The 275,733-nt window shown below is 40.5% G+C and overlaps 8 protein-coding genes across 23 annotated transcripts; 5 read left to right on the forward strand and 3 right to left on the reverse strand.

Moving 5' to 3' along the window:
• The first annotated feature begins 5,561 nt into the window (after nt 1-5,561).
• On the forward strand, nt 5,562-8,214 carry LOC308393177 (cyclin-dependent kinases regulatory subunit 2). Its single transcript, XM_080876717.1, has 3 exons — nt 5,562-5,807; nt 7,296-7,423; nt 7,781-8,214. The coding sequence occupies exons 1-3, from the start codon at nt 5,749-5,751 to the stop codon at nt 7,825-7,827; spliced, it is 234 nt and encodes a 77-aa protein (XP_080732843.1). The 5' UTR covers nt 5,562-5,748; the 3' UTR covers nt 7,828-8,214.
• Nucleotides 8,215-8,361: 147 nt separating this feature from the next.
• sema4d (sema domain, immunoglobulin domain (Ig), transmembrane domain (TM) and short cytoplasmic domain, (semaphorin) 4D) lies at nt 8,362-51,208 on the reverse strand. 9 transcript variants are annotated; one of them, XM_080876345.1, is made up of 20 exons: nt 51,075-51,208; nt 43,455-43,569; nt 21,799-21,932; nt 19,401-19,546; nt 19,240-19,302; nt 18,853-18,951; nt 18,656-18,749; nt 18,383-18,499; nt 16,720-16,871; nt 15,836-16,026; nt 15,538-15,694; nt 15,189-15,411; nt 14,858-14,970; nt 14,538-14,710; nt 14,340-14,386; nt 13,551-13,925; nt 11,550-11,771; nt 10,504-10,716; nt 10,278-10,369; nt 8,362-9,232 (listed from the first exon to the last, which is right to left on the reverse strand). In XM_080876345.1, the coding sequence occupies exons 2-20, from the start codon at nt 43,490-43,492 to the stop codon at nt 9,203-9,205; spliced, it is 2,679 nt and encodes an 892-aa protein (XP_080732471.1). In that variant the 5' UTR covers nt 43,493-43,569; nt 51,075-51,208; the 3' UTR covers nt 8,362-9,202. The 9 variants fall into 9 exon arrangements, with proteins under 9 accessions (XP_080732471.1, XP_080732473.1, XP_080732472.1 ...); XM_080876346.1 differs by having other exon boundaries at nt 8,363-9,232; nt 15,851-16,026; XM_080876347.1 differs by lacking the exon at nt 11,550-11,771.
• Nucleotides 51,209-55,210: 4,002 nt separating this feature from the next.
• Nucleotides 55,211-84,081, forward strand: add1 (adducin 1 (alpha)). 7 transcript variants are annotated; one of them, XM_080874139.1, is made up of 17 exons: nt 55,211-55,360; nt 67,448-67,656; nt 68,072-68,234; nt 68,418-68,569; nt 70,168-70,248; nt 70,417-70,566; nt 70,654-70,797; nt 70,888-70,986; nt 71,322-71,495; nt 71,580-71,837; nt 74,937-75,032; nt 75,140-75,232; nt 76,608-76,694; nt 77,657-77,813; nt 78,551-78,904; nt 79,824-79,913; nt 82,669-84,081. In XM_080874139.1, exons 2-17 carry the CDS (start codon nt 67,462-67,464, stop codon nt 82,941-82,943), a joined length of 2,568 nt encoding a protein of 855 aa, XP_080730265.1. In that variant the 5' UTR covers nt 55,211-55,360; nt 67,448-67,461; the 3' UTR covers nt 82,944-84,081. The 7 variants fall into 7 exon arrangements, with proteins under 7 accessions (XP_080730265.1, XP_080730262.1, XP_080730264.1 ...); XM_080874136.1 differs by lacking the exons at nt 76,608-76,694; nt 78,551-78,904 and adding an exon at nt 80,725-80,758 and having other exon boundaries at nt 71,580-71,930; nt 82,669-82,809; XM_080874138.1 differs by lacking the exons at nt 76,608-76,694; nt 78,551-78,904 and adding an exon at nt 80,725-80,758 and having other exon boundaries at nt 71,580-71,930; nt 77,657-77,807; nt 82,669-82,809.
• A 1,372-nt stretch (nt 84,082-85,453) lies between these two features.
• On the forward strand, nt 85,454-114,855 carry LOC308391631 (sucrase-isomaltase, intestinal-like). Its single transcript, XM_080874286.1, has 48 exons — nt 85,454-85,659; nt 90,524-90,644; nt 91,101-91,186; nt 91,439-91,559; nt 92,306-92,415; nt 92,576-92,727; nt 93,627-93,798; nt 93,976-94,075; nt 94,326-94,438; nt 94,540-94,665; nt 94,782-94,913; nt 95,159-95,278; nt 96,951-97,064; nt 97,225-97,309; nt 97,692-97,809; nt 98,552-98,723; nt 99,532-99,648; nt 100,340-100,494; nt 100,914-100,998; nt 101,136-101,192; nt 102,669-102,793; nt 103,024-103,112; nt 103,351-103,400; nt 103,644-103,826; nt 104,307-104,441; nt 105,097-105,303; nt 105,400-105,554; nt 105,828-105,996; nt 106,532-106,628; nt 106,951-107,063; nt 107,557-107,682; nt 108,168-108,296; nt 108,443-108,559; nt 108,671-108,733; nt 108,810-108,926; nt 109,019-109,109; nt 109,215-109,353; nt 110,031-110,164; nt 110,343-110,377; nt 110,552-110,668; nt 111,027-111,175; nt 111,634-111,718; nt 111,901-111,957; nt 112,101-112,225; nt 112,505-112,593; nt 113,281-113,330; nt 114,132-114,299; nt 114,494-114,855. The coding sequence occupies exons 2-48, from the start codon at nt 90,524-90,526 to the stop codon at nt 114,569-114,571; spliced, it is 5,448 nt and encodes a 1,815-aa protein (XP_080730412.1). The 5' UTR covers nt 85,454-85,659; the 3' UTR covers nt 114,572-114,855.
• A 1,947-nt stretch (nt 114,856-116,802) lies between these two features.
• On the forward strand, nt 116,803-134,414 carry nop14 (NOP14 nucleolar protein homolog (yeast)). Of its 2 annotated transcripts, none has more exons than XM_080874779.1 (19): nt 116,803-116,991; nt 117,343-117,525; nt 121,965-122,099; nt 123,976-124,117; nt 124,418-124,560; nt 124,677-124,805; nt 124,910-125,032; nt 125,807-125,938; nt 126,037-126,358; nt 126,485-126,615; nt 126,701-126,786; nt 126,866-127,001; nt 128,100-128,201; nt 129,250-129,403; nt 129,481-129,640; nt 133,185-133,332; nt 133,454-133,572; nt 133,697-133,852; nt 133,938-134,414. In XM_080874779.1, exons 2-19 carry the CDS (start codon nt 117,343-117,345, stop codon nt 134,029-134,031), a joined length of 2,595 nt encoding a protein of 864 aa, XP_080730905.1. In that variant the 5' UTR covers nt 116,803-116,991; the 3' UTR covers nt 134,032-134,414. The 2 variants fall into 2 exon arrangements, with proteins under 2 accessions (XP_080730905.1, XP_080730904.1); XM_080874778.1 differs by having other exon boundaries at nt 116,804-116,966.
• Nucleotides 134,415-138,049: 3,635 nt separating this feature from the next.
• On the reverse strand, nt 138,050-147,360 carry LOC308392478 (uncharacterized protein). The gene is made up of 6 exons (XM_080875550.1): nt 147,080-147,360; nt 146,462-146,646; nt 146,250-146,279; nt 144,722-144,864; nt 139,290-139,361; nt 138,050-138,763 (listed from the first exon to the last, which is right to left on the reverse strand). Exons 2-6 carry the CDS (start codon nt 146,580-146,582, stop codon nt 138,746-138,748), a joined length of 384 nt encoding a protein of 127 aa, XP_080731676.1. The 5' UTR covers nt 146,583-146,646; nt 147,080-147,360; the 3' UTR covers nt 138,050-138,745.
• A 105,883-nt stretch (nt 147,361-253,243) lies between these two features.
• Nucleotides 253,244-257,596, forward strand: klf4 (Kruppel like factor 4). The gene is made up of 5 exons (XM_080871577.1): nt 253,244-253,563; nt 253,694-253,805; nt 254,512-255,367; nt 255,935-256,105; nt 256,487-257,596. Exons 1-5 carry the CDS (start codon nt 253,559-253,561, stop codon nt 256,660-256,662), a joined length of 1,320 nt encoding a protein of 439 aa, XP_080727703.1. The 5' UTR covers nt 253,244-253,558; the 3' UTR covers nt 256,663-257,596.
• A 2,096-nt stretch (nt 257,597-259,692) lies between these two features.
• Nucleotides 259,693-272,349, reverse strand: rad23b (RAD23 homolog B, nucleotide excision repair protein). The gene is made up of 10 exons (XM_080864238.1): nt 272,148-272,349; nt 271,217-271,298; nt 268,947-269,026; nt 267,260-267,441; nt 267,118-267,167; nt 264,599-264,726; nt 264,372-264,507; nt 264,073-264,200; nt 260,441-260,617; nt 259,693-260,220 (listed from the first exon to the last, which is right to left on the reverse strand). Exons 1-10 carry the CDS (start codon nt 272,211-272,213, stop codon nt 260,107-260,109), a joined length of 1,143 nt encoding a protein of 380 aa, XP_080720364.1. The 5' UTR covers nt 272,214-272,349; the 3' UTR covers nt 259,693-260,106.
• Between the last annotated feature and the right edge of the window lie 3,384 nt (nt 272,350-275,733).

The following is a 275,733-nucleotide window of genomic DNA, read 5'->3' on the forward strand; positions in this document are numbered from 1 at the left end:
GGCACGTTGGAGAGGTGTGCGCTTCACGGATGAATCATGGTTCACATTGTTCAGGGCAGATGGCAGCTGAGAATGTCCCAGTTCTTGCATGGCCAGCATACTCACCGGACATGTCACCCATTGAGCATGTTCGGGATGTGCTTGACCGGCGTATACGACAGCGTGTACCAGTTCCCACGAATATCCAACAACCTCGCACAGCCATTGAAGTGGAGTGGACCAACATTCCACAGGCCACAATTGACAATCTGATAGACTCCATGCGACGATGTGTTGCACTGCATGAGGCAAATGGTGGTCACACCAGATACTGACCGGTTCTGGGTCCCCAGACCCCCAATAGCGCAAAAAACTGCACATTCCAGGGTGGCCTTTTGTTGTGGGCAGTCTGAGGTACACCTGTGCACTACTCATGATGTCAGATCAGCATCCTGATGTGGCACACCTGTGAGGTGGGATGGATTATCTCAATATAGCAGATGTGCCCACTACCACACATTTGGACTGATTTGTGACCACTGTTTGGGAGGGATGGTTATATTGTGTATCTGGAATGAATTTTAGGTCTCTACGTCCATCCCATGGGGAATGGGAGCAGTAACAAAGGTGTTGCGTTTATATTTTTGTTGAGTGTATATAAGTCACGTATGTATTCCCCCACACCTCAGCACAATAACTGAGATAGGGGGAAATTAGTGAGAAATATAAAATATGCATTGCCTTATAATCTAATATATCTCTGACATTACCCAGAATATAAATATTTTTAACCATCCTTATTCTAACATATTCAATATGAGATGAGTTCAGTAACTCTCTCAATCGGAACTCCACCAATGGATAGAATTACTTCATCCTCTCTTACCCGATTTCCAAAAATCATAAATTTCGTTTTTGTTAAGTTCAAAGATAATTTGTTTACATCAAACCATTTTTTTAGTTTTTCCATTTCAGAAACCATTAATTGATGATGATGGTTTGAGAGTTGTTTGTGCAGACTTTGTGGAAGGCGGTGTGCAGGAATGCGGGAGTGAACCAGAGCAAGGTCAAGAAACAATAGCTCTCACAGATAGATGCTGCCACAGGCTATGAAACTAGATTACAGGTTAGGAAGAGGCAGGCCAGTGTGTGTGTGTGTGTGTGTGTGTGTGTGTGTGTGTGTGTGTGTGTGTGTGTGTGTGTGAGAGAGAGAGAGAGAGAGAGAGAGAGAGAGAGAGAGAGAGAGAGAGAGAGAGAGAGAGAGAGGAGTTAGTGATCCCTAGGTGAAGCTGTACCTGATGGAGAAGAAGAAGGGTGCCAATAACAGGAGCTAAAGTCCAAATTGCGGCCCTTCTCAATGGTTTTTGACCGATCAGATAGAAACATATTCTCCTTTATAAATATGTGTACTATTAGTTGGGGTCATCTCTCTTCCAGAAGCTGGCCACAGCAAACTGTTGCAGACTGTGGTTTTCTAACGGGAAAGAGATCCATATGCAGGGACTGAAACCCTCCTTTACCTTAGATAAAAAGAACACGCAACACTTCTTTACAGCATTGCTTCTCATCATCAAGGTTTTTGGTTATTTGCCTATGCACAGCTCTCTAAAGCTCCTGCCACAACATTTCAACCAGGCTGAGGTCTGGGCCTTGGGCTATTGCAATATGTTGATTCCTTTGTTTTTGAGCCATTCTGCTGTAGATTATGTTAGCCCTGCAACAGACTGGCGATCCATCCAGGGTGTACCCCACCCGCCCTATGATAGCTGGGATATGCTCCAGCCACCTGTGACCCTGATAAGGATAAGCAGAAGTGACTGGATGAATTTAACATGCTAACTGAGGCCTGTAGAGTCTGAGATGTAAATCTTCACACCTGAAAACTCCACACTAGCAAACTGCCAAAACGTCATCTTGTATAAATTTGGCCACACTTGCTTATGATGAAATGAAAATAAAAATTTTATCTGATGATAATTCATAAGGCTTTAAGGAAACTAGTAGTACACAGTAGTGATGGCCCGCTTGAAGCTGACGCTCCGGAGCGTGTGTCGAAAAAAACAACACACTGGTTCAGAAGCACTGTGTCGAGGCTTGCTTCGTTTGGCAAAAGTCACGTGACCAGTGACGTCCGAAGCTTCATTACGCACGTAACTGCTTCGGTACCTGATTCAAACGGATATAAGGAAGTGAATCATCCACGGGATTCGTGGAGTGTGTTGATGGTGACAGAGAGCGAAGAGGTGATCATTCCACTGACAGATATGGAGCCAGCGAGGAAGAGAGGACATTCTGGCGTGTGGGAATATTTTGAGTTGATTTTGCTCAATTCATTTTATCTGCCGAAGTGAAAAACTTGAAATGTCCAAAATCATGTTTTCATAATGTAAATATCATTACAGCATATGACTTCAGGAACACTTCCATGTGAATTAAAGCTAATGAAGACTACAACAATGTATTTGACACTATACGTACATTACATTGCTACACAGTTTAGAAAATCATTTTGTTTATTGTTTTTAGGTGATAGTCTGCAGGACCCAGGAATACCTGCATATCTACCAGCTTGCAGTGTAGTTCCTGCACTCCACAGCCTCTTCTGTTCCATGCAAGTGGATTTTCTCCAGGGCAGGAGAAACTATTTCTAAGAAAAGAAACAGACTCAGCCAGCGCACAGTAACACTAATCCTCTTTTTAAATGTAAATAACAAAAGGGCTACCTTACATAGATCATGTTTTTACTTTGCAAGTTCTTGATTAGGGGTGGGTTTTGATTATCGCCTTTCTGATTACAATCCATGCTAAATTGAATAAAGTGATATTGATTCATTAAAATCCCGTGTCGATTTGTAAATTAACGTTATTATGCCTGAAACGCCAGCATCTCAGGTTAAACCTCACAACATGTCGTCAAACACCATGCAGCTAAAACAGTAACTGGGAGCAGGTTTACGGATTCTGCATACAAACGTGAACACAGAGCGCGGACCCGACGCGTCAGAGTCAGATTTTGGTGCGTCGTCGGGTCCGCGCTGTGTTTGCCTCTTTTTTTTTCCGCTGGCTTCTGCAGCTGCAGGTTTCATAACTCTCTGTTTACATCTCTAATTAAGTCTCACATGTGTCAGCTTTCTTTTAATAGATACGAAATTATGGATATATACTGTTAAATGATCAGAATTGTAATATTTCTGACTGAGGCAAAACTTTCCAGATTCCAATCAAATTGAATCGGATCCTGTATCGAATCAAAAATGATTCTACAAATCAGTGACGATGCAGCCGTACTCAGCTCCCTAAGCATTTTCCCTTTCCAGTTCACAATCAATCCCACCCCTAGGTCAAAAATATGTATAGGACAATTGGCCTCATCTAATATTTTGTATGAACCTGTCCAGCTGTCCAGTGATTAAACGACAAGTAGATGGAGGCAGGACTTCACAGCAGGGGCATACTCCATAATGTGCTGTGCATTCTCATATGTATATTATATATATTGCTCACTTATTGTATTTACCAACATCAAGGAGTTATGAGCAAAGAAAGGCCACACCATAGTGCATGTTTAAATAGGGAAAGTTTATTGATCAAAATGTATTACGCAGATACGCATTACATTTTTTTCAGCCCCCCAATCGAGAAAACAAAACCAATTACATGTTCAAAGCAACGGAACGGTGGCCCAATATCAGAGAGAACTCCACTCTTGAGTGAGCAGTGATAATTGAGCAGTCCGTTTTATTTTGCAGATTCAAGCTGCTCTTCAAAATTTTCACCACCAGATGTCACCGGAGAGGACTGTGTTGAAAAGCTTCGAGTAATGAACCGTTTTTCAATACAAGCTTCAGTGCTTCGGAAAGCTTCATTTGGCCATCACTATAGTACACAGTATTTTATTTTAACCATCCTCATCAGGAATAACACAGTAGTGTATTTTAGTGTTGTGATGCATATTTAAACAGGTGAGATATATTGTGTTTCTATTTTGTGTGAAGATGAACAACTACTGCAAAAGAGGGCTGAAAACAACTTAAGACACTCACCTGGGGCCCGTTCTTCGTACCTCGCTAAGTAGGTTAGCCGGATTAGATTGTTGACGATTTCGCGTGATCCTGGATCAGTCGGTTCCCCGAAGCTCATCCGGGACTTGCTGTCATAGCAACAGAGCCGTAAGCGTAAACCTGCTCGGGAGCAGGTTTACTTTATGTAAACAGGATTAGATCGCGGCCACGCAGGTATGTCCGCTTCATTTATACGAAAGCAACAGCGATATTCCACCACTGTTTCACCATAAATAAATATTATCAATGTAACTAAAGACAATGCAGCACCTGATCCATTTATTGATTTCACACAGGTCATTTCCTAAAAAAGGGAAATGTACTATTAACATTCTATTACATGTATGTGATTATTACAGATTTAATTCATATTTCAGAGTAGTAATTGTAAATTACTTCGTGTAATCAAGATGAGAGACCACGGCTATAAAAGCGAAGGTGGATTTGGGAAGCCTGTCGCAGCCATGTCCTGTCCGTATACGCGAGCCACCCATTGCGGAAGGTGCAAGATTGATAAGGAGAGTCCTCAGAATTCAGCGTATATTGCGGGATAGACAGGATCCTTTAGCTCAGCGCGACAGTGTGCTCATAGAGAGATATCGATTTTCCCGTGAGGGTATTATTCACTTAACCAACTTGTTGACGAGGGGGTGCAGGACCACCACCTGTCTTTTTTTCCTCTGCCCTTTTCTTGGTTGCTGTTATAAACAAACAGATTATTCCAGGGTCTCTTTCCAAGAGACTAAAAGCAATATAAGTGATAAATATTACCATTCTGTAGGATATTCTTATATTTCACTTTTACCTGTTCCCATGTTCTAGTGGGTCCTGTCGTGGCTCTAATGTGAAAGAGGATAAAATATAACATATTATAATATAATGTAATATAATATTGGATAATATAGTGTAATATAATAAATCTACCCTACCGCCTACTGGTGTTGGCCAGAGGGGCCGATGGCGCGATATGGCAGCCTGGCTTCTGTCAGTCTGCCCCAGGGCAGCTGTGGCTACAACTGTAGCTGCCTCCACCAGTGTGTGAATGTGAGAGTGACTGAATAGTGGCATTGTAAAGCGCTTTGGGTGCCTTGAAAAGCGCTATATCAATCCACTCCATTATTATTGTTATTATTAAATTACTTACGAGTTTAATTTGTCAGCAACTTCCTGCCAGCCCTCTCTCCTTGCTTTTGCAGCCTTTGCAGTGTTCCCTTGCGTTCTGATTAAACTCTGAAACTCCTGAAATCCCTCACTCAAGAGTTCTTGCTCTGCTGCCGAAAAATACCGAGCCGAGCGCGCTCCGTCGACATTTTCGCCGACCAATCAGAGGGTTGCCGATCAATGTTTCTACTATCGATGCGTGGCCCCTTTTACGACACCCAGTGATGTCACATTACTGCGTCCAGCTGTACTAATCGTCAACAGCAGGTGTGTTCGGGGAACCGGATTAGCGAGCTCACGGTTAGCGCGATGATTTGATCTTGGATGTAGTAAGCGACGTACGAAGAACGGGCCCCTGTACTTTGATGACGGCTCGAGAACTACGATAAAGAGGGAAATTCTGGTCACATGACAGAAGTCGTCCAATCAATACCTTTGAGCAATCTGCACGGAATGAGCTACAGGTGGGCACTTGTTGTTATTCTACAACCCCAGTTTCTCGTAAAACTTTTCTAATAATTAACCTGATTTTTTTTTTTCTGTAAATATGTCTCGGAACCAGATCTACTATTCCAACAGGTACAGTGACGACCATTACGAGTACAGGTGAGCATTATTGGTTCGCATGTTTAACTTTAGTAACGTCAACTAAAGATTAGCAACAAAGAGAAGACGTCTTCAGTGGATATTTTCTACCAAAAATTAAACGTAGACAACCGACACGAGGTGGTTTCAAAGTTTAAGCTTTGTCATGCTAGTTTTGCATGATAGTGCGATTTAAAAAAATAAATAAATATATATATATCCCTCCGGCTATCCTGGGCCCTTTTTGTGCCACTTTCATGTTTTAAATGCATGCCATTTCCACTGTGTTCAGTGGAATATAACCAAATTTGCCAAAGGATAGTTTTTTTCTGTCAATTTTAATATTTCAGTGTGAATTTCTTAAATCAGCCTAAAATGGCTGAGCAGCAAAAATCCCCACACCTCAAACCCTGGGGAAAATATATATATATATATATATATATATATATATATATATATATATATATATATATATATATATATATATTTTTTTTTTTTTTTTGGTGGAGGTGTAATAGTAGAATAATAATCCCATTGAATGTTGCCGTTCAATGGGAACACCACCATTACGGTGACAAACTTTTAGTGGCTGTAAAGTGAAAGTCTGACCGCCAGGTGTCGCCAGAACAGCTCCAGTGCTCCTTGAAAGGAAGCGACCACCCTGAGTTAGTTCACATTTTCAGTATTGCTTCAGTTAATTTCCAGTATGAATTTTCTCGTTTCTTCTTTTTTTGGGGGGGGGGGTTAAAGTTTTTAGCTTTTAATCAATTTCATTGCTAGTTTTAGGCTTTTAAATTATTTTTTTATGAAATATATTTGTCAAGGGGGAAGATTTTGGAAGTTCATAATGGGTATAACAATACAAATACAAGAAGTCAGTCGGATTATAGTCACTGAAACATCTGAGGTTTAAATGAGCAGAGCTTTGTCATCTTGGTATGTTGGCAAATGTGACCATTTTTTATATTAAGATTTTTGAAAGCAAGTTAATATCTTTGCCACCCCCATCACAGTAGATACGTTTAAGACCCCTCAGGCCAACTTTGTATTGATTTGCACTGCTTGACCTGTCCCTGCAAAGGAATACATGGACTCAAGGCACGCCTGCAAGATCCTCTGCACAGCATAGCAAGCCACTCAATGGCTTAAATATAGCGGTTTCCTTTAATTTGGCACCTGTGTATCGATCTGTATGTGTTTTTTTTCTGTAGACAATTCACATATGACTTTCGGCTGCATTTTACTTTTTAAGTCGTGATGAAACATTTGTTCCTGGAGACTCCTGTATAGCAGGAACTCCCTAAGAGACTTTGAGTATGTTGTCTACATATCTGTCTCTGGACAGTTTTTATCAACATAACATCACAACTGCAAGATCCAGTTGACACTTTGCATGGTTGTAGTTTAAATCATATCTCAGATAACTGGTGTCGTCCAACAGGATAGTTGCATCAAACCTTACAAGATATTTACACTCCACTATTAACAATCGTTTGTTCTCATCACTAGACATGTTGTTCTGCCTCGGGAGATGACTAAATATATCCCAAAATCCCACCTGATGTCTGAAGACGAGTGGAGACAGCTGGGAGTGCAACAGTCCCAGGGATGGATCCACTATATGATACATGAACCAGGTAATCTGCATGTAATATGTTATTGGCTTGCTTTTGAGCTGCTGAAATGTTGGCAACCTGGACTTGGCTGCAAATCCATTATGTTCTTAAAAGCTCTTGTAAGTTGGAGTTGATTTTTGATGCTATTGCACTGTTATGTCTGGATGACTAGTAAAGCAAAAGTAATGGTTTTCTCCCAGTTCATTTAAATGCAGGCCCAGATGCCAAGATGCATCACCAGAATGGCTGCAGAGTCGTAGGACTTTGGCTGTAACTACAGTGTAGCACATCATTCTGGTAATAGGCCTTTAAAACACACAATGATCAGGCCTCAGGTCACTAACCTGTTTGTATATTTGTCTGCTATTGTTCTCCTAGAGCCACACATCCTTCTGTTCAGAAGACCTCTACCTCCGAAGCAATGACACAAGACCCCACCCTCGCACTACTGGAAGAGTCCTCCTGTGATCTTTTATTTAAGATTATTAAGTGTATACTGTCTGGCTGCTCACTGCAGCATGTGAATTTCTCAGCTTTTTGATGTAATCCCTCTGATTTGTTTGCCTTTTTTTGTTTTTTTTGCGGAGAAAGGAGGAAGAAATCTTCTTTGACTTCAAACCGAATTTATAAATTAATTAGAGATGGTCAAATCTGGTGTCAGTCTCTCTGTGTGTTCAGTTACATTTGTTTAATTGTCATGCTCTGACCTTTACAGTAATAAACAACCTGCTAACCACCTCCTGTTTTTGGGTTATGTTCCTGTAAGTGGTCACAAGAGGGTGGTGTGGCTCCACTAAACACCACCATGAAACCAGTGTTGTGCTGAAATACAGAAATGTGCCTCATACATTAAAAGAAACTTAACGGAGAACCAAGTTAAAAACAATTTAAGAAACTGCTGTAAGTCTACAAATCTGAGGCACAAGTGTCAAAATAGCTTACCGGTAAAACTTTTTTTTATTTTTTAAATTAGATTTCAGTAAAGGCATTAACTATACATGATTTTCAAAGAAAATTCTTGATTATATTTACCATCTGTTCACATGTAATTTAAACACTAGAATGTGTTAAACTTGAAGGCATCATGACGTAAGCGACAGCATTTAAACAGTTTATTTCTGCTACAGCGTCAAATATGTAGTCACAGTTTTAATGTGAAGAAAATAACAGATGAAAAGCAGTGAGTGTGACAAAAGTTTCCATACTTGGGCTGAACTGCATTTCTTTTAAGATAAATTTTGCATTTTGATGGCATGTTGTTAAAAGAGAGCTACAGGCCCGATTCCTGCCATCAAATCCTACGAATTGGGTTTTGGGCTCGATGATTAAAGACATTTTCACTCAAGATTATACAAATTCCAAGTAGCTATGATGGACTTGACAGAAGCTTCTGAAGCCAGCGAAGGTGCAAACATCTTAAAATGAATCTCACAATAAACATTTGACATGTTCCATCGCTTTAAAAAATGCGAAACATTCCTTACAAGCACTGCTCTCAGGACGTTTGACAGAAATGTATTTTTGGTACAAAGGCAGCCCACGTGTTCTCAGATTGATGAGCTTCATCTCCTTGCAGAGTTTGGTCGGAGACTCCCACATTATCACTGCATATAGGTGACCCCAACCCCCCCAACTGCCCTCACCCCTGCAGGAGGCAGATTGTAAATGTGTTGCTTCATGGTCCCCCAAACTCCTATCTAAGAAGTGGCATTGTTGTTTTTTTGACAGTTTCAGTGTCAAAGGTGTGGTCCACCTGGATGGAGGACCATGTTCGCAACCAGATTCAGCCAAGTCAACTCTTCACAGAGCTCTGTGGTCATCACAGCTTTCCTAAAGCGGGAAAAAACACAGCTGTACTACGCAAGCAGTGCGATTTAATTACACAAGAGAAATGCTGGGAGTAGTACTGATGCATTTCAACAACTGCACATGCAGATGGGGAAATAATTGTTTGATCCCCTGCTCACGTCCAACGAAGGTAACAGTCTAAGTTTTATAGTAGTATAATTTTAATGGAGGCAGACTATTAACCAAAAACCCAGAAAAGACACATATATAATGTAAAAGAAGTATTTGATCCCCAAGCAAATCATGACTTATTACTTGCCTCCATTAAAATTAAACTGCCATAAAAATATGACACTTTCATTTATTTGTAAATGAGCAAACTTACAAATTAAGCAAGAGATCAAATAATTATTTCCCCCATTTTAAAGCCACGAGAAAAGTACTGAGTCATTGACTTTAAAATTCTGTAATAACCAATGCACTGCTTTTAATCAGCTTAAGTATCTGGCGATACTTAAGTTAACCCATTCGTGACCTACAGGTATTGTTTTCTCTCTAGGAAGACAGACTGATATTAGTTAGATATTAGTCAAAAATGTCCAGTAAATTCAGCAACATCAAGAAATTTAGGAAATTTAGTTAAATGTCACAAGACTCACACGTGCCTGTATTGAAGGAGGAATCTCATTAGCAGCTTCTCTAAAAGGAACATAAGCTTTTAGTTACTCATGCAATTTACAAAATATGGTTAAAAGAACATGCGATTCGTACAACACCGTTAGATACATGACGTTAAAGGCATTTAAAGCTGTAGTCAGGTTAATGATTGGTGTATTTAAACAAGTGCACTTCAAAGCTTCAAAGCCCTTAAATCAGACCCTCATTTCGTTTGAACTAGCTCTTTCTTCGCATCCCTCGTTTCGTGTTATTGCTGCTATAAAAACCTGGACTTTGCACTTCTCCAGTACTCTTGACGAAAACAGCCTGGCAGCCTAAAGCTGAACATGCAGAGCAGGTTAAAACCGACGCACGTGACACAAACACAATCCAGACGACTGACCGGAGAAGACAGCACACTCAGACCTACCCAGGCCTTTTCCCATTTCTTTAGCAGTTGCTCGTGCTCTGCGAGCGCACCTCTCCACTGGCTCAAATCTCGGGTTGGAATGTTCTCTTCATCTGTCGAACAACAACACGCTTTATGGAAATAAACCAGTGCAATTATCCATCTCTGCCAATGGAAACAGCCAGTCCAGAACACTCCCAATTCCATTCTGCATGCAGGACTATAGTCAATATTTTCCACCTGATACCTCCAATAGAGAGCCGGAGGTCAACTTCAGACACGTCATTTCCTGTGCTGGCCTCAGCAACACAGTTATACCGTGCGTCCTTGATCAGCGGCCCCTCTTGGAGCCAGCTGCTCACTAAAACCTCCCTCTGACCAAGCGGCCGACGGTACTCCTTTATGGGGGTGTCCAGACTGTGCCCGTTTACTAGCCAGTGAATGTGGACATCACTGGGACCTGTGGGACAGAATTGATGTTGACCTCTGATGTTTAAGGCACCACTGAGACATGCATGAAATACTTGCCTTTGGTTGGTCCACCTGTGGTCATCAATCAGTGAGCATGCATGCTGCCTGATCTCAGGTCTGATAGGCAAACATTTTCTAATTAGTATGTATCTGTCTTCTCTATTGAGCCCTTATCTTTTGAAAATACAACGGATGATGATAGTTTAAAAAAAAAGAAAGAAAGAAAGAAAAACAAACAAGGGTTGCAAACGTTTTACATTTTTATTTTGCCTCCCTACCAAGAACCACAGCCCCATTACGTCACCTAGTTTTATGTACATTGTCAAATTGTATTTTTTCCCCATATATACAAATATATTTACATTTGTTTACAGGCACAAAAATGATCTGGATAAAGAAAAGTGAACCCACTAAACTTTGTTTTGAGGAAAGATTCTTAATATCCTGGATAAGGAGGATCTGTCCGTCCGTCAGAGTGTGGTCACTGGACCCGATCACTGAGTTTTCCAGCTTAATGAATCCCAGCTTAATCTTTTTAAACATTCACGTTTGCTTTGTTTTTTTAATGAAATACTCTTAAAAATGGAGGTCAATCGTTCCCACAAACAGAAAAAAAAAGCAGGGAGGATCACTTGTTACACACAAACAGGAACTCTGACATGCTCGCACTCACTCCCAGTTAGCTGATGTTTGCCAACATGCGAGATGCAGGAGAGGAGAGTGAATGTGCGAGAGTGATGGGTTAAAAAGCGAAAGGAAGAAATTTCTGAAGGATTTAGATTCTGGGGTGTGAGCTCAGCCTACGTCACATGCACCACTCACCCAGGGCGAGGCAGAAGAGAAGGAAGGCCTCCTGCGCGTGAACCCCCCAGGCCTGGTCCTTCAGCAGGGGAGGCAATAGTCTCACTTCGGCCTCCCGAGCCTCCGCGTTATGGGGCTTCGTGGAGGAGGGAGAAGAGGAATGGGGAAAGGAGGAAGGGAGTGCAGAGGGAGTGCTACCTCCAGAAGAGGACAGGGAAGATGAAGTGGCGACAGGAGAGGAGGCTGTGAGAGGGAGTGACGGAAGAAAAAGTACTGAGGAAAAAACAAGAAATTCAAACAGGGGCTGGCATGCAAACAGACAAAGGGATGACGAATGAATGGCCTAAAAAGTTCAAATCAGCTGCAATAAATTAAAAAAAAAAAAAAAAAAAAAGTAAAAACAACAAGGATGAAGATCACAACTAGTTAGACAAAATGTTACCACAGATGTGACTCATTATAAATAATAATTCTCTGAAAATTGTCTAAAACTGAAGGCTTTGTAAAATTACAATTAAAAAAATAACTTCTGATGTTGCCCCCCTTTTTTGTTAATCATGTCACACTGTACATTTTTACATTATTAACAGACCACATATGGAAAGATCTCCGACAAGGGTTAATACACAGGACGACCAGAGTTGTATCTGTGTGGGGAATGTCGATTTCACAGGAAGGAAAATAATAATAATACTAATAAAACACGAGAGTCTGCACGCAGGAAACACAGTGGTACAAACAGTTTGATTCCTTCTCTTACTGCCAGTTCACTGGGAGAGATTAACGCCCACATGCTCCGGGTGGTGACGCTGTGCTAACCTAGGCTACAATATACTGAGCAACTCTTCCCTGAGAAATCAATGTAATACTGAAGCATTCACTGTGTAATGAAGTATTCACTGCTTTAAAAAAAAAAAAAAAAAAAAAAAAAAAAAAAAAGTAAAGAGATGCAAATGCTTCAAATGCCCCCCCCCCCCTCCCCCTCAGGCTGTATAGAAATGTGACTGCACTTTGGAAAGCATCACAGTAACTTACCAATTTGGTAAACAATGTTTCCAATTTGGAATGTTTAAAAAGAAAATTGACAAAAATTCAAAAAAAGTAATAGCTTTTCTTGCTGGGCTAAGCTGAAGGAGCTGCAGCTTCCTTGAATACAGTTGTTTTTTTGCTTCTTTTTTTTGCTTCACCATCACCATTAGCCCTAAAATCAAACAGCGGGAGTTAAAACTCTACAACCGAGCGGGAATGCCCGATCTGGGCCTCGGGATTCTCATGCCTTACAAAAATGTTGTGCCCTGGACAGAAGCTGCAAATGCAGAAAAAGCGCGGCCCCCTGCGCTCTCTGTGCCGAGAGGAGGGATCAAGTCTCTTGTGGCTAGCGTTAAGCTTCTGCATCTGCATCTGCATACTGAATGTCCTGAGATCCACAGTCCACATCAAAAGGTTTCTCCTTGGAGGGGCTTTCCTCTCCGAAACTGAGAGAGGGGACGCGACCGTTCCCGCACTCCGGCTCAGTTTCGTACCCCGTGTCACGGAGTGCCCGGAGGTTTTGAGTGGTTTGGCTGCCGTTCTGGGTCGGCTGCTCGGCCATGTTAATTTTCTCGATCGCAGAGGTTTCTATTAAACCTGCCTCACAGGCCCTGTACTCGGTCTGATGGGCGCTCTTGTGGCTGCCAAGTAGAGTGGCCCGCAGCCTCAAGCAGGGAGCTGGAAGGTACTGCATGTAGCAGTTGTACACCAGCGCAGCCATGAAGAGGAGGAAAAACAGGAGGAAGAGGAAGAGGAGGGCAGCGGTGTTGTTGTGCTGCAAATACTCTGCCGAGGGGTCCCGACTGTCAGGATGGGGGCCTTTGGAATTAGTGGGAAGAAGATTTACCTTTGGCTGGAGCTTGACTGTGCTGCTGGGGGGCGGGGTTAGTGACGCGTCGCTTTGGGGAGGGGAGGGTGGTAGGACTGTTGCTGCTGTGAAGCTGGGAGGGGCAAGGGCTGAAGTTAGTGCGGCTTTCTCCGTCTCTACTTTACCTTCAGCTGCACCCGTGGTAGCTGCATCGTGGCCACCAAGGGTGGTGGTGACGACATGCCCCGCCTGGTGCGGCGGTCTGGGCAGAAGATCCAGAGTCAGGGTGTATCCGGCCAGCAGGCGGCTGAAGTTCCTGCCAGCAGCGGGAGACCACTCCACGGACCAGCACTCATAGTACCCTTGGTCCTCTGGAGCCACGCTGTAAATGAGGAGCCCGTTTTCGGCTATGAGGTGGAAGCGAGAGGCCTCGGTGAGAACCGAGTCGTTAGATTTCCACATCACCTGGGCCAGGTTGGAATGTACCAGGCACGGCAGCTCGGCAGAGCTCCCCAGTTTCACCGCCACATGCCTGTAGTCCTTCCGAAACAGAACTGGCACTAAAAATAAGCAAACAAAAGAGACAATTGTGAGTTTTAGATACTGTCTGGTCTAATGGGGACAATTCCCAACATGAGGTACAAGTACCCACACACTGCAGTAGGCAAGAAGTGTAAATAAACTGGGTGGACCTGAACAGGTTTCAGCAGAAAAGTTAACAGTTAACTAAGAGTAATGGATAAGCTGTAAAAAAAACAGCAGCCAAAGGGAATTTGCAAATGATGAAAACCGATAAGTAACGACCAACAACAAAATGAATGTTTGACATGGCATGCAAAAGTTATGGCTGACTTACGGTCACAATCTCTTCATCTATGCATAACTTCATCTGAGTCACAGTTTAAATCACACAGCATTGTCCACTTTATAAAACTGAAGCCTGTATATGGGTGTGTGAGCATGTTGAGGCCTACCTGAAGGACACATGTTTGCATCACCTTTCATGCTCTGGATCAGCCCCCTGCAAGACATGCATTGTTTTTATGAGTCAAAAAATACACATGCACAGTGCAATAACTGCACAAAGACTGTAAAGCAGGTCAAGCTGGAGGACGAATCAGTGCACGTGTGTTTTTAGCTTTGTTTTAGTGGCATTAAGAGTGACAGATTACCTGAGTGTTTGGCTGGCAGTGTCAAAGATGTTGACACATGTGGCAGTCTTCGGGTGCCAGGCGCAGTAGGGGTCTCGTGCCAGGATGCAGTCCACACACGATGAATACCTGCCACAGAAAGCTGTAGGAGACTGGACTACACCCAGGTCTGACCCAGCATACAGGCACTGTGTCTGTGGAAACGCACATGAACCACAAAGTTAATCGCATATTTATCCAAGTGACTTATAAAAATGAGCCAACGTGATCCATATTTCACATTTTCTTGGTTTCGTTCTTTACTCATCTCCTAAAACTCATTGACAATAAAATAAATTGACCTCTGAGGACAGCAGCAGGTTTTTGATGGGTTCAGCGTTCTTCAGGAGCTGGATCTCCTCCACAATATGAACCTCATCTTCAACCAGCACCGACTTGTGCAGGACACCCTTATCTAGAAATGAGAATAATAAAAATGTCAGTTATTCTGCAAAGGTAATCGCAGGAAAACTGGACTCTTTAATACATTTATCTGCAAGTTTGTGGCGAGTCGTGGCTTTCTCACTGCACAGACATTCAAAGTTGACTGACTCAGATTTGCATATTTGCCTGATAAACTTCACAAGGAAGTGCTTGTAACGGCTTCATTTTCATTTCATCTTAACTGATCACCTGTTCCAGTGAAGATGACGTCATAAGTAATTTTGTCAAGTGCTTGGACCCTCTCCACGACAATCTGGGTGTAATTGATGTCTTTGGTGATGAGGCGGGGCCTGTTGTGGATGGGCAGGATGGGATCCTCCAGCAGGGGGTGGTCCTTAACAAACTGAAGGGTTTTGTCGGGCAAGTGGAGCGAGTTGTTCATGTTCTGCAGTCGCATCTGGTTGTTAATACACTGGTGTGGAAGACAAATAGCGATGATGTTAGTAATCAACTTCATATGACCAACGCATCCTCTTTTAATTAACATGATTACTATATTGAGTAGATCACATCTTGATTACTCATGGCATCTACTTACAGCTCCAGGACGTGGAGTAGGAGTAATGCCGTTGTACCGTACCCACTTTGTGTGGGACTGCTCCACCGTGGCCTTCTGCATGTACTTGCCCTTGGAGAAGACGTCTTCCACATCCTTGATCTCGTAGGCACACACGGCTGACAAACCCACGTTACCCCTAGGTGCATATGTCAGGAAGAGACAAGGAGAAGAGTGAAAATGAGGCAAGGGAGTGAGTTTCGAGTTCTGCATTAGGCTGGATGTGAATGCTGCTCTTTGCTTGCTTGTTTAACGCTCCCGACCCAAACCAATTCCAAACCTTGAAATCACTGACCACTGAGAGGTGAAGACTCCGTAGATGACCGTGTTTTTGCGGTCTGTCCCCTTCAGGATGAAAACGTCATGAACCACGTTGAAAACGAAGTTGAGCTCAGGCATGGAGCACACCAGCTTGGCTTTCAGAAAGGACGTCCACTTTTTCTGCAGAGTGCGCTGCCCTCCAAGGTCGCCCTGTCGTGACAATATTGGAGATATTTAGCAGTGAGGGATGAGAGGGCAGCTGGAGCAGAGAAAGAATTTCCACTTTTCCTAACATGCTAGAAACGCTGACCTTATCCAGCTTAACAAGGAGCTCTGAGCATTGCGCCAAGTGGATTATGCACTTTCTTGCCCTACATTTTGCCTCTCAGGCAACATACAGGGATCCCTGACTGGGGGTGGAGGATTACGTGCAAATACATATATGTCTAAAAACTGTACATCCATTATTGCTTTTTTATTTGGTAACAGGAAACAAGACTAAAAAGAAAAGATGTAGTTACAGTTGCATTTACATTTTCAAAGCAGTAAAACTTGAAATGAATAGTACAAAAAGAACTATCCTGTTTGTTATACTACTAACTTTGAAACATTACAATACGCTGTTATGATGTATGTTGCAAGTTAAGCGCTTGCACTGGAACAGTGTTTTATATTGTCCACGTGCCATGGGTCTCTGCATGTGCATGCTCCAATTATGAGCTAAGGTTAAATTTTAAAAAAAAAAAAAAGAGGCAAAGGGAACTGGAAGGAGGAAGAAAAAAAGGAGAAAAAAAGACTTGCACAAACATACATACGCAAACATGCAGGACACAGGAAATAGTGGCTAAAGATGGATGGATTGATAGCGCTGGTATGTGCAGATGGCGCACAACGTGTACTGACCTTACAGACACGCGCCACCCTGGGGATGAACAGCTTGCCAAAGAATTCGTATTCCACCGACACCTCGGTGAAGAAAAAGTAGATTTTGTCGTCCTCGCCATCTGCTCCATTTTCCCCTTCTCTGATCACGTCGGCGAAAACGAAACTGGGTTCTGGGAGGAAAGCAGAGAAAGGTATTGGTAAGAAAAAAAAAATCCTGGGAGGCCACCAGTGCTACCCCTCAACCTCCTAGTAAATTTTGTAAATTTTGAAAATACTAGGTCATTTTCAGCAAACCTGACCTCTGACGTTGAGGTCCAGGTCACTGAGATTTTAATTCATCCAAGATTTAGATACTAGATGCATCAATGCTATCAATTTCAAAATCCTATATCACTTTGTTCTCGAGTTCTGGATGGCATTTCCTCTGCCTCCAGAGGCAATTTTTAACCAGCAGCATATGTCCTTCAATGCACATCCATAAACAAATATCTGGGACTGCTTCCATTCGTGCAATATCTCTAAAATTAGAAATATCCTGTCTCAGAGTGACGCTGAAAACCTAGTTCAGGCATTAATTACTTTAAGGCCTCCTTTTAAAAGGGAGTTTTTCCTTCCCACTGTCACCAAAGTGCTTGCTCATAGGGGATCATATGATTGTTGAGGGTTTTTCTCTGTATGGATTATTGTAGTGCCTACCTGACAATATAAAGCACCTTGAGGCAACTGATTTTGTGATTTGGTGCAGTATAAATAAAACTGAATTGAACTGAGTTATCACATTCACAAACCTGGGTGTCCTGCCTGGCGGAGTGACGACAATACCCCATCAGCCTTTTACGGCCAAGGGGTAAAAACTTTAGACTGCTCCCTTATTTCCCAGGGGGTTGGCACAGTGGATGGATGTCCGATTCTGCGCAGGGTTTATGCCGCATAACCTCCCTGATGCAACCCTCCCACTTACTTGTGACCCCCTGAGACTGTGTCTCCTCCCAGAATCAAACTGGGATTTTTCACAAGTAGGGTGATATGGTACTGTAAAAAGTCTCACTGTATTCCTAAAGGTGGGATTAAGAGTCCTAAACTTTGATTAAATAAGTATGTGACACATTTAAATCTGGCACACAGGATGGAGATAATTTGGGGATCTCCCTCTGGTGACGTGTAATGCTGTGTTCATATCAGCAACAATATCATAAAAGAGCCAAGGCCAGCTGTGTCACTCTTCATCATCATCTTTGAGCGTGTGTGTGTGTGTGTGTGTGTGTGTGTGTGTGTGTGTGTGTGTGTGTGTTAACATGGGAGCATGACAGGTTGATACTTCACTGGTTTGAGGCCTACTCAGCTTTGATCTGTCACACAGTCACAAATTGGTAGCCGTGTAGTTAAAAGCACTGCTGTGTTTTCTACACGGCCTCTAATTAACAAGAGGAAGGAGGTTTTTTTTTTCTTGGTGTTGTAGTCGATGTATTTTGCCAACCAACAAAATACATATGTGAAAGTGATGCTGCAACAACAGGTCAATAAACTGCAGCAAAGAAGGGATTAGATCAATCCAGATCCATTAACATGAGTCAGTGGCACTCGGGGGACATTTCTACAAGATGTTTTCTCAACCTTCAAAACACATTTTTAAAAGCTATTCTCCCAACAGCCTGACAATCGTTTAGTTCATTCAACTCACCATTAAGCCATGATGTGGAGTACTCTGTCCTCAGCAGAGACTGGGTTGGGGAGTATCTGGATATAATCGGTTCACTGCCTAAGAAATTATAAGCTGTCCCCGAGTACAGCACTCCATCTGATAGGAAAACAGAGAATAAAACATCAGAAAATTATTTTCCTTCTCTAAAAAAACCAAAACAAAACAAAGGGGATTGTTATGAATTTCACTGCAGCCATAACCAAAATAAGCACTTTATGAAATGAGATGAGAGAAGAGCTGGCCTCAACTCACCAGCCATGACAGTAGTAAAGCTTTGCGAGGGGTCAAAGGAGCACTTCCCTCTGCCGTCCTCGGGTTTACCGTGAAGTGAGAAGTTGCCAAAGTACTGAAAGAGAAGATTACTTATGAGATGAGGCGGCGGTGTTAATAAGTGAGTTTAAACAGTGAAGTACGGCGTCTGGGTAAAGAGCGGTTGAAAATTAACCTACCAAGTAATCACACTGAGGCTGAAAGGCGTGTGTGCCGCAGACATACAGCCGCGTGTCATCTACTGCTTGGAGCACTCGAATGTAGTTTAGACACTCCCTCTGAAAGAAGAGGGAACAAAACAAAAGGAGAATTATGACCTTGTGGTTACAGTTCGCCCGTCTAGAGTTAATGTTAGACATTTTCAAAATTAAATTACATAACTTCAGTTATTTAATTTTGTCTTTCAGAAATTTGTATTTTTCTTTGTCATCAGAGTATACATTTTTGAACCGTCACCAAACCAGTGTTTTGGGAGGTCACACTGATCTTCGGTTGCCAAATTCTAATCAGACGGACAGAGCAGCATCCATGCATGCATCCCAGCATGTAAGAGCTGTTAAACTAACCTCTTTTGATTTTCCTTTCAGCGTGCACATATTCATAGATTTTTCTGTAACTGGCCACGGAACCTTAAACAAACAGGAATAAAGTAAAAAAATATTATAATCCAGATTATTTAAAACATCCCTCCACATGCATTACCATGAATCGTTTAAGATTTAACTACCTTCTTGTTTCTGACGCTCACATTCTTCTTGCTGAGCTCAAAGATGGCCTCCCTTGCTCCCACATACAGCGCATCCCTTTCTTCACTCAGCAGTAATGTGGAGTAGTTGAAGATGCCCGGCTCTGAAAACTCCATCAGATCTAAATCTAGCAGAAAAAAAAAAATCATCATAAACCATTTTTTTACTCAATAACATCTGTATTTAACTGTAGTCAGAATTTAATTTACAGCTGATATGGCTGATATGTTGAAATGAGCATCTGTACAGTAGAACTAGCTGCTTTGAGATATGGACCCACGCGCAGGCAAATAAATATTAACCAAGCCACAACAGTTTCAGCTTTCACATTCAGTCACAAGGGACAAAGTGCTAATACCCACTGTACACTGCTCTGTTTAAATTAGTGACTAGTAGGTGAACACGGTCGAACATTAAGTAGCTGAAGAGCGAGACGTTTCTTTGAAGGTGGAGCTAAACGGAGATCAAATGGACTTTTACTCATCGTGGACCCAGACACACGACTTTAGGTACATTGTTGCTGGACATTATCATTCTCTAAAACTGTCAGCGTTGTGTTTATGGTGTTTCTGTGGCCAAAAACACTTAAAAACAGCTTAAAGTTTCACTGCAATAAGCTCCTTATTTTGATTCTTGGGCTCTACTACAGTAGCTTTGCATGACTCACAGTGCAAACTAATCTTCGTTCAGTTTAAACTGTATTAGTGGAGCCTTTCAGTTCATCAACTATCTGAAACAAGTCGCTTTAAGCTCCTCCTTCTTTAGGCCAATTTTCTTCTGATTGGCTGCCCAATTAGAACAGCATGTGGCTGGCACTGCTGTGCTCACAACCAGAACTGGTCATATTAAGCACAGATGAGATCCAAGAGAATAAAATCCTATGTGAAACCAAGCATTCATGAAGCAGTAAGTGAATAAAGCTCACTACATTTTTTACTTTATTTTATGATTCCCAAAATTTTAGAACTAGGCCAGGTCGCACACCCAGGCTTGTGTAGCTGTACTGAGCGAGGTTGTTTTCTCCCCGTCCTAATAGCTGAGAGGTTTGCTGGATGAGGACCTGGAACAAAACAGTGCGCTGTCTATTTGCAGTTTATGCATCAGAAGGTGTTCAATAAACCAAACGTTTCAGACCCGGTTTTGAGAGATACTCGAAACCGTGTGAAACTAAGGTGAAACTAAGATAACAAATACTGGAAACATTGGAAAGTCCAGTTGCTCTTTATTGCGTCATTGGCTGTTTTTGTGCACAGCTGTGCATTCTTTAGCCAGCTGAGTGAAACTAGGTTTGCAGGAATAATTGGGAATTATATGCATCCACACACACAGGAGAATAAGGCAACACACTTTAATACACTTTAAAGGGACTCAAGTGTACACATGTAAGCAGGAACATTAACCAATGACAGATAATGAGGCCAGCAGAACACTATTTTCTGTGCTGTAACCGACCAAGTTGCATCAGTTCAGTCAGCAACGACAAGTGAGGCTAACGAAAGGTTTTAAAAAGGATGAAAGGAAGGATCCATGGATGTATGTATGGGCATTCTAGCTGGAGATACTGGCAAGACAAGTCCCTTGTATCTTGAAAAAAGGCCAAAACAAAAAGGGAAGTCAAATTTTCTGTTACAGAGTCATCAGGACACATCAGCGTTTACAGTGTGGTCAAAAAGGCCCCAGACCACCTCGTAAGCAATTTTTGTGATCGCATTACAGTGCATCCCTACAGCTGCTTAGCACTTATAATCACATCTTAGAGTCACACCTTTGTGCATCTCTGGGTACTCTGCATTAACATTATATAAATGAAAACTCTCATTACACTTTGCGTTGTGATTGATGGGAAAACCTGGGGGGAAGAGTTTGTGTTTGGATGGTTGTGCCAGGTGCAAGTGGGCTCATGTTGCAGGTGCCAGGTCATAAACACTGCCACCATGAAAGCAAATACCCTCACTGACTGACTGAAACAGTGACTGTGACCCAGCGAATTGAGAAACATGGTTAAAGGGTGAGCCGCGCTTGTTCTCTTGCAGAGACAGAGTTACTTGAAGCTATTTCTGTAAACGGCAGCTTGCAAACAGCTTCTGCCTGACACACACACACACAAAAAGGGATCCAACTTGAGGGTCTGTGGTGAGGTTGTCTCAAGGTAAAATTAGGCGACAGGTGTTGACGTCTTTGCTTCACAGTAGATTGCTAAGTTATAACAGAGCTGTGATATATTAGAAAGTAATACAGAGAGTGGAGTTTGAGTTCACCAAGCACTGAAGTGAATGATCTTTATCACGTATTCGTGTTTCAGACTAACAAGCATTACATTCTTACATTCTCTGATTCTATCATAATAACCAGCCAGCGGCATGTTATTTCACGCCTTACCTTGATGTCTCCAGGAAGTGCGAGGCACACCGTGGGGCCCGTGTGTGGAAACCTCCAGGAGCAGCCCCAGAAACACCCCCAGCACGCCAAAGCCCATATTAGATTCTGATAACTTTGGAACTGTGAAGTTTCCTCTGCAGGGACACACAAAGACAGCGAGTAAAGCCACGCGCAAAAACCCGTTCTGACAAAGCATTTCATCACATGCCACAGACAGATCGTATCAAGCGGCACAGATGCTAAAAGGGAACAGGTGTCAACTCTAGTTCCCTCCCGCTAAGCTATCAGGGTTCATCCTCACACACAACACAAGCACACAAACAAATCAGAAATCAAAAATCAACTTTGACAAAATGATTCGATCACTTGTTGGCAAATAGTTGCAGCACTTGAAAGACTTTTTTGTGCGGTTAAATAAAGAAGAACAACAAATGTGAAGTTGAATGAGCTATCAGAGGAGTCAGTGAGGAGGAGACAGAATGAAGAGGCTGCACACGATCTAATATGACTTACAGTAACAGAAAAGTTTGTTGTTGTTGTTTTAAAAATAAGCACAAAACCACAGACACACACACCCTATCCGGAAGATTAAGGAAGAATGCAGTGTGTGATTTGGTGTGAATTACAGTTTGACATTTTCATTTGTTGTTGTGCGCAGACGGACGTGCCATCCTGCACCGCGTTATTGTTGAAGACTCAGACAGGTGTATCCGCTTGCCTCGGGCGATGATGATGATGATGATGAGGAGGATGACAATGACCAGACTGATGACAGCATTCCTGGCAGCTACCAGCTCTTATCAGATCCGGATGTTCTTTTCCATTTGTCAATTTGGAGATCGCTGTGATCAGTCTTCCTCCTAACAGCTCAGGCCTGCTGCTTTCACCTCAGCATGAGCCTGATAAAGCCTCCATTAAGCTGCTCTGTGTGCCATTTACGTAAATGTAAACGTTTCCAGGCCTGTCTCAGGTGGCTGACACTGTCACATGAAATAAACCCAAACAAATCATATTTTTGTGTGCAGCTCTGAGCTTTGAAATTCACATTGCCGCCGCTTCTCTTCCTTGAAATGCTGTGTCATGTTAGCATAACGAATAATACTCTGGTGTGTTCAGTCTTTTTGTTGGGATTCTTCCTTCAAATCTGAAATGGTTAATATCCTACAGTTCAACAAACCCACATTTCAAAGTTGGCAGTTTTAGGTCAGCAGCAAAGCTGGGGTAAAAAAGCAAAGCTTTAAAGCTTAAGTAAAATATTAAAATAAATCTCTAAATCTGTTCTCAATCCTGCTTGTAAAACACGCAGCGATTGCCAAATTTACTGCTCTGCAGGGGACAAAACGGAAAAAAAAAATGCAAGATTTGAGGTCAATATTATGACTGCCAACCAAACTCTTTCTGACATGAACGGAAGCTGGTTTACCTGATTTTATTTTATAAATATTAACACGGAAACAACATTACCTCTCAAAGTGATTAACGGACATAATGCAATTGCAAAGCTCAAGCACCGGAGCCCTGTTGGCGGATGGGCGCGTGCAACTCGCTGGTACCCTGCTTTGTCTCACTCATTTAACCCTTCTTTTACATAATTGGAGCAGACTGCTTACTGAGGCCTGCATTCCCTGTGTTATGTTCAACTAAAGCCAGTATTGTTGTAGTAAACAGGAAGCAGGTGGGTCAGGTGCTTTGCACAGTCGTCTCCTACGGAAGCGTATTGATCACAAAGCCGGTTTTTCTGGTTTGCACAACGGCACGATGAATGAAGTGGAAGCACCCATACAACACCGCAACAAACAAACCAAAACCAAAATAAAAAAAACGGGTGGAGTAGTCACGCATGGAATGCGATTAAGGGTTATCAGATGTCTCGTAAGATAAGGATTAAATTTCAGGTGAATACCCACAAGGCGCCACTTTGAGCAAAATGTGCATAAATGTTTTATTGGGTCGTTTGTCCTCATTTTAGACCTTTTAATTAAAATGATAGAACATCGTTTAAGCTCAAAGAACAGATAAATCACTGTCAACTACCTTTTAATGACCTACAAGCACCATTATGTCACATTCAACTCAAATATAGGTTAGTAATTAGTTATTCGGGGGAGGGGGTGATGCATCATACAGCAGCACATACAGCCAATCAATGGAGCCCACCCCCAGCTGCAGAAAAAGAGGCAGGATAATAACTGATTATTGATTTGGTTTTAAATGAGAACAAATGGCCCCAGAGGCCATGGCCCTCTTAATAATAGGTCCCCCCCCCCCTTTTTTTTCGGGGGGGGGGGAAGGTTTCCACCAACCTAATCTGGCAAAGATGGAATTCCATCCCGGCTTCAGGCATAGCCATGGACTCCACTCTGCTAAAGAGGGGGTCAAATACACAAGGACCTATTGTTTACTGAAGATGAGAGTAGCCTCCACTCTACTCCCACTCCACCACCCCCATCACATCCACATCATCACTGCAGAGCAGCCAACAATGAACAGTGAGAGAGAGAGACATCACTTCTCCCTCTCATCCCGGTCTTCTACAGCCTTGCCAATGTCTAAATGCCAGGGCAGCTTACCCACGAGGAAAGCCCAGAGCCAAACTAGTGTTTTCAAAGATCACACAAGCTCAGGAGCTCTGGATGCATCCCATTAAGATAACACAAACTGCTGGATGAGCGCAGCTGAGACTGTCTATGTTCGACCAAAAAGGACGGACATAACAGTGTGAAAGGACGAGATAACAATGCTTAATCTGTGCTGAAGACCCCAGGCACGCTGAATTTTTGGTTTTTGTGCCTTTGAAAGATATCCTCTCATACCAAATTCCATAAATGAAAGCCTCCAAATACGTTTAATGCTCCATCTGTGCATTCCCGATGCCGCCCATCACTATTCCGAGTCAAAGGCAAAGTTTAAGCTTCAAAACCCTCTGAGAGTCAGTGTTACAGTAGCAGAAAGCGCATACTGGCAGCTACTCTCTCCTGCTTTGAGATTTAGAGGAGTGGCCATACTGGCCGGGGATATTTAAGACGGTTACCATGCTGGCAAGTCTCTTTGAGGCCTTTGTGTTCCCCTCTCAGCTCCTTTGGCTGGGCAGGGAGGTTGACACCTGCTTGGGGCCTTGGGGTTCCCAGCACTGTGCTGTTAAATGGGCACTAATATTGGCAGGCGGCCCACTGAGAACAGAGAGGCAGAAACAGAAGCTGAGCATATCTGCAGTGTGAACTTTGAATGTCTGAGCAAAAGTAAAAGAAGAAGAAATAACAAATTCAAGTCAGTTTAAATGAAAGTAAAACGTATGTTTGCACTTCTTTTAAAGGACCAAAGATGTGTAATCTTATTTAGCTGATTTATTCCGTTTCTTATTTTGCTTAACCCAATCACTTGAGGAAAACAAGCTGCAAGTTTTTGTTTTTTAATTTGTGTGTTTAAAGTGAACATTTTTAAAAACTGCAGTTCCTCAAAGAGCCACTCGAACACTGCTGCAGTAGTGAGTCAATCTCTATACACTCCAATGTTAAAGTAGTCAACATTTTTTGTCTGTAGAGCAACTTTTTGCATTGACAAAAAGTAATGCATGTAGACGTCCGCTATCAATGGGTATGTTAACAGAAGAAATTTTTTTTACTGCCATAGTTTTGTGAGTTACTCACTCAGCGATTGTGAGCGATAGATTCTGTTGTGATCCGTGTCTGAGGTGGAGCTGAGTCAGCAAAGACCCCGACTCATCCTTCGTGATCGATTTGGAAGAACAGGCTGACATCTAACTCTCTAATGAAACGGTAGGCCGACTTGTCACGTAGCCACACATGGCAGCTTTGCCACTTGCCGCTTCATTTCCAATGCAGAGAGTGCAGACAAGAGGCTCCGCATCCTGTGAGCAGAGAGTGGGGCAAAGATTCAGAGCACAGTCGAGGGTGACGTGAGGGAATTGGACATTCAGTGCCTGCCAACAGCTCCAACTCCTCACTTCTTTTTCCCCTCTTTGCTGGATCTATTTCCATGCACTCACCCATCATCAGCATCAATGCACAGAGATGCTCTTCTTCCTTTGCCGCAGGACGTCAAGAGCCTGCAACTCATTTTTTTCTGCTCCGTTTGATGCCATTACACCAATGTGCCTAACCACGCACAAAAACTGTGTAATGGGAAATGTGCTCTAAGTAGCTCATTTTGTGGGGAGAATGTCTTTTTTCAGGATTCAGTATAACGCCCCATCTCACAACAGTAAAGAATCCTTCCAATAATTTCCGGACCCAGAACACTTCTAGCACGGGCCAATCTCCAACTCCAATACTCAAAAAGCTGTGGACTCCAGTCCACAACTTTTCAAGTAATGCCACTAACAGACAGTGAAACAAACAGAACAAACCAATCACAAACCCTTCTTGGCAGACGTAATCAGCAGGACCATCTGTACAGTATCCACCCAGCTGTGGGAATAATGATAACGCAGCACTAAGAGTGCATGATAACGAGGCAGCTTTGCACAGGGCTTGCTAATAGACCTGCCCTATCATTTTATGTCATCTAGCAACAATGGGATGATCGTAGAAGAGAAGTTATTGTGCATTGTTGTGAGGATGACCTCATTAAAGCAATGGGTGATGTCTTCAACAAGTCACAGTTCTCACAATTTGCATTCCAATCTTTCGTCATTTTTTAGATTAAACCGCATCGGTGACCTATTAGCTCACCACACATTATCCTTCACATATTATTGCACATGAAATGACTAATGTGACCTTGACCTTAAGCTTGAGCGAAGAACCATTAAATTATCACTGCGTGCAAGTTTGATTAAAGTCTGATCAATACTGCAGGAGAAGTAGTGAGTCTTTCAACCTCTTTTTTTGGTTCCAGCAAGAAAAATGTAAAAAATTGTTTCTCTTCTTCTCCTCTTTCAAAACCATCTGGTTTTCTTTATGGCCGAGGTATTTCTTAATAACTTCAGCTGTATGTTGTCGTGCTATTGTGAAACATATTTGTATTTAAAAAAAAAAAAAAAAAAAATAAGCCAGAGGTCTTGTATTTGAAACAAAATACAGAGACCACAGAGGATGACACACTGATGGGGACAGACGTCTGCTTCAATGTCATTTACAGATTAAAAGGAGTTTAGCAATAGATGTGGCAGAAACACGAGCTTGCTCACATGCACACATGATAATGCCATCCGTAGGCATTAAATTGCTCCTATTAAACCTGACAGGGACCGTGGTGCCCATCTTAAAATACTGCCAGCTGTATCTGAGTTTTGGGTTGCGTGAGCTTCGCAGGCTGATGAACCGATTTTGACATTCTGAGATGGCCAAGGCTTTACAGACACGCTACTGGCTCCAGCTGACTATTACGCTTCGATCAGATGATCAAAGATATATTCTGTCCCCTGTTTTATGTTTTCCCCACACTAATGGGAGTCATCTTAAAAGACTACAGCACTGATTCAGCATTACAGGGCTATAACAATCTTATTAAAGATGCTTTCCTTGTAAAACATCTCGCGCTTTAAATATATGGACTGTTTTTTACTGAATTTATATATGGACATTTAAACTAAATAAACTAGAGTTTATTTACTCTGGTGCAAATCGGTTGATGAGCTTGTTAACTTGCATCTTTTTTCCCTGAACTGGTTTCCACGTGAACCAAAATGAGTCACTACCAATCACGTGAAAGCATTCAGTCTGCTTATTGGCCATATTGGCCAGCTAAATCTGCAGCCAACACCATGTACTCGTGTCACATCAAGATTAGATCAAGGCTGAACTGCTCTGGAGTTTGTTTGGAAACAAAGATGACCTCCAAAGGGTATCGGTTGTTTTGGTCTACTGAGTGCAATTATCAAGGTCAAATCAAAGGGTAAAAAACTAATCAAGGTAACAGTTAATACAGGTTTGCACTTGTTTGTTTACTCGGGTCTGAATCAGTTGAGGAGTTTGTAAAGTTGTACCTTTTCCCTGTGATATGGTTTCTTTTCACACAGAGAAAAATTTCCAAGCGAACCAAAAGGTGTCACTATGAATTACATGAGTACATCCAATCCATTAACTGGCCAGATGTGTCTGGGGCGGCAGCAACAGAAGTACAATTAATACACAAAGACGGCGTTCTGGGCTACTGGAAAACATGGAGAATGTCCATTATTTCACAGCTAGTTGCTAGCCTATAATGACCTTTGCACACCTACTCTTTTCTATTAATTTGAAAAGTTGAAATAACAATTCACGTAATGTCAGGATCTCCATTTTAATTATGCTCCATTTGTAATGTGGTTTCATGTTTGTGGGCTTTCATGAACATTTCCTGATTCCATTTTTATTTTTTATTCAGGGAACTAAGGTGTGTGATTCCAATTAACTGAAACAGAACTCCTGTAATTTGTCACATTGTATCCGGTCGTTAAGTCTGACGTCACTAGCCGTGTCTGGGCCTAAACTCCGCTGCAGGTCCATATATCAAACGATCACTATGGCATTACTGAGAGTTGAAAAACTGTCTAAAGTCTTTCATCTTTAATAAAATGATCAGCGTTCTGCTCTACCAGGTGTAACAATTGAGTTTAACATCCAGGCATCCATGAAAACGGAATTTATGACATTTAACGGAGTTAGAAGTTAGCAGGAAGTTAGCTCGCTAGCTTCTATCTAAATACAATATAGCATGTCCTGACTGCGGGGTTTCGGAAACAAATTAAAACGTACAGCTCTGCTATCACTTCCAACATAAATGAAAACAGAAAACTAAACAGCAGTGACGTTTGTAGGGTTACTGAAGTTGGGCTAGCTGGTATATAATGATGCGCTACGTGACCGCTAGCGACACAGCTATGCTAGCATAATATAAACAAGCTAACTTTTTTTACACTCAATAAAAGTTAACGTGAGTGTTCTCGTGGTCAGGAACAAATGTAATCGCATGGCAGGATGCTGTAAAAGGACCAAACTTCAGCCAGGAGAACAACTGAGATAATCCATCCACAATACGAGGTTAGTCATTCATATACTGCTGCATGGGCTGGGCTGTAGTTACATCGTAAGGTTTTAAAAACTGAGCTTAAATAAATGATTAGTGGTAATAAAAGCCGAGGGAGGTCAGCAGTGATCACTGACTGTTTTAGAAGTTTTTGGAGATTAAATAGAAGAAAATACATAACATTAAACATGTTAACAACACAAAAGCCATATTAAACGCAGACTACTTTAGACCCGGAAGTAGGGCTGCTCAATTAATCGAATTTTAATCACGATTACGATCTGGGCTTTCAACGATCATTAAAAATGACTGAGCCGATTATTAGCCCCTCCCTCATGCTTTACTCTCGCGCTGCTCCATGTGGCAAATCAAGCGCACTGCTCTGCATTTCGAACACGCGTCACAACAATTAAGAGGACCCGAGGGAAGCTCGGAAAGCTAAGCAGAAGTTATTTGGAGAGAAGTGGACTGCCGTTGGTTGAAAAGAGAGGTAAAAAAAAAAACAAACTTAAGTGGTGTGGAAACATTATGGCTGCAAAGTTTACATTTTTCATTTATTTCTTATATTGCAAACATTTGCACTGTTATCAGTATTTGCACACTATTTTATATTATTTTTTAAAGTCATTATTCAATACATTGTTATTGTTAAACCTTTAAAGCCGGTCAGAGCAGCATGCTCGTTTTGTGTAACTATTTTTAAATCCCTGTAGAACCTGAACGCTAAGCTAGCACAATAAATATTTTTCCATATGAAACCGGAGGAGTTGTACTTACATCTTATGCCATCAGCTTGTCCTCGGTCACGGTTTCCTTCCACATATAGCTTTGCAAAAATTGCATAAAAAGCGCTTGCAGGAACAAAAACATAATATTCCAGAAACACGCTTTGCCGATCCGATCAGCTGTTCTTAACACTTCCCACATTGAAAAAGACCAACGTGAACTATCGCAAGTGACGTCATTTTTGCGGAAAATGTAGTTTTTTACTTGTAGGCCTTAGAACTCGAATTGCACTGCTGGAAATAGTTTATTTTGATGCACATGCACATTCTTTGCAAATTTGCATCATAGGATTTGCATCATAGGATTTCTTGCAACTTTTTTGTATTTAAAGTTTTGAGGGATAAACCTCTTAAATTTCTCCAAGTAGAAATATATGTAAAAACAAAAACGATTTTCAATTTTTTTTGTAGTTTATTGCACTTTTTTGCAATTAATGTAGTTACTATGGACTTAATGCATACACATTTTTAAAATATGGGCTATAACAGTTGTATTGATGTATAGCAACTTGAAATGCTCCCACAAATGGCACTACAGCATGTAAAAAAATAATATAAGCTCTGGCGGACGAAATAAATATCGTCAAATAATCGTGATCTCAATTTCAGTGAAAATAATCGTGATTATCATTTTTGCCATAATCGAGCAGCCCTACCCGGAAGTAGGATTCGTCACGTCATCACTGAACAACCGGATTAAGTTAATATGAGTGATCCTTTATGTTTATAGTTATTACTCAAAGTTAACCCAGCTGTTGTAGCTCACTCCTATAAGCTTGCCTTATTTTTCTGAATTAATTAAACTTTATTAATTTAGTGTATCCAGTAGAGCAGGGCGATATGGCCAAAAATATTTATCACGATATATATTTGAAAATTTGCGATAACGATATAACCGACGATATAATTGATGCGAGACAAAATACAACTCCACAACATTACTAGCGCAAAAAGACAACCTTCCATTTATTTTCACTTAAACAAGAAGCTGGTTTTTATGTACATTAAAGCTTTATAAAAATGTAACAGTGCAAATGCAAATTCCTTGCTGAAAGTTTAACCAAAAGGCATTTCCAGTAGAAATGGGCTGACATATCCTGAGCATAACCATGTATAATATCCACTGAAGTTAAAAAGAGGTGCTTTGCAACATTAAACTGCAGTGTGCAGTATGCATTTTTCGGACCGTAAGGTGCACGGGATTATAAGGCACATTAAGCGAAACAAAGCAGTCAGATAAATCAAACTTTATTAAACTCATTCTTCTTGCTTCCTCCACTTCTGTACCATTGTTTCATTAATGTTGAATTCTCTGGCAGCTGCTCTATTCCCATGTTGTTGCAGTATATTAATGACTAACCTCGTATTGTGGATGGATTATCTCAGTTGTTCTCCTGACTGAAGTTTGGTCCGTTTACAGCATCCTGCCATGCGATTGCATTTGTCTCTAACCATGAAGAACCTTCACGTTAACTTTTATAAGTGGAAAAGTGTTAGTGTTCGTCCTCCAGCTTCACTGTTTATGTTATGCTAACATAGCTGTGTCGCTAGCGATCACGTAGCACATCATTATATACCAGCTAGCCCAACTTCAGTAACCCTACAAACGTCACTGCTGTTTAGTTTCCTGTCTTCATTTATGTTGGAAGTGATAGCAGAGCTGTACGTTTGATTTTTTTCAGAAATCTCTCAGTCAGAACATGCAATATCATGCTTAGGTAACTAGCGAAACTAGCGAGCTAACTTCCGCTAGCTTCCTGCTAACTTCTAACTCAGTTAAATGTAATAACTTTTGTTTTCATGGATGCCTGGAAGTTAAACTTTATAGTTACACCTGGTAAAGCAGCAATGCTGATCGTTTTATTAAAGATGAAAGAATTTAGACAGTTTTTAACTCTAAGTGACGCTGCAGTGTTGTTTGACCTGAAGCATACGGAGTTTAGGACCCAGATTACTCCCAGATTTAAGAGCATCTTAGTCCGACAAATATGACAATAACAACGGCCGCTTGCATGTTCTGCAAAAAAAATGTGCTTTGTCGTGTATCTGACGGACAAACACCAAACCAGTTCCACATCACGGAAGTTGCACCATTTTTACAAACCAATTCTGGTTCATCTGTTTCACTCAACAATCGGCCATGTGCGTATGAAAACAAAGGCACTGCGCATGCGCGTTTTACTCCCATTCTATCGCGATATTTCATTTTCCTATCGTTGCCTAACATTATACCGGTATTACCGTGAACGGTATAATATGGCCCAGCCCTAGTATCCAGTATCCATTTTACCAATAATTCAACTTGAACTGCTGGTTCTCAAGCTAAGATTTGTGCTTGTCAAAGTGAACAGTCAGACATGTATGAAGTATTGCTCCACCAATCCTGCAAACAGACTTTGATGTGATTAACTTGGATGCGATTTGCTTAACTTTTCAGGATAAATCAGCACAGCAGTTCAAGCTGTAGTTATGGTTCAAGCCATCTGGATTTCACTGAGGATTGACTTCAGCCTACAGCTCAGACTTACAAAGCCACCTAGTAAAAGCCCCATTAATTTAACAAAGTCCTCTGAAAGCCAGTGAACAGCTGTACGACCTCTGCGGCACAGCTGACTATTGGTCATATGGGAGAAAAAAATCATCTTAAAACTGCAACAGATGATACAGCAGTCACTCTACATTGTCCATGGTGATCTCACTGGGATGTGCTGGGGGGGGGGGGGGGGGGGGGGGGGGGCGCGCTTTAAGATCAAGGATTATCAGCAGGATGTATCAGCAGGGTTCACTATATCCATTTACATTAAGACTGAATGTTGACAAAGTGTACACTGTCCTCATTTCTGACCAAAAACAGGCTAAAAACCCATAATTTCTGGGTTTCATTTAGTTAAACAAGGTAGAATTAAATTCTAGGTAAACCATCGATGACAACCCAAATGTCTAAATTGAGGAAAAGAGCTTGTGTGAAGGCAACACTATACAGGGGACGCAAAATGGAAACCCTCCTATATAATTACTAGTTGTAGGGCCCCTGTTGAGCTAGCCTGTCGACCTAAAGTGGCCACAGCAAAGGCAAATGAGGGGTCAGGTCCAGTAAAGGGTATATTTAGTCTGCCGATGGCAAGCTTTTTAAAAACAACACGCCCTTTCCCTAAGTCACATGGCTCTGGAAAAACTTCCCTATAAACATACAGGCAAGTGAAGTAAGCTAACTAGAGGAACAAGGATTACTGTGTGGTGTTCTCTGTCCAAGTACTGAATGTGCCTCTGTAGTCTAACATGAAAACATAATCACCAGGCTCTTTTTCTTTTAATTAAAAGGAGGGAAAAAGTGGAGGAGTTTTACTATTGACATCTGTACTGGCAAAAAGAAAAAGGAACTTCTGGTGATCACCAAGAGAATATATTACAAATCTGAAATTTGCTGTTTTTTGTCATTATTTACAAGTGTTCAGAGTTTGTTTTTTTAATACAGCAATGGTAATATTATTGGTACACAGTGCAAAATACCAAACTATTAAGAAATGCTAAGTGCTGCATTGAGAATCCATCTAATTTTTTAAGTGTTGCCACTCTGTCTGAGGTGAATAACTTCAATCTATAATATAGTTTGGGGTCACACAGAAGCCACCGCTCGCAGTAAAATCATAAACCTTTCACTTGATGTAATTTCCTTGAGGCTGCTGTGATGGGGCACATACTGTGAGACTATTTTGGGAAGCCCAGCTGAAGGTCCCAAGCTCGTGAATGGTAGTTGCATTGGTTGTAGTTTAAAAGAAACAAACAAAAAACCCCACCTTTTTAAAACAGCAACAGCAAAGGGCAGGTGACTTCAGCACCCAGAGTGGGATACTTCTCTGCAGCTGGATTTTAAATCAGCTAATGTTAGCCAACATGTTAATGACTTTTTCTGTTAAGTGGTTAAAGAGTGCAATAAGGTAAATCCAAAACAAACAAACAATCTTCCAAATTGCAGTTTCCCACCAGTCAAGGAACATTCAAAATTAGCTGTAAACATCACTGAAACCTTGCTATATTTTCTTCCGCCTTTAAAGAGGACCCCTTTCTCTTCTGCCTCTCTCTCAAAGCACTCTTCAGCAGGCACTGATTTCACGGTGGTAATTTTGGCCCGGCATAGACAAAACCCTCCTTTGGAGTGCTGTGTGAAAACTCATCCCATCGCCCACAGGATGCCACAACACTAACAGTGTGTCCTCCTGAACTTGGCAAACCAGTACATAAAACACTAATTTCACCATTTCCTTCGCAGCACTCGGAGAGGGATAAACACGGAGCCAAGAGAAAAACTTCAAACTCCTCTCACACCAATTTCTCGTGATCTGGCCTGCAGAATTAGGTCAAGTGTTCACTTCTCACAAGTGGCGCATACACAGTTTACAGTGAAAGTAGCAGATTAAAAATAAATCCAATACAAAAGGTCCATTTGTCACCAGCTGACTTTAATTATAACAAATGTTTAAATATTCAACCGACCGCCATACGCCCCCTGGCCTTATGCACACTGTAGATAGTTTTATCATGTGACTGTTGTCCTATCTAAAGTATACATATAACATAATAACTGAAATAACAATAATAAATAAATGTATAAAAGAAACATGAACAAGAGGAGCCTACAGAGCTCATTTCGGAAAAGCAGTGTGTTTGGCACAACAGTGCATTCAGATCATAATTCTGATAGCAAAAAGCTGCCGAACAGGACAGGATTTAAGAAACAACACCCCCCCACAAAAACGAATGTTTTCACCAGCCAAAATGGATTGTAACGCTACAAATTCGGTAATAGATCACAGCTGATTTAAAACTACCTCTACAGGAATAAACTACCATTTTAATGCATGTCTTTGGTGAGCGGAACATTTGTCAACACTTTGCTAATCAGTCCTATTTCTGTTAAGCACTTTTGGTGTTGATCACAACAGCTGAAAGAGGTGCGGGCTGATGGCTGCGGCTGGAAACTGCATTATGTTGATAGGCCTCGAGCTGCTGAGGGGGAAAAGCAAACATCTCACAGGTGTTCGGATTCTTTTCATAATCGAGTGTGGCTGAGCGACGCATCCTGTACTGACAGTTTGCTGGGAGCGAGGCTCCTGTGACTTCACTCCATGCTGCCAGCTGATGTTTTCAGACTTTATCTCGTCAGGCCTCCCTACCTGGAACGCTAACTTTGTGTATTTTGTGTACGTTTTAGAGCCGAGATGAAATTGCGGCGATTGTGGTTCAAACATTCACTCTCACATTTAGCAGTTTCTTAAGGGAAGTGGTTTTCAAACAGTCTGTCGAGTCTGCAACCACTGCAGGTGGAGCAGGGACGAGCAGAACGAACGAACACTGAGTGAGGAATTTTTCAAGAGAAAGAAACATTTAATTTCATGAAAATTAAAAAGAAAAAAAAATGAACTACTTCTTTTTAGCTTTGGTCTCAGATTATAAATGAACACGTTTTAGCTCAAACAATTACTTACGGGTCTGTAAGTAACAAAAGAAGAGTTTATTCTTGCTTTACTGGTTTTGAGACGAGAGAAAAAGACGCTATGGCTACTAATTTTAGTATACCTGCATCTTCTATCCCATTTGGTGATTCTGCTGCTCTTGCAAACCGTAACCCCACAAGCTCAACACAGCTTTGAAAGTTGCTTAGAAAGGTAGTGAAGCTGGGCACGCTAGCATTTAAACATGCAGAGCACCAAAACAACACTTCTGCTCTCCTGTTCAAGTTTCAGAAAGTTGATAAAAAGACACCACCCTCCAAACGCTTTCAGGTGCCAAGTTTCTGTCTATCTTCAGCCACCCGGACACCACTTTGGCATATGGAGAAATTCAAAGCTTGACAGACCTGCCGTGCCTAGTTACGGTAGCTAAGCTGTGACTGGACAATTGCTGTCTGGGGGGGCCTGAGTAAAGCCAGAGTGAAAAGCTAGTTGCATGTGTACACAATACCCGTCACTACATGCATCATTAGATAACAGTAATTAAGGCAACGCAGACCGATAACTTGCTTCCAAGCAGACGCAGAACAGAAGAATCACGACTGGAAAAGCAAAGAAACACCGAATCTCATAGAGGAAAGCACAAGGGAATGATGGGTGGGGGAAAAAAGGAAGTTGCAAAAACAAAAGGATTCAAATCAGAATCAGGCTGTCCAAGTGAGATCATGCAAGGGAAACGCGCACGCACACACACACACACACCAAAAAACAGTAAAGCCCCAAAGTGGTTACAGGGGAAGGGGGTTGGAGAAGGTTGGAGAAGCATGCAGCATTCGTGTTGAAGCCTGCAAGCCAGCGAGCAGTGCAGTGTTGGTCTGCACAGCAAACAGGGAGGGGAAGGAGGGAGAGGAGTTGAGTTTCTGACCTGTGAATCCTTAAAGGATGCGACGCTCTTCCTCCGGAGAGAATTATAAAATTCTCAAGCTAGGGAGGGGGGGAAGAAGACAGAGAGATCAGACATGACATTCATGTAGTGTGTGAGAGCCTACAAGAGGAAGAAGGTTCAATGTGGCTAGGTCTTTTTTTTTTTTTTTAGACCATGGTGACACAGATATAGTGATGATTCAATGCAAACCATGTTGTATATTCAGAATGACAGTAAATAACATTTATAGAAAGATGAAGCAATAGCCACACACACACACGCACACACGCGCGCACGCACGCACACGCACGCACACGCACGCGTGTGGATAATCATTTTTTAAAAAGACAAAACAATTATATAACAACTTAAATATCCACAAAGACTGTATTATCATGGTGATATCATATTAGAACCAATAGTGAGCGGCCAGTTATGACCATTAACCTCAGCTAAGGTTCCACTTCCTTTCCAGCCTTGCATGTCAAACAACCACATGTAAATAAAGAAGTATTTGCTCTTCCACACTGAATTTTATTTGCTTTGTGTGTGCTAATCTCATCCGTCACGGCCAAGCCTCAAAACCTTATAACTTCTGTTCTGCATAATTTCTAAAGAATCATCACTTTAATAAAACGACAAAAATGTTTAATTCTGCATCAGACAAAACGCTAAATTAAATCTGTTCCTTTAATTTCATAAGTTTTAGTAAAGAAATTTAAGTCCACAGCTTTCAGGCTGTATTTTGCCATAGCAGTGCTTTGAGGTAAATGCTACAATGCCATACAATGACAATGGCCATTTTCTTAGCTTAGCATGTTAACACTGAACTGTAAAGCTCAGTAGAGGCTCTTGGGAATGGTATTAATTCTGTGAATTAAAGAAAGACAGAGGTTCACAGTTAAAACACCTTAATCTGACAATAAATGTGTACAGGACTGTGCAAAAGTCTTGAGCCACCCTTGTTTTATGTTTGTTTGTTTTTTTAAATTTTCCTTCCAAGAAGCCAGATTTTGTCTTTGATTGATTGATTTTGTCTTTGGACACTGGCTGCTTTTTCCCCTCATTTTCAGACGAGTCCTTGTATCGCAGCACTTTCAAGGAATGTTTTTTGTTTGTTAAGCCACTTAACACTGACCTCTGAATCACTCAAGCATAAAAAAGGCACCTAACTCAAAGAACCAGTGTTGTCTCTACACATGACAATTTAGGAATCTTCAGGCACTTTGTTACCAGCAGCCTGTTACAAAAAGCACGTCATCTTCAGTTAGAGCTGAGAAAAATGCCAAAGACGAGGTACTTTTCTTGGTGTGCAACCTTTGAACGAATCTGAGGAAACTGAACAAGCAAGAAGTGACAGGCCACAAAGCTACACACATAAAAATAAAAAAATAAAGTCACACTATCTGCAGCAGATGAACAGTATCTGAAAGCCACGTCCTTAAGAAATAGGGAAAAAAATCCAGCAAAGAACAGTTTGTGGAAGAGCTTTGGAATATCCTTCCAGAAACCTGGGGAATTGTTCCTGAAGAAAGTTAAAAGAAACTTGAAGAAAGCTTGCCTAATCTGTTTTACTAGAATATATTAAAACATGAGTGCCTTAAGACTTTTGCACAGTACTTTAAATAGAATTCTAGGAGCAGTAAATGTACACTAAAGGTCAACCTTTTGGTTATGCTTCACTGTCTACTTCGTGAACTTCTTATTAAAAGCTAAATTCTTAACCCATCTGCTTCCTCTGGACTGCGTAGCTGTTTGTTGTGCTGCCACTCAGTGCATCAGATTGTTTCAAACGTTACTAAAATCCTGGTCAGTACTTTAAAAAGTACATCAAGTATCCTCTAAACCACTAGAAAGAACAGTCAAAGTAGCAAACAGTGAAACTCCACAGTTGAAAGAACTGTAGAAAAGTATTCATGAGGAAAAACCCTGAGCTGATATTTTTTAAAGAGCTTATGAAGTTTCGCACAGTCTCAGCCCTGGTGTTGTGCATCACTAACGAAACATAAAGATAACACAGACATTAGGGAATAATATGCAGCCAGGTGGAAAATTATTTCCCTTTTATTTTTTAGTGCATAAAAATAAGATTTTTTTAGTCTAAAGAATGAAAGTAGAAATCTTCGTATTGTCCCTGAAACAGATGGGTGGGCCTCCATTCACAACACTTTCCAGTCGGTTCCCTCGCACCGCTTCTCTGAGCAAAATGAAAACAGGCTGAATTAATTCTTCCTACACGAGTAGACCAGCTTTATTCACACAGTCCTCTAAACTCGGCTTAGAGTTTCACTTGCTTTGACTAGAGTTCAATATGTGCCTCTGGGTCCGTTTCAACAGGTTCTTAAAAAGAATCAAATTTCTCTTCAGAAAAAAAACGCAAGAAAATATCGACAACACAACAAGGGGAAAAAAAGACTAAAGCTGAATGGACATTGTTGCTGGAGAAGTCCCAAACTATCTCAGAACAAGGAGATAAATGTTCCCCTCGAATGAATCCAGGTCAGCTAAATCAACCCAAATATGCAGATTCATTAGCATTTGCCTGGTAAGTTACTATAATGGAGGCCCCCTACACTACTGTATAAAAGAATAATCTGATTATGTTAAGCAGTGACGACTACAAGCATGGCTAGTTCTCTGATCGCATAAATAAAGCTTTAGATTTGCACGAGCATTGCCAACATATTATTGCTCTTTCTGGGTTTGATATTTGTTAAAGAGGAGACCACAGTATTCTGCAATGGGGTGGGATAGGTCGGGCAAAATTTAGTCTGCTTGACACATTTTTTTCCTCAAGTAGAAATTTCTCTCCTCTTCTTCCACTCTTAACTAATTTTCACTACGAGACCACCAAACAGAAAAAAGCTTGTATACAAACGAGCGCTGCATCGTCTCCCTGACTCTCTGACAGCATCAATGGAGAACTGGAAATAGATGACAGACGCAAGATTGATGAGCCGAAGGCCAAAGGGTGCATCCCCCTCGACATCTTCAGGAAGCGCTTTGACTTGGCTTTCCTCTGCTCCCACAAAACCCTGTGACAGCTGATACAAAGTTTTTAAACCGTGCACCCACAAACCTCAATGACACAACTGACACCACGCCTTCACATGTCTCAATTCAGGATGTTGAGACTGGGCGCAAGCCGAGCCAGTGCCCCGAAACATGCCCTTGGTGACACAGCGGTCTGGAGAACGGACGGAGAGGAAATGGAAATGTCAGGGTTTTTAAATTGATGAGTGGACTTGAATGAGGATGGGGCTAAAGTGTCCTTTTGAAGACTCTTCAAGCCAGAGCAAACGCTTTAGTAGCCCTACTTCAGGAACTCAGCTAATGGTAAACATACTGACCCCACTCTTCTGTGACACCCGATTTTCTCAGTTTGAACTACTGTTGGAACGTCTTGTCAAGATCTCTCTCCCCGTTTGGTAACAGTAATGAATTCAGGAACTTTGAAACAAATACTTCCTGGATGAACTCTCAGATTACACTATATGGACAAAAGTACTGGGCCAAATGGCTTAATCTTTGAATTTAGACATTTTCAGTCCCACTCCCACTGGTGTATAAAAAAATAATAATCATACACTTAGCCATGCAGTCTATCTTTACAAACATTTGTGAAAGAAAAGGTAGTTGTCAAGAGCTCAACAGACTTGAGCGCAATACTGTAATGGGATGCCATCATCGCAACAAGTCAGTTTGCAAAATTTCTTCCCTTCTAGTTATTACACAATCAACTGTTATTACACAAATCAACTGTTATTACACAATCAACTGTCTGTGGAAGAATTTCAAAAGCCATGAATTGTCAGATTGTGCAAAAGATACAGAATGAGGTTTGCCAAGTGTGTAAAAACTGCCCGTGCTCTGTTAGACTCATTAACATTGGCAAAAAAATCTGTGCACCGGGATCTTCATGCAATGGCTTTCTATGGCTGAGCAGCTCCTGTAGGTGTAATGTGGCCCAGTAGCTTTTTTTTCTCCCCCCACATAGTGCATGTGTCATAAAAGTTTAAACTGGCAAGAAGTTCAACGAGTAAAAAGTTCAAGCCAAACCCAAAGTTGTATTTTAAGTATCTCAGATGTCTATGGCATGCCTTATCAGCTTTGGTTCCCATTCATAAAAGTACACAGTAACTCTCCAGTCATGCAAGTGGCTTTTGGTGAGTCATCAAACAAAGTTTATTAGGTTACACACAGGTTTGGCACAAAGCTACTCTGAATAGCTCCTTTCCACATGCTAACATATTTCCCAAGGTAAAAATGCTTATTCCGAGCAGTTTGGTATGTTTTTCTGCTAACATTTGCAATTACCACAAAGTGCAGCTGATGGAAGTGTTATTAGTTTTGAAGTATGTGATAAATCCAACTGGTGGGCAAAAAGGAAAAATGAAGGGATCATTAAATTGGCAACTGTTCATCCTGAAAAGGAAACAAATTTCTGCGCAAATTTATTGTCAGTTCATCCCACAGTTGTTGAAACAATTTCCTCAAACCCACAAATGTCACCCTGGACGGAAGGTCTGGCCATTTTTTAAGTCATCAGGATTCTTCTTCTGAACTTCATCAAATTGTGCACAAACTTCCACAAGCAAAGACCAGTATTATCCCCTGTTTTATTCAGGTGGCTGGAGGAAACTAGAAAACATTTAATAATAAATATCCAATAAAGAAGTCAAATTGCAGAGTGGTGTGCCCTTAAATATCTTTACTCACAAGGCTGCAACATTTAGCACATTTCTGGTGCCACTGTGGTTTTTACTGTAAGCAGCCATTAAGCATATAACCAGCTTGCATCCTCACTCCCCTGAGACTGACATGATTACACACATGGGGCCTAGACACAGATAAGCAAAGCGCATAAATAGACACCACACTGTCAATGTGCATGTGTCAACCTCGTGCACATGCACACTGTGCAGCTACCATTACTGTCCATCTATAAACATCCAAAGTTTCTGACAAGGCTGTCAGCAAACACCACCACAGGTGGGGGATGGAAGGAAAATGGTAGCAACAGAGGGAGAGAGGGAAAAATGGCTTTGCTAAGAGAGAGAGAGCAAATTCACACAGTGGTTGTAGAAAGGGAAGAGAACAGATGCGAAGGGCAAGGAAAAATGAGTAGGAGGAATCTCCTTATGGAAAACAAGACAGGAACAGTTACATAAAGAAAGCGGATAGTATGGTTTGAGGGCTTAAGGAACAATGCTTTTTTTTTTTTTTTATCTTGCTGTCCCCATTTTCCTTAAAGACCAGAGGCACCAGATGGAGATGCAATTTCCAATGAAGAGCTTACACTCAGCGCACTTCTGTCTGTATCGGAGTGTGTTTGAGGCACTGTGCTTCTCTTTGTCCTTCCTATGTGATGTAATATATTCAACCCTGATGCAACTCTTTTAAGAGGGAAAAGAAAATAGGTGAAATTCCTGTTTACTCAATATACACAGAGTGAACAGAACATAGACTCTAGACTTTAGCACACACACACACACACACACACACACACACACACACACACACACACACACACACACACACACACACACACACACACAAAAAAAACAGTGTGTTGTAAGGGATTATGCAGGCTTGAATTTAACCAGGAAAAAAAAAATGCCTCCAAGCACCAGGGAGCAAATCTGGCTTTAGAACCTTTCCTCATTCCAGAGCATCCTGGTACCAAAGGAAAATCCAGCAACTGAAACATGTTCGTGTCTGAGGATACTAGAGCAAATGTACAGATGGATAATCAGCTTCTGACTCAAGCAGAAAATCTGATTGGAAAACACAGATCAGAGCTCTTCGATTAAACAAATGCCAGAAAATTATAAATAATCCAAAAAACACGTTTCCAGAGGCCAGCTTGACTTTGGGAATACCAAGTGGAATGCACACATCTGCAGGAATGTCCACTGGTATCCAGCTATGTGTAAATGTTTGCTCATGAGTGAACTAAGAAAAAAAAAGTGTGTGTGTGTGTGTGTGTGTGTGTGTGTGTGTGTGTGTGTGTGTGTGTGTGTGTTGGAGAGAAAATAAGTGGCCATCTTCTTCTGCCTTTGTGTGAATCTTAAGTAGACCCATGTTGAGGGAGGCTTTGTTCGCCGTCACCATCGGGGGGCACGTCCTCCAACTTTTCCCCTCACTTCCTTTCAACATAACATTTATCATTCATCCCAGTCAAACAATCATCCTACAACACGGGCGAGCATCTAGCACACAATAAGCTACCCTCCCACCACCACCACTTTCTGGTTGCTGGGATACCTTTCATCCAGCTTGTCAATATCATCATCTCTTACTTAGAAACTCCCCGTTCCTCGCTACAATTGATTCCGTGCAGCAGAGGCTTAATAAAAACTCTGCCACGTCTTGTTTTCAAAATAAAGTTTCCAAGAATATCTTCTCTTCTTTATACCGCATCCAAATCATTATAAAAACGTCTGGCTCGGCAAAAATTGCAATGCATCCTTGAGGGAACCTTCTAATTTGCAAGGGAAATTCCCTTCTGGGCAAATATAGGATTATTTGGATTTACTAAACTAAATGCATATTTTAAGCTGACATTACAGAGCGCCAGTGTTAACCAGGGAAGACACCCGAAGGCCTGCTTCATATAAAGACAGCGTGATTCACCAGATCCACCCCTCCCTTTTCCTGTTGCACTTTCAAAAGGGTTAACAGGTGCATTAGCAATAAGTGGAGAGATGCTGGAGTTGCTGACCCACAGCTAACAACATAATCTTATCAACTGTACTCTGTGCATATAACCCTCTGTCGCTTTATAAAACAGAAAGAGAAATTGGTAAACTCGAGCACATAATAGTTTGGGCCTTGTTTGACCTATTTTATGCAGTTTTTGTGCGCATCCCTTTCAGCTGACTGACCTGCACCACTTATTCCGCCTATAATGATTGCTGACAGCAGATTATTTTTCCTACTGCACCCAAATTCTCTATAGATCTCTGCAGATCAAATCCAACAAACACTGGAGTGAGAAGCAAAGGCCAAGTGGACAAAAGAGACAAAAAGGAGACAGACAAGTATAGATAGAAACCTGCAAAATGAAAAGGGGGAAGGGAAACAAAATGAAGAACACAAAGAATAAGCAAAAGAAGAGGCAGCATGAAAAAGGTTGAAAACCCTTTAAACGACTGTGTTTTGTGAGGGAAATAAAGAGCTGCTAGCAGCAACAGCAACATACCAGCACAGCGAACGAAAATGCAAATCAGCCCCCGATGCAAATGACATACATCTACAGGGGCCAAGCAGACTGTCTTTTTACCAACACTGCTTACCGTAAACCACATCAAACATCTCTCTGCGCTATCTGAACCCATTCCTCCTAGAATTCTGCACGGTTAACACACTTACAGGAATGCCTACAAGCTGGTGCAAAGCAAAATAACCACAAGAACAAGCATCATCTGGTTACTTCTCACTCAAACAAAACGCCTGATTACTGTGAGCTCTTTGCACGCCTACACATGAACGTGCTCTCCAGAGAAATAACAATAAGTCACTTACTTGTCCGTCATCACGTCGGCTAGCGAATACTGATTCATTAAATCTTCTTTTCACGTTCCTTCACACAGCTGAAACGGTTGAGCGAGACGCCCGGGGCTAAGGTCGCAGTACACGTCTACAAGAGAGGTTAAAAAAACAACAACAACAACATTGGGTTAGAGTAAATCATCGGAAATGAGAAAAACAATCGGGTACCCGCAGTTCCTCAAATGTTCCTCAAATGACCACTTGGGGGTGACTCCAAGCAAGTTGATCCTTGTAGACTCCCAAGATAAAATATTTGACATTACACCAGAAATAGACATGTTTATAAAAATGCTGTTTTGGTCTATCGTAATCATTTCACACCCACAACAAACATACTATAGTTGATTTTCTTTTTATATTTATTTTAAATTGGCATGCCGACATGGGCAAGATAACTTGCTGCATGAGAAGGTGATTTTAGTGAACTTGAATCCGGCACTGTTGTTCATTTGTTGATGCCAGAGGTCAGAGGAGAACTGCCAGATTGCTTCAAGCTGATAGGAAGTCAGCAGTACCTCATGAGTACTACTGATTACAATCAAGGCATGCAGACGAATGTCTCTAAATGCACAATCCAATAAACCTTTAAACAGATGAGCTACAGCCTTAACTCTAGTTTCCACTTTGTATTTATATAGGCATTGAATAACAGCTAGCTTAACACTTTGACTTGGTTTGGTCACTTATCTCAATAAAAAACAAAACAAAACTGACAACTGCTAACCTTTATAATAGTAATTCAGTAACAGTAATTCAATGGGTGACACCATATATAGTCACCATTTCAGAAATGTATTCAAATGTAAGATGTGTTTTAACAGTCAATTAAAAAAAAAAAAAGAACTGCCATCCATTTCAGATGTAGCAAAATTATGTAATTTAAAGACACAGCTATGCATTTTTGACCAATGACATCTTCAGAATATTAACAGGCATCTCAGTTTCTCTTGGGTGAAAAAGTTCAGCACATCTTTGGCTCCAAAAGACAAAAATTTTGTGGAGAAAATTTTTTTTAAACCCCAAAAACCATCTTACATGTAGTCCGTGCTGGGGAACATCTGACTTTTGCAGACACACTTGACTTGCTCACAATTAGCCAAGCAAGGCCTGGTCTGTTCAGCTTTACTGTTTCCATAGCTACCAAAGCAGCCAACCAGCCAGCTAGCTAGCATAAATAGAGTGCACCAAGGAGCCCACCGGGTAGTGAACAGACACTATGAATCAGTGGGGCTGGTTATAATCCAGGATCAAAGGATGAATAATTCATCAATCATCCTTATGAAAAGGTCAAAAGATAATTATCAACAAGGTGTTAAAAAATACCATACAAATCTATTGAAAAAAATGTTTAGATAATGCCCCTCTAATGATGCACATTTACATATGCACATAAATCATAAATCAGCAGATTAACTTTGCTGCCAGGATTCTGAATCTGAAAGTTTAATAAGCTGATCAGATGAGGCGTATCCTGTCTGTGTCCCGCTGGCTGATGCTCCATCTCCAAACCTGGCATTAGCTCCTCAGCTTATCTGACCTTAAAAGATTATGATAGCAGCACATCAGATTTATAGATTATACTCAGTTATGTGTTAACGTGACACAGATTACAACCTGCAGGAGTGGGACTTAGCTCCTGTAAGCAGATAAACATTAAATACCAATTCATATGCAGCTAAATGTGCATGAGGGGGGGTGAAGGTAAGGTCTCTGCCCCACCCAATCCAATCGTAAATCAGCCTCAAGCCCAGAGGCACCAGTAGCAGCCAGTCAGTGAGTGGACAGTGGCTTTTCCTGCTCCTTTTATCTATGCAAACAGCTACTCTTCACCTCCATCCTGAACTCTAAACTTTACATCTGCCATCCATCTTTTTTCCCTCTCTGATGCATTGATTTCCTTCATCACTCATACAGATGTTCACTGAACTTCAGTCCATCTTGTGCATTGTCTGTATACAACCAAGTAATTGATGGTAATCGATTTAGAGGCCATTTCCTCTGCTCCCTCAGATGCTGTTGTTATTGTTGTTGAAATTATTTCCAAAAAGGATAAATAGACTCCAGAACAAACAGAGTTGTCGCTGATAATTCTGAACTCATCCATGACACCAGGATAAATCTAACGTCAGCTTTCCTTCCAGTATTTCCAAAATAACATTTTCTTACAACACTGGACTTTTCCAAATATGCAAGAGGCCACAGTTTTGCACAATGTGGCAGACACTCAAGTATGAAACTACCTCGTGCCCACTGTGGTGCTGGACCCATTTGGTGTTTTCTTGCAAAAGCGAGGAGTTCCTTACCCAGAGCCCCAAATTAAACCGCCTTCTCCTACTCGTGCAAACAATGATGCAGTGCCTCGATCCTGGCTCGGTAACTGTGCTGCTAGATTTAAGCAGCTAGTGGTGAGGGAAATAAATAAAAACATACATAAGTGACACGAATGCCAAAAGACCGGTGGTTTCCACACATGCAAAGCCGAAAGAGGACCTGCTCAGAGCTAGAAGAACGACACGCTTTGAAGTGAAGTGAGAAGACGTGTGATCCACCTGCAGTCTAAACAAATTAACATTAAATTGAGCAAATTAAAACCCAGCATTGTTTCTACAAGGATTTCATACCCAGATAAGGAGACCAACTTGGGGCAAGCTACAGGAAAATTTAAATATCCAACCTGGGGGGAGATTTATGAACAGCTTGTAAGAAGACGAACACTTTCCACGTCTGCCAATAAACACCGATTTCCATAAATAAGATACTGTCCTTTTCTGTTTCTCCATTAATTCACACAGCCAGAGTGAACAGCCAAAAAGCAAATAAGGTAATGTGGAAACTCCCTTGCTGCATGCCCCAGCACACCCAGCACATTGAATTATTTACCTCACATATGAGATTTGGGTAAAAATAGCATGCACCATTTTGGACACTCTCTCCACCCTACAGAGCAAGCTTTGACAGGCATCTTCTATTGCCAAAACAATAAATAAATAAATAAAATTCTGTTGATATCTATCATTGTTAGGTGGCAGCATACAGCCGGAGCTGTGTGCGACGTGAATCTTACCATAATCTGAGTGGGAAGATCCTGCAGGTACAGAAGCTCTTCCAACGTGGCTCAGACACACTGTTATTACTGGTACAGTCGTGAAAGGTTTGCATGACAGATGTTAAAAAAAATATAATAAAATCTGGTCATCCAGCACAACCAGCCTGTCACCTCCTCCCTCTCTGCTCACCAGTCAAGAGCAATCTGTCTCTCTCTCTCTCCATCTAGCATGATCAACACTGAAGGTGAAGGAAAAAAAAGGGAACGCAAGATGCTGCAAAGGCTGGAGAGACAGGGCTCGCATTCAAGACCTATTTCACTTTGGCACATGCCAGTGACAGGCTGTCTCCATCTGAGCGTAAGGCGAAACTGCTCGTATTCCCTTTCCTCCCTGTCGCAGCAGTCAAACACTGCTCACCGGCGGAGAGCGAGAGCCCTGAGATCGCGCCTCTGGAAAGCCTCAGTGCACACAATCGCTGAGGAGGGGGAGGGGGACAATTTGTGGGGGGCGGTGGGGAAGGGGAGAGAAGATGGGGGAAGGGGAGGTTAGGGTAGTGACTGTGTGTGCATCTGTGGGAGTGTGTCTATTGTTGACGAGTGTTGAGGAGCCCCCCCTTTTTTTTTTCTTCCCCCACTTCTCTAAGGAGTGAATGGGGACTGCAGGTTCAGCCGGTGCACTCCTTTATTCAGCCCCGAGCGACAAAAACTCCACACGTAGGTTAACAGCGAAGACAGTTTGCATCCTGGGGACATAAATAAGAGGAGCTGGGACTTCTTCCTGTTTATCCAGTCAGTGAACTATCAAACGTTGAGTGACGTCAGGCTGACAAAAGAAAAACTATCCTCTTTAAACAAACCCAGCTGAGCATTTGACAAAAGAACGACTACTTTATCTCAGATGAAAGATGCCCTCCTCTTGTCAGCTGTGTCACACCGTGATATTCTCCGCAGCGACAGAATGTACTGTATGTAGGCGTCGTCTCCCAACTCCATTACCTCCCAGCTCCCTGCTCTCAGGAACACAACGCTGGGAACCTTTTCAAAACATCAAACAAGCTGTCGATAGCATGACAGCGCCGGATCACTAAGCTTCCTGCTCTCTCAGCATTATCAGTCATAGCTGCGGGGGCCAGCACCTTGGGAATCTTCACAGCTTTCCTGTATACAGTTTCATTATCGCGATTACGGTTGTCACACTTTCTAACTTGCAACTAAACTCTCTTGCAATCTTCAATAGCGGCGAATGAAAACCATTACAGCAGCCAAACCCTGAAGGGTGTGGACTATTATTGGAATATTTTCTCAGAACGTGCTTAACAAAAGACACAGAACACAGTTTCACACCCAGTGTTTGCCTTCGCCTACGCTGACTCAAAACCACCATTCAATAGTGACACGATCTCTGGAATGCAGCAGTGCATTATGCATGGCCAGTACCATGCATGCAGACATAAAAGTGCCTACACATGCCACTGTCTGCTGCTGATGTGGAACCAGATGCTACTCTGCAGCCAGAAGGAAATTATTCCAGCCTGAGGGATACTAGGGTGTGCCACGAAGGGGGGGTTGGGTGTTTCCAAAGGAAGAGGGGGGGAGGCCGCCACAGATGTCCATTTCATCGAGCACACCTCAACATCAGAGGAGCACAAGCTGGCCACTGACCCCTAGCCTTTAACTCCAGCAAGACCAAAACAATGAGCCATACATCACACACGTCCCCCATATTTCCTTGAATGGCGACGTATGAACGCCAAACGCCACGCAGGTGTGGACTGAGCTTTAAAGAAGGAAGAATCATGTTTACGCTCTCGTCTGCCTTAAGAAAACTGTATTGTTAATGAGATGGGGAGAACAATGAGGATTATGCATCAAAGACAAAACACCTTTTTACGGTGACTCCCCCAACCTCCCAAAGCAGGAGGGGGAAGGTGCCACTGCCCAGATCAATTGCAGGTATTCTTTTGTGCCTTTTTAGGGAGAAGAGCTGGTAGACAAGTGAAAGGAAAAATAATAAAGGCTTAATTGCTCAGGCCACCTTAAAAGCCATTAAGACTTTATTCAATTCATACTAAATACAGTGCAGGTATGCCAAGGAAGGTGGCACGTCTAAAAGTGTTGTCTTTAAGGTGGCGGAATAGTTGTGTTTGCATGTGAACACAAACACAGTGTGTGTGTGTCTCTGTGTTTGTGCTTACTGCAAGCTTCCTATACAAAAATGCTGGACCTGCTCCAGCAAGGACCAATTTCAATACTTTTTGTCAAATTCCTCTGCAAAACAGCGAGAGCTCGTTCTGAAAACCCAAACAGGGCATCCAACTAAATAAGGCCTGACATCCATAACAAGTGACATTTCTGCAGAAAGTTCAGATTTAAAACAAAACTTTCATTCAGCCAAGCGCTTCCTGACTCAATGTCCGATTTCCCAACCAGCTCTAAAGGACTCTAAAGATAGGTTTGCGTGTTTGTGTGCAGTTAGCATTAACAAGCAACGGTGTCCTGTGTGATTTCACTTAGCACATGCGAATCCTGTGCTTTCAATTAGAGAGACATGACCTAATTACTCATCCTAATCTGGTACGGGGAGATAAACAAGAGTTGTTTTTTTTAAATGACTGTAACCAGACTGCTTTTAGACTAAACACTAACTCTGCAACATTAACCTTTCTTTCCAGCAGATGTTCCAAACCCAGAAAGAAACACTGGCAACCTTAAAAAAAAAAAAGCACAACTAAAACCTCTAATCCAAGGGAAAGTCAGAGTGACAGACAGAAATGTCTGACCCGCTCAGCAGCAGGCAGCCAGTGGTTTAATGATTTGTCTACTGCTGGTGAATGATCACACAGCAATATCCTGTTCTGGCTAGTTCTGTGAACCCCCCCTGAAGGCCCTGCCTGACATGATTCTGGCGTGCTTTGGTGCCAGCTAGCCCATCATATTGACAAGATCCGGGTGTCTGCCCCCCGTGCCTAATGTGACCCTCCGAGGACCTCTGGAATGAAAATCGACGAGGCAGAAGAATTACATATTGAAGCCGCCAGGGAAGGCTGCGATGCTGGACGATGAGAAGAGAGAGGCGGGGCTGGTAAAGTCACTAACAAAGCTGTGAAAACAAGATGCTGGCACTTTCCAAAATTCTTCAGCGCTTATGCAATGTAAACCAACCTTGTATATAATCATTGTAATATCATAGGGCTGGTTTATAACTCAAATGATCGGCATTCAGTCATTAACGTATTGAGGTAAGACAAATACTGCAATTTATAACAACTTCTGTTGTACTAAAGTCTGCAGCTAACAATTGCTGCGTTACCTATAGATTCTTTTAGACATAAAAAAGTAAGTTGAGACTAAGATAAAAAAAATTATTATTTTTTTGAGCCAAAATGTTGAAATTGTCTAGTTCTACCTTGTCATGCATGCATATTTTCTACTCTTCATGGTGTTTTCAGAACAGACACTTTTTCCTCCAGCCCATAAAATGGAAGATTAACTTATAATTAAGGCAATAATTACAACAATTATTATTTTTTTAAAGTTCCTCTTTAGTTTTCCTTCAGTCCTTTCATCTGGCATCAGGAGAAGAACTTGAGTCTGAGAGGCCACCTGTCCCTATCCTTCCCTCCATGCTTACAGAAGGTCAAGAGCAGGCGTGGGGGGATCACCAAAGAACCAAAAACAGTCACAGAGAAATGCAGGACTGCCAGGTCAGAGGGCAAATGTGGAGAGGAGGAAGACAAAAAGCATAACCTATTATTCAGTGCAGCCTGCTCACCACCTAAGATTAGACATGCATGCAGGTGAAAACGCTCTCCTGATGAAACCCATGCGCAGGTCACTGCCGACCCTCCCCAGTCTTGGTAGTACAACATGCCCTGAAACTTGGAGAACTCCTAAAACTCCCCCAAGAGGCCTCAGAGTGCATGCTGCAGGTCTTTATTTCACTCGGTGACATTTGGGTGCTCTTCATATAAACTGTGGTTACGTGGCTGTGTGCTTCAGCGCTGTCAATAAAGGGCTTTTGTTGCTGCAGTGAAAGCGCACTCTTGATTTATGCATGCCAAGGGTAGAAAACCCTCGACTGACCTCTAAGGTGCCAGACTGGCATTTTAAAATAACAGTTTAATACTTTTAAAAAAATGCGTGTGAGCTGGGGGACAAGAGATAATGAAGTACAGAGGAGGGTTTTTGCGATTAAAAGACAGCATGGACTCCAGAGCCGCCCGCTGCTAACATCTTATTTTCTGCTCTGAAACGTCGAGAGAGAGTAATGTAAAAGCCGAAAGCTGGAGTTTTAAAAAATGGCTTAGAAGTAAAACACTAAAACGATGCATTTTCCACACCTCCCTTTGTCTCTGTTGGGGTTTCAGCTACAGCGCAACAAGTGCAGCTGAGCTTGAAGTCTGCGACGGCACGCACGAGTACGGAGCCGCGAGGCTACAGCCCTGAATCACTCCGCGTTTTAGAGAGGGGGACAAAAAACACAGATGCTACTTTCACCGAGCAGATAGCCGCAGGTTAAACATTTCACTGAACTTAAAGGTACTCACTGTGGGACGTTTCCCGGTGCGTACGGAGATGAGGGTTGAGGCAGCGTGACAAAGTTTGACTTGACGCTCTCTCTCTCAGCTCAGCATGGCGGCGACTGAGGCCACAGAGTGGATTCAAAACTCTCCGGGCTGAGATATCAGCAGACAGGGGGAGGGTGCACAGGGAGGCGGCGAGAAGACAAGGTATCTCCAGAGAGCGCACAGCCACATTCAGACAGGCTCCTCTTTTCTTTTTTCTTTTCTTCCAGGCGACCTGTCTAGACTGAAAAGACTATCATTTTGAAATACTGTACTTAAAAAAATTAAATACACTTTTTAAATAAATCCTATCGCACCTTACATTTACTGCACATACTCGGATATTGTATTAACAATATTTTATACTGCTAGTAAAAACTTTAATTTAATTTATAACATAAATAAATAAATAAAATTATGTATTAGATGGGTTACTCAGGATATGTTAAATAGGAGATCTGGAATGTTGTTTCTGTTTCTGTTCATTTATTTCTTTCAGGAACCAAAATACATTAATTACATAAAAGGAAAAGATGTAGTGTATCACGTTTAGCTGCCAGGTAATTTCCTTGTGCAGTTCCTGGGCATGTAAAACACATTACAAAAACTCACATTCCCACATATATACACATGCAGACACACAATAACAAAAGATAAACAACTCAAAAATACTAAAATATCTTCTTATTTATTATATTTTAATATGTTTTGATTGATATTTATACAGTGTGCATTGTCACTTCAGTTCCAGCTCCCTACTTTTAAATGCATAGATAGATAGAGCTAGCAGACCTACTCGAACTCAGTCATGAAAAGTAACATTGAGGTACTTGTTTACTTAGGTTTATGTAAATCAGCCCTCCATAAAAATACAAAATCAAAATATTATGTGTAGTATTGTGCTCATGTTTCCAAATGTCATCCACAAACAAATAATCACAGCTGCACTTTTATTATCCTTTTATGAATGTTTCATTTGTTCTTTTTCAGCTTTAAACCATAATAGGCAGCTCCCAAAGGAAGATCATAGTCCGGATGTTTACTATACAGTAATAGGTGACTGATTTGTATATTTTAATGATATTTCATTATACTTTAACAGAGACTGACCTGGCTCAGCAGCCGCGTCTAACTGATGTATGTAACTAATTATATCTGTGGATATTATTTTAAAGTTTCACAGTCTTGCACTGCTTTTCACGTATTGTCTTTATTTTTGTTAACATCCTTGTGAATAATCCATCTGTAGGTGGGACCACTGGGTTCAAAAGATCACTGCCAGGGTTCAAAAGATCACTGCCAAAGTTCAAAGGTTACACAATATTTTCCTGAGGGAGAAGTGACTTGAAAACACACTGGAGAGGGAAAGACAGACTGACCCTTGTCTTGTTGTGCAGGACAGAGAAGGAGGGAGTGGGGCTTTCCATGGCACCGCAAGCTGAAAACAATACCATCTTTGAGTCAACGACAGATTGCTGCTGCTACAAGATAGAACAGTATCACAGTACACCTCTGTAACTACTTTGTGGGTTCACTGAGCAACAAATGCCAAGAACTTTACCTGCCCAGCTGAGCTGCAGTAAGCCTCTAATGTCCTTTATTGCAAGTCGTTGGTTAGGCTGTACCCTTAAACATGCCAGCGCTTCCAGGCATCTTCTGCTCAACTACAAATTGTTTATTTTCATATCAGCCCCCGGTGATTTGAGAGCTTTGAGCTGAAGGCTGGCTGTAGTTAAAAGGGGACGGCCAGTGCTGCCCTGAAATGAATACGAAAAGCAGCTGGGTTTATCTTCACTCACTCTGTGACATGTGCTTCTAAGAGAAAACAGGTGACCCAGGAGGAGGAATGTATGCTAACTTAAATGTAATGCTGCAGCTCGAGTGATTTGCTATCACTTAAAAGACCTGCATTTTACATCATATTAGATTTACTAATGCTTGTTTTTCTAGGTCTTTCTGAGCTTGTCTGCCTCACCTTGTTTAAATAGACGTCCAAACTTATGTTTGTTAGTGTTAAAAAAAGACCGATATATGGATTAAAGAATCTTATTTTCCTGTTGCTGTTGATAGGAATATCAAATGATTGCATGAAATGAAAAAAGCAAGAGAGTGAGTGTCAGAGCACTAAGTAGATGCACATATACTTACACACACTGGCACACAATAGAGCAGAAAAATTAATAGAGCAAGGTGTAGCTTTCCAGTGTAAGTATATGATCTTCATGCCCAAGCCCTTCAGACACACTGGTTGGATATATTTAGAGTCCCTCGTCGGTGTATCCATGCTACAAGGCAGACCGCAATTATTCCCAACAGTGGAAGGGCCAGTGCTGGTCTGAGATCAGTAAAGAGGAGAGTGCGTGTGTGTGTGTGTGTGTCAACTGGTACGGGACAGGATTAACGCCACAAGAGTCAGAAGCCAGCTCTGCCAGTGGTCCATTTGCATTGAAAGTAAGCCCAGCAAACTCAGAATGTTTTGCTGGGCTTGTTCTTACATTCAAATGCTAAGTAGTGCAATTCTAAAGAAATTAAGCCGTAAAAAACGTAACCATGTGATCTATAATATCAGTACAAGAGCAGTTGAAGAGCGTGACTGGTACACTTCATGGTGCTGAAATAAAAATGATGATAATAATAACAACATATGGCAGAGAAGTGAGCTTTTCTTGTGACTTTTTTAGTCATCTGGTAAGCAGTCTGTGGGAAATTGGACCCTTGAATGCTGAATTCATGTGTGATTTTATCACAGGTGTGCAGAAGTGAAAGAGGAAAGGAGTTTTTTGGGCTCCTTATTTAGCTGGTCTCTCCTCTGTATTTACTTTTTGTTCTTATTTTCCTTTTCTAATAAGCCATGCACAATGAAACGCATGGTATTTGTTTTACAAAGCCTAGGTACTTCTCTGAATTCAACGCCTAGTTATGAACACCAAAACAACTAAGGCAGCTGATATGTTTGCCTGAGGCAGCAAGGCTACAGTAAGTATGTGGTGCTAGATTATATATGTTTGTGTTCTTTTAATTTTACACTGGACCGCAGTAATAGAAACAGTCATCTGTGCCACACAACAGCACAGTGTCAATTTCAAATCTCATTTAGAAATGTTTCTGAATACCTTGAACACTCTAATGTTATGCCCTACCAGCGCTGCAAACCAGTATTGCTCTGCAGCAGGTGTCTGCCTGAAGTCTGACAAAGCAGTACCATCTAGTGGCAAATAGTGAACATGTCAATATGTTTACATGAACCATTGCCCTCACATCTACTGCCATAGACTGTATAGAAAAAACAGCCTGCTGCAGTTATCCCAAATGAGTTAACTGCGCCCCCTGGCTGCCAGCTTTCCAATGTGTCCGATTGTCGACAGATATACCCTACAATGACTGTTGTTAACCCCACTCCCTGTCAGTGGCCTCCATGGTATCATCATCAAATCAATATGACTGCAAGTTTGCTGATTGCACCAACAGTTTTGTTGGATGCAAAGAATCAAGAGTAACCTTAGCGAACTCCTCTACTTACCTCATGTTTAGCCTACAAGAGATCATCACTACTTAATATATTTGGTGCACTTGAATGAGTTCTGAGAATGAGCAAATGCATGTTTAAATTATGTAATCAAATCACAACATGATCACAAACTTCCACTACTGTTCTAAAAACATGCACCATTTTCAGTATGGGTTTTTTTTGTGCCACTGTTTTTCAAGCACACTCAGAGGAAGTTATGAATGAATATTACCACAAACCATCATTAACCATGATCAGTGAAGCATCCAATGGCACAATCCTGGGAGGTCAAGAGTAGCAAGTGATACAGTGCTGCTCCCAAAATATATAAGCTGGGACTGAAGTGAGTTACATGACATTTGCAGCATATATTTTAATAAAATTACACTGCAGTGTAGCTGTGAGTAAAGCTGATTAAAAATAAACATTTGCGACAGGTTTCAGGTGCGTACCCTTCGTTTTAATAGGCTTTAAGTTTCAACACTGAAATATAAATCCAGCCATTTCTGCGGGGCGGGCCGATAACTCGCCCTCCAATCAGCGGCTACAATGGGTTAACATGTGCTCCCAGACGACCAATAGCGAGGGACGGACTAGGCCGTTTGCCGCACCCAAGTGAGGATGATGGCGGCTGGGCGGAGCGACGACGCGGGGACGACAAGCGCAGAGAGATAAACCCCACCGTGAGGAAAAATAGCGAAAACCGTTGTCCTGCTTTCACCGTGTTCTGTTTAAATATCACAATTTCATCAAAGAGAGGGTAAGCGGTGATATAATCAACTTGGTTTGCATTTCAGCGACGGTGTTTATCCGTGGCGGCTTCTTCATATCGGTGTCTTTCTCGCTGTGTGTTCAGTGAGGCTCGGCTCTGTTTTGCTAGCATGTTGCCATTGAGCGGGGGAGTCTGCACAGACGCTGCTGTGCACTGTTAAACGACTGTTTCTGCGTTTCACTGTCCTTTATTAAACAATTCACATGGGCTCAGCTGCTCCCCTGGACCCCACACTTTGGTAGTCAGAATGTTTTACACTAAGTATCGTTAGCATTCTTTCCTAGCAGGCCTGTGATGGTGGAGGTGGTATTTTTATTTTATTATTTATTGGCGCAGAGTTACCGTTGCGTTGTAATTTGGACCCCTCTAGCTGTTCGGGTCGATAGGTTTAGTCGGACAGAGGCTCCTCGCCGTGCAGGTCTTACTCTAGTCTGGGTGTGTTTCCAAAGAGTGGGGGAGAAATTTGGGTTCTTTCCAGCTGTGTGTGTGTGCTGGTGATGGAGCAGTTTCCTGTGCTAGGTCAGACAGCTTTATGTCCTGCATGATAATATGGGCTCGCACACACTTTTAAATAATAAACAGGGTTTTCAAAAGAGAGCAAGAGAAACGCGTGGAATAATGCATTCTGTCAAATGGAAAGCTTGAAATGTATAGTACAGAAATGAGGGCTAGCTGAAAGCCTAAAAGTGTTATGGCTTGATGTGCATGGCATCTGGAGTGGGTACCACACCACATAGATTTTTGTTGTTGTTGTTGTTGTTGTTGTTGTTGTTTTAAATATATCCTTAAAGGATAAATTTCATTTATTAGTGTGGCTTATACAACTGTAAATTGATCACCTTTTGATAACGTGGTGTTGCTCACAAAAAGGTTTGTCATATTTGTGCACTAAAACAATGATAGAAAATATCTACTTGTAGCCTTAAATGTTCACCTTGAATAAGGATGATTGAAAGATGGTCAATCTCAATACAGTTGCTCATTTGTTTTGAGGCCCATGCTTTCGAACAGAGCCCCTAAGCTGTGGCTGTGTCTGGGTTGTTTATAAAGTCTGCTGGGAAGTCCCTTCCCCCACTTTGTACTGTATGAGGATTATCAGAGCCAAACTGCCAAGATAAATTGTTTGTGAGTGTATGTGTTGAGGCACGGTAACTCCCTGGATTTGGTAACTCTGCCAGAATGAGCGAAACTCCCAGAGGATGGTGTTTAGCTTCGTCAGTCTGCTGCCACCCTCGATACACACTGAACTACTTCACATACACACTTACTGTGTTTAACTCCCACTCCCCACACCTACACGCTTGACTTCAGTGCAGCTGAAAATGTGTTCCTCATTTTAGCTCCCTTCTCGCCGTTTCACTTTTTCCTTCCTTCCTCTCCATATGTGATCAGTTATAGCAGCATCTCAGGTGGTAGTGGCAGATGTGAAAATGGTCATTGGTGAACTTTAATTTGCACCATAGAGGTCACCAAAGATCATGTCAATTTGATGCAGCTGTGTTTAGGTTGCATATTTAGCTGGCAGATACATGCATACAGAATAGCATAGGCCTTAGTGTAATGCTAGGGAAGCTGCACAGGGAGGAGTGTGTTGTTTCAGAGAATGGTCTTCCACCACCCTGTCCCATGTGACATACGACAGGCAGATGAATCTTGAACTGCATTTTCACAGTAGGGTTAAAAAGTGTCTCACCTTGTCATGGCAGTTACAAAAGATATCGTTTCCATACTCATCGACCCACTGAGGGTGATGCAGTTAATGTAGCACACAGTAAATATAGCACTACCAGCCTGCTGAAACACTTCCTGTGAGGCACAGATGGAACGTCGGAGCCGTGTTGGCTGGGATGCATCACTGCACAAATGAAAGAGGGAGAGTTTAGTGCCCACTTTTACAGCCTATACCAGTGAGAGAGCAACAAATTATAATGTCTTAGATGCCAGCAAAGAAATTTCAGTTTAATTTAAATATAAGTTTCGGCTGCAGTTAATCTGTTTTTGCAACACAGTGTAACTCCCGCCTTGTTTGTAGTGTGTGCATTTAACAAAAAATATAAATGTAAAAAATGCTTGATGCTTAAGGGGTCGACGTTGGCCAAGCTGTGCTTGGAGTACCCTGGGATCTAAGCAGACTCCTTGCTGCATGTCGATTCTGTGGTTTTGTTTGTTTGTTTGTTTTGTTTTTTCCCCCTCTCACATTTCCTGCGATTCGCTTCAACCGCATGATCAAGAAATGCAAAGTTTTTTAAAAAGCCCCAAAAAATGGACCAAAAAAAGTTGTCTCATTTTGAAAAATAAGATTTCAAGATTTCACTTAGCTTTGACTCTTAAGTCCTATGTTTGAATATGAAATGGAAAAAAGGAATTACTTGTTTAAATTAAGGCTGCCACGATTAGTCGACTAGTCACGATTACGTTGACTATCAAAATCGTCGACGACTGATTTAATAGTCGACGCGTCGTTTGAAGCTTTGTAAGATCCCAAAAAACGCAGGAATAAGTGGCAGGATTTAAGAGTGTAATAACGGACTGAAATAGAAGATGGCAGCACTGCATGTACAAGGATGCCAGCTGCCGTTAAACCCCGAAGAAGAAGAAACTGTGTCCCAGAATTCATAGCGCAGCCCAGCTCAGTTTCCAACAATGGCGGCAGCTACTTAGTTTTGATATTACTCTTATTATTCTTTCTGGGTCACAAAATAAACGTTTAACATATTTTCAGGTGAGAATGTAGCTGTGTAAACCTCAAATATCTGCTCAGTTTATCAGGACACCACATATTTTCAAAGCGCTCCGACGTTTTCGGAGACGTCTGTTACCCACTAGCTCGATAGTTAGCTGAGGGCAAGGCTCACTAGAGCCGGTGAGAACACTGGACTCCCAGCAAATCGTTTTCAAACCCACCGCCGTCTTTCGCTACTCAGGTTAAACATATATAAGTCACTTAGATAACTTAAAAATGTTATTGTTTGGCTTTTTTTTTTTTAGTATTTTATTTGTTCCTGAGTAAATTGGTTTGGCTGAGACTAAAGTTATCGTTTTTACACAGCTGAATAAACATCAAGCAGACAACTGATTATCAGAAGTGTGAGATGCTCGAGAATTTACTCCGGTGTCCTGTTATATTTTAGATAGCAAGGAGTTTATTAAACTTCACCGAAACAATCTGCAAATTTCATTAAAATTTAATAAACTATCATCTTGTCTTTATTTTTAGTTACCACATACCTTAAACACTTAAAGCTGTAAGCTAATGATAGTTATATAAGAGCAGATGTTGCTGGTGCAATAAGCTGTACGTTTTACGTCCAATGGATGATGATCTGATTAGTTGACTAATCGCAAAAATAATCGGTGACTAGTCGACTATCAAAATAATCGTTTGTGGCAGCCCTAGTTTAAATGCCCCCTCCTCTTTTTTTGACATTATTTCTGATCAAGGAAAAAAATAGTATTAATGTAAATTAATGTCAATAGCCTTGTTTACATGGGCACAAGCAACCTCATTAAAAACCTGTCTGCATTAAAAAGAAGTGTAAACATGCCAATTTGAAGATTGTTATGTGATCATGCTCCTTTAAGGTGATTAAAATTTCCAATTGTTAATCGGTTTGATCTGTATGTAAATAGTTCTTCCAGTGTTCAGGGTGAAATTATTCTTGCTCTACATGTCTGTTACATCAACACAACAAAAACAAGTTGAAGGTCTGTTCAAAAAGGAAAAATAACACAAACTTCACAAATGTTAGAGAGGGGAGAAGCTGAAATCTGTGACATGCGGCGTTTGTTTACATTGGAAAAGACAACTGCTTCTACTGTTTTCCAGAAAGTTAGACTATTCTGCGCTTGTCAAATGCTTGGATGTGTGTAAATGCAGGTAATGGTCAGATCACTTGGTTTAGTTTCTATGTAAACAATGACGTTATATTACAGGTTTTAATTAGATTTACATTTTGCACGTGTAAACATGGCTAATGAGAGCAGCATTGTGTATTTGATTTGCTGCCTCTTGATTTTAACACGTTAGCTTGTTTAATTTAATGAGAATGAAATAGTCTCTAAAAGTGCTGGTAGATTGCTTTGTTGATACAGCTTCTTTAATTTTCAATGGAGTGCACAAAACAAGACAAGACAACATGCACTGGGCAGAGCTGGAATGACACCTAATGCATTCTTTCTGGTAATAGCAGCTAGAGATGACGCTTTCACACACGCAGAAATACAAGAGTTACTATTGGATTCTTTATTCCCAGTGATGATGGGCATCCAGCTTGGAGATATAAGGAGTTATTGTCTCAGAGCATCTGTCAAATGGCTGAAAACAGATAAAAAGTAGTAATGGTCTTTCTGTTTCTATGTTTGTTTGTTTTTCTTTTCCTGCCCCTGAACAAATCTTTTCAGTCTCTCATTTGATTGGCATATTTTTGGACACAACAAAATAGATCTTTTAGTCTTAGCTTAGTCATGTGGAAAAGATGGTTTTAGTCCAAGCTTCCGTCTCTCAAAAGTAAATTATGATAACACTGAAGTGTGCACGAACACACTGAGTGGTTGGGAGTTTTTATTAAGAGCCGGGCGCACAGAGATGAGAAAGCCCGGGGCTGGTCTTCATGTGCCACCTCGTCTGTGTTTTTGTTTTTCTGCCCATCATTGTCTCATCAGTCTCTGGAGTATGGAAACATCTGTATCGGGTGTTGTCAAAAGAGTTCAAAACATCAGTCACCAAGAGAGAATGTGGTTATTTGCTTAGTACAACAGCTTATTGTTTATCTTCCTGTTTAAGGGTAAAAATGTATATTGTAGAAGGTCGTGACTAGGATTGATTGATTGATTGATTGATTGAATCTTTATTTTGAACATGTTGAAAAAGTATAAAAAAAATAGAATTAAAAGAGACAAATGAACAAAGCAAACAAAAGGAAAACGAGCAACCACAACTCCAAATAACATCCATGTTCAAAAAGGAGCAGGAAGAAGCATAAGCTTATTTAATCCCACCCCTTTTCCACTATCTAGTATCAATAGACTACAGAAATACCTCCTTGCAATTACATTATATGTTATGTGTAATTTTTTTTTTTTTTTTTTTTTTTTTAGGATCTGGAGTATTTTGTTGTGATACTTTAAAACTGTGGACAGACTGTCACTTTCAGTCTGTATCAGGCTATTGGTAGTTACTGGTGAAAGTTCTGTAGCATGGCTCTTTTTTGGCAGGATAAGATTTTATAGGACATTAATTTGTCAGGTGTGCCATTAGTTCGGTAAATATATTGCCCTGATCCCTACCTTATTTATCTAAAATTTTGTGCTTATTTTTATTAAGTAATTTGCAGGGTTTTCTAAGGTTTATTTGTTTGGCGTATATTGAATCAAATACTGTTTAAAAAAAATCACACTTTCCTCAGTCAGTGTGAAACCAAATGTGCTCTTTTATCAGCTTTAGCACCCTGTTAAAAGAGAGACCTCAAACAAGGGGATTTTGCCATTACTGCAGTTGGCGATAAGGGAGTCTGACACTGTTCATCAGCTAGAGCTTGCCTGAGAGCAGAGTTTCTTAGTCTTCAGTTCTGTTTCTGATTGCCTTTGCTGCAGGCTGGGGTTAACATAGTTGTTGTCTCTCCAGTATGCAGTATCAAAAGATCATTATTCACATCTCCACCCCACAGCTAGTCTTGTAGCAGCTAATACATTTTTACACAAACCTCTGTGTCCCTTATTTTTAGTTAAGGCGGAGAACACACTGCTGAGATGAAGTGATGATAGTAAAGGTAGCTATAAAGTCCCCGGCATTTGCAGGGTAGTCTTTAAACACTCCCTGAGCTCTATTCAGCAACTACAGAGCACTTTCCAATACGGATTTTCCAGTGGGTGTGGTTACAAAAGCCAAAATGTCCTATTTAATCCATTACTGCATGATTGATGATATTAACTTTGCTTCCAAAATAATTCCTGTAAGATTAAATTATAACAACCAGGATAGACATATTTACCTCTCAGCCTTGTTGTCACCTGGGAGGGTGAGTGGGTGAATGGCTTGGACACCTAAATGCACTGAAATAACTTGAAAATGAGGCAACATAGGAGCTTGAAATTGACATTATAGGTGCATCTACTAAAAATCCTGGACTACTTCAGACTAAGAAACCAAGAGCAAAAGCAACCGGATATACTGCTATCATACTCTAAATGGCACCATAGTGGAAGTGGAATTCTTTTCTTGTAGTCTTGTGGTCTGATAGCGAATGGCCAAACTAGTTAAATGAGTGGCACATTAATTCCAAGTTGTGCTTTCTGACACTGACTGCCTTGGAGTGTGATGTTGGCCCACAGCTGTTCTTACATAACAGCAATCTTTATAGGCTGTCCTGTGTTTCCATGGTGATGTGTTTGGTTTCCAAGGCAACTGTACTCCTAACAGGAGCTGAGGCCAGCTGAACACATGCATCTACATTTCTTAGGAGAAAGGAGGAAAGGGCCTGGTGAAATGGCAAACTTTCTGTGTCTGATGATGTTTTGCTTACTCTGTCCACAAGGAATAAACGCTTTTGAGATCTGATCATTTGTCACTTGTAAACAGCAGAAAAGAGTTGCACTGAATATGCTCCTGCTGGAATTTGCAGTGTCTGCTGTTTAACAGCTGGAGGGACTCTGTTGATGTTTGAAGTGAGGCTGAGTGGAGTAAGAAATTATGTATCAAATGCTTTTGAGATAGCAGTGAAAGTGACCTTATTCAGTGCTGTTTGAGGGTTTTGTTAAATGCATAAAATTAAATGTTCCTTTTGACCTTTCTGTGCTTTGTTTACGCAGGTATGGCAGTGGATTTGAAAGCTAGCAGATTATTGTGTACCCTTTGTCTTCTTTCTCTCACAGCTCTCCTTCTCTCATCTGCCTCTATGTGGTTTGAATATAATTTAAGAGATACATGGTTCCACCTGAATTTGCAGCACTAAGCAGAACTTTTAGCATTGTGCATTGCCGGTTTGGATTCTAGGGTGATGGCAGCTTTAAATGAAAGGATCCTATTACAGTGTTCCTGCAGTCCTTTAGTCCGCAGAGTTGGCTCAATGTGAACAAGATTTAGGATTCCAATCAGACCTAAATGTTGTTTTCATGGTTTTACTATATTAACTTTGCCTCAAAGAACCTTATTAATTATTAGTATCTCCAAAACATTTTTTTTTAAAATCAAAAAACCTATCAGTACTTGTCTGATTAGAAACTTCAACACAAGCACAAATTTCTTCATTGCCACCGAGTGCTAATGGACTGAAAAAGATGCAGAGTTAAAGCTTTTATAAACAGTCTCAATTTTGATATTGATTCTAGGGCATTAAGCTCAAATGGATAATGCTGATATGTTGCTGACTTGCGATAAAATGCTGTGGGCCATTAGTGTCAATAATATCTGTAGGTTCTTTTTTTTTTCCCTAACCAAAGTAAGTCACAAAAGTCCAGTTTCATCAAACGCGGTTTATTTATGCACTTATTCTGTGAAATATCATATAAACATTTTGCGGTCTTACAATTCACGCGGTTTCAGATTGTGAAAATGCTGGCAAACTTTCTCCACTTCTCAGATGGCTCTAAATTGGTGTGTTTTACACTCAGCATGAAAAGGTATATTTCTGTATTGTGGTGTTGATTTTTCTGCGTTTCTTGACTGTGGGTACAATTTCTTTGCCTCATTGCCATTAACAGTTAACACCATCAACAGGAAATGTAACGTGGCTTTTCCGCAAATTAAATCAAAGTGAAAAAGATGTGACTAACTGTCTGGAAGCATTGAGACCTTTTTCTGGTAACCCACTCTGACATGGGTCAGTGTTTGAAGAACTGCAGACACTGCAGTGTTGTCAGATAGCTTTGGTATGTGTTAGTCTCAACTCTGCCTGTAGCTATTATGAATAAAGTGAAATGATTGTACAGTGATTTTAAAAAGTTTATGATGTATGAATAGCTTACTCTAGAAGAGGTCACTGCCTTGCAACAGCATGTAACAGCTGTTTTGGACGCTAAGTGATGCAAATTGTCTTTCTTAGCCTGATTTAATTAATTTGGCACATGGGCATCAGGGCAGCTGGTGTGGTGCTGCAACTTCAGCAGAGGCGATTGTGATGGTTTTTGAAAGTTCAGCAATATCTGCCCACCTTCAAACCACAGCTTTGCTCGATCATCAGAGCTGCTTCCAAATGTTACTGTTTGCTCAGCATTGGTAGGATTTTACTCGTGATATGTAAACAGTCAGTTTTTTAGGTGGGGGATCAGTGAGGAGTGAAAGAAGAATGTTGATACTGATAAGTGAAAAAGGATTGGCCCGATTGGTTAGTCTGATAATTGCATGATCCCTGCATACATGCATAAAATACTTACACTTATTGCACCTTTTTAAAGAGCATTCTTTGGGTTTTAAGTTGTCGTTCTGGATGTTTTGCACATCACACTAGAGCCAAAATGATTATCACTATTTTTTTTTAATCTGTATTGAGATTCTGATTATTCATTTTTAGTGACAAAAATGTTTTTATTACACTTTCGTGTGAACATAACAGTGCTTTAACATCCATGTTGTGCTACATTGCAGCTAATGTACAGATTTTTAGCATAAAGATAAAATTTGTCCTCCTCGTTCATGTAAATTCAGTGAATTTCTCAGAAGAAAATGTGTAAATAATGAATCAAGTTTCACCAAAACGTAACACTAACTGAAATACATTTACATTGAGCTACAATCCTGGTAATTAAAACATTTTTGCAGACAATGAGGTCCACTTGACCTACGTGCCTCTCCTAGAGGCAAAATATAAAGTCTTTAATTCGTGTTGCTTTGCAGTGCAACAACAGCTCTTCAGCACTCTATGATTTCCTCTTGGTTAACATCACTAAAATTATTTCCTAACAATGGATGGTGATGTTCACCTTTGACTTTGGTTATCTGTCTATCTGTAGTATTACTTATCCATACTAGTCCAGGAAACTTGCACCGTGCTGGGAACAGCTGTGATCGGCTCGTGGAGGCATTAACTTGGCGCTGATTTAGGTATCGCTTGATTTGCTGTTACTTGGTGACTTCAAAAACTTCATTTAATTATTGGAAGCGAAAATTGGGATGGATATTAAAATGTGATTAATTGTGCAGCTCTCCATCAAACTAAATATAGTCGATTTTTTTCATATTTTTAAGCAGCGTGACAAAAGCTGCCACTGCTTCAGTTTTTAAAATGATTGATTTGCCCCTTCATGTACTGAGGATCCGTCATTAACACCTTTTAGCTTCACATGACACATTAATGGCTGAAGAGCAGAAAGCTTTGTACTATGACCTGTAAAAGTTGCTTTTCTAGTCCTATTGAGGCTCTATGTGATTGGCATATATTTCAGTGACTTCATTCATAATGATTCATCAGGTTGAGATCTTCCATGATTTGTGGCAGATGGCTTAAATATATGTGCAAAAGTACACAATCAAAGCAGTGCTGCTGACAAATTTTATTAAATATGTAACATTTTATGCTGTACATTTAAAAAATAAAGTATATTTTGTTGATAGAGATTGACCAACAACATGGAAAAAATGACTATTTGGAGATTCCCTTGCATCATTAATAGGCCAGGGACAGAGGATCTCTCTCCCTAATGAGTGTCTGGCACCAGATCTCAGTGCTCTGTATTCCTCTGTCAATAACTCACGCCCTAGTTACATGACTGAATCAAAACTGAGTTTTTTTCCTGAATGGTTTCAAAGAGTATGCAGCCTCGCTGTCTTTTCTCATTCTCTTATTTCTTAATTGCACTTTAAGTTGGTTTTTATGACAAAAGGAAAGCAACAGATAGGAAAACAAAAGGTGAAGAACATAAAAGTGCTTGATTTTAGGAAATTGGGGACGAATGCCATTGCAAAGATAGCCATGTCAACCTCAGCTGTCTCCTCTTTGGACAGAGTCTGGAGTTTCCTTACACGTGGAAGACGTAAGGATTATTTTGTTTCAAGTATTTACATTTTCATTATTTTGCTCAATGAGTAATACTAAACATGATGACAATTCTATACACTAACCTTTTTGATAGAATGCACAAAATGTAGGAAATGCATGTTTAGTTTGAATGTAATTGGTAAATTGAATTTAAACACATTTATCTTAAAATAAGGGTCTTTTTTTTTTTAAACATAATGCTAAATAAAAGCAAATGTATAAAAGTGCAATTAAAAGATGGAACCAAGCAGTAAAAGCAACAGTTACTTTGTATCTCGGCACTGCTGGAGTGAGAGGTCTGCCGAAAGCCTTTAATTGAAATGCATAGGGGACAACAAATGGCACTAAAGTTGGACATCCCATAAGCATTAGGAGGTAAATCAATTGACCAGCCAAACTAGTGCTGCTAAATGTAACTGCTATCTTTAATGGGTCTCAGACTTTTGTGATGTGCTTTACTGTGTTTAAGTGACATGTTTACTGATATTAGATTTTAAATATTAGATTTACAATAATTACTTTGATATGATACACACCTGTTATCATACTTAATAAAGACACTTTAATAAAGAGACGGTGCATGTTTAGGACTTATCTTTGGTCTCTGTCAGTGGTCTTTAATTATTATATTGTTGGTCTGACTATACCACACATGAAGGTATTACAACCTGCCTATCTGTTGTACAGATTAAGTTTATTAAGTAAAAAAAATTGGACAAAGTATTGTTGGTGTAGAATTTGCAAAACGGGAAACCAAGTCCTGATTTAAATTCGTGACCTCAGATCTGTGGAAATATTGGTGTTATTGATGTGGAAAATCTCAGAACACCAATAAAAGCGGACAGGAAGAGAAAAAAGAGGGTCCGTCAGCTCCCTCTGTGATGCTGGATGCTTTGAGTTCAGTATGCTGTTGTCATGGCACTTTTGGCTCAACAATTTGTATTGATTTGAACTAATGGGCTGGCTCACACACACACACACACACACACACACACACACACACACACACACACACACACACACACACACACACACGCTTCCTCATGAGTTTGTCTGTGCCCTTCAGAGTCAGCACTTGAGTACTTTGTCCAGTGACAGACAGCTGCAAACTATTTATCCTTACAAGCACTCAGCCAGGAGGATCAACTTGGATCTACTATAAATCTGGCTTCATGTCTGCAGATCCCTCACTATTGTTGTTGTCAGTTTATAGTTTTATAGCAGCTGCTTTAGGTAATATGCAAAGCTGTAAGAAGTAACTGTTAGAATTAGCGGGCTATATGCTATAAGTCATGTCAACAACATAACAGAACATGCACTGTTATAGCTCACATGACTGAGCAGGGAAACCCATACACTGTAAGGCTATAGCAGAGGCCTGATTTTGAGTTCGCCTCAAGGTCATTTACTGCTCATCTTCCCCTTGTTTGTTCTCCCAGCTTTTGACTTTGCATCACTGTCCTATCTAAATGAAGAAAAAAAAAAAGTAAATATCTATCACAAAGATTATGAAATAACAAGATACAGCTGGCTGTATTTTCAGTTTCTTTTATTTCCTTTGGCCAGAGTTGACAGTGGAGTGCTGTTGTGATTTCAGGAAACACATTGTGGAAATCAATGATAACCTCTATGTGGTCACATGACCAAGGCAGGATGTAAGGGCGGTATGGTTTGCATGATTGGCTTTCTGGTTTAATGATGGGTGATTCTCATTTCCTCTTTTACAACAGGAAACTTCCTTAAGTTAAAGCACTTTGTAACCAAGCTTCAAATACAGATGGTGTTGACTGTTATGATGGAAATCTATATACTGTATGTCAGACAGTACATAGGTGTGCCATCAAAACACACACAGAAAGTACTAATTTTGATTTATATTCTAGTAAAAGGATAACCACTTAAAACATGAATTGCTTTCAAATTATATGTTTAGCAGTTTTTGAATTAGTGTTAAATTGAACAATTTCTTTCTCATTTTACAGACTACATTATGACCGTAAGAGCGACATTAAGCCTACCACACAAACCCACTTAAGAAATGTACAATGTTACTATTTGTTTTACTCTATTAGATGTTTAACAGTAGTCTCTGACACGGTTACAGGAGGCCAGCCCAGGATGAACGGCGAGTCAGGTGCCGGGGTGGTGACAGCCCCCCCTCCCACCACAGCCCCCCACAAGGAGCGATATTTTGACCGGGTAGATGAGAGCAGTCCAGAGTACCAGAGGGAGAGGAACATGGCACCGGACCTGCGACAGGACTTCAACATGATGGAGCAGAGGAAGAGAGTCTCCATGATCCTACAGAGCCCCGTCAGTAGGACGTATTCATTAATTCTGCTTGTTCATGTTGTTTGGTTTTCATGGATCAGAGTCAGGTCATGGTTCATATGTTCAGAAATCTCTTGATTCGTTGATTCGTCAGCAGAATGCCCAGGACAGTGAAAAAATTTGTTCAGAGGTCGATTATATGCATGAAAAGCACTGATGTGTAAGTTTTTACTGTGCAGAGAGAAGCTGAAGAAGTTGCCCTTTCATACAGGCTCAGTTTTATGCATTTTTGAATCTAATTAATATTAGATCTGTGTAGATCCGTGGTTATTTCTGCCTTTAGGATTTGCCCTGTTTCTGAAAGTTACTCTTACCACCCTTTAAAATTCAAAGTTGATCATTTGTTCGTTTTGTTGTTTTTTGTTTGTTTGTCGTGTCTGTGTCAACGGCCCTCCAGGCCTTTTGCGAGGAGCTAGAGACGATGATCCAGGATCAGCTGAAGAAGGGAAAGACGCCCACAAGCCTATTGGCTCTGCAGCAGATCGCAGATTTCATGACCACCAGTATGCCTTCCATGTACCCTGCAGCACCACAAGGAGGCATGGCGGCACTCAATATGAGTAAGCAGAGAAGAGAATGGCTGTGTGTGACTTCTTGACCTCAGCCCTGCTGTGTCTGTGCTCACAATGAGTAATGCAGAGCATGCCAGAGTTGATTTCAGCACAAAGACTCTAGTCAGATTTCAGTGGCAGAACCCATCTAATTGTTGTATGTGAGATTGCCTTTTCTTTCTTTCTTCACAGGTTTGGGAATGGTGACTCCAGTCAATGATCTGCGTGGCTCTGACTCCATCTCCTACGACAAGGGCGAGAAGCTGCTGCGCTGCAAGTTGGCTGCCTTTTATCGGCTGGCTGACTTGTTTGGCTGGTCTGAGCTCATCTACAACCACCTCACAGTACGTTCATTCATTCCATAATAAAACGTCAGGTTGATATTTTGACACAGCTTTTAGTATGCCCATGCAGTCTGAGTCTGATGCATTGCTGCATTTTAGAAGCAAGTCTTGTAACTGTACAATGATCCTGGGATGATTCTGGGTGGTTATTTTTAAGCCCCTTTTTAAATCAAGGATAGAGTTTCAATTTCAATGGTAACTGGGATGTGTGTACAATCACCAGTCGAAACAAATAAGACTTTCAAAAGTTTGTTGACTGTGTCACAATATAAGGTGTAAAACATATTTTTCCTGCAGTTGACACTTCCACTGCACATAATTTCATAAAACGATGGCTTCAGTGAAGGCTTAATCCAGAGTGCTAACCTAAACAGGTCTCTTTACACCCAAAGAGACCACTGAACAAATACTATGTTTGTTCACATTATTGTCCAATAAGCAAAGAAGTAAAAAGCCCTACATCTTTTACTGTGATAATCAGCAGAGAGACATCCCAAAGATCTTCTAGAATCAACTCTCACAACTCGTTACCTATACAGGGAGTTACTTGAAAGCATTATCTAAATAGCTTTAATGTTAGTGGTCAGCAGAATGTATAACTGAAAATATACTCTGTTCTAGGGCTGCACGATTAATCGTTAGAAAATCGTGATCTCGATTCATACTTATGTGCGATCTCATTTCCAAATGACAACGATTAAAAAAAGAAAAAAAGACGACAATTGTACCGCATTTTGATCCGGGACGTAATCTGCATGAAAACAAGCGCTCACTCTTCCTGCTCAACAAATGACAAGGGCGGAGCCTTATACCACGTGATACAGAAGCTGTGCCGTGTGATGCTAAAATTAGCAGGGAAAAAACAACGGAGAACACGTCAGGGATGACGAGAAAGTGACAGGAGAAAATCCGTCCCGGTCAACCACCCAAACATCAATAACGGGAACCTTATACAGCACTTCCCTATACACGTCGAACTCCCGCAGGCACAAAGAAATTACGGAGGCTATTACTTATCACCTGACCAAAGATATGGCTCCCATCAACACTGTGCAAAACGAGGGATTTAGGAAAATGATCAACACCCTAGACCAACGCTACACAGTCCCAACCCGCAACTATTTTTCTATTGTTGCACTACCTGCTCTATACACGCAGCGTCGCGCAACGGTGGAGACGGAATTTCAAGCAGTACAACATTTTGCGGCAACAACAAAGTGTGAGACATTTGTTGTTTTTATGTTTTTTTATTGTTTTTATGTTCAGTCTCAACTGTTACGAAGTTGATGTGCAGTTAATAAGTGCAATAAATATTTATACTGGAAAAGAAAATCGTGAGAGAATCGTGATCTCAATTCTAAGCCAAAAAATCGTGATTCTCATTTTATGCAAAATCGTGCAGCCCTACTCTGAACAGTGCACTAATCTGCACAGTAACTCCAGTTTTTGTTTTTTTCCTCCACCACTTTTGGCTATTTGTAAATTTCTGCCATAGAAATTTACTTCTGTTCAGGATTCTGTGAGTGTTGTTTCCTCACAGTGCTGCTCAGTTTGAGCCACCTTCAGTAATCTAACATTGCTGTGTTCTTGTCTTACAGGTCAGAGTGAATTCAGACCAGGAGCGCTTCCTTATTGTTCCCTTTGGGCTCCTTTACAGTGAAGTCACTGCCTCCAGTTTGGTAAGAAGCACTTCAGATCATTAATCGAGGCTTTGTTTTCCCTTTGTTATTGAATGAAGCAATTTCCCCTCATATTATAATACCTTGAGCTGCATGAGTTTACATCTTTTGAGATTAAGTTTTCAAAACGGGGTTATACAACCTCATACAATCTGCTATTCCATCTAGGTGAAGATTAATCTCCAAGGTGAAATGGTAGACCGTGGCAGCACCAACCTTGGAGTCAACCAGGCCGGTTTCACTCTCCACTCTGCCATCTATGCTGCACGTCCTGATGTCAAGTGTATCGTACATATACATACACCTGCAGGGGCAGCGGTAAGCAACAGTAGTGCATGCTGTAAATTTACAATTTAAAAACATAGTTGGTTAGGTGTTGTCTGAGCCTGTTTATTTTTTTTGCAGGTGTCAGCCATGAAATGCGGACTGTTACCCATCTCTCCTGAGGCCCTATCCCTGGGTGAGGTGGCCTACCATGACTACTACGGCATCCTCGTGGATGATGAAGAAACTACTCTTATACAGAGAAACCTTGGCCCTAAAAGCAAGGTAACAGCAGAGTCTTTGTGTGTGTAATAGAAATCAAAAGGAGAGAATTTATTTCTAAAGGGAATTTTCTTTTTATTTCGTTTGTTTCAGGTGTTGATCCTTAGGAACCATGGCTTGGTGTCAGTAGGTGAAACAGTGGAGGAGGCTTTCTATTACATCCACAATCTGGTCACTGCCTGTGAGATCCAGGTAGGACACTGAACCACCTGGTAGTGGTAACACATTGAAATTTTTTAATGTCAAACGATCCGTAATATTCTGGCTTTGTTGTTTCATGTGGTTGTCATACATGTTTGTATGCGTTTTTCACAACTAATGCTTTTGTCCGTTGTCTCTTTGTCTCTTTATACATGTTCATCTGTCCTTGTGTTGGATGTCTGTGTCTCTTCCTTGATGTGCTTGTGTCCTCATTCTCTTTTTTTTTTTTTTTTTTTTTTTTTTTTTTTTTTTTTATGGTTTTGTTTCTGGATTCTGGATCTTTCGATGGTTTGGTCTGTTTGTATACCCCCCTTAATATTTTGTAGGTACGAACACTGGCCAGCGCTGGAGGGCCAGATAATCTGGTGATGTTGGACCCTGGGAAATACAAGTCACGCCCACAGGTCCCTGAGCCAGCTGGTGACGGGTCCTCAACCCATCCCAAGTGGCAAGTCGGGGAGCAGGAGTTTGAAGCCCTCATGAGAATGCTCGACAACTTGGTAAGCACAAAGGGAGAGGGATGATTTAAGTTATATGCAAGACACATACATAGTCACACATTTTTTTGCTTTGTCTCCATCCAGGGCTACAGAACGGGCTATCCTTACCGCTGCCCAGCCTTGCGAGACAAAGGTAAAAAGTACAGTGATGTGGACATGGCCTCCTCCGCCCACGGTGGTTACTCATATGGGGAGGACAGTGACTCAGGTGCTCGCTCCCCATTGAAACACAGCTTCCAGCGCGGCCAGCGCGACAAGACCCGCTGGCTAAATGCCAGCGGCCGCCCCGATGAGCCCTCTGAGGACGGGGCCGACGGCAGCAGCCCCAAGTCGAAGCCTAAGGTGTGGACGAACATAACACATGATCACGTCAAACCCTTGCTGCAGTCTCTCTCGTCCGGTGTCTGCGTGCCAAGCTGTATAACCAACTGCTTGGTCTGTGCCTACCTTATTGTTCATAGTATAGATTTTACAGCTACCTTGTTGGTGGTAACGGGTAGATGGTCGGCATCCTGAGGGTCTGAGTACAATGAAAATGAAAAGAATGTTGCAAGTTTTTCACGTTTTCTCACAGAACTGCTTGCCTGCTAAAATGCAAGTCGGTGCAATCTATCTTTTTACTGCTTTTCTTTCTTAGTGCTTAAATGCCCCAGTAATCCATCTTTCTACTGCAGTCTCTGTACTTCACAGCTTACCTCACAGCTGTGATTATGTCTTGACTATTTTTACTCTTATTCTGGTATCCTAATACTTCATGATGCCCGGCCAGCTGCCCACAGCATGCCCCACTGCATGTGTAGTAGTGAAATGCATTGTTGGTGTTGATGTTTTTCCCAGAGGAGCGAGCAGCAGGGGTGTGGCATGAGTCTGCAGGTAGGCAGGTGAATGTGGCACAAACAGGTGATGTTGCTCCTGACCACCGTATTGTTCACAATCCCTTAATACACAACTGTGCATCGTGACGTTTGTTGCTTAAAGAAGAGTGAGAAGATAATGAAGTAAAAAAAGAAATTAAGAAAAAAAGTTCTTTGAGTTTTGAGGCTTTATTCACCAAAAATCTTTAGGAATCTGTATAGACGTACTATAGAGTAAAGAAGGAAGGTGGCATGATGAGAGTATTTATTTTTCCAGGTTAAATATACTTTACACACACTGGATTATTCCAGATTTACTTCACTACAGAGTTATGCAGCCTGCTCCTTTTTTAAATTTTCCTCAAACACTTGCAACTGTTCCCAGTTGTGCATTTGTGCGTTTCCTCCTATTATTCATATTCTCTCTAATCTTCTGATTTCAGTTTTATTTCCAAAGTGGCTTTGAGCACCTCAAGGCCTGCATGAGTGGATCTGTTTGGGGCGGGGTTCAAAAAAAAAGAAAGAAAGAACTAAAACTTTTGAAATTTGACCTGACCCTTGAATTAATTATCTCCTGTTGGGAAAGTAGGAAATGTTGTGTGTGAGACTCTTTCTCAGTGAGTATATCGTGTTTACATGTTCATCTCATACTCAACCAACCCAATCCAGCTACTTCCATCAAGATTCCCTTCCTCATCTATCTTCTAGTTTGGCAGCTAACCAGCCAAGCTTGTAACAAACACAGGAATGAAGTCATGAGCTTATGCTTACACATGCCTAGTTTTCAAAGGTTGAATTAAAGCATTTTGCATGAAAGCTGAAGATTTGATTTCTGTATTCACCTGCTGCTCATTCAGTTTGGTGCGGAAATGGGTTTTCCCTGCAATCATGCTGAGCATTACCAGGTTTGCGTTACAACCATGGGTTGTTTCTTCACATTAAGAGGAACACATTATTTAGCAAGACACCTAACACTTTGATCCTCAGCTGGGTAAGATATTCTTAGTCTGTGGTGTTGTGACATTCGATTTCTTTGTCCCAACATGGGCGGGTGTCCTCGGGTGTATTTCTCTCTTATCTCTGTCGTCCTTGTTGTTGTGTATCAGCCTGGAAAATGACTTTGGTGATGCCAGCTCACCCCTCACTGCCACTCTCGCTTCGTAAGCCAGCCTCATCGTCTTAGTCACCCACTCAGCCACCCTGTCATGTCTCACTTCTCCCTCACAACTAACCACCCACCCAGCTCCTTATTCCCCTCCACGCCTTACCCTTTTTACCACTTTTTGTTTCTCCATCCTGTGATGTTTTCAGTTCTTGTTTTTAAGTTAAAATAGCATATCAATGATGATTACAAATGAGGGTTTTTTGTTGATGAAAGAAGTTGGTTGTAGCACCAGTGATGCTGCTGTGGAGCACAGTGACAGTCTTGTGACCAAAAAATAACAAAGTCAGAAATTTAGGATGACTGCTGCTGTGACCTGGAACGCAGCGTGATGTGACTCACCGGTCAACACGTCACTTGTTATTAAAAAAAACAAATACAAACCCAAACACAACATGGAAGTAAAACCAAATGTTTCTTGGAATCCCAAAGAAGAAAATGAAGTTGAGTCATCCAAACAAAAACTTGTTTTTGTGACTGCATCGAAGAGGAGGATGCAGGGGGAAACAATGCAGCGGAGGGACCAAAGCGTATTAGATCAGTGTTATACAAGTGATTTGTAATGAACTTATAGCTGCTAGGTCTGCTTAAATCTGTGTATAGGCACCTTTAAACATTTTGTCATTTATTATCTCAAAGGCAGATGAGTTTATACTCACCTAAATAATGTTAAACACGGTGTTTGCTGTAAATCCTTTAATGTCAGCTCTGATTTCACATTTGCCTTCCAACAGCCTACTGTTCCTTGATCTAAGACATGGATGTCAGAATCATTACCCCTGTTGTTGTCGCCCCGCTGGGCGGTGTGAGCGCTCAAGTTTATAAATGTGATAACTAGAGAACGAGGCAAAGTAGGATTTTTGAAATTCATACCATAGGTGTATCTGCTAAGTGACCTTAACCTCAGGAGTCAAGGCTCAATTTTTCAGGCCAGTTCTGGCCCACAGGCCTTATTTTTTGACTCTTAAGTACTAACCTAAATGATCATTTCCAAACTGATTTAAGCTTCCCAGTCACATTTCATCTAGTATGAAATCTAGTAACGTCAGGTATGAAAATCTACCGCTTTATTGTATGTTTAGTCATTCTGTGGAAATGAAGCGTCAGTTAACATTCTGTATTACTGGGAAAATCCTATATAATACATTGATAAAGTAGCCTTGGATAGATTATGTTGGTTGTGGTGTAGAGGAGTCCCCTGAATTTAAAGTGGAAAAGGTGCCTCATCATCATTGGTTCACTTTTTTTTTTTTTTTTTTTTTTTTTTCCCCCATTCAGACCAGTTTTGTCAGTTTCAGTTGAGCATGATTCTTGTTTTGTGAAGCCTGCATAGTATTGTCTGATTATATTTTTGTGCTTGGGTTTGTCATGTCATTTCATGTGTCTGGTTTTAGCTGGTTTTAACTCTTTATCTGGTGTTTACAGTGGACAAAGGAAGATGGGCTCCGCCAGGCTGCTGCAGTCAATCAGTTCATCCCACTGAACACCAACCCAAAGGAAGTCCTGGAAATGAGGAATAAGGTATCACAGCGTTCTCCTGTTTGCTTTAAGTGTTTCGTCCTTCTAGGAGCATATTTAACAGGATACTTTTATTGTCCTTTTTATGAGTTGAATATTTTTGTTTGTAGATCCGGGAGCAGAACCTGCAGGACATAAAGACAGCAGGGCCCCAGTCTCAGGTTCTGTGTGCCAGCACTGTGGTCGAACGCTCCTTTAACCAGGTCAGTGTGAGAACTGAGCACTGAAACACCTCACAGCTACAACTCTCCTGACCTGGAGATGAATGTGCACTGTTGAACTAGCTTGATTTGTGTCTGTTAGTGTCTTCTATTGAGGTTGGCTCAGTTAAAACAAAATCTACATTCTGTCCAGGTCAGGAGTTTCCCTCCTAAACCAAGAGGCTGCAATGTGTGAATATTGTGCATGAAGCTGTACTGGCCACTGTGAACTCTAACGAAAGACATGGTTGCTACTAAAATCAGATTTATGACAGAATAACTACGAAGAACAAAAATATGTCATCCGTTGTGTTTACCAGAGCATGGGTGACTTTAACTTTAATTATTCTTTGATCACAGAGAGTGTCAATCTGGCAGGTGAGTAGTAAGTGAGAGAGGCAACCTCATTCTCCTCTCCAAACCTGCCAGCTCAGGCTGTGTCCATATTCATACATTGTCTTTCCTTTGTTTTAATTTGCTTTTAATATTTATTTTGTTTGTAGCAGAGTAATGGTTGTTACCTTACACAACATTTGCAAGCTGGTCTCTTACAATGCTAAAATGATTTCCATGTTATAGTCAAATAATTGTTTTTTTTGTTTGTTTTGTTTTTTTTAAGTGCATGAGTGAGGGACAAAGCAAAGCAGTGGGAACATCCTAAAATGTTTCCCCCTGCCGTTTGTCTGCATGACTCGTCCTTCCTGTCCAGCGTTGGTTTTTAGCTAAGTTAATAGCTCTGGTAAAACAGAGCTCTTAATCGTTTTTGGATTAAGATAATAAAGCTATAGGGGGTAATTTAAAACGTTACCAGTGCATAACTGCTGATTAACTGCTGTTTTGCACTGTGTAGCACCCCCTTGTGTGGAGAGTTTGCCTTTACAGTGCATGTTTCTGGCTCTTTGTTCAGTCACTGCAAGCCTTTTCATAACCCTATGACTATTTGCGGAACCATCTCTCTCTGCATGTATTTCCAATATATGTTTGTATGGAATGGTGTGAATGCAGAGGTGGAAAGTCATTAAACGCAACGATAACTGAAGTATTATTATGAATTCATAGTAAATGAATACAACAATGTTGGGTTATTTTAAATCAGTTTATGCTCTTTGGGCCTCCTTTTTAAAGCTATGCCCACCAGAGTTGACTTTGTGAGATCATGTATTTGAACACCTTTAAACACAACACAATACTATACAACTTAACTTTTGTACTGAAATGAGATATAATCATAGTCTTTCCCCCTTTGTGCTTGTGTGTGTGAAAGGTTTGTGAATATTTGCGCACCTTCGTGGCTGCTTGGACCAGTGTTAATCTGAATGTTCTAGTGTTAGAGCTGGGTTTTGCCTCTCCCCCCCCCTCACTGGGTTTACTATTGCAGGACGCCCCTCTGTCTGACTGTACAGACACTATTGATGGCCTTGATGTGTCCGAGGGCTCCTATAGTCCTGCTAAATCTATTAGAAAGGTACTCACTGCTCCAATCACTTTTTTCACACCATTATTCGACCTGTGAGACAGCAGATAGGCAGATATCTGGAACTAATGAGTGATAGTTTAGTGAGAGATTACAGGGGTTTTTGAACGTTGTGACTGGTTTTCTTCAACTGACAATTTTGTTGTTGGTAAGGATACTTCATGTTCAGTACACTCTGCTGACTCTGTCTGAAGGATGGATATTTTTTCAGACTTTTGTTTTTAACCCAAGAGGAGCAGTGAAAAGTGCTTAGATCCAGTAACATTGTGAATTTTACTGCATGTATAACAAATTGTGTGATATATAAACAACTGACTTACAGTAATATTCATCTCAAGTTGTGTATTGTAGTGGTCTGTGCTGTGAATTCCCCACACCCCCTATATGACACAGCTATCTTAACTCATGCACATACATCCTCTGTGTAAGCAAATGGCACATACTTACAATGGGTGGGCGGGCTATGTGTGCAAGGCCCAGAAATGCTTTTATGTGAAATAAAAGGTTATTGTGAGTGCACAAAGGTTATGAATATTTGCTTTGTAACTATTCTGTTACGCTGTTGGCTTGGACTGCTTGAACTGGACTCTTCAGTGCTTTGCTATATCAAAGCTAATTAAGTCTTAAAAGAATACCAAAGGTTTCTCTTTTCTTATGTGTTTTGTTTTGGGTTTTTCCCTTTTTTGTGCAGTTTTTAATGAGGAAACTTCCTAACTTTTACTTCTGCCTTACATTTATGAATTCATGGCTGATGATGCTAATATTGTGTTTCTGCCTGCATCTTATCTAATATTCACACTTCAGACTACATTTTGTTTGTAAAGAACAACTACAGAAATACAGAAATTTCTACATATAAAATGCCATTTATAGCTTACAGTACGTGGATTTTATTATTTTTTTGATCTGCTGATTGTGCTTTCCCTTCTCCTCCCCTTCTCTGTGTTCTGAAGGGTGAACTGGTGACTGCATCCAAGGCAATCATCGAAAAGGAGTATCAGCCCAAGGTTATCGTCAGCAAGCAGGGGCCCAACCCCTTCACCAAACTCACCGACCAGGAGCTGGAGGAGTACCGCAGGGAGGTGGAGCTTAAACAGAAAGGAGGTGAAGGTGAAGAGCAAAGCAACATTGCAACTTTTTAAAATGATTTCACCTATAAGTTTAGTCTTAAAGTAACATAAACGTGTATTGGAAGTTTGCTTTACCTGTTTGTATCTAAACATTCAATTATAAACTGTATATCAAAGATGGCTGCAATCACCATGTCATTACCCATCAGTTTGTGGGCTGGAGTTTAGTATTTTGGCCGTTGCTAATTATTTTGAATTTCACCCGCAATGTCATTCTCATTATACAGGTACAGTAAAATTGAGACTGGCGTCACTCATATGTCCATCAAAAAGTAAATAAATAAATAAATAAATGGACAATAAATGGAGATCTCAGGGGGAAAACGTTAAAGAGTTGAGAAATGTGTTTTCTTAGCGATAAAATCAGACTTGATAACAACGCATAACTATGCGTCTTAAGGAGGGGAAAGAAACAGCATTTCACAGCTCCCTTCTTCTATAGTCCCACTTACTTGACCTTCCTCAAGAGATTTGTTATAATTGGGGCAAATCAATAATTTTCCTATTTGTGGTTTACAGAGTAAATAACGTCACAGAAAATATCTGAGCTTTCATGACCTCATAAACATGATTGGGGGAAAAAATGTAAACAATAAGACTTGAAGTACGTTTAAAATCAGCTTATTATTAAAATAAATCCTACAGAATAAACTTCATACTTGCCATACTGTGATGTTATCTCTCCACACACACACCCACATTCACACGGATTCACAGTGCAGGGTCGATCCATGAGTAGGGGGGGATCAGCCTCTGCTGTACCCAGCCCGGCGCCTCAAACGGCACAGATGGGTCAAGCCTCATCATCTCCACCGTCTGCAGCTGACTCTTCCAGCTTAGAGAAAGCCCAGCCTACAGCTGCCACACCAGCCTCTGAGCACGGCTCCTCTTCTGTCGGCGGAGCTGAGCCATCTCAGAGTGGAGCAGACTCTGCAGGAACAGTGGCAGACGATGTTTTTTCGACTGCAGATGAGGTTTTTTCAGCCCCAGATTCTCCACATAGGGACTTCCACTGTGCTGTGCTGCGAGCCCTCAGCAAGGAGCCCTCGGTGGTAGATGCAGCTAAGGCAGGTCAGGCTCCATGTACACCAGATAAAGTGGAGTTTTGCCTAAACTCTGGCCTTCCACTTCCCACCTCCCCTGCTCAGCCCTGGGACACTGGGAATCCCCCGCCTGCTGTGTTCTCTCCTTCTTCTGAGGGTTTGGAGTCTGCTGCAAGTGTTTTACCATGTGCAAGCACCCTCCATACCCACACTCTAATCTCTGAAGCCTTTGCTTGATTATTTTTTTTCCCCATAAATCCCCTGTCTCTGATGTTTTGTCGAAGGCAGATCATATACCTTTCTGCAGTTTGATTGGACGAGGGGCTGAGGAGATAGGATGCTTAGAGTAAAGTTCATTTTTAACATTCAAACCTTCTGGCTCTATTTTTTTTTTTCTTCTTCTTTCAGGGTTCTCACTCCTCAAATGCAAAAAATGTTATTTAGTTTTATTTATGTATTAATTTTTGCTCTGTAGAATTAACTCTTGATGAAGCTGCATCTGAGCTCAATCATCCAATCAGAGTATCCCCTGTGTGGAGAACAATGGTCATTCTCTTCCTGCTAACTTGTCTTGGATACATCTCTGGTGGTGTCGGCTCTCCCTTCTGCGCATCTGACTAATTTCCATCAAACCTTGATTTGAATCAGGTTCTGGGGATGTTTTTAAGGTTGATTTAGTGGTGTCTGTATCAGTAGGTTTGCAGTGCTTTCTTGATTAAAGCTTACAGCTTTTGTTTATTTTGTTTAGTTTTTGTGTGTGTGTTATCTCCCCTCTCCTTTTGTGTTGCATTATGTGGGTGTTGGCACAGAATGACTCATTGACATAAAAATGTGGCTTTTAACTGTATATTTAGGCAAAAAAACCAAAACAATGATAACTACTGATAACCTTATAATCTGATGTAATGGCTATTTAATTGTTTAATGTCTACTCGCCTTTCTTCCAGATCCAGGGCAGCTTGTAGAGTCTGAGAACGAGCCCAAAGACCCCAAACCCACATCCACACCACCCAGCACCCCAATCAGAGCAGAGGAAGGTAAGTTAGCCTGCCATACTTGGCTCACTTATTTCCTACCTGGTTCAGCATGGGTTTCTCCAGTTCTGTGGCTGGAAGGTTTGGGTGTTTCTAGGGTCTACAGCGGGAATGCAGAGGCTCCTGCCTATCCACCTGCTTGTCTGTCTCTTGAGTTTGTTGTTGCTGTGGTCTTTAATAATACTACTATAAGTGTTGTGCTTTAATTTCTGTAATAACAGGCCAAGAGGTTTTGTTTATTTCATAAGAAATATTTTTAGGGCTGATAATCTGCCGAAAGCTCAGTTTGGAAATGCTGATAATAAAAAGAGCCTGTTTATCAGCTTTTGATGGACCATAGGACAGACTCATTTATTTTCTTCCTCTTGGTCTTTATTACTATTGGATTACACCCATGTCAGTGGTATCATTCCTAATGATACTGGAACTGACCTCTAAAAACAGGAAGTTATTTTTTACATTGAGCAATCTCAGTTGAAGTCATCTTAAGGGGTAAACGGGTATCTAGCTTTGATTGCAGGTGTAATCTAATACCAGAAATGTTGTTGCATAACATGTGTCTCTCTGTACAGTATCTCCTGTTCCCCCTTCACTTCCATTCTCCATCTACTTGGGGTCTATGAAGAATGGTTCCCAACCATTCTTTATTTTTGTTAATCTTCTGATATATATAAATATTTTATATATTTTTTATCTTCATTTTACATTTTTGATTTTCCTTTTTTAATTTAACACAGTGCCTGTGGTTTGATCTGCATAGACATTTGTTTCTACTTGTGCTTTTTTCTTTTTTTGTGGCTGCGATTACAATCAGGAGATGGAAATTCAAAAGAGTACCTGTTACCATAGTAAGTATGTACTGTTCCACCTCCTCCACACCTTCATAATTAACCCGTCACCCTCCCACGCCTGTGTGTGAGCATCGACCCTGTTTTTTCCCCCCTTTCCCGCTCTTTGCATGGCTTCAGTAGCAGAGCAGTGTTCTGTGATCTAAACTAACCCCTTTTTGTCGGGGTGTGTGACTGATCAGACAGTTTAGACTCCTCTGAATCTCTTTCTCAGGGGTTGATGGGTTATTTCAGAGCTCCTCACTCATAATTAGTGTTTCAAGTTCATGCCAAGAAAAAAAATGAATGAATGAAAAAAGACTGACATTCACAAAACAAATTGCAAGATCCTTAACTCTAGTGGAGTAAGTGGAGGATGTTCCTGAAGTAAACCTCACACCGTACTTTCACTGTGTCACATTAACCTCTTTTCTTCCTGTCGACTATTCGCTATCAAACCTCTCTTGCACATTAGCACATTTCTGTAACTGTTATATGACACTGTATGTTTCTGTTCTGGGGAAAAAAAACTCAGGTAATGTTTTGAAAATATCTTTTGAATGTCGTTTGTCTTCCAGACGAGTCCTTTACCAGGTACACGAGTGCTTTATTTCTCTTGTGGCTTTCTGAGCGAACTTGCTGTTGGTTTAGCTGGTTGAAGCCAAAAGCTTGGCTGTGTGGTGGTGCTTGGTCTCCATTTTTATCTGTCTGTGTTGTTCGGCCTTATCTGTATACTGACAGACATGAAGATATGCGAAAACTGAAATGCGCTGCTGTTTTCTCGAGTCTTGTTTTGCAGTAGTCACTGTTGCATGCAAACGGTTTTTAAAAAATAATGAAAATCCAGTGCGAGCTTGCAGCAATACTTTTAGGATGCTGTTTGTGCCACTGACCCTTGAAACAGAACATCTATGATGCAGCACTTTTTTTCTTTTCTTATCTTATCTTATCTTTTTTCTTTTTTTGCTGGGAGTGTTTTTTTGTTTGTTTGTTTGTTTGTTTGGTTTTTTAAAAGACGAGAATTAGTTCAGGTCACTAGAAAAACTTTCCAACGTCAGTACTGACTTGGAGTTTTAAGGCACTCTCATAAACAAGCTTCCCATTGGCAAAATAACCCCTCACATCATGATGACTATATGGACAAGTTTAGTATTTAGAAATTAAACGGGATCTTTGCCAACAAGTATGCAAACATCTTATTCCCTTCCCAGCAGCTTGATTAATACTGTACATACTGGTGGCTCCTGTTGATGCTTACTACTTTTTGAGAGCTGATGCAGTGTTGAATTAATTCCCTTCCCCTGAAAAATACACTAAAATACACTTTTTAAAAAAAAAAGGGAAAAAAAAGAATCTTTGCGTTGTGGATGTTTCTCTGATTTGTGCGTGCTCTGTTGTATTTCATTTTGTTTTGTTTGTACACAGGGTACAAATGAACAAGGGAACTGCCCTCATTAAGATTTCCCTGTTTAAATGAAGGTAAAAGAAAGAATGCAGAGTGCTCGCTCAGGCCTGTCAAAGTGATGGAAATGAAAGGAAACAGGGAGAAGAATTCCCAATGAGAGCGGTGTTCAGTGCATCTTGGTTGAGGTTTTGCTCTGTAAAAAGCTACAAAGTTGAAGTAGTGGATTATTAGTTTGTTTTTTTTTCTTTCTTTAAATGTAGTGTGAGTATTGCCTGCGCAAGTGTTAGACTTGTGGTCACTGAAGCTTTCTTAGACTAAAGCACCTTAAGTCAGTAGTGTTTGGGATGGTTTTATTATGTCACATAAATAAATGACTGTGTGGACTGCAGAGAAAGGTGGATGCATCTAAAATAGAAAATCGCATGGATTTTGCAGCTTACCCAGTTGTAGTAACGCCGCTCAGCAGTGCAGCTCCATTAGTTTGTCCCCTGAGTCCACTAACTCTCTCCATCTGCCCCTCCACCAGAGTCCTTGCCAGAACAAACCTTTAAGGATGAGAGTGACGCAGCCACCCTGAGACAGACCCTTCCAGATTTAACACCCGATGACCCTTCAGATGCTCCAGCGCTTCCTGCCGAAGACTCCACCCCCGCCACTGCCGACACAGCCGAGGGGGAGGAAGCCGCTGACGCCGGCGACCAGGAGGGTGACGAGTCTCCCAGCAAGTCCCCCTCCAAAAAGAAAAAGAAGTTTCGCACTCCTTCCTTCCTGAAGAAAAACAAAAAAAAGTCTGAGTCCTAGATTGAAGAATGTTGGATCGGTCCTCACTGCTGGCTCCTGTCTCTTTTTCTTTCTTTCTTCTTTTTTTTGTCTCTGCTTTTTGTCTGATATCATTACACCGTCAAGTTTCAAGCAGGCCACAGTTACACGCCATTACTTTTTAAAAAATATATATAATTTGCCGCTGGCTTATTAACCTATTTTCCCTTGTGTGTGCCAATTTTGTATACAATGTAAAAAATGAAATGCATAAGGTTTTTAATTAGTAGCGGCTTTTAGTTGCGAGTGAGTGTTGCATTTTGTCTCGTCCACTTCATCTGGCCTTTTATGCATGGCTCTTACTACAGGCCCACATAAGTAATGTGAGGTTATTTTATTTTTTTAGATTACTACTAAACCACTGTAACCACTAGAATGTATTGGGATTGTATCGAAATATATAAGTGTCTTTCAGCAAAAGCAAAACAAGAAAACATTGAATGCAGACAGAGAAGCTCATACCCTCTCATTTGACTGGTTTGAAACTCTGACAGCGGGAACTACAACTTGCACAGCACTAATTGCATCCCTGAAGCCGTGCATCCATGTAATTACATGTTGGCAGAGGAAGAGAGCGACACTTCAGTAGAGGACGTGCTTGTGGGAAAAAAAAAAGTCCATATTTTTTATTTTTAAATTTAAACCAATCAGTGCATTCGATATTAAACACACCTGGATGTTGGTTTTGCTTCTGTTTTTAAACACTCTAAATACCCACCTGGTTAGGTAGTTGTAAAGTGCTTTCTATCGATTTTGATTTCTACTGATTTGTATTTTTATTTTATTTTTTTTTTTAAGTGGAATTTTATTCTAATATTTCACAGACAAGCACCATTAAAATATCCATCTGAGGTGCTTGCAAACCTGCAGATGGTGTTTTTTACTGAAGCTTTAGTGTGAGTATAGTTCACAGCGGCGTGTGAGTCAGGAAATGTGGGCAGGCATTGCGCTTAATGATTATTCTAAGGGTTGATGTAATGTATTTGCTACTGGCTTTAAGACATAAGTATGAAGGAATGTGTAAAAAAAAAAATCTCAGTTTGTGGTTCCCATATTTTTTCTTCCCAAGCTTGGCTTTAATTTTTAGTTTGGTTTTCTTTTTTTTTTCTTTTTGCATTTACCTCTGTTTACAGTCTCAATACTACATAATGTGTATAATTCCAAACTTTATTCTGCATAAACTGTCTTATTTCACTCCCTGAATAGATTGAGCCATGATTACTTCCTGTGAGCACACTGTGAGCCTCCCTCTTTTTCTTTCCTTTTTTTAATGAACTCAGACAACACTTTGAAATAGTCGGTTATAGATGCAGTTGTTACAGAACTTATAAATGGCTGTTATAAAGCATGTCTGGACCTCTTCGTGTGAAACGTCACGCTGCTCAAACCTACTTTGTCCCTGAATACCTTCACCTGTTTCCAGTTGCACAAAACAAAAAGTTCACTGGAGAAGCGCTTCCGTTCTTGTCAACCTGATGTAATCTGAAGATTGAAAATGAGTTGCGCTTGAGGTTGCAGGGCATTAATATCAAGGCCTATTCCATGCTTTGCTCGACTTGTTTCTCCATCTTGTTTTAACCCACGAGGAGCCAAAAGGCATCGCAGGTGCTTTACTTACACTGCTGAACGTATAAGCTGAGAACTCCTGAAGGACTGCATGACAAGAGTGCATCACTATAACTACCCCCTTTAGATATGGCACACTAATTTTAGTGTCCTGATAACAACAAAGCCCCCTGTAGTCCTTTGAGTGTACCATATTCTTTTTTTTGTTTTGTTTTGTTTTTATAAATTGCTTAATTTTGCTGATTTGTATCCTCAGTCTGAACTGCTTATAGTTTAAATATCTCATCATCATAACATCCACACACTTAACACTTCACTGCTTATTTGTCATGGTTATTTGCCTCCTTTCTACAACCATGAATAAAAATACTACAATTAAAATCACTTTTGTGTTATAGTGGTCATTTACAGGGAATTTCATGGTAGATGATGTAGAAGTCTCCTGCAAGGAACTCGACAACCCTTTTTTAAGTATGCAGTAATAAACTGGGTTTGTCAAGATAAGTCAGAAGAAATATAGTTTCTCTTTCGCCGCCATCCATTTAAGACTTTCTCATAGTATTTTCTTTGAAGTGGTCTCCAGCAGTAGTCCAAACTTTTTAGATGTAGTGTTAGTTTTCTGAAAGCCTGCTGAGAGAGGTCATGTTAAGACAGGCACTATTGCTTGTTTATGTTTCCTCTCTCCAGTTTGCTGAAACAGCCGATCTGTCTCTGACCGTGGTGCTGAAGTTGCATTTAAGAATTAGAATTTTACTAAATTCTCGCTCTGTTCTTAAACTCCTTCTTTTGTAGATGTGCCATAAACGCACCATAAAAACACACCATTTGTTATAGTTCCCACTGCAGGAGGTGTCTTTTAGGACCTCATTTTGGCAGAATGACACATGTAGAGACAAACGGCCAAAGTTCACAGAGTGAAAACACTACCAGCCTCACTATTGCAGCTAGCGATCATAACCAATTTCGCCTATCACCAAGAGAAGATAATCTTCCGTCTCTTTACAGGTGAGTTGAAGGACAGGGCAAAGCTTCATAACCACACCTCCAGAAGAAACACTTGTGTTATTGGAGGAAGTATGGCCTGATTTATCCAGTGAATGATGGTCTTTCACAACATCGTGGCAACCGCTAGGTACTGTCCACTGTTTGCCTTTTAAGCACTTTAGATGCTTTTATGGTTTTAAAACCTTAATCTTAATCTGATTGAAGTAACTATCAAAGCTGAATACTAACAATTATTGCCATACTCTTGATTTATGAGTGTGTGTTGACACACTTAAGCATGACACAGCATAAATTTTGTGTGTGTGTGCTGTTGATATTTTGTAACTATTCCATTCTCTTGGGACACAAAATGCTGTAGATTTATGTTTTTATTACAGATTATGATCACCAACAATAAATGCTGAGCCTATAAATAATTGACCAAATGAATGCCATGGAGAATAACATGTTGTGCTTTCTACTGTGGGCAAATGACTTTTCCATTATGCTATATTCGCCATTGATCAGATTAGACTACAATCCTTTACATATTATGTGACAAAATGATAACCATGTTGGATATTGTTGAAATGTAAATGGCCTACTGCAATTCTATCAACCCTGCACTTGTCACTTGTCCATTTTTCTGAGATGTTGTTAAGGAATAATAGTTTTTAATAATCCTGTCAGAGGTGGGACCAAGTCATTGTTTTGCAAGTCTCAAGTAAGTCTCAAGTCTTTATCCTCAAGTCTCAAGTCAAGTCTCAAGTCACTGGTGTAAAAGTCCGAGTCAAGTCACAAGTCTGAAACTTTGAATTTCAAGTCCTTTCGAGTCTTTAAAAAAAAAAATGAAAAAATAATGTTGCAGTTATGCTAAATGTAAATATTAGACCATGTAATTTTAAAATCTGTGTTTTTCTCAACACATGACAAAATAGTGAACTTAGAAAATATACACAAATTGTGAAATTGCACCTCTTTAAAATGCAGCTCAATTAAACTTAGCTCCAAGAATAATTTTCACCGACAGTTCTGAGATAAGCTGCATGTTATTCTTGGATGCGGTTGTAGGACCGGCTTTAAAATCGCATGACAAAAATATCATACACATTAAAAAAAAAAACTGTATCACCAACGTAGCCTGGACAACATTTGCTAGTTAGATGAAGTCAGCTATCTCATCTTAGCATATTTATATGCATATTTATAATCATACGGTTCTTGGAGTGAGTGCATACACTCGTGAAGTTTAGTAACTTCAGGTCACTGCAACAAGCCCAGGTACAGTTTACCGACAGATGGGTGCAGGACCTTGAAATGCACCGTGTAGAAAGTAAAGACCATCGTACATATCATAAGTTTACCAGTCTCACAAATCGTCGTCATAAATACACATTCCTTAACCGTTTATTAATAGGACCTTTGAGCTCAACGGTAATTAATTAGTAGTGGAAATAATTTCTGGTAGCATCACAGAAATGTAGCAGTGACAATAATATTGTATGCTGTAATCGTACTGGGCAATTAGTGATACAAAAAACCTGTTTTATCCTGTGAATAAAAGTATATGTTTTTATCAGTGTACCATAATAACAGAAGCGAAACACAATATTGTGTCAGGACAATTCACTATTTATGCACAATAAATAAAGGAGCATAGCGCGACCATTTCTGTTCAGCGCCAGACTTGCTTGTAACCTATATCACCAATTATGTTATGAAAATGACGCATTAACTACAACAGCAGACTGACCTTCGTGTAAATGCTTGGAGCAGACTAACCTGTGAGCTGGAGTGTTCTGGGACGTTATATTTGATCTTTGAATGGCTGCAATCCAGTCGCGTCTTTGTTACTTCGGAAACATGGCTCGAACAATTTCTCTTCAACGACGTAATCCGATAACAACCGATCTCTTTACCCGTCGGCTTCCCGTGGCTGTCATGCGACCGGCTATTGCAGTTAATAATACAACGGCTTCTTGACATTTTTGTGTTTCTTTTTATCGCTGTGTCTGATTTTAATTGAAAGCCTGCGTGCGCTAGTACCGCTTGCCACGAGTTCCCAGAATCCTTTGCGGTTCTACCCGTGAATGACGTCACATTTTCAATCTCTATATAATATGCATGTTAAATTTTATATTTGGGGTAAAATATCAAGTCTTTTCAAGTAAACCGGTTCAAGTCCAATTCAAGTCCCAAGTCATTGGTGTAAAAGTCCAAGTCAAGTCACAAGTCTTAGAACATTTTTTCAAGTCAAGTCTAAAGTCATAAAATTAATGACTCGAGTCTGACTCGAGTCCAAGTCATGTGACTCGAGTCCACACCTCTGAATCCTGTTTGTGCAAAAATAGTATTTTCTGAATGTTAAATGTTTTGGTATTGCTTTTTTAGATTTATCTAAAGAAATAGGCACAATTTTTGTGGTTTTGCAACAGGCTGCTAGTAACAAAGTGCCTCAAGATACATTTTAAAAATATTTTCAGTGCTAAGTTGTTATGTGTAGGCACAATGTTGATTCATCAATTGAGTTAGGGGACTTTTTTTTATACACAAGTAATTCATAGAAAATGGTAAGCTATAATGGACAGGACTAAAATGAAAAAGCAACCAATTTCCAAAGAAAAAAAATTCAAAAGCCCTCCAGAAAGCCTGACGAACTTCTGCTCAGGACCACAGAGCTAGCTCAGGAATTTTGCCCAATGCTTTATGCTTTATTTACGAATTCCTGAGTTGTAGTGCAGGATCCTATTTTTTTCTTTTCTTTTTCATTAGTGTTGAAACTGAGGTGTAACACTGGATCTAGTGGATTTTTGCCACATATTAACAAGCCAACAGAGGTTGCATTAAAACCCATTATTACTTCCATAGTTGACTTCAAACCCTTGGAGACATTCTAGTTATGCAGCTATGGAATTACTTAACAACTGATAAAGACAACATCTAATATTATCAGTCAAATACACTTAATTCACTGTGCCGGTGAACATTTTTGATTTCTTTCATATGCTGGCTAACACTGTAATACTTGAGTGTGTAAGGTTGTAACCTAAAATGACAATTACCACTGTGGTAATTTCTTTGTGAGTTCTTTGTGCTTCCTTCCACGTTGACGAGATTTCCATTTCCAGATGCATGGATGCTGATAATATTCCCACCCCTGTGTTTCGCTGTGGGGATGGTGCTCTTTGGGTCTCTCCCTTCTTTTTCCAAATATAGACAGCATCTGTTTGAGCTTCCAGTATATATATTCAGAGTTATTATAGTTTTGTATTTTCTAAGTAGTTTTATTTTTATTTAATTTTGACTTTTTTGTTTTTAATTCGGTTTAGTTTCAGTTAGTTTCCAGAGCAGATTTTCTTATTCCAGTTTGCATGTTTGCATTACAAAGTTAAAGCACATCATTGCAAAGCAGTGTTTTGTGCTAAGCCTCAATAAAAAGGTCAGTTTTTCTGGGATCTAAGAATAATGACCAGGACATTTCTGAAATAATTCTGTTATTGTGTGCAAATCAAAATAATTTATGCTTTTTCAAAGAAAACTAGTAAATTTAGAAATGTAATGTTGAAAATCTCTTGCTTTGCTAAAAAAGTGTTTGGAAGAGGCCTAATAAATGTTTCCTTATCTGTACCTTTTGTGTGTGTGTGTGTGTGTGTGTGTGTCTGTTGTAGCTGATATTTAGTAACTATTCTGTTGTGTTGGGACACAATGCAATGCTGTTAGGGTGTTTTATTGTTATTGTTGATTTTAATCAAGAATCAGTCCTTTGATTATGTGTTTATTGCAGCATGTGATTATCAACAAATGCCAAGCCCATAAATAATTGACCAAATGAACGTGCCTTAGAGGCTAAAGTGCTTCACTTTCTAGAGACTGGATTTTTCTATCGTACAATATTCGCCATTTGAAACTAGTTCTCAACCCTTCAACATATCATGTAACAGAATGAGTGCCATATTGCTGTTGCTGAAATGTAAATGTGCTACTGCAACTATGTTACACATATTTTTTTATGAGTGTAATTGGTTTTTTTTTTTTTAATTATTTATGTTTTTTTGTCAGTTGTCTATTTTTCTCGTATTTTTAAGGAGATATTTTTAAAAAATAATCCAAACCAAGCCAACTTTATTTATGAAGTGCTTTAAAACAGCAAGTGCTGACTAAATGCAAACATAACATATTAATAGTAATATATTAAAAAATATATATTGCAGGGGATGCTGCACAGTGATAAACTGATAAAATAACATCCCAACATCTCAAAAGTTGGGATGGGAGAGAGGCTATGTTCATTTGCTAATTATAGACTACTAACTATGGGTTTTGCTAAGTCATGGCTAAGTATGCACAATAATCTTTAGTTAAATTCTAACCACACAACCATGTCCATGCACAGTGTGCATGATAATGGGGTGATTTCTAACAGCCTGCTAAGCAGATTGTAGGCTACACTACTTCTATCGAATGATAGATGGTTTATGGCTTTGGGACCTGCATGAAACACACGTACACACACACGCATACACACACACACAAAGTAAAGGGGGTTGAGTCTCTGTGACAATGCACAACACTCCCTCATCCTCTGGTTTATAAGGGTGCTACTGCTGTCAAACTTTGAGCACTTGGCCCCAACCTGTGGAGGGAACCAAGGTAAGACCACAGAGGCAGGCTGTTTAGCTGCTCAGCTCAAAAATATTACTACTTATACCTTACAGTATGGAGGAGAGTACACTCGCGTGAAACCTAATTGCTTGATGGGTGCATCTGCAAAGATTAGGCTAAGACTGTTGAACACTGTCTTCAATATCCAACTTTAGGTTTATTGTAGTCTCACATTCTCGTTCTTTACTGTAGGTAATTACATTTTCTGTCTCAGTTTTGCAAAGCCTTTGCAGAAACTTCAAGGTTGATGCAATGAAAATGTGAAATGTTAAACTTCTTATCCATTCCCGGGTTTTAATGATTATTGGCCTTTATAGTGTTTTGCTCATGTTCATTTTTGTGTGTGCTAGATGGGGAGGAGACGCTTCTCTGGCTTGGGGGTGACCCTAATGGATCTGTTCATGCCGATGACCGCGACTGCAATCACCTTTTTAGTTCTGTCTGCCACCACAGTATCTGCTGTCAAAAAGGGTAGGTGGACCACCGAGGCATGTCACATACCTTTAAATGATACCTCCTTTGAATCGAGTCCTTCATCCTGACTGCAGGCAGACAATATGCCCACTGGATAAATATCTATATACCACAAGTGCATATTTTTTTTAAAATCCCTGTGATGTGTCTTTTAGTGTAGGTAGTTCTGTTTGCACATATACAAATTACTCTTACTCTGATTTCAGTGTTTTTAGCATTTTTCTTTTATTATTGTTTTCTTATATATCTCTAGTTTGCTTTTTGTTTCTTCTTTACCCTTAAAATATTACATTACTTCCTTCTTTGCGTGTTTGATCATGATTATATTTCCCAATGCAGAGAATAATCTCCATATCAATTTACACTAGCAAAATTGCAGCATTTACATTTTATAATATTGATTTGATTGCTTGGCTTCAAGGAGATATTTAAAAAAATTTTTGTTGTTGCCAGGAACAACTAAAGCATTTGTCCCTACCTGTCCCAACATTCCTCTTGGCGAGAGAGTAGACTGCTTCCCTGATCCTGGAGCTTCCCAGGTATAAGTCACCATAGTTTCCTAGAGTCCAAAGTAATGTGTGAACAGAATATGTTTTTTTTCCCCCTCAAAGAGCCTACACAGAAAAAAAGTTATAATCAGTGGGTAACTACTAACGTAATTTTTTTCTTGCACTGCTTATAATGTCTATTTAAACATTTGCAGTGGTGACAAAAAGCAGTAGTAATACTAATCACAGCATTAGTGACATTAATGCGGATAATAATAAAGACAACAACAATGCACTGAACAGGCGAAATGTGAGGCGCGTGGATGCTGTTGGAGCCCACGGGATGAGAGTAACGTTCCCTGGTGTTTCTTCCCAACCAACCATGGATACACCGTGGAATCGCAGGATTCATCAAGCCCTTACGGTAAAACACATTCCCCTCTTATTCTGTCCTGTTTTGGGACTCATGTACTCACTAACAGAGGAAAATTAAGTGGCCTTCTAGTTAACCGCCTCTTGTTCCTTCCACTTATCTTTTTCACATAATTTTTCTTTTCCTTTTTCACTTTTTTAACTTTGCCTATGGCAAAGTTTTTGGTATAAATGTGGCACTATTAACAGGTTTTTCTTTTTTCTACCCTCATGTGAAGTGCTGGGTATTTCATGCATTTTCCATCCATGAGCATAGTCAGATATGCATTATGACGTGAGTTTAACTGTCACATAAAAATGAACTAATTTCTTTTTTACTACATGTAAGTTAAAATGTCATCAAACACGTTGACATATTAGCGCTGACAACGTACTCGATAAGCTCTGCACCCTTTTATCACTGAATGACTAAAGTATATTGTTTAAACAGATTCCCATTTTAATTCACCCGACAATTTTAATGTGATGCTACAGCTGTGGAATGAGACAGGAATGCTTGCTTATAGTGAATCATTAGATCGTTAGGTTTATGTCTCTAATGTTACAATTTAAGTGCGCTGGGACACTGAGACGACTGTTAAATGGAAGTATGTGAATGTAACGGAATCAAATTGAACTGCTGCTGGTTGTCTGATACCGATGTATCCAATTGATTTCTATAGTATGTGGATATGATGTATTATGTGGATGATATATTAACCTTCTTACCATCTTATTGTCTTCTGTTTAATTTTGCAGTTCTTAAAGCAAACCTGATAAGAATGGATTCTCCGTCTTTATTCGGTGGGGAGATAAAACAACTGTCGCTTGAGGCAGAAATGCAGACAAACAATCGTCTCCGATTTAAGGTGAACACTTACACCGTATGCAAATCTGCAGCTTACAGATATATTTAATGGTCAAAGGATTTGGATTAATGAAAGGATGCTTAATACAAAAATAGCAATATACATGAGAAATTGTTACTGTGACTGTGAGATGAGGCCTGACTCCTTTCCTCTCCCTCAGATCTACGATCCCAACAGTAACAGATTCGAGGTCCCCCATGAACACATCAGCAGTCTTCCCAGTAACCCATCCATTCCCATCAGCAGCACACTGCAGGTCACACAGAAACCCTTTGGCCTTACTGTGCGCAGGAAGGAGAACCAGAAAGTTGTGTAAGCAATCACTCTGCGTAGGTGCCGTGAGTATTTGTTGTGATGGATGGAAAATAGGGTTGTGTATGCACATATGCCTGCACAAATAAAGACGGACGAGGATATATTTGTTAAAAAATTTATTGCAATAGAGGCTTGTTGAAATGATAACTTATCAGAATTCTGTCGCTTTAGACAACAGAGGATAGATACTAATAGATTATCAATGATTCTGTGCATCATTTGAAATCATTGTGTAAGAACTTCTGTAAGATAATGCCCATGCAACACGTGATTACTTTGATGGTGATACAAGTCATGCTTGGCTGGCCCTAGCTGACACCACATTGATCAAGTACTCCTCAGATAAGATAAATACAGATAACAGAAGAATGGAACTGGAAACGTCAGCAGTGTATGGCTTCTTTTGAAGACTAGACAAATGCTACCCAGAGGCCTTATTAGAGATTAATGGGCTGGCCTGTCTCTGTGTGTTTTTCCTCCTTGTTGTTTAATTTGCTCTAAAAACTCATCTCCCAGAGTAATTATGTTTACTTCTAGTTCCATTTCACTCTAATTCCTTTACTTACTTCACTCAAACATGAAGTCATAATTCTGAGTAATCATTAATCCTTAAGTTAATCATTAAGGAAAATATCTTTGGTATCAAGTGAAAGCATACCAACCAAGAACATTGCTTTTGAGAGATCCCATTAAATTTAACGTTTTACATTGCACTTATTTAACAGAATTACATGTAATCGGATTACTTAAAAGTCAGCATTTGGGCAAAAATAGATTTTTTTCAGGGTTCTTTGTTTCCCTTTTACCTGCTCTCCCTTTCCCCACATCCCAATGTATCAGTCTGTCTTTACACTTCCCAGTGATCATTTAGTCCTTTGTTTCCTCATAACGTTCAGGTTCGACACCACAATCGCACCACTGGTGTTTGAAGATCAGTACATACAGCTGTCTGCCAGACTTCCATCACATAATATTTACGGCCTCGGGGAGCACGTCCACAGGCAGTATCGCCATGACACCAACTGGAAAACCTGGCCAATTTTCACCAGAGACGCTTTCCCTAATGGGGTGAGGACAGCATGCACATGTTGCATGTGCTTCTTACAAGTCTGTTTGCCTTCTCATAGGGCCTATAATTGAATGCCTTGTAAGCTGATTATTCTGTGTAGTCACCCCCTCAGTTTCAGTAAGTGTCCCACATGCCTCTATTGTATACTCATTTGTCCCACTGTGGCTTCTCTGCAGGGAACACACAACCTCTACGGACACTATCCCTTCTTCCTCTGTCTGGAAGATGAGAGTGGAAAGTCATTCGGGGTCTTTCTCTTGAACAGCAATGCTATGGGTAAAGACATATTCACACAAATGCAAGAACACACACTAGCAGTTGATTAAAAACCAACAGAAAGTGTAAAAAAAAAAACCCACCCCACACATATATATTCTGAAAAGGTGACGCATTTGCAAAAAAAAAGGAAATAAGATAAAATAACCTTTAATAATCAGACACGTGGGAAATTTGTGTGACTTATTTTAAAATCACAACATAAACTTATATTGCTATGATTAAGCTACTTTTTTCTGTTTGTTTCCAGATGTGACACTGCAGCCTGCCCCAGCTGTGACCTACAGGACTATTGGAGGGCTTCTTGACTTCTACATTGTCTTTGGTGACACACCGGAACAAGTGGTGCAGGAGTTCCTCGAGGTGATTTTACTAAATGCAAAACATGTGGCGCGAGGTTTCTTGTTAATATTGTTGTGTGGCTCACTAATTACATTAAAAACACTTCCAATTATGCCGTTCAGCTCACTGGCAGGCCCGTCATGCCTCCCTACTGGTCACTGGGATTCCAGCTTTCTCGGTGGAACTACACCAACCTCGACATAGTCAAGGAAACAGTGGAGAGAAACCGTGCTGTGGGCCTCCCATATGTAAGATTCAGTCTGTTTGAGTTTTAAAATTCCTTTTATACATCAGACTCTCATTTGAGAATTGAAAATTGCATGGACATAGCATATCAATGCAGTGTTTTTTCCATCCCATGCAGGATGTCCAATACACCGACATAGACTATATGGAGAATAAAAAAGATTTCACCTATGACAAGCTTAACTACACTGAACTTCCTCGGTTTGCTGACTATCTCCATGAGAGGGGGCAGAAATACATCCTTATCCTGGTAAGAAGTACTTTGTGGCCATATTGGGTGTATTTATGTAACCTAGAAAAATAAGAAGAAATCATAAAAACTTCAAATCAAAAACAGACATCAAAGTGTTTAAATCATTACTTCTAGCGCACAGTAACATTTGCTACATCAGCAACACCAAAGAAGAAATGAAAATGACGACAGTCGTGTAATTTTTATGAATTTATTGATTTGATTTGAGCATATATTCTTATGACTGTATCATTTGTCCCCAGGATCCCGCAATAGCCACCAGCAAGAGGGTTGGAGATGCTCCATATGAGTCTTATGACCGTGGCACTGCGAAGAATGCTTGGGTCACTGAATCAGATGGGAAGACTCCTCTGATAGGAGAGGTGAGCTACATTGTACAAGCCTGATATTCTGATGCATCAAGCGTATTTGCTTAGCAGCACCTGTCTGCTACTTACTCTGTTAATGATATCAAATACCAAAGGTACCACTCCTTTTATGTACTTAATCTTTTTTTTTTTTTTACTATATATTTACTATATGTTACTATATATTTTTACTATATACTATTATGTCTTTTTTGTTTTCTTTTTTTTTTGTTTTTACCTGGAAGACCAGTAAAACTAGACTATTACAGTACCATCATATGATATTGTTGTTATTGTGACACAAAGTCACAAATTTAGTAGAAAAATACATGCTGTATACACCCTGTGTTCATCCACCTGCATCCGCTTGTCTGGATCAAATGTATTTGTGTTACTTTGTGGTTTATGAGTGCACACATATGTGTGGTTTGTGCTTTATTTACATATGTTGTTGTCTTTCGGCTATAAAAACAAAGGTGTCTGCCGCGGGACCTCTGCTGTTGCTGCATTTGTAATGAGGGAGATACATAAACAGACCTGGTATTTATTCTGCTTTTACAACCAAGCAAAAATTGCTTGGAAAGAACAAGATAAAAGCCTTTCCTGGTGGCACAACAATGTTGGCGTGCATTAGAACATCATAGCAGGACCTCACTCAAACATTTCTGAACATTTCTGCTTAGTTAAAAAAGATGAGCGTAAACAGAGCAGCGGGGAGAGTGGAGGATTTAAGGAAAAGGTTATAAATGTAGACAAAGACATGTGCAGAGAAAGGGTAGGTGCAGATAGATGGACACAAATAACAGATTAGAAGAAAATCTACAGGGAAACAGATCGACGATCGCACTGAGTGTATGGTGACATACACAGGAAGCAAGACATAATGAGGGAGAGGAGACAAAGTAGATAGATGAATAAAGGATAGACAAGATGGAAGGTAGAAAGAGACTTTAGAAAGGCAGTACGCACAGGGTCTGATAGAGACATGTACAAAAAAGACCATAAAAAGGCAATAATAAAGTGACGTATGGAGTTACAGCTGCTGACATTTTATTTACACTCCTGTCATTATAAGTACGCAGCTGGAGATGATAAAATCTAGTCTTGAAGGAAAAAAGATGGCATCTGCAAGGAACTACCAGTAAACTTTGACCTTGAATTTCTGACCATCTGCTAAAAACATCTTCCTGTCATCCTAACACGCACACACCAAACCTCCACTCTTCTCAGTGGATGAATCATTTTTCTCAATGTGCATCACTAACGTTGACTTCAAACAGACATGTCTACAGATTCTTATTGCATTATTGATTCTCTCCTGTTGCTCGGCTCATTTGTCTCTTTAGCCCCTTTATCCTTTACCTTCTCTCCTTTTTCTGTATCGCATCATCATCTCTGTTCTCTGTTATTCCCACGCCCCTAAACTGTTCCTCCAGCATCTTCATAGGAACACTGATTTCTCACTCAGAGCTCATAATTTTGGCTGTTCATGCCATCTCATGTTGTCTGCATATATGTTATTGTGTAAACTAACCTCTTGCTTTATTAAACGCATGTTAAAAAAGCTGTTAAAGCTTTCTCCCAAACCTGGAAGGTCAGGTGTATAAACAAAACACTGGAATATGAGTTATGCCTCAAAGTTTTAGGGTTTTTTGGTAAACATCATGTCACATTCTCTCCCTCCAAGGTGTGGCCAGGGGAGACCGTGTTTCCAGACTACACCAACCCCAACTGCATCGATTGGTGGGTGGATGAGTACGAGCGGTTCTCCAAGGAGGTCAAACACGACGCACTTTGGATTGTAAGTCAGTTGTAAATACATAAAATGAAGGTATTATGCATACAGGGGCTGCTAGTCAAATTGTGGGCTGGACATCGGCACCAATAAAGAAGCACCAAATAAATTTTACTCTCTAATTTCTTGTATATTTACAAGAAAATATTCTCATATGCATTTGCAGGACATGAATGAGATTGCTAATTTCAAGCAAGGATCATCGAAGGGCTGTGCTGTTAACAAACTCAACTACCCTCCCTACATTCCAAGTAAGAGACATTGTTTTCTATGTTCTGGTAAGCCATGATAATGCTACATATTTCATGAAATAGGATATATCATAGAAGTGCAGCTGAACGTCCAACAATAGCAAACATAGTGAGTTCATCAGGCATAGTGGATCCCCTGTGAAGAATTCTGAAAATGAATCTTCTGCCATGTCTTTTGTTCTGACCGTTTCCCAGACAGGAAGATCATAACTATGAAAAGCAGCTTCCCCTGATGCCACCCTTTTTATTGCTCTCGTTCCACTTCCTATTAAAGTATACAGTACATCAATGCCTATCTCATCCTTTCACTCTCTTCCTTTTCTGCATCCTGTATTCTCTCTGTGCTGCTTCTAACTTTCCCCTTATCTGTTCTCTCCCCCAGAAATTTTGGATGACCTCATGTACAGTAAGACTCTGTGTATGGATGCCAAGCAAACCTGGGGCAACCACTATGATGTCCACAGTCTGTATGGCTACTCTATGGTCCTGGCTACTAAGAAGTGAGTACACAAGCAGTGTAACATACATAATCTTCAAAATCAAGTGATGTAGAAGCAGAAGTTACTGACCCATGGCCCTCAACATGAGTTTAATGATAATTTATGTACACAAACCTAGAAAGGCGCGCTGATATGAGAATCTGGTAGGGGCTGGCAAACAGTTAAAGAGTGATTTGTACAGACTGCCTGAAATTCATGAAAACAGCTAGTTGACTGCACAGATACTTAAAATAAACACCTGACTTGTAAACACATCTGTTTAGTTTATTCCTAATGCCAGACACATTGCATTAGCAGGCTTCATGCTAGCTTTTTTTTAGCGCTAACCTTAGCATAACATTAGCATAACTAATGGAACCTTAGCATAAATCCTGCTAATGCAAATGCCCATTTATGATAGATTAAATATCTTACATACTGTGCAATTTGCCTTATCTCTAAGATTGAAAGGTGCTAAACTGGCTAAATTTCAGAGTAACTAAACCAAAGAAAACCAAGAAAGAGTGTTTTTAGATTAGGGGAGACTCATAAGTAAGTTATAGCAAACAAATGAATTTTGTTTACTTTACATCTCCTAATTCTCATTTCTCTAAAAGTACAGTATTACCCCTCATATCCACTTTTGATACCTGTTTCTCTGTTACTTGTGCATTTTTGCTTTTTTTTGTCCCCCTGTCCTTTTGTAACTTAGTGATCCGGTATCATCTGGTTGTCTCCTTTCTTTCTTCTCTCCATCCCACAGAGCTATGGACCGTGTGTTTGGAGAAAACCGCTCCATGATGCTGACCCGCTCTTCCTTTCCAGGTGTGGGAAAATATTCAGGTCACTGGCTAGGCGACAATGCTGCCACCTGGAATGACATGAAATGGGCTATCCCTGGCATGCTGGAGTTTGGGCTCTTTGGAATACCCTATGTGAGTAGCAAACCTTCAGAAAAAATGTTAAATGCTAGCTGACCAAAAAGCTTTGAATATAAACAAAAGAAAGATGTTTTTTTTCCACTTTAGCAACATATAAAAGTATGATAATAACATTAACCATTATCACACACATATGACATGTGCAGATGCATAGAATAGGTAAAGAAAAAAATAAAACAGAGGGTTTCACAAACTATTTCACGGACACATATATGCCTAGTTCACAGATTTCAAACAACAGTAGAAAAACAGTGAGTCAGATGTACACACACACACTTCCCCAGCTGTGCACATCAGGCATTTGTATATACATGCCAGGGACTCCTATTGGGACTGTATCACTGCAGCCTGCCTTTTAGGTTTCTCAGAAGACACATATAGAACACAGGGCAAAAGGGATTTGGATCATTTCCCTCCCATTGAGCCTGCTGTAAAATGTGACCAATAAGTAAATAATAGAAAGCAAACAGTCTCTGCAGAGTGGCCTTTGAATGCAGTCTATTTTTTGGACTCAATTGTGCAATTAATGTAAATAAAGATTACAACCAACAGCTACTGCCAGTAAATCTCAAGTGGACTGAGCCAAGATCAAGAGAGACATTTCAAAAGACAAATAAGGGGCTAAGTTATCACATTGGTGCCATTTTGGCTACTATAATCTAGAAATATTTCATTATCAAATCTGTCTAAAATCCTTGACATTCCCTGTTCTCGGAGTTTGTCAAATATTATTCAACTTTCATTTTTCCAATACAACAAGATACACTTAAATTAGCTGGTTTTGGCTAAACGTGTGTTTCAGATCGGAGCCGACATCTGTGGTTTCTTTGACGACTCCCCTGAAGAGTTGTGCCGTCGCTGGATGCAGGTCGGCGCTTTCTATCCCTTCAGTCGGAACCACAACGCTGAGGGCTACAAGGTACTCTAAAGGCAGCTTTTTCTGTCACAAGTCTTATATCAGATGTCACTTTTTGCCTGTTTGGTCTAAAGTGCTGCAGGGTATACACTTCATTTCATTTCATAACACTTTATAGGTGCTGTAGAGCCCGAGCAGTTAAAAGCTTTGCATAGCTGGGGAGAGACAGCTGAAGTGTGACCTTTGCTTTGCCCTACTCATGGCACTCATCACATCCCATACAGCTAGTTCCAACACATACACAGACGCACAAACGAGTTATGGGATTAAAAGATCACCCAGATCAGATTAAGGACCACAGCCTGCCCTCACCACTGTCACTGAACTAGCATCACGCATAATTTGTTTTCATTTACTAGCTGTCTTTACGAACTTTACCTCTGGATCGCTCAAATGTAAAAAGTAATTAAAAAGCGTAATGTAAAAGTAATTTTGTGATTATTCATTATGAACAGGCCTAATGTGTATTTGTTTGCACTACCTCACCCATCCTTTTGACAGCTTTATTGCCACTCGATTCTTCTAATTCTCTAGTCCTTCTAAAATCCTCTAGTTTTTTACTTCCCTCGCCCCTTTGCTGTTTGATCACTTTTCCATTAGTTTATCAGTAAACCCCCCCACAAATCTTTATTTTCTTTTCCCATTACCTGTTCCTTATTAGCCTCATCCCTTTAATCCGTCTTTCTGTCTCCAGCCTCAGGATCCAGCTTCATATGGCGCTGACTCAGTACTGGTGGCGAGTTCTAAACATTACCTGACGATACGTTACACACTTCTGCCTTACCTCTACACAATGTTCTACAAAGCCCACACCACGGGGGAGACTGTTGTACGTCCCGTCATGCATGAGTAAGTCACTCAGCATATTGTCTTAAATCAATTTAGTACCAAATAACAAAAGGAAAAATAACGATAATAATGAGATAAAAGTGATTGTGACATAGAAGTGAAAAAATGATTGGAGATTACTCCAATGATTCAATCATTGTAAAGCATGATGGAAAACTGGCATGATTAGCCGATGTAAGGACAGCTAAGCTATGAGGCCTAAACTGAAAAACACAGACAAATTAAAAAGAAGGTATAATCAGCAAATAAAGACACAGAAACAGTAACAATATATAAACAATATGAAGCTTTTTTTAAAAAAAAAAGTTGGCATTAAACAGTGGAACATTAAACATATAGACCTTAATCTAAAATATATTTTAGTCAGTCACGACATGATGACAGATATCTAATTTCACTTGTATTCCTCCTCGTCGTAGATTCTACTCTGATAGTGAAACCTGGACAGTGGATCGCCAGTTCCTTTGGGGAAAACACCTGCTCATCACACCTGTACTGGATCCTGTAAGTGAACACACACAAACACACTCCCCTACTCATCTGTTTTCTTCTTTTCCTTCTTGCTCTTTCTGTATTTAGATATATAAAATTATGAAAATGTGAAAATGGCTAAAGACGCCTTTTGCTCTTGTGTTGTTCAGGGCGTAGACATGGTGTGGGGATATGTACCAGATGCTCTGTGGTATGACTATGAGTCGGTAAGAACATGTTCTGGTTGATTAAAATGTTTTCCATAAAGCACGACTATTTCCTTTAGTGTGATTGTCTTGATAGATCTATAGAAAAAAAAAGCAGTTGTATAATTAATTCAATTTGGACACTGCACTACTTTCAGGTCAAATTCTTGCTGTTTTCAGGAAGTTGTCCAAGCTAAGTGCACTTCCAAAAGTAACTGTTTTTAGGTACAATTGCCATAAATCAGACAGTAAAGTATGAGCAGCTGTTAAAATGTAGCAAACCCAGTTATCGAGTTAAAATAATATCTTCAATATAATCTGAACAAAAAACAACTGCCTTAAAAATCCCATTGAGGTGAATTAGCACAATAGGTATATAAGAAAATAGATTAAAAAATAAAGAGATCAGATAGATGGAGCATCATGTTACACTGTGACAAAAACATGTTTCACATGAAAGTTCTTTGTTTGAAATCGTGAGACTAAGGCGATAAGACAGAGTGGGAGTGAGAAGAAAGAGCAAGAAAGAGGACAAGGAGAAGAGAAGAAAGAGACAGAAAGATAAAAGAGGTGTTAAGTTCCTTTGGGACCTTATTTAGGCGCCATGGCGGTGATGGAAAGCATCCACCGATCAGATGAATGATTACGCTGGCTGTCATGCTGCTGGACCCTTGTCCTGGTTAGTCCCCCGTTATTATCTGGGTAGGAGTATAGAAGAGTGGAGGAGTAATGATGCAGTGAAAGTGACCATGAAAAACAAGCTACAGAGCAAAGAAATACTGCAAAAACAAATCGATAAGCAGTGGAATGAAAAGAAAGGGCAAACGTTGGACAGCACAACACAAAGACAGCAAAAACCAGAAACAAGAGAGAAAAACAGGACAAGTAGAAAGGAAGATGAAGATTAGGCTGCTGTGAGCATGTTGTCTTCAAGTGATTAGATATCAACTGTGGTTGATTGTGGGCCAATAAAGAAATGAATGGAGGATAGAAAGACAAAACAAAACAAAGAGAGCAATGTGAAGTTTATCTTTATAATATTTTGAAAACCATTTTAACACCCAAATGTCATGAAGCCTGTCGTCTAAGGTAAGACACAGGTTTAAAAGTTGACTGATATATAATGAGGTCCAGTGTTATTCAACATAATGTAAGGAAGTCATATATTAGTGCTTAGTCCACTTGTACAAAATGGAACAGCTACTCTACAAATCATAAGTCTTTTACTAATTATAGTGTGCTATAAAGGACATATTTAATTATTATGTCCTTTTTTTAGTTGATACGCCCCTTCTAGTTTTAAACTGGAGTTTAAATAACAATTACTAATGATGACTAACAGATTTGAGGGATCAGGGCACCCTGATTAAATTGAAACTGAACTAAAACACAATTAAAAATCCATATCTAAAAATGAAAAGTTAATTGCATGGATTATTTAGCACACAAGAGGAAAGTTAGGGATATAATATTTTATTCTTCTGTCCTTCTGATCAGATGCAAAAGCTAACAGTCCGAAAAACACACATGGAAATGTATCTACCAGCTGACAAGCTCGGATTACACATCAGAGGTGGAGCTATCCTCCCCACACAGGAACCTGATGTCACTACCACATACAGGTATACACACACACACACACACACACACACACACACACACACACACACACACACACACACACACACACACACACACACACACACACACACACACACACACACACACACAAATGTGCGCATAATTTTATACTGCACAATTCTTTCATTTTATTGGACTATATTCATTGGATGGATTTGTTCATTTATTCATATGTTTGTAATTTTACATTTGTTTCTGTATATTTAACTAGTCGGCGTAACCCAATGGGTTTGCTCATTGCTCCTGATGACAACGGCAATGCAGATGGGGAACTATTTTGGGATGATGGAGATTCCAGAGGTATTATCTCTTTTCTCATCTTTTGCCTTTTTGTTTGCAAATGTGTTGTATCTGGGGCACTACAAGTTTGGTTGTTTGTTTTTTTTAGCAAAAAAGTTAATTAATTGATGTGACTCTGAAATCACTTTCAGTTGGCTCACTTACATTAACAAGTAGAAGTGAGCCACTTTGCTATGTACCTGTGAATCACTCGTGTTCATCTACTCAGACAAAGATCTGCACATCCTTCTCTTTACAGATACAATTGAGAATGGCAACTACATCCACTACAAGTTCTCTCTTAAGCAGGTGAGTTCACCTCACAAAACCATGCAGCACTTTTTCAAATCCAGCCGACATGTTCCTTTCAATCTGCGCTAAAGTTCAAAGTTCCAAACCACATGAGAATTTTAGCTTTTCCTGTCCATAATGTGCATTTCTCATATGTTAACATTACTCGAGGGCAACAGTGAAAATAAATGCTGTATCTCTTAAATCTGGGATAATGTGTAGAAAGTCAGATCGTGTGATTATGTATCTGCTGCCTTGCAGGGAGTTCTGACTATGCAGGTGACCCATGCTGGTTACAATGATCCGAACAACCTGAAGTTTGACAACATCACTATCCTTGGGATACCCGTTCCTCCCGTGTCCATCTCTGTGACTCATGTTGGCACCACAAACTCTACTACCACATTAGAACCCAGCAACATCCACCACGATGGAGACAAGAAGGTAAACACATGAATGTGCATCGACATGATTACGTACAAAATAAATGTAAAATAAAAACAACATTACTGTTTTTTTCATATCGAAGGAAATTATGTTCGCAAAAAAAGTTAATGTACAAAACACATGGTGTAATAGTGCTAGCAATGCTAACACCATGTTACTGTTACTCACGTGTCAGCAGAATGTATATTTTAAAACGCCACACATTTATTTTTATCTCCAGTTGAGCATCAGATGATCAATGCAGAGGCAAAAGTAAAAAAAGATTTACAATATTATTGTAAGAATAATTATTAATTGCTGTAGGAACAACTAATTTAGAAACATTACAAATAATTCTGAAATGAGAGGACATCCATCATCAAGCCCACATTCTATCTTGAGGAAGCAGGTTTTGAGCTCACTAGCATGGGGAAATTTGAATTCAGAGACAGCTCAGAAAGGATCACCGCAAAAACATTTTCCTCCCTTAAACTTCAGGTGCTGTTCCTGCGTGACCTCAGACTGACCCTCGGGGAGACCTACGTGTTGGAGTGGGAAGTGATACGCATCGACTGCCATCCAGAGGAACATGCGGATCAGGCTAACTGCGAGGCCAGAGGCTGCATCTGGGATGTAAGTAAAAAATGGTCATATGCTCACATACACATGTGTTTTTCTAAAACACAAGATAGGTGCATATGACAACGAAGTATAAACTTTTTCTAAATAATTTATTAAGCAAGTAATCCTTTTTGAATCCTGTTATTAATTCAAAATAAAAAAAATTCTAAGCTTTGATCTGAACTGTTTATGGTGCATGACACCTGTTCTTACTGCCATAGTGTCAGAATCAGGTATCAGGTATGAACAGGTAGAAGCACCAATCATGACTGGAGTGAGATGGGTGCATATTCAATTCAATTCAATTCAGTTTTATTTAAACAGCGCCAAATCACAACAACAGTCGCCTCAAGGCACTTTATATTGTAAGATAGACCCTACAATATTACAAACCAAGACAAACCCCAAAGTCATATGACCCCCTATGAACAAGCTATTTGGCGAGAGTGGGAAGGAAAAACTCCCTTTTAACAGGAAGAAACCTCCAGCAGAACCAGAACCGGTTGGGGTTATTAAAAATAAGATAACGTTTCTATTTAAGCCTTTGATGTGTTGCTTTTGTGACTATTGCTTTAAATTTGTTAATTTTGTAGAGTCTCCCAGCGATTTTAGAAACAAAGTTGCACATATTTAAAATCTCTATGCTTTCTTTTATTTCCCTACGTAGCCAATTACCAGTGGACAAGGCCCATGGTGCATCTATCCTCAAGACTATGGTTACACTGTCACGTCAGTACGGGAAAGAAGCTCGGGCATGACACTTGACATCACTAGGAACAGGAAGTACAGGAGCAGCGGTCGTCCACAGTCACGGGATATTGACACACTCCGTGTTGAGATTAATTATCACACCGGTGAAATGCTGCAGTTCAAGGTCTGATTTTGCTCATTTATTTTTTTGTTCAGCCAATGGTGCATCTGTATTGATTCTACCTATATGCTAATGCAATAACAATTCCTCCGCATTCAGATCTTTGACCCAAACACAAAGCGCTATGAGGTACCAGTGGGATTGTCACTTCCTGCCACTCCTGAGACTGAAGAGAACAAGAGACTTTACAAGGTGGTCATTGTGAACGAACCATTCGGCATCCAGGTCATTAGGAAAAGCACAGGAACCGTAATGTGAGTATCTTGGCTTGCATTTCCAAAAAAGTTGGAAGTTGGCATGCTGTGAATTAATTGTTGATTTTATTGATTTTTTGACCTTTCACACAGTGATTTCAAAATATTCTTCCTACTGCTTATTTTTAGTACTCACTTACAGAGAATTTAAACTTCTCTAGTTAAATAAAGCAAAGATAGGGAGAAAGGATGAAATTATTTTGTAGATATGTCAAACATATCGCAATTAACTCCCTCCCTCTCTCTCCCTCACTCCTCTGTTGCATTTCTTAGCTGGGATTCATCTGTGCCAGGCTTTACCTTCTCAGACATGTTCATCCAAGTGTCAACTAAGCTGCCATCTCAGTATGTTTATGGTTTTGGGGAAACAGAGCATCTCACCTACAAGCACGATCTCAACTATCACACCTGGGGCATGTTTGCCAAGGACCAGCCTCCTGGTGTAAGTATCACACTAACACGCATACTGTAACATCGCACATGTGTATATGTATCTGCAAACAATGTAAAAAAACGAGTGCTACTCTCTATTTGACAATATTTAGTTGTTATTTCTACTCTTGATGCAGAGATTAGAGCATAACTTCCCTGAAGGAATGGTTGAAAGGTATAGATTATTTAGGCATTAGTGTGTTTCATCAAAACTGGTTTCATGCTTGCTGTATACAAGAGCACCCTGCACTAAATATCTTTAGCAGCACGAGCTGTAGAGGCTATAGAGATGACTTGTAAAGAACCTGCCAGAGAATTTAAAGCCCATTCATGATACTTTGATGAGATTCTGTTGACATGAGAGTTCACCATGACACCATCACTTTATGTCCTTGACATTATCATGGGTAGTTGCTAAGCTTAAAAAATAGCTCCACAGGGTTCAGACAACTGTTAAGGGAAATAAAACAGGGGAGGGGCGTGCTATAGTACATGTTAAACATGGTCCACACTTGATGCTCACCTTTTGTGTGTCTCTGCTGCAGTACAAGATGAATTGCTATGGAGTCCATCCTTTCTACATGGGCCTTGAGAACACAGCTGATGCTCACGGTGTGCTGCTGCTAAACAGCAATGCAATGGGTAAGCGAAATACACACACATCACGTTGGAACTGATGAATAAACACTATTGCTGGTCCACTTTTGCATCTACACATAATCACACATGCGCACATGTTCCTCTGATGGGGAGATATTTGCATGACCAGCATCACAAAATAAGCACACCCCTGCTTTTGTGTCCTTTGTTTTCATCCCCTGAAACATAAACAGATGAACGTGCATTACACATACTGTTATATCCATACATTTCTTGCGAGGATAGTAATTCCTACTGTAAATTTAATGTACATTTGAAAGTAATAAAAATGTCACGTAAATGTCTTTTTTGCTTTGTTTTGTAGATGTGACCTTCCTACCTGATCCAGCTTTAACCTACCGAACTCTGGGTGGCATCCTGGATTTCTACATGGTCCTGGGACCTACGCCCGAGATGGTGGTGCAGGAGTACACTGAGGTACGTCTTCTGGACTTCTGGTTTGTTTGCGTCTATGTAGTTTGTGGGGTATATCGTCATGGTAACTTGTGTCGTAGAACTAAGCAGAGCAGGGTATGCTTCAAATAAAAAGTTCCCGTTGGTTGCAAACAATTTTCTATTGTTCTGCAATTACTAATATATGAAACAGGATACCTATTTGTATTTGCTCACCTTAAATCAAATTCACACGTAGTCTAAGCTTACATTTTTATATGTTTTATTAATTTGCTCTCAGATGCTAATCGTGTCTTTTGAGAACCGTTCACAGTCAGCATTTTTGCCAGCTTTCCTTTTTGTGCTCCAAATAGGCTAGATGTAATTTACAGGGCCCTGACTCTGGGCAGCTGTTGATAAAATACAGCACCTTACTTTTTTGCTTCATTGTGCACTCTTATTTAGCCAATCCCGCATAACACCTTTTTCCCTGTGCTTAACACTTTTTGACATCCTTGTTTGTTTTTCTTCTTAACAGTTGATTGGACGACCTGTTCTACCTGCCTATTGGTCTCTTGGGTTCCAACTCTGTCGCTATGGTTACGCCAATGACAAGGAAATAGCAGACTTATACAAAGACATGAGGGCAGCTGCTATACCCTATGTAAGTTCATGGAGACAGGATGTTTGTACTTTCTGCAGTTCTGTGGCAGAATATATTATTCAGCGATGGAGGAAGTGTGCACACCTATGATATTTGTTTATTTAAATAAAAGACATTTAATTTATGAATGCTTGTGAAAAAGAGAGAAAGTCTGCACAAAGTTTAATAATTCAATTCTTTAAACATTCGTCTAAAGGAACCATTATTTGTTATGACATATTTATTAATTAAAACCCAGCTAATGATGCCTTGTTAGCAAATGATTTATAATTTAAATACTATTCCTGTTTTCATTTTAAAACGTGATTTAGCTGTTTAGTGCTTTAGTAATGGGTTTATTTAAAAAACAAACAAACAAAACAACTTTAAATAAAAGTTAACTGTATCCACTCACTATATAAAGTGCATTCAGGTGAACATGTGGCAGGCTGTTCAAAGTTAGTTAAACATCTGTTCATTTGAGCTTGAATTGCTGTCTGTTCCAGGATGTGCAGTATGCAGACATTGACTACATGGAGCGTCAGCTGGACTTTGTCCTGGACTCAGAGTTTAAAGGACTGCCTGCACTCGTTGACAGCATGAGAAAAGAGGGCATGAGATTCATCTTCATCCTGGTAATGACATATTAGTAACCACAGGGAAGAAAAAAAGATGTTTGAATGTGATGGTAGTCATTTATATCTGCAAAGGATAAATGTTATTGAAAAAGTAGCCACTGTCTACCACTGGACACACAAGACTTGTGCATATTTATTTCCAGGATCCCGCTATCTCAGGCAATGAGACCCAGCCCTACCCAGCCTTTGCGAGAGGCAAAGCAGCAGATGTTTTCATCAAGTGGCCCAAACACATCAGTGATGGAATTGTGTGGGGCAAGGTAAGAAGGAATGAAAGGTTACATGAGTTTGGACAACATGTGTGTAGCTCAGTATGTACTGTAAAATAAAGCATTTAAACTCTGTGGCTTTTTTGTGGCTTTCTTCTACAGGTCTGGCCTGATTATCCCAACGTTACAGTAGATGAGAATCTGGACTGGGATACCCAAGTACAGGTACAATAATATCCATTCACCTCACCACCTCAGATATATTTAATATGTGCCTAAACTTAAGACTTCTCACCTCCAGCTCTACAGGTCATACACCGCATTCCCAGACTTCTTCCGGCCAGAAACAGCACAGTGGTGGCACCAAGAAATCAAAGAATTCTACGAGAAAACGATGAAGTTTGATGGCCTTTGGATCGTGAGTGTCCAGAAGTAGAAAATGTAACAAAGGCACCTTTATACCAGATGTCCTTTTCACTCTCATCATCTGGACTTTACCTTTCCATGCAGGACATGAATGAACCTGCCAGTTTTGTCCACGGCACAGTTGATGGGAAATGTCTTGGTGATCCAAAACTAGAGAACCCACCATATATGCCACGTAAGGCTGAATGTTGTCTTTGTTCATCCTAATTAGATTACAATAATAAGAATAATTAGGTTATTAAACTCATTATATTTATCTACATGTGCCTGCATTTTGCAGCCTTGGAGTCCAAACATCTTGGCTTAAACCACAAGACTCTGTGCATGAACAGTGAACAGATACTCAGTGATGGAACGAGAGTCAGACACTATGATGTCCATAACCTGTACGGATGGTCGCACACCAAGCCAACCTATGAGTAAGTGAATATGCGTTTATATATGTGCCGGTTCATGTGTGTGTGTCGTTGCAAGTCTGTATGCGTGTTTTTGTGCGTTATTGTTTTCTTTCCTGCTGACATCAGTATCTGTGCAGGTGCTGTTATTGTTTTGTATTTAAGAAAAGCAATTAACCATAAAAGGTCAAGCGCTTTTTTTTATTTATTTATTTTTTTACATATTAAGCATCCAGGATATTTCATCTGAGTAATGCAAATCATGCCAGAGATCTGTTTTAATATGTTGAAGCAGACAAAATTGTCATCATAATCTAAATCCATAATTGGAATAAAGTCCAATTGCATATAGGTGAATAAAAATAATGTAAATGTAAGACTGAAAATTCATATCTTTCAGCATGTTTATTTAACTTAACAATGTGAAAATACATTTGTCCATGAAGTGAAACACTTTTCTCACCGCAGAGAAGAATTAGCTGCAGAAAAGGATACGCGGACGCTCAGGCTGTTAGCTCAGTTGCTTTAGCTTAATTTAATTTAAAAAATAGCACCTTGGATAATTCATTTCTATAATAAATGAATAACTGCTTTAAAAGAAAGACGACACTTTTATGTTATTCTAATTGCTCGACTATGTATGCGCACGTGTGTTATTTGCATGTGTAAGGCAAATATGCTTGTCCTTCTCCTTTGCACAGTGCCCTTCTGGACGTGACTGGTAAAAGAGGCATAGTGGTCACCAGGTCCACCTACCCCTCTAGTGGAAAATGGGCTGGACATTGGCTCGGAGACAACAATGCCAGCTGGGACCAGCTTTACAAATCCATTATTGGTACACATACACATTTATTTTTAATTTTACTCTTCTGCATAAAACGTGCTGTTCGTAATTGTGTTTTGAAAATATATATTTTGTCTTTAACACATAGGTTAACATGATCCCAAACCCCTAAAACGAAGCAAAAACTCTAATCAGTTTACATAATTTCCAATGTTTCTTTGCTCTACAGGTATGATGGAGTTCAGTCTCTTTGGAATCCCTTACGTAAGTATCATCATCTCTCCTGGCTTTGACCCTCTGAGTGATCTTGTACTTACTAAATAACATACAGTAGCTTAAATTGAGTTTCATTATTTACATCTTGAAATGCAATGTGTGATTTGATTCAACATGATGCTTAAAAATACAAAAGACTTTGGGTTTGACTCTCTCTTTCAGACCGGGGCAGACATTTGCGGGTTCTTTAATAAACCTGACTATGAGATGTGTCTCCGTTGGATGCAGCTGGGTGCTTTCTATCCATACTCACGCAACCACAATGGCAAGGGCAACCCGGTGAGTGGGTTAAATATGCATCCATAGAGATGGATTGGATTGTGAATTTTAAAATCAGCTTATTTGACTTTTTCAGGTTTATATTTGTGCAGTCTGACTTAAATTACTAAACCATCATTGGATCTTAAAATCTAAAGGTTTTAAAATGTATTTTTGCTCTTGGATTCAGTGCCAACAATTGAATTATTTCATTATCTATAGAATTAATTTATTTTTACACCAATCTGGGAATTAGGAGTTTGTCTAGTGTCATGAACAGTGCCATGAAAATGGTGCTTTTACTCATGAACTTTGCTTTTTTTGAAGCTGAAATTTTGAAACTTTTAAATAATAATGTGTTTACATTTTTTTCTTTTAGAGACAAGATCCTGTTGCTTGGGATAAACCATTCGCCGAAGCAAGCCGGGATGTCCTGAACATCCGTTACACCCTCCTGCCCTATTTGTACACGCTGATGTATGAGGCACATACAAAAGGAAACACAGTGATCAGACCACTTTTGCACGAGTAAGCTTAGATCACAACACACACAAATACACAAACACTACTAACAAAACATCTCTGACTGGCTGCAGATGTTCAGTTAAAGTGGTAGATAAAACTCACTTTGGTTACCCATGACTTTTGTATGGAGTTTAAGTAATTTGCTCATGAGAATAACTAGAACTGGTAAGAAAGTTAGAATAGTTTTTCTTGACAATTGCACTTCTTTCATATCGGCATTTCAAAAGCTCTCTGAGCAAGGCACTGCATGTGAGATGATTAGCTACACTTGGCAACTTCCAAACATGAACACGTGAAACTCTTTGAAAAACAAGATCAATTTAAGTGACTCTTAAAAAGTTGCAGCTGGTATTTAAGGAGCTGGCTGGCTGAGTTTAATTGGCTTTCATCTGGAAGCCACTGAATCCTGAATGAGTGCTTGAATACTGAGGTTTAATGGCGTCTGTGCTGCTGTATCGCAGGTTTGTGGACGACAAATCTACATGGGAAATCTACAAACAGTTCCTTTGGGGACCTGCCCTACTTATCAGCCCCGCACTTGACCCGGTATGCTGTAACACACACACACACATGCACACACACACACAAACACACACACACACGCACATACACGCACATACACGCACACACACACACACACACACACACACATTTTTTCCCCCTTTTTCTTTTAAATGTCTACACCATTAGTGTTGGGATTGATTGTTTTTATTTGCGACTGATTTCAGGGAGTCACAAATGTGAATGGCTATCTTCCCAACGCACGCTGGTATGACTACCACACAGTAAGTATTTGTCTATAGCAATAACATTTAAAAGCAAATATTTGTTATCAATGCATTTGCATAATTCTGTTGATTAAAAGATGCCTTCACACTCTACCTGTGCCTCTAGTACTTTAATAGCATTCAATCATTTCTTTCATCAGGCCGGAGATGTTGGAGTGCGTGGCCAAATGATTAACATGCCGACACCCTTGGACCATATTAACCTGCACATCAGAGGAGGATACATCTTACCCTGGCAGAAGCCCGAGAACACTACATACTACAGGTGAGCACACATTATGCCCCATACAGTTAGCTACAGGTCTGCATCCTGTGTGTAGCATGACCTGTGTGCTTGTTTGTCGGTTAGTGAGAGAGAAACACATATTGCTTGTGTGTTTGAATGTTTTTAAGTGTGAGTGGGAATGAGAGGTGGGACACTCAGGTGATGATCATTTTCAACAGTAAGGAGATCAGGCCCCTGTTTGTTCTCAGCATCAGGTTTAAACAGACGGTGTCCTTTAGATATCTGCTACAAACATTTCCACTGCTTTTTTTTTTTTAGCCGGAAGAATCCTCTAGGACTGATCGTCCCTCTGAGTGACAGCGGCACCGCTGAAGGATCTTTATTCTGGGATGATGGCGAGGGAATTGGTAAGTGAAAGGTCCCTCTTAAACACCTACACCTATCAACACACCGAATAGCATGGGGTTTGACATTTAATGTATGTGTTTATAGAGTGATTATTCACACATGCATATACACACAAACACACAGAACACAGTGCTATTTTATTTTAACATTTTAGTAATCCTGTTAGTCAGTAGATAAACATCTTGCCAGCTCTTTGTTGTGTTTTTCTTTTAATGAAAGGCAATGCTGCTTTGTCAGTCCGTCTGCTTAAATTGAAATACTTCAACAAACATTCCTTTGGACTGCTATTAAAATTTAGAGCTACTTTTTTAATCCCCAGTCCTGATAACGAATGGTGATTTTCTAGCTGTCTTATTTTCTTTTCTCAATGCATTACTTGCTTACCTGGTCATGGTGTCATTCATCCAACCAGTTCCATGTTCACTTATTCACGCCACCAATTAATTATTCACCCATGTGTATATTTACTCTGCATACGTTAAGCCAATTATCTACTTATTTTACTTAATTGTTATTGTTATGGCTCGTCTGCTTGCGAGTCATTACTATGTTACATCATTTTTATATTTTCTCCATTTAGTCAAATGAATATCAACTCAAGTCTTCATCGGCACAAATTCTCACGTATCCGTAAGTTGTCTCTGTGTCAGTTATTTTGTTTTCATGTTCGTATTTTCTCTCCTCAGACACGGTGGAGACCAACAAATATCTTCTGATCTCATTTTCAGCACAGTCGGTGAGTTCAAGAGCCAACTACGTATCGTGTTTTTTTTTCATTGTCATTATTACTGTAAATGCATGCTTTAGCATTCAAAATGGCCAAATTAAGTGGATGTCAAAGGCTAACTGTTAGCAGTTGGTGGTTTGAAATATGTTTTTCTTCAGATAAATTTCTAACTTTAGAAAATATTTTGACACCGGTATTAAAAAATAGAAAAGAAAAGGGAAAAGAAAAATGTTTTAGTGCTTTAATGATATAATATTAACACATAATTTTAATTATGTCAAAGCAGATAAGTGACCATTATAGTAAAAAAATGATAACTCAGTAGATGCTTTCAAATTACTCAAGAGCAAAGGTATTTTGTGCTTAAATTTTTGTGGCTTAAAATGAACATGCTTAGTCAGAAGAGAATGAAATGTTGTGTTTCTTCTTCCTCGACACCATTTAGTTAAATAAAACAATAAAAGCCACAATGTAGTCACCACCAGTTTTGTTGGAAGGTTTCTGCAAAAGTTCATGTTTAGCAGTCAGACAAGCTCAAAGCATTTCTTTCACAAACCTGAAAAACTTGGACATGATCTCAGAGTAGATTTAGTATCTGTAGATACACCAAAGGGCTTAAAGTGTCTTCCAGTGCCGATTGTTGTCCAACATGTCATACAATTACCGCAATCCTGTAAAACTGATAGCTGGTGGAATTTATTATTATTATTATTTTGTTTATCAGTGATACAGATCAAATATGTAATCATTTGCACTGGATGTATTTGGTTTTCATTAACCCTCCTCCTTGTCTCCAACCCTCTCATTTAGAACACCTTGTCCAGTCAGGTGACCCACAATGGTCTTACTGCTGGTGATCGGCTGAAGCTGGGCGTCGTGAAGGTTTGGGGTGCAGGCAGTACTAAGATCACAAAGGTTACCCTGACTGTAGCTGGAGTGGCACATAATCTCACCCCAGAGCACAACGTTGACTCCCAGGTCAGTGCATTTGTGGGATGCTCATTTTTGTTATACACATCTAAACACTGTAGGTTTCTCTATTTAAATGTAAATAATTAAAGAGCGTTATTATTATCATTAATATTATACAGCTCACAAATAACGAAGAACAGGCCACGTTAAATGAACGAAAGGATTAAGTCGCCCTCTGTTTTCTCTGCCTCTTCTTATAGGAGCTGATTATTGATGCGACTTCAAAGGATGTTTATGTGGATCAGCCTTTCATCATAACATGGCAAACCAGTGTCTGAGTGCGCTATTTGTGTTGACCTGTAAAAAATTAAGATATCTATGACTAATGATGAAGTAATTTAAATTAAGAAGTGAATATAGTGCATTTTCTCTGAACATGAAATCTGAAACCTCAGTTTGTACCAAGTACAAGAGTGAAACTGTCCTGTTTACTACTGTTCTGCACTTCTACGTAAACGTCAAGCTATATTTCAGAACATTATCCCATCCACCAACTGCTGTTGTTAAAATGTGCGATACTGTAGAATCAGTGATAAGAATAATGGTTTAGCTGCTTGTGTTAAATGAATCCAAGTGCATTAACTGTATGTATTTACCATCATTCTGATCTGATAAACAAGCCACAAATAAATCAAACAACTAAAAGTGTGTTTGTTGTTCTTCTCCTGTGTGTCTCTGTCTTCTTGTTGGTCATATTAGCCAATGAAAAATAGTTTGGAATGTCAGCAACAATTCATTAAGTTGTGGAGGAAAGAAATGCTAACCTAATTTACATGCAGGATCATTGATTTCATGATAATATCCTGGCAAACAGTCACAAACATCTTAAATCTCTTTGCAATAGGTGGCTATGCTTTGATTCATGTGAAAAGTGTGTTTGTGTGGATGTGCTGGCATCTGTTTATAGTACAGCTGTGTTGCCACAATTAATTACCCATAAAATGATGCAGTTATTCATTAGTCAGCCTGCAGTGAAGCTAATGATGTCAGTTTAGCCATGGGAACCTCAAATTGATTTCCAGTCTAATCACCACTCCATGGGAAACAGTGTGTAGGGGGGTTGTGCTTTTCTCGAAAATGTTTAGATCTGTGATGAATCAGTCTACTTCCTGTTTTCAGGTTAGATGAAGAGTTTCACACTTTCACTGTTAAAAACATCCCAACCTTGGGTGCCTCTGGGATTAATTGAGCTGATGATCTGATGGGACATTCTTCCTGGATTCATACAGAAATTATTACTTTGAGATGACGACTGTGAAACAGCCAGGGCTTTCATAGTCTTTACTCTCCTTTCTATCCTTATAGGATCACGTAAATTTTAATAACTCAGACAAATCATGGTCGCATCTCCTCGTCTTAATTCCTTATGGTTGCCCCATGTCCTTCAAACCCTCAGGCCTGATCATTCTCTAGCTTTTCTTCTGTGAACTGTTCATCCTCTGTTCTGTCACTAGCCTTTCAGACTCTAATTAGAGAACCTCATACATGTCTCTACCTGCTACATCTCCACCAGCAGCAGCATTTTGACTCTCACCACTACAATTTTGCAATTCCCTCCTGCTATGTGGTTTAGCAGATTAGTCAACACACGAAACACTCTGTACTTCAGTGAATTATGTTCAGTTGTTTCTGCTTTTAATTTTGGACATTAATAATATACAGCTTTCTGCAGATAGTAAACATTGATGAAAAACCCTAAATTGCAGGACACTGCATTGACCTTCAAAATGCAGTTCCAGTTTATATTTAAGGGGGTCAAAACATTGGGTGTAAATTGGACACAGTGGGGTGTACTTCCTTATAATAAAATTGTTGTGCAGACACAAGGTCAGCATGTTCGTTGCTAGAAGTTATTTCATTCACTTGTTCTGTTTGGCTTGTTGGGGTCAAAATGAGCTGTCTCATTTTATTCTCACTGGAAGAGAAAAACAGACAAAAAAAACAATGAATGAATCCAGTCTGGGGCCTTTCTGTGTGGGGCTTGCATGTTTCTTTGTGTCTGTTTTGTCTTGGTATTCTGGCTTCCTCCCACAGTCTGTGTGGCATCAGGTTAATGAGTGATTCTAAATTGTTGGCTGTAGGTGTGTATGAATGGTTGTCTGTCTCTCTATGATCTGTAGCATACTGGCACATCTCACCCCATTGCCGTGACCCTGAACTGGATAACCAGAACAAATTGGATGGATGAATTGATGGATAGATGGATAAATAAAAAATGATATGCTTGAAAACGCTGCTACAAAAAGTATTTCACAGATTTTGGCTGCTTCTATTATATTGGAATGTTTAGTATTAGTAATATTACCCTTCCTAAGCTACTTTATTGGGCTTTCTTTCAATTTCTTTTAATTTTTCATCCATCTGTATAAACACAGTTTGAATTTACTACGATAACTGCAGGAGGCTTCGTCTCCACTTCTTGATTTTGAAGGGTGAACTTCCATCTTTAAACTCTAGAGGCGCTGTAGGAGCTTTTCCACCGGAAGTACCTCATGTCTGCTCTATTGTGGTGAACTTTCACCTTAGGCTGTGCACGCTGGAAGAAATGGAAACTCAGTGAAGCAACGTGGGCAGGGATATATTAAACAATTATTTCTTGAATTTAGTGTCGCTGAAGCCTTCCCTCCTAATCTTTTGTTCCGCCTGGACTTAATAATCCGACGCGGCTCAAAGGTGAGCACCTCCTGTCTGTGAAAATGTGAGTTTGTTTACAAGCTGCTGACGGTTCACAGTGAAGCTAACTGTCCTGAAAGTAGCCCAATATTTTTTCTTGTGGATTTAACATCGTGTGCTATTTCATTTGGCATTTTCATCTAACAAGTGTGTCTGTTTTGTAAACCTGAATGCTTTAAAAGCTAATTTTTAAGCTAGCATTAACCCAGTATAACGATAACAAAAAATTGTATCCTGTAGAAGTCGCAGGAAAAAAACGAGACTCCCAGGAAGTAAATAAACATAATTAACTATCATAGGATCTAAGATTTAAGCTGTAAACAACCAGAGGAGGGGAAGAGACAGTAATGTTAACTCAGCCATTGCTTTGTTACAGATGGGGAAGGCGCCGAAGAAGAGGAGCCTTGCTGACAAGGTGCGAAAGACCAAAACCTCCTCTGAGATCAAAAACAACCCGTTTGAAGTGAAAATCAACAGAAAGAAATTTGATGTCCTGGGGAGAAAAAGCAAGCATGATGTGGGTCTGCCCGGTGTATCTCGATCCAAAGCCGTCAATAAGGTAAGAGACAGCCCCTATTATGTTTTAATGAACTCACCTGACCTTGTGTTCAGGTGTGAGCTCACTTTAGAGGGATTTGCTGATGCTCAGTACTGTTTTATTAAATTGTATTCATATTTTTGGAAAGACCAGTTACACTGCATTGCGCGACCGTCAGTGCTGAAAACTATTTATCTAAACATCGTGTAAATCATATATGAATTTAACTATTAACTATATCTTTTTATGTTTTGTGTTTTCAAGTCCTAAACTGAAGACTTCCTGCTAACTTGACCTTTAACTTGACAGTTAAAAGTAGAGCTGGGCGATATGAGATTTTTTCATATCACGATATGTTTTTTTTTCCATTTCAGGCGATAACGATATCTATCACGATATAAGCCAAATAACTGTTTTTGTAAGATTTAAATGTGCCGTTGCTCACAAGTAAAATGTGAAATAATCAGCAGCTTGTTTTTATTTAAATATTTATTTCCCATAATAAATTCAACAGGGTAGATGTACTTAAGGAACATGAGACTTTTTCAGATAAATAAAGGCAAATATTGCAAACTACACAAAAGGCAGCCGCTAAAGCGTTTAAGTTTCAAAATAGAACAAACGAAACAGACTAAATTGTCAATTCCACTTAGAAACAAAATATTAATTCTAAAAAGAAATCTTAGTTTGTTTAACAGAAGAACAGACAAAACTGACTTACTTTTGTCAATATCAAATAAACTGAGAACTAAAAGGAAATTCTCAATCTCTCCTTGTTGTATAGCTGAGCTTTTCAAACAGTGTTAACAGTTACTTTAGTCTGACAAAAGCCGAATGACGAATTAGCGCTTCCAGTCAGAGACTGAGGCTACGTCCACACGTACACGGGTATTTTCGAAAACGGAGATTTTCCGTTTCCGTTTTAAAAAAATAATCCCGTCCACACATAAAGGCAGAAATGAAGGAAAACGCTGCTATGAACATGCCAAAGCAGCAGGTGGCGCTAGATTCCTAACCGTGCGGAAATGTTGGCCAATCAGAAGTCTAGAAGCCTCAGTGGGAAAAAGTAAACAAAGCTGGGGCACAGAAGCAGAAACGGGTCGTATGTGTGGACGGACAGTAACTGTGTGTATATGTAAGCATTTAAACACTGCAGAGAGTAGAATTAACAGTAACAGTATTGTAGAAATTCATTTCACCGAAACAATAACGTGACGCATGCACCAGTTTATTGTATTTCCAGACTTGCTTTCAGCACAATTTACAGTGCACGCTACTCTGTTTTTTGTCAGACTTGAAATAGCTGAAATACCTTCACACTACGGAACTTCTATGGCTCTTCCGTTCGACAATCTCTCCGGCGCTGGAACCATCATCTGTTTTCTCTTCGGTCATGCTCGGTTGATTTTTCTAGTCGGCACACTCATTTCCTCCATTACGCGCTGGCTGCTTCCCAAACAAACACATGTGCGGCTTGGCACTTGTGCTGTACGTAACAAGTCACGCGACGTGACGCTGCGGCTGTGATTGGTTCGGCTCTGCGCTACTTAGTTTGGATTGGCTGACCTTGTTTTTTTTTTTGTTTTTTTTTTTTTAAGAGGACAAGAGCGGCGAGGTCTATCGCGATAGCTTAATTTCTCTATCGAGTAAAAGTTATATTGCGATACATATCGTTATCGTTCTATCGCCCAGCTCTAGTTAAAAGCTTTTCAAGGTTCAAGGTTCTTTATTTGTCACATGCATAGTTATACAAGTATAACACACAGTGAAATGTAGCCTGACACGCTCCTCGACATGTGCAAAAAAATTGGGGTGGGGTGTAGAGGAAGAACATTATATATATATATATATATATATATACTATATATATATATATATATATATATATATATATAAAAAAACACCCAGCACGCCCCTGCGGGCGGTTTATCCTTCAAGCTCGGGTCCTCTACCAGAGGCCTGGGAGCTTGAGGGTCCTGCGCAGTATCTTAGCTGTTCCCAGGACTGCGCTCTTCTGGACAGAGATCTCCGATGTTGTTCCCGGGATCTGCTGGAGCCACTCGCCTAGCTTGGGAGTCACCGCACCTAGTGCTCCGATTACCACGGGGACCACCGTTACCTTCGCCCTCCACATCCTCTCGAGCTCTTCTCTGAGCCCTTGGTATTTCTCCAGCTTCTCGTGTTCCTTCTTCCTGATATTGCTGTCATTCGGAACCGCTACATCGATCACTACGGCCGTCTTCTTCTGTTTGTCTACCACCACTATGTCCGGTTGGTTAGCCACCACCATTTTGTCCGTCTGTATCTGGAAGTCCCACAGGATCTTAGCTCGGTCATTCTCCACCACCCTTGGGGGCATCTCCCATTTTGACCTCGGGACTTCTAGGTTATACTCGGCACAGATGTTCCTGTACACTATGCCGGCCACTTGGTTATGGCGTTCCATGTATGCCTTGCCTGCTAGCATCTTGCACCCTGCTGTTATGTGCTGGATTGTCTCTGGGGCATCTTTACACAGCCTGCACCTGGGGTCTTGCCTGGTGTGATAGACCCCAGCCTCTATGGATCTTGTACTCAGAGCTTGTTCTTGTGCTGCCATGATTAGTGCCTCTGTGCTGTCTTTCAGTCCAGCTTTGTCCAGCCACTGGTAGGATTTCTGGATATCAGCCACCTCCTCTATCTGCCGGTGGTACATACCGTGCAGGGGCCTGTCCTTCCATGATGGTTCCTCGTCTCCCTCCTCTTTCTTGGGTTTCTGCTGCCTGAGGTATTCACTGAGCACTCGGTCAGTTGGGGCCATCTTCCCAATGTATTCTTGGATGTTCCTTGTCTCATCCTGGACTGTGGTGCTGACACTCACCAGTCCCCGGCCCCCTTCCTTCCGCTTAGCGTACAGCCTCAGGGTGCTGGACTTGGGGTGAAACCCTCCATGCATGGTCAGGAGCTTTCTTGTCTTTATGTCAGTGGCTTCTATCTCCTCCTTTGGCCAGCCTATTACCCCAGCAGGGTACCTGATCACGGGCAGGGCGTATGTGTTGATGGCCCGGATCTTGTTCTTACCATTCAGCTGACTCCTCAGGACTTGCCTGACCCTCTGCAGGTACTTGGTGGTTGCAGCCTTTCTAGCGGCCTCTTCATGGTTCCCATTTGCCTGCGGGATCCCCAGGTACTTGTAACTGTCCTCTATGTCTGCAATGTTGCCTTCTGGTAGTTCAATCCCCTCAGTTCTGACTACCTTCCCTCTCTTTGTTACCATCCGACTACACTTCTCCAGTCCGAACGACATTCCAATGTCATTGCTGTATAGCCTGGTAGTGTGGATCAGTGAATCGATGTCTCGTTCACTCTTGGCATACAGCTTGATGTCATCCATGTACAGGAGGTGGCTGACAACTGCTCCGTTCCGTAGTCGGTATCCGTAGCCAGTCTTGTTAATGATCTCACTGAGGGGGTTCAGGCCTATGCAGAACAGCAGTGGGGACAGAGCATCTCCTTGGTAGATCCCGCACTTGATGGTAACTTGTGCTATGGGCTTGGAGTTGGCCTCTAGTGTTGTACGCCACATCCCCATTGAGTTCCTGATGAAGGCTCTTAGGGTCCCATTGATCTTGTACAATTCTAGGCATTCCAGTATCCAGCTGTGGGGCATTGAGTCATAGGCCTTCTTGTAATCAATCCAGGCAGTGCACAGGTTGGTCAGTCTGGTCTTGCAGTCTCGGCTGATTGTTCTGTCTACCAGTAGCTGGTGTTTTGCACCTCTGGTATTCTTGCCAATTCCTTTCTGTGTCCCGCTCATGTATTGACCCATGTGCCTGTTCATCTTAGCCGATATGATGCCTGACAGGAGCTTCCATGTAGTACTGAGGCAGGTTATTGGTCGGTAGTTGGAGGGGACCGCTCCCTTCTTGGGGTCCTTGGGGATCAGGACCGTCCGGCCTTCAGTTAGCCATTCCGGCTATATATATATATATATATATATATATATATATATATATATATAGTATATACATTGGGTGAATGTGCAGTAGTAGCAGCAAGCAGGTGAATTCTGTACATTAATATGAATAGACATCTGAATAGACATTTTCTTACCTGTTTTGTATATAAGCTCTGCTGCTTAAGCCAAAATCTCCAAAGATCCAGAGAACTGAAGCCACAAACTTTTCTGTTCTGGCAGCGTTTGCTCACAGCTCGCTGTGCATTTAACACTATCTGTGCTGTGAAGCCTGGTGCTCACACAGTCATGCTGGGAGAGGGACTTTCTGCAGGAGTCACTGAGAGGGTTGTAAGAACAGAGAGAGCCGTGAACTGGTCTAAATACAAGCAGAAGTGCTAAGAAAAGTAAAATCTTCATCATTTGTTGTTTCTAATTTGTGTGATTTATTATTATTTTTTGTTTTTTAAATTGATAGGGTTTAGGCAGCTTGTAATTAATAAGCAGTTCTTTTTTTAATTTATAGAGAAAAGAGACCCTGCTGAAGGAATACAAACAGAAGAACAGATGCAGCAAATTTATTGACAGACGTTTTGGAGAGTATGACACCAAGATGGCACCCGAAGACAAAATTCTCCAGAGGTTCACGATGGAGAGACAGGTCAGTGATGCGATGTGTTTATTGCTGCCTGAAAGGACACATTGATCGTCAGGTTGTGAAATAAAGAATAGATAAAATAAGCCAAGCATTTAGTGATTAACATGATTTCTTTCTTTTTTGTGTGTGTTACTTTCGTCATTGTGGATATAGCATCAGTCGTTTACTTAATCAGTGTGTACATCCTCCATAACTCATTAGATTTGCTATAAACCAGTCATGATGTGATTCAAGTCCAGACCTGAGAAGTTTAACAAAAAACCTGCATTTAACTTTTTGTGAATTTCAGACATTTTTTTTTCTTTTTTCCAATTAAAAAAAACCAAAGTCTCGTCACTTCCTTTTTATGGCCTGAAATGTTGATTCTAGACCTCTTAGTGAAAGAAACGCCTTGAATATACAATCTGACAAGGACACAAACAACTGGAGACATGACAGCTGAGTAGTTGTTTCTATCAAACTTATTTTGAAGATTTTGATTATGGTCACATAGCCTACTGATTTCATGCCATCTGTGTGTGCTGTTTACTTACTAAAGAGAAAACTGGATACAGGAAGACCCACAATTGCGCAGCATCTGAAGGTGGCTTCAGTAAAGGCCTGATAGATCAATTTTTAGTTTTTCTAATTCCTTTAGAGCCTGTATAAACTAAATGCAGTTTATTCTTCATTGCAGCTGTTAAGGTTCAAAATTGAGGAGGGAGAGTACAAACCACCCATGGTCCAGAAGCTCTTGGTCCAACAATGATTTTTAATGAATACACACGTGTGGGAAGACAACTCTGTACGCAGACAGCAATTGAGCTTCGACTTAATCAAAGCATGAACAGATATTTTATAGCATCAGGGTTTGATTTACTGACGCCCCTTCATGCGTCACAGATACATTTTATACATAGATCAGATCAACACCACAATGACTTTTAACCCAGAAGATCATCTTCTATTTTCATGGCTGGTACTTTCCGTTCTTGTCTTAAAGTGAATTGTTCCTCTTTCTTGCCGAGACATGACTAATCTCTCCTCTAAATAAATCTAACTCATGTGTGTGTGTCACGACCTCACATGCTCTTTCTCAATTCACCTGTTGCACTTCTGACCTTTCACCAGACCAGAGGCTCACTGAGACTATGTGTATGTCCTCTACTAAATAAATGTTTTAACCAAGAACCTCTACTTAAAAGCTTAATATAAAATGATCTGATATATAAGTGTTTTGTAAGCATGTACTGAAATTCCTTCTATGGCTCCAAATCACTTGCACAATAGATTGTCCGGACATCGCGCCGAACAAAGCTTCCAACCCCCAATTAATTGACCGAGCTCCAACTCTTTAATAAGCACAGATATGCATTGTGTATAAAATAGTCATAACTGCACCTGAAATACAAGGTCAACATAATAACTGTATGCATAACATCTTAAGGCCTTCTTAAAGCTATCTGTTACATTGTTAAAGCCTCGTCTTAGCCTGCTGCTCAAAATAACTTCCTGCTTCTGCAAACTCTCTGCAAGCCTGTTTCCTGTCAGCCTGTGACTTTTAGCCTTTCTGAAAGACACACACTGTTCAACCCCTGAATGCAATATAAACTCCAGATTATATTATTAATGCAATGGTAATAATGATGATTATTTAACAATAGCAGTAAAATAATTTCCCTGCTCCACACAGCCTTGGCTCACTTCTAATCTATCACAGCATAATAACGACTGTGTTTAAATACTTGTTGACCTAACTGGTCATGTTAATACTAGACTTACAGGCAAAGATTTGTCGCTTCTTTTGTCCAAGCTGCATAATGAAAAAAGTGAAAATAAACTGGCTTGTGCACAGATGTACCAAACCTACACCTTCTGTTACTTTGTATTTTATTATTAGCGCGTCCATGAGAAGAAGGACGTGTACAACCTGAATGAGGAGGAAGAGCTGACTCATTATGGCCAGTCTTTGGCTGAAATGGAGAAATTCAATGATGTTGTGAATAGCGATGATGAATCAGAAGAAAAGGGTCTATTGTCTGGTGAGTCTGAGTGCCAGATGAAGGGATTTTTTCCACATCTACATGGTTCTTATATTCCTGTTGTACCTTGAATCCATTTTCATTTAAATACTTTGATATTTTAATAGTCACTGTTTGTTATCCTCCAGATAAGCTCACCTTGATATGGGGGGAATTAATGTTAATTAATTTTCCTGCATATTCCCAAACATGTTGCCCATCTTTTTTCATTCCCAGCCCACAGCTTGGAGTGAACACGAGTGTTATTATAGATGACACAGCTGGCATTTATTAGTGACATTATTTTTCTTTCACACCTAGCTGAGCTCACTGCGTCCCACTTCGGAGGAGGAGGTGGTCTCCTCAGGAAGAAGGCATTGGGGGAGGAGGAGGAGGGAGGCCAGAGGGCAAAATCCAGGCAGGAGCTCATTGAAGAGCTCATCCAGAAGTCCAAGCAGGAGAAGGTAAGGCTTCGGTCCTGCTGATGGATTTTGGCCCATGCTGCCTTTGCCTGTCATATTGTTGCACATTACAGACTTTGCTAAACTGCTAAGGGCTGATGTCTGGGGCTTGTTTTCAGAGGGAACGCCAGGTGCAGAGAGAGGAGGCCCAGGAGCTGACCGAGAAGCTGGATCAAGACTGGAAGAACATACAGTCTCTGATGGTGAAAAAGACGCCCAAAGCTGACAAACAGGAGGAGAAACCCAAAGTAGGAATACACAAATGAGTCTGCAAAAAGACCATTCCACCCAGATGTGTGTGTGTGTGTTTTTTTGTAATAAATACCTTTTGCTTCATGTTTGTGTTTTCTAGCTGGAGGAATATGACATGATGGTCAGAGAGCTCGGCTTTGAGATGAAGGCTCAGCCCTCAGAGAAGATGAAAACTCCAGAGGAGCTAGCCAAGGAAGAGAGAGAGAAGCTGCAGAAACTCGAGGTACATTTGCTCTGTGGAAATTTGCCTTGTTGTCTGCAGCTGTCAAGCACTTTGATATTATTGTCTGTGAAGGTTCTCAGTCATCCAGGTCATCATAGTCAAAGGAGCTTGCAAAGAAAAGCGTCTGGACTTCTTTAAGTTGCAACTTAAAGAAGTCCAGACGCTTTTCTTTGCAAGCTCCTTTGACCACTTTGATGTTAATCGCCTGATCTTTCTTTGTTTTTTTTCCTTTTTAATTGAAATCAGGTTTTATTCTCAGTCTTTAAAAAGAGAAAATACCTCTTGATAGACACATCATTTTAATGCAAAGACATCACTGTCCCAATAAATCGAGCTCTCAGCTAACAGGAGCCACGTAGAAAAGATGCTGGAAAGCCACATTGTAGCATTATACGATGCAGCTCTTACATTTTGACAGGAGAAGTAGCTTCTTGCTCTTATGACAGTCACGTCAAAGGCAGCATTCAAATGCGGTTTGACCTTGTGAGATCTAAGTACCTGTAATCCTTAACCCCTTCCCTATCCTATCAGAATCTGTGATTAGTTTTTCTCCTTTCAAAAGTCTTCCCCTAAGTTTGGGAATCATGGGACAATGTAACTAACAGAAACCAATAACTGTACAGGTTTTCCAAAAAAAGCAGCTTTGCTGTTCTCCAGATTGCAGGGTTTTGAGTTACGGTCACCTGAGATCGCCTTGAGATTTTACTTCAATGGTGAATTTAATTAGAGAAGTAATTGATAACGACCAGTTCCCATCATCTGATCTTTCTACAGGCTGACCGTCTCAGGAGGATGATGGGAGAGGAAGTCGTGGAAGGTGCACAAAGTCAGATTCACTTCTCTGCTGATGACCTCAATGACGGCTTCGTTCTGGATAAGCATGACAAGAAGACTCTGGCTTATCAGGTGTGAGACGACACAATGCAGAACAGTTTTGTTACTTTGGGTTATTCCTCCTAGTATGACTGTTGATTTTTATCTTAATGTGTTATTCCTGTCCATAGGATGGAAAATGGAACATGGGGGAGGAGGAAGAAGAAGAAGATGAGGCTGAAGATGAAGAAGGAGAGGGCGAGAGCAGTGAGGAACAGGAATCGGATGCAGAGGAGGATGAAGTTGAGGAAGAAGAAGAAGAAGAGGAGGAGGAGGAGGAAGAAGAGGAGGGAAGTGGTGAAGATGATGGCCACTCAGACCTCGAGTCTGAGCAAGAAAGCGAAAATGAGGAGGAGGAAGAGGCCAGCCCCAAGCCGAAGAAGACTCTCAGCAAAGAGGAAGTGAAGGCCCAGCAGGAGGCAGCCAAAGCAGAGCTCCCATACACATTTGCTGGTACCAGAATTTATTACTCATTAAAATAAAATAAAAAAAGTCAGATTAGTGTCATGTTTAGTTATAGTTAGTTCTTTCCCTTACAAAATATCCAATACTGTATTGTTCTTCTTCTTCCTCTCACAGCCCCTGAGAGCTACAACGATCTGAAGGATATGCTACGTGGTCACACCTCTGACAACCAGCGCCTCATTGTGGCCAGAACTCAAAAGAGCAACCACCCCAGTTTGGCTGTAGGCAATAAACTCAAACTGCAGGTACAGTTACAGAGTTGGATGCACATGTGTGATGAGTCGGCAGCTTTCACCGTTATGTGAATTCACAGAGCTCTCTCTGTTCCAGAAACTTTTTGGCTTTCTGTTGGAGTACATCGGAGAGCTGGCCACTAGGAGTCCACCTGAACTTAGCACCATTGATAAGCTCATACCGTGAGTTCAGAAAGAGGCTTCAAAATATTTAGTCCTTGAAATAAAGACATTTCTTTACCTTTTGCAAATCCCTCTGCAGCGAGGTGTACGCTCTGTGCCAGATGTTTCCAGATGCAGCCTGTAAGGCTATGCAGAGCATCCTCGGAGATGCCGCTCATAGCATGGAAGAGACGCTTGAGGTCAAAGGTCACGCAGCTTTCCCTACACTAGACATGGTATGAATTACTTACTTTGATTGTGGTAAATGTTTGATGTTCACCGTGGTGTTTATAGATTTTGGAGTCTTTAAATGTCAGCTCATTCAGGGACTGACTGATTCGTAGGCCTGCGCCATTCTCGCTTCAGGTAGAATCAATGTTTGAATCAATGTTAAGACCTTCCAGTGTTATATAAAGAAAACTAGTGATTCATCTTTAAGCAATAGAGCTTCTTACAGTTTGATTTCATCCCAGCTGATTTTGATCAGTGCTTGTACCGTGACCTCTTAACACACTACACAGAACTTTTAACTCAGCTGCACTGCGTGCGTGAGTGAGTAATACTGCCATGTTAGTCATGAGAACCTGATTGAAAGTACTGGTTCTAAAATGTATATATTTCTAAAGAGCAGGTAGATTCTCTCTATATAATCTGTTAACTTATTATCATTGTCTCTGAATGATGGATTGAGCAGTGGCCCATTTCCTGTTGTGGGGATCATTGTGTGTCAGGCTATGATGATGAGTAGGCCGCAGTGGTTGCACTGAAACAAAGTTTAGCCTGGTTTAAATGGTTTCTTTAGTAATTTGATTTAGTTTTGATGAAAAATCAATCTGCACTGTAAATATTGCTCACTAACCCACTGCTGTGATTAAAAGGGGAATAAAATGAGAGTTGACTGCCAATCTGTTTAAAGGCCTGTTATTTGTGCCTCCGTCGCTCAGTCATCCCTCTCAGTAAAAGCCAGCAAGGCATGCTGCGAATCATTCACTCTGCTGCCCTGAGCCTGGGGTAAGAACTGAAGAAGAGCTGGATGAGCTTACTTTTATCAGATCCTCTCTTTGCTCATCTGATTCTGGCAACTCAACAATCAGACACTGTTCAAACTGATATTAGTCAAAATGTAACTAGGACTGTGTAGAAGTGCAACTGTTTTCTTAAAAGATTTAATAGATGTTTAACGTTTGATGTGTTATGTTCAGGATTTAAGTGAATGCTTTGGACTTTGTCCCAGATGTTTTTAAAGTAGGATTAATAAAATTAATTCTCTAATGTAAAGACACTTATTATTGTATATGTTGCACCTTCATTTGTATATTTCCTTCTTTTTTAAGCTCATCTACCTTAAGGTGACAGCCCTGCTGTTTCCTACCTCAGACTTCAGGCACCCAGTTACAACTCCAGCGCTGCTTTTCATCAGCCAGGCTCTCACCAAGGTACAAACAGACATTTTAATATTTTTACATATCTTTTAATATCTGTGTTGTTTGAGCAGTTTGGGATCTTATCGAGTGTTGAACTTGCCTAGCTGCTACCGTGTGTGTGTGTGTGTGTGTGTGTGTGTGTGTGTGTGTGTGTGTGTGTGTGTGTGTGTGTGTGTGTGTGTGTGTGTGTGTGTGTGTGTGTGTGTGTGTGTGTGTGTGTGTGTGTGTGTGTGTGTGATTAATTACTTTTCTGTGGAACTTCAGAAAACAGTTGCTGTTAAATGTCAGGAGGCCATCACATTGAATCCTGGTAGTCCTTTCTATGTTACCAACAGACATACACGAACACACGTGCACATATTTTGTCCTTTCCATACACACACAAATGCTTACCCACACATCACTTGAGGCTACAATTCTAAACAGGTAAAAATCAGAAGTTAAATCAAAATAATATTTAGAATAGACCTGTTCGAAATGCCAAATATACACTAGATGACAATCTCTCTCTTTTCATTGTTCTTGCTAGAATTGTACCAAATAGACATTAAGCCTCGGTTGCAAATTAACCAAATGCATATATATCAGAATCAGAATCAGAATACTTTATTAATCCCGAGGGAAATTAGGGTTACAGCAGGCAGCACGCTAATGGCGCATGCGCACTTACAAAGGAACCTTCTGACCAACTTTACACAAACATCACATTGGGGAGACATGTCAGGAAGGTAGGCTGATAGGAAAAAACAACGAAAATACACTACATGAGGTAAGAGGAGGAGAAAAAAAACTCCACTCAGACTGAGCTCCTAGTGGGAGAACAGTTTGATAACAGAAAAAACAAAAAAAATTAATTTAGCATAGCGTTAGTAAACTTTTCCAAAGATCATGAAATGATGAGGGACGAAGTCCATGCTCCTTGTTATGTGAACATTCTGTAAGTTATTTGAAACAAATATGTGTTTGAGTTTGACAAACGCATTTTCTTTCCAGATCTGTCTCTCTGTGTACAGTAATCCTGAATCTTGTGTGCTTGTGTCTATGTCTTGTAATTTTTCAGTGCCCAGTGAGATCATTACAGGACCTAACATCAGGTTTAGTTCTGTGCTCTCTGGGAGTGGAGTATGTCTCTTTTTCAAAGCGCTTCCTGCCTGAGCTCATCAACTTCCTGGTTGGGACGCTACACCTGGCAGTGCAGGACAAGGCATCTTTGGGTATGACACTTTTATACGGCAGGTATGCTTTGTTAAGGTGTGAAACTGACCTGACATACTCTGACATTGTGTTGCAGGTTACATTGTGGTGCCACCCTTCAGAGCATCAGGAAAATACAGCGATCTTTTAGTGCTGTCATCGTCAGAGTCCTGCAGGAGCTGGAGCAAAAAAAGCCTCCCACTCTCTGCTACTCAGCAGCTGGACCTCGAAAACGACCCTGATAGAGATACCCACAGGTAAAACATGACCCTGCTTGTTCAGTCAAGTCTAGTTCAATGCTTCTTTAATTCTTAAACAAGCACTGGGCATTATTAAAATGGTCCAATACAAATAATCGCTTTGGCTGTTCTATGTAGATTAGAAAATATCTGCATTTATCCCTAAAATTGTGAAATTAAGTGTTATAGCAGCCAAAAAATGGACAGCAGCTTAGCTTAATAATATAAATACAATATAGATACTGTACAGTAGAGTTAGCTGTAAAGTAGTGAGGTGAAGTAAGGTTTTCCAAAAATCAAAGCAAACAAACAAGAAACCCTCCACAAACAGATGAAACCAGTGTAACTTTGGACATAAATCAAGATGAAATATCTCGGTTGGTTTTGAAGGGTTAGTGAAGTTAGTTGAATTATAACACTGGCAACGTCTTTTAGAAGAGTTTGGGGTAAGTTGTTCTTAATGAAAGTGCTGATTCAGGGTCATTCAGTGAGACTGTTGCTGTAATTTGGTAAGGAGAAGACAAAACTGCAGCCAATAGACTGTATTAGCCTTTTCCATTAGCCGATGTGCCATGCTGCATGTGAATAATCCTAATAAAGACCTTTAGAGGGGAAGAGTGACGTGCAGAATTACGTTTGATCATCACCTGTTGCCAGCGGAGTTGTTCAGCTGTTTTCCAGCTGAGACTCCAACCACAAAACCTCCTGGTAAGAACATGGAGGATGGATGCAGACACGCGGTTTATGCCAAAATTAGAAAATTTCTTTGTTAGAGTAGCCGAATAAAACAACAACAAATCTGTAAATCTAGGAGTGCCATTGTTGACTATTGAAAGTGTAGTATGTATGATAACCATGTAATAACAGAGATTAACACGTTCCTGGAGACAGTTATAGGCACAGTGGGAGGACAGAGAGGGAGTGTGAGAAAATCCTTTGTCTTCTCCTTCACACTGTTCATGATCAGTTTGGATCACCAAAAAGGAAATAATTAGATTAAAAAAAACGGAGCCACATTAAAAAAAGTTAATTTGTTGGTTTTTTTGTCTTTTTTTTCCTGTAAGGACAAAACTGAAGCACACAAGCGTGCATTCATACGCATCTTCTCTGTAACTGGCTGCATGTTCCACAGTGCTAATGCAATTATTGTGTGATAAACATGCTCATTATTATTACAGCCACCGCTGTTTGCATCTGATAAACCTAAAATAGGCCTTCATACTTGGTTTACCTGGATACGCTGAGTGGCTCAGAGCTGATTTATCCACTTGTGTGAATTCGGGTGAGTCGCCAGCACGGTTTCACACAGCAGCTGGTGTGTGGGCACAAAGCTAAGCTTCAGGCTTCAGCAGATCATGATTGTGCACAGTTTGTCAGAACATACATTTTTATTCATGCTCAACTAAAACGAATACTTATCAATGTATTGTAATGAGTGGTAATTATCGATAACATTTCATTAAACATGCAGAGACATAAATACAGCAGCCACTGGTTGTATTTATGGGGGGAAAAATTTAAAAGAGCCTCCAAAATATGGAGGCCAAGTCAACACCTTGAACTCTATAATGTCCTTCAAACCAGCCCTGAACCATTTCTGCAGTGGGCCTGCGATTGTTCTCAGTGTCATTAGGGAATGCTGTTGCCATAAAGAAGTGTAAATGTGAGGGGTATGGGTGAGAATAACATCCAGATGATGCTGGATGTTAACATGGAACATCCAGGGTTTCTACTTCCACTCGCCTTCTTCACACTGCTGTCTTTTCCCATAAAAAGGACACATTCACAAAGATGTCCACGCGATCTAAAAGAAGGATACCATTGCAGTGAGATAATCAGTGTTATCCACCTTAGCTTTAATTTCATGGCTGATATATGTATTATTCCAATTTATTCCTCAGTCAGTTTTGAGCTGCTAATCATTTTGATGTACAGTTTACAAAGGGCAGGTCGTGTTTTCCAGTATTTGTGTTCCTAATGACTCAGAATGAGTCTTGATCAAATAGTACTCAGTGAGTCATCTTTAAATCCTGTGCCCTGGGGTCTGATCAAGTCCAGTTCTCCCACAGTGTTATATACGCCACTGCATGAGAGTCCCTCTGCTCAGTTTCATAGTATAATTTCTGCATTCCTTGAGGCCGTACAGTGACACATGCACACAAGCAGCTGTGTGTGAAGAGGCCAGTGGGTGTGGTAATTACTTCTGGGTGATAAAGCAGGCGAGGATAGTGAGTGTACACTGAAGGTTAAAGGGTGTCTAAAATGTGTAAAGATGGAGGCGTGCAGTGTCACACAGAAAATTGAGCTAATGCTTTTAGAGAGGTCAATGACTCCCTGAAGTCTGGAACCCGTGGACGTCACCAAATGCTGCATTTCCTCCTTGAGATGGTCTGGAAGACGATTACCGTAGCTGCCTTCAGCTTCTTGTTTGTGGGTCTTTGTGTCCCGGTTCCAAAAGCAGCCGTATATCCTACAACCCGGCCTCCACCATGTTTGTAATTTGTAGTTCTGAGTGACATTTATAGACAGCAGGCAACAGTTACCGTATGTTTCGGACCATAAGACGCATTAAGCGAAACAAAACAGTCAGATAAGTCAAACTTTCCTCGACTCATTCTTCTTGCTTCCTCCACTTCCGTGCCATTGATTCATTCATGTTAAACTCTCTCGCAGCTGCTCTATTCCCGTGTTGTTGCAGTATATTAATGACTAACCTTGTATTGTGGATGGATTATCTCAGTTGTTCTCCTGACTGAAGTTTGGTCCGTTTACAGCATCCTGCCATGCGATTGCATTTGTCTCTAACCATCGGGAACCCTCACATTAACTTTTATCGAGTGGAAAAAAGTTAGCGTTCATCCTCCAGCGTCACTGTGCTTATGTTATGCTAACATAGCTGTGTCGCTAGCAATCACGTCAGCTAGTTCAACTTCAGTAACCCTACAAACATCACTGCTGTTTAGTTTTCTGCCTTCATTTAAACTTTTCATGGATGCCTGGATGTTAAACATAATTGTTGCACCTGGTAAACGCTGATTGTTTTATTAAAGATGAAAGAATTTAGACAGTTTTTAACTCTCAGTGATGCCACAGTGTTCGTTTGACTTTGGGACCTGAAGACGACAGAGTTTAGGACCCAGATTGCTCTTCAAGGCTCCTGACTACGGTAGCCGTAATGCTCAGACAATCCATCAAGCAGTGCGGCTTCATAGCTTACCAAAGTCGTACTAAAACATTTTTTTTGACAGATTTTTAAGCGCTGCGTACCACATAAAATTGGTTCGAGGTCCGTGAGCACAACCAGAATTCAAACATAAAGCACACCGGATTATAAGGCGCACTGTCAATTTTTGAGAAAATGTAAGGATTTTAAGTGTGACTTATAGTCCGGAAAATACGGTACTTGTAAAATCAAATGTTGCGATCTGCACGTGCAGCAGTGTTTGAAAGGAAGTCATATGTGTGAAGTGAGAACTGGGCTTCAGGACCTGAGGTATATAGAGGCTAATTAACATGAGAAAAGTTATAAAACTGAAATGTTCATAATTGTGTTTTTTCACAGGTTAACGTGTTTGTCTACTTGCCTCGACCTGGTGAAGAGGTGCTGCTTGCTCTACAAAGACCTCCCCTCCTTCACACACATCTTTCAGCCAATCAGAACGCTTCTTTCAAAACATCTTTCCACCCAAACATTACCAGAGCCATTACAGGTTAGTTACAGATTTGTGCTGATTTTTTGTTGTTTTGTTTCTTTTTGGGGTTTTTTTTATTTTTATTTTTATCTTAATTGGATGAATTTTCTGTGTTTAGTAACAGTGTTTGTCATTGCAGGAGCTTAGCAGTGAGATCGTGGAGGCCATTAGCAGTATGCCTGTGACTCAGAGTGCGCTTGTTTTTGACAAGAGAAAGCCTATTCCTCTGAAGCTGCTCACGCCCAAGATTGTTGAAGTGTAAGCACCAAAATAAATTGCTCATCCAAATCGAGCAGTTCAGATTGTTCAGGTAGCCAAAGATTTACGATGGATGTCTCCCCTCTTTTTTAATATTTCGTGTGCCATTTTTGGTTATTATCAGGCTGGACTATGGAAAGAAGCGTGGCAGCACCAGAGAGGAGAGAGAGAAGGAGCGACTAAAGCATAAATACAAGAGGGAGTTTAAGGGCGCTCTGAGAGAGATCAGGAAGGACTCACGCTTCCTGGCCAGAGAGAAGCTCAACGAGGTCATGAACAGGTGTGGATACAACTCCAGCATCTGTTCAGAAATGTTCATGCTTCTCTTAGTAGACGATTTAACTTTTACACATTCTGTGTTTCAGGGATGCAGAGAGAAAGAGAAAAGTGAAAGAGCTAATGGGCAGTCTGGCCACCCAGGAGGGAGAGTGGAAATCCCTGAAGAGGAAGAAGAAGTGAAATATTTAATCTCCACCAGTTCTCCCCATTGTCTGATCATTTTCAAATGGATCTCTCCAGTTCAGCTGTGGATCACATGTATAAGGTTGAAATATATGGAATATACAGCTGAGAGTTCTCTGTCATGATTGCACACCATGTTATCACATATTCCCATGTAGGCGTTTGATGTGACAATTGGATACTGCTGTTGGAAGTGTCAGTCCACAAAGGAACAGAGGAGTGAATATTTTGCTCGCATTTTCCCTTTTTTTTAAAAACCAGAAACCATCACAACGTTATGCTGTTGTGTGTGCTGTCAACAGTGGCTATACTTTTCCAATAAAGAAGGTCAGGGTTACTCCCACTATGATAAAAATGTAAATAAATTTACAGCACATGGATCAAGCTGCATCGGTCTTCATTTTAAATGTTTAATGTTCTGTCGTATAAAACACCTGGAAACAGCTGCATGGTCTTCACATTAATGCAGTCCTGCACAAATTAAAGGTTGTGGTCTTAGCAGGGTTATGGTAATAATTTATTACTTAGCAGCCTTTATTCATAAAAAGCTTAAAAACAAAGTATTTTATTATGTACTAAATATATATTAAATATAACTATTTTTGTTCACTGCAACATGGAAACACGAGGCCGTCAAATGTATCTTTACAAATCCAGTCTGAGTGAAATGATTTGAGCGATTCTGAGAATCGTTTGCCGATGCGGTTCTTGATGATCTCGGTGGTTTATCTCGCTGTGAGTGGATTTTAGAAATCAGGTCGCACGCATCACAGGACAGTTCAAACACTTTGAATTCAGACTGCAGCTGGGCAATTGACACAATACCAAGAACCTGAACAGGAAGCAGGCATTCAGATGATGTGGGTTGGTACACAGACGTTGCGTGTATGGTTTGATTGGTAGGAAGGCAGGAAATGTTGGTTAAAAAGGCTTCGGTGTGGTGTTTAGTGGAGATGAATTTTCTCTTTGAGTTATGTTGCTGTTACATGCAGACACGAACACAACAGCAAGATCTGCTCACGCCTTAGCCGATACAAAAGTTCATTCAGGACTCACATTAGCTTTGGAGCTGTCGTAGCCAGCGTAATATTTTGTTTGGATACATTTCCGCATTTTTCTTAAAAACATGCTCACCCAGTAAATCCTAACCATCTCCAGAAGTGTATTAATGCTGGTGTCCAGCAGTGTTCTGGTCTCCATGCTTGCCCCCACCCTGCTTTTGCTTACCTTGTCCATTTGGGTCATTTTCTCTAGCTGTTTCTCTGTTGATCTTTTTGCAAGCTCTCATCACTGCCAGTCAACTGCATGCTGATCTGAGAGTGGAAGGTTATTGTGCTTACTCCTGTGCACCTTTAGGGAGTCACACTTGCTCATGTATCATCTGTTGTCCTCTTAAACATTAAAGACAGCTGCTACCTAGATCCGTCTCCATGTTGTGCTGATAGGAAGTCTGCTTTAGGAGGCAGACCAGCAGCATCATGCCAGAGAAATCATCTGAATTCTCTGGCTTTCTTGAGACTTTATTATTTAGATATGAGGTTTGATCAAAAATTGCAATCTAGCTAATTTCTGCTTAGAAACTGTGGACTCCTGGATTTAATTAAATTAAAATCTGCTTGGGAGTAGCTGTAGATTCAGTTCTCACTACCAGCAATGATTCTCCATGAGAAACTTGGAATTAGAAGTTGACCTTTGCTCCTGCAATGTTTGAGGACCATGATGGTTGGAGTCGGACTTCCAGCGAGCGGTCTTAGAATAGCAACGTCCCTGGAAAAGCCACCTGGACATGCCTGAGAAAAGGATCTTAAACAGAGATGTGAAGCAGGTAAGCTTCCTGATTTTTATCGGTGTATTAGCTTTTGAGCACAGCTAATACACCGCTTGCCACTGGGTTACTGTTAAATGTGGACGGTGTGACAAAACTAAAACTCGGCTGGGCTGAACGATAAAAACGGAGGATTATCAACTACGGCATGAAAAAAGTGTTGAGGAAACAGCAATATGAATGCTACTTTGTCTAGTGTTTAAGAAAAAAAGGTTAATAAAAATCTAAACAGCATTTAAAAATAGTCAACTATTTCTGCTTTTTTTAGGCTCCTCCCACCAGATAGGCATGCAAGTACAAATATGTACTTTTATCGTTATGGCCCACATGAAATCTGAACCACGCACACTAGTTATCCTGTGCATCTTAATTTTCTTTTTACTGTTTTATAGTGCTCACCTGATTTGGTCCAAATGACCAGCCCCCAGAACATGTAGCCTACCCCAGCTTTAGCATGAATATGATGTATGCTTTTCATCAAGTGCATCATAAAACAGTGGGCTACTGCAGCTGTAGACTGATGTGTCATGAACAATAAATACCCACCAAATCCTGCAGGATTAAAAGACATGTTGGCCTCAGTGTTGATGAAGAGTGCTGTCTCTCCAAGGAAGCAAAATGCTGGAAGTGTTAATTGCAAGGACATGCCTTTGTGAGTGCACGTCTGTCTCTTTTTTTCCCTCCCCTCGCACTCTCTAAAGCCTGCAGCTGGAGGGCTGGCTACAGCACATTTTCAAGCCCAACATGGTTGTTCTGTTTAAGCTGCATGCCAACATCTAATCCTAGATTATCTTTGATTACCAAAATCCTTAGACGATACCGAAATCTCTTAAAGCAGAAACCAGTAATTGATGAGAACTGAGAGACTCACCAGCCGCTTTGAGTTCTTTATATTTATACAAGGCAGGATGGATCCAGTCTTTCATGTTGTCTACATCAAATTGTGACCCTACCATCAGAATGCTGCAGTTGAAATCAAGACTCATCAGACCAGACAATGTTTTTCACATCTTCTGTTGTTCAGTTGTAGTGAACCTGTGTGAATTCCAGCTTCAGTTTCCTTTTCTTAGTTGAGAGAATTGCAACCGGTGTGGTCTTCCTGCTGTAGCCCATCTGCTCCAAGGTTAGATGTGTTTTGCCTTCAGAGATGATCTTCTGCATATCTTGGCTGTACAGTAACCAGTGGTTATTTGAGCTTTTGTTGCTTTTCTATCAGCTCGAAGCAGTCTGGTTATTTTCCTCTGACCTCTGACGTAAACATCCACAGAACTCTTTTTTGGGTCATTCTCTGAAAATCCTCGAGATAGTTGTTTGAAAATCAGGAGCTTTTGAAATACTCAAACGAGCCCATCTGCCACCAATTACCACACTGTGTTCAAAGTCACTCAAATCACCTTTCGTCCCTATTCTGAAGCTCAGTTTGAACTTCAGCAGGTCCTCTCAGCCATGTCTACATGCATAAATGCACTGAGTTGCTACCACGTAGTTGGCTGATTAGATATTAGTGTTAATGAGCAGCTGAACACCTAATGAACTGTTCCTAATGAAGTGGCTGTCATCAGGGGGACAGACTGATTTTTGTCCCACTTTCAGTGAGAAAGTGAAGATGCTTTGACATCCAGCTTGTGAACTATCAGTGTGATCATTGTTTTAACATACACTGTTATTCACATAACATCGCTCACCACAATTTTAAAAATGCTCTCAACACGTTTTTATTGTTATAGGTCAGCCAACTTACTTAAAGCTAGTCTACACACATATAGATATAGATCTATATAGATAGATTTGAATCTTTCAAATCAGATCACACTCCCTGCTACGGATTTTATTTTTTCCTGTCGTGACTACTGCGCTGTGTGTTGGCACGAGTCAGAGCTGACTTCACCGCATCCTGTTGGTGCAGAACACCGCAGCCCAGATCTTAGCTGGCACACAGATATGATTTGAACATATTACGCTGGTGCTTGCCAAATTACAGTGGCTGCCCATTATCTCCTGCATTCATTTTAAAGACGCATCTGTCACTTTTAAATAGCTTTGCCCTAATTATTCCTCAACTACTGACTAAAGGCGATTTGCCTTTTTGTTTCTTTTTACACTCTTTTATTTTAGACAATAGCTTTTTCTTTCCTTTTGTATTTAATTTGAGCAATGAAGCACAATTCTAAAAACATCATGGGTCTCACACTTTTACACATTTTATTCAACATTTAATTCCCATTAAATGAATATCAGTTCCTTACATGCTCTGGGTTTTCAAAAGTCCATCCAACATGATATAGTATATCTGTTATATCAGTGACAACTTAAAAAATATGAAAAGCACAAATAGCTCAGCACTTTATAGTCCACCGCAAAAAACAGTGACAGTATACAGACAAAAATAGAGAATATTATTCTGCTCCCATCTCAAACAGATCACTGTAAAGTGTTCATTTATATAGAGACACTTAGGTGTTTGTAGACTGCAGTATATTTCCATGTTTGAGTTACTGACATAGCCACACAGTTGACAAATATATAGACACACACGCACACGCATAGACACGCAGTGATCAGCTGGCTTTCTCAGTGGGAGGGAGTCACTGTAAATGACAGCTGGTCACAGAGGACACACACCTGAGGTCTCCTTCGAGACTGATGTTTAAAAGGCACACACCGACGCACACCAACACGTTCACGCGACATCTTTCGATCTTCACAACATTTACACGGATATTGTACAGACGTACGGGGCGGCACGGACGGAAACACGCACACACGCACGCACACCGACGCTGAGCACAGACTCCATAAAGGACCAAAACGAGGCACGACGGGACTTGGCAGAGCAACATGGAATGTTTCGATCATTTATCCTCGACAGCGACGCTCCCCAGCAGGTTATTCGTCAGAGTCCTCCTGAAACAGGCCAAAAACAATAGAGGTCTGGATTTATCATCTGGGATGCAGATGACCTCCTGCGGCGCGATCGTTTTCACCTTGAAAGATGCATGTCTGTGCAGCTTAATGACATTACATCACAGAAACTGTGCAAAGTAACGGAGATAATGTTACACCACCCATTAAATGGTTTATTTATGAACTCTGGTGGCTGTCTGGAGCTGCTCACAGTCTGTCTTTGCCTTAAGCAGGATGTAACCTTTAAGCAAGTTGCCAGCAAATGCCAAATAATATATGAACCTTTCATTTGTTTAACAGAAATGTTGATGTAATTTAAAGATTATTGTCTTGGGTATGCCAAAGACACAGCGAGTTATCGTGTCCCTGAGCTAACTATCCATTTGCTAAATATGTGTTAAAATGAATGAATAGTTTTATACCGTAATACCTCTAATAAAACTTAGGTGAGGTTACACCTGCAAGACTTTATCCAGTCAAGTGTGATTTGCAGCTAACACGGTCGGTGGGGGCAGGTGGGCCTTACCTCTGTGACATCAGCAGGGTCGATATCAACTGGTGACTCTGCCACATCCTGTACCGCTGAGGCATCGTCACTCTGGAGAAAGACCAAAGAGAAAGATTGTATTTTTATTTGTGCTCGATCTTTAAAATGCGACTGTATTTTAAATTAGAAAACAGCAAGAAAAGTGAAAGAATAAAAAACATGGTTACGCAGGTGAAATATCCTGAGCTGTAGATGTGCTACTAACTGCATCCAACTGTCATTTCAAAGAAATGAAATTTCTTCCCTGGTATTAGAGACCGGCACTCAGAACGGTGGTCACTTTGAGCAAACATGCACAGCATGGGATTATTGCTGGGGAAAAGAAAAGCTCTTTGTGTAGACTCACAGACTACACTACACATCCATAACCACTGCATGACGTCATGGGGTTACTTTTGTCCCGTGTGTGGTTCAGAATAAGTCTACAGGTGAGAAGCCAAAGGTGAGTCCTGCTCAATGGAAGCTCCAAACTGACACCTGATGCTTGTGTGACGCACAACAAAGCCAAGGTTTTTTCAGCCCTGCCCGATCACAATGTTCACACATACACACAGGCCCCAGGATGACATGTGACATAGAAAAGGTGTAGCTACTGAGGTTGTCCATTTTTTTTTTAACTCTGTTGCTTGTAGTGTGAACAAGCAACAGAGTTAACAAGCCAAACCGAAGCCTAAAGACCCGACCTTCACTTTTAAATGTACTGATATTCCCATTTCCAGTTATTCAAATTGTTAGACACAGGAAAACCTTGGAATAAGGATATGATAATGGGCGCGATTGCACTATTTTTGCTTGGAGCCATTTTTAAGATCTGACACAATTTAATTACATCAAATTATATTTCTTTGACACCTTTGTCCAAAACAAATTACAGTCATTACGTTCATTGTAACTACACCGGCTGCATCCTCCGCATTTGTGACCCACATATGCTGTGGGACTACAGTACCTCTGAGTGATCCCTTGAGCCTGCTTTTGTGTCTGCAGAAGGAATATTACATGACTGAAAGTTTGGCAAAAGTAATTTAAAAGGACGTGTGAGGACATTTCTGTACAGTTTTCTACAGTCATCTATCTGAATATTTCAAATAAAAAAAATATTTGGGGTGGACTGACAGCATCAGCCCCTACGTGTTCTGCGTCTCACAAAATCAACAGGAACCTGTTGATTTTGTTAATGAGTCACAAAATCCACTATGGAGGAGGTCAGGATGAAGTGGTGGGTCAGCAAAACATTTATCTTCTTCCAGCAATTAACATTGAGTTTTTAAAGCTGCTGTGCCTGTGACACAGACTCAATTTAACCATGAAAATGAAGCTTCTGTAATTGTGGTTATTCTCATTTAAAATCTTCAGACGACCAATGAGTTGATCTGAAGTGGCGGCCTTCTAATTCATCTGTGTGTGACTGAGCTAAAAACTTTGAAAAGTATAAAACAAAAAGACTGAACGTAAACAGCGTGCACAGTTCACTGTGCTGCAGCTTTGTTCGCGGATGCATTCATTCATGCTCATTTCACAACTTTCATTACGAGCGGCGGTCACTGTGATTGCTAAAAGCGGGACAAGGACGAGGCGTGAAACGCTAATGAAGACTGGGCGAGGGGTGGGTGATGCCTCCTATTTTCCCTTGATTGCGCTGTGCCATTGAACTGACCTTCCTTAATGGGGAGTGGTCACAGTGCACTGAGATGAAAGGCTGATGTGAGGTGCTCCAGTTACTGGACCCTGTCCTCCTGCTGTTGCATTTAACACCACCCATCAAGCCTCCATCTGTTCCCCTTATGGAGCCGGAGACATTCACTGTAACAGTGAATTCTACCTTGTGTGTTTGCTGCGATCAGACTCAACTTTGGGCAAAAGTTTTACACAGAAATTTGCTTCATATATCTCAGTGAAGCAATATTGTGCGAATCTACTAAAGTGATAGCTCTCTAGGGACCACGTTGTGTTGTTTCAGAGCCATTTTCAAGCAAAAACTGCTTTACGTGAAACGGCAGCTTTTATCACACGCGGCTGAAAAGATTTCATCAATAAGATGTGTTTATTGAGACCATTTTCCCCTCTGCCCTACGCCACGTTTTCTACTACGCTGCCCACCCTCGCCTCATTTTCTTCTCCCACTATCCTCATCACTTTTCTCTTGTCATGATATGACTCACCAGCAGATGATGAATTGGCGGAACAACCAGATGAGGAGATTAATCAAAACTCAGCATCCCACCATCCTCTGTTTGTGGATCTGTGTGTGTCTGTGTGTATGTATCAGCTAAAGGAGGGAATCGCTCAACCTGGCATCAATTTTTAAATAAAATCAATATTAATGAAGTTTAATGGCTGAGCCGGCTGGAAATGACGCTTAAATGAGGACAATCTGATGCTCTCTTCTTTCTAGTTTCTCACTGGGAAAAGTGTGTGTGTGTGTGTGTGTGTGTGTGTGTGTGTGTGTGGGTAGGTAGGTAGGTAGGTAGATAGATAGATAGATAGATAGATAGATAGATAGATAGATACTTTATTAATCTCACAATAAAGTAAAAATAAGGGTGGCAAAAATGTACATGTGCACTATAAATCTAAAGTCAATTTCAAGAAGGTATAACAGAAGTACAGAAGTCTACATGTGGAATGTTATGCCTGACAGGTGAGTTCACCTGACACTGAAAAAGAAAAGTTATTGTACAGACACATTGGAAGCATGGTTGGTTGAATGTGTGTGTGTAGTTACAGTGTGCAGAAATGTATATGTACGATTCTTCCTTTAGACTGAATATTTATCTCGCTGCTTCAATAAACAACTTCTGTGAAAGATGAAAGGTGTTGCCGGCCAATTCTGTCTTTTCATAAAAAAATCAGATGCTCTAGGTTTTTTTTTTTTTTTGCCAGCAACAAAAGATGAAAGCATTAAAAAAAAGCTGCAGAAAAACCCTTTCTACCCTTTTAGTTGTCGCCACCGGCAGGAGAAATCGCTCAATGATTTCTTTGGTATCTTATCTTTCCACTGGGTACTTATTTGCTAATCACGGCCAATTAAGGCTGATTTAAAGAAATGTGTGCATGTGTGTGCATGCTGTTGTTAAATTGCTGTTATGGATTCTCCCGTGTTTCATAACTAATTAAGGGAAGAGAGAGCATCACAACAAACGTTCGACAAAGTCTCTGCGTTGCCCTGGGAAATATTTGGCCGGCTTGTTATTTCCTGCTGCTCGCAGCAGCGTTATGAGAGAGGAGGATAATTATTGCAGGCAAATTTAATGCTGCCGTCAGAAAAGCACAATTTAACACCTTATTAATCCAGATATATAACAGTGTAAGTTCAGGAGAGTGTAACTGCTGTGTGTTGACAACAAAAGTGGTGACAGCTTTTTTTCTTTCCTTTTCTGCTGCTTATGCTGAAGTTTGTCTTTTCGAGTGCTAAAGAGTTGCAACGTTAATGTGAGCTGATGTGAAGCAGAAGTGCAAAAGTGAAGATCTAAAGTTGCAATTAAAGGTGACTGACACGTTTAATTTTGCTGTTTCTGTTCAGGGATTCTCGCAAAAACACATTAAGATCTAACAGCGTTGACAAATGTTAAGTATTTACTTTTTTTTTTAGGAATAACTTGTGAAAGTAATTAAAAAGAGCCATTAGCTTCACTTTTCTGACCATGTTTACTTTATTTTCGGTGTGCTGCTGTATTATCTTTGTCCCATCAATGTATATGAAGAACCTAGACACACTAATGCTGACGCTTAAAAGTGAAATCAATTCGGAAGTGACTTAAACCTTTTTCACGGCCAGCAGGGGGCGACTTGTCTGGTTAAAGAAGTCTGACTGTCTAGAAGCCTATGGGAAAATGCATTGACCTCAGCTAACACTATCCTAATCAGATAATTGTCTCAAACCTTATTTTCAAGTCATTTTTAATTTGCCATGGTGTTTATTTTCAAAGTATGGGTCAATTTAAAGTAAAATATGAAGTAAAATAAGGGCATGATTTATGTTCTCAGTCAAGCCTTCCTCTTTCCTGTGACATCAGATAAAAAAATACAACAAACTACATGCTACAGTAATGTATCATGGGTTAATAGTTAACTTTTTCTATGCAGGTGTAAGATTGCGACATTAACACAACCATAAGATTTTGTTCCAAAGCGCTTTTAGTGAAATCAAAAGGCTACTTGTAATTTCAGAAAAAATTTGTCTTAACTGGTGGTTTAGGCCCTACCCATACAAAAGTTGCTCTCAAAATCTCAGTCTTAAGGCAAAGAGAGAGATGTATAAAAAGACGGTGGCAAAATACACAATCACAGAACCCACTGAAAGGGCAGAAGAAGAGTCATACTTTATATTTGACTTGTGTCTCAGCAGTAAATGGTTTGCTACGGTAAACCGCCTTCGCCTTTTCCTCCTACTGTGACAAACGAAGGCCAGACTGACTGATGAAAAACACAGGAAAACTAACAATATGTAACACCTTCCATTTCAGAGAAGAAATATGAGAATTGATGACAAATGACTCAAGGTCAGGAGGCCATTTGGCACAGTAATGGGTTATGGCTTGCGACCACAGCATGAAATGGAGGGATGTGCTGGGCTCCAAATGACATTTCCTGCGGTGTGTTTTAACTGCGTGCATATAGGGTATATTGATTTGGCCGTGGGGAAGCGTAAGCATCCATAATGTTCGGTCATGCATGCTAAAATTAAAATTCTAAGACACATGGATGTGTTATGACTGGAAATTGCAAAATTATCAAAAATTTCTTGGTGAGGAAAAGAAAAGTCTGGAAAACTCCAGAGTCCCTTGGAATTTGTCTTATCACTTATCATCTTGTAATTGTAATGTCTAAAACTCAAACCCTGAAGACCTAAAAGTAATAAGTAGTACAACACAAAATTTAATGTCATTCATCCGTCCATCCATTCTCTTCCACTTATTCGATTCAGGGTCGTGGGTGGAGCCTATCCCAGCTTCCATAGGGCGAGGTACATCAATTTATTTAGCCACGCTATCATACATGCTAATGTTTGTGGTCTTCGTCATAGCATGAAACAAGGAGGTTGTATCCTTAATTTGTATAGTTCCATCTGTCAGATGATGGTTTAAAATTGGTGTAACTGTGTAATCACGGTCTGTGTTTGTGCTACCTATTAGCTTTGGGTATTCAATGCTGGAGTTATATATACCGACTGTATTGAGAAGATTGCATCCTCTTCAGAGACTGCAATATCTAAAACTTTGTAAACCACACCGTTTTATATACATATATATACCTGAGCTATGCACCAGATCCAACCCCAAAGATCAAACCAGTGATCTTTAGCTCTTTAGGCAAATTTGTAACCCACACTGCAGACTCTATATACGTGTCTTACATATCGTAATATCAGTTCTTATACTGATATAGAAAAACACAGTCTTCTTTCTTACCTGTTTGGCTGGGTCCTTCTTGACCAGTCCGGTGGCAGCGGCGATGGTGCCCGCGCCCTCCACGGTTTTCTGGGCCACGGCAGTAACTCCAGTAACCACTGCTCCACCCACTTGAGAAACTCCAGACACTGTTTTACCTGCAACTGTAGGGAAAGGAGGAGAATAGAGGATGTATCTCTATAGAGCCACAACAATATGCACACACACACACACACACACACATATGTGTGTGTGTGTGTGTGTGTGTGTGTGTGTGTGTGCGTGTGTGTGCATATATGAACAAGATCCAGAAAGGCCACTGCCTTCTCTGGGTGTGACCTTGTTTGATAGCACATCTAACTTGCACATCTGGACGATATCTTTTTTGAAATTGTCTTGCTTATTTCTGCAAGATAATCCCAGAACACACTGTCACACTAGTAAAAAAAAACAAAACAAACAAAAACAAATTCTTGATGGAAAGAATGGGAACACTTTTTACTTCCAAAACTACAGCAATTACATTTGTTTAGTGGCAACAGTATGTCCCAGTCAACTGTTGCCAATGATAATTTTCTTTGGTGTAAATAAACGTACTTGCTTTGCCTGCGGTGTTATTTAAAACAGGATCATCACCTGACATATCATTTGGTTGACAGGCCAACTTTGGGAGCTGGCTGCAAGCTTTCTCATTCAAAAGCTTTCTCTGTGACGTATCCAGTCTTCAACAGCGTTCCTGTATGCATCTTGCAGAGTGTTTTTAGTGAGATCTCTTTGTGAAATTAAGATTGAAAATGTCATTAACAATTGACATGTGGGCCGCCAAGCACCAAACCTTCTGCTGTCTGTTTGATGTCTTGCTTAAGTATTCCCTACAGCAACACTGGAAAAACCCAATGTTGGCCCACAATTTAAACATGAGGAATTTGTAATGCTAATTTGTGACTTTGCAAAACAGTTAAGAACTGTTCAGATTGCCGTGTAGTCAACTCTGAGGTGATGTTTGCTTTGTCTTGATTGGCAGTGAGCCAAAATGTGGCTTACAGGGATGCAGCAGTGCTACATGGGATAATTAGTCAAGTCGTGGGTACTCATAGGACATTAGATTGGTCTGTGCGGACCACCTGAAAGCAGATTATCAGATCATCTAATGTGCATCGCTTAGTCCCACTGGAAGCAAAGATCCCTTGTCCACCTTCACAATAAATGAGACATCACGCTGTTGTGTTTTCCTCTCATAATCCCACCTGCCTACAAAAGCACAGCCATTTCCCTGAATGCCTACAGCAGACGGCCTCCTTCTGCTTCTCTGTATTTCATGTATGAGAAATGGCAAGGCATAGCCTGTGGGGGATTAGGCGGTTTGTGTTGAGTTAAACAGTGAAATATAACCCCAACCTACAGAGTTACAGTACAGCTCTCTTACTGACCACCTGTGGATTTGGATAGATTACATTTTCTAACAGCTTGAGCCAAACCAAAAGTCAGACTGAATTCAGAAAACGGGTAAAGTCATGCAGAGAGGCAGTGAAATAATGTATGCTGTTACCTGTTGTGACTCCGTCCTTTGTTTTAGTACCTGTAACAACATACAGGTGGAGGTCAATTAGAAATATAACCCACAAGTCCCCTGTTGAATTCAGTAATCAGCCTATAATAGAAGTAATTATACTAATATTAGTGAATTAGTAGCATTGGAAAGGTCCCGTCGATTTTTTTCTGGCAACACTGTCACCAATAAAATTAAAATCCAGAACTCACCGACATACATAACCCCGTCTTTCGTCATCTCAGCCGCTCCGGTCACTCCCTGCTTGGTTTTCTCGGCCGCTGCCACGACCCCGTCCTTGGCTTTAGAGAAACCCTTCATTAACGCGTCCATGGCTGCTCGATTGGCTCCCGATGTATTTATTTATTTATTTTACGCACACACAGCTGTGAGGGTGCTGAAAACAGGAACAGTGAGAAAGCACACTGGGATGAAATGAAACGCCCGATATTAAAAAGAAAGAAACACACACACGATGCCACCGCCCTTCTTCTTTTCCCTCCGACAGGTTTGCCAAGCCAATATCGCCGGCTGAAATATTTGTGCAAATGTGGGGTTCAGCCCATACAGGCAGCTGTGCTCTGAGGCTGCTGGAAATCCCACCTGTAGGAACTGCTGGTCACAGCCTTTGTTAAGCATCCATGAATGGATGAATGGATTTTACTATAAATTGAAATAACCGGAATAGAGAACGGATCTATTGTGTTGGAGTGTGTGATAAAAATGCATAAATAACTAAATAACTGTGTAGATGTTAGCAGTATCAAACGGACGATTTTAACACATTTTAAGATAAGGGCGATGGATACACGAGCTGTGGGTTCACGCACCTGTTTGCTTCAACTTCCTCTGAGGAGAGAGAGAAGGTGCTGAATCTTCCGGGATGACAGTGAAGCTTCACCCAAAGAGCAGGAGAAGAGGGGTGTAAAATAAAAGGACGGGTTATTGTCTCCAAACTTCAACTTGTCTAAAGACAACGGCTAAAACAGACCGACGAAGGGACGACGACAGACAGACGGGTTCGACGGGCGCCTCCTGCAGACGAAGGAGAAGGAGCGATTAAACCCCGCGATGCTTACGAGAGACCAGAGACGCTCCACTGCCTGTCTGTAACACGCTCACTCACTCACTCACTCACACACACACACACACACACTCACACACACACACACACACACACACACACACACACACACACACACACACACACACACACACACACACACACACACAGATTACGTAGCGCTTTCTGCACGTAGGTTGCCCACAGCGTGTAGGTGCAGCAGGCTCTTTAAAAATCTCCAGTCGGCTCAATACATCTGTGGCCAAACTACCAATTAGTGGCAGTGCAATTATGCAAGAGAACACTGGTGGGCTTTTCACTGTGAGCACCATGTTAACTGCAGCTGCACAGCTGGTCCGTCATCAACTGTTTGCATTGGAGGCCTAAATCGCCCCCCCCCCCCCCCCCTCCCCAATTTTTACTTTATTTTAAAAAATGTTTTTCGCTTTTGTTTAAGTAAAAATTATAGAATCAAATAGCCTATGATTTGTAAATAATAGGTGTGGGTATTTGCAGGAAGTTAGGGTTGGCCCACTTTGTGAATGCTGCTGTAAGTGCCTTTAAAATCCATTATCCGTTTAAAAACTCACACTTCTAACTTATGACGCGATTATTTGATCCTTTGTGAGGAGACATTGCCTCATTGGAAAGAGAGTTCGGTTTAATGGATGAAAAACGTGTAACATATAACTTCATAATTACCATAAAATAAATGAAAAGGAAAAGAAGGTCTGCACATCAGCAGTAATTGTCCTTTGTTCTAACTGATTATAACTGATCTAGAAAGCACTGCTAAGATTTGAAACCTTTAGTCCTCAACAAAAGGTGCATTATTATTATTTTGTAAGTGCTACCATTAGGGTTTCCATGTCTGCCATTAACAAAAACACAACAAAAAAACCTCCAAAACCAAGCAGTAACACTTCAAATGTGACTTCGTGAGAACTTCATGTTTTTTTGTTATACAAGTACTCTTTATGTTCCTCTTTAAAAATAAAGCTCCAATGAATCAAAAGTTAATAGGTTAATTGTAAGATGTTGATGAATGGATATGCCGCTTGGATTGTTAACAATCACACGACATGACTGTGCTGTTAGAATTAGACCTGGAAGTCTTTGTTTTCATTATATCATGTATAGCAAAAGTGCAGACGAGCTACAACTTCCAGCACAAGAAAAACAAACATTCAGTCATTTACACAGCAAATACATGTACATACATATATACATATATCTAAATAGTCTATTCTTTATTCTTCTCATTAAACCCTTCCTGAGGTGAAATAGAAGGTATGGACAAATAAGGCAGGAGTTCATTCACACTCCAGAAGGGAAACAAATACAAGAAATAAATGGATGTATCAGCAAATGAGCCGTGCTGAAATGCAGATGCACAGTTGCACAATTGTGATTCACAGTGAAATCTTCAGAATTATACAACGTGAGTTGGATGTTCGTCTTGTAACCGGAAGGTTGTCGGTTCGAGCCCCGGCTCGGACAGTCTCGGTTGTTGTGTCCTTGGGCAAGACACTTCGCCTACCGCCTACTGGTGTTGGCCAGAGGGGCCGATGGTGCGATATGGCAGCCTTGCCTCTGTCAGTCTGCCCCAGGGCAGCTGTGGCTACAACTGTAGCTTGCCTCCACCAGTGTATGAATGTGAGAGTGAATGAATAGTGGAATTGTAAAGCACTTTGAGGGCCCCGAAAAGCGCTATATAAATGCAATCCATTATTATTATTATTATTAACTTCTCCATCTAATGCACACGTGGTCTCAATCTAATATAAACAGGGAGATATTTCTGACGTCGCAGAAAAAGCTTAAAATAACTACATTCAAACAAATAATTATCACTTATCCCCAGGTTTTCCTAAGCTACAGTGTGCACAATCGTCTGGCATATTCAGCACCATTAAATCTTCCAATAATTACAGGAACTCCATGTGAACCTCACAAAATAACTCACCAGCTATGATTATCTGTAAAAATGCCAGATTTCCAGTTTTTCTTCAGGATCTCGCATATCCTTATCTCATCTGCTGCTTTTACACACCTTTCATTCACCACAAGAATAACAAGTACCAATATGTTGTTTTCATGGCTGTAAAACATAAGTGATTATTCATTTACCAATAACAAAGATCCTGTAAAGACTCTATGCTAGAATACTATATTAACATATATAAATAGTTCTCATTAGATTGTTTAAAAGGATGCATTAGTGCTTTCCATTTCCTTTTAATCTATGACCTTAGCATTATGCTATCTCTGTGTTTACTTTTCATGATGTGTCTTCCTGTCTGTGTCAGCAGTTCTGCTCTGTTTGGCTAAATTTGGTTTTTTCAATACATCGATCACGAATGAGACCTCCAGAAGTGACATTAAACATAAACAATATGCACTTTTTTGCTGAAATATTAGTCAAAGCAAGTATTTGTACAGCAAATTTCACATACAAAGTGCTTCGCTCAAGCCATTAAGATCATGCAGGGAGATATGAAGACAGTGGTTTGCAGTTTATGTTCAGGTCTCAGAGGCATGTTTATCATTTGTTTAGTATGAGCACAAAGAAATGGCACGAAATGTCTCAGTGAAGCCATAAACAGCCACACCCATAAACTACAGTCACATGTATCGCCAGCTTATTCTTTACAAAAACATTTTATATATATATATATATATATATATATATAAAAAAAAAAAAAAACACCCAGCACGCCCCTGCGGGCGGTTTATCCTTCAAGCTCGGGTCCTCTACCAGAGGCCTGGGAGCTTGAGGGTCCTGCGCAGTATCTTAGCTGTTCCCAGGACTGCGCTCTTCTGGACAGAGATCTCCGATGTTGTTCCCGGGATCTGCTGGAGCCACTCGCCTATCTTGGGAGTCACCGCACCTAGTGCTCCGATTACCACGGGGACCACCGTTACCTTCACCCTCCACATCCTCTCGAGCTCTTCTCTGAGCCCTTGGTATTTCTCCAGCTTCTCGTGTTCCTTCTTCCTGATATTGCTGTCATTCGGAACCGCTACATCGATCACTACGGCCGTCTTCTTCTGTTTGTCTACCACCACTATGTCCGGTTGGTTAGCCACCACCATTTTGTCCGTCTGTATCTGGAAGTCCCACAGGATCTTAGCTCGGTCATTCTCCACCACCCTTGGGGGCATCTCCCATTTTGACCTCGGGACTTCCAGGTTATACTCGGCACAGATGTTCCTGTACACTATGCCGGCCACTTGGTTATGGCGTTCCATGTATGCCTTGCCTGCTAGCATCTTGCACCCTGCTGTTATGTGCTGGATTGTCTCTGGGGCATCTTTACACAGCCTGCACCTGGGGTCTTGCCTGGTGTGATAGACCCCAGTCTCTATGGATCTTGTGCTCAGAGCTTGTTCTTGTGCTGCCATGATTAGTGCCTCTGTGCTGTCTTTCAGTCCAGCTTTGTCCAGCCACTGGTAGGATTTCTGGATATCAGCCACCTCCTCTATCTGCCGGTGGTACATACCGTGCATATATATATATATATATATATATATATATATATATATATATATATATATATATATATATATATATATATATATATATATATATATATATATATATATATATATATATAAAATATATATAAAACATAAGAAAAAAGTAAAGCGAGACTTATGCCCACTCACACTACTATATAACAAAGAAAAGAACTTGGTGCAAGTATTTTTGATGCTGTGAAAAGTTCTTCTCAATCTTATGATAAAATGTACTCTGATACTCATAAAAATAAGCACGCAGTGCAAACATGAACATAGCGCAATGAAACAAAGTAAAGGAAAAAAAACAGGAAATCAAACAGTACAATTTCTATTCTGAGTGACAAATAACTCCTTTGAGTTTCAACAGTGATGGCGAAATGTGTCAGAACATGTCAGGAAAGCTTGGGTACTTTCTCAACTTGAAGAAAATAATTTACATAAACCTGTTCTTACCTCTCTGATCACTGACACACTAGTCTGTAATCTAGTGCTATTATTAGCAATGCAGCTTCAAACGATCCAGTAGGACCCTCAGAGGTGATGTATATAAACTCCATTGCAGAGCAATGAGAGAAATTCTTTTTACAACTTTCAATATTATAAGGGTGTAACAACAAACACTGTCATGGTTATGGAAATATGATCAGGGTAAGGAAGTTCTCACTGGATACAGAGGACACGGTCTCCTGCATTAACAGCTGACCTTAAGTATGAGGAGCTACTGTGGAAAATCAGTCTGGGTAGATGGACTTTTCAAGTCTGATCGTCTCCTTTATTTACGAAATAAATGAAGGAGCTGGGGTGCATCATAGGAACATGACTACGTGCACAAAGACACAAAACAGCTTCATATTTTCTATTAAACTTACTTCTAACCTCTCTAATGTCTCCTCAGCAGAAGTATCGCTGTCCTCAGAACATCACAGATGATTGCGCATGAAACGTACTGAATTAAATCAAACCCAATAAGTAAATAAATGGTAAATGGCCTGTATTTATATAGCGCTTTTCTAGTCCCTAAGGATCCCAAAGCGCTTTACATATCCAGTCATCCACCCATTCACACACACATTCACACACTGGTGATGGTAAGCTACATTGTAGCCACAGCCACCCTGGGGCGCACTGACAGAGGCGAGGCTGCCGGACACTGGCGCCACCAGGCCCTCTGACCACCACCAGTAGGCAACAGGTGAAGTGTCTTGCCCAAGGACACAACGACCGAGACTGTCCAAGCTGGGGCTCGAACCGGCAACCTTCCGATTACAAGGCGAACTCCCAACTCTTGAGCCACGATCGCCCCTTAAGGTTATACCACTTGTTTATTAAGAAACTTTCTATCGCAGTGCCATCAAATATAAGTGCCGGGACACTGAGAGCTGGTTGGGTAACCTCTTTCAAATTCTGGGTGGTGTCAAATATTCTGAAATGTTCTATTTTAAAGTTTTAAACAGCAAAGTGCTGCATTTGAAGCACCTCCTTTGCACATCTGTCTTTTACAGCAGATATGTGAATAGACATGTACATACTGAAGCCTCTTACTATCTTTCCACATAGATCTGAAATCTGACAACCTGTAGATGGCTGAGAAACTGCAGACATATTTTCCTCTCAAAATAGTATTCCCGAGCACGTCTGTATGACTTACTTGTTAACTTTTAATTATTGAAATGAAGCAAATGATTTTCTGTTTATTTTTTATTCTTTTCAGTCGACCCTTACTGCAAATTGTCTGCAACAATCTTGTGGTTGTTGCTAAGGGTTTAATTAGTGTGGCTTGTTACGGTGCCATTGTGTCCGTGTACTGCACAGTCCTGACAAACAGTAATAAAGTGAAACTCAAAAGTGAGTGCTGGAATTGAAAGAAATAGTTTATAACAAAGAGTCGTTAATCCAAAGATCTATCGCTTTAGCTAAGAGGACTGCCTACAAAACTCAAAATGTTAAATTATGACAAAGGCATGCCAATTGTCCCCTTGATAACAATTTGTGATAAAGCACAGAGAAATCAGTGTTTTCCTAAACTTGGCATCTCCGCCTTGGGAAACCAGATGGCCTCAGCGCTTTCCCTTCACTACTCTTCTGCAAGTTTTTACTCCTCTCTGCGCTTGGAGGCAGACTCCCTGCCAAAGTCTGTTGCTATGTTTTCTTCCCGTGAATCATCATCCACACAAGGATTTTTCTCCTATTTGTTACTTTTCATTGTATTATCCGTTGGCTGCGATGCTGTTTATCCCCATATTTAAAGGCTCAGACCAAACTTCGGTGCACTCGATGGGCACTTGTTTGACGTCTGTGTGCAGTCCACAAGGCGTCACTAAGTGAACAGGGGTCAGTATGTGAACACGTCACTGTTGAAAGTGTGCAAAGGTACTTCAGCATGTAAAGGGCTGATTCAGAGAAGTGCTGCTAGTCCAGGCAGTCTCTGTTCAATGAGCTCATTAATACAGTGTATTATGTGCAACTAAATCATCACATTGCTTTTTGGGATCTTTTCAGAGCTTTTAAAAAGGGTGTCATGTATTATAAATCACAGCTGAGCTGAACTGCTTCTATGGGCTACTGATTCAGTGAAAATGTAGTCCTGTTAAAGCAAAGCACATTTTGTCATTTAATCCCCAGTTTTCGATTTATTCGTTTGCCGGTGCAATGAAGTTTAATGATATGAACACATACATTATGCATAGGCTGTATAAATTAAATGCTTTTTTAAAAAGTGACAGATTGTTTCACTTGATGAATGATCAGATGTTAAATCCTAAATCGCATTAAATTATAAATATACACCGTTTCTATTGGATAAATGCTTTCTTTCACTTCCGAGTGAATACACCAGACAGCAGCAGGTATTCACTGCTACCCGAGGACATTTCTGTGTCGAATTTTGATTAGATTAGAAAATACCTGTGAAGGATCGTTGACATTAAGTTGCTTTTAAAATTATTCACTCCAATAGAAGATTTCATTTGGGGGTAATTTTTTAATGAAATTTCCCACTCACCAATCTTCCTTAGCGATACAGGTAAGTGAATTATTAAAAAGAAAAAAGAAAATAGGACACTTTGGAGAGTTTGCTCTTTAGCTTTCTTATTAGATGAGAAAATTGATTGTTGCCATGGTTACAAAACATTGCTTAGCCTGGGGGACAATTGAGGTCAACCTATTAAAAAAATGTAATGGATAGAAAATGGAAACAATTTGAAACCAGCGGCAGTGCCAAATGGTTAAGCTCGACATTTTACTCACTCGTCCATCCACTCCATTAAACTGCTGTTATTATTATTATTATTAGGGCCCGAGCACTGAGAGTGCGAAGGCCCTATTGTACACTGAACAAAAATATAAACGCAACACTTTTGTTTTTGCTCCCATTCCCCATGGGATGGACGTAGAGACCTAAAATTCATTCCAGATACACAATATAACCATCCCTCCCAAACAGTGGTCACAAATCAGTCCAAATGTGTGGTAGTGGGCACATCTGCTATATTGAGATAATCCATCCCACCTCACAGGTGTGCCACATCAGGATGCTGATCTGACATCATGAGTAGTGCACAGGTGTACCTCAGACTGCCCACAACAAAAGGCCACCCTGGAATGTGCAGTTTTTTGCGCTATTGGGGGTCTGGGGACCCAGAACCGGTCAGTATCTGGTGTGACCACCATTTGCCTCATGCAGTGCAACACATCGTCGCATGGAGTCTATCAGATTGTCAATTGTGGCCTGTGGAATGTTGGTCCACTCCACTTCAATGGCTGTGCGAGGTTGTTGGATATTCGTGGGAACTGGTACACGCTGTCGTATACGCCGGTCAAGCACATCCCGAACATGCTCAATGGGTGACATGTCCGGTGAGTATGCTGGCCATGCAAGAACTGGGACATTCTCAGCTGCCATCTGCCCTGAACAATGTGAACCATGATTCATCCGTGAAGCGCACACCTCTCCAACGTGCCAGACGCCATCGAATGTGAGCATTTGCCCACACAAGTCTGTTACGGCAACGAGCTGGAGTCAGGTCAAGACCCCGATGAGGACGACGGGCATGCAGTTGAGCGTCCCTGAGGCGGTTTCTGACAGTTCGTGCAGAAATTGTTTGGTTGTGCAAACCAATTGTTCCAGCAGCTGTCTGGGTGGCTGGTCTCAGACGATCTTGGAGGTGAACCTGCTGGATGTGGAGGTCCTGGGCTGGTGTGGTTACACGAGGTCTGCGGTTGTGAGGCCGGTTGGATGTGCTGCCATATTCTCTGAAACGCCTGTGGAGACGGCTTATGGTTGAGAAATGAACATTCAATGCACGGGCGACAGATCTGGTTGACATTCCTGCTGTCAGCATGCCAATTGCACGCTCCCTCATTGCTTGTGGCATCTGTGGCATTTTGCTGTGAGACAAAACTGCACATTCCAGGGTGGCCTTTTGTTGTGGGCAGTCTGAGGTACACCTGTGCACTACTCATGATGTCAGATCAGCATCCTGATGTGGCACACCTGTGAGGTGGGATGGATTATCTCAATATAGCAGATGTGCCCACTACCACACATTTGGACTGATTTGTGACCACTGTTTGGGAGGGATGGTTATATTGTGTATCTGGAATGAATTTTAGGTCTCTACGTCCATCCCATGGGGAATGGGAGCAAAAACAAAAGTGTTGCGTTTATATTTTTGTTCAGTGTATCTGCTCCGTTTCTTCTTCTTCTTCTTCTTATTATTATTCAGGCAAAACAAGGGCCTTTTTGAGGGCCTAAACATGCTCAAAAACTCATGAAATTTTGCACACATGCCAGGTCTGGTGAAAAATTTTGTATTTTAATGGTTTTACATATGAGCACTGGGAAATGGCTCTAGAGCGCCACCTATGCCTTGTTAAATGCAGCCCTATGACCACATGGTTTGAGCTACATGTATGAAATCTGGCACACATATGTATCATGCCGAGACAAACAAAAAAGTTAGTTGGGCCATTGACGCGAACCCAACAGGAAGTCCGCAATTTAGAAGTGAAGGTGACATCCCCGGTCTGGATGGGCCTGGGCCCCCTTTTCCTGGCGGGTCGCGGAGTATGGGGGTGCCTACTGGGGTCAGCGGGGGAGCTGGCCCCAGGGAGGGGTCACTTGCCCCTCCCTTCCTTCCCTCCCCATCTCCAGCTGCCTCCCCCTTCCCGCTCCACCACAACCACCCACACATGCAGGACCTTGGAGTAGGGGTATGTCACCAGGGTGCAGAGGAGGCTACCCCCCCCCCTCCCCGTCCCCTTCTGGCTGCCTCTGCCTCAATTTTATCCCACAACTTAGACATTCACATTACTCACACTCTCATTACACATACATATAGGATCTTGGGGGTGGGCACGATACACGGAATCCAAAGTACCATCAGGGTGTACACCCCACCCCTGGCGTCGTTGCCCACCTCTCAATGTTAAATACACGTAGACATTGAGGGCTAGCAGGAGGGACCATGCGCTTACCTGCTGCTCTCTGGCAGGTAGCTCCATGCCCTCCTGGGTTTTAAATGCACCTTAGAACACACATGCATCAACACTACAATGAGCGGGTGGAGGGAGGTTTGGAGTCTTCTCTCACCCCCATTCTCTGCGGCCTGCTGGAGCGGGGGGGCTAGGAGGAGGAGTTGGCCGTCCGACTGCGGTCTGGAGTGTGGGGGCTCCCTGCTGCTGCGGAGCCTCCCCCCACCGCAGGGAAAAGGGTAACACCACCTGGGTCTGGGTGCAGTTCCCCCCTCCAGGGGCAAGGGTACCTAGACCCGGTTTGTAGAGTACGCTTGGGGAGTGTGATCGTGTGTACAGCATCTCTTTATGTCTGTCTCCACGTTGGTTGAGTGTGGAGTAAGTGCATATGAGAGCATGAGGGTGGGAATGGATGTTTGTATCTGTGTGTGCCTGTATGTCTGTGTCTATATGTCAGGTTGGGTGTCAGGCGCCACCTCTCTGGGGACATCTCAGGCCCTCCAAGGTTTGGAGGCCTATCTCCCCCTACCACCACTTCCCCTGCCAGTGGCGGACTCCCTCAGATATCGGTGCGTTGGTGGTTCTTTGTGTCTGGGGATGGGCATCCAGGTACACACCGGCTCACTCCTTGGCGGCCACTTATCGGGGCCTGGAGCCTGGGGCTCGCTCGGGCCACTTCGGAGGTGGGGTGCCTCGGTCACTCAGGCACGGCTGGCTGCCGGTGGAGCTCACGGGCGCGTCACTGCAACTCCCCCTGGCTTCTGCTCCGTGGCTGCTGAGTGAGCCCTCATCTGGGGCTCTCCTCAGCTCTTTCTGGGACAGTGGCGCGGCTGCCCCTCTGTTGGTCTTCCTTGGTCTCTTGTGTTCTGGGGGCCTCTGGATGTCTGGAGTTTTGATCTCCTCCATACCTGCTTCATGCCCTGGAGGACGGGGCTGTAGCCCCCCCACACCCTCTAGCAGATCATTACATGAAGGAACCTTTAAAAAAACAACAACAAGCGCGTCCATGCTCACAGGTGTACACACGGGTGATCACACCCACAAACTACACCCTTTTTGGCTCCTACCTCAAAGCACACTGTGTTCTGTTGATCTTATGTGCTGCACAATAATGTTTAATATTTAGTATTTACTGTCATATTCCCATATATCATTGTGATGTTGTTTATTCTATTAATCTTGTTCTCTTCTGCTTGTTTTCTTTTTTCTTTCTCAGCAGGTGATCCAGGTGATTGATATACCGTATTTCCCGGACTACAAAGCGCACCTGAATATTAGCCGCACAAGCTAAAATCAGGGGAAAATCCTGTTTTGTACATACATTAGCCGCACCTGACCAAAAGCCGCAGGTGTTTCAATATTGACTTATCATATGTAAGAGAATATGCACAAAGCGAATTGTCAGGAAAGAGATGGCTGTTTGGAGACACACCCCTTTTATTAATATTTTGAAAATCAAGTTATGGGTACATATTTGCACATGTGCTGTGCTTCATAAATGAGTAACAAATGTAGTACATAACAGTAACCTACAGCACACCAGAAAAATAGATTCAGACTACCTTTTAGGCTCAGGTGCAGTGACACGGCTTTAACAAGAAGAAAAGTCAGTCATTCACCACCATCTTCCTGCGCACTAAAACCACCAAAGTCCTCTTCTCCAGTGTCGGAAACGAACAGGCTCAGGATGGCTTCGTCATCCACTCTCAGCTTCTTTCCTTCGTTGTCACTTTCAAAACCAAAGATAATCCTCATTGTCATTGTCAGTGTCGGAGTCGAACAGCCTCAGAAGGGCCGTGGCGGTGTCCTCCTCTTCATCATGCAGCAGTCCAGCCCTTCGAAATCCGTTGGTGATCGTGGATGTTTGCACACTTTTCCACGCTGTCAGAATCCACCGGTAGAGTTGAGCACAACTTGCTTTTCGCAAGTTTATCGCCGCTCGTCATCCACGACTCCCGCTGAACGCATAGCGCTACTTTGAAGTTTGTTTTTCGCGCTACTTGTACGGCACTATGTTGCCTGGCGGATGGACATGTGACCAACATACCACTCTTGAACCCCGATCCTTCCGCCAGGCAACGTAGTGCCGTACAACAGCGGAACAAACAAAACAAATCGTCTTACGATATCACAAAAATCATGGACAATCTATAGAAAAGCCGCACCTGACTAAAAGCCGCAGGGTTCAAAGCTTGTGCAAAAAGTAGCGGCTTATAGCCCGACAATTACGGTATGCATTTTTTTTCTTTTTTTTTTCTTCTGCTCATTCTGTTGGTTTTTGTTTTTTGCCCTTCTCCCCCGTCCCTCTTCTCAGCTGTTTCTCTTTCCCTCTTTCTTTCTCCCCTTCTTTCCCCCAGTCAAGTCTGTCCCGTATTCAGTAAGTGAAAATAAAATAAAGAGTAAAAGGTGAATCAAATGGACCATTACGGCAAGGCTGGGATGGTCAATTTGGTAAAGTAAATCCGTTGGGCATCTTTCTTTGCCTTTAGACAACAATTCTGATGGCAAAAGAGCCAAACGGGACAGGCACAAAAAAAAAAAAAAAGAAAGAAAAAGAAAAAAAGAATGCATGTATTTGATATTGTATACTGTTCAATAAATCTTAAGTGCAAGCAAAAAAAAAAAAAGAAAAGAAAAGAAAGAAGTGAAGGTGACATTTTGGCTCTAATGTTGCCATTTCCATGCCTCGAACTTTTTCGAACTCCTTGGGATTTGGTCATATAAGCTTCATCTTTGGTCAGTGTCAACTACACCCTTGTGCCATGTTAAATTGCAGAGCTTTTGAGTTTTCGTGATACGGTGAGGCGGTGGTGCCATGGCGAATTTCGATGACTCGCCATGAAAATCTTATTGCCTCTCATTCTGTCATACATTGTCCGATCTGGACCAAAGAGCACACATATGATAAGGCTCCACCCCTGAACATATTTCAATTGCCATATTTGACATCAGGGACAGCGCCACCTAGTGGGAACAGGAAATGTCATGTTTTACACTTTGGGGTACAGTATTGTCATGGGTGACATCTGCAGCCTCAAATTTCTCCAGGAAAGCCTTAAGAAGTTGGTCTTGGGTTATAGTGAAAACTGTGACTTTTCGCAAAAGGGTGTGACCCCAGTGGCATGGCGAACTTTCATGTCTCACCATGAAGAAACAAATTAGTATAACTCAATGAAATCCAGTCTGATCAGTACCAGACTTTACAGGTGTGATGTCAGACCCGCCCTGAACAGATTGATCTTCCCATTGTCAGGAATACACAGAGCGCCACCTAGTGGCAACAGGAAATGTCATGTCTTTCATTTTGTTGTACTGATTTTCACAGGTTCATTGTGGCCACCTCAAAAGCGGTGAATATCACCATCAGTCCCTCGTGATGCTTCAGTGCGAAAATTGTGACTTTAGACTGAACGGCGCACCCTGGTGGCAATGCAGTTCACCATGAAAGATGAAGTGGCTTTTGAGGGGCTTGGAAAGTTTAAAAAGTCTTGAAATTTAGCGCAAACCTCCAATGTGATGAAGGCTTTGTTGTTATGCAAACATTTTTCTTGAATAGCGCAAAATGGCTCCACAGCGCCCCCTACAAAATTTCAAAACATCAGCCCCTGCTCTGTGTTTTATCAATGAGTCTGAAACCTGGTAAGCTTATAGAAGACATGACGATGTACAAAAAAGTCTCTTGGAGCTTTATCCCAAATCCAACAGGAAGTCAGCCATTTTAAAATTAATGTGTAATTTTGGCGACATTTTCCCCTCTTTTCAGGCACCGTAAACTTTGACGAACTCCTCCAAGGAATTTCGTCAGATTGACACAATCTCCAGTGTGTGGAATCTAAAGACCTTTGTGATGTTAAATTGCGAAGCTTTTTACGTTCAGGGAAACGGGGTGGTCATGGCAGTCTTCAGTCACCAATTCTGAATCATAACCAAGGTTATTATTGGTAACGAAAACTAACGAAATAACGAAAACTAGAAGTGAAAAAACATTTTCGTTAACGGAAATAAAAATAAAAACAAAAAAAGGAAAACTAACTAAAACTGTAATGAGTGTTCACAAAACTAACTAAAATTAACTGAATTTATAGCAAAAATGTGTTTAGTTTTCATTGATGTGTGCGTGTCATACAATAGTCAAGGGTGAAAATGAAGTTTAGTTTCCAGATTTTTTTCTTGCTGTCTCATTATGCCAGCAGGTGGCAAGTACGTTAGTCGAGTCGTCTGTGTTGCTGCTCCGTCCACGCGCAGAATCATGTCAGGAAAAGTCGGGAGAAAGCGCCAGAGTCCAATTTGGGATTACTTTGAATATGACTGTGTTTTGGATAAAGCAAGTGTCTTGTAGTGGAAAGAGACAAATTATGAGGGACATTTCTAAAGGGAAAAAATCCCACAAACCTTAAAGTGCACTTGAAAAGCTCACACAAGAAGGCTAACCTAGCTTACCTTGAGAAGGTAAGGGAGCACACTCAACCCTCATCCCCAGAAAACAGAAGCTAACCCAGGCAAGGCAGCGTGATGCATCCCGAGACAACAGGACGGGGATATCTACATAACTGTGTGAGTCAATTGCCTTCAAAAAGTTTATCAATTCACTTGAACCAAAATTACGAACACCCGGTGCTGCAAGAGTTAATAGTCTCATTGGGGCCAAGATATACATTTTATAGTTGCCTGGTATCAATGGTTGTTCATCTGCCTTTATTTATTTATTTATTTATTTATTTATTTATTTATTTAAAGAACCCATCAAAGGGTCCTTCAATTGGCACACTGGCTCAAACAATACAAAAAAACACAACACAAACTCATGTGCTTTCATATATCACACCTAAATCAGGATTCCAAGCCATGGAAATAGGGCAGTCATGGCAGTAATCATCACAGCCTGAAAAGACTGGGCCAGCATTGGCTCCCTCTTCCTACTATCCTCCTCGCTAACATCCACTCCATATGCAGCAAATTATAATAGCGCTTGCCTTCTTGCCTTCACTGAAACAGTCTTATCTTCCCCGTGTGTTTCCAGTACTTTTCTTTGTGCTCATGTTTGTGCTGCCATTTGCTGCACCTTAACAAAGGTTTGTCATTTATTTCTTGAAATCGTCTTGGTAATGTCCATCCTCAGTCACACATTAAGTCAATACTTTTAACATATTAACCCATAAAAATCATTGAATACAGGTGTTCCAATCATTTACATGGCCACAGGTGAATAACATCAAGCACCTAGGTATACAGACTAGTGAAATTTACACCAATTTTGGTCAATCACTACAGACCTCAAAACTTAAGATAACCTTTATTAGTCCCACACGTGGGAAATTTGTTATGTCACAGCAGAAAGTGGACAGTGGACAAAAGAAAATTGGTTCCTACTTTACCTCTAGGGGGCAGCAAAACTATTAAAATCAGTTTCTGCTGCTGTTATTCTGGTGATGTCTTATGATTGACTTATTTAATTTGTTCCTTTTGAATTTTTCTTATACAGCATGATGTTCACTTGATTTCTGCTTCAGCACAATAAAGAACAATCACAAGCATTTCATGAGATTAAAGAGTTTAATTGGGAAAGAAATCAAATTTATGCAGTGTGTACAGTGATGATTCTTCTTCATAACTTCTGAAATTCTCTGTGGCCAAATGATGGTTGATGGCCATCCATTCCTGCCTTATCAGAGCTCCAAGGTGATCACAGTTTGTGGCTCTTTGTTTGTTCACTTGGATTATAAGGATTGACTATCTCAACTGGATTAAGATTTGGGGGATTTCCTCACTGTAAAATGCTATTTTGTGATCATCCGCAAAACCAATCTAAGGAGCTTGGAAAACTGGACTTCTTTAAGTTCCTTGAAGACATTTTACTTCTTCAGTTCAGTGGAGAGTCCCAGATTTTGCTTAAAATCTTAAACTGGCTGTAGATGTGGAAGTTACTATTTCTATCCAGCCTATTTCCAAAAACCAACAACAAAACAAAACTAAAACAAAAAGGAATGGCATTTTTTAGAGTAGATTAAATAGTAGGTAAAAGAACATGAAGTTTTTTTCTCATTAAATTGTTTATTTATGGGTGCCGGTTTAGATCGCTGGGATGAACAGGCAACCATAGGCTCTCTCTCTCTTCCCCTGCTTTCCTGTCTCTCTTCACTGCACTAATTAAGCCAGTAAAATGCCAAAAATTGAAAAATCATTTATTTATTACTTCAATACTTTGGGGTAATATGAATGCCTTGCCCCCTTTCACATTTTCTAAAATCATCCAGTGGGCCAGAATGGCATCTTTGCCAGACCGATTCTGAGCCCCCAGCCTCATGTGTGATACCAATGTTGTATAGGCTTGGATACATGCACACAACAAAAACTTAAACCTAAAAATGAAAACTGAAAAAAGACGTGAATATAGTGATAACTAGAAATTCGCAGTATCGTGTTAACAGCAACGCGTTACTGTAATCTGATTAATTTTTCAAGTAACAAGTTAAGTAAGGGATTACTTTTGCAATAAAAGGAATTAGATTACTGTTACTTGCGTTACTGTGTTACTAAACAGGGATTTTGTTTGTGAGAGTGTCTCATGACAATAACGTATGAGCCTGCAATGTCCGTGGCAGCAACATGTGCAGATCAACAATGGATAATATGGAGTGCGGGACAGAGTATGACCATGCAGCGTTTAAAACTTGGAATTACTGACATTACTTTGAGTATGATTCTGTAAAAAGTGACAAATACATTTGCGTCACGGGAATGTGAAATTCACAGAGAAACCACCGGATCCCCCATTGACATGACCGCTGCAGCACTGGGCAAACATCCATCCTGCTAAACAGGTGAAAATAATTTTAAGAATGACAGGACTTAGTGCCACTGAATCTTAGATTTTTCTTATTTTTTGCTGTATTTTACTTTCAGGGTGTTGCAGCTGAACAGGATGACTAACGTGGAGTCTCACGCAATGATCCCGCGTCGGTGGGAGCTCCAAGACTCTCCTAAGTAGCTCCCCCGACGAGGCCTGATCAGCAGCAGGTGTGTGGCTTCGGGTGTGGCCAGTCCGCCAGCAGGGCCACACCCACCAGGCCTGAAGGCGCCCGCAGAAACACATATACACACACACGCGCGCAAACAGGGAGAAGGACAGCAACACCAAATACAATAATAATATAATTCATAACTGCTCAGGGATCCTGGGTCACTCCGACCCAGGACCCTGACAGCTTTTGTATAAATACACAAACAATACACATATGCTTTCGATTGTGTAATTTAAGTGATCTAGGTAGCTCTGTTTTGGAAGTTCAGTTAACACTAGAAATTTGTTTTGGAGTTTGTACGTGCTTTGGAGTTTGTACGTGCTTTGTCTCTAGGGGCCCCCGTATATATTTATATATAAACATATATAAATAAAACCATGTTTTTTTTTTTACATTAGTAATTCCTTTTGTACAGAATTTTAAATTGTTGTTAATAATAAGTTAATTAAAGCAACAAAACAACCTGAAGAGCCGGTTGGGAGCCGAAAGAGCCGGTTCTCTAAAACCAGCCAGAAATCCCATCACTAGGTCTCATCCTGCAAAATCTCCTGGACAACCATTTCTTCGTCAAAGGTGAGAAATGCGAGTTTCATATACAAGTATCATTTCTTGGAATCATAGTGGAGCAGGGGCAACTCCGGCCCAAAAAAGGCTGTGGTGGAATGGCCCAAGCCCCAGACTCAGAAGGAGCTGCAACGGTTCCTAAGATTTGCCAATTTTTATAGACGGTTTATTGGAGACTTCAATAAGGTTATAGCCCCTATGACTCAAATCAAGTTAAAACGAGAAATAAGAAATTCATAAGTTGAACTATCTCATATGGAAGAAAATGTTGAGTAATGAATGATGAATTTAAGCTATTTGAATTTGTACAGCTGTTTTTCAAATATGAAGTTTGTATGACTTGGGCATGGCTGGTGCATAGCTTTCATGATTTATATTAATAAATAGCAGGGACTTTATACTTGGTTGAATTTAGAACTGTTAAAAATAATTAAATATAAGCAATTAACATTTAAACTTCTCACAAGAGCATTTTCAGCATCGTATCAAAGAAAAACAACACCTGCAGAACAAGCTAAAAGAAAGGCAAGATATTTATAAAGATTGTTTTTGTTTTGCCCATACTCATCGTTGATGATTTCAAATAGAACATATGAACCCTGCACGCAGAAGTGGTTCTGACCCACTGCCAGCCTGTGTTGTCTTGTGTGTGTGTGATTGTGTGTGTTTTCCACTCTTTCCATGTCAAACAGAATGGACTCAGGCGCAGATTCAGGCTCTTGAGGATAAGAGTGCACTTTTTGGTATTTTGTGCTTCTGGCACACTGTAATTATGTTCTTATGTAATGGGGGAGTTGGATAAGCCAGGATAAGCCAGTTTTTTGACAGTCTTGCTGTAATTTAAATTTTCATTAAACATCTTTTTTGAAAGAAAAGTACCTGGTCTTGCTCGTGTTTACCTGTTGTTGGCTCCTAAAGGTGGTACAGAAGAGTAAAACAGAGCCAGAATGCCACCAATACAAAAGTAAAAAAAACTAGCTTCACTGGTGACGGAAAAGGTAAGTGACTCATGCTGCAGGTGAGATCAGACGCAGGAGATGTAGCAGAAAGAAAGCAAATGGTAGCTTAGAATTTAACAAAAGGTTTTTTTCAAGGTCCCATTGTTCCAAATATACCAATCAACTGTTATATAATTAACCATATCTTATCATAATCAGTGTTGGGTAAGTTACTTTAAATTAGTAATTTAGTTACATTACTAGTTACTTCTATCAAAAGTAATTCAGTTACTTTAAGTTACTCGTTACTTTCAAAGTAACTAGTTACTAGGGAAAGTAACTTACTCAGAATTCTCTTGTTAATGTGTTGCTTCCATAACTTTGCCAGTCTTCTAGCTTGCTTACTTGCCACAAGTGCACTGTGCCACCTACCAAAAGAAAGGAAAAATAATGTGCATATTTCCACAAGAGAAATCCCACGCCTGGACCGTCATTGACTGCTGCCATGATTCTAGCTTACGTCACAGCGTGATGTGCGCCTTTTACATCCAACACAAAAACTGCAGTCGTGGTGCTTTCGATTGTACTCAGAACTCTGAAATTCTGCCTTCTGAATAGGAAGATGTAGGTAACACCAGACTGCAGGTGAGCTGCATACAGGGCTGGACTGGGACAAAAAATTGGCCCGGGCATTTTGACTAGAGACCGGCCCACCATTATAGGAAAAATCATAAAGCCTTTGAATGAAAACAAACGCTGTTGTGACAGTGATGTTCACTGTCTTGATGGTATATATGTATCAATCTATCAATCGTTTGTTGTAAGATTCAGATAATTATTTTTTAAAAGCTAGACATTTTAAATGAGAATAAGAAAGAAAAGTATTTCCTTGTGCCCACCTCTCCCTGTTAATGCCCTATCTGGCCCCCCTGGCAAAACTTTGCTAGATCCGCACCTGCACAGTTACCAGCTGTCAGCTACCTAAAAAAGGATCCTGGTGTTATTTGTCTCTCAGAAACAGTTCATCCCCCTCCCCTCCTCCCAAATATCTCCCAGTGTCACAGTGGATCAGGTCAGGAGACAACTGAGGAAGCTTCGCCCCAGAAAGGCAGCAGGCCCAGACAAGGTGTGTCCTAGGATGCTAAAGGCGTGTGCTGCTGAACTTGGGGAGCCGCTACAACGAGTCTTCAACCTCAGTCTGCGACTGGGGAGAGTGCCCGCCCTATGGAAGACATCCTGCATCGTCCCGGTCCCCAAAAAGAACCGGCCCAATGAGCTGAATGACTTCCGACCGGTGGCACTGACGTCACATCTTATGAAGACTCTAGAGCGGCTCTTCCTCAACCTCCTCCGACCACAGGTACAACATGCCCAGGACCCACTACAGTTTGCATACAAGGCGGATGTCGGAGTGGAGGATGCCATCCTGTACCTCCTACACAGAGCCCACTCACACCTGGATGGGGGAAAAGGCACGGTCAGGATCCTGTTTCTTGACTTTTCCAGTGCCTTTAATACCATCCGGCCCTGTATGCTTCAGGAAAAACTGAACAGGATGGAGGTGGACCCCTGCCTAGTTGCTTGGATCTCCGACTACCTCACCGACAGACCACAGTACGTCAGGCTGAAGGACATCACGTCTGACACAGTGGTCAGCAGCACAGGAGCACCACAGGGAACTGTGCTGTCCCCTCTTCTCTTCACCCTGTACACCTCTGACTTCTGCTACAACTCTGAATTATGCCACATTCAGAAGTTTGCAGACGACACAGCCATCATGGGGTGTATCTGGGATGATCAGGAAGAGGAGTACAGAAGTCTGGTGAGGAACTTTGTCGCATGGAGTCACACAAACCACCTGCAACTCAACACCTCAAAGACTAAGGAACTGGTTGTGGACTTCGGGAGGTCTAGAGCAGGTCCACTGCCGGTTCAGATAGAGGGGGAGGAGGTGGAGGTGGTCAACAAGTACAAGTACCTCGGGCTGTGGGTGGACAATAAACTGGACTGGTCATGCAACACAGAGCACCTGTATAAAAAAGCCCAAAGCCAACTGTACTTCCTCAGGAGGCTGAGGTCTTTTAACATCTGCAGGAAGCTCCTGAGGATGTTTTACCAGTCGGTGGTTGCTGGAGTACTTTTCTATGCTGTGGTGTGCTGGGGGAGCAGCACAGCAAAGAAGGACTCATCCAGGCTGGAGAAACTGATCAGGAGGGCTAGCTCTGTGGTCGGCATGAAGCTGGACACTCTGGTGACAGTGGCAGAGAAAAGGACATTAAAGAAACTGATGGACATTATGGACAATGCCAGGCATCCTCTGCACACGGCCATTAACAACCAGAAGAGTCTGTTCAGTGACAGGTTGCTTCTCCCAAAGACAAGAACTAACAGACTTAAAAACTCCTTTGTCCCACACGCCATCAGACTGTTTAACTCCTCTCTGGAGGGGAGAGGGAGGGGAAACAGGAGGACAAAGGAGGGGGGAACAACTAAGCTGTAGTGCCTCTTCACCTCACTGTGCAATACCTTTTGTGCAATACTTTTGTAAATAGTCAACAGTGCAATAGACCTCAATACTTGAAATGTGCAATTCACTTGTATTTTTATTTTTTATTCCTATTTATTCTATTTATCCCCTTCGTATATTTTATTTATATTGTCTCTGTATTTATATATATGTGTGTGTGTGTGTGTATATATATATAATATTCTGTAACTCTGTAGCTTCTGTCGGTGCTGTGCTTTTTTGGAAATCGAATTTCCCAGAGGAACCCACCCGAGGGATTAATAAAGTTCTATCTAATCTAATAACTTCCCTTCAACTCATTCATGTCACCTAAAAGGTAAACATGTTTCTCCATCACCTGTTCAGCTCTGATGATTCAGTAAGGACGTCTCCTGGTTTCATCTTCATGTTTCCCTCTCACCAGATAACCAAACCGATATCATGACCAGCAGCTTATTTGCAGCTGTGGCTCCAGCAAACATCAGTTGATAGTAGAATTTAATATTAAATAAATTCTAACAACAGCTGATCAAGCTTAAACGTGCTGCTGTTGTTTAACGCGACATCGGCTGGTTTCCTCTTTCTGGCACAAAGTGGGCGATAAACAAACAAGAGAGCCGATCAGCTGATCGTTGATCAGTTTTCATGATTGAAGTAGACACAGGAGAGGGACGGGGGAGAATGAAAGAAGAAGAGGCAACTGTGCAGCAAAGACACAGAATAACTCCAGCTTTGTGCCTTTTTCATTGTAGCTGAATTACGGGACAAACTGTTCCTTTTCACCTCAATACGAAACGCGTAATATTTTCTCTGAATACCAGACGGGACGGTTGGCAACTCTAATAACTTATGAACAAAATAAAGTTCAACATCATTAACTTCATAGCACCCACCCAGCTTTATAGAAACTCCGTCATGCTAGCTAGTACACAGTATGGAAAAAGTCAGAATAACGAAAATAAACTCCACCTAAACTTGGTTTATATCTGATCCAGATAGACTACAGGTCATAACTTCTTACCTGAAGTTCAGTTCACACTTGGACCAGCGGCCGCCTCTGGTCTCTTTTCCTTCTGCGTCCCCTTTCCGTCCTCCACCTGCTGGCCTCCACCACTTGCTAATGTTACTGAATCTGTGGAAGCACCGCGATAGCCACCACACGAAGTAACGAGTAACGACTCTATCTAAATCCCAGTAACGACTAACGCATTCCTGATTATGGCATAATAACTAATTACCGTGCTCGTTACCACAATAATAACGTAGTTACTGTAACGTGTTACTTAATAACGTGTTAGTCCCAACACTGATCATAATTAACCTAATTAACCATAATTAACTCCCTGGAGGACAGATAATGATGAGATGAGATGAGATGAATTGCCCACAACTGAGACGACAGACCTTGCTGACCATACATAAAATACACATGACATTGGGGAGACAGGCCAGGTTAGGTAGCAAAGGAAAAAACAGTGAAATATGTAACATAAAGGGATAATCCAGGAATGCACAGATATCATCACACCATAACACAATAAAACACAGACAAACAACATTCCAGTGTGCACAGCTGGATCTGGGACCGCTGCAATATTTGATCGCACCTCCAGCTGATACGCTGTCCACATCAGATGGGAGGTAAGCATGGGAGGAGGCATTGGATTTGGGGAAGGGAGGGTGACGGTGAGAGTGTATCAGTATCAGTGTACATGTGTGTGTGCGTGTGTGTATCCCGTGTTCAGCTGAGAGAAAGTGTCACAACACCCAGTTAAGCGAAGGACAACAGTCTCCAGTGGACCCATGTGGCCTTAAAGGAGGAACAAAGAGTGCTGACAACAGTTGTTTATCATGGAAGAATTTTTGTTGTTCCAGTCAGCTTCGACCTTGGCAGGCCTTCAGCTGGCGCCAGCGAGATAGCTGCATGAGTGAAGACGGTGAATGTTTATGTTTAGTGTGAACAGCTGCATCCAGCTTTTATAGTTGGTCAAATGTCCGTCACTGGTCACCAATTCTCTCAATTCCCATTCTTCTTCTCCAAGATCTTACCCATTTCAAAGCTATGAGCTTCTCCAAGATGTTATCCATATTGCGTTTAAAAAACACAGTCCTGCCCATTGTCTATCACAGGGGTGTCGAACTCCAGGCCTCAAGGGCCGGTGTCCTGCAGGGTTTACATATTACCAAGCCTCTGGAGAACTTCAAGACGTATTGAGGATGTCATTTGGCACTTAAATCAACTGTGTTGCATCAAGGACACATCCATAGTTCCGGAATGTTCAGAATTCCGGAATGCGCCATAATTCCGGAATGTTCGGAATTCCGGAATACACCAAGGTTCCGGAATATTCGGAACTCCGGAAAGCGCCAAGGTTCCTCTAATGTTCGGAATTCCGGAATGTTCAGAATTCTGGAATGCGCCAAGGTTCCTCTAATGTTCGGAATTCCGGAATGTTCAGAATTCCGGAATGCGCCAAGGTTCCGGAATGTTCGGAATTCCGGAACGTTCGGAATTTCGGAATACGCCATAGTTCCGGAATGTTTGGAATTTTGGAATACGCCATAGTTCCACAATGTTCAGAATTCCGGAATACACCAACGTTCCGGAATGTTCGGAAATCCAGAGCCTTGCGCCATAGTTCCGGAATGTTCGGGATTCCAGAATGCGCCATAATTCCGGAATGTTCGGAATTCCGGAATACGCCAAGGTTCAGGAATGTTCGGAATTCCGAAATGCGCCAAGGTTCCGGAATGTTCGGAATTCTGGAATGCGCCATGGTTCCGGAATGTTCGGAATTCCGGAATGCGTCAAGGTTCCGGAATGTTTGGAATTCCGGAATGCGCCACGGTTCCAGAATGTTTGGAATTCCGGAATGCGCCATGGTTCCGGAATGTTCGGAATACCGGAATGTTCAGAATTCCGGAATGCGCCATAGTTCCGGAATGTTCGGAATTTCGGAATACGCCATAGTTCCACAATGTTCAGAATTCCGGAATACACCAAGGTTCCGGAATGTTCGGGATTCCGGAATGCGCCATAATTCCGGAATGTTCGGAATTCTGGAATACGCCAAGGTTCAGGAATGTTCGGAATTCTGAAATGCCCCAAGGTTCCGGAATGTTCGGAATTCTGGAATGCGCCATGGTTCCGGAATGTTCAGAATTCCGGAATGCGCCATAGTTCATAGTGTCACAGTTCATGTTATTTTCCACTTCCCTCTTAGCTCTGAGTCCCCTAGTTCATAGTTCCTGCTCTGTTTTCAGCCTCTCATAGTTCATGCTCTTAGCTCCTGCTCAGCTTTTATTGATATTAACTCTCCTACAGTCCCTCTTCCCCTCCTTCTCATTTGGTACACCACCTGGACCTTTTGGAGGAGGACAAGTGAATCTTCAATTCAGAAGCATCCAGAGGAGGAAGCAGGGGCAGCCGTTTCTGGCACATGTATCACTCTTTAGAGAAAAAACGCTATCCATAACTCAAAATTTAGAGTAATTTTTTTTTCTCGAGTTAGTTCTGCCAATCAGGAACCCATGTGAATGATTTAATTTCCTTGTTACCTGGAAGGAGATGGTGCCAATGCATGCGCACTCAAAATCGGACCGTGAGGTAGCAAACATGAAGAAATTTGCGCCAGGTTATTCAGTTTTCAATGCCCTCTAGCAAATGATGAATGCATAAAAGGCATTAACTGTGGTTATGTCGAGTTTCTAGAGACGACCTGTGACACACACATGTAATGGAGCTGTCAATAAATTATTAGCTATCCTGACTTCAGGTCTTAGATGAACAGTGAGTTGGAATCCAATGTGTGGGTCATGGACATTACTGAATGCTGTGATTCACAGACAGTGGCTCAGGAGCCACACGTGTCTCACAACACATTATATCTGAGTCAAAGGTTTCAGGTGTTTAAAAACTGGGTCCCAAGGAAAAGATATTGGTGAAATACGACTTTAATCCAATTTGGGGTACTTTTTTGTCTTCGTGTGTTTTCTTATTTACAACTAATATTAATATTAGGGGGCAAGGAGTGACAAAATTAAATACATAAATGAATTAAATACACCATTAAATAATTAAATGTGTCAGTTATTTAAAATTGGAATTAGTGAACTAAATGAAGATTTAAATATTTCTGTTCAAACATTTAATAAATTATTTTAAATTTTATTTGATTAATGACATCAAACCCAGGGGTTTAACACTGTTCCAGTCAAAACCATTGCTTTGGCCTGGTGTACACCAATTTCATTTACCGAGGTTATATCTATTGTGTCTTTATTGCCTGATGTCCGTATGTGTCATACTTGTTTCAGTCACCAATTCTTTTTTTTCTTTTTTCTTTTTTTTGCCTGTCCCATTTAGTTCTTTAGCTGTCAGAATTGTCTGAAGACCAAGAAGGATACCCAATGGATTTACTTTGCCAAATGGATCATCACGGCCTTGCCGTATTGGTCCATTGTTGTTATTGTTTATTTTATTTTATTTTCAGTTGTTACAGACGGGGCAGACATGACTGAGGGATAGGAAAGGGAGAAAGAAAGATGAAGGAAAAGAAAAACAGAAGGGAAGAGGGACAGTGAGAAAGGGTCAGTCACCAATTCTGAATCATAACTAACATTAAAAACATGTTTAAGAAGGAAAGAGAGCAAATAAATCTGATTAACATCTGATCTTTGTGTTTTTTGTTCAATATCAGCATGACCTGTGTATACATACACAAACTTTATTAAAAGAGATAACATGACGTGTTTCCATCATGTAGTAATTGTTAGGTTTAAATGTACCAGAACAGTTAGACACTATGAAACACATACAGACTTCAAAATGTTTGATTAATATTTTTATTGTGAATATTAATCAAGATTAAAGTAACAGTGTGCAAAATCTCAACACTAGATGTCAGTACATAGCAGACTGCATTCAACCGATTTCTGTTTTCGTACCCCTCCCAGTTCAAATACACTATCCCAACTAAGGTGGGATAGTGTATGTAGTGTATTTGGTTTAATATAATGAATAAATGTAATTTTATTAAGCATGACAGACACAGACGTCTTCAGGGATACAGACCACCATGAAAAATGAAGTGGCTTTTGAGGGGCTTGGAAAGTTTAAAAACTCTTGAAATTTGGCCCACAGATTTAATGTGATGAAGGCTTTGTTGTTATGTGATCACTTTCCTTGAATAGCGCAAAATGGCTCCAGAGCACCCCCTACAATATTTCAAAACATCAGTCCCTGCTCTGTGTTTTATCTATGAGTCTGAAACCTGGTAAGCTTATGTAAGATATCAAGATGTAGAAAAAAGTCTCTTGGCACAATATCCCAAATCCAACAGGAAGTCAGCCATTTTAAAATTAATGTGTAATTTTGGCGACATTTTCCCCTCTTTTCAGGCACCGTTCTTTGACGAACTCCTCCAAGGGATTTCGTCAGATTGACGCGATATCTTCTCTGTGGAATCTAAAGACCTTTGTGATGTTAAATTGCGAAGCTTTTTACATTCAGGGAAACGGGGTGGTCATGGCGGCACGTGGAGTTTCAATCACTCGCCAAAAAGCAGTAATCTGCTGTCACTCAAAAACACAATGTCCAATCTCTCCCAAAGGTCACAGGCATGATGAGACTCGAGCTCGGAAATGTTTGTTATGCCATTTGTCAGTAATGGTTAGAGCGCCACCTAGTGGGACGACTATAATCATGATTGAATGAGATGAATTGTTACCTGGTGTTTAAATGCATGAATTCCATCAATGTGACATCAGATCGGACGTGCTGGTTGTAGGTGTTGGGCGTGGCTCGATGTGCTGGGGTGCGAGGGCCCTCATAACGCTGCTTGCAGCTTTAATTATTATTATTATTAATAATAATAACAATCTTTTGGCATCTTTATGTCTATTATGATCAAATAAACAACCTTCTAATTACCAAAGCTTGCTAGAAGTTTTCTTCTGAATCTGACTGAAACCTCTTTAGGAAAAGGCAGAAAGATTCCTCTTTGCAGGAAAACCTCTAATTTACCTGGAACAAGAGACACTGTAAAAGTAAACCTGTATACGGTGGGGTGCTCAATGATATATTTAAAGAGAGTTAACAGTTAATACTGGCTAATAAATAAAGATAATCAAAAATAGTTCATTCAAAAAAATGGAAAACTCATCAGTCAGTAAATATGTTGATGGGCAGATGAGAATGAGAAGAGAAGAGGGAGCGATGCCGAATAAAAAGATAATAATAATAATAATAATAATAATAATAATAATAATAATAATAATAATAATACAAAAAACCCAACTGAAACAGATGGATCTCTTCCGGTAAAAGGATTTTATAAGCTCTGCAACATTTCGGCTCAGAAGTCGAGAAAAAAAGAGCCTTGAGCTTGAAAACACTGCACAGCTAATAAAATCCTTTAATGGGAGCTGACTGTTGTGCGGCTCCATATTTGCTCATATCAAGGAAAACAACACAACATGAAGGATGCTCCAAAACTTAACTAATCACTAAACATTGAACATTGAATATTGTGACTGTTCTCAGAGGAGTGTTTCTCAACTGTATCTGAGTACACGTAACACAATCAAATACGTAAAGTATCGCAGGACCAAATTATGATTCACCGTGCTGTCAATCAGATGCTAGAGAGCAAAGCCGCTCAGGCCTCATGTCATTTATCACTAGCCACGGGGGACAGGTCAGGCTCATTACTGTCTGTTCTGGTGAGCCCTGGACTCACTATGATGCACAGCAGCCCACAGTCTTAATAACAGAGACATGAGTTTTCTTCAGACCGCTGTATGAAATCAAGTATTTCTCCCTATTGCTGTTTCTGTTGTTAAAGGAGTAGAGTGTTGACTCTGTGGGATTGATTTTGGTTAAGGCTTGCTAGAAAATATGTTTGTTTTTTTTAAATTAAAAAGTAGCTGTCCTTAAGTCAAGTGTATTTAAACTCAGGCAGAGTCTCTCTAGTAGGTGTTGTGAAATGGAAAATTATGTATAACATCCTTAGAAATGCATTATTATTGGGCTGTTTTGTGTTCTAGTTCCAGTTCCCCACTACTTTTATAACCAGTCAGATGAAACACAAGCAAATTTTATCCCTAACCCCATCTCACTGTGAATGTGGTCAGTGGAAAGAGCTTGATATTCGGCGTTACAAATTTTTTTCCACACATTCAAAGTGTGTTTATTTTTTGGTCTTTCAGTCATTTATCATTTCATTGGCTACATTTTTAACACTTTATCCAGCACTTTATACTTTAAGAATGTACATTTATATCACATATTCATATTATCAGTGTTGCATTACTACTCCTCTCAATTATTCATATAAGTCACATTTATTATTAATTCAGCAATTAAACTATTAATGGTCAGATATTGATCACAAATGGTGGGTTTCACTTGGAGTAATGAGTCAGTATCAATGACTCTGATCTGGCAGATAAACAGTCCTTAACAAATTCATTAGACCATAAGGTTTATGCCACAGATACACTGAATTAGCATTATTGATAAATACCAAACTTAATGCCTTGATTTTTCTTTCTTGTTAGCTTATGCAGCACCTCTTTATTATAACAGGTGATATAATAAATCCATTAAGCATCATACCTAATGCAGAAAGTATAACAAGAACAGTGGGAAAGATGGCTGATTTGATACTAAGGAAACTATTGGAAGCATTAAAATATTTCAGCAGTCACTGGAATTTCTTACATATGTCATCATGTTTGTTTCACTTACAGGCAGATGTGTCATGAAGAATAAAGAATAATGAATTTATTACTGTAAATCATTGAAATGTGATATAATGAGCCATAGAACTTGTCTGCTATATATATGGACAGCCTGAACACAAGCTGCATGTTGTATTACACAATCCAACATGCAGCTTGTAATCAGCTATCCCAGTGACAAAATCAATAGACAAAATGTTGATAATGAGCAGTACCACTTTTTAGTCAAATAACATGTGACTGGCTCAGCGGTATGATGAATAACAGAGATTATATTTGTTTCCTTTAAAAGCCAGTTCAATACACTTTTGTTTCTTTTATAATACACTATGCAATTTGTATTATCAGGAAAGTAAGGCACAGCCTGTTGGTGTGCAGTGTTTAGTAAGACATAAAGAAGATAAAGACACATTAAAACCTCAATATGACTGTGCACTGTTGCCCTGCTGGTCACATAATGATTGGTGTCTATGCTCATCTTTTTTTATATTTCCTTTCTCGTCTTCTCCGTGTGTCAGAGTGCATATCAAGATCCAATCCAGATCGACACTGATGAAATAAAACCACAGAACTTCGCTGTAAAGTTTTTTTCAGGCCTCATTAAGGGCAGAGTGACTCAGAAACACAAAAAAAATGACAGAAAGAAAAACTACAATACTGATGTGTACCACTTTAAAGGCTTTTGCACAAAATGAATTCATGTTATGCACTGCCACCTACTGTAATATGTATGCAATAGCCTTTTAAACCCATTGACCCTCACAAGAGAAGAACCACTGATATTTAAATCCATCGATCACTCGGATGACAAAAGCTGCATTCAATTAAAAATCACATTGCAGGCTGAGTGTGCGTGCACTGAGAGCAGTGCGTTTCCAAAGGCACGTCTCCCTTTGATTTGTTGAAATGTCATTACCATATCTTTCCCCTTTTTTCTATCTGCAGGAGTTGGAATAAAACTGTGAACATCAGGGAGATGAGCGCATCAAATATTTAGGTGTATTTGGGTGAGATAATGATATCTCAAAGTTTTTAGACAGCCAAGAAGAAAACAAACAAACGGATGCGGTGAAATAACTCTTCAGCAACTTTAAAAATCAAACACGACTGCTTTACCCTTTATCCTGTTTGCCTGCTGTTATTTGTTTCCCCCTTTTCTATTCTAGGATAACATTTAATTTCTTTGCATAATAAACATTTCCGGCTTTACCCTTAAGTCTGATCTCAGAAACATATTTTCTTTCACTCATATTTTCTTTTTCCTTCGATGACACATCCATCCCTGCAATGGCTCAGAGGCTCTTTACTCTCACTGCATTTGCCTGGACATCATCCATGCTTTGAGTCATCGGACACTTGGCAGACTGTGGAGGAGTGATGACGGTTTGGTAGTTAGTCACTGCTTAGGTGTTGGTACACGCTTTAGTATAAAAGGTAGGTGCAGCCATAAAAGGTGGGAAAAAAGTGTATTTATCTTGGTGCAGGTTCCTTTTGTTTGTTTTGTTTCTGTCAACTGCTCCTACCTGCAGTGTCTTATTGAGATCACCATGAATGGGATCACTGCTGGTGTTAGAATTTAACTCTTGGTAGTTGTTGACCTAAGATGTGCTAGTTGGCCACTTTATTTTAGCGGGTATTACTGGGTTGACCTGCTTTTGATTTTAGGGCGAGGCAAGATGGATCCATGGTTTCATATTATTTTATTTACTCCACATTCTGCCCCTGCCACCCAGACATTGCAATAGAAATTGAGGCTCATCAGACAAGGCGATGTTTTTCCCACTTGGACAGGTTGTGAGTTGCTCTTCTGCATACCTTGGTTGTAAAAATGGTTATTTGAGTGACTGTTGCCTTCCTATGAGCTCGACGCTTTAGCTCCTCTGTCATTAACAAGTCCTTTTCCCTCAGCAAAATGTTGCTTGCTGGATATTTCCTATTTTTCGGGCCATTCTTCGCAAACCCTAAAGATGGCCGTGTGGCAAAATCTTAGTAGATTAGCAGTTAATGAAATACACAGTCCAACACTGAGGAGCTGTGATTAACTGATGTGATATTCAAAGTAATGAGCAACTGAAGAGGTGTACCTAGAGAAACAACACAAGAGTTTATGGTTTTTTTTTTGTCATTTTGCCAATTTTTATTTCCTCAAAAACACACTAAACTGCACATTCATAGCATAAGTTTTGACACTTTAAAATTTTTGTTCATCAGACTTTTCTGTTTAAAAAAAAAAACAGTTTGTGTGATGTAAATCATAAAGTAAATCATTTTCTGCTTATTTCTTATTATTACTTGGTATCACTACAGCAAATACACTGAAAAATGTTCTATGTGAATCAAGTACCGCAGGGTACTTGAAAAACTTATCCACGCTTTTGTGACCTCCAGGTTAGACTATTGCAATTCTCTTTACTGTGGTCTCCAATCCATCTCTCTTCAAAGGCTACAGCTTGTTCAGAAAGCGGCGGCTGGCCTTCTTACTGGAGCTAGAAAATTTGCTTCTGTCACTTCAGTTCTTGCTGATTTACATTGGTTACCTATCAAATATCGCATTGAGTTTAAAAGTTTGCTACTCACTTTTACAATCCTGAATAATATTGCGCCCAGTTACGTCACTGACCTCCTCAATCTGTACACTCCTTGTCGTGCATTAAGATCATCAGGTCAATTACTCCTGGCCCAACCAAAGTTTAGACTGAAGACTAAAGGCGATCCTGCCTTTGCTTCAGTTGCACCCAACCTTTGGAATAGCCTCCCCGCTTCTATTCATGCCTCAGACACTATCCAATCTTTTAAATCAAGATTGAAAGCATACTTCTTTAACCTGGCTTTCCTAACCAGTTAATACCCTTCTTAAACTTTTTATTAATTTTATTATTTTATTATTAATTTTACTGCTTTTTTTTTTATCTTCTTAGTAGATATTTTGTATTCACGATCTGACCTTCCTCCTGAATTGAGGCTTGATACCTGTTTTACTTAACTCTTCTGGTCTATTAGTGCCTCCATTCTGTCTGTGCTAGTGCCCGATCTGTACTTTGTTATTGACCTACGTTGTTTCTCTGTATTACTGTGAAGCACTTTGGTGTGCCTTTGTGTTTTTAAATGTGCTATATAAATAAAACTGTATCATATTGTTAAATTTGTAATAACGAGGAGCAGAGTAATAACAATGGAAATGTTGAATAAAATTTGATTTTGTAAATACTGAGTGGACTAGGAAAACATGAGTAAGACATTTCAGCTGTCTACACACTCTCACTTTCTACTACCACTTCTCTTTTGCTTATTCTTTGACTACACAGTAAATACAGAGGCATAATTTCCCACCAAAGACAGTTTATTTATTTATTTATTTATTTATTTTATTTTGGTCTGCGTATTTTTACTTTCAACACATCTAATGAGTCATACAGGATACGGCGGTCGGTTTTGATGAATTTCAACCACTACATGATTTACAGTTTTTAGGGAGTGACCTATATGTCTGTGACTAAGCTAATTATGCTGGTGGGGTGATACAGAGATTAACCCTCACCTTACGCAACACTACTTTAAATTCCATTTGTTTGTTTTTTTTCTTTACTTCCACCCAACAACCCAGCAATAGTTTCAGTCATTCTGGTTTCACTGGTGAAAATCTCTCGCACTCATTCTATGAGTCTCATGGCTTGACCCAGTTAATTCCCTGAGATACCCCTGATGTTTCCCACCTGGACACCCTCACGGTCTCACAGTGAAAGCTGCTGGCTTTGCATACCGCAAGTGTGGGATTCGTGGGGTTTTATGGCTCTGAGCCACTTTACCTTCAGGGGTCAAATACAAGTGAAGCATTTAATGATGCCAAACCCTCCCTGTAATGCAGCATAACAGCAGCATTCCTCCAAAGAACCATCACTAGATGGCACTACTGACACTGAAATAGCAAAGACATGTCACATGAGTGTAACAATGTTCATGAAACGTATATATTTAGTGTTGCTTTTAATTAAACTCAATATGAGAAGACATACATTTTCTAATCTGTCACACACAATCTTCAAATTTAATCACACAGCTGATCATCTTAAATAACTAACCTATGAATACAAAACAATACTTATTTGTAGAGTGCTATTCCCACCTTGGTTTGTATATCCCAGTTGTGTGCCGCATCTCTTTTATACATCTGAACATAAAAATCTTAATCATAAAAAATCCTCCTCGCTCCTCTGTCTTTCTCGTGCATCTTAGGAAGTGAGGCATCCGGCATCATGGCGTACTGAGATTGATATCTGGGTCACAGGCAGCAGGACGGAGAACAGAGATGATGAGGAGGCACAAAACAGAGAAATGAGAAAAGTGCCCAAATTGCATGGACTAAACGGAGCTTGTTCTTGCAAATGCAAAATGGCATTCGCTTCCAAGGCAGCACTGGAGATATTAGAGCAATGGTGGTGTAATAAGCTTGTAATATTTCTTCTGGGAGATCTTAGAGGAGATGAGTGAATTGTGCAGCTGTGATGTAGAGCTCATTTCCACAATCATCCCAAGATTGTTAGCACTCTGGTTAGGAGGTGTGATTATTTAGCCTCATATTGCATTGTTAGGGAAAAGTCTGTGGCCCAGTGTAAACACTGAAGGAAGCATAATATAATTTAAGTAAATATTATGTGATGATACAAAAGATTTAAAGAGCTGAAAATGGCTGGAAGTTTGACAGTGGTCAAGCAACTTATACACAAATGAATCTCTTGTCTCTTATCTCCAAAATCCAATAGGTATGATTGAATAAATACTGGAAATCAAACCTCAGTTAAAATAATAAAGCATAGAAAAACAAACACATTATGACCAAATTCCTCATACAGAGAGTCACTCAAGCCATTCAAATTGGTATCACTGGTAGGATAAATCTGATCACTTCAGCTGCTCTTTCAGTTACATGAAACATCGAATTCTCTAAACAATAGCTCTTAGATAACGAGCCACGCGTAGCACGAAACTTTGAACAGAGACAGGAAACTCCCGATGATGAGAAATACGAGCGATTGTAATTTTTGATAAAGCTTTGCCAAAAATGATGTTGTTTTCTTTCTAGTCAGCACCAACCACCTTAGAGTACAACGATAAGACTATCAGCAGATCTCATCAGCTGTATGGCACATGATGGTAGCAGTTTGATGCATCTGTTAAAATCCAAACAATACAAAACCAAACAAACACAAAAATATGAGTCAGTCTCTCTGACTCATTCGAACATCGACCTGGGTAAAAAACAGTCCGCTCGAGATCGATTTAGTGACAGCTCTGATTCGCGCTTGATTTTAGTCTAATGTGGTTTGTTACTGAACATCTGCAATTTTAGTATTTTACTGTTATATTGCTTTTTACACTGCATTAAATTGCACTAATCTTTTTATATGACTGACCCAATGATAACATTTTTTTTGCTCGATTGCACAAGACAAAAAAAGGTTGGTGGAGTCCAAAACAGAGCGGAAAAAAGCATCCATCTAGTTGGTCTATTAACTCCACAGAACTGATGTTGTAATAGCAGCCACACACTGTGGAAGCAGCTTACTACCTAGTTATTGCTTCTCATTCTTCTTTTCCCAATTTTAGCTGAAGAGCTTCTTGCAAACTGTGCTGGAATATCAGTTAGATAGTCAGTGCAGCCGGATTATGATATATTATGAGTATTGTTAATATATTAGTAGGTATTAGTATTATTCTAACGTACACTACTCATTAACTCAAAAAAGTTTCAGAAATGAATAGGAAACACATACATAGCACATAACATAAATGTTTTCCCGATTATCTGTTTCTCTCAAGACCTGGTGGAGACCAAAATACGAGCTACAAGGATGCATAACAATCAACAGTTTTCTGTTCAGTTGTTTGGGTTTGGGCTGAAATTGAAAAGGAGAAAAACGCAGCTCTTCTCCAAATATGCCTTGGGTAAACAAAGTTGTTCACTAAAAGACAGCCTGTGTTACAGCTCAAGAGGCTCCAGCACAATCTGGACGTGTACTGACTAATAATCCATGTGTATTAGCTGTTCGCATGGCTGATAAGAGGACACCGCAGACTGTCGTGATGAGAATTTACTCACACTCTGTGGCTGTCAAATATGTTTTTCTTTCTCAATCCATAATGGTAAGTTCAAAGGGATGTTGTGGAGTTTCAGAGGAAAGAGGACCAGCTTGATGGATGGTTAACTGTACAGTATATACAGCTGGAAACCCACTGCTGTTTTTTTTTTTTTGTATCCAAGCACCGTGGATCAAGAAGACAACCTCAAAGACCTAATTAGTAAAGGATGTGCTCTTCAAAACATTTCCATTAGAGATGGGAGGAGGACAACTAAGAAGAGGGCAGTGTAAGGGAAATCTCCAGTTTAAGTTCAAGTTGCTGCTCATTTACAAGGTTTAACAGGAGAGAAAAGTCATACGATGTCCATTAAGTACTATGGCAACCTGTTTCAGGCTTGTTTACTTTAGCTTTGATTTTTTTTCTTTGCTGTAAAATCGACAAGACAGTTGATTTTAGTTACAGTTATGGTAGAAACTATATTAAAGCTTTCTAGACAAATAAGCACACGTTTTCCTCTGTAGTCCTAAAGGAAGGCCCATGTGGTTCTGTGCCATGGATCTGTGGTTTCCAATACAAATCTCTGGCAGGGAAAGAGGCATTTTCACTTTGGCCTGCTGCTATACAGCCTCAGTCACAGTTTCATAACAGCACGCTTCACTTGTTTTCTCAACATTTCCCAACAACACTGAAACTAAGACCTAAGCTGAGACGTATCTGGTTCACAATCTGTGTTATGTAAGTCCATTACAAACACTGCAAGAACAGTTTTTTTTTTGTTTTTGTTTTTTTTTTTACCAAAATCGTAGTGATGTAATTTATAATGTTACTTGTTGTATATCTCTGAGTTCTCTATAGAAAATGTAGCCAGAAAACTTCTTCAGGTTGTCAGAAAACATCTGCAGATGGCTCCAGAGCACACACATTCACATTAAAAGACGAGGTGCAGCCAGTGACACCCTGCTCATGATATCATGTGAAGTGTGTGTGTGGATAAGCATGTGTATATGTGTACTAGTGTTGCTGTTGGAGGTGATCCAGGCTTGCAGATGGCCCTGGTTTGTGTTTGCACTGAACGACTGCAAGCCTCTCGCCTCCCTAGTGACCGTGACGAACAGCGTGTGCGCGCAACACACAGGACCACTGTACAATGACTTTTTTAAGGGTTGGGGTCTGACACCGCTGCTCTGACTCTGTAAATTGTTCTGTTAGTGACGCTGTTATGTTTTCACGAGACTGGAGGAATGTTGTGCAGGGAAACTGGTTAAAAGGTTTCTGACGAAAAAGCAAGAGGCACAGACAAACGCAGATAGAGAGGCCGAGGAAAGACGGGCTTTGAACAAGTTTGAGCTTAAACGTTTCTAAGTTAACTAAAATGTAAGGAAGCTGGAAAAACAGCAACCAAAAGGAATATGAGTATAAGTAACAAGGAAAAGGTGAATGCGTTGTTGAATAAAAGCTAAAAGTTGAAAACTAGCTAACATTTTGGTTAAATAAAAGAAATTGTTAGCTAACAATGTAGATATGCATTATATAGCATTATTTATTAGATTTTCCTTGATGAACGTTGTCAATTATTTGGCTACAAGTGTAATTAAACAATTGAAATTGCTTGCTAAACCTACAGAAATAAAGTTGCTAACTAAACTTGTTTATTAAAACTACCTTCAGCTGCTCCCAGGGGTCGCCAAAGCGGTGAGCTCCAAATGTTTGATTTAGCAGACTTTTATGTTCCCTCCGAGGACCAAACAGATGAACTTTTGCTCATAAAGTGTGCAATGTTAGCTAAATTGTTAGCTAAAACCTAAAGAGACACACTTTAAATAGAGCCATTAGCTAAAAATGGATTTATTAAAAGTTGTCAGTTTTGTGGCTAAAAGTATGGAGTACATTAGTAGAAACTGGTCACTAAGAGTTGTCAAACCGAGTAGGCACTAAATGTAATGTAATGGATGAACAAATAAGCAAAGTTATTTAACTGAAACTAAACGAAATAGCTAATTAGCAATAAGCTAGAAATGCTAAACTAAAAGATGTTCAGATCCAGTTTAAAATAAGCTGTAATCATTTGAACTTGAAATGTTCTAAAGGTGTCTGAGAGGGTACATCAAATAAAGACAGCTATTATTTATAGCATGTCAGTACATTCTTTCTAGGCACAAACGTACCAGAACGCAATGTTTTGTATTTGAGAAAGACCTCACAATCACATCAGTTGTGACATCTGTTGGGTATGTCCTTAGGTAGACGGTGTTCTCTTTCCACTTGTACTTTGAATGGAGGGTAACAGGTACAGTAAGCGTACCTGCGTTCACCTGCACACACTCCCTGGCTGGGAGCCACTACTATAGCAACAGTGACAACAACACAGCAGGAAAGCCTTTTGGACTTCCTGGGAGATCCTCTGGTATGCACACGCTCAATGTTTGTCGACTCAGGAATGTTGCCTGGGCGACTGGAGGCCATGAAGAGGGAAACCCCTTATCTGCTGATGTTGACATTCGACCCTTGTCACAGTTCAAAAGTCGGTTGAGTACAGATGGAAAAAAAGAAGACATACAAACGCACACCTTTAAGGTTGGTCTATATACAGTATGTGTGTCACCATGGAGATACTGTTTGGGTGGAGCATATGCTCCAGAGGGCATGAATGGTTGCAAAACAAAGACAGAGAAAAGAAAGAGGGCGTCCCTTTGCTTTGAGTCAAAATGGTACACTTACACTTTCAAGCAGGAAGTCCATAGTGGTAGATCATGAATGAGCTGCAGACCATAGGCTTGCTGATGTTTGTAAAGGGAGGGAGGGCTGGCTTTTTAAAACCTCACTCGGTGTGATTGCGACATCGTTTTCTGTGTCTTGTAAGTGTTGTTTTGTGCTTTGTGGCTTTAATAATGATTGCAGATCTGGCTTGTTTTAAAATGGGAGTTTGGTACAAGATGCTGAGAAATGAATATCAGCCACTGCGGAGGTCTCACCTAACCTGGCTTTGTTTATTCTTGCTTTTAAAATGACCATTGTTATATGCCCCTACCAAACATTAGTGAGTTTTGAGTGAGAGATCCAGCAATATTTAGCAACCTTCACACAAAGAAATATTAACATGGATGTATAGCAACAGTTAATCTTTGTGGACCGTGTAGGTTTGCTCTTATCCTGTTAAAGATTCCATATATAAAAGGCCCATAGGCTGAGCCATGAATGCTGCATTCCCATCATATTTCAGGGGAAACACAAGATGGAAAAGTAACGTCCCTGAAATCAAAATGCATGAAATGCCTTTATTGACGCAGCTCTGATGATCTGATTTCAGTTAGTACATTTAATAAATTAAACCAGTGGTCTTTGTGTCCTCAGTTGACCATCTTTACACATGGATCACAGATTGGAATGTTTTTATTCCCCTATCAACACAGGGAAACAATCCTGATCAGCTGGGGCGATTTCTCAAAAACAAACATATTCATTTTTGATTTTTCTGCATCTACAGCAGCTCAAAGAGCACTGCTGCGCCTGAGCTTTAGGACTCTGATTCCCACACAAAATGTAACTTTTTTATTGTATTTGCCGTCCTTTCTTGTATATCGCCCGGAAGCCTATTATGCATGTCAAGTCATGTTGGGATAATCAGTAAAAAAACAACCAAAAAAAGAGTTTCAACTGGGGAAATTCATGTAAACACCCCCTCGAGTCGGCAAAAACAACTCTGAAAGTTGGAGGAAATTGTGGCGCACGCTTTGCCAAATGGTTGACATCACTCGCAAAAACATAGCGGATGAATGTAAACATAGCAGGAATCTTTTGATTAATTGTGCAATCTCTTGTAATGCATAATTCTTTTTCTAATATTTGATTTATTACATGGTATTAAGCAGTAACTATGGATTGCTGTCCACATGGAACGAGAGAGTTTAGACAGAAAAGTTGTTTATTAGCAGTGAGAATTGACACGAGGGACCATCCTAGGAGCTTGTGAACGTATGATTAATATCTTCCTCAACTGCAATCTCTACGTTTCAGCCCAAAGAAAGCCAGAAAGAATGAGGAGTGGGTTTTTAAAAGAACAACACAAAAACCCAACACTCTGTTCTCCATGGGGCTATGAAATAATAAAAATAAGGAAATGTAATGCTTGTGTTTCACTCTGTAACATCATCTTACCTTCTCCTATGAAGCATTAGATAGGCATCCTACACCACTATGAGCTCATAGAAGGCTAGCATTAATAATTGAATCCTCGGTTCTCAAATTTAATCAAACGTTATATCAACTTACATCAGTCATTAGCGCTAGAATAAGCTGACAGTAAAGAGGAAGGAAAGCATTTGTGCTCGCTGTTTAGCTGCAACTGCTGCGTTCTATTTTCACTATCAAATTCCTGCTCAATCAGACAAAAGGCTTGTCTCGCGTTACCTGTGATGTTACATTATAAGGCTCAACATTTTGCTGCAGGCTTGTCTTTTGTGTCATATGTTTTGCCCTCCTTTTACCGTGCAAAACCCCCAAACCCTGCAGAACACAAGCCCAAACCAGAAAGAGAAGCGGGTTAGCACATCTGCGAGGGTGAGACTTTATCCAGTGTTTGTATGACTCATCTAAGTCTTTAGGAACATTTTATGGGTTTGTCGCTGACGTGAACTTTGATTTGTATGCGGCAGTTGTCTTTGCTGATTCATTTTGCCTTTTCCCTTATTTTTGAAACATGTGCATTGATGTTTTCTTTACAGTCTCCCTGAAGGGCTGTGTAAACATTTACTCGAGTCATTAGCAGCGATGAATCTAAGCTAAGCTAAAGCATTGATCAATATTACACCATGTCTTCCTATGGAGCCCTCAGGAAGATACCCTGTTGGACAGCCAAATACATCAAGTGACCTTTCCTTTGATAAACAACATTTAAGGTTGCCGAGGCACTTAATCAATTTGGATAATGTTAATATATGCGCTGAAATATTGATAGGGATGATCTACCTCCTGTGAGGAGAAGCTCGTTAAAAAGCATAATCCCCTGGGCATCCAGCCAGCAGAAAAAGATCAGATGGGGGTGTTTGTGCTGCGGTTGACCTGCTGAATTAAAGATCAACAAAAATTTAATTCGGTCTTAAATGAGCATCAATGATTTATACCCAGGCCCTATTTTTAAAAACAAGCGTTTGTTAAATATATTTACTTTTTAATGAATACCGTCGTCCCTCAGCAGTGAGGGAATTCGGCAGTTATTGCTTAGAGTGTTGAGCACGTTCTGCCACCCTTCATTTGTAGTAAACCAGACGACTCGTATCACACGGTGAAGTTAAACTGCCTTTCCAAAGGGGTTAAATTATCGATTTCTGGTGCAGGTTCAGCGGTGAAAAGTAAGATTTGCTGCTGTTGTGATTTACATTACAATTTAGTAAAAGGGAGCTTTGTGCAAACCCGTCTGTCTTGTTCCTCAAAGCAGCAGATGGACAAAGAAACCTGGGAACAGGAGAATCCACACCCTTGCATGCGGCCCTTTGTATAAATAAAGACAAAGTAACCCATTCACGATCTTGCATACGCATGCGGAGGGTGAAATATTTCCATGATGACAGTGAGGGAATCCTGTGACACAACTCTGACGACAAGCATTTGATCGGACTGTGTGTGAAACGGGCCGCGCTGATTCAAGCTGAGGAAGTCCGGTCGTTACTCCTCCTGTTTTACATCACTGTGCACATGCCTGGTGAGCTTCTCATTCGAGGGAACCAAGAAAGTGCAGCGTGGTTCCCAAAACGTCCTTTAAAAGATCTGAGTGATTTACTGATGAAGTTAAAAGACAGAAATGTGATTCAAAATACTGGATCCTACACTTCCCAGAATGCAGTTTGATAGACTATTTCTCAATCCCTCCCTCTCTGACTCAAGAGAAGACATGTTAGGTTTAGTTTTACTCCTCGTTATATATCTTTCTGGCTTTCATGTGTGAAATGAAGTTATTCCCCTTGAATACTGATTGATCTGAAATTCAGTTTTATGCACCTTAATCCAGCGTTGCAACTTATATAACCCCCACTCACCCTTTCTATCTGTACTTCAACTCTTAAGGACCAGTTTAGCATTGTAGCAGATGCTCTGCTGGCCTTGGGGTCACACACGACTGACAATTACACCATCTACTGTGTTTCCTGCACTTTAGTACGACATCGTGCCCCGGCCCTGTCCTTTCAATCCCAGCCCCACAGCCGTTGTCTGCCCCCTTAATCAAAGTAGAATAAGATTTAGAGAGGAGGTAAACACTCTGGTTTTATGATTGGGCCCCTTCTTACTACGTGGCCTGTATAATTGAAAAGCCCTCTGGGACTATTTTAAGACACTAGTGGGAACAGACTTCCATGTGTGTGCTATGGCTGGGAATGGGGCTCTTGCATTTTCTCTTGCATTTGCTGATTGCTAAACAAGTATGACTATTTGGCCCATTCTCATTCTCTGTGATTACCATATTGTGCCAAATGCTCAAAATGATTATCTGCTGTGTCACGAATGCTGTCGTCTTTCACTCAGCGGCTGTTCCAATGGGAACTTTCACAATAAAGACAGGACAAGAAGCTGCACTGTCACTGCTGGATGAGTGTTTAAAACAGGTTTTACTCACACCATCTGTTCCTCGCACCGCTCTGCAATCCCCCGACCACCAACAACCCGCAAACCAAAATTAACACCGTTTCACTGCGAGTATAAAGTTTAAGCAAACAGAAATATCAGCAGTCAGCGTCTTCGGTCTGCCCCCGAGATAATGGCCTCTTTGTTCAGCTGAAAAATATAAACTCTTATTTTGGATTGCGCTCGCATGTGTCAACTGGAGCCGTTTGCGTCACAATGATAAATGTTTCATACGTAAAATTAGAGCTAAGTTAGAATCTCTGTAAAGAAAAACAACTTACAAGCTTGTTTTCAAGTCCAGCACACCTAATGAGTGTGCAGGATTCAGGGGTCTCCTTAGTCAGAAATGGAGCATAATCTTTATAATTATGTTTCCACTAGACAGTATTCCCTTAAAATACAAATTGTTGTGATTTAATTAACTCTGATATGTTGCACCTCCGTGTTTGTACAGTAACTCAGAAGAGACAAAACAAAGTTTTTAGTACTTACCGTTGGAAGGTGTGCAAGGTGCAGTGACTTGTTTGCAGTCTGAAACACATGGAGGTGCCACTAAATCCTTCATCATGTATCTTTAAACACTTGGATAAGTAAACAGTCCAAGCCTCTTGGAATATTTTTTTTTAAAAGCAACTGAAGAGCAAGAGAGGACATACAAAACTCATTACAGTACCAAAAAGGTAGAGCTGCCTAATTTCAAACTGTGCCCTAAAGAAATTAGACAGGATAATGGGGGAGGGGAACTCACAGGGATTACCACATCCCTAAAAACATTACTGGTCATGCTAAAATCTCTATGCTAACTAGCACTCAAGAAATGGGAACGACACCTTTATGATTGGTGCGTTGAACAGATTAAATTGTTTACTTAATGATGGTGCTGATGGCTCAGGACTGTTCTGAATTTCTTTTCACATTTGGCAGCTGATCTCCAGTAGCTGCAGCAACCAACTGGTCTCCCAGACGTTGACTTCTGTTATTGTATGGCTCTCGTGGTGGGAGATAACCCATTTCCAAACAATTTGAGTCCGACTTGGACTGACTGGACTCCCTTTCAGAGAGACTGGTGAAGGGATGCAGTTGCAATTGCCATCTAATTTAGAAACACAGGCTGCTAATATGTTGCAGTCAGTCTAAGCACAACATTTCTGTAGAGAGAGGACTTAAATAGGCACTGGAATCATCCATGAGATATGATTCGGGGTACAAAATCTCATTGAAAAAAATGACTTAAAATGGAAGTGGAACCAGGAACATGTCATGGAATAGGTGAAAAACTGACCACAGTCATTAGTGTTCATCTTCATGACACAATAAACATCTATAACAAGTTCCATGGCAATTAACCATCTAAATTTGGAATAACTGCATGGCATACCAAAATGGTTACTGTAAAATCCCTCAAAGTCCCATAATGTGAATAAAGACAAAGTTTTGAGACTTTAGCTGTATGGCATTTGTACCATTGGCTCATAAATTACAAGAACTGACAAAGGAAAGCAATCTATGCTTTGACTACAAATTGTGTTATCATATGAAAAAAAATTCCACAGGGTTTGTAACTGTAAGATATTTATATATAGAAATATTGCCTCGTAAAGGCCTTTAAATAAGATGAAGGCATGGTGCCCCAACTCCAACAAATAGTCCCGTTACCACATGAAAGACAGACTGTGCTCTCCTTCTGTTTAGCATTATAGTCTAACACACATTAAGTTGTTCTCTGTGGTCTTCCTTCAGACAGGCGTTCTGTTTATCAGCGTTTCATTATATAGAGATCATCCTTAATAAATGAGAAAGACACTGGGAAGGAGTGAAACATGAAGCGGTTAAGAGTACCAAAACTGAAAGAGACAAGCTGTTCTATTATCAAGTACGTTATTATATTACCAGTTGCATGTCAGTGCTGCTTGCTTCGTGGCACACTAATACTCCACTGTAATAACCAAGTGCACAGATTTCCATTCAGCCTTTCACAAAAGATGAATTCCCATGGCGATGTGGGACTAGATCTTAGTCACACGAACGATTCTGACAGCGTGACTACTTTCGTGACAAAATCTGTTTAAGCAGAGAAATGGCACTTGTCGTGTTTTTGCATTATGCTGTGTTTATCTTTGAATTGGAGCTGAGTTCTGACCTTTGAATAGCAGCCTGTTCAATGGCAATCTGACTGGAAAAGTCAGATTTTCCTGTAATTCCTAATTTATTTTACTTAATAATACAGAAGTACTTGTGATCCAAAGGTGAATTTAGCAGTAGCAGTGCAATTTATAATGCACAGCTACCTCTGCAGTCATACTATCTGATTTTTGAGTTTATCATACTGGGAAGTCATAGACTTATAAAAAAATATTTACCACCCAGACAAAGTATATAATATGTATCAAATATGGCATTCACCATAGAGATAAAGTCAAATATATAGATGAAGGAAACAACCTGCTCTGTTGAAAATCATTTGTTACTACAGTTAGTTTTAGTCATCCACAACTGAACTGTATCTGCTTCTTTGCTTTGCTTCATTGACTTATGCTATGTTATATTTCTGCCTGAGCTGTAGAGGCGCTAGTGTATCCTATTTGCAGTCTGTATGCTAAACTCGATTAACCACATTTTTGCTCCCAGCAGCGACCTACGGTGATTATAAATGAGGTCAACAACACAAAAGTGCATAAACTGCAGTTCCACCAAGTGCCACTTGAGGCTGGTTCCAAGAAGGAGACAGTCCCCATTGGCTGCCATGTTAAAACAGGTCCTGTCTCAACTCTACATTTGCAGTTGAGTTGGCGTGGGCTGTGTCAGGCAGCTGGTGGAGTGATTGAAGACCTCTTCACTGTGCATGTGCTATTGTAAGCTTTTGGATCATTATTTAACTAATATCACGACTTTCTATGTAGTACAAAGCATCCCAGAAGTTTATGCTTAAGGTTTGGAGTGGATAGAAACTGTATTTTATTAGCACTGCTTAGCTGATATCTGCGTCTACATTGCACCTGGGCAGTTTATGAACACATGTGCTAACCAGGTTTGCTAACATTAGCTGATAGATTATCCCTCTAAGCTTTCATCCGTGTAAGATAACTTCTGGTTGCAAAACAAACAAACAAACAAACAAACAACGTGGCAGTAAACAATGACTGTATATTTTACGCAGTTAACATATCCCAAACAAAAAAAACATGTATGATTTGTTCTAGCTCTACATCAAAAGATAAGAGTGGCACTGATCCTTTCATCTGAAAGGCCTTTACACACTGAGTTCAGAAAAACTACATGAAATTCCACATTTTTCCAAGGTAGCAGCAGGGAGAATTTCATGGTTTGTTGCAGAAGTTGAAGCAGTATCACAGCCGCTTTCATACATATTTCAGAGAGCCGACTGACCCGGAGCAGGGACTAGCAGTGTGTTTGAGGTAAAATAGTACTATTTTACTGGTTCCATATCATTAAGTATTCAGTGTACCAGTGCATGTTTTGAGCTAGGGGCACACTCCATAATGCAGTGGCCTGAATGGTCAGATCTGTTTATCCGCAGGTGAAAAATTGAAACAATCAAGCTTGATTGTCCTTCAACTTTGGTGTTTTATGTTCAGACAGTGAAAACTCACCTGTCATCACAGCACTAATGAGACAATCCATGGCCTAGGATTCACAGTTTCTCATCAGAAATGTCCGGTATCTCAAATAAAGAGCAGCTTAAAGTCGCGAGGCAGGCAAAGGAGCTCTGCAATGAGGCACAGCAAGTGCGTTTCCAGATTTCAAAGTCAGCCACAATCATTACATTTGATTCCAGAAAAAGATCAAAGCGAGCTGAAGGGAACCCGCACGCTGCAGACATGAGGAAAAACTCCTCACCAGAGCTTGACAAAAATAGACACTTTTGCATTTCAACCACGGTAAAGAATCAGCACACATTTCCGTCCGCGGATCTTCTACAGTGCACCATGTTATGTATATTTAGAAAGACAGTTGAAGGACATTTTGCCACATTTGTTACATGCAACAAACGACAAACAAAATTAGAGAATGACTTGTTTTATGGGCCTCCGCTGTGGCACCAACCGGCATCGCCACACTGTCTCCACACAATAAAACACTGAGGCATTAAGGCCCTTGACAAAGGATCTTGCCACAGTCATTGTTACAAACAGGCATACACCGGATTTCTAAAGAAAGTAATGTTTGTTTAGCAGAAGTTTGAAAGGATCATCTGAGAACCAGGATAACCAGTTGACCAATATGACAGTGACCAAAAAAAGAACCAAAAATATTAAGTTAAGTTTATAAAGTTGTGATTTAAAATAGTTGTTTGGTTTTTTTTTTTTGGTTTTTTTTTTTTAAATACTCTACTTCCTTACTACTGCTGGCCTATTAGAACAAGGCCAATTGTTTTTCCTGAGTATCAGTAGTTGCTGGCTCCATCTACAAACATTGTTGCAATAAAAGAGCAGTGTCAGTCTTCTTACCTCTACAGAAATATACAGAGGGGGGAAAAAAGCACTGTAGGATTAAACAATGTTGCTTAAGATGGGTGCGTGGACAAAAACGGCTTTCAAGCACACACGCAATCACACACACAAAGCACAGTGGAAGAATTACTGTAGAAGACTATTCCATGGTCCCTAAATCTCAGCAGGCTCTTCATTATACTTAACTTAAATTAACAGCCACTTCAATAACAATAAAGCAACAGTAGGCAAGCTAATGAAACACTGAGCTGTTTCCAGCGTGCAAGTCTGACCCAGACTTCACTCACACCCACCAGCATACTTTCCCTTTACATCAGCAAATAAGAAAACTGCAAAGCTGCTTTTATTATTCATAAAACAAGATAATATAAACTGTCACTGGCACTGCAGACACAATTGTGGAGCTTTTTATTTATTTTTTTAAACTGTGCATTACACTCTCATAAAATTCCCTCTTTTTATTCAATACAGCATGTCTAGACTATATTTTTATTATCATTATTGCCAGTAGCTAATTAGGATTTTATTGTGCAAGTCGAATGGGGTTTTGGTCTGCCTTTGTTTTTCTAAGTTTTTGTCATTCCTTGTGTCCCTGGGGGAATGCCAGTCAAGCAGCTAGTCAGCCACCCACTCGGATTCGGAGCTGATGCAGGAACCACAAGGAACCAGGGACCGCCTGCATGTCTCCCCGAACGTCACACTGAAGCTAACAAATAAAAGAGCTGTGCTCTGACACACTGAGAGACAAATCTGATGAAACGAGTCACAAAGACATTTAATAGCTGATACTTTAGCATCACATAAAAACACTAATCTTTTAAAACCCGCTGTGATTTTCACAGGCCTAAAAAGACTCCTGACTAATTCATTTTTTTGGCAGTGGTACATGTCTTTTAAGACTTAACCTATTCCAGCATGCCACGTGGACAGGTAGCCAGTTCTACCTAATGTACAGTAGCTTTCATTTCAATACTGGCAAAAGCTGTCAACCTGACAACTGTGTCTCATTTCTCATTTGGTGGCCTTTATTAACTGTTTTCAGAATTCATGATTATGTCAAAGGTCACTTGAATGGGCATCGGCACAATTACTGTATTTGGCATTTACTCATTATTGCTTCTGTCTTACTAAAGCCTGAATTATGCTCAGTTGGGGTTATGGACAGCTAGAGACACAATGACAGTAGTCATTGCTGCTATACTTTTTTAAGGTCTGCTTGAAGTTGGCTCCCAGGGCATATGAGAAACTGGTGCACAAATTCTTTAGACGTCCACGCAGTCGCAAAAACAGGCATGCAAACATTTCCATCGAGACTCACTCACGGATGTGGAAAGTGAAATCTCTGCTTGAGTCCACCCAGACTGAAGCATCTCGACTACTTGCAGGAGTTTCTGTGCAACGACCTTACATAGATAGTAGTAATCGCCAAGATTTTAATGTTTTTAAGTTTTCAACAAAATGTATTCATTTCCCCTCGCGACATGCTCTTTTGCTAGACCAATAACTTCCTGTCATCCCCAGGTGCTGCCTACCTTGTGTTTACTGTAAAATAGCAGACATTATGTACTGGGATGTTCCCGATCATATACTTTACAGCTTTATAACTTTATGGTGAGAGTCTCATGTTCCACCACATCCCAAAGATCCTCTATTGGATTGAAAACTAGTGACTGTGAAGGACGACTTTTAAGAGAAATGAACTTATTCCGGTTTTCAAGTGTGAGATGATTTGAGCTTTGTGACATGGTTTGAACCTGGATCTTTCACCAGTTACACAAATGTGTAAACCACTGGGATTTTCAAACAGTGCTCATTTTGTTTTAAGCGTTCCAAGAAACTATCTCCCGACATCATTAAACCACCTTACGCCTGAACCCTTCACACAACATGCATCCTTTCAGTTTGTTTACACCAGATTCTGCCTCCTAAACAGCAGAAATCAAGACTCCTCAGACCAGGTTTCCTGTATTTATCTCACAGGAGTGACACTCATTGCAGTCTTCTGTCGTAGCGCATCTGCTTCAAGGTTAGACGCATGGTGCGATCAGACATGCTCTTCTGCATACCTTGATTTAATATGCGTCTTGCTTTGTTTTTTGTTCCCTTCCTATCAGTTTGAAGTCAGGTTGGTCATTCTGCTCTGACCTCTGATGTCAACAAGGCATTTTATTCCCCAGAGAGTTGCAGTTCATTTTCTCTCTTTTGGACCATCCCCTACATGGCTATATAGCTAATTGCACTGAGTTGCCGGCATGTGATTGACTGATCAGATATTTAAGTTAATGAGCAGTGGTAAAGGTGTACCTAACTAATAATAGGAAGGTTTAGCATTGCCATTTGTGAAAAAAGAGGCAAACCTTTAGAAATATTAGAAAGGAGATATTAATTTAGCTTCTTTAGCTTTCCTGAATGATGTCTTTAATACAATTAACCTGTACTGGCCTGATTCAAGGTGAAATTGTCATCTTACACAGGACCTTTTTTTCCCTTTCTAGTAATTAAAGCGTAGTAATTAAAAGTTGATGAAGGCATTATCTTTCTCCCCCTTTCTTTTATTACTAAATCTATTTTAATGTTCTCTTTCTCTCTCCAGTGATGGATGAGTCAATGGTGCAGATTTTCCTCCCGGTAGGAAAACACACAGAAGAATTTTATGTAAAGCCTTTCAGAGAAATGTAGTCGCTGCTGCTGGGCTACAACACTTCACTGTTAATAGATGAACCATAAATAATGTCTACAGTAGAGCAGAAAGGCCTCCTCTAGTATTTTATCCACTAATGTATTTCTCCAGGAAAAACTTGTTAAGGCTACAGAAACCATGATATAAGTGTGTTCCTAGAAATGTATGCTGTGATTTTCATCGTGCAGCGAATGTTTATGACACCCAAATTTGACTGACAGACAAAATAAGGGTGAGAGTAAAAAAGATAATAAAGAAAAAGATGGAAAACCGAAATGGAAAGTAGCCCACAACCTATATATAGGGTCGATGTGGTGCCGGTGAAGCTTCTTATAACAGAGGCAGTGGTTGGTGTCATGTTACGCTTTTTTCTCTCCCCTCTCTCCTCGTGTCTCTTTCTGTCTCTCTTTGTGGCTACTTTGGTCCTGCCTTAGAACTCTTTATTTACCCCCTCAAACCTCACATTTACAACGCAATTACCCCAGAGGACGTCAGCAGCCCGCTCTCCACTCCACAGCTGTCGGTGGGGCTGTCCAAAGGAGAAAGAGAGAGAGAGTGAGAGAGCGGGATGGGGGCAGGGAGCGAGGAGGTGGAGACAGAAGATGCTACCCTGCTCACGCCTCCTTGAAATTTGCCACAGAATGACTGTTAGGGTTTCATCCAGGCTGTTTGTGTCCTGATGACTGAGAGGTAAACAACAGGTGTTACCTATGGGATGCCTGGGGGGATAATCTAAGAAGGGATTAGCTAGAATAGCATACAGTAGATTGGATGACACAACAAGAAACCTGAAGCACCGTGGCTTTGTCAGCCCTCTGGCACATGCACAGGTTGCTTATAGGTACTTTTATATCTGTTGATTGTCTTCTCATTGAAGGTGGAGCACGAGGACATCGAACAGGCTTTACAACTCCGGACAGTCGTAGCTGCAGCGAACATACTTCATAATGTGTGTTCTGTAGATCGTGACCACACCACTGAGATCATTACATCAGCTTACCGCAATATTTATATACCATCTCTGTGTTTCATTTCACACAGTCCGAGTCTGCTGGCTCTGTGGGTTTAGCCTCTCATCCACGTGGATCCACACACCTAAAATAGTTGTGAGCTGAATACAGATGTAACCGTGATAACTATGACGGCACACTTCATTACTTTTCCAAGCCACAGTTAACAAGACTTACTATAAAACTGTGTAACGCTATGTGGTATTGTCTTGGATGTGTCTAATCCATCATTGGTAGAAGGATTTTGCGGGGTTTAATTACATAAAGTCACAGCGAAATAGAATTTACGGCATCTTTATCGTCTATAATGTGATAAATTAGGTGGAACAGAAGATGAGGGTGTGGTGTAGCTAAATGCGAATTTAAAAAATAGATTTTTCACATATATTTAGCAATTAAAGGTGAACTTTGGAGAGAAAACCATCTCAGGTATAAGTTATCAAACATAGTGACTTAAAAACTGGCTTATCTTATTTTTTTTCTTATGTTTTCTTAAATTAGTTCTCAAATGTATAAATAGTCTGACCACAGAGTTTCTTTCAGGATATATTCAAAGACAAGAGAGTATTGGTAACAAGAAACTGTAAAATATACCATACTGCAGATCTAAATTTGGACAACCATCTACTGAACACACTTCCAAGTGAAATCAGATTGAGTACAGATACTAAATGTTGTTCATAATATTTCACCCCACCTCTGAAAAGCTCTGCTCAGAATATACAACCAGCGTTTTGAGATCAGTGGCCGTAACCGGTCGCAGCAGATGGCCGTCACTCCGTGACCCTGTTTCTGCCAGAGGTTTCTTCCTGTTAAAAGGGAGTTTTTCCTTCCTACAGTCGCCAAGTGCTTACTCAAAGTGGGTTGTGTGAATATTGGGCTTTTCTCTCTGTAGGGTCTTTACCTTACAATAAATAACTCCTTAAGGTGACTCTTGTTGTGATTTGGTGCTATATCAATAAAACTGAATTGAAGGAACTCTGCTTTTCATCAGTCTGCCTTTTCTTTTAAAGCTATCAGGAATTGGGAGAAGGACCATCTGAACACTTGCATACATTTCCACTCTTTTTCATGTTTTTAGATGTATTTGAAGGTAATGGATTCATGGGATTTGTGTACTAGAAACAATTTAAAAAATACTAGCTTCACAAGACCAGGTACTTGAATAACCAGCACTGCCTTAATGGAAAAACAAAAACATGACACACCCGTAATAAATCTTCCTATTTTAAAGGTGTCCTGTGTCTGATTTAATGTACTTTGTGCATTTTTCTTATGCAACACATTTTGCACGAGAGAAATTTGCCACATGAGACTGAGTCATACAGACCTTTGTATTTATGTATTTAGTATGAGTTCAAGATGAAGCATCAATTTATTTAGTACTACTAGATGCTGAACTAAACTGGATTGTTGACTTGAACATATGCTAGTTCCATTGAATGCATAGAGTGTGAAGAGAAGTTAAGCGCACAACAGAGCCCTGAGAGAGACATGATCATTGCTAGCTTTCTTGGATGTTTCCATTAGCAGAGGAGTTTTTGGAAATGATCCCTGCTTTTCCTTTGTGGCTCTCTCTAATGTATTGTAACTGCTGTCTTTGTCTTTTTCTTTACACACACACTGCATGCCAAGCAGTAATCTGATGGGCAGAGCTGCGCTCAGATGGTTTGACTCATATTCCTGCTGTTAGATGCTGATGTGAAACAGGTGCTACCTGACCTTCATTCCATTGCTGCTCTGTCTTCAGTTCCTCCACCATATTCCCTTTACTTAAAAACAAATCACAGTGTATTATGTGCTTTCCCCCTCAGCTTGGTTATATTTACAGAGACATCTTAACAGCTAAGTGCTGTAATAACTGATCCTTGTATTTTCCCAGTATTTGAATGTGAAGCCAATCCCTGTTTTTGCATAAACTCAGCTTGAAGCCATTGTCTCCCAAGGTGCATTTTGGAGCCTTCATTTGTTATGTTAATGTCTTATTGAGATCTTCTTTCCACAGTAAAGCTCTGCCTTGTACTTACCAAAGCAGATTTGTTCATGTTGATCAAAACATGACTGTATGACACCTCTGGGCACAGGCACACTGAGGCGCCTGCCCATTATTTCTAAATGAGCCATGGTGTAGTGATTGTTTGTCTTTCTTTCTTAGGGTAACAATTGATTGGGTAAATGTTTTTACTGGAATCAGATGAAAATTTAAAGACCAAGCCCGTGATTTCATTCTTTCCTGACTGCCTGAGTTCTTCACTGTGTATCAGGATGTTGCCTTATCTAACCTATGCTGATATAATTCAAAGTGATACTTAAAAAAAGAAAAAGAAAAAAGCCTCTACATTTAATTAGTGGGCTTGTGGGAAAGCCGATACCCTCTATTTATTTGGCCAAATGTAGCTGTTCCGGTTGAGACGGATGAAACACGCTCCTGCCATCAGTCACTTCTTTGGTGATGTTCTGAGAAGCGTTTAATTATGTCCGAAATTTACGTTCTGAGAAAGTGCATCATTCACACTGAGTTTGTTTCCCAGGCCCAAGTTAACGGCCATGCGCAGCTTCTCTTATTTCATACAAACTGGCTTCCTTCATGTGATCTACATCATAAAGAAAAAAATCTTTTATTTAACAGTATTTACAAATGTTCAGGGTGACGGTTAAAGTTTTAAGCTCCTTCCTTAGTTTCCTTAATTTATAAACAGTCCTAAAGATTGTAACGAGCCTCTTTGGTGTGAAAAAGCTGGTAATCCCACCTCAGGGCCTAAAATAACTTTAGTTATCTTTCTCGCTAATGAAAGAAGAGATGCACAAAGAGAAAAGAGGAAGGTGGTAACTCAAGATTTGGGTCTGTGTGGCTGGTTAGCGTGCGGACTGTGGGAGGCCTAGATTGAATCCTGTGTTTCCCGTGCCTCTGAGAAAAGAGTCAATTCTCTTTGGTGGTGTCTGATGTCACGGGCTCCACTCGCTGCTCTGGTTACCTGTTCACCACCCCGGGGTTTGTTTATTTTTGACGGCAAATAAGATAATAATAAATAACTTAACATGGCCATGTGTGTTTCTTTATGTGTAACCTGTGATCTTTGGTGCATCTGCTAGAACACAGTAATGAGAAATGAAGCTGTGGCATAAAGTGACACAAAGCAGCAGGTGTGGGAAAAAATGGCTCAGTCGACCTGCCCAAGCCCTGACATTTCCCAAGGTAACTATCAAAAGCTTGGATTTCCAACCGTCTACTTGACCTGTGTGTGCATTTACATTGTATTTGTGTGTGGAAGAAAAGTGGGGGATTTAGGTGGAAGGATAAAAGCTGCAGAATACAGACATGGTGAGAAACCAAAGTTATGTAAAGGTTTTTCAGGACCCAGAGGGAGCTGCTGGAGTTCTGATTAATTGCCATCAGTTGGTGCTGAAGACTATAAGGTTAAAAAAACATCTTGGGAAAGTAGAGTTAAAAAGAACTGACATTCCCATTCACTGTAGACTGGTTGCTATCTCATTCAAGTGGCATTTCTTATATTATTTTGCTTCATTAATTTTGGAAAAAAACAATGAATAAATTACTCTTATAAAGGAAAATGTAGTTTAACATCTTTATTACTTTCTTGTCAATTAATGAGAATATCAGCATCACTTTTGCAGTGGTATGAGGCTGTACACAGATGATTTGCTTGACTGAAAACGGTAGAAAAGAAGAAACTCATAATTTATATATTATATTTTAACAAAAGCACTTTCAATACAAGTGGTGTTAATCAACAATTTATTGCCTGAGCCAAAAACAACCAACCAGTCAACCAACCAACCAACTAACCTAACAAACAAAACAGGTTTTAATAAAGTGGGAGTGCTGTATAACTTCTTCCCTGAGCCCAACATCCAGCCAACGATCAAACCAAGTGTTAGTAAAGGTGTTAAGTACGCTACAATTGCTTGCCTGAAAAAGCCACGACACGAGCACCCAAATCCTAGAGAGAGCTAAAGTATTTTTCCATCACTGAGGCAACCATTGCCTGGCTCTAACCAAAGGTGTGTCACAGAGGCGGTGCATAGGCTGGCATCACCCGCGTGGAAATATGATTGCACAATGATTACTTTTACTTAAAGTATATATTGATGCAAACATTTTTGTACTATTATGCAAGTGTAATTATGAGTGTTACTTAAAGGGTGTAAATACTTGTTTCACCACTTTGCATCTAATAGAGAACCATTTTCAGGCTCTTGTGCTGTGACACAGTCTTTCCTACACCCAGTTCTCTGCACTGTATCCGTATACACCGTATTTGGTCCTTCCCCCCACTTTCTTCTTAATCTTCCCCGTGCCACCCCATTGAAAAACTCCTGGAAACGCCCCTGACTGTAGCTTTACAATTAACTGACAGATTTGAAAGCCAGAGAGAATTCGAGCTGTGATATTCCAACTATTGCTTAACGGTGAACCAAAAGGAGAAAACTGTGTATTGTGCTTGTCCGGCATGAATTCTCCCTCGCTTATAAGAGAACGCACCAGATGTAACGTAAACATACATTAGTGTGAAAGTCTTTAATAATCTTTTATTTTAGCATCTTGTGGTTACAGGACACATATGAGCAGAGGACTTCAAAGATTTCTTTCACTGATGTGTGTTAAGCTGCTAGCTTCAGCTTTTACCCCCTCTGGTCTGTAATTAGCCTAGTAGAAATCTGGTGCTTGCCACACAACAAAACCCAGGGTTGTTCTTTCATTGTGAGCAGGTTGTTTTGATCATTATCTTATCATTCTGCTGCTGAACCCTTGTGTCTGTACATTTTTAAAAAAAAAAATGCACCTAAAACAGACATATGCCTTTAGCTGCCTCAGCCTCTGCCTCTGCTTATTACATGCTTATGACACTCTATTAGAAACACAACAATAATTGTTCAGTTTCCCCTCAGTCTGAACTGCTGCCAGACTGACAGTATGAATTTGATATTATTTCTGATCTCTGTTTTCGCCTTTTCTTTGTGTTCCTTGATAAAAAGCCGTAATGAAACCGTTGTTGCTGTGATATACTGTTTTGTTGAAGTATCATTTAATTTCGCTTAACTACAAGCATCATTCCTCTGTGTTTAGTGGGAAATTCTTGTAAATGTCCCAGAAGGTGCGCTGACATCAAGGAAGGGGTTTACATGAGTGCAACGTACTTGGGAACAGTGAGGCAAGGCAACAGGGAGAGAGAGTTTGGATGCAAAATGTCACAAACATCTGTTCCTCGATGATGCAATTGCATCAGGCTTGCAGCTCAGTGTAGCTGGAGCTTTATTGCTTTCAAAAGTGGACCTAACTCTTAACGTTTTGGTTGCACATGCTGGAAGTCAGGTATGGGCATGTTGTAGGCAAACCTTATCTGTACACATGAATCATCAACAAAGCAGAGGTATGCTCCCTTTCCACACCCTCTCCTCTACACGACGAGGAAAGCCCTTTGTGTAATCGTATTGATTTAAAGCATGCTGATATGCATTTACATGCAGAACACGTGTGTGTGACACCAGTGTCGCATGGCACCATGCCCAGTAATTCCAGATCTGCAATCCTGCCCTGATGCCAAAAAGAAGACTCCCCACGCCTTGTTCTATCTAGCCTGAGTCAGCAGAGCAGGGATGGTGCCCTGTGGATTTTGTCCATATTTATTAGCAAGGGCAGAGCTCTCACAGTGGACGGACAGGTTTTCGCACATGAGTAAGGCAATTTCAGGGACACAGGCAGCGGAACAAAGTAACAAAGGTCATTGCATAATCACAGAAAAGTAGGGAGTTCAGTTATAATACAGCTCAATAAAAGTGTTGGATTAAAATATGTTTTCATGTCCTCTTGTTTGCTTGTTTTAGCAAAAGTATGAAATCAGCAGTCTCAGATATAATAAATTATAGTTGTAGGGGCTTTTTTGTATCAGCGATGAAAATATTGGCAAGATCCCCCAGAAATTAAAGGAGATGATGAAATGTTTGATGAAATATTCCTGGTTAAGTATCACATATTATTAGACCTTTTAAATTTATAAGTCATAACAAAAGTCCTTCTCTCCGCAGTGTGTGCCTGGTGTCATGGGTTCGCTGCTCTCCCTCCATGGATGTTGGAAACACTGACACTGTCGTAATTTTATTGCGGCATTTATTGCACCCGCTGAGACACACATCATATGTCGCCCGTGTTTCAGGGCCCGGATCTGTTGCTCGGCTCCTTTTAAACAGCTGCTCGTCCTCTCCAGGGCAGCACAAGGCTGATGTATTTCACTGGATGTTTTCAAAGCATTGTTTGGAGATATGAAATTTCAGATCGATCATATTGTGGAATGGCTCATGGAAAATGACTGCTCGGGGTGTGTTACTGCAGTTCATTGGTAATTTATGGACACACTGAGAGCACAGCACTTCAGCTGCTTTGTGTTTATTGATGGATATCTGGAAACCACAGAGTTAATCAGTAAAAATGTGTGCTCACACAGTGAAATGGCAAACAAATCTGAGAAAATACCAAATAAATAGCGAGGAGATGCTTTTACAAGTTGTAAGCTGCAGCAGGTTATTAATTCTCATTTTACAATGTGAGTCTGGCCCAAATACAGTCACACAAAGTGACGATATTAAAACCTTAAAGCATTTTCAGCCTGTTTGCCATGAAAATTCTCATTAAAACACTGCATTTCTAAGTTTTTCGATGAAATATACTAATATATACTTAGGAATAACTTAAAAGTAACACTTTATTTAATGAATGTAATGTGACTTAATGTGACTTTTCCATCCATTTCTTTAACTCTTATTGAGTATTGTGGGGAGGCAGGAGCCTAGCTCTGCTGTTACAGTGTGAAAGGCAGGGTACACCTTGAACAGTCTATCAATTCAATTCAGTTTTATTTATAATGCATCAAATTACAACAACAGTCTCCCCAAGGCACTTTATATTGTAAGGTAAAGACCTTACAACAATACAGAAAGAACCCCAACAATCAGATGATCACCTATGAGAGAGCGGGAAGGGAAAAGTTCCCTGTAACAGGAAGAAACCTGAACCAGGCTCAGGGAGGGGCATCCGTCTGGTGCGACCGGTTGTGGGTGAGAGGAATACATGGGGGCACTTTAAAGTGGGTATAAATCATTATCTGCCTACAAGCATACTGAAGCTTACTAATCAACAGCTAGTCTGATACATATTAAGTGTCCCAAACCTCAGGTTAAGCTAATTTGCAAATAATGTGGGTGTAAATTTATATGTATCAAACTTTGATACCCTTGCAATAATTTCACTCATATACTTTTGTATATGTAAATCAAATGAGGGAACGTTCAAGTAAAGTTCTTGAATTATGAAACCATTTTTCTGCTGAAAAGCCGGTGATGCACAGATACCTATAACAAGTAAAACTAACAGTATCAGAGATTTTAAAAAAGAAACAACAGCAACAACATGAAACTTGAATTACTTTTCACTCTGAAGCAAACATTTCTTGTGTGTGTCGAGGGAACGGCCTTGCTCAGTCAGAAATACAAAGTCTAGATTTTATGGGGGCTCTGCAAGTAATAGTCTGGGAGTTAAACTGACCTGCATGCACTTTGGACTTGTCACACACTGATGGTGGCAATGCAGTTTTTGAAAGAAAGCCTTGAACTTTTTTGCTGTGTTGTAACAGTGATGACCTACCAGGAGAGCTCTCGAGCAATATCAGCTTGAAGCAATTAAAAGCATTTTTCTTATGGGTGCCGGCGTGGTGACCTTCTGATGTGCTCTATGGAAGTTTGATTCCGATTCCTTGTTTTTAGAAGCAACTCAACTATTTCAATCCACAGAGAAGTACGTAGTAAGTAAAAATATAAATAAAAAAAACAAAATTAAAAATCTATAAAATAAAAACTACAAGAGGCACTCTGAGAGTACAAATTCCCCCCAGGCAGTACTTACTTTTAATGGACTAGAATTGTAATATGTATATAAACTTTATAGTATGTAGGAGTAGGTCAGCTGAACATGAATAACTTGAGCTTGTTATAGAATATTAAACTACAGTATATTTCTAACTAACTAGACAGCTCATTTTCTTTAAAGATATAAAGAGTGAAATGAGAAGAGGTCAAATGCAAAATGATATATTGTTGAAAACAAAAGTGAAGTAATCCTTTTCTGTGTGACTTTATCAGTCTCTCACATCATTGTGGAGGAATTTTGGCCCACTCTCCTTTACAGCAATGCTTCAGCTCGCTGAGGTTTGCGGGTATTTGTTTATGCACAGCTCTCTTAAAGTAATATCACAACACTTCAATTGGGTTGAGGTCTGGACTCTGCTGTGCTTGGGCTCACGGTCCTGTTTCATGACCCAGTTTCAGCTAAGCGTTAGCTGTCAGACTCATGGCCTCACATGTGACTCTGGGATACTTTGGTATACAGAGGAGTTCATGGTGGAGTCATGACAGCAAGGGGGCCCAGGTCTTGTGGCCACAAAACAAGCCCAAATCTTCACTCCGCCACCACCGTGCTTGATAATTAGTATGAGGTGCTCGTGCTGTTATGCTGTTTGGTTTTCACCACGTGAGTGCTGTGAAGTATGACATCTCAATTTGGTTTACTCTGTCCAAAGGACATTATTCCAGAGGTCTTGTGATTTGTTTAGATGCAACTTTGATAGCCTAAGCTGCACTGCCCTTTTCCACACAACCATTCCAAACAAACTGTACTTGTTCAGTCTTTTTTGCATGTCATTAATTGCATTGCACAATCTGACCTTGGGCTGAATTTGCTCGGTAGTCCACTCCTGGGAAGATTGTGGCATTGCATTAACACACCTAAATGTTCAAGACCAGCAAACTGCCAGAACTTCAGTTTCTTTATGGAGGTGGTGCGTTTGATTAGCAGCAGCTGGCTGCACTTAGATTTCCACAGGACTGCATGTGGGAATGAACTTATGTTAATCAAAGACATTATTATAAAATACATGATGTGTCTTTATAGGACAGTTTCTGACTACTGACACACACTGCACTAATACTAGCTGCCTTCTGCTTGTAAATGCTACATAGTTGAACCTAATGTTGTGTGTTGCCAATGAAATTTTGCAAGCTTTGAAACACGTCAACTGAATGGCTTCACAATCTGTTATTATAATGGTATTGGTAACATATGTTGCAAAGTCATTACAATTTATCATCAAAGGACTTTTTATAATTTGTCACGAGCAGTTCTTGTCCTCACAGCAGCTTGCATTACAGACATTGGAGTCAGATGTGTCCGTTATCTGCTGAAAAGATATAATATAAATACCATAGCAGCTGAACTTCTGCAGACTGTTATGAAGAGCACCTGGAATACATGACCTTTAATTTTTACCAAATGTTAATAAACCCCGTATCGGGGAAGATCAGAGGTGAAAAGGTGTTTCTGTAAGATTACAACATATGAGGGCAATAGTTGTCTGCAAATGTTTGTGATGAACTAGTGCTCGGTCACGTCCCTAACCTGATTTGTCATTTGGCCACATATTTTTTGTTTTATATCACGTTGCTCTGCTGTAATGCATCCAACTGTCTGAGGTCAGCGCTGTTTGTTACTCAGAAAGAGAGAGAGAGAGAGATGGTGAACAAGAGGAAGGAGAGAAGCAGATGCTCCCTCAGGAGGAGGGTTGAGCTGCCCATCTCTTCTCTCCCTTCATTCCCCCACTTTTAATTCTAAGAGCATATGGACGCTAAAGAAAGACCACAGGACCTGCTGGAGAGGATAAACAAAGGCAAAGGCGAGGAAGGGAACAAAACAGAGAAAGGCAAAAGAGCTGTGAAGCAATAAGAGAAAGCTGAGAGAGAATGTTAAAAACAAAGAGAAAGATGAGTGAGAAGGGCTGCGCGTTTGAAATAAACATGTTTTGTTTTTTTCTGAAATCAAAGCTGGACTGAGAATGAATGATGGAAAATAGTGAGCATAGCATTGCGCGTGAGGCAGCAGGCAGCCCGCCCGCTGAGGCAGGGTGGGGCGAGGATATCCTTGACTTAGTTTGCACCCTTTTCTGGATGAAACATAATCACTGTCAAACTGTGGAAATTCTCTTAGGCTTATCACATTAACAAAACCATGTGCTTTGATTGGATGGTCGAACGTTTAGGTTAGCTTGCAGTGCCGAAGGTTTCTAACAGCTTATAACTCTGGACAAACATTATAAGTATTTCAAATCCTTCTCAATTTCTGTAACATTATAGACAAGAAAGAATGATTGGGAGTGACGGTTTGTCTGACGTCTGAAATTTATATCTTGTGACATAAAGAACAGATTTGAGTTCAGATGATTTTGATGCTTTCTGTCCACCCAACATGGGTTCGGCTCAGAGATGAAATGAAAGTAAATGTCTTCATGTCTCATATTCATATGCAACACTTTCACTATTTAACTGCATCTCGTCTATACCTGTACCAATTCACTGTGCATGAACATGCAAAACCAACAGCTGGATATGCTGTACACAGAGTCTATGGTAATAATTACATGCAAGAAATGCATTTTTCCATTACCTCAAATCAACAAATTATATATGAAAAAAAATGCTGTACTGTATGAGATGAGTGCATTTATAAAACAGCTGCACTTCTTACTTTTCACCAATGATTGAGCTAAGTACTTCCTGCTGTTGGCAGGATTTGTTCTAAGCTATGCAAATATAACATGGACGTGCCTCTTTGATGGATCTGCAGGCATGAAATTAAAAGTGATAGATTCTAAACAAGACATAAAACAGTAATTATTAAATATTTACAGCTCACTGCTATGGTTAATGGAAAACCACAGCCATATAACAACTACAACACAAATGTCCATGACTGTTACACTGATGTCAGCTTGCTTGCTGAGATTATTATTATTATTTTTTTAATAAGGTGCATTGCCCTGCACCTTAAGCCTCCTTACCAAATCTGGCAGTAGGGATGGAGTCATAAAATCAATTTTAAGGTTTGTTTAATCTGCGCACAGTAATCAGGTAGAGCGTTAAGACTTGGCAAAGATATAAAAGGGAACATTAATAAGGTGTAATTGAAAGGATATTACACATTAGAAACCTGTGCCATGTTTGTTTTTTTCTCTCTGTGACACCTTTTAAAAAGCAGGATGCAGGATTCTTGGAAAGCACTTCCAGAGAAATGTTCACATCACACTCATGGTCTGCACATGTTGCACAATTTGGCATTTTCTCATTTTTGTGGAATTTGGAATTCTCTAAAATATATATAACAGATTCTCAGTGTGTACGCACACACACACACACACACACACACACACACACACACACACACACACACACACACACACACACACAGATATATCTATATGTATATAAATATCTATCTATCTATATAGGTATATATGGTACTTCAACAAGATCTGGGCTATCAACACCTACGCCCTGCCCGTGATCAGGTACCCTGATAATAAGCTGGCCAAAGGAGGACACAGAAGTGGAGAGGAGAGTGAAGGTAACAGTTGCCCCAGCAGTAATCGGAGCACTAGGTACTGTGATTCCCAAGCTAGGGGAGTGGCTCCAGCAGATCCCAGGAACAACATCAGAGATCTCTGTCCAGAAGAGCGGAGTCCTATGAACAGCTAAGATACTGCGCAGGACCCTCAAGCTCCGAGGCCTCTGGTAGAGGACCCGGGCTTGAAGAATAGACCGCTCGCAGGGGCAAGAGAGGGAAATTGTATTTATTTATTTAGTATAAAAAAAACCCTGTTTTTTTCTGATACGGACCAGGTAATGTGTTAAGAATAATATTATGCCATTTCATCCTTCCTTCTTTCCATTCATTTGATGGAAATGAACAGAGGGCTGAATTCAAAGACACTGCGAAAATCAAAGTCAGGTTAGTCCACTTTGCTAAAACTTCATTCCAGTAACTCAAAATGGTACTTAGTAGTTTGTATGCCTGACAATGTCCAAGCATGCTCCTAATGAGACGTTGACGGTGTCCTCGGGGATCTCCTCCCAGATCTTGACGAGGGCCTCCCTGGGAAACTGGACAGTCTGAGGTGCAAGCTGGTGGCGTCAGATGGACCGAAATATATGATGCCAGTACCTCTTGGCCCTCAGGGTGCCATGAGGTACAAGTGTTGCCTAGCCTGTAGAGGTCTGAGCGAACCTCCATGGACACAGCAGAGAGACACAGCAAAACCTCTGGCAATGGCATTGATGTGCCACCCTGGAGAAGCTGGACTACTATACTTTCAGATGAGCTAACATCAGGAAAATAGGTTCAAATGTAGAAAATAAAGCTAGAGAGTGAATTCCTGCTGTTTGCAATGAGATTCACAAGAATAAATATCACTGTGAATCAGTGTCAAAGGCATTTGAGTGTTGTTAAATTTTGGCTACTTTAACACACTTTTCAAAAAATTGTTTTTCTTGTCACACCTGTAAAGTCTAAATAAACACATAATGTTGCTGAGTGCTTCCTGACTTCTGTATTTCCCTTCACTATTGATTCTTTGGTCACGTGTATTTCAATCAGAGAAAACAGCTTCGATCTGAGATGAAGTTCGCCAAGTCTAATTCAAGTAGTGTATGAAATGTAGGTAAAATGGCTTCTCTGGCTATTTTGTCAATCAGAGCTCTTGCAGTTGCTCATTACAGCCCAGATGTTGCCTCATGTGGTACTGATGAGCTCATGTTACTGGCCAAATGACAAATCAAGCTCCTTTTCACTCACAGCAAAACACCGCCTTGGGTCAGTCAAAGTATTATTCGTCAGATGAGACTTTTTAACCTTTGACCTTGGCATGAATATTATAAGAGCAGCATGCATCCATTTCACAAGAGGTATGGCTCCGCTGAGCTGCCTCAAGGTGACGCACGGAGCCAAGAATGTGCTGATTTCAGATGTGGCGAATGGCAACCGTGATGATTGTCAAATTGTTGGAGTGTTGTTATTGAAACCACGTTTCACTCAGCAGGAGAGACTTGGTGTAGTTTGAAGAAGGCCAGGGAACCACAGCAAAAGTAACAATGAATAATTAGCAGATCTGCGGGCTGATTGAAAAGATTGCGTTGAATCAGATCAACACTTTTATCCAGGAAGAGTGGCACATGATTGCAGAATGATTGATTCCTCTGCAGTCTGGCTTCTCCGGTTCAGCTTTTAATCAGTTTTTGGAAGGCAGCATTTCATGCAGTAAATGATCTTTCACTCAGTGTGGGACATGAAATTCTGTTTCCCTTTCAAATGCCTGGAATGACAAGACTCCAAAGAAAGATAGAGTTTGTGTAACAAACCCATTTTGAACACTGTCTTAAAAATCAAAATAAGCTCTTTTTTTCACCCACAGAAAATTTAATGATGCTGTGCATTACGATAAAGGAACATTGAAACAATTGTTTTAATGCATCAATTAACTCCAAAGCCATCTGGGACTTTTTATTGCCTTACAATTATATTTGTGCTGTCTGGAATTTGGATTTTAACCAGGATTAATAGCAGGAGTTTGTCAAATTCCTGTGGTCAAAGGCCTCAGAGAAAATCATTGTTTGCAAATGCTAACTTATTTAGCAAGAGACACCACGTCTAGTATAACCAGTTTAGATGGACGGGATTGCTCTGGAATTATTGCAGTTTATTAGAAATTAGGAATGTTTTGCTTGAATGGCCATAAATCATTTTCATAATCTTACTGGACGGCTTATTTTATAAAAGTCATAATGAATCTTTGTTATATCAACATTGCTGCAGAGTTTCAAAGGATTCCTCGGGGAACAAGCTGACTGGGCACCATCAATCTTTCTGTGTCGGGGGGAAGGATTGGAGGTGGTTAGCACATTATATCATTATAGTAATCATAACTTCACTTAGGCAGAGTGTTTGTGGGTAACACACTGATCCTATAAAAGTGTTCTCAATAGAAATCCTAAACATAATATGAAAAAAAATGCTAAGTGCAGCACTTTAAAATGCATTATCACTGACAGTATTTACCACCACATTTAATGCTTATTACTTCAACCTAATTGTTATATACCACAATGTATAGATTTTTAATATGACACTTATCCTATATGTCTATGTCTATAAGTTGATTAGTGTGAATGTGTGTTTGCATGCAATCTTAATGTAAGCAACTGCAATCCCTGCCTGCCGTGCATGAACAGACCATGCATCTCATCTATACTGACTAACACTGCAAAACACTGCAAGTCTTGAGCGATTTTAATGTAAATTCCCCCACCTCCCACCCTTTGCATTTCTTTATATAATTTTTTTTAAAAACCAGGATGAGATTACAGCTTTTAGAGTTCGTGAGTGTGTCTTTTATCCAATTTTTCTTTTAGCGTGATTAAATAAGAGTCCAGTGTCATAAAAATTCCTCTGTGAAACTGAGGCATCGACGTGGTTGGGGCTAAATGCTAATATCTGCATGAATAGAGGCTTGCTGTGTCTCAGAATACGTAGCTTACTTCCAAACTTGCTATATATAATGCTTTAAGTAAATGAGGTGTTCAAATGAGGACCCGGTGAAAATGTGATGAAATGTGAAATGCTTTAGACTTCCCTCAGTGGGTATGTGCTACTTAGTAAAGAGGGAGGGACCACTCGACAATCACCAGCCTAGATGAATGAGAAATAATCAGAAACAGTACGATGCCAATGCTCTGGCAAGCTAACAGTGCCAATGCAGGCGAAACCACACATTGCACATATGCAGAGGTGCTGGTTTATACGTGGTTAAGCTTGACAGAACTTTGACAAGACTATATGTATATTTATTTACCATGGTCAGCAGAATTTTGCTTTTGTGTTTTATTATGGATACTCCATTATGGTAATTAGCGAGTAAAACCCGTCTTGATGTAATAGTGCATCATTCAATTTTTGCTGTTTTCTTTAGCTCCATGTATAGTGACATTGTGTTCTGAGTAGTTACCAGTGTTGGGGAGTTAGTAGCTGAATTGAGTTACAATAAAATTACAATTAATTGTAATCCATAACAATGAAAAAACAGTTACTAAATTACAGTTACTAACATACTCAGTATAAAAGCATGGAAGTCACTTTGGGGTAGAAGAAATGACACCAGTGTGGAAGCGCCTAAACTGTTAGCTGTGGTTGTAAAAAGACTTCCTGTGACCGTCTATGGAAAAATAGCTTTCTGACTTGACCTCTGTAAAGACTTTCCTTCCAAGTCTATGGGCTCGGTCACACATTATGGATCTTACTAATAATGAATATTTTTTGGTCAAAATGGAGGATTGTCCATGGCTAACAGCTTGCGATTGCAAAGTCCTTCGCCAGTGAGCAAGTTGTTTTAAAGTCAGACTCACCTTTCATTATCACATCTACTTGTGAAACCAAGATGGCAGCACAAATCTCAAAGCTTCAAAACAGCTTTAAGCTTCATGGTTACATATGAAAATGTTTTTGTATTTCTTATTTGTAAAAAGCTGATATGTAGGGTACAACCTTCATTCATTGACTCATTTAATGCTTTCACTGTGCAGGAATGAATAGAAATATGTGAAATGTTAGCAGAAAAGACCAAATTATTTTTATTAGCTGCCTACTTGACTCAAAGGGATTTATTAATTTGGAAACATTTGCTCAGATTTTGAACTTTATTTTTGCATGCTTCTTGCATCACCTCTTACCTGCCTGTCCGGCACTTACTAGGCCAACTGACCAAGACAACAGAGAGTGTCAGGTGGCTATGTTGCAAAAAAAGAAACCTCATGACTTTCAGTGTAGAAAATTTACAACATTTTCCTTTTGAAAACAGCAACGGCTGTGAAAGATTGGTGAGTAGTCCAGGGTGCACTCAACCTGTCTCCTTTGACAGATGGATGGATAGAAATCCGCAAGGGGTACTTGAAACTGAAATTATTGGGGAAACATCTACTCCCAGTAGAGAGCGTATGGGCTTCACGAATCAGTCTAAAGAATTTTCTTTTTAATAAGGATCAAATGTAAAAAGTAAAGAATGTAAATGACTCGTAATGTCTAACATATCATTTTGCAAAAGAGAAAGCAACTATATGTATGTTATTTGCTTATTTTTTTACTGACAAATTTATAATAACTAACAAACCAAAGAGAAAAGTTTAACAAGTAAACTGTTAAGGGCCTGTTTACTACATTCAAACTCAGTATATACAGTGACTAATGACGTGTTCGTGATGCAATAAAGTGAAATGAGAACAACACCGATTGCACACTGTGGACATAAATCACATGAAGATTACCTCCCTGCAGTAAAAATTATAGCATCAGGGTTATGGTTAGACAAGTAAAACAGTTTGGTTCAGATTATGTTCAGAGTTGAGAAACTTTATGCCTGGTTAAATAGAGGATAAGATTTTGGAAATGGAATCCTAAAACTCACACTCGCTCACATGAGTGGGGGATTAAACCCAGGTCAGCAGAGTTTGAGGCAATATCCAACCATCCACCAGCCTAACCACAACACCCTCACTTTCCACTATGTTAGTTCACTGTGAAAACCACTAGCTATTTCCTTCACATAATCCTAATGTGTGGGAACTGTGCAACTGACACTTTTCATGAAAGTCAACAGTCTGCAAGTTTTCGTGTTCGTAACATGACCATTTTGAGAGGGCACTGGTGGAAATGAGAGCTTCCAATGAAACTTTTATCAAAACGAGAAGTGAGAAGTTGCATTTAACGAGGACTTGCATATAAGATTGCAAAATTAACCACCCAGTATGCCACTTTCCCAGATTTTTTTCTGTTACAAAGAATCCTGACAGAGTTCCTAATTAGAGCCAGACAGGAGTTGCCAGATTCCTCTCGATGGTTTACTGAATGCTGATGTCAGAGATGCAGTGGGAGTGAAAGTTGAAGCCAACGATTCAGTTTGCCTGTTCAAATCTGAATAAGCTGTCTGGGAAAACAGGCTTAACTCATATTTTGCCCTTGCTTTCGACTATCTGCTGGACTTTAGCAGAGTTTAAAAAGGCGGTTCATATCTACATGGAAATTTATTCTTTTAGATTCATTGTTTTGATCAGAAACTTAATAAAAATCCAATTAACTAAAACCCATTTAGTGTTCACTTTGCGCACTTTCAACCCCAACTGGAATCAATCAGCTTGAAATAATTACATACTGGGTTTGCACTGTTGACTCGCCAAGATTAAATATATTGACTTTTACAATGTGTTCCTTCCATATATAAACAGTGATTTTTAACACTTGGGTATTTTATTAGAGTATTACATTTATGGTTTGTTTATGATAAAATCTCACACTTCCAAAGAAAGCTAAAGAAAGATGTTAAATGAAAAGCTTAATGATTTTTTTTAAGTGCACAATCATAGCAAAAAGAAAGGTGAGAAAGTGAATTGACTGGTATGAATACTAATAAGACCAGTTTTATTAGTGTTGTCTTTCAGCCACAAGTGGTTCAGATTTTGAGGAGGTCAGGGGTCATCATACATCTTAATCAGCCAGTAATATGTATCAGCATGAACTCTCACCTCCAGCGTAGCCTATTTAAACACTGGATTAAATTATCCTCTTTTAACATTGCTTGTCTGCATTTACATTTTAGGTTTATACATAAGTTGTATTTCTGCTGAAGCTAGTCTCAGACTGGAAAAGAAAGACACATATGATAAATTAATGGGAAGAAATGAAGCCAAAAGCATGAAATGAAGTTGAAGAATATTAAAGTATAGGAATACTGCCTAGTATACATTTGAATAAGCAACATAGCTCATCATTGTGTGCAGAAGTGAGGAAAATACAGTTTGCGTGGACAGACAGTATGAGCTGTGGTCACCGAGGCCGTATCAGACTATGGGGACCAAGCAAACATGACACCCTTCGGAGAGATAAGTTGGACCGACCCCCCAGACGTCTGTATGTTCAGCAAATGTAATTAGGGGTCAATTAGGAGAAGAACATTTTGACACATGTCTTATATTTGGAGTGAGAAGAATCAGATATCAGCAATAGAGGAAGGTGGAAATTGTGTGGGTGATATTCAATACACTGCTGATGTTAAGTCCACGAGGTGGATTTAAGTTTATGGTAAATCATAACCCAACGACTCTTGAGTAGGAATAGTTGGTCTTGCTTTTGCTTTTCAAACGTGCCTTTATGGAATTTTTCAGCAAACAGCCTCTCACACTACTATTCCTCTGGCAAAGCTATGAAAAAAAAAGAAACTCGTGCTTTTGATCCAGTGCAGTACCAGCCTTGAAATTTCTTTTGGGAGTCGCTCCACGGCATAACACATTCTGGTGAGAAAGTACACTTACACGGCTGCCATGACCTCACATTTCTACATGCGTACATAAAGTCAGTCACATATCCAGGTTTCCTACGTCACTGGATAGCTCTCTGAAACCACTAAAGCAGAGCTGTGAGTCTTGTTTTGGTAAACACTCCTCTAGAAACCACCCCGATCAGAATGTGGCTCGGAGGCTGCTGCCAGAATTAATATACGCTTAATGACATGGTTTGGCAAGCTGCCCTTGCTCTATTGATGCAACGTGGATTCTTCCAGTCCGCTTTATTATGCTAATGTAAAACATTCATCACTGATGATTCCTGCTGTCCAACCCAGCTGAATACTGGGGAGTATTTTCCCTTTGGCAGCCAAAGAGTTCTCAAGCCGAAACGGAATATTTCAAATCATCAGATTTGCATCAGATTTACATACTTGAGTCCTCTACAACCTTAAGTAGGTTAAAGGCCGTGAGCCATGGTCCTGGTGCTGAGAAGGTGGCATGATGTGCCACATTTTAAAAAATGTAAACAGTAGAAGAGTTTAAAACACATAAAATAAAGTACAGTTTATCGCTCACACTCTCTGCCTGACTGAAGATCATTTAGCTTTTGTGAGTGGGGGTCATGACAACATCTGGAGGCGATCTATGATTTCAGAACAGCAGAATAGCGGCGCACTGTTAGAACCAGTACTTGACAGCCAGCAGGAGAGAGAGAGAGAGTCCCTCAAACACAGCATGAGCTGAATAAAGCAATTAATCAGGAAAAAAAGGGTACTGTTTGAGACTTTGAAGTTATAGGCTCTCTCTGTGTGTCTCTGTCCCTGGGATGGGCTCCAGGTGTGTTACAACCCTGTGGCTGTTTCCAGGAGAGACACTCATTGCATAGAGAGAGCTGCAGTTCCTCATGATAGGTTTTTCATGAGATAGAGCCAAATCTAAAAAAAACTTGCATCATCATCATCTTTGTTTATTGTAATTTAAGGAAGGATGCAGAACTGCTAAGTCTTGATATTTTTTTATAGATCGATAGATAGAACTGTATTAATCAATCATGTAAGTTCCTCCTATTATCTAATATTGCAAATCACTGTTTATTCTGGTTATTCCTTGAAGGCATAAGGAAAACAATTACAGTAAAAAAGAGCAAATACTCAAAGCAAAATGCAAAGTAGCTGTTGGACAACAGGTTAAAATGTAGCATTCTAACATTCCTACTTCTTATCTCTTTTTTGCATGGGGTTTGATGGATTTTTGGTGGTGCTACCTAAACCTAAGTCAAACAGAAAGAGGAAACCTAACCACCACGTCTGTAAATGCTGCATAGTTAAGAGTAGCATCCCTCCCACAGGCCAAAGAAATGCTTTTTAGGTTAACTGGTCATTCTAAATTGGGTATAGATGTGGTGTGAGTTGGGCCCCAGTCATTCAAACCTAGAGACAAGTTGGTGACTGCCTGGCAACCACCAGTTGCTTGGAAAAAGTTTGTATTCCTTAACTTGTGAGTCATTGCTGGAGGCTGCTGGCAGTCGATGTGAAATTGATTGACATGCTCCAGTCACGTAGGCCTAGAGATCACTCAGTGATCCCACTGTAGCCACTGGCAATAGGGAGAAATACTGTATCTATTTCCTGACCAGTTGGTCAGGCATTGTGGAAGGTTGTTTGGTGTTACTAGCTGAACTTGGTCATGAAGAAGTATAGAAAGTCTCATGGTGATTTTTTGGTCACTAGCAGGTTGTCCAATTTACCAGGAGCTTGTATGGAAGATGCCATCTTGTCTGCACTTGCCTAGTGGAAGTGAAAAAGTGAAAAGTGTGACCCAAACTGGAAACCATTCACCTATAAAGTAAAAGTTGTCAACTGTGAAATGTGCAGGTTTCAGCAGTAAGGCACAACTTTTACTTTCAGTACTACTTGGATAGTTGTTGGCCAGCATTTGCAGACAATTCGGTATCCTCCCTGTGAACTATCGGCAACGCCGCCATTCTGCAAGCAACCAGGGGTTGTTTTGTGCAGCAGCCTCTTTGTGACTGATTTTGACCTACACTGAAAAAAAGGCCATGTTGGATTTACTTGATTCAATAGTGGACATTAGTTGCACACAAATGTTTTGCTTTGGCAGAAACTTAAACAATTGAGTTAAATCAACACAACTTTTTCATATTCAGTAAACCTGTGCATTTTGTGTTCATAAAACGCGATTGAAACATGTTTAGATGAAGTAAGTTGAGCTCTTGGAATATTTTAATTCTTTACAATTCTGTCATTTTATTTCAACACTATTCAATAACTTTTACCCCAATACTACTTGGTCACTTAAATACTACATGCTGTCTTCATATTACATAATCTTCAACAAAGTCTAGAGTCTGGTTACTATAAAAATTGAATGGGTCTTCAACAACTACCATCCTTCTATCTTTATCCTGGTTGCAGGAGGGCTGGGAAATAACCCTGAAGTGATAGGTTACAAGGCAGGGTACACCCTGGACAGCTGACCAGTCTATCACATAGAAACAAACAACCATTTACACTTACATTCACAGGTAATTTAGAATCACCAGTTAACCCTAACTCTAATAACTGCATGACTTTTAACTGCAGGAGGAAACCAGAATACCCAGAGAGAAACCTGCAAACTAGCCAGAATGTGGATTTGAACCCAGGACCTTCTTACTGTGAAGCAACAGCACTAACCACCATGCCAACAATCTAGGAAATGTAGGAAAGCTATTCAAAGGAGCTTGGAAAGAAAAGCGTCTGGACTTCTTTAAGTTGCTTGAAGACGTTTCACCTCTCATCCGAGAAGCTTCTTCAGTTCTAAGGTCAAATGGTGGAGAGTCCCAGATATAAACCTAGTGGGAGTGACCCCCCACAGAGGGACAAAAGGACCCCCTGATGATCCTCTAATCGCCTGAGCCAAGGTGGGAAACTGGGCGTGGGTCCCAATCAGCCAGAGTTTCGGGTGTGTTCATTGTGAAACCTGGCCCCACCTTATCATGCGAATTCCTGAGGTCAGATGGCCTAGGATGTGAGTGGGCGTTAAGGCGTCTGGGAAGGGATCTCAAAACTGGATTATAGATGGCAGAGAGTTGGTGTCGTAAACCACCGCCTCTGTTCTTAGATGGTCGCTCACAGTGGACATAGATGGCTTCTTTCACTCCTCTTTCAAACCATCTGTCCTCTCTGTCCAAAATGTGAACATTGGCATCCTCGAAAGAGTGTCCTTTATCCTTAAGATGCAGATGGACTGCTGAGTCTTGTCCTGTGGAGGTGGCTCTTCTATGTTGTGCCATGCGCTTGTGAAGTGGCTGTTTGGTCTCTCCAATGTAGAGGTCTGAGCATTCCTCGCTGCACTGTACAGCATACACCACATTGTTAAGTTTGTGTTTTGGTGTTTTGTCTTTCGGGTGAACCAGTTTCTGTCTGAGCGTGTTGCTGGGTCTGAAATACACTGGGATGTCGTGCTTGGAGAAAACTCTCCTGAGTTTCTCTGATACGCCGGCTACATAGGGGATGACAATGTTGTTGCGTCTGTCCTTCTTATCCTCCCTCGCTGGTGTCTGATCTTCTTTTCTGTGCCTCTTTGCTGACTTTAAGAACGCCCATTTAGGATAGCCGCACGTTTTGAGTGCTTCCTTTACATGTGTGTGTTCCTTCTTTTTCCCTTCAGGCTTAGAGGGAACATGTTCTGCCCGGTGGTGTAGGGTCCTGATTACTCCAAGTTTGTGTTCCAAAGGGTGATGGGAGTCAAAGAGGAGGTACTGGTCCGTGTGTGTGGGCTTCCGGTAAACTTCGATGTTGCTGTTTCATGCCCTGGAGGACGGGGCTGTGGCCCCCCCACACCCTCTAGCAGATTATTACAAGAAGGAACCTTTTAAAAAACAAAAAACAAGCGCGTCCATGCTCACAGGTGTACACACGAGTGATCACACCCACAAACTGCACCCTTTTTGGCTCCTACCTCAGGGCACACTGTGTTCTGTTGGTCTTGTGTGCTGCACAATAATGTTTAATATTTAGTATTTACTGTCATATTCCCATGTATCATTGTGGTGTTGTTTGTTCTGTTGCTCTTGTTCTCTTCTGCTTGTTTTCTTTTTTCTTTCTCAGCAGGTGACCCAGGTGATTGATATATGCATTTTTTTCTTCTCTGCCCGTTCTGTTGGTTTTTGTCTTTTGCCCTTCTCCCCCGTCCCTCTTCTCAGCTGTTTCTCTTTCCCTCTTTCTTTCTCCCCTTCTTTCCCCCAGTCAAGTCTGTCCCGTATTCAGTAAGTGAAAATAAAAGAAACAATAAAAGGTGAATCAAATGGACCATTACGGCAAGGCTGGGATGGTCAATTTGGTAAAGTAAATCCGTTGGGCATCTTTCTTTGCCTTTAGACAACAATTCTGATGGCAAAAGAGCCAAACGGGACAGGCAAAAAAAAACAAAAAAACTTCGATGTTGAGTTTGCCGTTCTCTTCAATGTGCACGGCGCAGTCCAGGAAAGGAAGAGTACCCAGCCACTGGTACAGATATGTGGACGACACCTGGGTCAAAATCAAGACACAAGAAGTGGAATCCTTCACTGCGCACATTAACGCTGTGGATAAGAACATCAAGTTCACCAGGGAAGACACAAAGGACGACTGTCTGCCTTTCCTGGACTGCGCCGTGCACATTGAAGAGAACGGCAAACTCAACATCGAAGTTTACCGGAAGCCCACACACACTGACAGTATGCTGTACAGTGCAGCTAGGAATGCCCAGACCTCTACATTGGAGAGACCAAACAGCCACTTCACAAGCGCATGGCACAACACAGAAGAGCCACCTCCACAGGACAAGACTCAGCAGTCCATCTGCATCTTAAGGATAAAGGACACTCTTTCGAGGATGTTCACATTTTGGACAGAGAGGACAGATGGTTTGAAAGAGGAGTGAAAGAAGCCATCTATGTCCACTGTGAGCGACCATCTTTGAACAGAGGCGGTGGTTTACGACACCAACTCTCTGCCATCTATAATCCAGTTTTGAGATCCCTTCCCAGACGCCTTAACGCCCACTCACATCCTGGGCCATCTGACCTCAGGAATTCGCATGATAAGGTGGGGCCAGGTTTCACAATGAACACACCCGAAACTCTGGCTGATTGGGACCCACGCCCAGTTTCCCACCTTGGCTCAGGCGATTAGAGGATCATCAGGGGGTCCTTTTGTCCCTCTGTGGGGGGTCCTCCCACTAGGTTTATATCTGGGACTCTCCACCATTTGACCTTAGAACTGAAGAAGCTTCTCGGATGAGAGGTGAAACGTCTTCAAGCAACTTAAAGAAGTCCAGACGCTTTTCTTTGCAAGCTCCTTTGACTACGATGACCTGGATGACTGAGAACCTTCACAGACGTAGGAAAGCTATGATTTCCTGTATTTGATGCAGAATTTTTTTGTTTTTGTAATAATACACAATAAATAGCAATAGCATGCACGTGGTGCGTGTGTAGTTGTCTGCCTCTTCTAACTCCAGTGATTTTCCTGCAGTTTGAAATCTTGTGCGATCTTGTGAATTTCATGAGTTCAGCAACTAAGCACTCTTACTAGATTGTATCATGTCGTCTCAACAAGAACAAATTAAGTTGTTGAATTTTGTACAGATTCTTCATGATTTAACTACGTTCATAGAAACATGAAATTATTGTGTTCAAATTACAAGTTAGACTTTTTTAATGCAACAACCACCCAATTTACTTTTTTTGGTATACTAAAAAAACTAGAGGTGGCTGCTCGACTTGACTGAGATGGATGCCTTCCTGAAACCACGATCTAAAGAGCGCGAGTCTGAAACCCGTGCAGTGTCGCGGGATTTAACATTGATATATTATTGACTTACTTCACTTGAACATGATATGAACAATTTAATCTAGCCTCTCTGCATATCATGTCGTTTCTACACTATGTAGTTACACTTAACTTTAAAGCATGAGGCAATTGTGTTAAATACACGCAAGATGCTTACGTAAGAGCTGGCCAATCCCTTTTTTTCACTATAGTGAAAGTCAGAAACCTCAAGTAACCATTCGTCAGCTGGATGGGGAATACACATTTTTACCTAGCAACCAGTGGTTACCATGGGGTCACTTATCAGACTCAGGGCCTGCATGACTGGGTCTTAGCAACTGAGTTTTCATCAACTCTGCCAACCAACCAGTGTGGGAATGCTCATTCTTTTCTTGCTAGTTATCGGTGGTTGCCAAATGGTCACCAATTTTTTGTTGTTTTTTTATTTTGTTTTTCTCGCTATTTGTTTGTTTGTTTGTTTGTGTTTTCAAGTTTTACCCTGGCCTGGTGATGGGGAAGGAGGGCTTACTATATTTCCAAATTTTCCCAAGAGTCTTGCAAAGTTTGTTCGCTTTGCCCTTGCAGTCATGAAGCTGTTACTAATTAAATACTAGGATATTTTTTCAGGTGGGAATTAACGGGGGAAAGGGGGGCATTTGATGGCATCAATAAAGTTATACAAAATAAAACACAGGGTGCAAAAAACTTGAGTGCAGCTGTGTAGAAGAGCTGGTGAGCAAGGCTGATTTCCAAAGCTCTGCTCTCAATAACGGAGAAAAACCTGACATTTTAGTAGGTTACCAGACTCGTGACAGATTACATTGGTATGATACTTCATGATAAAGCCAAGTTTTCTGTAACCCTTGATCTGGGATCATGTTATTGTTTATAATGGCATCAAGCAAACCAAACTAAATAACTGCAATGCTCATTAAAACTCCAAATTAAATCCAGGTTATAAAGTGTATATGAATCCAGTAAAGCTGGCTTTTTCTTATTGCAATAAAAGCCTACAGAAAAACAAAGCTAACGAGGCAGTGATCCTAACAAGTATTTGCTAATTTAAACAATGAACATGCACGCTCAAGATTAATTTTGAGTCAGTCCAACATACATGTACTGTACAGCTCTGAAGCTGCATTTAAAAAGACAAAGGCAACAACTCCGTCTTTATATCTTTCTCTTTACCTTTCCTACTAAATTTGTATCCATTTATATCCAATCCAATTTTTCACTCTGTCATCATATTTTTTCTCCACTTTTCCTGCTGTCGATGCAGCAGTGCTGTGCTGACCCACCTTACAGTACTGACACCTTCCTGTCTTGTCCCATCCCATCCTGTCATGCCTCGCCTTTCCCTGTCACCCCACCCCATCCTGTCCACTTCTGTCCCATCCATACTGATTTCCATACCTCTTCTCAGACTGTCGCTTCCCTTAGTCAGTTTCTCTTAGTCTTTGTCTCTAAACTACCTTGCATTCCTTCCAGTTTTAGTCTTTAATGAACGTAATCATTGTGATATTTACCAGGCAGCTAAAATATTGACAAACACGATTTGAATCTGAGCAGAGAGCCCTTTATAAACTGTACAAATTAGCGCAAGAAAGCCAAGCCTCAGATTGTTTAAATTAGAGCAACTGCGTCTTTCAGCCTCGCTTCTTCTACACACACACACACACACACACACACACACACACACACACACACACACACACACACACACACACACGTACACGTACACACACACACAGGCAGTGGGTGAAGGAATTGTTACAATCCAGCTGCCTCCCATCTGAGACTTTTCCAACCCAAGCCAAAAGATGATGCTGATGATGATGAAGTTACACTGGACAGCATGCCAGCGTTGGTCCCATGATGACATCACAGGCTGATGTCAAGCAGATGGGTGTGGTGATTAGATAGGCAGCTGAGAGGGGTATGTGTACTTGGTGTGTGTGTGTGTGTGTGTGCTTGTTAGGGCAGGGTGAAAATATGCAGTGTCCTCTGGGGTTTTCTGCAGTCAGAGTTTTGGATGGACACTCGCTATTACGTTTGTACTGGAGCAGGATAAGATTGAGGAAGAGGAGTAGAAGGAAGTGGAGGGGGAGGAGGAGAAAAGAGGAAAGATTAGCAGGAAGGAAAAGAGCTCAGATGATTGATTTAGAGGTGGAAACGATAATGGAGACTAAGAGACTGAAGTTGTTTTCACACATACACTGAAGCTCTGAAGTTTTCCAGACCAGAAAGCAAATGTCTGAAGCAGTTAGACTGGATACTAGCCCTTTAACCTGCCGGGTCCCAAGTGCAAAGTCTATCTGATGTTGGACTGTAGCAACGTGTAACTAACATATCTAAAAGTGTGCTTGTGTCCTGCTCGTTGCACACTTTATCCAGTTTTTGCCTTTACATATACCAGATAGTCAAAACTGGAAAACTAAAGGAATGTGTGGAAAAAATGCATTTTAGATAACAGTAAAAAATAAAATTTAACCTTTTTTAATGCAAAAAACAAACAAACAAACTGAAATAATGTGCACCTAACTAATTCCCCTTTGCAAGTCAGCAAAGTGTTACTTGTATTGCTTTTCTATGTCTGTTATTATTATTAGTTTGTGCTCACAAACTGCAGTTCCTCCTATGGCCACTTGAGGCTGGCTATAACAATAAGTCAATACTAATAAGACTCCAACTGATCCATTTGCTCACAACCCCAAAACCTGGCTCAAAGGTGGGAGCTAGTTAACATTAGTTATCTTACCTGACAACTCCCCAGGTTTAAATATAAATTTATAAAAACATGTGGCATCCAGATCTAAAATCCAGAAGTATCTCAAACCTGTTTTCTTTCCAATGACCAGCAGTCCCGTGGTTATAAAAAGTCCAGGATACAGTAACACTGCCCTCTTCTCCATTTCTCTATGACTTCAAGAACTTTCCTGATGACTGAATACAGTCTGAGTTTGAAACGCCAAAGTGTCTACGGCAGAAATGCTCATCAACAATCAGTACTTTAAATTCAAAACTGTGTTTTCTCTAAGTCGATGTATGGAGCTGAGAACTGGCATGATGTGCCCTCTCTTCTCGGTTTTTGTTAAAGTTCTACATAAAATGTGTTAATCAACATGTCACATCTCCAACATGCAACACGCATCTCCAGTGTTGAACTGTTACTCCAAACAGACATGTTATTACACATTATTTGATACTATGATACTTTGATAAGTAACAGTGCATTATATTGTTTAATTACTTCCTGGAGAAAGAATTCTGTTGCCTTTATCACTACTGTCATATAACTGTCATATTACATCTCAATTACTGAAGTGCATTGTCAGTATAATGACCAGTTGACAGTACAGTAACACACGCTGACACAAACTTCTAATGATGACAAATACAAATAAAGGAATATCTACAGGTGACTGCAGTGATAGTGCACAGGGAACAAAAGCATATTTGATGATTTTTGGGGTAAATAGTTTCTTTCTATTTGCTTCTTTCTACTTACTTGAGGAGCCACTGTAACACAAGTAAAAACACAACTGTAACTTTAATGTGATTACTGAATTTAGTCTTTAGTCTTTATGTACTATAACACATTACTATGTTACAGTACATTGTAATGTATAACACTGTAAAGTAACTGTAACACATTACACTATAACATGTTACACTTTGTAACCTTTAATGCTTTAAGAAATTACACCTTGTAATGTTTAGCACTGGGTAGCATATTACACTTTGTGACATAATACACTTTTTAACAGATTACACCTTGTAATGTATAACACTTTGTGATTATAACATACGGTAACATATTACACCGAACACCTCTACACCTATTCTCAGTTTAGCATGTTGTCATATAGCATTTTCTTTCTCTCTCTCTTTTTACACACACACACACACACACACACACACACACACACACACACACACACACACACACACACACACACACACACACACACACACACACACACACACACATAGGATTAGGATGTTTTTTGTCTTTCATCCACAACCAAAATAAGTTTTAATTAAGTTGGAACATTTTGGCATTCATGTCACCAAACTTGTTACTGGAAATCCATAAACCATCTGTAATCACTGATTTAGCTCATACGTGGTCCACAATACCGCATACATTTGATAGCAACTCTAATCTAATCTCTACAGTTGCTTACAGTACACCGGAGTAGTGGGTTTGGCTTAAAGCTTAATTTTGTCCTCTCCTTCCTGTCAGTAAGCAAAACCCTGTATAATTTCTTGGACTTTGCGTGGCCTCCTTGTGGCACTACATTGCACGACAAACCTCCCACGCAGTGCACAAGCGATAAGACTATATCAGCAGCTGTGGCTGCTCATAACTTTAGGTTATGACAACAGTAAACGAGGCACATTATGCGGTACTGCCAGCATTAAGAAAGCAAAAATATTATTTGAGGAATGGGTAGGATATTTGAAAATAGTAACAGGAGACACGCAGGTACACAAACTTGCTTTCTCAAAATAGAGGCCAGGACAAAGAGTCTTTATCAGATAGCAGGCTAGAGATGAGTCATGTGTGGGTGAAAGTAGGGCAGTCAGAGAACGAGAGACACAGGTATTCATGGGTGGAATGTTACCATGGAGCGGAGCCACAAATCATAGCCTCACCTGTCTGCTTATACACTGCAGAAAATGTATGGATAACTATGCGTATGACTGAATGGATAGAGTCTTAAAGAAAATGATACAAAGAAATAACATAAATCAGTTACAGTGTAGAAAATGTAACATGAGAGTCAAATGGGACACCACATTTACGCAGAAGAAATTTCTAGTATCTTACACTGACAAGTTTTGACTAGCTAACATGCTACTGAACGGAGAATGACTAACAGATTTGAATGGAGTAAACAGTTGTTTATACCACAGTGGAAAGGACTTTTGTATTTGAAAAGTACAAAATCATAAAAACTGTGCGCTGTTAAGCATTGAGGGTTTAGATGAGAAAGCTGTGGCTCGGTTTGGTGATCTTCTTTAAAAATAGAAACTTAACATTTTGTTGATAATGTAGGACTTTTGTCAAAAACAGATAAAGGAAGAAGCTTGGCAACCCAAACCAACTTGATACTTTATTAATTAATTAATTAATTAATTTTTGGTGTAGAGAGTATGACTGCATGTTACACAACTTAGGGTTTGTTTTGCTGCAGTGAAGCAACTTCGAATATGGCCCCACAAACCCAGGAGGTTCGTTTATAGACATGCAATTTACTTTTATAAGCTCAACTTTTAGTAGATGAGAGTCAGGGATGAGGAAGGAAAAAATAAGTCTGCCAATGTTTGCATGGCCCGCTTAAGAAACGGTGCCCAGCAGAATGATAAAAGATTATGCGTGCGCAGTTATGAACGCGTCTTAAAATAAAATGACCAACACAGAAACTGATATGTTATGGTAAACATACAGATTTAGTGATACGGTGGAAGTCTGTAAGTGTTTGGACAGTGATAGACTTTAATTGTTTTGGCCCTGCTCCAGCACTTAGTGCAGTACTTGTGAGAGGAACAATGCCTTTGAGGTTCAAGTGTTGACTCTTGGTATAAAGGGGTTTCTGGGTGTTCCATACTAGTTGAACATTACAGGAATATTTACACACTGTAAGCCAGCTATTTTTAATTCCTTATCTGTTCATCCATTTCTTCAATTTCTTAACTGCTTGTGTTCCAGTGCAGTTAGTGCAAAGCATAAAGCAGCCGAAAAATTTGCCTCAGGGCAAGAAAATACAAAACAAAGGCAAAAAAAAAGAAGATGTGACGTGCAAAAATTTACACTTCAGACAATGTTTACCTTTTTTTTTAAAAAAGAGTGTTTAATATACTAGCTGCTGACACTGTGGAGGGCAGGGCAGGAATGCTGACTGCCAGACTGTAACAGTCGAGGCAGACAGGTAGTGAGGTCTGTAGTGGTTGATTGCTGGCCAAGGGGGTGTGGGTCCACTTCCTTTGCCAGCGTCGTGTCAAATCTTTGCTACTAGGTGGATGGAGAGATTCTGATGATGAAGTGCCCCGTCATGGCACAAGAATTAGGGAGGAGATGAAAGACTTAGGGTAGGCATGGATGCTGTCTACACTGACTTTTTAAATATAAGGTGAGTAGATCCAAATATCTCCAGCACTGGTAAGCAGATAGGCTTACATGGGTGTGTTTGCATTCCTTGTTTTTGGCTGGGCCCTTCTTGTGTGTATCCCTCCAGTTGACAGAAGCTTCCTGATGTAGTAATTGTCTTCTCTTTTTTTTAACTAGACTGAGGCGCCCTGTAGTCCACAGCACTTCAATCACCTGCTAGACAGCCGAGAACAAGTTCAGTGAAGGACTGCAAAGTAAAGCGGAAGAGAACAGACAAGGCTTTGAGGTGACTGTAGGAATGTTAAAAATGTCACAAGGCGCAGAGGCCAGTCACTAAAGCACTTCAACTAGCATGAAGTGGCAGTAGCCATTCTCGACGCTGCATAAGTTTGGCTTCATTCAGTTCCCCTTGAACTACATGGATCTGAATTATGGCCTTCTCTGTAAAAGGAGCCTATAATTGTTAGTGAAATGAATAGTAACAAGATTAGACCTGGCTTGCCTTTGTGTCTGTAATAACTCCACCTCTGTGGCATTCATAACACAAGCCTGGGTCAGAGTTAAGAAAGCGAAAGGATAAAATAAAGCAGCAGCAACATTCTTATCCAGTGCTCCCCTCCCTTCTCTTTTCCTTCCTGCAAAATCATATCTGGCTTGTCTCTGCTCCTGGCCCCCGGAGAGCGAGAGGGGGAGATCTGTCTGTCCTCAGCGCTTCCTCCCTAGCCTCGCCAACATGGGTGGCGCTGGGAATGTTGCATAATTGCGGGTGGACAACATAAAATTATGAGGTCATCGCCCTTTGACCGAAGGTATGCCTCCTTACACTCGGGCGATCGTGGCTCAAGAGTTGGGCGTTCGCCTTGTAATCAGAAGGTTGCCGGTTCGAGCCCCGGCTTGGACAGTCTTGGTCGTTGTGTCCTTGGGCAAGACACTTCACCCGTTGCCTACTGGTGGTGGTCAGAGGGCCCGGTGGCGCCAGTGTCCGGCAGCCTCGCCTCTGTCAGTGCGCCCCAGGGTGGCTGTGGCTACAATGTAGCTTGCCATCACCAGTGTGTGTGTGTGAATGGGTGGATGACTGGATATGTAAAGCGCTTTGGGGTCCTTAGGGACTAGTAAAGCGCTATATAAATACAGGCCATTTACCATTTACCATTTACACTCGAGCAAGTCCTTTCCTTTCCTCTGATGTAGTGAAAGTAGGTCAGTCTAAGGTTACGTCAGGCTACAATAGGTGCATGAATGTATGTAAGGATAGAGACAATGACACTGAGGTATTATGTCATAGTTCAAAAAATAAAATAAAATAATGGCAGAGGCTGAAGCAAAAAACAAACAAAACAAAAAAAGCTACAAAAAAAGCATTAGTTGTGATTTACTAATCACACTGATGGACAGAACCAACAAGGATTGGCCACTTCAAAGAGTAACTGGAATAATATCAGTATTAGTCTCACATGGAACTATTGCAGCCACTATTTGACAGATCAGTGTGAAATGTAGTACATGCATAATGCACAGCATTTAAGAATGATGATGGTAGAGTTATTCAGTAGCACCATAGTGATGATGATTTATAGCCTGTGCTGCGGACATTACTTTAAAAAGTATTGTATTACACATTACACATTAGTTTTCTTAAAAGTAACGCAGTGCATTACGTAGGACCACTACTTGTCACATTACTATAACATTACTGAATAACAAGAGCTGAAATACACTGTCGCATGATTGTCAGTCAACAAAATACCTGAGGCTATAGTCCCAAGCACCAACACATAACAACACATCAAAAGTTGTTGATTCTTTTCCTCCTCCCTGCATATGAACCAAAATCAGCTAATTGTAGTGCAAGTGTGGATTAATAAAAACACATATTTTATGTTTTTTTAATGAGTGTTATGCAGATAACTTAAGAATCCTTGTGACGCAAGTTAAAATATAATTATGATATTGAGTTCGATTGTGAATTACATTAGAGCATCACTGATGCAAAATTGTAATATGATTACAGTAACATGGACATGTTACCCCAAACACTACTTATAGCTGTACAGAGTTAAATATACAAAATTATTTTTATTCAGCTTGCAGAATGCTATAAGGGCAGACCTGTCCTTTCCATTCAAGATTTTAAAAAGATTCGTGTAGCCATCGTGACATCACGCACCGGTTCATGATGTCATGCTGCATTTTAAAGGCTATAAAAAAAAAGAAAATGCATGACATATGAATAGACTGGATTGGCACACTGCACGGTAACAAACCAGCTTCCTAATCAGCATTAGTATATAGCCTAATTCGTTAGCTTTATGCTATAACAACATTTTTGGTGGGCATTTTAACATTGAAGTCAGCGCACTTGGTATAAACACGCTATGCCTTTAGAAGTAGTTAGATTTTGTTTCAGGCATACTTACTTGTGTTACTGAGTGCTTTTGCCTTAATGGATGCCTTGATTCTCTCGAACAGTGTTTTGAACTACACTCACGTCTGGCTCAAATGGGCCTACATGAACAAAAATTACATTATGACACCTTCCAGCTTCAACTTCTCTACTTTTAGACTGGTGCCTGCAATCGGCGATAATATGAGAGTGTGTCTTTGTGCTTATCAGTGGAAGCATCAGTGAACTCAAACAGGAAATGTCTTTTTAATGACCACGCTGTCCTTGTACCGTAACGCTATGCTAGCCAATTAGTTGCCAATAATTGCGTGCTTGTGTGTGTTTAAGAAATGGACCTTAGCTCTGAGCACATTTATTCGTTTTGTTTAGACAGTGAAGTCACAAACAGTCCCTTTGAGAAGCTCCTCAGGTGTATTCTGTCACTGTGGTCTGTGAGGCCAGCTTTCTGTGGTCGACTTTAATGTTTCCTATTGCAAAATTGTAACATTTTGTGCCGTAGCTGGCCACGACATAGAGTGGAGACCAAGTGGCGCACTGAAATTGCGATAAGCATCAAATTGCTCCCGTCAGTGACAAAAAACGCCTCTGTTTCTCAACTTTTGCGGCTCGGGCAATGATCCTTAGAAAAAGGACGCCCTTTGAAAAGGAGCTGAATAACATATTATGGAGGAGTGAATAGAAAAGGAGAGCTATTTCAGCGTCTAGTTAGGGAATGACAAGTGGCTGAACCCTGTAGCATGTATATTAACGTTTATATCAACATTTTTCAGACAGGCAGCACAGCTAGAGCACTTGACATGCGATGCAGTCTGGCCTTAAATGCATATTTATTTACCATTTTATTCATTTTTAAAACTTTCCGTGTTCACTAAAGATGCTCCATCAGCAGTTTCTCATTGCTCTGTGCTGTTAGTTTTCTGTCTGGTCACCATTACAGAGCCTGTGTGTGTATAGTTTAAGATAAAAGGCTCCTCCTATCTGTGGGCAGAGGGTGTGTACTCCAGATCAGCACGCACGCCATCGTCAAGTGGATATTTACCCTCTGGCACGGTTCCCTAGCGTTTTTCTCACAATGGCATGTGACGTGGTTTCTGTGCCTTCGTGCTTGCTGAGCATGTCCCAACAGTGGCCGGTGCCACACTTTGATCCGTGCCCAAGCAAATTTTCACATTCGTATATGCCATTTTTCCTCTCGGTTTCAGACACTGACCAGAGCTGTGTCTAATATTGTCATACAGAAAAGCTGATACAGTGACAGGTTTGATATTTTATGAAGCCAAGTGTAATAGTATTGCTGGCAGTAGCCACTGTGACATTATAATTTAGGTAACACCCTCATTATAGCTTAATGGAGCTGTAAGAGTGACATAATACTACAGAGACCCTAAACTTCACTGGAAAATCCCCCTGACGCAGTCTTTCTTTGACCCAGAGTTGAGTTTCTTCGTCCTCGGCACCTGCTGATTGCCTTCGCTGGCTTTCTCCTGGACTTCACATCTTCACATCCTCACTCTTTCACTCCAAATATCCCTCTCTGCTTTCACATACTTTTGCCGCTTGTCACTATGTAGTTAGTGGATTGTTTTACTACCCAGACTTAGCAGTCCAATCTTAAATTGCACTTTAAGAAAAAGAAACAAATTCAACAGCTGAACATTTCTATGAAGGTGCAACCTAACCCGACTGCTACATCTTTTTGCATAGCTGTCAGTTACAGCAGCTTGGCTCGGGGAACCGGCACTACAGCAACACCAACCATGATGATGATGCCGGTGAAGACGACATGACGGTAGTAGATAATGGCAGGAGTCATGGAATACTACTCTATGGCATGTAGCGGCTGCTTACGCTCTTATGAGAATGAGTCACAGGGAGGGGAGGGTCCTTCCTCCCTCTGCAGCTTTGTGGTTTGGTATTTAAGTAGTGAGGAGAAAAAAAACTGGTTTGACAGACGGTTACACAATCAGGATTCTTCTGTTATGGAACGAGGGAAAGTAATTGTTGATGTGCTGGTGAGAGGCAACCGTGCACATGCCTGTGCTGTAAATGCGAGGACAAACAAGGCGACGTGCAAGTATTGTTTAAAGGAGAAAAATAAAAAGACAAAAAAGTCAGTGTGGTATTTGAAACAGATCACATTTTTTATTACATCCTCCGTCCTCCACTTTACCTTAAGGGAGCCAAACTGGAACCTAAAAATGACTTTGGTGGGAACATTTAGGACAAATATGTCTTGGCATAATGTAACCTGCATGTGTGAGCAACTAAATACATTTCGGTGTCACTGTATATGCAGAGTAGTTTGGTGTAAGAAAATAGTGAAGTCTGCAACTTGATGTTTAGAGTAAACATCTTGGGGTAAATCTTTACTGCTTGCTTTTATTTTTTCAAACAATTCGAACCCTAGACTTTGTTTAAAATCACCATTGTCAAAAGCATTGTCTGTCTTGACCCATAATGCTTCTTTTAAGCAGTGCTACTGGCAAGGATTGGTCATTTGAAGGAGGCTGCCTATTCCCAGATTGGAGCAAATAACTTGATATGTATAATTCGATTATTACTTTGGATGGTTCTGAGTCCAAGCTATGTTTAAAATCCTTTGGGGGAGTACTGAAGCCTCTGACTGGTCTGTTTGCCTGCATAGAGTAGCAGCACACACCCTTTGAATCAGGTTGCATGTGCCAGCTTTCATTGACAATTGGGTTAAAATTGCATGTAGTGCATGGACTGTGCATGTAGACTCCACTTTATTTACAATTTGTCAGCTTAGATAACATTAAACAACAACACAAGGCTTGCAGATGGATTCTTTTCCCCAATTTTTCATAATAAAATGTGAGGGTCACACTTTAAGTTATGGGATTTGCCTAAGAAAAAAAGGCAAAAATACTGGAGAAACCATGGACGGACAGGAGTGTTGGCAGGTATAACACAAATGAAGTGAAGACCTCTTTGACATGCAGTACCATTCGGGAGACAATGTTATTCATTAAACAACTCTATTACAATACTCTAAAAACTAGAACGCAGCAGAGGCTTCAATTTCAGCACCTCCATTAAGAGCAGAAGAGTCGTGGCAGATGCTGATTGGCTGCGTCTAACTGAAAACCTCTCCCTTGAAGCAGCCATTCCTCTTATGCAACCCTATTCACCCCCTATGGACACATTATGAAGGGGAAAATAGGGGAAAAGCCAAAGCGTTTTTTATACCAGGATGTAAACATCCATTTTAATGTTGTAAAGCTAGACATTTTAATATAGGAGTCTTTTTTGGGCTAGCTTACTTTTCTAGCCAGCCTCAGGTGGCCACTAGAGAAACTTTCCAACTTTTTTTGGTGCTGTATTGGCTTCTTTTTTAACTCCCCAGAGTCTGATGCTTGAGTGAAACCACATATCGCATATAAATGTGGATTTAGCCTTAATGATACACAGTGGATGACTGGCCCTGCCTAAGGTTCTGTCAGGGGGGTTTTCCTGTTGAAATGGGATTTTCCTTCCCTCTGTCACTACGTGCTTGCTCATAGGGCATTGCATAATTGTTGGGGTCTCTTTAATTTAAAGAAATACCTTCAAAAAGTAAGAAATTAGCTATTTATACAACCTATCCAAATCCGTTTTGGAGGGCCTTTCCCCAGCAATCTCTTCCAGCACATTTGAGGGTGCACTGAGGAATTCCCAAGCCAGCAAGAGGTATAATCTCTCCATCATGTCCCAGGTCTGACTCTGGACCTCCTCCCAGTAGGACATGCCAGAAGTATCTTAGCTGCTTCTATTCAATGTGGAGGAAAAGTGGCTCCCTGTATCTGTGACCTCGATCTTTTGGTCACTACCCAGAGCTCATGGTCATATGTGATTGTGAATATGTTAATACAATAATTCCTTTAATTAACAAATAGATTGTAACCAAAATACATCTCAAAATCTGTATACCTGCATATGAAATGCTGACTCACATCATTGCGTAACATTTTTCTCAGATGAAGTTCTGCCCACTTGTCACCTGACCTGTGTAAACTTTTTGACCCCCTAAAAAATGTTTCACTTCAACAGCTACTGAAAGTCAAACACAGCCAGAGGGACTGAACGGTGACTGCTGTGTTTACTGCTGTGTTTCCTACACAGGATTCACTTTTGCCAATTATATTTAAGCTATTTTTAAAGTTTATTTGTAATTTATCTTTATCAAGAGCATCCATGACCGATGAACAGACTCTGAACATCTGTCTCTTGGTCACTCTGTTATTATATTAGAAGACATGGACACTCCACATGGAGTGTCCATGTCTTGACATGGAGCTCCATGTCCATGACATGGAGCTCCACCACAACCAGAACCTCCAGTGTGAGCTCTGAGGTCACAGATGCCTCAGAGTGGGATGAGATGCTCGCCAGTCATGCAGCTACCCCAGGGACCACACCTCTGCCACAGTGATACTCCACCAATCCAAGTCTAGTGTGTCAACTTGAGATCAGACTCCCAGGACCTCTGCCCCTGACTGCCAACTGGTCTACAAAGCACCGAACGCCTACAGTCCTTTCAGTGAGGGAGTCACTGGAAGGGCGGGCCCATTTAGCGCTTTCAGGCCATGCCTGAACTGGAACGATGGGCTAAGGACCCAGCCACGGGCTGGTCTCCTGCAAGCACCCCCCTCTGCCCTATCCTGGGCATTGTCCCTTGGTTTTCTTAAGCAATTAGACACTGAAACCAACAGTTTTATTTATATTAGGCTGTAAAAATGTTTATATCTGCTATACAGTTGGCATTTTAACATGGGAGTCTATAGGGATTGATCCACTTTTGGAGCCAGCCTGAGCTGGCCAACCAATGAACATTTAGCTTTTGGCACATGGACCTTGGCTTCATTTTTCAGCCCTGGAGGTTGCCACTTCACCGAAACTGATGGTGTAATCATTTTAAGTCCATACAGTTGTCTTCTTTAAGGATTGTTTTCAGACACACACAACCACATGTAGAAACAGAAAATGAGGATAGTCATAGCTCCTGGCTAACTCTGAGCATAAGAACACCACCGTTTATTCTCAGTGACCTCTCCGTCACAACAGGTACACAAACTGCTGATTGTTCCTGTCTTCACGTCATTCTGCAGACTGTGGAGCCAGCTCATGCACTTATTTGCTCTAGTCAGGAAGGAGTCCCTAACCTATTTAATAGGAAAATACACAGGTGCACTTTAAATAGCAGCATGACTTTTGTGCAGTATGTGAATGTGGCGAAACAGGTGCTGAAGCCTCCAAGGCAAACAAAAGTTGTATTTTTCCTAAAGCACACAGAGTCGAGGTGTGTGAAAGTGTGTGAAGGAATATGCTTACATGGCGTTTGCATGCTCACGTCATACTGGCTTTTTGTTAAGTTCCTTAATGTTGACAGCACAGACCCTGCATCAATTTTTCCCTGCTACAGATGTAACTAGCTCATGTCTGCCATGTATGTGAGCAGGCATACATACTGTATCTTGGCATAATGGAATAAGTCCACACGCTCTCACACCATCAACAAGCTGGAGAGCTTCCACTCTGACTGTAAGGGCTATAAACCAGTGCAGGGGCAACAAGGTCACGTAGCTTGAAAAAACCACAGAGTGAGTCTCCCAGTCCTCTTAAAGAGGTCGGTGACTGTATTGTTGGAAAAGCATTTAAGGTAAATTGTGCTAAAGTACTAAAGAACTAAATATGTTCAAGGAAAGACATCTGAACTGTAATACATGTGCACTGTATACAGTAGCTGAAAAATATGTTTGAAAAATGACAACTGATTATCTGCCTTCCATTTGTGCTCAAAGCAGACCAAGAAAGAAAACTGGCTTAAAGCACAGTAAATAAATAATACCATTAAGTGTAAGTTGTTTTGCTGTAGTGAAATCTCTTTAGCTCTTTCTCAGTGTGCACCCCTAACAGTGTTCTTGTACGAGCAGCTGACGCTAATGGGATCAGTGCTTTATCTTATAAGTTCCATCAGTTCCAGTGGTTTAATGAGTGCTTTTTGCAGTGTTTCCGATACAGTAATGAACACTGATGTGGATTTTTTTTTCTAATCCATCTTTCTTATTAAACATCAATAAAATCTGTGCGCAAAAAATACTGTTCAGAGTGACAAAATGGCCAAACCTTAATGAGTGCCATGCTTTTGTCATCTTTATGGCCATTTATGTGGAAGGTTCTGCCAGGGAAACCCTAATTTAATTCTTAAGGACGTCTCAGTGTTTTTTCTTCTTCTATTTGCTCACAGTGCCATATAGTCTCCATGCTGTGTCATAAATGTCATTAGCAGCTGGTGAATTTACTTTAATGCCTTCTAAGTGCACAATTGATCGCAGTTGGTATAAAATCACAAAGCCTCTGATGTCTTTTCAAAAATGTCTGCAAATGAAAGTGCTTTGCTAATGTGGCAAATTTCCCATTTTGGTTCTAAAGAAATTCATGTGAACCTACTAATTTAGTGCACTTCTAACATCCAGTTTTCTCTTCAGACTCATTAAATCCATGTGTCTAATGAACAGCCTATGCAATAGTTCTCTCTCTTCCTCTCTAACAGTGCATGCACATGTATACTTTTACTTTGGGCTCAAAGAAGAACTTTGACAGTTTGACATTTGGAGAAATGCACTTATTTTCTGTTGTGCTGAAAAGACTGACACCACCCCTGAGACTGTCTAACAAATAGACAGCGGAAACCAGAGGAACCAGTTAGCTTAGCAAAACAGAATGAAATCATGAGAAAAGAGTTAGCCTCAGTGCAGATGCATAAAGTACAGTGCAAAAATCTGGAGCCACCCCACATTTTGTTATATATTTATATTTTCTTTTATAAAGTGGTGTTCTCCAGGCTCCCCTAAGGTTTTCCAATTGTTTCTATAGACACTGGCTGTGTTTTTGTTCATTTCTAATCCAGTCCTTGTACCTGACCATTTTCAGAGAAAAGGCACCTAATATGAGGAATGAACCAGTCTACACATGACAGTCACCTTAGCAAGGAACCAGTTTTAAATTGTGTCTTTAGGCACTTTGTTACCATCAGCCTGTTGCACAACATCACATATTTGCACTTCCTTGGTTGAATCTACAAAAAATGTCAAAAATAATATAGTTTGGCAGGCATGCAACAGAATTTAAACACCAACGAGGTTATTCCAAAAGAGCTACTAGGCAACCTGGCATATCTCGGTATGCTGTGCAGTGTATCATTAAAAAACTGGACAAGTGGAGAACAAAAGAAGAAGTGGGAGGCCTAAAACTATCTACAGCATATAAAAAAATTACAGAAAGTCATAATCTTAAGGAATGGGGGGGGGGGGGGGGGGGGGAGTCCAGCAAAGACCTGACGCAGGACCTGAGAGGTTCATCTGGCTCTTCAGTTGATCCATCTACTGTTCCTTTAAGAGTGGCTTCTTGACAGCCAACCTTCCACTTATGCCAGTTCTGACGAGGCTTTGGCAAACAAGGAGAAAACACTGATGCACATAAATTACTGCAAAATAACAACTGGACTGTGTTATGGAGTGATGAATCCAAATTTAGAATTTCTGGTTCAAATCCAATCTCAGCATGACAATGATCCCAGACACACTGTCAATGCAGTAAAAACATACTTGGATAGAAAAATACAGAGTTGAACACCATCAGTTATGGATTGGCCTCCCCAGAACTTAGACATTATCAAAGCAGTTCAGGATTGTCTTCACAGAGAAGGAAAAAAAAGGCACCAATCCAAAATAGAGATTTAAATGTCTTTTAAGAAACCTGAAGAACTATTCCTGCAGAATACTAAATTATTTTAAGAAGGTTTGCTTCACCTAGTTACCATTTTCCTAGTGAAATATAAAGAAATTAGGGGTAGCTCGAGAATTTTCAACAGTACATCCCCCCAAGTTTGTTGTGAGACATCAAGGGGACCATCTACATGTATACTGGAAAAACAAATGCACTGTAATAATGCATTAAGAGCTGGTCTTTATATAATGTTCCCAGACTTTCAAAAAAATAATACAGTGCTTTCTGATAGACTGCAATCTCCTGAACACACCCTCCAAGCAAACTTGAAAGTAGCAGGCTAAGAGCGAGCTACATGTTTACGGTTCCCTCAGTAGTCTGTTTGTGTGTCCACCACTAAAGTTAACACATTAACATATTATACCTGGTTTATCCTACAACCAGGTCAGCATATAGCCCTAAATTAGTCATAACATCATATTTAGAGATGCTGGTACATTTATTTCACAGAGCCAGGCTAGATGATTCTTGGCTTTTCCAATTTAGAGAGTTAAGCTAAGCTAATGGCTATAGGAGCTATAGCTCCAGCTATATTTACCATATGGTTATGTGATTGGTATCTAACTGTTGGCAAGAAAACAAAATGTCAGACTATTCCCTCAAGGGGATTCATTAGTCTATCCTGGCTGTTCCAACAAGAAAATCTGATGTAAAATCAGAGGATTTTAAGATGAAAAGACAGTACTTTCGCCATTTACCCTGCCATAGCGTCTTTATGATAAATGGCATAGTATCAAATTCCTACAATCAGTACAAATAGGTCAGTTTTACGACATTTTATTTCATAGTTAAGTATTTCATTGAGCCAGAGTAGCCCTGTAAGTGTAAGAGAAAGAGAAAGCCAGCGAGAGAGAGTAGAGTTGGGGAGGGGGGCTTTAAGTTCATGAGCTGGTGGCCCATCTGGTTTGAGTTACAGAAACCCCCCTTCTCAATTAGAGGCAGCATGATGTCAATAAAACGTCAGACTGGAGAAGCCATCACTTAAATTGTGCCTGTCAAGTTTTGTTCTTTCTTCAGCATTCCAGCCGGGCCGATGGGTCTGAAATGATTTGTAGTTTGATTAAGGTTACCACAATGTGCCATTTCTGATTTGATTTGGGTGCTTGCCTCACAAAAGTTGCCACAAAAGTTGTTTGCCTGTTACTGGAGATGCATGCACAGAGCAAAGTGAGGAAGGAAGGTGGCTTCCCCAGTCAACGTGCTTTTTGAGCAAGAAATCAGCTTTTGCTTTTAACTTTTAATTAGTTTTCCATCTCTAATTTTTCCATGTCTCTGCTCTTCACAACAGTTGTCTTTTTTCCAACTGTTACAGAGTTCTGCCCTGCACCTCTTAGATTTATGCTTGAATATTAAACCATGGGGAGGTTTGGAGACGCAGTCGTGACATTTATGTTTCTCCTCTCTTATTGCACATAAAATTTATTAGGAGTTCCCTGGTTTTTCAATGGGGCTTTCCCACCAAGACAGTTTTCTCTCTTCTACAAACCATGGATCATCCAGCAGTATGTACGTGCTGATATTTTGGATTATTAGTGTCATTTTAATTCTCAGAACGTTACTCACTTGCAGGTATGTTTCCAGCACGACAATCTGAAAAACCTGAAAAACAGCAATACACAAAAGGGGTCAAACATTCCCAACCACTCCCAGTGGGAAAACTTGGTGCACAAGGAACCCAGGAGCCTGCTACCCTCAAATCTGAAAACAATTATCATATGAATTTCAGGACTTTATAACACTAGAGAGTAAACCTGTAGCCAAAGGTGTTCATCCAGTCTGGAGATCATCAGGATGTGATGTGTTGGCAGTTTAGCAGTTTTACATGTAAAGCTTGTGCATTCAAATATTTAGCCCTCAACCACTCTTGAATTTAATCCACATCATAAAAGCTTTAAAATTCCAAGTGCAATAGCATGCAAGCTCTAAGCCGTGTAAATCACAAACTTTTGGCCCCATTTCTATGTCGCTGAACCGCTGAGCGTCTATCACATTGCATCTTAGATTCCTGTAAGCCTCACAAACATAAAGATTTAATCAAGCGATGTAAAAATATGACAGGTCTGGTTTAACAGCACTGCATCAAGAGGATCGACGACCTGTTAGCTGCCTTTGAGTCAATGCCAGTGTTCTTCTTAAGCATTTGAAAAGTGCTTGTGATTGGCATATTAGCTGCGCAGGGTCTGATGCACTCATACAGTGAAACAGAAAACTTTAATACTCATATGGAACCTCTCTAACATTGTAAAGATCCTGGTTTACTCACTGAACTGTACACTTAGCTTTTATGGTACAAGCATGACTGAAATTCCTCGTGTTAAATTAGACTGTTTTGTATAGCTCATGTTCCCCTGGCCTGTACTTTAAAAATCATAGTTACAGGTTGGACAAAATAAAGAGAACCTTTTCAGAAAGATGCATGGCTACAGATGTGTACAGATGTGTGTTTCTGGTTATGAAACAATGCATCAATGTCTTTGTAAACATGCTATAGTTTGTGCTCTATAGTTTGTGCTCGTGCACTGAAGACTTGGCCACTCTGGCTTGGTTAACTAACTGCATCCTGTTGTCTACATGCTGTGGACAATGTGTGTGCCTAGCCACAAACAGTGTGTGTGTGTCTGCCTATTTTTTTTTTTATAGACTTTGCCTTGTTTATGCAGACAACTCAACCCAAGAGTGACCCTCAGCAATGCAAAATGACCATCATGTGACTATTTAACAATTTTTTGACTATTCTTTTAATCCTAAACCATATACGCACGATTTAACTTGATGCCATTTCAAAAATCATAGTGACACTAACAGTATTAAAAACATTGTATTTAAGTCTGATATTAAATGGATTCAAGGAACCTACAGCACTGTGCAGAACTTTTGAGTCACCCTTCATTTCTTTAGATTTTGCTTCCAAGGAGCCAGACTTTTTAAAGTGCTCTTGAGCAATAGTTGTCCAGGCTTTCTGAAAGCCTTTCAAAGTTTTTCTTTGAACACTGGCTGCTCTCTCACTCATCTTCATTCCACTCCATGTCGTCTGGCAATTTTCAGAGGAATGGGTTTTTTATTTGTTTGTTTGTTTGTTGAACCACTTAAAACCGACCGGTCTAACAGAAGGGATGAACCAGTGTATTTTAGGCACTTTGTTGTTCTAAAAACTCACAGTTGAATGTGTGATAACACATTTTGACAGAAATAAAATTGTGTTTTTCCACCAAAAAGGTGATTCCCAAAGAGCCAGTGGCTGAAAACCTTGCATATCTGAGCATGGCGTCCAGTACGTCCATATATAAAAAAAAAAAAGAGGAACATGTACAAGTGAAGGAAAAAAGAAAAAGTGGCAGGCCTAGAATTTTTAAAAAGGACCCAAGAGATGCATCTGGCCCAGTTGATCCAGCTACTGTTCAGTGAAGCCTCATCAAAAATGGTCTTGATCGGTGCTCGAAAAGAAGACATTCTTAAGGAAGGGGAAAAAAAACCTTAAGAGAATCCAAAATTAGACAAAAACTGCCCTGAAAGTCAGTAGCAACAGGTCTCATGAAAAATATAAAATTTTTGGTTCAAATCAACATTGGAGTGTATGGAGGAAGTCAGGAGTACAGAGAGGTTCAACAGTGAGTGTTCACAGCCATCTGTGAAACAGAATGGAGGCTCTGCCAAGGTTTGGATCTGCATTTCAGCCAGTGGTGGTGGGGAGCTTGTCAAAACTGATGGAGTTATAAACACAGAAAAGTACCACTATCAGATTTTAATGTGAAAAGTATCAGATTAGAAACAGCTTCATTTTTTTTATGCATGACAGTGATGTTGATGACAATGCAGTAAGCATACCTGGATGGAAAAACACACGTTGGAACACTATAAGTCATGGATTAACCTCCCCACAGCCTGAACATCAACATTACAACATCCAACAGTATGGGATTGTCGTGACAAAGAATGTAACAAAAGGTCAAAGGAGCTTGCAAAGAAAAGCGTCTGGACTTCTTTAAGTTGCTTGTAGACGTTTCACCTCTCATCCGAGAAGCTTCTTCAGTTCTAAGGTCAAATGGTGGAGAGTCCCAGATATAAACCTAGTGGGAGTGACCCCCCACAGAGGGACAAAAGGACCCCCTGATGATCCTCTAATCACCTGAGCCAAGGTGGGAAACTGTGCGTGGGTCCCAATCAGCCAGAGTTTCGGGTGTGTTCATTGTGAAACCTGGCCCCACCTTATCATGCGAATTCCTGAGGTCAGATGGCCCAGGATGTGAGTGGGCGTTAAGGCGTCTGGGAAGGGATCTCAAAACTGGATTATAGATGGCAGAGAGTTGGTGTCGTAAACCCCCGCCTCTATTCAAAGATGGTCGCTCACAGTGGACATAGATGGCTTCTTTCACTCCTCTTTCAAACCATCTGTCCTCTCTGTCCAAAATGTGATCATTGGCATCCTCGAAAGAGTGTCAAGCAACTTAAAGAAGTCCAGACGCTTTTCTTTGCAAGCTCCTTTGACTACGATGACCTGGATGACTGAGAACCTTCACAGACAATGTAACAAAAGGCAGCCAGCAGCCAAAATAGAGCTGTGAATGTCCTTCAGGAAGCCCGGAAAACTATTCCCTACGTCTATTTAAAGAAATGACAAGAAGGCTTGTCTGAGAGGTGAGGCTATTCTGAAGAATAAAGGTGGTCACACCAAATATTGACTTTTCCCATTTTCCGAGCAAAAACTGAAGAAATTAAGCGTCTCTTGACTTTGTGCAGTACTGTACTTCCAAACAAAATGCCTTCATTTGCACTTTATATAATTACAGTACTCAAGGATGTCATTCATTTCTAAACGAAAATCCCTATTTTCCTGCCATTCACAAAGTTTATTGGAAGCGATGCAAACACCTTTAGGGGCTTTAAACTTTAAACAGAGTCAAATGTACACAGATTGGCCAGATCATTGAGTCACTAAGCAAACCTAAGATAACTGGCTTAAAAACAAGAAAGAAAGCCAAGCAAGCATGGGCAGATATTTGAGTTAGTCCTCATGCTCAACTGATGTTAATCCCAAACAAGCTAAATCGTTGTTATAGTTGGAAAATGTTCCCACTTGAAAGGACCTGCTTGAAGGACACTCCCATTAACGATCGGAAGCAAAAAGTGATGTCTAAACTGAAACTATGTGGGTGCTCAACAGAAAGGTTCACAGTAAAACCCTGTATTGGCCTACATTTCATGCTGGACAAATATTAAACTGTATTATATCGAGTGACTGGAAAATTAAAAACCAAACATAAGGCCCAGGGGCCAGAATCGGCCTGGCAAAGACTCAAATCCGGCCCACTGGGTGGCCTTGGAAAATGTGAAGGAGAACATCAATTTTGGACTTTTAACTGTATTTTCATAATTTTCCAGCTTTTCCTGAGATAAAGATCTCCCCTCATGGTCATTCATTTTAGGTCAAAGTAATTAATATATAGATTTCTGTAATTTCACGCATTTAATTCTTACAATTTAAGCCTAGACAATTTTCTTTCCAGCCCACATAATATCCAAGTGGGTTGTATATGCCTGCAACGTAAAATTAGTTTTAAGCAGAAACCCAAAGATCACCTACAGGTCACATGACCAATCTTGTCAGTGTTTGAAAGAAAGCCTTATGAGTCTGTCTTTTACTGGCTCACTAACTCACAAATATCCTGCAGTCAACCTGACTACAATCTAGACTCAGGTAGTTTCTGGCTGGTCACAGTTACAGCAGTCCCATTTATGTCTCACTGGCCATACTTGATCAGGGAAGCTGTTTTTAAATCTCAAAGAATGAGCAGATAAGAGAACAGATGTGTGCAGGGAGGGAAGTGAACTTAAGTGTGTGTTTCCTACATGGGAAATGTTCACCACAGGCAAAATGTTTGTAACATCATGCCACTAATTATATGTATTTACATTAAATTAAGGCAGACATATTTTATATTATCATCTAATTAACTGAGCCCCATTTGGATGAGACACAATATAAATCTGACAAACATCACCGGCTGTAATGTGAGGTTGGTAATGATTTCAGATTCCAGATTGAGACTCGAAGCGGTCCAAGTTCTCCATATGTCAACAAGGTGAGCTCATGGTAAGTCCCTGATTCTCCCATGTCAAACACAGAAACACATTCTCTCCAGCTCTGGCAGCCCAGTCCCAGGCCTTTTCTTTTTAGAGGCTTCTAATCCTGGTGGGTCCCTGGCCTGACGTCACACGGCCCTCTCCCCACCCCTCTGTCTGCTGATGTGCTGTACCCACGCTCTCATTTCCTTTGCAGCTCACGAACACCAATCACTGCCCCGGTCCTTTTGACTTCTTACGTCTGAGCATCTGATTAAAACAGACTGCCTCATCCGACGCCTCATTTGGCCAGCTGAGGCGTTTAAACCTTACAGAAAGGAGGCGCTGAGCGCTGATTCTGTGGGCTGGTGTGAGTACAAAGTAGCCAACCAGGCTCCCTCTCCTTCCCTCACTCGCCCTTCCCCACTCCTGTTGCATGTTCAGCTTCTTAGGCTTGATCACGTGACCAGGAAGTGTGGCTCTCTTCCATTTCCCCTCCTGAAGGAAAGAAAATATTTAAAAGGGGGCTGGCGCTAGGCTCTGTTACGTGGGCCTGGTTAAAAATAACTTAGATATTTAAGGCTGGAATCCCAGGGCAGGCAAAGGCTGGACAGCTTGCCGCCCGACAGGAGCTCTCGCCTCCCTCTCACTCTGTTTCTTGCTAACTTCTTCCTAACAGTGCTCCGTCGTCTGAAGCCATTTCGCCTTACCCACGATCAACACCCTGCACCTCAGAAACATTTTCCTACAACCAGTGGATGCTCAGGTCTACATTATTAAATGTTATGAAAATTCAGTTGGTGCTTCTCAGCCCAGCCGCAACTTTGTTTGGCTACTGAGGTTTGGCCGGAAACGTCCAAACAAAGCAGCCGGACAAACCCAGACTTCATCCATTTGCATACCATGACAGAACTGTAAACCAACAACTATCCTTCAACTATCAAAAATTTTCACCACTGCAGTGATTTACATACAAGGCCACAGCACCACATGTGATATACTGTTGATCTAAAATAAGTACTGAACTGGACACCAAATCTAAATCCTTCAATAATTTGATTTAGCTTTAGATGATTAGAAAATGAATGCAACTCATCAGATCTGCCCCTAACCTAAGGTTATTTGAAAGAAGCACATCCAGTGAAAAGATGCTATATTGCATATTATTATAATATTTTAAACTGTAAACATATATTTTAATTTGGGAACAACTATTTGAAACAATGTTAACACCCATAAACTAATATATTAAGTACATTACATAATAATAATATTACTCACATAATATTTCAGTCAAATAACTAATAACAATTAGCCAGCTAGCAGAATAGCAATGCCTCAATTCCTTTTTCAGCTACAACTGCATAAAATTAACTGAAAATGTTTACGGTAATTTATTATTGTCCTTTCTTTCAGGTCTTTTCCACATTTGGGTTTTGGGCTGTAGGTCAGCAATTTAAATATAATCATTAGTGACATTTTTCTGTAAACCTGAAATGCTCAAAGAGCAGTTTGGGATTTTTGAACAGATGCTGTTGTCAAATAGTGCGCTGTAAGGGTAAGTTTAGCTGCGAATGTTACAAACATTTGCTGCTTTTGTGCCGCTTTTTTTCTTTTGTGCAGCACCAGTGAAGGAATTGAGACTCGTAGCTGTCTGAGTGCTACAAACCACAGCGATAGGGGAAATAATTTGATTACAGCCACAGTCAGTACCTCGTTGCTCGTGCTGTTCGAAAGCAAATAATCAGAAAGTCATCTGAACTTGAGTTCCTCTCTGGCTTTGCACTGGCTTTGCAAAACAAAAAGTTCCTACATATATAATTGTATTAAACCTAATGCGAGGTGGAGTAGTGGGGAAAGTACAGCGCTGAGATTCAACAAAGCTTGACTCAGCTTTCAAGAATTAGGGAAAGAATGAAAGCTATTTTTTAATTACTGAACAGCATCTGGAAGAGAGCACAGCAAACCTCAATATCTGGAGTTATGATCCGCTGATACTCATATGCACTTGGGCGCTTTCCAGGAGGGGGAACTTGACTGAGGGACACCAGTGGAAACAATGCCAGAAAAGCTCAAATTCTCCAGTGATAGGCAGTTAAGCGTTTTGTTATTCAGTGTTCACAAGTGTGTTGTTAGACTATAAAATACGTTTTTTTTTATTTGAATAGCCACAGATTATGTCAGCAAACATTTTAGAAACAAAACCAAAAAAAAACCCCTCTCAGCACAGCCAACAACAACACCCCCGTTCTTCTTCAGGTAGGCATCATAGCACTCACACTTTATCCATGTTGATAAGCAGAAACAATACCAGGACACTTGTTGAAGTTAATAAGAGGGAAATATTACACCGTACAGATACTAAACAGTTATGCTTGCTCATACAAAAACATTACCTCAGTCTCACCACCTCCGATTCTTATGTCATCAATGCCTTGCAAAAAAAAAAAAGTCTAAAACTGGGTATTGCAGATTTGTCTTTCATATTCTCAGCCGATACTGTGAGTGTTACATTAACATGTTCTATACAAGCGTCTGGTGTGAGTTACTAAATCACCACGACTTCATTGTGTCAGAAAAAGAACACAGCCTACAGTGGTGTCACCTTCTCCTCCTTTATCTCTTTCCTCTGTTCCTCCTCTGCCTGTCATTATTGCAAAAGCAACTCAGTTGTCAAAGCCAGGCCTTTGTTTTCAGGATCACTTTCACCACCATTATCTTCCATCATAAAGAATATGGCTATATTCACACAGGTTCCTTTATCTTCCTACCTGCTGTAGGAAGCAGGTCTTGAAGAACAAAAGATGTAGTGCAAACGTTGTTGGTGTGAAGCCATCACTTCCCACCGCACATTTACAGGCGTTAAAAGACAACGCAGGTTCGGATTTTAAGTCTCATAGTATTAGTATATCAAATTATTGCAGTGAGCTAACCAACAGGATACACTTGCTATTTACCAAAGAATATTTACATTTTAGTCTGCAATTTTCCCACGAGACTTGTTTGCCAGCCCAAGCGCTGTGCATTTGTGCAATTTCAAACGGTGAATGAAGATATTCACTGAGATGTGTCCTGTTGAAATGACGGCACATTTGTTGACATGCCTAACAGACAAGATCCTGATGCAGCAGGATCAGCAGCGAGCGCTTTGTTTGCTCTTGCACTGAACTCTTGATTCAATGTGTCTAATTATGCTGGATAGAGAGGTCTGTGTTAGTTCTCCTGTTCTGTGCAAACACTGCTGAGCCCAGTTCAAACGCAGCTCAAATGAGAAGTGTACTTTAATGCTTGCAGGAAAGGTTAAGTTTACAGTGCTGTTTATAGTTTTTCATGTGTTTTTTTATGGGTTAAAAGTGACAGCAAGATAATTATTATGTGTCGTTTCTTGAAGAAACGTAGTAAAATGTTAAAAGGGATTTAATTCTAGTTGCCTATATTTCAAGCACACCACATAGCATTTGTTTCAGAATGATAACATATTTTGTATATTGAAGGCCCATTTAAGGATAAGCATTGCACGTTACCTTTGGCTTTGGTGTGTAGCATGGCTAGCTCTCAGAATTTTGGCCATGCATAAACTGCAGTGTGTTTGCAATACAGTGTAAACATTCTAAATAATTATTAAAAATATTGTCCTAACATAATCATATTATTTTATAAATAATAAAATGATACATTTTGCAGAGCAGTGGGAACATTTGTTGCATGAAGGCTGGCCATAGACTGTATATAAAAGACAGGCATAGTCACCGTGGTCTCATTGATTTGTGGAGTGCCATTTTTTAAGTTTTTTTGTTTGGTTCTTTGATGTAAACCAGACGTCATAATTTAGAAAGGGAACTGAACATACCAGATGCTCATATAGTAGTGATCTGTCAGTGTCAGCCACGCCCTAAGGCAGGTCACATGTACGTCACAGTTCACACTGATTCACGTCAGGCTTCAGTGCTCTCTCTTCGCAATCATTTTGAGTTGGGCAGTGTCACGTGGATCTATTTCTTTGTTCTTCATGAATAAAAAACAGAACAAAACGTACTTTTATATAGTGCTTAGACAGTCATTAGCCACCCAGTCAAATCAGTTTAATCAAATGCTCCAGCCAATGAAATCATGAAAAATATTCCTGAGAGAGTGAGATGGTTGCAGGTCAGAATGAAATTTAAAAGAAGATGGCTGTTACTTAGCTTTTTATATACAGTGTCGTGTGTAACATGTTACAAAGTAACGTCTTACATGTTTCAGTAACACAGTAGTGTAACGTGTCACTGTAGTAATTCAGTAACTACACTACATTTAATACTATGTCGTTACTTGTGTTGCAAGTGTTCTTTAGACATCTGTGTGCTGGGCGAAAAAAAACACATCCTGCACAATCCTGCTAGAAGATTATAGCTATAGGTTTATATTACTGGTGATAATATGACAGAGCATTTCCGGTCATTTGATCTATTAATAAATTAGTAATGCAACAAGTAGTGCAACAAATTACTTTCTCAATTTAGAAATCAAGTAATATATTTCATTACTTAATACATTACCTTTTCTTGAGTAACAACTCAGATGCTGGTTATGTATGAAAAAGCTTTGTAACAGCTAGATGGTCTCATGGTAACTGCTAATTAAAGATATGTTAACTTGATTTGTGAGTGATTGATGGTTGGTGCTCCAAAAATTCCTCTTGAAGACACGTCGATAAGTAACAGGAGTATATCCTACCCATGGCATACTGTCTTTTCATCTATTTTAACTTAGACTAATTTATCTTAAACTATAATTTACAAATAATTTACAAAAATGAAACCTGAGTTGGATTAAATACGATGTTTCACTAAGGATTAAGACCATGCACTGAATAAGAAGGTGTCTACTGAGATTATAAATCAGGTGAGCAAGATAAAATCTGACATATTTTTTAAAAACAGAAGAGTCGCCTGCAGGACTTTGGAAAGACAGCAGGGTGCAACATTGGATTTACTTGCTTCCGGCATTTCCGTCATTTATATACAGGCTGTGTGAAGCAACTCAGTACTCAGTATGTCCAGGACTAGATAGTGTTTTCACTGCCTTACAGGTCTGTCCGAAAGCAAAGTATTCAACCCTCAGTATTGTCTGTGATTTATTTTTTGTGTTCAATAAAGCACTTTTTAATTATGTTTTTAAAGTGCTATACAAATGAAGGTTTGCATTATTAATTGTGTGGATGCTTTAAGCATCCACACTATTGAGTTCCTGTTTCTCTTTATTCTTTATTATTATTATTATTCTAGTTGCTTCCGTACACTTTTCGCCGTTTAACTACTTCCACAATTTTCAGCCGATTTTCACCGTTCAAATTTTAAACTATTCTGCTATTTTTGCTCTTTCCTGCTACGATTTTTGCTATTTTTAACTATTATACTTTTTAAAATATTCCACTTTTTTCCTTTAATTTGTCCCATTGAAATGAATGGGAAACTTCTGCAATTCTGCTAAAATTTGCTTGTTTTTGAAACTTAACTACTTCCTCATATTTTCACCTAGAACAACCATTCAAATTTTAAAATGTTCACAAATTATTGGGCTATTCAGGTATGATTCAGCTTTTTCAAATCTTCTACTGTTTTACTTTTATGCCTCTTAAAGTTTTGAGTTGCAAAATTGTGATTTTTCACAAAATACATGCGTTGTTATGGTTGCTATGCTCTTGGCTTCCAGTGTGTCACTGAAGGTTTTGCAGTCTTCTCTTCATGTCCGAACAACTTCCTGCTACTTGCTCAATTTTCACTCAACTTCCACAAATTATACATCAAAACGTAGGTATTTTTGCTGGCTTTCAGAAAATGTCACCATCATTGTTGTGGGATTTATAGAATTTTTGCAAATCTCCTCAGACTAACACAAGGTCAGAAAACTCTCCATATAAAGTGAATGGAGAGCTTGTTCAAAATCACCGCTGGATTTCTGTAATGAGAGGCATATTCGAATCGTCATATCTCCTTAACGAAGCAAAGTTAAGACATGAGGCTTGTCCCCGAATATCTTCAGACACCCCTGACGCTCACAATTCAAGAATTTCTTTCTCACCTATTACCGTTCTGAAATGAGTTGGACTTGTTTGAGGGTAGGAAATTCGTCCTTCGCTCAGATTTCTTCAGATTTCAAACTGTGGAAATGAACCACTTTTTTCTCTCGTCATAACTTTTTGTTGGATTTCCACAGAGACCTGAAAATTTCCATGATTGTTCACCAAAGCCTGCTGTCTCTTACGGTGAAAGAATGATATCGATACTCCAAATAGATTTCGAGTTAGAAAGCGTTGTTTGAGGGCAAGTCAAGGCAGTTTTTGCTTCGCTCTACTCAGTTATGGTGCATTACAAGTCAAATATCTTTAATAATTCATATTTTAATGATAAATTGTAAACACTGGAAGATTCCCCCATCTCTTCTGAACAAAACGGTGTAAGAATGACCACTCTAGCCCCTACGGTTTGGAAATTATGGTCATTTGTTTGAGGGGAGTCCTCACTATGAGAAATAGGCTGCAATAATCCTGTGCCTCTCTGTGCTGCGTGTTTAAAAAGAGGCACATGTTTTGGCGGGAAAAAGTACACAGGCTCTCTGATTGGTGGATTCAAATTCAGCAGCTCCCAGGCTGACCTACAAACTTACTTCTCTCTCCCTGTGCATTTTTTTGCTGATTTTTTTCATTTAACAAGTATATTTGAGGGATCCTCAGCATGTTCAGCATTTTTTCAGCTGTCCATTTTGCTTTTCCAATTTTTCTGTTTAACTTATTACTATTGTGCTAAATAATACTATTTCTGCTATTTTATAAGATTTGTGCCTAATATAGTATTTCTGCTAAATTACAATATTTCTGCTTTTTATACTATTTGTGCTAAAACATAGTATTTCTACTAAATGTAGTATTTATGCTTAATCATACTATTTCTGCTTTTTATGGGATTTGTGCCTAATATAGTATTTCTGCTTTTTATAGGATTTTTGCTCAAACATAGTATTTCTACTAAATGTAGTGTTTATGCTTAATCATCCTATTTCTGCTTTTTATAGGATTTGTGCTTAATATAGTATTTCTGCTAAATTATAGTATTTCTGCTTTTTATAGTATTTGTGCTAAAACATAGTATTTCTACTAAATGTAGTATTTATGCTTAATCATAGTATTTCTATATATTTCTGCCAGGTCCCCAGGCAGCCAATCCTCTGTGAGGACTGAGAAATTCAAATTTTCAAATCAGGGCCTGCACGGCTTCCCAGCCAATCATATATGTGTCCTGAGGCATTCAAATTTGCATATTGGGGCCTTCATGGCTTCTAAGCCAGCCAATCATATCTGAGGGCTGAGGAATTCAAATCCACAAATCAGGGCCTGCACAGCTTCCCAGCCAGCCAATCATGTATGTGGGCTCCAGGCATTCAAATTTGCATATTGGGGGAATTCGTGGCTTCTAAGTCAACAAGTCATCCATGTCGTATATCTCTAAAAATTCACATTTTAATGATAAATTGTTAACACTGGAAGATTCCCCCATCTCTTCTGAACAAAACGGTGTAAGAATGACCGTTCTAGCCGCTATGGTTAGGAAATTATGGTCATTTGTTTGAGGGGAATCCTCACTATGTGAAATAAACTGAAAGAAGCAGGTCTATGTCTCTGTGCTGCGTGTGTAAAAAGATGCACCTGTTTTGGCGGGAAAACGTAAACAGCCTCTCTGATTGGTGGATTCAAATTCAGCAGCTCCCAGGCTGACCTAGAAACTTAGTCCTCTCTCCCTGTGTGTGTGTGTGTGTGTGTGTTTAGTGGGAGAGAGAGGACCCTGCCCTTATTTGGCAGCATGTCATTGTAGGATTTAAATTGAATATAGTTAGACTGGTTGACTGGATTAGAGCCTGTGTTTGTGTGTCCCTCTGTGCATTTGTGTTTCAATAAGTTATTACTATTCTGCTAAATCATAGTATTTCTGGTACTTTTCGGTACTTGTGCTAAATACAGTATTTCTGCTAAATCATACTATTTCTGCTTTTCATAGGATTTATGCCTAATATAGTATTTCTGCTAAATTATAGTATTTCTGCTTTTTATAGGATTTGTGCCTAACATAGTATTTCTGCTAAATTATAGTATTTCTGCTTTTTATAGGATTTGTGCTTAACATAGTATTTCTGCTAAATTATAGTATTTCTGCTTTTTATACTATTTGTTCTAAATTATAGTATTTCTGCTTTTTATAGGATTTGTGCTTAATATAGTATTTCTGCTAAATTATAGTTTTTCTTCTTTTTATAATATTTGTGCTAAAACATAGTATTTCTACTAAATGTAGTATTTATGCTTAATAATAGTATTTCTATATATTTCTGCCAGGTCCCCAGGCAGCCAATCCTCTGTGAGGACTGAGACATTCAAATTTTCAAATCAGGGCCTGCACAGTTTCCCAGCCAATCAAATAAGTGTCCTGAGGCATTCAAATTTGCATATTGGGGCCTTCGTGGCTTCTAAGCCAGCCAATCATATCTGAGGGCTGAGGAATTCAAATCCACAAATCAGGGCCTGCACGGCTTCCCAGCCAGCCAATCACATATGTGGTCTCAGGCATTCAAATTTGCATATTGGGGAATTCGTGGCTTCTAAGTCAACAAGTCATCCATGTCATATATCTCTAAAAATTCATATTTTAATATTAAATTGTCAACACTTGAAGATTCCCCCATCTCTTCTGAACAAAACGGTGTAAGAATGACCGTTCTAGCCCCTACGGTTAGGAAATTACGGTCATTTGTTTGAGGGGAGTCGTCACTATGAGAAATAGACTGCAAAAATCCTGTGTCTCTCTGTGCTGCTGCGTGTGTAAACAGATGCACCTGTTTTGGTGGGGAAAAGTGCACAGCCTCTCTGATTGGTGGATTCAAATTCACCAGCTCCCAGGCTGACCTAGAAACTTACTTCTCTCTCCCTGTGTGTGTGTGTGTGTGTGTGTGTGTGTGTGTGTGTGTGTGTGTGTGTGTGTGTGTGTGACAGAGAGAGAGAGAGAGAGAGAAATGCTTTTAATGGGATGATCTCATTCTAAGATTTAAATTCAATATATTTAGACTGGTTGACTGAATTGGATCTTGTGTGTGGGTCTCTCTGTGCATGTGTGTTTCCTCATGTGTACATATTTGTGATTGTGTGGCTGTAATAAATTTTTTTGCAGATTTTTGTCATTTAACAAGTATATTTGAGGGACCCTCAGCATGTTCAGCATTTTTTCAGCTGTCCATTTTGCTTTTCCAATTTTTCTGTTTAACTTATTACTATTGTGCTAAATCATACTATTTCTGCTATTTTATAAGATTTGTGCTTAATATACTATTTCTGCTTTTATAGGATTTGTGCTTAATATAGTATTTCTGCTAAATGTAGTATTTATGCTTAATCATACTATTTCTGCTTTTCATAGTATTTCTGCTTAATATAGTATTTCTGCTAAATTTAGTATTTCTGATTAATTATAGTTTTTCTACTAAATCATAGTACAGTATTTCTGCTTTTTATGGGATTTGTGCTAAAACAAAGTATTTCTACTAAATGTAGTATTTGTGCTTAATCATACCATTTCTGCTTTTTATAGGATTTGTGCTTAATATAGTATTTCTGCTAAATTATAGTATTTCTGCCAAATTATAATATTTGTGCTAAAACATAGTCTCAATTTAAAATTACAATATTCATAGTTCATCACAGTGTCTCTGGTAAATCACAATATTTCTGCTCTGTTGTACTATTTTTCTAAATCATAGTGTTTCTGTAATGTTTAAGTATTTTTGGCTAAATATATTCTTTCTGTTATCTTATACTATTTCTCCTAAATTCTTGTATTTTTGAGAAGTTATCATGTTTCTGGTAAGTTACAATATTTCTGCTAAATTCTGCTATGCTATTGTATTTCTGCCAAGTATTATGTTTCCTCTAAGATATGGCAGTTCTGCTAAGTTATTCCATTTTAGCAAACTTCTTTTGCTTCTGCAAAGTTTTTACAATTTCTGCAACTTTTCAGCTTTTTCAGCTACTTTTTGCATACAGCTTCAGCTTTAAGCATCCACACTGCATTTTCGCAGGAAATGCAAATTTTTCTAGTTATTATTATTTCACAAACTATAAAGCCATCATGCATTATTCTGAAGATGAAAAAAACGACCACAAAGTTGATTAATTTGGAAGAAAAGCACTCAGCATAATATTTGCTTTAATTGCGTGACACAAATGGGGGATATGAAACGACTCCCTATGCGGTCCTTTACACAGAGCTCCCTATTTCACAGTGAGTGGGGAGTAGTGAGTGGCCGAATGATTTCCAACACAGGGTCCTTGTCCCGGCTCGTGATGTAACATAGATAAACATAATGTTTACCCACAATAATTTGCATATTTACCTGTCATGGGATAGGCCACCGCTTTTGGCGCTACTCTGTGCCACTAAATAACAAATCCACAATTACGACGGGAAACAAACGCAGCAATGACAAACACAAATAGAGTTGTTGTTATTGGATAAATACGCCAAAAGCAGAGGTACCTGGTGTTTTTACAACTCAGGGTTAGCTAATGAAACTAGGCCCTAATATCACCTGCTCACGTCAGGTGACTCTCCAGTCGTTATTAACGAAAGTCTCAGGTATTCCCATGTCAGCCGTGTGCAGAATTTAGAACAACGCGGTTCTTCAACCACATTTCGCACGACTAACAAAAAGTAAGGAGAGTCACGGTTGCTATGAATACAAACAAACTTCTCTCTCCAATCTTTCGCTCTCCTTGCCTCTCCCTCCAGTCCCCTCCCCTCCTCCCCCTTCCGCTAATGTTTTGTTGCCGGGGCGACAGAGGCGGTTCCCTTCGCTCCAGTGATTTAAGACGAATACCTCTCACGCGCTTCCCTCAGTTCAGACTGCCGGTCCCTGCATGGCAACAGGAGCAAGGGATTCCCCCCCTGCCCCGTCGCCCCAGTCTATCTTCCCGTTTAGCATCGTTTCAGCTTTAAAAATGCAGCAGCCCGGCAGCTTTTAACCCGTTCGCGGTGGCATGTCCTGGAACCAAAGTGTAATGCGCGACGCGGAGCAGAAACTTTAAAATCCGGGGGATATTCAAAGCAGTGCAGCCGCATCCTCAGAAGAATCTTTTCAAACGGGACTCCGCATATATATACATTTATATATATGTGTGTATATATAAACTCTAAGCGATGAGGTGTGGACCTGACAAACTTTTAATGACAACATCTGACTGACTAACATCTCCTTGTTGGACTACAACAGCCTGCGCTCTCCCCAGGGATCAGCCCGCGAGGATTTACGTTATTTTTCTGTTTAAATTTCAGGCAGCCTCCAAATGACGTCGAGATGGCATTAGGTGGAACCCTTCTGCCCTCCATATCCACCTTTGCCAGCGGCCCCACTATCAAGAGTAAATCTATAGGAAACGCCAATTTAGTGAGTATCCTGTGGTCACTTCATATTATGCGCGCATGCCAAAAAAAAAAAAAATAGCACTGTGTGGGGTAAAAAACAAAAATAAAAAAAGCATCAAAGAATTGGGTGCAGTGTATTTCTAGCGTGTTTGTTTTTCCAATGTGTCTCTCCCATGTTGTTACACTACAGCCAGGGCTTGACACCACGCTCCAATGGGGCGTGCACCAGTTTACACAGGCTGCTTTAGCGTGGAGACAGTGAGACATGCACGGGAAGCGCACATGGGCTACTGTATTGCTCCGTGGAGAGCATCCAGCTCGATTAGCTTTCCAATTAAATGCAGTTCAAATTCAAAATATTGAAAGGAAGATTATTCTGAGTCTGATCATTAAAAAAAGGGCCCACTCTTTATTCACCAGATATACCTGTGCCTCTTCTCGTGCTTTCAGCTACAAATCAGTATTCTTGGGAAGTGCTTACAGCCAAGGACACTTTCTGCACCACACTCAGCTCTGTAGCTAAGCTGTCATAATAATCAGTCTCCATACTGCAGATCCAGGTTCCCTTCACTCTAAATTACCCTGTTTTAGGGCTGTTTTCAAGCAGGACAGACAGGATAAAACCCTAGTGTCATTTTCTCGACTCTGTGCCTGTAAAAACAGCAACATGACACAAATGATCAAATTGTGCCAGCACACTCATAATTGCCTCTATAACTTTCCCGTAGAGATGGAAGGAGGAGTTGTCCCATCTTAAGAGATCCAGCGTGCCAGACGAAAGCAGCTGCCCCGACCCAGACCATCCCACTGCCACCAGCATGTCCAAGAAAGACACAGAGCTGGACCTGGACTTAGACTATGACTTTATTTTGTCCAACTCTATTCTGCAGCAGCAACAACAGCAGCAGCAACAGCAGGAGGATGCCATGGCATGCACCTCTGCCCAGGGACTGTCTCCTTCCCCTGGGTCTTTCACCTCATCTTACCCTCTCCCTTCCCCTCAGGGAACTGCCAGCGAGCTGCTCTACACCATTCCAGACATCAACGATGTTTCGCCCTCTGGAGGCTTCGTGGCCGAGCTCATGAGACCCGAGCTGGATCCGGCTTACCTCCAACCCACGAGCCTCCATGGGAAGTTTGTAGTCAAGACAACAATGGACATGGGAGATTACAACCAAAGCATGAATGTTAGCAAGGCCTGTGTTAACGCTGTGTCAGACCCGACTCCCTCACGTGCCTCGACGACCTTCGCGTGCCACAGGATAAAGCAGGAAAACCCCAGTAATTGCACCATCTCACAACCCATGGACCTACACCTGGCTGGAGTAAACTCCCATGGACGAGGAAGCCAGCAGCAGCAGCGTCCCAGCCACTTGGATCTTGGGTTCCATGGCAGAGGGCGCTCCATGACAAACAGCAGGTTATCCTCATCCTCTTCCCTCTCCCCGGACCACCCCTTGAGCCGGGAACACCAGGTGTTGGGCCATTCCCACTCTCAGATCCCTCTTCCTCCCCAGGGATACCACCATAGTTCGCCACCGGGATACACGTCCTACGCCCAGACATCATCCATGCAGTACCAAGGTTAGAGAGCATTTATTATAATAGAGAGTTCTTAAAACTGTGTTTTCTTAAAATCTGTCTAAGAACACAACTTATACAGAGTCAATGGTTTTAAACGAGCCATTGGTTCAAAGTATTGCACTTAAAAGGATCTTGTCCTCGTAAAACTCTTTAAAAGTCTAGCCCGCATACAGAATTTGAATTTCTATAGAATCTGTGTTGTTTGTTACTTTAAAACATTAAAACGAACCACTTCTCTGTTGTGGTGGGTTTTTTTTTAATTAATTGTGGCACTGTGCAGTGTTTTGCAGAGAAGTATTAAAGCTTTTAGAATAGCAGCTTTATTTTGCACAAGCCTTTTATATGATTTAAGAGAGGCTGATGTTTTCTGAGTCCCTTCAAAGTTCGAGACAGAAGATACATTCTTTTTAAACAAATATTGAATTTTTATGCCTCTGTTATATCGGCTATAAGCCTACCCCACTGTTCAGTGACCTCTGATATAGTTATAAGTTTTCTCTGCTCATGTGGAGTATGATTAGGGACCATGATAACAGTTATTGTCACCTCTGTTTTTTGACTCCACAGAACCCCTCATGATATCTACTGGTGACTGCATGCCGGAGGAGCCAAAGCCTAAACGTGGTCGACGGTCCTGGCCGAGGAAGAGAGTGGCGACACACACGTGTGACTTTGTCGGCTGCGGGAAGACATACACAAAGAGCTCGCACCTTAAAGCGCACCATCGTACACACACAGGTATGCAGATGGGTGTTTGACGCTTCTGGCGTCCGCTTACACTAGTGTTAGCTTTTAGCCTTAGCACGCTCTCATTAAGCTTATTCTCTTATTTTCGTGATAGTTTCCTTGTTGAACATCACTTGCTCATTATGGACAAACATGTTTGAATAGGGGCTGGAAGGGTGGGGGCTGGGAGGGGGACTTGTTTAGCAGGTGCAGTAAAACAGGTTGATACTGATCCCTTTTCAAATACAAACCCCAGGCCGGATGGTTTGGCCTTTACACACTAGCTGCAGGACAGGATGGACCTCTTTTTCTCCTGAATGTGGGGAAGGCTGGGCCATTTTTAACCTCAGGGCCAGTGCTAACCGCTCTGTGTGTATTGTGTTTCCATCAAAGGGGAGAAGCCTTACCACTGCGACTGGGAGGGCTGTGGCTGGAAGTTTGCGCGTTCGGATGAGCTCACCCGCCACTACAGGAAACACACAGGCCACCGGCCGTTCCAGTGCCAGAAATGCGACCGGGCGTTTTCAAGGTCAGATCACCTAGCTCTCCACATGAAGAGACACTTATGAGACTTGGATGGTCGGTGGATGAAGGCTCCAGTGGGCGGGGAAGGGGACATATATGTACGTTAGCAGAACCCTGAACAAACCTGTGACCTACAGTTTTTTTTTTCTTTTAAACCACGATTTGCCTTCAAACTGGCGTCAAGCAACAAGACAAGCTGTGGTGTTCATGGCAAGAAACAAAAATGAAAGAGCGCTGGATCTTTAAGAGCCAAGAATTTCTCTCAAGACTGATCCCGTGCTCGCACGTTGTGCAGGTGACTCGACAAGACCTCTCAGCCAGGGTTGTAAACTTTTTTATGAAAGGGACCAAACTGGAATTTGTGTTATTTAACCGACAAAACTTGGAGGACCAGGTGCCAACTGTTTTTTTGGGGGTTTTTTCGAACTGGAAGTGTATTTTTGTCAGGGAAACCAGGAGCAACAGAAAAAACATCTCCAGAGGCCTTTACCAGCAACATGTCTTCATAGGCCCTGTAAACGACACACTGTACAATTAAATACATATATATTTATATACACATTTCACCTGCAATGCCATTGATTTCAGGTACAATGTTAATTTATACAGAATGGTGCTCAGTGACTGAAGGGTTTTTTTGTAATAAAAGGTACCAAAGATTATACAAAAAGGGTGAAATGAAAAAGTGCCATATGGTTTTTGTGTTTCTTGGAAACCTCTCTTCCGCAATCTGACTTAAATCAGGTAAACACTTCATTTTTTTTAAAGGTGATGGCAATCTTCAATGCACTGCAGCTGCAAAGTGCAATAATTTATATGAGACGCTTGTATTTTTGTATTGAATGAATAACTCTGAACAAATATTTGTTTGTTTATAGCCAAAATATGTAATATAATCTTGAACTTTGTACATTTGTAAATAATAATTCTTTGTTATTGTTTTGTATTTTACATTATAATAAAATGTATTTGGTATAAGAAGAAAAATCTTTATGACCTTTATGCCATTTCATTGACAACCTTTGATATCTAAAGACATGAACAGTTGGCAGGATGAAAGACATTAGTCCTATAAAAAAAAGTTTTACAGTAAGTTGAAGATTACTGCACTGACCTCTGTGGTAATGGTGAGATCACTCCAGGCGACCTAACACAATGTTGCCGTTAAAAAAGGTTTTCCAAAGAAAATTCACTCCTACAATGTCGCACTTCCATGGAGTTCTCTTTCCACCTGTCAGGCGGATGAATTGGGAGGACAACTGAGTTGGTGGCTGACGTTCAAGGGTGACACCAAATCTGACACCGATGTGCACAATAGGAGTACAAGCACTCAGATATGCTGCGGTGAGATAGATGACCTGAGACTTACAGCACTGAAAAGAGCTCAGTAGAAAGGTGATGTTGCTGAGCCGTTAAGGCTCTATACCTATACTGTGCAGGCCTCACAGTGTGACCTCGTAGAGATTTGGACTATAATAACCGTACTTATTTTTATGTATGTCAAATAAGTTTAAAATACAGATGGTGATCATTTTTAGATATTTAAATAGCCCTTCATTTTGACAGAGGATGTCAAAATGTAATAAATCTACCACTGTATCTAACACTGGGTTTGCAACAGCTGTGTTATTTATCACTAAGTATTTGGATTTGTAGCGTGATGACATTATAGCACCTTGCAAAGAATTTTATTAAATTTATCAAGAAAGAAAAAAGTAATTTACATCCTGATAAGAAAGAAAAGGGTAAAAACATAAGAACCCATGTATGAGTATTTACTTGTGTATTTAGATGTTGACACATTTGCTGTATAGTTACATTTATTAAAGTGGCACTTGGCAGGTGGGTGAAGCCTGAGATCAGATGTTGTGGTGAAGCAACGATAATAACAAAAACCCATAGAGACTCACCTTAAATTCAATCCTGAGTGAATTTGTACTGTGGCCTCCATTGGATTTGTTTTCTTTGAGGATTACGTGATCGCCTGAGTGGTGCTGCTGTGTCTCTGAGGTTTACTGCTCTTTGAGAGTGTACAGCCTTTGAATAATACAAAATTTTTATTATAATTTTTTAACAATATGAATTTATAAGATGATTCAAAACATCACATACTGATTACAGGGAAAAAGCATCCTATAGTTAGGACATTACAGCATTCTTTAGAGACTTAAGTACCACAGCACAGGGATGACAAGGGGAAAAGAAGGATGTGGACCATGCAGGTAGCATTGCTTTCCATTTGTTGTGAGTAGTAGCCCCCAGTCACACATCTTCAGGCTTGGAAGTTGGAAATATATTGTGGTCTATGTTGCCCCCTATAGGTTTATTTGGTTCAAGCACAGCACGATCCCTTCAGAATCTCCCTTTTAATTAAGAATTACACTTCTTAAACCAGACGGCTATAATTGCAGGTGTCATTTGTAGTGCTTGTTGCTACAGAAAGAATATGCTAATTTTCAATGTCTTTTAATTCAGCATTTTAATGACTAAAGTGTCAGACGGATTGTGGATTTCTTGTGTATGTGTGTTTATTAATTTTTTACATATAGATGTAAAAGTGAGTATACACATTTATTAACAGCAAAAAAAAAAAAAAAAAAAAAAAAGCACTGTATTACTTCTCCCAAAGCTTTGACCCTCTTTATACAGTGCTCTGAAAAATCATCTCCTCCAAATGTGGTACAACTGGTTTTCAGGCGTTTTCCTACACCAGGCCTGGCAAGTTTGGGAACATTAACATTTTCACATTAATAAATGAAAAACTGGATTTTGTATTTATTCAAGTTACCTCTAATATTACATTTGTTTGATTATTTGAAAATAAAAAAATAAAAAAAATAAATCAGGAAGAAGGCTAATACTTCTCCATAGCACCACACATGTTAAAATGCATGCATATCTATCCATCTATGCGTATTGCAGATTCACCAGTTTAGTGTACCCTACTGGGACAGGCTCCAGATCCACCTCCGAAACACAACACTAACTCAGATAAGCAGTTAATCGTGGTGTTTTTTCATGCTGAAAAACAAAGATGAATAAAAAAAATAAATACAAACAAAACTCCACGTTGCTTGTGTTGAACACTTTAATTTTTCAAATCTCCATTTTAAGTCAACTCCAAAAATCAAATAAGAGTGCATGAATACTGTCAGAACCTTTCAGATGAACCCAGAACTCATCTCACATAACAGAAAAAAAACTTAACATAAAACATACTGGTCTTAAGTATAACAAATAATAAACAGATTATTTCTGATGCAAAATTATTGTAATTTAATTTTTACTTCATTTTTAACCAATAACAAACAAAATCCTCCCCTCGTACAGCAGCCACCAGCTGATAAAGATCCAGTGTTACAAAGAAAGTAGAACGTGGAAGTGGTGAATAAAATAGTTTTTTTGGAAACTAAAAGGCTTATTGTGCACATTTATCAAAAAAAAATCTGCAATCAAAACATAGAGAAAGTGGTATGAAGATGGCTTGTTTAATCCTCATCAAAGTTCTGTTGTAAAAGGAAGTTGGCAGCCAAGTTCTCATTCTTCTCACAAGCAAAGTAGGCTTGTATAACAAGTCCCTCTGGAAATCCTAAGGCTTTTAGCTGGAATCAGAGAGTCATAGCTTAAAGTTAGTCAATCAATACGTTAATACATACTCCCCAGTCAGTAATATCCCTTCATTTGACATTTTGTTGAGTAAATGTTGCACAAATGTGACATGTAAGGGAAACTGGTTCACATAGATAGTCCACCATGTTTGGTAAAGGAGCCTTGAGCTTTGCAATTATGGAAAATGTGTCATCCATGTGTCGTTCTCCTCACCCTCTCAATGGCCTCCTTCTCCTGTGGTGTGACCTGGATATAGTTCATTTGATTTCCGCCGCCGCCGCCGCCACCTCCTCCTCCTCCTCCTGCTCCACTGCTGCCACCTCCTGGCACTGGCTCTGGGACGGGTTCATTTAACATCTGAATGAACTGCTCTTGGTGGCTGCTGATCTCCTAGTGTGGTAGATAAAAAGAAGACTCCATAGCAATGGAAACTCTCTACTGCAGAAATAAATAATACATTAAAAATAAAGACTACAAACGATAATTTTATAATTAGAAAAAAAATAGGTGATTAGGTATAGTAGTTTCCTAGAGTCACAAGACTCGCAAACACCAAGGGTCTAAAGGTTTATTTGCACAAAGCAGCTGGAATCTCATGAATTTGCTGTGCAGTCACACAACTCAACACAACATGAAGCCAGAAAGTTTCACTTCTAAAATAAACAAATTCAAAAAAAATACATATTTTCTGACTTAAAGTCAATTTGTCTGCGCTCCCCTTATAAGTAGTCTCCTCATGGCAGCACTCCACTACTTCCAGCGCTTTTGCTACTACAGCCCGTGTCACAGTTTAGGTGGTTTGAGTTTAATGTTCTTCCTCAGACACCCCTTTATGCTACAGGCTACAGCAGAGCTGTATGTTTATAGTTTATAGTTAGAGACAAATTCATGCCGTAAGCTCTTTGTTGCATTCTTAACTCGATGAACTGACTCAGACCTTGGTCATCCATGGTGAAGTGGTGCAAGTAATCAGATTTGGAGTCCTAGGACGCGTACTAAAAACAGAAACTACTCTGGAAACGGTCCAGAGGTGCCTAAGGAGACAACCTGGAAGGGGAGACAATCACTCTACAATTTGCTCTCAATGTAGAGCAATTTTGATATAATTTTTTTTCTAATCTTATGGTTAAACTTGTTAATATGCCAAGTTAGGAATGAACTGATCTGATATATGGACAGTATATCAGACTATTCCCCACTTGAAAAGCCAGATTAGATATGCTCACAACAGGCTGAAGCAATTCTTCATTTCTGTGTTCCTTGCCAACTGTGAGTCAGCAGCAGTGTAACAGTTGCTGGCAGGAGTGATACTGGCAGCACCGGAAACGTGCTCGTCATCTCCGAGCATGATGTGAGGAGAGCCTTCAAGAGAGTGAACACCAGGAAAGCAGCAGGACCAGACCCCCAGGTCGTATCCTCAGAGACTGCGCATACCAGCTAGCTCCTGTGTTCACTGAGATATTCAACATCTCTTTATCTCAGTCAGTGATCCCCACATGCTTCAAAGAGTCCATCATTGTTCCTGTCCCAAAGAAACCCCACCCTGCTTCTCTCAATGACTATCGCCCTGTAGCCCTCACCTCAGTAGTGATGAAGTGCTTTGAACGCCTGGTCAGAGACTTCATCATTTCTTCACTACCAGACACACTGGACCCACTACAGTTCGCTTACCGTCCAAATCGTTCCACAGACGATGCCATCTCTCATCTCCTCCACACATCACTCACTCACTTGGACACTAGAAGGGGGAATTATGTTAAAATGCTCTTCATAGACTACAGCTCTGCATTTAATACCATAATTCCCTCCACACTCACCACCAAGCTGGAGCATCTGGGACTCAGCTCATCTATGTGTCAGTGGATCTCCAACTTCCTAACTGGCAGACCACAGGCAGTAAGGATGGGCGGACATGTCTCAGCCTCCACCACTCTCAGCACTGGAGCCCCCCAGGGGTGTGTTCTGAGCCCCCTGCTGTACTCTCTGTACACATATGACTGTGTGGCCACTACCAGCTCCACCACCATCATCAAGTTTGCTGACGACACCGTCGTGGTGGGCCTGATCTCTGATAACAACGAGACGGCCTACGTGAAGGAGATTAGGAATCTGGAGAACTGGTGCCAGAGGAACAACCTCCTTCTAAACGTCAGTAAGACAAAGGAGCTGATAGTGGACTTCAGCACTAAGCAGGAGAGGAACTACCAGACCCCCGTCATCAACGAGTGCCCAGTGGAGAGAGTGGACAGCTTCAAATACCTCGGAGTTCACATCACGCAGGACCTGTCATGGTCCTGTCACATCAACACCGTGGTGAAAAAGGCCCGTCAGCGTCTCTACCACCTCAGACGCTTGAGAGACTTCCAACTGCCCTCCAAGGTGCTCAGGAACTTTTACTCGTGCACCATAGAGAGCATCCTGACGGGAAACATCTTAACCTGGTTCGGGAACAGCACCATGCAGGACAGACGAGCTCTACAGAGGGTTGTGCGGTCAGCTGAGCTCACCATCCGCTCCGAGCTCCCTGACCTGCACTCAATCTACAGCAGGCGGTGCTGGACCAAGGCCAGGAAGATCGTGAAGGACCTCAGCCATCCCAACAACAGACTGTTCTCTCTGTTGAGGTCAGGAAAGCGATTCCGCTCCCTGAAGACCAACACAGAGAGACTGAGGAGGAGCTTCTTCCCGCAGGCGATACGGTCTCTCAATCACACCACCACACAGTACTGACCCACACATATGGTTCTTACACACACACTGAACATTCTGGACATTGTTTTCACTTCATCACTTAAAGCATATTTGCACTGCACAAGACATAATGTGGAGTGCACAACTCTGGTCACTATATTCTTCATTTCCAGTTAATACTTGTACAGCTGCTGTTATTGTGTGTGTATGTATGTATGTATGTATGTATGTATGTATGTATGTATGTATATATTTTTTTATTTTTTTATATTACTTCATACATTCTTATATAGTTCTATACTGTGTATTTTGTTGTACAGTTATTTCATTTTTAACCTTAATTTATATTTTATTCCTTCCTAGTTAAATTTACCCTTTTTAATTTTTCATATTTATTTCCTATCTTATTCATAGCCTTTTCCTTTTTTTTTTTTTCCCCCCTTTAGGTCACGAGCAGTTGTCTAAGCATTTCACTGCATATCGTACTGTGTACGTGACAAATAAAATTTGAATTTGAATTTGAGTGCTAACAGCATAGCAGAAGCTAACAGCAAAGTGTGAGCAGTTTGAGCAGAGGTATTTCACATCTGCCATAACTGAAAATCTCCAGTCATGGTGCTTTTCAAATTCCCATTATGTAAGCTTGAGGACTCATCTTCTTCAGCTTATACGATTTCGGTTTCACGGTAAAGATGTGCACTTGTGATAGTGATTCCCAACTAGCTAAAAGAAAGCAATGCAAATACATACATTTGAACTGAGCAACGCAAAAAAAAAAAGTTAAAAATACCACTTCACTAAATTAGAATTATTTCATTAAATTATTTGTTGTAACGCTTAAATTCAGTCTGATGCTTCCTCAAATATAAAAGAGTGATTCTCTGAGCCCCTCCTTCAGAGTAAGGGATATAGCTTATCAACTTAACACTGATATCAGGCCTTCCAAAGGGAAGGTGTATTCTATCCAAACTGGAAAAACAGTTAATCTTGCATTGAGTAAGTAGAAGTATGAACTGGTCAAGTGACCTGTTAAGTGAAATGTGACTTTTTAACCCCTTAATTATATTAAATAAGAATTATGTTAAAAGCCTTTACTACATCCATGTTTCCAACAACATTTTTATTTTTTGACACATAAGGCTCTGTCCTGTCACCTGCAGCAGCTCTGGATTTTCCCTGCCGATCTCTTGCAGCAGGGCGGGAAGAAGGGCTGCGTTCTGCTGGATCAGCTGTCGCATCACCTGGAATTGGGGCTGATTTCTTAGGAAGTTCAGTGGATTGCCTACAAGTATGAGTCACACAGCGCAGGCAAAAAATTGAAAGAAAAAAGACACAAAGACAAGGGGGAGAAAAAAAAAAAAAAAAAAAAAAAAAAAAAAAAAAGAGCCACAGGAAGAAGAACAAAGAAAAACATTTTTTCATTGAAGCTGCAGAACAATATAAGGCCATTTACCTCCCCCAGCACTTGGTGAAGACCTAGTATTGGCAGGAGCACTAGCATTGCCTGCAGGTACAGCTGGAGCTCCACTCGCTGGAGGCGCCGCTGCATCACGACCTGATGCATTACCCTGATTTCTGCTTGGGATACCCTGTGGGGAAATTGATGACATACACCTGTTTGTTTGCTATGACACAGTTACTGAATATACAATACTCTGTTAAAAATTTCACTGCTCTTACTGTGAGGAGGTATTCCATAGCTCTGTCGGGGTTGTTAAAGCTTGCTCTCAGAGCAGCCACCACCTGCTCCCTCTCGTAACCCATGAGCATCATCTCATTCACCATGGCATCATATGAAGAGCCTGTCACTGTACGGATACAAACACAAAGACGGAACATTTCGTTATTACAAACTGAAAGTCAAGTTTTGCTTTCCGACATTTAGTACGTCATCAGCCACTTCTAGAAGAATGTAGTAAACTTAGGAACTTCTGCTCAATGGTGCAACATTGTAATGACCCAATATCTGCATATATGTTCGGTTTCAACAGGGACATGGGCTGTGCGATATAGAGATGGACCGATCCGATATTACGTATCGGTATCGGTCCGATACTGACCTAAATTACTGGATCGGATATCGGAGAAAAATAAAAAATGTAATCCGATCCATTAAATATCACGAAAGCACCTCACAAAACTTGCAACACGCCGTAACTCGCCTCAGAACGTTAGCACGTCGGAGCAGTATGCATCACGTGATAGAGCGGCTGTGGCATGCGGGACCTGTCGGTGGTCTGGATAGCATGTGGAGCTTCGCTAGCAACCCGGCATTTCATCTCCGACAAAGTTATCCAGAGAGAAGTAAAGCAAGTTTGTAAGTCCATCTCTGAATGTTTGTAAAGCATTCCTGCGTTAAGCTTAACAAGCGACTGCCTCTTCTTGCTGCTACTTCAATCATGAAACTGCTTAACGATCAGCTGATCGGCTTTTCTGTCGCGAGTCCGTGTCTCTAGTTTGCTTTTGGCCCACTTTGCACCAGAAAGAGGAAACCAGCGGCTGAACAACAGCAGCACGTTTAAGCTTGATCAGCTGTTGTTAGAATGTATTTAATATTACTTTCTACTCCAGGATCTTTTTCTACGTAGCTGACGCTGGTAACTGTGCAGGGGCGGATCTAGCAAAGTTTAGCCAGGGGGGCCGATAGGGCATTAACAGGGAAAAGGGGGCACAAAGACATACTTTTCTTTCTTATTCTCATTTAAAATGTCTAGCTTTTAATAAATAATTATCTGACACCCAAAGTTTTAATTTGATGCAAAATGAATAGAAGTCCATTACTGTATATAGTAACTATTAAGTCTAATATATATACCCTAGTAAACTATAGTACTTTTTCCTTTGGGAAGGTACCATCTGTGCAGTCTGCAATTTTGTTGAAGAAAGATGTTGAATCTATTTAATATTTCTTGAAAAATAATTGATTTCTGTGCATTTTTTTTTCACACTTCATCAAATTAAGGTTGATTACGTCGATTAAGCATCATGAGGTGGAGCGTGAGGGGTGGTTCCCTATTTTTTATTTATTTATTTTTGTTGTTGCTGGGAGTTGGAACCCTATTAGTTAGGTTGCTTAATATTTATGCTAAGTACTCTTTAAAATACCAGAATAGGGAGGATGGTGTAGGTTTAAGTTTATTAGATTGATCAGTATTGCTGAACTATGAAATATTTTTTTTTGCATACAGGTATAACAGAATAGCTTTAGTGTAGTTGTTGTTTTAAACTTGAGTATGAACTTATACAAAATGCAGCAAGATATTTAAAAAAACAGTTTTGTTGATTAAAAAACACTATATCGGATTCATATCGGTATCGGCAGATATCCAAATTTATGATATCGGTATCGGTATCGGACATAAAGTGGTATCGTGCCATCTCTAGTGCGATATGACCAAAATCTCATATCCTGATATAAGACATCTATCGATAACGATATTAAAAAAAATAAAATTAAAAAAAATTAAAAATTAACATTTTAAATTCTGTGAATCTCGGGCAGCTCGACTTGCGTGAAGTGTTTCCAGCTGCGCGTCATGTACCTGGAGTCGAGTGTTTTAACCGATGCATGAAACGATACATTTTTAGACATAAGTTGTAACAGCCGCTATTTTCTTTGTGAATATTTATTGCACGGCGTGCTGCGGGGAAAAGCCCGTTCCAACGTTTGAGTCTAGGGTTTATTTTTTAGCACCTGGCGGCTCTTTTTTGCTTCTCATCCGTAAACACTGCATACTCTTTCATGTGAATTAGTTTATTTTGAAAAGTCTCAACAGTATCTTGAACTTTATTGTGAAAGCTTTATGTGGAAAATAAAAAAGCGGACACGCGATGGTTTTACCGTTGTTGTTGCTAACGACAACGCATAAAAACAGGCGCTTGTCCGTCCGTAGTGTGGTTATATTAAATATAAGAGAAAGAGAAAACTTTAAGAAATTAATATAGCCACTACAGTGACCATCAAAACGATGAAAAATTATTGCCGTAAATGGTTTATTTTGTGACACCACGAAACAAACGATAGCGTAAAAGGAAATGATAGACGTTTTTATACAGTCATCCGATATATATTGTTATATCAAACAGCCCTACTTTAGCCATTATAAAATCTTTCCCCTCAAATACAACAACAAGAAAAAATAGAAATCCAACAACAATAGAACGCAATAGAATACTAAACCTCACAAAAACAAGCTTACCTAGATTTGAAACTGCTTCACTGATTAAGTTTGTTGAATCTCCAGAGCGTCTGTAACAGAAGGAGACCTTGGATTAGGTCTAAAAGTCGTTTCTCAAAGCCACACACTGAACAGTTAAAGAGAAGCATCAGCCCGTCTTTACCCGACAGAAGTGGAAGATGCTTCAGTTGTTGAAGGCTGGCTCTCCTCTGGTTTGTCGTCTGTAGAAGATTGCTCTGCTGGTTTGTCTGAAGTGGATGATGAATCAGACTGTGCAGCTGGAGCTGTAGTGCTGGGAGCAGGCACTGCTGTTGAACACTGTGAGGCAGCGGGGGCTTTTTTAGGCTGCAAAACAAATTTGTAGTTTTTTTTTTTTCTCTTTTAGTTGTAATCAAAATGGTAAATTTGGGCTGTATTTTACTTAAGGCTGCTCTCTGCTGGATCAGCTGTCGCATCACATGGAATTTGGGACTGATTCCTTAGGAAGCTCAGTGGGCTGCTATGGGTCAGACAGTGTGAGCAACAAAAAGACAGCCTCAGGAAATATCCAGCCAAAAACAAGGATTTGCTCAATGAACGATTGCTTGGATATAAAAAGTTCTAAGGTTGTAGCCGATTATGTGACTATGTGAATCCTTAGAAGGCCCAAAACTTCACTATTGATGTAGGTATTTGGGACAGCCCTCATTTTTTAATACCATAAACCTATAGCTTCTAGATACATAAGCAACAATTTTGGCACTGCAGTCGCTCCTCTCTCATAATCAGCATTTTACCTCATGGATCTTAAATTTGGAACTACACCATTCTCCAAAGTATAAAACTGTAAAAGCACCTGCTCATACCCAAAACAACATGTTTTAAATACACAAAGACATTGCCTTCATTTTCTGTGGCTTACAACTCAGCCTCAAACATGAATCAGAGCCCAAGTAATTGTGCTACTTTTACATTACTCATCATTAGGAGAAACTGATTTTCATTACCTTTGTTGGGCCTACTTTTGCTCTGGACTGTGCAATCTATTTCAGTTGTGGCGGCTGTATTCCTCAGGACTCCAGTGTGAAGTTTGTGAAGTGATGTAGAAGAGGGGGTTCTGATATTTTGGGCAATATTTGGCTTCTTATTATCAGTATTTTTTTTCTAGACTACTCTGCACTGCTGAGCAAATAAGATTAGAGGCCTACAGACACACAGTATAAACTGCACATTCTCTGCAAAACAGGGAGCACAGGAGTGGAGAGAGAAAGAGTACAGTAGCTCACATGAAAGTGCAGATAAAAGAGCCAATTAACAAATTAAAACTTTTTGTTTTTGTTTTATGTTTTTCTGCACTTTATTTTTTAATCTATTTTAAGTTTGGTTGGAGAGTTTACAAACTTATTGAAGGCTACAATCAGCCTATTTCTTATAGACACATTTTCACAGGCAGGGGACCATTGTGTAGCACAATAGAGTTAAAAAACAAACAAACAAAAAACAACCCCCCCCCCAAAAAAATTTTTTTTTAAAAAATTTAAAAAATTTTTTTAAAAAAAATCGTAAAAAAGTAATTCTTGTACGTTTTGAGGATAATCCCTGCTTGGAACAACTAATTTTCCATGCAGTGGAATAGACAGCAGAGCTAAACAGTGACCTTCTATCCATACTGTACTGATCATGCTGTGAGCACTCGTTCCTGTGCAGAAGAGGATATTTAATAGCAGACAAGTGGTTGGAAATGCCGAATCATAGTCGAGTATGAGCTTGTACTCATAATATGCAAGGACATGGCGTTCTACAGAAACATCACAAGATGTGCTTGACAAAGAACACCTGCAATTTACTAAAACTATTCCTAATTCCCAAACCTTTGTCACCATGACGACCACAAAGTTCTTCTCGTCGATTTTGTATTCTTTGAGCGGTGAGTCATCACTGAGGATTTTTCCTGTAACACAAAAAAAAAAAAGTCAAAACTTCAGGGTATTCCCTCCCTTAACCTCAACAACAGATAATATCAAACTATGTCAGTAAACAGATGAATCATCTGAATTTATCACCACAACTTGTTCTTCATGATATGATTTGCTACACGGCTTTTGTTTTGTACTTTATGTATGTCGGAGAATTTTTTAGCAGGTCAAGCAAAACCCTGAGGTCTAAATGGCAATACAGTATTGTTATATAGACAAAGCTTCTAAAGTACAATGAGCCCCCGATGGTTTTCAAAAACACAAAAGCTCAGCTGTGTCACTTAAGTTTGAGGGAGACAAAAATCTATATTTTTAATGCAGCTTTTCCCTCTATTGCACTTTTTGAAATATAGACACTAGCAAAAATTATTTAAACAAAGGAAAATTAGCATTTGTGGTGACTTCAATTGCAACAGGTTCCCTGAATATACTTGATTAAGGACTCAGTCACATAGCCCTAGAGCCTAGTCAGCCCAACAAAGGGTTGGCCAGTAACCCTGGAAACCCTTTGAAGGCTAGGAAAAAAATATGTATTCATTCACTGGTTGACGAGCGGTTGTTGGAGGTTGCTGACTGCACCCTCATTATTCTTTTGTTTGCTAGCCGACTATCATGGTCGCCAAAAGCTCACATGGAAGATACCAAGTTGTCCGCAAACACTCGATTGTGCAACGCAAGTTAGAAACAGAACATTCACCTTCAAAGTAAAAGCAGTGCTTTATTGCAACTCCAACGTGTTTCAAAAGACACAACCTTTAGTTTGAAGATGAATGTTTTGTTTACAGTTCGCACAGCTTCTTTAACACACAGCTTGTACATCAAGTGTATTTGCAGACAAGTTGTTGTCTTCCATATTAACTACAAGCAAACGCAGCAGTCTGCTAAGACATGACTGATGTAAAGACCAGGTTACAGATGTGTTCACGCACACTGGAGATGTGTGAGTTAATCCTATTATAGTATTTACAAGCCCATTTGAAGGTTGTCTAGAGGACTTGATTTCACATGAGTAGTTGCCTGGGGGTCTACGTATAGCGGAAGTACAGGCCCTCTACGACTCAATTCAAAATGCCAACATTGATGCTAAGGGCAATTTCCCTCCACGAGTTGTTGCACGTGTGACCGTCTTTGCATTATTTCAAAGGGGAATTGTACAGATGTGGGTACCATGGATGGATAAATTGGTTCTTAACAAAATGGATAAATTTAGTGTTCATTCTGCCCTGGTCGCCTTGCGATGCTGTGATTGCCCAACTGTTTTTGACGATTTGCTAATCACCAGACACAGTCAGGCATGTAGACATCCGCACAGACCCTCAACTCTCACTCACAGTGTGACAATGAAACGTCATGAGGACCTGAGCGAACCCTGAGACTATAATCAACGCTTTAGTGTCTAAAGTTCAAAGGTTTTCAGGGCAGCACTGAATACCTTTTTGTGACCAATTCCATATAGCCACTACTAGTAACTTCCTGCAACCACTTGACAGCTGGTCAGGGAATGCACATTTTCCCTAGCAACAGGGGATAACCAGTGGGTCGCTGACAGCAGGTTGCTAACTGGTCATTAGGGCTGTGTGACTACAGCCAATAATACCAATAATGGTTTAAAAGCATACATACAAAAAGCAACAAAAATTGGGACAACTTCAGTCAGTTCAATGGCTCTGCAATGGTCGTCTTTCATTGAACTGTAAACCTAAAAAAAAGCCCTAGCCTACAACTCAAAAATACAAATAAAAAAATCAGCTCCTGCATATATAGCAACACTACTGAGACCTTATAACAGCTGTCAACCTCTTCGATAATCTGATCAGGGTCTTTTAACAGTTCCCCGCCCTCATTTTAAATCTCAAGGTGATCATACTTTTGAGGCTGTAGCTCCTAAATTCTGGACCAGTGTAGTTTAAACGACTGTTAGTGTTTTCTTAAATGTTCACTCATGTTTCATTATGCGTTTATTGGAGTTGTGTGTATGTAGGACTGAATGTAAGCCAATGTTGGCATGTTTGACGCTTTTCTTTAATGTGTGATTTTATCCAAACTTTGAAGCACTTTGTAACTGTGTGCTTAAAAAGGGCTAAAAGAATAAAGTAATTTTTAAAAAATGAATATTTCCTTGAAGAAAGAAAGAAGTTAAGAAGATACAAGAGCATATAACATACCAGCATAAATCAGTTTCTGTCCGGCAACTGAAAAGATTTCCTTCCCCTTTTCCTGCTCAATCCTCTCTTTCAATGTCCTCACCTGTGAAATAAACATATGCATTTTTACTTCATATTTTCATCCCTTACCAACAAAACCATTAAGATGTTTTACTGGCACCATTTTGTCCAGCCCTGCAACGCTAACAGGAGTAAAAGTCCAAAGTGTGACCCAACTGTGTCAGCTGTGTCATCGGTGATTATGCAAAACCATACATTTAAAAGCAGTGCAACTATAATCTGGCGACTAATATGCATACAAGCACGTCGAAAGTAAAAGTAAAGTGTCTGCACTAAAGTTAATCATATTAGAATGAGATGTAATGAGATGTGCTGTAGCCAGCCGGCCTTCAGTAGCCGACGGTTAAAGCTAACGCTAGCTCAAAGATTTATATCTTTGCCCAAAGACAAAAGGGAGTTTATACAAGCTTAATAACAAGTACAACATGTTTTAATTACTTTAAATAACACTACTTTCTCTAAATGGCACCAATGTTTTCTTGTTTTACCTTAACCCAAATGTTCCAATTACAATAAGTTTTACAAGCTAACATAAAAAGACTGAGAAACACTAAAATGGTAAGGTTCAAGCTAACCTGTCAACCCCACGCCGCCCCCCGTAACACTCACATTTGGAGCCTTAAGTGGGCTACGGCTAAATGCTGAAAACAAAAACAATTTCCTGATTGGTTTTTAAAAATAATGCGCATCTGCATTAAGCCGAACTTCTAATGCACGTCAGACGCATCCAAAAAGAATCTTACGTTATAACCCAGACTTGCCTATAAAACGCCAAAACTGGAAATGGTCAAAACAAATCATGTCGATTTCAGGACATACTCAACTCCCATTCCACTCCCCTGTCACAAAATGCATGATTATTAACTCTCACCGTCTCCTCTTCATCGATGTCGATTTTGAAAGTCTGCTGCTGTAAGGTCTTCAAAGTTATTAGCATTTTGTCGGTGGAGTTTTATTATTCCTGCGTCCGGTTTAAACGCTTTAAATCCAACTTGCACGAGTCTTTACTGTTTTCGTTAAATCATCGTAAACTGTCAGCCGCCATGACGTATCGCTTTTCTTCTTCTATGTTAAATACTTGACGGACAGCGCTCCTGCTGGATTGCTTCGGTACTGCAGTAAATTGAGCATTGGTCACAATGCTCAGGTGTGCTCGTTGATGAGTTTTCCAACACGCTTGATTCCAATGAAGTATTACAATGCAGAAACACTGCGAGCTGATTAACTGAAGGCACACAAGTATAATCGGCAAAATGACGCAGAAAAACTTAAGCCAAGAGTCTTGTGGATTATAATTTCAATAACATGCAAAAACATATTTTATAAGCTGATGTTTTATGGCTATTTATAATACCTGCAAATCCAGCATTAACTGGAGATGAATGTGAATTAACAGAAAACAGAAATTCTCCAGTACAGTTAAGCACATTACTTAAGAACATTTTTACTGCTCATCATTCATTTTGTTTCATGTGATGCATAAGGGCATACACATAAAAAGCCACTCCCCCAGCTACTAGTCCCCAGGTGAGCTTGCAAACTTTCCTTTCTTTTCTACTCATTTATTTGTAATACAGTACAGGGTAAGGTACTGCGCAAAAGTCCAGAGTCACCTGTCATTAGTTTATATTTTGCTTCGAAAGAACCAGACTTTCTTGTACTTTTTCAAAGTGGTCTTGAGCAGGTCTTGGCTTTCTGAAGGTCATTTAAAGTTTTTCTTTGGACAATGGCTGCTTTTTCACTCATGTTCAGTCCTTTTACGTGACCATTTTCAGGGAAATGTTTGCTTGTTTGTTTCTTGAACCACTTAACTTACGTATGACTCACTAACCACAATAAAACACTTAACTCGAGCGATGAACACAGTGTCTTTCTACACATAACAGACATCTTGGCAAATTGTATTAAATTGTATCTTTAGGCACTTTATTACTAGCAGCCTGTCACAAAAGCACATCATTTGTTCCCATTTCTTTAGTTAAATCTACAAAAAATACCAAAGATAACACAGTTTGAAAGGCATGAAATAATATTTCTGTACCAATGAGATGAGTCCCAAAGATCTATGAGCTGAAAACTTGGCATATCTCAGCATGCTGTGCACTGTGTCCTTAAAGATTTTGATGAAACTAGACAAGTGGAGGAAGAAAAAACAAACATACCCCCCCCCACACACACACACACACATCAGCAGATGAACAGTATCTGAAAGTCATGTTCCTAAGAAATAGGAAGTAAAAATCATAGGTCTGACACAGGTCTGATAGCTGTTGATCCATCTACTGCTCACTGAAGCCTCATCAGGAAAGAGGGAGAAAAGACTGGACCGAACTGAAAATCAGCTGCAACAGAATATAGGAGAGAGTATCTACAACCATCTGTCAAAATTGATGAATTGAATGTGAACACAGATAAGCACCACCAGATTTTGATCCACTGTGCAATACCATCTGGAAAGCATTCATTCAGCAGGCTTCATTTTTCAGCATGACTATGATCAAAGAAGAGCTTTGAGTGTCCTTCAAGAAGCCGGGAGAGCGATTCCTGAAGGCTACTTCAAGAAAGCCTGCCTAAGTTCTGGCTTTGTTGAAGAAAGAGGCAGTCATACCAAATATTGACTTTCAAGGTTTTATTTTACAAACTCAGTTTTCGTCTCATATACTTTACTGCTGGTTATGTCTGCATGTGTTTCAATAAATTGCTGCATTTATTTCCCATTTTCCTTGTAAAATATGAATATAAATGAGGGATAGTTCAATAGACACAAAAACAATTTTCAGTGCAATAGTGTTAACAGCTCTTTTTTCATGGTATGCATTTTGCCTTGTCAACACAGGACAAACACATGAAATTAAAATAGTAACAAACTAAGTAACCAAGTAAGCCATTATAACAAGTCAAAAAGGCCTATATCTTCAATTTAATCCTTCAAAGGTCATTGTAGCCTGTTGCATACACTCGTATTCTACAGTACTAACCTCTTCAAATTAGATGCAAATTGTTTTCAAAGCAGGGACAGCATCATCTGAGCAGATGCGAAGGCTTGCAGTATGTAACCACTGACATGCAATGCATTACTTGAATGTTTTTGCTGCTTGTTCATTACATTTGTCTCAAGACTGACGTTTTAGGAAAAACTCTCTCTCCTTAGTAAACATGAGCTGGCAGTTTATTCCGTTATCAACCTTTCAACAATCCCAGGTCCTTCTGGCATGCATAGAGGAATTTCAATATCACCCATCCAGCACTCAGCATTCAGAGGTTTTATTGGCTTCTATCGTCCAGCTGCCCAGCCCTGACTTTAAACAGGACTGTTGAGTGCAAAGATGATATGCTGGAGGCCGATGGGGTCTCTTCCCCAGGTCATTTCGCCCTTATTCTTATATCGCTCCCTCTTACCTGCAATGACTGTTTGTATGACTCTGTCTGTCCTTATCTACCACTCCTCTCAACTGCCTTTGTCCTTCTGCCTTCCTTGTATCCTGCCTTCCCCTCCTCTTTCTCTCCACTCAATCCTCTCCCTCTATCATCCAGTTATTACGACGGGGGCAGTGCCCTCGCCTGCCTTGGCCCGAGCGCTCATCAGGCATTCCTTATGTTGCTCCACTCAGCAGCGGCCGCACGAGAAACAATAGTGTCCTCCTTTCCCCTCTCCCACTGTGGCTGTGACTCTTGCTCCTGTCTCCAGGGGTCGTCAGTCTGCCGTCAGCCCCCCTCTGAAGTGAAGAGCCACAGAGATTACAGTCTGATCCCTGGTGACTTCAAGATATTTTTAAGAGATGATGTTAGACATGTGAAATCAAGACGTTGCAGGCAGGAGAGGAAATGCGGCAAAATAAAGGCTTTCTGGAGGAAGACAGCAATAATGGAGTAGTCAGAGTGGTGCCTCTTGGTCCAGCGTAATGGTGAGAAAATGAGGAGCTCGTGGAACATGAAAGCGTAGCTAAATGTACCTTTGGTGTCGGTGACTTGTGACATCCAGAGCTGCAGCATTTCATGCATGTGCAATAAACAGACACAAGGACTCACACAAGTACACAACAGACACAACTGGTATTTGCAGGAATCTGTGGTTTTGGTCAGCGGAGCTGTTGGAGGGTGTGGAGTGGTGTAGAGACACACAGAGAGAGAGAGAGAGAGAGAGAGAGAGAGAGAGAGAGAGAGAGAGAGAAGGGTGGAACACAGACTGAAGGCCACTGAGATGCCTTCTCAGCCCAAAGCTATTTCCTGTGAAAAAGGTGTAGGCACTGTTATTGGCTGGTACTGGGGAGATGTGTTACACTGGAAATCCAAAACATTGCTGAGTACATTGCTCTAAAGTTAAGTGCCAACCATTAAAGTTTTACAAAGTACAGAATATAACTGGAATCATAATTCACCAGATGTGTGAACAAAGAATCCAAACACAGTCTTCCATCTGAGCAAGTGAAATGTCTACTGCTGGTGGTTTCCGGATC

This window comes from Rhamphochromis sp. 'chilingali' (genome assembly GCF_963969265.1).
Source record: "Rhamphochromis sp. 'chilingali' genome assembly, chromosome: 2".
Lineage (NCBI taxonomy): Eukaryota > Metazoa > Chordata > Actinopteri > Cichliformes > Cichlidae > Rhamphochromis > Rhamphochromis sp. 'chilingali'.

Coding starts and splice junctions, on each gene's coding strand:
- LOC308393177 (XM_080876717.1), top strand. CDS start 5,749: ATGTCTCGGAACCAGATCTACTATTCCAACAGGTACAGTGACGACCAT. Junction 5,808..7,295: donor GACGACCATTACGAGTACAG/GTGAGCATTATT, acceptor TCTCATCACTAG/ACATGTTGTTCTGCCTCGGG. Junction 7,424..7,780: donor CTATATGATACATGAACCAG/GTAATCTGCATG, acceptor TTGTTCTCCTAG/AGCCACACATCCTTCTGTTC.
- sema4d (XM_080876340.1), bottom strand. CDS start 43,492: ATGAATCAGTATTCGCTAGCCGACGTGATGACGGACAA. Junction 19,303..19,400: donor TGAGCGTCAGAAACAAGAAG/GTAGTTAAATCT, acceptor TGTTTGTTTAAG/GTTCCGTGGCCAGTTACAGA. Junction 14,711..14,857: donor ACCTGCTGCTGTCCTCAGAG/GTCAATTTATTT, acceptor GCGTTTCCACAG/ACACAGTGCCTGTATGCTGG.
- add1 (XM_080874139.1), top strand. CDS start 67,462: ATGAACGGCGAGTCAGGTGCCGGGGTGGTGACAGCCCCCCCTCCCACC. Junction 67,657..68,071: donor CCATGATCCTACAGAGCCCC/GTCAGTAGGACG, acceptor ACGGCCCTCCAG/GCCTTTTGCGAGGAGCTAGA. Junction 77,814..78,550: donor TAAACAGAAAGGAGGTGAAG/GTGAAGAGCAAA, acceptor ACGGATTCACAG/TGCAGGGTCGATCCATGAGT.
- LOC308391631 (XM_080874286.1), top strand. CDS start 90,524: ATGGGGAGGAGACGCTTCTCTGGCTTGGGGGTGACCCTAATGGATCTG. Junction 100,495..100,913: donor GTACGTCCCGTCATGCATGA/GTAAGTCACTCA, acceptor TCCTCGTCGTAG/ATTCTACTCTGATAGTGAAA. Junction 112,226..112,504: donor GAGAACACTACATACTACAG/GTGAGCACACAT, acceptor TTTTTTTTTTAG/CCGGAAGAATCCTCTAGGAC.
- nop14 (XM_080874779.1), top strand. CDS start 117,343: ATGGGGAAGGCGCCGAAGAAGAGGAGCCTTGCTGACAAGGTGCGAAAG. Junction 124,118..124,417: donor AGAAAAGGGTCTATTGTCTG/GTGAGTCTGAGT, acceptor TTTCACACCTAG/CTGAGCTCACTGCGTCCCAC. Junction 133,853..133,937: donor CTCAACGAGGTCATGAACAG/GTGTGGATACAA, acceptor TCTGTGTTTCAG/GGATGCAGAGAGAAAGAGAA.
- LOC308392478 (XM_080875550.1), bottom strand. CDS start 146,582: ATGGACGCGTTAATGAAGGGTTTCTCTAAAGCCAAGGACGGGGTCGTG. Junction 146,280..146,461: donor AGACGGGGTTATGTATGTCG/GTGAGTTCTGGA, acceptor ATGTTGTTACAG/GTACTAAAACAAAGGACGGA. Junction 144,865..146,249: donor AAAGGACGGAGTCACAACAG/GTAACAGCATAC, acceptor CTTTCCCTACAG/TTGCAGGTAAAACAGTGTCT.
- klf4 (XM_080871577.1), top strand. Junction 255,368..255,934: donor ATCATCCATGCAGTACCAAG/GTTAGAGAGCAT, acceptor TTGACTCCACAG/AACCCCTCATGATATCTACT. Junction 256,106..256,486: donor GCACCATCGTACACACACAG/GTATGCAGATGG, acceptor TTTCCATCAAAG/GGGAGAAGCCTTACCACTGC.
- rad23b (XM_080864238.1), bottom strand. CDS start 272,213: ATGCTAATAACTTTGAAGACCTTACAGCAGCAGACTTTCAAAATCGAC. Junction 269,027..271,216: donor ACAGAAACTGATTTATGCTG/GTATGTTATATG, acceptor TTTGTGTTACAG/GAAAAATCCTCAGTGATGAC. Junction 264,508..264,598: donor CTATGGAATACCTCCTCACA/GTAAGAGCAGTG, acceptor ATTTCCCCACAG/GGTATCCCAAGCAGAAATCA.